A 288,358-nucleotide genomic window follows, 5' to 3' on the forward strand; every position below is an offset into this window, starting at 1 on the left:
TGTAGATAATTATTCCCACTTAGATTCTCTATGTTTAGAATGTAGTTTTGATCCTTTCATTTGTAGGCTGTATGCATTTACTCATAAAGTGGATTATTTATTTGACATTACAGATTTTGTTCTTATGTTTAAATGAATTTATCCAGTCTTCACCTTTTAAAATATTTTTTGAAAATGAAATTTTCCATTTTCCAATTTTTAATTTCTTTTTCAATACCTTCCCATAAATTCCCTTTCTCTGTCTTTCAAATTCATAGTCTCTCTCTCTCCCCACCTCTCCCTCTCTCTCTTTCTCTCTCTGTGTGTGCGTGTGTGTGTATTCAGTCCATATTAAGTTACTTGTATGTATACAATTTCAGGGTTGACCACTTGATACAAATAGCCAATTGGGAACTCTTTCCTGCTGAGGACTATTTCTCTAGCTCTCAGCATTCATTAGTCACTTGTGATCCTTTGTCTACAAACGAGGCCCCATGAACCCCCTTTCCATATTATCATGTCTATTGTTTAGTCATGCAGATGAGACTTCATGGCTGAATGAAGTGCTTCACAGGTAAATTCTGACATTTTTAGGAGATGAAACTTTACAGAAAACCTCTGGCTCTTACAATCTTTTTGTCCTCTTCTATGATTCTTGAGCATTAGGTACTAGAGTACTTTTGTAGATGTATATGCTTGTACTGATTTTAATCGGAAAGCTATTATTGTTTGCCTTTAAACAAATTATTGTAATGAATGTATTAGCTTTTGCTTTCTTCTGAGAGGTTTGCTGTTGCCATGATCTTCATTTGCCTTTCAGTTATTCTCATGACTATCCAATTCCAATTCCCATTCAAAGCACTGTAACATGAGGGGCCGGCTTATGGGGCTTCTGTCCTGCCCGGTACCCCACAACCAGCAAATCCCAAAGAGAAATCACACACAGGACTCCATAAGGTTATAAACTGATTGGCCCATTAGGTCAGGCTTCTTGTTAACTCTTATAACTTATGTTACCCCATTATCCTTATCTACATTAGCCACATGGCTCCGTACCATTCTCAGCTGGGCAAGTTACATGCTGCCTCTTTGGTGATCTGCGCAGGAGTGACGGAGGGAGTTTCCTGCTTCCCAGAATACTGCCAGTCTCTTTGCTCCACCCCTACTTCCTGTCTGGCTTTCCCGCCTATACTGCCTGCCTGGTCAATAAGCATTTTATTAAAATATGATTGACAATACAGACAATTCTCCCACACCATTTCCCTCTTTTTTTTATTAAACAAAGGAAAATACCCATAGTCCATTTGTTGGGAATGTGGGCGTAGTATTTCAGGCTACTTCCGGCTGATTTGGGGCACTGACAATCTTATGGGGATTTAAAGAAAATTTAGAGTTATAATCAAGTCCTGACTGGAGTATCCTGTGAGACCTGATCATCTCAGGCAGCACTTTGAATCCGTTCTGGATGTAGAACTCAGACATCTGGGTCATTTGTTCCTACTGGAGATTGCTCAGGTGGTCTCCCTTGGCCAAAAATGATTTTTCTTTACTCTGAATAAATCCAGAGCCTCTTATCTTCTGTGGAAACAAAAGCAAAATCTCTTTTCCAAAGTAGCATACCTTTTGACTTCAATTTTGAAGCAAAGGTATTTTCAAAATATCTATCTTGGATTAATTCAGCAGCATTTATAAGCAAATGTCTTTTGGCAGCTGTTGCTCCTTCCTCAGCACTCAAACAATTCAAAGAGAGCATAATAGCATACAGTTATCAAGATTCTCTGTGTATTTTTCATCTTTATGCAGCTTTACTTTAACCTCTATTTCTTTTATTTTTACTTTTACTTTTGGCTTTTTGAGACAGGTTCTCTGTATATATCTTTGTCCTGGAATAACTCTGTATACCAGGCTATCCTTGAACTCACAGAGATCCCTCTGTCTCTGCCTCCCCAGTGCTGGGATTAAAGGTGTTTGCTACCACACCTTGAACTCACAGAGATCTGTCTGTCTCTGCCTCCCAGGCAATGGGATTAAAGTCGTGTGCTACCACACCTTGAAGTCACAGAGGTCAATATGCCTCTGCCTCCCAGGCATTGGGATTAAAGGTGTGTACCACCACACCCTATATCTCCCTTTCTTTTTTATTTTTAATGACTTTAACCTTTTAGCCTGCATATATTTTTAACACTCTGTAAACCATTTAGAGGTTTTCTTCATCTTTGAATCTCTCTTTACTGTATATCTCTCTTTTTCTGACCACATGAGTCTTTAAGGAAAGGACTAAAACTGTGGCTTTTACGGCTGGAATTAGCCCATTCCTTAGCTTTCCAGCCTCATGGCTGAGGTACCCACTGCAGCCATTTTTATTGCCACAACTCTATGGCGTTTCAAGGTCCCTGCCAGCAAGCAAGCTGCAACATTCTGCTCACAGACCACACTCAGTCGGACTGCCTGCCTGAAAGAGTCAGAGTTTGTCCTGGCAGGGCAGCCCAGAAAGCCGGCATTTTAAAACAGCAGCGCAGCTTTTTTTCTGCTACAGCTGAAAGCCGAAAAGCATGCATTCAGCTTTTCACCAACACTGTTTAAGTGTTTTGTAGAAGGACCTCTTAATGAGCTATAAAGTTTTGCAGCTAAAGCTGAGTCAGGAAACCTCTCTTAGATGAGAGTGCTTACTTGCCTCTAGCAAGCAGAGCAGACCTGAGAAATTGCTGCTACCAAGAAAACATGCATTACTCTATTCTTTCCCAAACTTTCTCAGTCTTTCTGTGGATTCAGTTATCCACGTCTGGGCGCCATATGTAACATGAGGGCTGGCTTGTTGGGGTTTCTGTCCCACCCGGTACCCCACAACCGAAAAGTTCAAAAGAAAATCAATCTCACAGAGATCTCTATAAGTTATAAAGCTGATTGGTCCATTAGGTCAGGCTACTTATTAGTTCTTATGACTTATCTTAACCCATTATTCTGATCTATGTTAGCCACACGGGCTCAGTACCTTTCTCAGTGTGACAGCTTACATGTTGCCTCTCCGGTGGTCTGGGCAGAACTGGCAGAGGGAGTTTCCTGCTTCCCAGAATACTCCCAGTTTCTTTGCTCCACCCCTACTTCCTGTCTGGCTTTCCCGCCTATACTGCCTGCCTGGCCAATCAGCATTTTATTAAAATATGATTGACAATACAGTCAATTCTCCCACACCAAAGCATGGGGGGGGAGTGCCAGTAATATAAACAAGAGGAAGTAACAATAAAAAAATTGATTAATAATTACAACAATAACCATAGCAAAGAAATTGTAAGAAATAAAGACTGGAAGATGATTCAGTTAGTAAAATACTTGTTGTGTATTTAGATCTTTAATACTCATGGGAAAAAGATGGATGCAATATTTACTTTTATCCCTATATTCTCAGCACTGGAAAGGTAGAGTCAGAGAATCAACGGGGCTTGCTGGCAAGCCAGACTACCAGATTAGTGAGCTTCAGTTAAGAGTGAGAGATTCTATGTCAAAAATTAAGATAAAGGTTTAGAAAGACATTTGGCATCAATTACTGACCTATGCTTGCATGTGCACACACACACACACACACACACACAAACATGTAAATATGCATGCACATACATACATGCACATAGATGCATTCCCACACATAAATACAACCAGATTCATGAATACACACACACACACAAAAGTAGAGAAAATAATGTAGAATTGTTAATTTAAATATACAATAAAAAATAATAAAATAGATTTTAAAAGAAGGGTAATATCCAAAAAAAGAAACTAAAGAAAAGGAAAAGAACAAAACAATGAGAGGAAGAGAAAGATAAACATCATGAAATTAAACAAAATAAATATATGTACAGACAAGATAATGACAAGAATAAAAGAATAAAAATCATACTACATCTACTAGGAAAAATATTTTTTAACGAAAAGAAAAAAGAATTGAGATGTATATTACCTGGTTCTCTTATATTAGAATACCCAGTTCTGGGGCAAGATGGTGAGTAGTATTTGGGGTCAATAGTGATTATGAGGAAAGCTTCCTAATTGGACTACATAGTTAAGAAACAAGCCTGATCTACTCTGGAAAGGAAGAATTGGAAATTCTACCTCCTACTCTTTAAATTTGGAAATCCTAAACTGTATAAAACAGCCAACTAAAAGAAGGAGATTGAGGAGGCAGAGTAATCTGCTGGACCTGAACTCAGCTCTCATTGTCAACCAGCATTAAATACAGAAGAGAGCATAAGTCTCCACAATGCTCCACCTCAGTGGGACTCATTCCATCCGCTCAATGAGTGAGGTCTTTAACCACTCTCCCCTCCCAAATTTGACCTCTCTCAATAGATCCATGGCTGAGTCTCCCCATCTCTGTGAGCGGGTGCCCCGACTATGAACTACTCACACATGGTGGCAGGATATCCCCAAGCCTCCTGATTTGTGTTTGTTGCTTGTTTATATACTTCCAGAGTATCTCAGTCTCAAGTGATAAGTATCCTCTTGAAATGATTCTTTATTTAGTGGATCCAGAGAGGAGGGGAAATGAAGAGGAACTGGGAGGAATAAAAGGAAAGGGATGTGGATCCCCCTCATTATGCTGTGAATACCATAGGTTAAGGAAGCTGTTTTGGGCCTGTAATAGGGTAGAGCAGAGCTAAGCAGGGAAAACTGAACTGAATTCTGGGAGAAAGAGGGCTAAGTCAGTGAGAATCCATGTAGCCCCACCAGAGACAGATGTTAGAACTTTACCCGGCAAGCCACAGCCTCATGGCAATACATAGATTAATAGAGATGGGTTAATTTAAAATATGAGTTATCCAGAAATACGTTTAAGCAATTGGCCAAACAGTATTGTAAATAATATGGTTTCTGTGTGATTATTTCGGGACTGAGCAGCTGGGAACAAACAAGTGACCTCCTACAACAGAAGGGAAAATGTAATCAGGATATATTATATGAAAAAAAGAATTTATTTTCAATAAACAAAAAGTATTTTTTTAAAAAAAAAACAGAATTCCATATTATAGCACTCCAAGATATGGGAAGTGAGGACAGTCACTTACTTTTCTCCTTTCAGTAACAATAAAGAGTGGTGAAGAGTGAAAAATACCCTGAATTAATTAGCTAACTGAGGAGAATTTGTTCATGTAATGCTATGTGGTATTTAAACTTACAAGTTACCATTGTATTTGTTGACTTAAAGTGACATCAAAATTAAACTTACAATAAAGAAAAGATACAAATGTATATAAATGATTTGCAAAGATATTCCATGTGAACATCTAAATTTATATGATGAAGAAAAGACATCTGATAGCATGCAAGTAGGTGTTAACACTCATTAATTTTCAACAACCTAAGAGAACCTAGTTCCTTCAATAGCTGCAGGGGGCTGGGTTTTTATTGTAAGATTTGAGAAAGTTATAAGAAAACAATTTAGAAGAAAATATACTTTTATTTTATAAGCACCCATCAGGTTTGTAAATTTGTGAGTTTTGGGACATAGAGTCTTAAGTTTTATTGCTGTTGTTGGTAACCAATTTCTATACAGTTCTTAGTGTTATAGTCAATAGGTAGCAGAAATCAAAGGTAACTGACTGACTACTGGAAAAATGATGAGAGCAATCTGAGGTTTTCTTCCACCTCTGAAAGCCCTAGGCACTTTACCTGGTACCCTCTTCTCTTTGGTGATGGACTTAATTTCATTGTGTTAGAATTACTTCATCTCTGTATTATTCACCCACAGGACTAAAGCATCTCAAAAGTTCAAAAATGATAACTTTTTATCGAGTCATTTCTCTCTGGAATGTAATTAGCAGCTATAAACTAGTAGAGTTAAACCTGTATTTTCTGAATTGTGCAAAAATGAAATAAAGAAGGAGGAAAGGGTAAACATGTACAGGGTAATGTCTGGTGAGCCTGTGATAGCTACCAAACACCATCTCCCACTCATCCCTTTCCCATTCTACCCCCATACCCTCACTGCCTCGGTCCTGTATGCTGCTTGCTCGTCAAGTTCGGATACCACATGGAGGCAACAGAAAGGTTACCCAGCTATTTATCAATTCCTCACCTCCCTGCAGAGATTTCCTGGCAGCCTTTCGGCCCCTGGTGGGAGAGCCACAGCCTTTGGCTCTGCTTGCGGAATGGCCAAAGAGCACATCTGGATTGAGCATTTCATTTTCAATCCAAACCTGCTGTATTAACGCTCTGTCATTCTTAATCTACACCGGGTAACATGTAGACTGCTAGATTTGTACTCGTTGGGAAAAGACAAAGCATGACATTGTTGAGACCATACCAGTAGGGGGTATAACTCTTTGTAAAGCTGTATAATACGTTCCAAACACATTGCAGCTGTTGATAGCTTTTATTACATTTGCAGTTAGGGACCTTATTATATTTGCAGGAAAGATTTATTGTATTTACTTTTATTGCTACAGCAGTTTGGGATATTTTTGTATTTGTCATGAACTTGCTCCATTTATGCTCCTTGAGTTCATATCTTAAGTTTGCTCCACGAGCAGGCTATGAATAATTTCACCTGTTGTCATTACACTTGCAGTCAATTTTCATTACCACCCCACTAATATTTCACAGTGTCTGCAGGTGCTGCATATTACATTAGTGGTCTGAATATTTTAAAGTCAGCAGTAATGGAGCAGAGCAATCAGCTGAAGAAAGGGCACAGAACCCATCAAAGGCTCAAACTCTTGGCAGATGGAGGGAGCACTCTGGGCTACAGCCTCAGTGCTCTGGGATCAGCAGCCTCTTTCAGAAGGACATGTCCAAATGACTTAAAACTGAGACAGTTCGACCTCTTCAGGCTCATGCCCTGCAAATTCTCTACATATTTATTGCTTAAGAATTAAAGCCCCTCTATTGATGATCTAGATAAAGATAAGACACCAACTTCAAATTTATGACAAACTGACATTTACAGTGGTGTTCTTTGCCTGAACCATTTCAACCTTAAAAGTTGTAAGACACTTATAAAAATCCCATTGCAGATGAATCTATGACAAATTCTCACACCAGCTGTGACATTTAGGGATGACTTTGCCACCACAAAATGTTTGAGCAGAATTTGGCAGCTCGGCCACAACCCTAGCCTCCCCCCCACCCCACTCATAGCTACTGTCCTCTATTAATAACTGGAACATTTGATAAAACCTGGGTTTGACGGTATGTGACTCATTAGCACAGTTAATGACACCAGCTAGATGCAATTGGAGGAAAGAGAAACTTGGAATAAATCGATTATATGCTGGAAGCCGCAGCTGCAGATGGAAAGTAATAATCAAACTAGAAGCTCATGTTTATTGAGTGTTTACTGATTACTAGGCAAATTGTTAAGTTCCTTATATGCATTCATTAAGCTTTATAACCACCCTATGAGATGTTCACGCTAACTAGCCCCCTTTTACCAAGGAGAAACTCAATCACAGGTGGCAAGCAACTTGATCAAAAGCACAGAAGTAGGATAGAGAAAGCAGAGTGAGGCAGGTTTAAACTAGGATGGTTTAAGTCTAAATCCTAATGTCTGGAATCTTGGTTTCTAGCAATCTAAACTCCATAACCAAATGTCTTTACAATTAGTTGTTAAGCATGCTTTAGAATATGCTACACTCACTGGACTTTCTTCAAGCATATAGAAAATGGTACTTCACCAATATTTCAATAAATAAAGTTCTTTCCAATTACCTGAGAATCCAGTACGTTACAGAAGTAGTTTTCTCTTTGTAAGCTTTGATGATGCTCTGGCCTTAATTCAAATACAAATATTATGTGTCCATCATCCTCACAGTTACAAATCCCACAGTATAGGATCTGTATGGCGCACAGTGCAATGTGTGCTAAATGTGGTGGCTGAGAATAGGGTCACTCATCAAACACTGGGAAACAGTGATCTTGACCCAAGATATCCTGATGATTAGTTGTAGTTTGGGCTTTTTGTTCTTTTTAAGACTTTCACTACTAAACCATAACTGAAGATAACTTATTAAATGGAAGAAATCAAGGACCTACTCTTCAGATACAGCTATATGCAGAGACTCTTTTGATATCATTTTGATGTCAAGGCCCAGTTCCATGTTATGTTCTATTTCATTCTCTGTCACCTTTCCCACATCGTGAATCATTCTGGAGCTAATGACAAAATGCATAGGTACAAGAAAGGTTATGCCTATCCTTGAGGCAAAAATTCAGTGACTGACTGAGATAAAGACTGGTCAGACATGAGTCTCATGCATCTCTGCAACCGGGGATAGGGTGGAGTGGGCAGAGGCACTCTGACTCTGTCAACTAAGACAGGAGAGGATGAGTGTAATGGTTAGAGCATGTTTGCTGCTGAAAGGAAAATTGATGGTGAGAAGGATGTTTGCTATCACAGAACAGAAAAGTAAAGAAATCAGAAATTTGTCAGAGCTGATGAAGGTGTAGAAAATTAATTTGTAGCATGTAAAAAGATATTTGAAAGTGTTACTCTCTTGAAAGTCTTGCTCTGTGATATGGTTTACATATTAGGCATGTTTTTGTTTAATTTTTCCTTTTTAGATAATAATACAGTTACATCATTTCCCACTGTCTTTCCTTATTCCAAAACCTCCCATCTATTCCTCTTCAATCTCTTTCTGATTCATGGTCTCTTTTCATTAATCATTGTTACGTGTATATACAGATGTACTGGTGAAGGAGGTCTTTCTATGTGTTGCTTTCATTGGTTGAAAAAAGAAAACTGCCTTGGCCTTTTGATAGGGCAGTCCTTAGGTGGGTAGAGTAGACATAACAGAATGCTGGGAGAAAGAAGGCAGGCAGGGAGAGCTGCCACCATGAAGCTGCCAGGTCAGACATGCTGAATCTTTCCCAAAGAGCCATGACCTCGTGGTGACATACAGACTATTAGAAATGGGTTGAATCAAGATGTGAGAGTTAGCTAATAAGAGGCTAGAACTAATGGGCCAGGCAGTGTGTTAATTAATACAATTTCCGTGTGATTATTTCAGAGGTTAAGCTAGCCAGGTAATGCGGCCCGCTCCTCCTTTTACTACAATGTACATATACTTTCTTCAATGTAACCTGCATAATCTCTATAATGGTACTTGCATTACGTAAGACCACTTGGTTTTGAACAACCTATTGATATATTTTGTCATGAGGAGGACTATTTTCCCCATTCTCAGTATTTTCTGACACAGTCTCTCAATAAATTCCCTAATTCTCTGGTTCTTAAAATTTATTGGCCACCTCTTTGGCATCGTTTCTGAACTTAGGTGTTTGTAGGAGTGATTTCAAAGTTGTGTCCATTGAGAATAGGCTCTGCAGTTCTGCATTTTAATAGGCTATGGTTTTCTGTAATGGTTTCTGTCTGTTGCAAAGACAAGTTTCATTAAGGAGGTGATGAGGATTATACTTCTCTTTGGGTAAAGAGCAAATTTACAAATAGTTATAGTGTAATTAAGGATTATACTGGCTTAGAAAAATGGTTGTTGTAGATTCTTCTCCAAAATCCATGGCGTCACTAGGTAGTTAGCTAGGTTTTCTGTACTAGGCACAGGTTTCTTTCTGTTGCACAGTTTTAAGTCCATATAGAGAGTTGTTCATTAGGGCCAAGGCATGTGTGTCACTAGTACTCCTTAGGGTTATTATACCATGCTGTTTGTTATTGTGATTCATAGGTATCATAGCCTGGTAAGACTGTTGCTAGCTTCCCTCCTTCCTTTGGAAGCTTGCATTATGTCTTCTGGTCTGCAACATTACGGATTTCCTTTGCTTGTGGTTTGGAAAAAAGAGAGAATATGAAATATTCACACAGCAATAAATCTTAGGTAGCAGGGAAATAATGACATTGTGGTGCGGGAGAATTGTCTGTATTCTGTCAATCATGTTTTAAATAAAACGCTGATTGGCCAGGCAGGAGGTGTAGGTGGGAAAATCGGACAGGAAGTGGAAATGATGCAAGGAGAGCAGGAGAATTCTGGGGAGGAGGAAGTTGATTCCTCCTACTCCTGCCCAGATCACCGAAGCCGCAGGATATGAGCTGCCCCACTGAAAAAGGTACTGAGCCATATGGCTAAAATAGATCACAAAAATGGGTTAATCAAGATGTGAGAGTTAGCCAGTAAGAAGCCTGACCTAATGGGCCAATCAGTATTATAACTTATAGAGATCTCTTATGTGGTTGATTTTCTCTGGGGCCTGCCGGTTGTGGGGTACCAGGCGGGGACAGAAAACACAAACAAGCAGGCCCAACATGTTACAACAATGAACATAATGACAAGGGGCAGGGAGCTGCGTGGTCACACTGCATTCACATTCAATAGAACAGCAAATGAGACCAGGCCATAAAACCTCAAAGCCCAACCCCAGTAGTGTGCTTCCTCCATAAAGTCTATCCTCCTTTAGGATAGGTTTCCTCACCCTCCTAAACAGCAACACCTGCTGGAGACCAAGTGTGCAAACTGATGACCCTGTGGAGGACAGTTCCCATTCATACCATAGTTGTTATTAAACTGTCTCAAAACTAATGATTTTCAAGTCTTTTCAGGACCAGGGAATACAATACATTGATCTGGAAACATTCAGCTCCTTAATTCATTTAAGAAAATATTACTAGAGAACACAGAGGTTATTAGCCAAACCTCTACAAGAGCAAGTAATCTGGAAAGAGAACTCCCTCTCCTTATTCTGAAGGTGGACCCACTCCCTACCACCACATGCTTAGAAGCCTTAGAACCAAGGCTATCCCTTTTAGAACAGTGTTTCAATACTGAATATCCATTTACTATCCTAAGAAATTAGCCAATTGAAATTTATAATCACCATCAAATTAAGAAGATTGAGGAAAGGAAATCACTCCAGCTGCACTTTCCTAAGAATATCTATTTCCTTGAAGCTGGCATGCAATTAATGAATGTTAGTTGCTCAGATTATTAGAGTTCTCAGTTCTTCCTTTAAGAAGTGATGTTTGCTATCATAATGGCATTTGCTTTTAGCCCAGCACTCATTATTTTGCTGCTCCTCTGTGACAGATAGGTCTATCTGCTCAGATCAGGAAGAAAGTATCAGCAAGTTCACTTACCCAGATATTTGGAGTCACAGTTTCCATTACCTCAAGATCAGAAAAGTGGATAGTTTGATTCTTCTTTTTCCTGTCTCCTGAATTTCACATATTTTTGAATTAATGCTGAAAAGAAAATTGCTACTCATTAAACTCTGCCAAAATCTAGTATCTGGCACATGGACTGAGAACCTTGAAAAAAATACCAAAAGGAAAGAATTTGGCTGGTAACTTTATTATTAAGGCTTTGGTTTTTCCTAAGTAGCATTTTGTCCTTGGCAGATCATTATGGATTATGGAAGTTTTGTTCACAGGCAAGTGGCTTCATTGATATACATAAGGCTATTTTTATTCACTTACCTTGTACAAAATAAAGACCCCTTGATCTTTAGCAAACAGTTTTGCAAAGACCTTGGCAGAATGAGACCTTAGCGAATGGTCTGTGATGACCTTGGATTCTTTAATGCTCGGGCTTGATCATGACCTATGAAAGTGCATCTTGACTTTGTAGAAGTCTGTGAGGCTGAGGTGACACCAGCAGTGTTAATGATATTAAAATGAAATAATTCAGAACTGAAAATATCATAGTGGGAATTACTTTATATTTTCCACAAAGCAGACAGACCAGAAAGGCAGTTTCCTTTAATGAAACAATAAGCATGTGCTGGACCATCAAGTATGGGAAAAAACACTTCCCCACAGGAAAACTGTACCCAGCAGACATTGTTGTAGGTTAGTGCCTTAGCTAGAATTTTTCCTTCTGTGATAAAAAATACCATTCCCTGGGGCAACTAACGATGGAAAGAATTTATTTTGCTTTCACTTCCACATCAAATTCATCATTGAAGGAAGTCAACAAGAGACTCGTTGCAGAAACTTGGGAGCAGTAACTGAAACTGAGGCCGGGGAAGATCACTACCTCCTAGATTGCTCACCCCAGATGGTCCAGTTTGCTCCTTTATATCATACAGGGAAATCAGCCTAAGTGTAGCACCACCTACAATGAGCTGGGTCTTCAAACAACAACCACTGACTAATAATTGTATCACAGGCCAATTTCGTGTGGGTATTTATTTTTACTGGGTGTCCCTCTTCCTGACTAATTCTAGTTTGTGTCAAGTTGACATAAAACCAGCCATCATAGTTTGGTAATTAATTTTAGCATCAAACCATAACCAATACAAAGTAGAATAAATTATAAATTTGAGCCAAAGTTTAAACTCTGAAACACTCCGTTACATGGAGGAAGAGAGGCTTCCTAAATGCCAAACATAAGGCTCAAGTTTTATTAATGAACAAGTGAAAATGTTAAACTATATTAAGAGAAGTGATAGAGGTGACATTTTTATTTTCCCTAACTCCCATATCTTTTTGTGATGCTTAAGAATTCAGGTTAGAATAGCAGGTCTATTTTACTGAATATTTCAAAGAGTAATAATAAGTTACATTTTCTTGTAGCTTTTCAATTTTGATAGATTTTTTTTCTATCTCCATTTAACCTCAGAGCAACACTCACATACGTAAGAATTCCTATGACTAGAAGATCAAAATAACAATAACTAAAAGGCAATGGGTTCAGAATGTCCTAGGAGCAGAGGGAACACAACTGACAGGGTTACAAGCTGTGAAAGATAATGAAGAAAGTAGCTCGAATGCACTATGGCCTTGATTAATTAAACCAGTGTAATTAGTTGAGAAAGTGAGGACTGGAGGTATAGACTTTGGGGATAAGACAAATTCTGGTTAAATTTAAGTCAATGTTTGCTTCTTTTCATTGTATTTTCAAATTTGTAAAACAAAATTGCTAATTGTTTTAGTCTTCCATTTTCATCATAAGTAATAGGTAAGTGTTTTTGAAAAGTACAAATCCTATTTAAACCATCACTCTTTCAATGAAGCAATTATATAAGAGAAAGTAAGGGGGAAAGCAACCCACAACCCTGTTTTTTACTTGGAATGATCTAATAATGTTTAGCATGCACTAATAAAAGTGAAAACTATAATAAGACAATGTAGATTAAGTGGCTTATAAAGAACAAGCATTTATTTCTCACAGTTGTAGAGACTGATATGTCATGACTAAGGTGTGAGCAGATTGTGTTTCTAGTAAGGGCACACTTGCTGAGTCCTAGAAAGTTGTCTTTTGTCTATATCCTCCCAGTAATGGGCTGGAATGCTGTAGCACATGGACAAGGAGTTACATGTTGCAATAAAAAAAAAAGCTACTGTTCTTTGGTAGCTGTTTCCTAGTTAGGAAGGAAGTCAGGATTATTGAAATAAGAAAACTACATGTCATGTCTTGGGAAATGTATCTACTGATAGTCAGGATGCCTTGTGGTTCAAAATCCTTGGAGTTCAAAGAGCTTCTTCCAACTGCATCGGAAATTAAGAAAACCTGATGCTTTCCTATTTCACGTGGGCACATTGATGAAGAGTCTGCATGCTCAAACATCCCCAGCTTCATTATGTCATTTGAGCAGTAGTTTTGTTCTGTCTAGTGGATTTTACTAAAGAATTATAGGAAGAAACATTTGTAAAAAGGGAGATCCAGATTATGAAGATTTGAGAAGGGAGAAAGATCACCTAGACCCATGTATGTGTCACCCACTTAAAAATCACATATCATAGAACTCAGAACCCACTGTGTTGCTATGTCCTCTTTCAGAGATTTCACTCAGAATCCCTTTGAGATAGATCGGACACCAATAATCACTTAACTGCTGCATACCTATTAAAATAAGATATAATGTCTACAGACTACTTTGATTACAGTCTTAATTGGGAGATCCATATCACCCATTCCAAGGCTCAAGAAATATCCATGAGGAGGTAGAAAGGGTGTAAGAAGTGGACAAAGGGAAGTCATTAACTGAAAAGCTATGGCCGGCTTAAGGCCTGGAGAATATCTGGTTATTAAACAGTCAGTCATGGATGGGGAAGAGCTGATGGGTCCAGCTTCACTCAGAAAAACTTTTGGCATTCCAGAGCTTCTGAGGGAAAGGAACCACTGTCTTCAGTGATACAGCAACTGATAAGTACCAGTGGATATTCCAGTGAATGATGTCACATGAGCAATGATGCCCAAGGCCCTGGTTAAACCAACAAAGAAAACGTAAAATAAAAAGACAAGACAAAAGTAGAATGGGGATTTGCTAAGTAGGGGTGGATAGGCTAAGAGAAAAGGAGATGACTATGACCAGAATGCAATAAATACATGTATGATATTGGAAGAAAATACATTATAATTTAAAAATCCCTCCACATGGCTCAGTGAATAATGGCACCTCTTTCCAAGCATGGATATCTGAGTTTGATTCTCAGATTTTTATGGTAGACGTAGTAGAGTCCACGAAGGCATGCTCTGAAGTGTAAGTCTGTGCCATGGCGTGCTTCTATCCACATATGTACTAGTTCAAAACTAGAATGGAAGAAAAACTTTCAGTAGTTCCTGGAACTAGTTTTAAATCTAGATTTCTTAGTTGGCTTGCTGACATAACACAATGCCAAAGCCGGATATGTTCAAACAAAGAAAATGTAAGTTTTCCCCCATCTCACTGCAAACGTGAGATCATGCTGACAGCATATACTGCTGGACTCTCGTGAGGGTCATTTTCCTGGCTGCCTCTTCCTGTGTGCTCACTTGGTGTTTCATGCTGAACAGGTGCTGGAGTAAGACATCTCTGTTTATCTGAGAATCCTGTTGGATCGGGATCCTTTTCTTATGACTTTAACCTTTAAGAATTAATCTCAGGATTAATAGAGGCTAAAGGTAACTGTGAGGTTAATTTTTTGCTTGAATTACTTTCAAGAAGTCTACTTAACCAAGTCAAAGCGTTTGTTTTTTAAAGCATCCCAACTTTATTTTGATCACCATATAAAAAGCAACAAAGTATTTATAGCAATTCTACTTTACATATACTCTTACTTTATAAAAATTTCTTTTAAATGTATTATATTACTACAAAAGTAAAATACTTTTTAGTGATAAATTATGATGGTTTTGATTTTTTACTCTAAAATGTTTATGAGAAAAAATGAATTATATTCGAAATAAACTGTCATTTTTCATAAATCAAATGTTTGCTTTCTGTTTAGTGTTTATAGGCACATGCATGAAGGAGTATGTGTTTTATGTTTAAGGTCCACAGTTATGTAAAGCAATCTTATCTACTAAAAATAAACTTAAAACACCTAATACAGAATACCTGTATATCTATGGATAGGAAAAATAATTCTATGTTCACATAAAAATGATTAAATTCACTGTTAATAAAATATGTGTTAATTAAAATTTTCAAAGCAATTTGGGAACTTGATGGGTTAAGAAAAATGACACACATAGAGTAGGTAGAAACAATGCTTCTGGGAGGGCTTGAGCAAGGGAGAGATTGAGATCAAACACGCTGTACAAAATTTTCATAGAACTAATAAAAATGAGAAGAAAAAAAGCAATTTTAATATCAGATAAAAATCTTAAAGGTCACATGGTGATAAACTTTAAAAATTGCCTTTATGCATCTCTTTTTATATTATAAAATAATAAGACTCATAAAAATTCATTAAAATGTGCATAATGTGAACCATAGCAAACCTTTACCAGGAATATTTTCTAAAAAATATTATTGCTAATTTTTTTCTCTATTGGAAAAATAGAAGAAATTATCTGCTTAAGATGAAGCGATGTGCAATTTAGTCTACATAAAATTGATGTTGGTTAGAAAGCAAGCCTTGGCCTTCCAAGCATGAGAACCTGAGTTTGATCCCCAGAACTCATGAAGAAGTCTAAGAGTCAGGTGTGATGGTTGATGCTTAGCATTCTCACATTGAGAGTGTAGAGAACAGGGGATCCCTGGGGCTCCCAGGCCAGATACTCTGTCCTACTTGGTGAGTACTAGTCCGGTCAGGAAACCTGTCTTTAAAAAGGAGGGGGATGGTAACTAAAGAACAACACCTGAGTTGTCTTTTGGTCTCTACATCCATGGACATGTATGTGCTCATGCACTTCCACACATGTGTGTATATTTAACCATAAAAATGCACATACACAAGCAAAATTTACAGAACTATTATAACAAAGATTATACAAAGTGAGAAATTACAGGAAATAGAAACTTAAAATTTGAAATTATAAAGGCCTCAAGATTATTAGAACTATGTTCACAGACTATAGCCTTCAGGTAACATGTTTCTAGAAAACACAGATGCAGACACAAACGTGCATAAATGGAAGGCTACTATAATGTCGAGTTTCAGATGAGTCCTCTTTCTTTTCTCCCTTCTTTGCTCCTTTTCTATCCCCAAATGTTTGATGCTTGTTATTTTGGTGCACATCCCAGTCCGCTTTAAATTTCACTATGTAGAAAGTGGAGAGATGGCTCACTTGTTAAGAGCACATTTCCAGAGGACCTGCCTTCAGTTCCTATCACAGTGCCTCTAAATCCAGTTCCAGGGGATCTAATACCCTTCTCTGGCTTCAGTGGGCATCAGGCATGCATGTGATGCCCAGACATACATGTAGGCAAAACACTCATACGCATAAAATAAAATAACATCACTATGTAGCCCAGAGTTTCCTGGAACTCAAAATCCATCTGCCTCAGTTTCATAACTGCTGGGGCTTCAGCTGTGTGCCTGAAGCTATTTTCTTGTCAAATATTATTCTATTTAACCTTACCATAGCCTATAAATAATAGAAAAGCATGCAGAAATCAATTCAATGAATTTAAGTAAAAATTAGTTTATTATATTACTTGTAGATTTTTTATTTTCATATTCAACTATTTTTTCCCCTCCATTGAGCTCTAACAATAGCACAGGAAAAATTCAATGAAAGAGAAGCAAAGGAAACCTGGTTATCAGAATACCCACAAATAAAGCATACGTTAAACTAATTACTATTAGATTTTCTTACACTATGTTCATTAACAAAATGTATCCATCCATACAGTATGAAAAGAACAACATGGGGAAGTAGAAATGTGTTTATGCTTATCTAATAACAATCTTATCTCATTAAGATATTCTCGTAAAAATTTTTAGGCTGTTTTTAAAAAAAAGCTTAAAGACAGACTTTGCTTATACTTTGTATACTTTGTAAGAAATATATACTTATACTCTGTAAGAAATATATACTTATACTTTGTAAGGAAAATATGTACTTATACTTTGTAAGGAAAAAGCCTAAGACAGACTTTGCTTATACTTTGTAAGAAATATATTTATATATATACATATACATAAAACTAGAAGTTAGATTATTAAAATAATTACAGAAGTTATTATAATATTAATTCATCTTAGACTTAAGACACTTACACATTTACTTATAAATATATTAAATAGATGTAAATGACAGAATATAATCTTTGGATGCAGGCATTTTAAGCATACAACATGTATTTATATGCAATCATTATTTACTTTTTGCTCTGTTTAGGTTCAAAATCAGAACTTTTTGAATTCATGGCATGAGCTACTCACTGAAAAGCACTTCCACTCCACAACAAATGTTTTACTGAATGAGGGTATCAGTGAGTTCTCCTTAGGTTGCCTTTTTCTATGGAGCATTGTTGATATCATTTATGAAGGTTTGGGCCCCAACCAGTAGCATCCACATTACATTAAGACTTGGTAGGCATGCAGTTTTTAGTCCAGCCCAGACAATTGGGACTTAGTCTTGAAGTTTAATTTAAATTGACTGAGTGATTCCGATACTTGCAATGGATGCTTAAATCTGAAAAATCTACTAAGTGTCCCAACTGACATTTCTTAGACTATACACCCTGAAATTCCTGTTTCAATAAAACACAAATAATCAGCTGGGTCTACAAAATAAATACTCCTATAAGATTACATGATGGTAATGTAAGACCTATAAAAAGATAAGAATAGATTATATAAAATTCCAGTAAATTAATTAATAACATATCACCTCTAATTCTGAAAAAATATTGTCTTATGTTTCCAGGAAAGTAAATAAATTAATTATATTTTGTGGATGGAAATAGATTTTATGTAAGCTTTTAGTACAGAATTTGAGCAAAGTATTAGTAAAATACACATCAGGTAAAAGCTTGAAAAATTACTTGTCAAAAGGCTAATGGAAGAGCTCTCATGGGAAGAAATTTTATACTCTGGGTATTTATGAAAAAACAAATGAGCTGAGAAATAAAACTTGTCATTTATTGGAGATCTCATACAAGGGGGACTCAATAAACACTTCTGTTATGTGAAAATCTTCAGGAAAACATATCTTAATCTCACTCTCTAGGGGATCAATTTTCTGCATAAGGCCAATACATGTGATTAGTGTAGATAAGCATGCTGTCAGAGATGGTATCTTGATTTTCCATGTGAGCCTGTACAGAAGTGAAGTCATGTGAAACAAAATCAGTATAAGGAAGAAAATTTATGTGGACATATCTTGCAGAAGCCACACAGGAAGCATTCATAAAACACATGGAATATAGGTTAGGTTGTCTGCTCTTAAAGGATTATTTATGCAACCACATGCCCTGGTTGCTGGTGATAAAGAAATAATATATTGTATTCATTGAAATAGAGACTATATGTGTTTGTTTTATATACAGTATTTTTAAAGTATATGAAAATTATTAAAAAGTGAGAAAAGCATAATTTCTTCTTTCAAAACAATTATCCAAAATCTACAGATTGACGAATAAAAACACAGTGACTGATGTGAAATACTACCCCTTCAGTTGTTGGTCAGAGGTATTCCAAGCACACACACACCCAAAATAATACAGATTATTGCCTTTTATTCCATTTGCTCACCAGAACTTAAAGGTTAGATCCTACTTGGTGAAGATGCCATATATATATTGGTTACAGAACATGGAGAAATAAGGATATTACTGACCAGGAAGATGGTTATATTTCCCAGTAATGGAAAGTGCTCTATTAGCTGCGTGTGTGTGTGTGTGTGTGTGTGTGTGCGCGCGTGCGCGCGTGTGCAGATGGGGGCTAGTTATCAACCTTCTTATTCAGCTGTGAAACCAGTGAACTACAATAATGAGCAACATAACAAGGGGTGTCCACAGATGAAATAGTGGCATCAATGTTATGGAGATAACTAACTACTTTCTGATTGGATTTAAGGCATCCTTCACAAGAGGAAACACATGCATGGATAGTACTCTAACTCTGGACAAGATCTCATGACTGGGAAGCTAACAGGCTCCAGGAATAATCAAACTACTAAATTCTGCTAAATGGAAACAGTTCTAAGCTGCTATCTGAATTCCTATCTTTCTACCCATAGATTAGTGCAGTGCTCATACCTCATCAAAGAAGTTCTTTCATGCAGTGGACAGTGATTAACAGACAAACTTATAACTGATCGAAGTACAAAGAGCAAGTGTCAGTGGAGCGTTCATCCATAAATTGGACATCTATAGTGTACACTCTCCAGGTTCAGGGACCATTATGGAAGAGAGGGCTAAAGGAAAAGAATGAGCCAGAGGTTGAGGAGGTCCAGAATGAAAAAGGCATCTTATGGGTATGACAGGACTGATACACACATAAACTCAAAGAAGCTGCCTCTGCCTGAATAAAACCTATAAAAGGGTCAAGCCAATCAAAATTCTAGCATGGAAGGGAAATGGAATGGACAGTTGATCACTTCTGGAGGAAGGAGAGTCAGTTACTTTTTAGGAGTGTGAACTCTTGTCGACTGACCATGATATAGTGGATGACTTCAAACCCAGGAAAAAAAAAAACTGAACTCAGTAGATTATTTTAAAAAATAACTGGTCATGATTTTGGAGGAGAAGAAATGTTGAGGAGGGTTTTAGAAGACTTTGGGGAAGGAATGGGAGGTGAATATGATCAAAATATGGTGCAGTAAATTCTCAAAAATTAATAAAAAGTACTTTAAAATTATTTCAGTTCATGCTTAGGTAATCATGTTACTGGAAATTTATAGGTAAAGCTTTTGATATTGAAGGGAGACACAGACTCACAGAAAACTAATTTCCTATTTCTCTTCCACTCACAGTCTTTCCCTCCCTTCTTTTACAATGATCTCAGCATCTTAGGTGTGAGACTTGTAGATGTTTTAGTTAAAATTTGACACCACAACTTTGAATATTGATTGACTGCAGTTTTTGATTGATCAACGGGATATTTACTTGATGACATAAAAGTACTATGGTCATCTGTGATAATAAGAGAAAGTATTTAAAATATAGTCAGGAATTATGCTGGTAAAGTAGATGTTGCATTATCTCTTCCAAGATCTTTGACACAATAAACAATAATAGGTAGACTAACATGACAGTAGGTGGGGTGAGGGAAACCTAAGAAACTTCAATGCTACATAAAGAATCTCAGCAACAAGGAATGCTGGGAGTAGGAGAAGTAGTCTTTCCATAGAAGAAGATACAGATTAGTTATTCAATACCAAATGGCCCAAAAATATACATAGAAGTACATTACACAGACTGAGCAGACTGAGCATACTTACATATGTAGAAAATTGTGTGCGCACGTGCGTGCGTGTGTGTGTGAGTGAGTGTGTGTGTGTGTTAAACAATTAATGCAAAAAGAAGCCATAAGTTTTAGAGAGAGCAGGGAAGGCTATATGGGACAGGAAAACTAGGAAAAATGGGATGGGGAAATGATATACTGAATAAAACAAAACAAAATGCTTTTCAGTGGTCCACATAGATAACTCAAAATCCAATCAAGTTTTAGATAGTTGAAATTAAGTCGGGAAATGGGTTTAAAATGTGACAATGTGCAAAGCTGTGTTTTCCCTCAATGGAAAAAGACTCTGGAGAAGAATGTTTGACAGACTTTGTAATAGGAAGATAGGTCTTGTTTCAACAGCTGAAGTGGATTTAAGAGGATATTCTAGAGTGGGTAAAGGGAAGAAAGAAAAGAATGAGAAATTATTAATAAGAGAAGAGAGCATGATATCATGGGGGCAGAATAATGCCCTCCCCAAAATTTGGGTAATCTGATTCTAAAGTGTGATTTTGTGAGCTTTCGGGTGAATCTAAACTGAAGGATAGAACAGATGGTTTTCATCATCTGATCTTAAAATGAAGATACTACTTTGAATCTCTGATTGGGTAGCAAGAGAGGCAGAGAAGGTAAGACGACATGCCCAATTCAGACAGGTATCAATGCTGGTCTTTGAAGATGGAGGAAGTTTCCAGAAATCATGGAAAGTGGGTGGATGCAAGCAGATAGAAAAATTGGAGAATGTAGAGTCTCTGGTCGTGTTCAAAAAGAAACACAGACGCCTTGATTTTGCTCGAGTCAGATTCAGTCAGGTTCGAGTCTCCAACTGAAAATAAACGTCCAAGATACCATCTTCAAGGCGATTTGTTGGGAAAAAAAAACACACAAATGCAATGGAAATAGACTGTGAAAAATTACTGAGTCATGATATGTTCTATGAAAATCAAAGCCATGAAAAGAAAGTAGATTGGTACTCTGCTGATAAGCCTGTTGAGGTCCAGGATGAGGCATGTTTAGCAGCAAAAAGATATTTTTTTTATAATTTTTGATTTGGTAGGTTACAGGACAGGTATGTGGGATTGTTTAGATTTATTCTTGGAAAAGATAAAGACAGGAAACAGGAGCTCTCCTTTAGGGTGATGGAACTAAAAGCGAAATCCAGTTAAGAGGGATTCCAGGGAGACAGAACACTGGGGAAATAGCAGGGAAAGGAAGGCAGGTTTGAGCATTACAAATATTACTTTAACTGTGTGTTGACTTTGCATTCTAAAAGGAGTCAAAAGGAGTCATCTCAAGCATAAACAAGAACAATTTGTGTGTGTGTGTGTGTGTTTGTATGTGTTGTATGAAGCATGAATATATGTATGTATATAAATGTATGTGAGTGTATATGAATATACTTAAAATAACTCAGAGAACAGGGAATACAATACTTGTCAACATTTTAACGTGGAAAAAACATCTGATGTTTTCACATTAACAATTAGAAGATATCCCTCTGAACATTTATATTTTTCATATACAGACTGAGTTAGAAATTCTTTTCACTGAAGTTAATTCTTTTCCATTCTCCTTTACATTTTTCCTTCCAAATTAAGATCATAGCTGAAAAGGAAGGTAGGTTATATTTTTTAGCCTCCCTCACAGCTAAGCTTTATCATAGGGCTTTATATAGCAAGACACAGGAAGAATAACATAGGACAATTTTGTTACAAAGTTTCAGAAGGATAGTATAGTAACCTTACATTTCTTTTTCTGTTCCTAGACAGAAGGAGGAAGCTTGAAGGAAACTGGAACTCAAATGACTAGAAGACAGAAAGTTAAGTTTTGCCGATCTGGACAGCTTTGAGGAATAATGCAATATCAAGTCATTCACAGGTTGTTGGGTTTTTTGTTTGTTTGTTTGTTTGTTTGCTTTTGTTTTTCGTTTGTTTATTTTTTGTTTGTTTTTTTGTTTTTCAAGGCAGAGTTTCTCTATAGCTTTGTAGCCTTCCTGTAACTTGCTGTGCAGACCACACTGGCCTCAAACTTACAGAGATTCACCTGCCTCTACCTCCCGAGTGCTGGGATTAAAGGAGTTCATCACCATCACCCAGCTGACAGCTTTATTTTCACAGCTAAGCTTGCTATAACAATGGTTAAAGCTGATTTTCCAGCACTGAGGGTGATATCAATAGATGCAGCTATATGTTTCCATAAGTAAAGTCAGGGTGTAACTGCAGATTGGAGCACATGCAGTCATGCAGAGCAATTTATTTCTTTTATCTTAAGAAAGCAAAAAATTGAAATCTAAAATGTTAGAGAAACTTTGTACTGTGTAAATAGAGATGGAAGAAACATCTCTATCAGATATATAAAGAAGACATAAATAAGGAATGGGGAAATAAAAGAACAGAAATCAAAGTGAATATCTATTGTAGTACAATAAGGATACCGCCCAAATTCTGTATTTCCATATTTCAAAAAAAAAAGAATAAACATGGGCTAAGAATGTAGCTCAGTGGTAGCCACATGCCTAGCTCATTCAAGGCCCCGACTTCAATCTCCTGTCCTACAAACAAGCAAACAAGAATGCATACAAATTTATAGTAGAATGACCCCAAACCTGGTAACAGTCTATGAATGATTTGCTTGCCTTGTGGACTACACTTCTCTCAGCCAACAAAAGAAGAGTCGTGTTGGGTTAAATGGATGGCCTCTAGGGAAGTTATCTCCAGACAAAAAAACTTCACCTACTCTTATATCATTTGGAATGAAGCACATCTCACAGCTCATTAGGCTAAGAGAAAGAATAATTTAGCTAATCATTATCTGGCCTTAATGATGCATGAAAATGGGTTGAGTTCAGTGCCAGGCAGGCTGACCTGCTCCAGGAGAGGGCAGGCAGGCCATGCCAGCTGCTGTTTAGCTCTGAACAGACCACCACCAAACCAACTGAAGATACAGGGGCAGGAGATGAGAAACAACTCCTTTCAGATTTGGTACTTTAACTATTTTTGCAGTAGTGTTGGCCCCCACATGTTTTAATACTAAGTAACCTTAATATCAAAAGACAGTTATTATTATTATATTATTATTATTATATAATAATATAAAATGATATATATATCATATAATCATATATATATACATAATAATATATATTATTATTATCATTATTATTATTTCTATGATGTGCATCCCCCATAACTTTCCCACATTTCAATGTGTAACGTGGAGGGGCCAGCTTGTTGGGGTATCTGTCCTGCCCAGCACCCCACAACCAGCATACCCCAAAGAAAATCACACACAGGGCTCCATAAGATTATAAACTGATTGGCCCATTAGCTCAGGCTTCTTGTTAACTCTTGTAGTTTATATTAACCCATTATTCTGATCTATGTTAGCCATATGGCTTGGTACCTTTTCCAGCTGTCAGCTCCTGTGTTGCTTCTTCGTTGGTTTGGGCAGGAATGACAGAAGAAGCTTCCTGCTTCCCAGAATTTTCCTGTTCTCATTGCATCACCTCTACTTCCTGTCTGGTATTCCCGCCTATACTCCCTGTGTATAGTCTCAGTGATTCACAGCTTAAACTCCCAACATGCTTGAACATTCTTTGGCATTAGATTGACAGGCTGTTCTTTCTTAAAGGACATTGTATCTCACCCTGTAAAATATCAGTATCCTGAGTATTATTGCACAGCACATTCAGGTCTAAACAGTCTGCTATAGCCCAATGGTGCAGGAGAATTATCTGTATTCTGTCAATCATGTATTTTAATAAAACACTGATTGGCCAGGCAGAAAGTATAGGTGGGAATACCAGACAGGAAGTAAAGGTGATGCAATGAGAACAGGAGAATTTTGGGAAGCAGAAAGCTTCCTCTGCCATTCCTGTCCAGATCACCGAAGAAGCAACATGTGAGCTGACAGCTGGAAAAGGTACCAAGCCATATGGCTAACATAGATCAGAATAATGGGTTAATATACACAACAAGAGTTAACAAGAAGCCTGAGCTAATGGGCCAATCAGTTTATAACCTAATGTAGACTTTGTGTGATTTTCTTTGGGGTATGCTGTTTGTGGGGTACTTGGTGGGATAGAAATCCTAACAAGCTGGCCCCTCATGTTACACCAATGTATAGTCCCACATCCAGACATAAATAGGCAGCATTGATTACATTTATTTGATGGTCAACAAAAAAAGAGGTTAAAATCTTTTATCACTGTATACATTCATGAATTCAAAACTAAATACCAATAACTTCATTGTACTAATACCACTGGTCATGCTTCAAGCATCCAGTAGAAGTTTGTGGCTAGTAGTTCTACACTGTAGAGAAGAAGGACAAAAAAAGACCAGCACACCCTGATCAATAGTGACACTTTGACCTAAACAGTTCTACGTTCCTAATTCTGGCAGATCATAAGCACCCCTTCTTTTGCTCTCAAAGGAGAAAATGTCTATTTCATCCATCACTTTATTTGTGTATGTGTAACTGCCTGGATGTTTGGTGTACATGTTTGGCATATGTGCACCTAAGTAAACAGGGCAGAGCACTGGGGAGGACCTTTTGCCCCCTGCTCTGTCAATCTCTGCTCTCTTCCCTTGAGACAGGCTCTGTCACTGAACATGGAGCAGGGCTAGCAACTAGCAAGCTCTAGAAGCTATCATGCCTGCTTCCTCATGATGCTGGTGCGACAGGACTACAAAACGTGACCACACCCAGCTTTTAAACTGAGTTCCAGAAATTTGAATTCAGAACCCCTCTTACCTGCTGATCAACTTCCTTCAATCCGTTTCCCTAATATTTGAACAGAAATAAAACATTCTCTCCAACTATCAGATCTACCAATGAAATTCCCACTGGTCATCTCCAATAGAAGAGCACATGTTTCATATTGGACACATTCGGGGCATCCAAACATAACTATTCCTTTTGTTTATGGTGTTAATTAGAGAGTGACACTGGCACCATGTCTAGTTACATGTTCAGATACCTCCAGTGATTTGTGCAAGAGAAATCCAATAATCTCAGAAAGGAAACCTTCTTGTATGTCTGCGTACATGATAGCTTTGTTTCTGTAACTGGTCACATGACCCACACCATTTGATCATATGACTAATGGTACACTATAACTAAACCATTTAGATATCATTCAACTTCGAGGAAATAGTTCCTTCTGCTCTATGATTTCCCTTGCACACGTTGAACAAAGAAGATTCCATGGATATGGAGCTGAGTAGTAGAACATAGTATTTGTTACCTCTCAATCAGCATTTGAGAGGAAAGACATTAGCATGTTAGGAAAGCCATGCTGAAGCCAAGATGCCTTGCGAAGTCATGGGAAATGGCACTCCAACAAACTATGGAAAAATTGGTTTTATTTGTCAATGAACCCAGAATCATTTTTACTAGGTAATAACATGTTTTCCTGTTAGACCCTCCCTTTTTAAATTTAATCGGGCATATTCAGGCCATAAACCTAGTAAACATTTCCAAAATATGCATCCCTTCTCTCCATCTCCAAAGTGGCTACCTGAATGTGCTCCTCATCAACCATCTTAATTAATCCTATACCTTACTTATACTACCACCAAGTCGTTTTCCTCCAGATCTATTGTCCAGTTACTTTCCCTGGAGAATCTAGCTGAAGCAACTCCAGAAAGGTCAAAAACAGATTAAAGAAATGACTCCCTCCATTCTGGTGCGGCTTGGTAAGATAAGGAGTTTACTGCAGCTACTTTAAAAGAGCATAGGTGACTCAGGCAGCTGCACCTCCAAAACCCACCCCAGAGGGAGGGAGGATTCGGGAAAGCTGCCCCTCACTCCCACACTGCATACAATGGCGCTGGCTGCTAGAGGTTGTTCTGTCTCCTCTGCTCTGAGCAATTGTTCACTGCTTCTCCAACCTCAGGGAGGAGCCTCCTGAGTCTTCTAAATTTCATGAACTCTGTGAGTTTTATCTCCCCTCTAGGAGAGAGTGTTTCAATCCATAAGAAACAAGTACATGGGACCCTGCCCTAAAACATGCTTCGTTTTTAATTAGATCTCTAAATCTTCACAGTTTTATGAGGTTTAGATGAATTTCTCAAGCAGAGCGTAGGTCATCAATTTTCATGTTACTACATACTCCGTAGTGAACCGATTGTTCCAGTAAGTTCTCAGAACTATTGGTTACATTGGATTGAACAGGTTTCCCAAAACTACTCACTTGAAAGATGAAAAAGCACACATGCCAAGGATCTGGGTTGCCACCTGGGGCTATGTTGGTGTCCAAGGGCCACTCTGTTGCGGTGGCCATGCTGATCTGAGCGGCCTTCATTAACACCAACGGGCCATGGTGATATCTAGGCCTGGACTGCTGCAGGAGACAAGGTCTGGGTCCATGGTCCTACTACAGTTGGGATCTGCGATGTCTGTGGCCCATGGTGCCATCAAAGGCCACATGAATGCCCTGGATCTAGACTGCATACTGTGGTCACGTAGGTGCCAAAGAGCCAAGATGCCACAGGATCTCGATGACTTTGAGCAGCAGCAGCATGTCCTAGAGTAGTTTCAGGGAGGGTCCCATGATGACGGTGCATCAGAGGCCTTGAGCCAGACCAATGGCTCACTGCAATGAATATTTTGGGGTGGAGTTGCTTGGACAAAAGGGTATATGCTTTGTGATATACCATAGTTCCTGATGTTACTAGATGAATGAAGAGTTGTTGCACAAACAGACAGTGAGGTGGGTTGATAATTTGTTTTGTTTTTAAATAATTTGGGGGGAGCATGCTGCATAGGTGAAGGGAAGATATGGAGGAACAGGGCAGTGAGTATGATTGGGGTGCATAATGTGAAAGTCCCAAAGAATTAATAAAAAAAATTTTAAAAAGTGAAACAACAGTTTTCCTTACTTATTCAAACAACATAAAATATCTTTACTAGGCTTGCATCAAACTACATCATTCATACATATGCTAAATATCACACAGTTCTAGGTACCTGTATAGTTTAGTGTACTTTAAAAAAATAATATAATTTTCAAGTATGACTAGACAAGGATGGATAAAATTAGCTTCGTTTTTAGTGTACGATACACAATACAAAACTGAGATTTCTGTTTCTTTTTCTGTCAAATATTTTCACCTGTATGAGCTCTGTAATTAACATACAGGTTATAATTTGTAACTGTTTTCTACATGATATGACTACATATCTTCTCCACTGTATGTGTGTATGTGAGTGATGTGCTTGCATGTTTTGTGTATTCACATATATGTGGGCACATGTGTGTATGTATGTTCTCCATTTTTGAGAGAAATATAGTTTTGAAATTATTTTATTAAGTATATAATGTTCACTATCCTTTTCTCAATCCCAGTTTTCACCAATCATTTTATCTTCTTGTAATAACATGTTCGTAACCATTGTGTCCAACTCAAAATACTTCCTAATTACTAAATTAAGCAAGTAATCATAATATACTATAATACTGATTATTTTATAATCATCGTATTTGTGGTGATTTAAAAGAAAAATGGCCTGCAAAAGGTGTGGCATATTTAGGAAGTAAGGCCTTGTTGGAGGAAGTATGCCACTGTGGGGTGGACGTTGAGTTCTCCTATACTCAAGCTACAGGCATGTCACAAGCCAATCTGGTGGAGGCAATTCTTAATTGACAGTCTCTCTTCCCAGGTATGTATGTGTTGGTTTGGGTCAAGCTGACGAAACACTAACTAACACAACATATAATGTTGGCAGGCAATATAATATCTACTTTTGTATTCTTTTTCCCTCAAATATGAATATATTTTATTTTGATGAGACTTACCCTACACTGTTCCCTCACCTTTGCTTAGCACCTTCTTTCCCCTCCTACTTTTACATCCCTTGATTTTGACATAAACATGTGCTTTCTTAATGTTCTGGTAGGCAAGCACAATGGTTTCCATGTGTATTTTTTAAGTATCACTAATGATATTTATCCCTCTTCCCTTCCCTCATTGTTTCATCCTCCTATCTCATTTCCTCAGCTAATTCTCCTCTAATATTCTTCTTTCATCCTTATTATTTTTATAATTATAGGTATATAAGTTTTCTCATTTACTTACAGTATAGTATTCTAGAATTGCTGAGAAAAGACCTCTGTAATCACAGAAGTACAGAAAGGAAAATGTGAAAAGAAAATAAATAATACAAATTATGAAATATTTTTTATAGCCTCTGTAGATGGGTTGGTTTAGAGAGGCAGCTATTGATAGTCTGGCACAAGAAGCAACTTGGCACCATGGAATGGATGTGCGACTATGCAAACGGATACACATAGGTGACTCATTAAACAGTTTTGTGAGTAAGAACATGAGAATTGGCTGTAAAAAAATGTGATTTAATTCTCTATATAGTAAAACAATTTATTATATGTTCATTTCCAGAATTACACGTGCAAGTTTAATTTCTCATCATTACATAGTACAGAATTTATATGTATGTATATATATATACATATACATGAATGCATACACAATATAGGCCTGCTTATACATTAAAGGGCATTCCTAATACAATTGTAAGTATCTAAAAGGAAGGAATTCTGTGTTAAAAGAAATAATAACTACAAGGTTTATTGGCTAGACACATTCTCACATCATCGTGTGAGGATACATCAACTTCATCATGAGAAATAAATAATTTCATTCAGAAAGCTCCCAATATAATATCAAGGACTCTGCATAAGAGTCAAGACCCTGAAGAAACCATGGGCTGAACTAGAGCCAATTTCTTTGTTCCGGAGCTCTATGACTGATTTTGTCTTCCTTGGCTAAAACCAGAAATCTGGACAGCATCCTTGGGATTTAGTGCTCCTTTGACCCTCTAACTCCTTAATCTTGCAAACATCTCATAAGGTTCACCTGCTAAAGCCATTTCAGTCATAGAACATCATCTAATCCAATTGTCATCATCGGGTAACAGGAGCTAGGTGACACCTGACTCCCATGTAGAGAGTTGATTGTTCTTCTTTGGTGCTACTGCCACTTTCCTTTAAAGGAGGAGCAATAGATAATATGTGCAAAGGAGTCAAGACCACGATGGTGATACTCACAGAAACAGCTAGTGAGAGCTCACTGACTCTGGACTGACACCAGGGGAACCTCCATAGAACCTAACTAGGCCCACTGAATATGGGCGATAGTTGTGAGACTTGGGCAGTCTGTGGGGTCACTGCCAATGGGACCAGGATTGATCCCTAGTGCTTGAATTGGTATCCTTTTGGAAGGATACCTTGCTGAGCCTAGATATAGGAGGGAGGGCATTGGTTTTTCTCAGAAGTGAAGTGTCAGACTTTATTGCCTCCCCATGGGAAGCTTTACCCTTCCTGAGGAGTGGGTGTGGGGTAGGGTGGAGTGGGATGGGGGGATGGAGTAGGAACCGGGATATGCTATGTAAAATGAGAAAAAGAATATATTAAAAATTTCTTAATTCAAAAGAAGTATCTGTCAGGTTTCCAGTAGATATCCAGACAGAACTGGTCCTCACTGGCTTTTTTGGTTATCAACCAGGAAACTAGCTTTGTTCTATCCAGCAATACCAGTATCATTGTCATTCTGTAACCCATCATGAGATCTAGGATTTTCTGGTCTGCTTGATCAAACCACCTTTTCTGTGACGGCTTCTCTAACCCCATGCCTGGCACCTCACAGAGTTTCCTGCAGTTGTAATAATCATCTCGCTTGTAAGATTATTCAATAAATTTTGCCTCCCACAGAGACAATGTAAAGAGATGAGGCAAAGAATGAGTGAGTATTAGATCTTACTTGATTTTCATTTCCATGCCTTTTCTTGAAGACCTCACAATAGTATACTGACTGAAAAGCGTCATCTTGGTGAATTATAAAAAAAAAAGTAAACAAAAATTCTTACTTATGACATCACCATGAAGTGTCTAATGTTATTAGGCTGTAGAGAAAAATTGAGAATCGACTTATCCCCAGGTAAGTCTAAAAGAATGGAGACCACTGGGGAGATTATAATAAGGGGTCAGAGGTCATCACTGGAGTCATCGTGGAATGCAGTCATCATAGGAAATGGAAAGTCCCTGTAAAACGCCCGGTGTGCAGAGCTTCCCTCCTGAGAAAGGATACAGGAGCAAATGAGATGCTCAATGCCAGTCTGATTTTCACAATGATAAATATAGGAAGTTCACAGAGCAGTGTGAAGCTTTCTGGTGTTAAAAGCTTAATCTTAGCTTGCATAAATGTATTTATCCAACAAAGTAAACAAAACATAGTTTTTGATTTTCTTAAAAAAATTCTCTTAACACCATTTTTCCCAGAAAAGAAAAAAAATAATCAGAATATGCATTTTAAGAAATAATATATATTTCTTTGTTTGCTTTCTTTCACTGTGAAAGAAACATTAATGAAAACCAACTTGAGGGAGGGAAGCAATTATCTAACCTTACAGCTTCCTGTCCATCCCAGGGGAAGCCAGAGCAGGAACTCAAGCAGGAACCTGGAGGCAGGAGCTGTAGTAGAGACCCTGGAAGAGAGCAGCTTATTGGCTCTCTCTCATGGCTTGCTCAGTCTGCTTCTTTACATCAAGTAGGACTACCTACCCAGAGGTGACATCACCGCATAGTCAGGACTCACAGGCATGCCAAAAGGCCAGTTTGATGGCGGCATTTTCTCAGTTGTGGTTCCCTCTTCCCAAGTAGCTATAACTTGTGCCCAGTTGACAAAGCTACTCAGAACACATAGCCATACTAATTGTGAGCATCCTTCCTGTACAAGTAAAGAACAAAACTAAAATTGCTTTTCTTGTTTTCAGGAGTTTGTGTATTTTTTCTTAAGTCTACTATGGTAAACAATTAAAAAAATAAAGGTTGGATATGCCATTCATACTTTACTTAAAAAATAAATTCCTGTTGCATATTTTCTAGATAACAATTTTGCTTGTGGGTGTTATGGTTTTGTTATATTTTAATGTTAGTTGATTTCTGGTGTTATTCATAGTTTAAATAGCATAAAACAGTAACATTGTTTTAGAGCATTTCATTATTATAAAAATAAATTTAGTTTCTATTCTTTGCAGTTAAATTTTATTGTAGTTTAAATAAGCTTCTAGATTTTCCATGCCACATTGTAGTTGTAGTATATGCACTGAGATGAATTTTAACTGAATTAATCAGCTGGATAGTAATGAATTATTTTCTATAGAGATTAACCTCCAAGAAATAGGTTTGCATTTTCATTTCACCAAATGACTTCTATTAGTAACCTTGTATTGTGTTAATGATAGGCAAAAATAGTGTACAAATTTTCGTTTATTCCAATGGCTTGACTCTTGGATTTACAGAAAGATAATATCAGCTGAATTTGATCTTAATGGGTGCTGATCAGTCTTAAGCAATCAAACTTGTAACACTTTAGCCAGTTGCATGATAATGTGAATTGGAAGGAAATAGTCTCATTTCTACTGGAAAATTTTTATTGTCTAATATAGGCAGTTGAACTCTTTAATAAGATAATCTTGAGCCCAAATGATTCACACCCCCATTGGGTAACTGATAAATTCATTGAGTAAGCTGAAGGAACCTGGGATATATTTCTTTTTATTTATAAAAGAGGAGAGTGGTTCTTCTATCTTAGTATTGTGGGAATATCAAACAAAATATGGGATGGCTAAATAATAATATGCAGGACTAGAGAGATGTCCAGTGTCTAATACTGTTTTTGCGGAGACCTGGCATTCAATTCCTAGCACCCACAAAAACTGCTGACAAATCCAGCCCCAGGATCCTCCTGGTCTTTGTGGGAACCGGCATTCGCAAGCATATATGCACACACTAGTTAGTTATCAAATAAATTAAATGATAATTGCATAGTATAATATAAATACATTAGGTGTTTTTTGTTTCACTCTGAGGAATTTTATGTCTCAGACACAAACAAATATGCACACTAAGGGAGCTTAATATTTATAATAGTTTTGCTTTCTAAATTGTTTTCTGTAATTGCTATTCCTATTCATTATAAAATTTTATACTTGTTTTCATCTGTGGTGTCTTTTCTCAACTCTGTATTTTTCCATAATTGCTACAAATTGGAGAGAGTTTTGCCAGTGCAGAAAAGTTATTTTCGCTGATTAAACCACTTTTCTTTAAAGTAAACATAAACTTAATAGACATCTAAGAGTCCTCTTTGTGTGCAGACAAAAAGAGCTCACCATTTTGTTTGTTGAAACAGCTGGGTAATAAAACCATATAAACAAAATTTTCTGATTTTTGAAAGATTAGCAGTATAACATGGGAAATCAGGCTTGTGCCAACCTGTAGACTGGCTCTTAGCTAAAGATGATTTCAAGTGGACTGGCATCTTTGTCAGACAGATCCAGTAGCTAAGTGTGTCATGCAGGGCCACATTGAAATAAGACATTGGTGAACACCCTTCAATATTAGCTTGTATAATGTCCTCTCAACCCCCATTTTCCCAGGAAAGTACATACCCTATTTGGGTAAATGGTTTGATCCTGCTCCAGTCTAAGATCCATTTGAACAACAGGTTTAGAAACATGCCTATGTTAATCAAATTAAAATTCTATTGCATATCAAATATATGAGACAAATACCTTTTCTACACACACACACACACACACACACACACACACACACACACAGATCATTCTTACTTGTAAATTCACTAAGTTGATATGAAGCTTCCTGTAATCATCTTGGTCTTTGTCTCCTGCAATGATAAAAATAATATGAACAATGAGAAAACCAGAAATTATTAAAAATATTATGTTAATTAGTTTTTGCCCAAAATTTATAAACCTAACACTATTCGAAGCCAGTTTTGAGGGTGTGAGATATATCATTAAACAGAATAAATACAAAGCCTTGCCCTCATGGAGTTCACACTGTTGTGGATGGATGAAAGAGGGAGACACAACATACTCATTAAACACAAGGAAAAGTCAGTTACATATCAGAGAGCTAAAATTGTATAAAAATTGACCAGGGTCAGGTTTTGTTCTGAATAGAATAGCCAGGGTTAGAATTTTTTTGCCAAGATAAAGTCTAAATGAAGGCTTAAGGAAAAATAATGGCATTAACGTATAGGTGTGGCTATATTGAGAGAACCTGCAAGGAGCTTGAGTGTCTTATAGAAACAAAAGGAAGAGGTGTGCCTTCAATAGAGAGGAGCAGAAAGTAGTGAATAATATCAGAGTCAGTTAGGAAACAGGTAATACAGGGTTTCTGGCAGCACAGTATACTAACACTCTAAAGAGTATAAAATGATTATGTCAATACACAATTCACTGATTTCCAATGCAAATATTGTGCAAACTGACAAGATATAGAAATGATTTGGAGGGGCACCTGCTGCTGTTATAATTCAAACATTGTTGTATGGTATTTACTATGAATTACATCTGAGTCACAGCCTACAATTTCAGTCATTTCATTCTTGTTAATGAACTAATAAATGATATGTGCACTGCAGCTTGACTGAACCTGTCTTTTCAGAGATCTTATCTTCATCTGTCTCAGTACACTGAATGCCAGTGTGCTCAATGGATCACCAAGAGGCAAAGTTCCTATGAGAAAACATCCATTAAGTGTGATTTAAAGATGATAATTCGACTTACAGCATAAATGAAATTCATTTTTTCTGCTGTTGATAAACATGTCAGAGTAAGATGTTGGCAACACAGAAATTATGACACAAATGCCTAACAACATCAGAGTCAGTGAATAGAAAGCTCAATTAAATCACAAAAAAACTGGAGTTTCCTAGGTCATAATGACTATCAACATAGAATAATTGGAATGTATATCAACACTCTGGTAATATACATATATACATACCTATATCATATTTATTATGCCCAAAGAGATTGTACAGGGAAATATAAATCTTTCTCCTTATATTATCATGATGAAGTATACATTCCCAGCTCCCACTTGCATGAGGAAAGGTGAATGGAAAGATGAACCTCCAGGTTTGTGAAGACAATGGGCTATGGTGCCGCCATAACTAGGATCTGAATCCCAGTAGCGAATAGTAGTCTGGAAGTTACTTTATCTCTATTAATGTGAGATTGAAATTGCTGGCTTGTGGTGGTGATAAATTAAGTATCTTGCATGAAAATGCTTATAAGGTACTCGGAGATAAATATGACTATAAATAATGCTGGCTGCTATTGTCTTGAGGAGGTTTTACATCGTGTTGATAATCATCAGAAAACAGTCATGTGCCCAGTAAAGAAGTTATTCATTGTAACAACAGAGCTGTGATTCAGAGACTTTATGTCTTATTGTTGCAGGAAAAAGATGAAGATGGCTAAATTTTCCACATGTGCAGAAAAAGTATTCAAATAATGTGGCTAGTGATTACATATAATAAGATTGCTAGTTTTGGTCAAGAAGAAGATGAGGCTAAATTCCAATTTTTTCTCAGTCATCATAAGTTTTACAGCTGAAAATTTATTTTCCATTTGCTTAAATTGTTTTGTTGCAGAAAACCCTGTAGAACATTTGGGTCTTTTAAAGAGGAATCTAAGTACAAATCATACTCATTTTTACAAACTTTCATTTTAACACATATTATTACAGTGTGAAGATTTTATTTTCTCTCTTTTTATATCCCCCACCCCCAGCTCTCTAAACTCACTATGTGGCCAAAGCTAACCTTAAGCTTGTATTCCACTATTCTTCCTGCCTTGGTCTACTTTGTACATGGACTTTTGAAAGCCAACACCAATAATTTTCATAATAATGGCTCAGGTTCCACAACCTGCAATTTTTCCCTATAAGAGTACAGCACAATCTTTGAAGAAAAAAAAAAACAAAACATTTTCATTTCATTTTGAAAACTCGAGTTGTATTATGAACCAAATAGCAAAAAGCTGAAATAGAAACTGATACTTGTTCCAAAGGGAGGCCTGACCTTCAACTTTTGACCGCTCACTCTCCTGGAAAACTTGATGTATGGACTCATGTCAGCCTTTTCTCTTGTGTCTAAAGATTTCCTGATATACAGTACATCTTCAACCAGCTATGTTAATGTGAGTTAGAAATTATAAAAATGTAATCAGGAATGAAAAATGCCAACATTTCCTACATTGAAAGAATTAAAACTATTCTAAAAGGTTCTAGAAATTTGACTCAAGCTTTGGATGATAACATTAAAATGGCAGATTTTAAGGGCATTCATGACAATCTTTAGTCCTCTCATGACAATCTCTGTTGTCATTTGTAGCTGACATTCTTCCCACTGATTCAGGTTTTACTACTTTATCTCACTCAGGCTTATAGCACTATTCTGAAAACTCTGCAACCTTTAAGAGATAGATCCTGGTTAGAAGAAGTAATTTACTAGTGGAAGTTCTTTGAGAGTCCACACCCTTCCTGTCTGATGGTCTGCCTCATAGTTCGCTAAGTATGAAGAGTCTCTTCCAGGCTCATGACTCCATGAACTCTACCACATCTTTCCAGCCTTTACAGACTGAAATGCCTCTGACACTGTGAGCTGAAATAAACCTTTTCTTCCTTGAGGTTGGTTCTGTTAAGCATTTTGTCACAATAACTAGAAAGTAACTGATACACTAGCATATTTTATGAAAGTATATAGAGTGTTGTTTGATTTTTTAAAAAATAGTGCATTCTGTGTTGTGTAATGTCTGGACTCTTCTACATGTCAGTGAAGTAAAAAGTTATAAAGCTGTTTATGCCATGTTTACAGTCGCCTTTCAGAAAGCCATTGAAAGCCATCTGCCTCCATCATATCAAATGATCTCATTGAAGATGCATATATGCAAATAATGTATGCTTTATATTTACACTGGATAAAACAAATATCAGAGGAGCATTTCCCATATGTGTGTGCTGGGCAGAACACATTCTATATAAGTATTTGCAAATGCTTGCTATGTGTGGATACCCCATCTCAGGACCACCCCTCCATGCAGACATATCTTCACAAGAAAGTCCAAGTCTCTCAGCTCACTGAAGTCTCTCTCTGGAATACAATCAATTTCTTCCTCCATAGGGAGATAACTCATTCTGTGCTTCTTCCTGGTTTGCAAATAAAATATTTGAATTTAGTTTTCTTTGAATTAGGCAGCCTCTCAAACACTCTCAGAAAATGTGGCTGCCATCATTCATTTTATTGTGGTGAAAAAAATATTTTACTTACCCATCCAAGATACCTTAAAATTCATCATATCTAGAATATGAATTATTTAAATTTGCAGTGTAAGAAGAAAGAGAGCCTGCAGGCAACAAAAATAATCTACACTTGCCATTCAGGATGCCATTTTGAAACATTAGAAAAGCATCTGCATTATCACATGAGGTTTTATTATTCTCTCTAACTTTGTGTCTTTCTGAGAAAATGGAATATGACATCTATATATATATATATATATACATATATATATATATGATGGGAATACACACACATATATATTTTCCCATCATCGTCCATATATATATATATATATATTGTCATCATCATCCAGGAATATGTTGTAACCAAATATCCTGAATCATCATAAATCATAGTGGAACAGAAAGCTGTTGGTACATCATCTGATCGGAGAAGACAGAAGAAGCAAGACTGGTGAGTTTGTTGCTATGTGACATCTTTGTATATAGTGAAGGAGTTTGTTTGTGGGCATCTGAGCAAAAGCTTCATCTGGTACTACTTTGAAAGAGATGGTACTAATCAGAAGGCTGCAACTTCCTGATTTGAGTTCTAGAAAGGCACTGTGGAAAGAAACACTCTATGATTTGTCAATAAATGTGTACCCTTAGCACTATAACACACATTTTTCAGTTCTGTGGAAAAAGTCATGAAAGGCAAAGTTTTATCAATCTAGTCAATAATAGTCTGTGTTAGTCTTTCATAATTCAGACATTTTTTTTAAAGCCACAGAATTTAGAATGGCAAAGCTGAGTAGGTGTACATAAACTAACTTATGCAACTGTCACAGGTAAAGTTTTCCTGAACCATAAAGGAAGAAAACCGTTGCAATGTTGTAGAGATGAACAAAAAGTAATTATTTTTTTTTGTCTCTTACTGTTACATTTCAGTTCAATATCAAAACATTTAAAACGAGAGTTAAAACCCAGTTGTCACAGCAATACATTTTCTTTTCTTATGTTTAAGTCAAATCTCTGTACATAAATTGTTTGTTTCATATCACAGACAGAGGAGTCAAAACTTCCCCATAGCCATTATATATAACACGGCATATTCCCTGAGGGCAGTTCCTTCAAGCAATTATAGGCATTTTAATATGACATGCTTTTAGACTGTGCAATGTGTCTCGTGCAAATCACATTTCAAAAAGCTGTGCAGCGGGAGCTAAATAATTCATTTATAGGATTCAGTAGTACATAATAGAAATGAGGATGGAAAGAGAGCTAGGAGATAGCAGCTGGACAGTGCTTTGGAAACCTGTGGATGTCATAAAAGAATGAACTTTGGTGAGAATTAGAGAGGAACAAGCAGGTGCTAAGAATATGCAAGAGCATGGAGATGTTAGATTTCATCACAATTTTAACATTTCTTCTCTGACTAGCAACAGGGCCAATGCCGTGTAAAACAAAGTATCATGAGCATTAACGTAAGAGGAAGTATTTCAGAGGCAAAGCTTAAGTATTTCAAACACAATATAAATCACTTTGCACATTTCTATGAATCCTGGGTGTGCAGGACATGCAAGATACATTTTTTTATTGTTTTTATTGACAATATATTTTTCTCTGCCCTTCCTGTCCCCTCACCTTCTACCTTCTTCCATGGTTGCCATGCTCCCAATTTACTCAGGAGATCTTGTCTTTTTCTACTTGCCATGTAAATTAGATCCATGTATGTCTCTCTTAGGGTCTTCATTATTGTCTATGTTCTCTTGACTTGTGAATTGTAGGCTGCTTTTCTTTGGTTTATTTCTGAAAGTCACTTATGAGTGAGAACATATTATATTTGTCTTTCTGGGTCTGTTACCTCACTCAGTATAATGTTTTCTAGATCCATCCATTTGCCTGTAAATTTCAAGAAGTCATTATTTTTTCTATTGTGTAGCACTCTATTGTATAAATGTACCACATTTTCCTTATCCATTCTATAGTCAAGGAGCATTTAGGTTGTTTCCAGGTTCCGGCTATGACAAACAATGCTGCTATGCACATAGCTGAGCACATGTCCTTGTGGTATGATTGAGCATCCTTTGGGTATGTACCCAAAAGTGGTTTGATGGGTTTTGAAGAAGGTTGCTTCAGAATTTTCTGAGAAATCACCATACTGATATCCAAAGGGGCTGTACCAATTTGCACTCCCACCAGCAATGGAGAAGTATTTCCCTTAGCCTACATCCTCTCCAGCATAGGTTATCATTAGTGTTTTTGATCTTGGCCATTCTTACAGGAGTAAGAGAGAATCTCAGAGTTGATTTGATTTGCATTTATCTGATGACTAAGGACGTTGAGCATTTCCTTAAGTGTCTTTCAATCATTTTAGATTCCTCTGCTGAGAGTTCTCTGTTTAGGTCTGTACTCTATATTTTAAATTAGATTATGTGTTCTTTTGATGACCAATTTCTTGAGGGTTTTTTTATTAATTAATTAATTAAAAAATTCCACCTCCTCAACTCCTCCCTTTTCCGTTCCCCTCCCCCCAACCCTCTCCCCCTCCCTCTCCAGTCCTAAGAGCAGTCAGAGTTCCCTGCCCTGTGGGAAGTCCAAGGTCCTCCCACCTCCATCCATGTCTAGGAAGGTGAGCATCCAAACAGACTAGGCTCCCACAAAGCCAGTCCATGCAGTAGAATCAAAACTCAGTGCCATTGTCCTTGGCTTCTCAGTCAGTCCTCATTGTCAGCCACATTCAGAGAGTCCAGTTTGATCACATGCTTGTTCAGTCCCAGTCCAGTTGGCCTTGGTGAGCTCCCATTAGATCAGTCACACCGTGTCAGTGGGTGGACACACCACTCTCGGTCCAGACTTCCTTGTTCATGTTCTCCCTCCTTCTGCTCCTCATTTGGACCTTGGGAGCTTAGTTCAGTGCTCCAATGTGGGTCTGTGTCTCTATCTCCATCCATCGCCGGATGAAGGTTCTATGGTGATATGCAAGATATTCATCAGTGTGGCTATAGGATAAGGCCAGTTCAGGCACCCTCTCCTCTGCTGCCCAAGGAACAAGCTGGGGATATCTCATTGAACACCTGGGAACCCCTCAAGAGATAAGTCTCTTGCCAACCCTAAAATGGCTCCCTTAATTAAGATATCTACTTCCCTGCTCCCATATCCACCCTTCCTCCAACCCAACCATCCCATTCCCCCAAGCTCTCCCCAGTCCTCTTCTTTCCCTTCTCTCTCCCCATCTACCCATACCCCCACCCCACCCCACCCCTGTGCTCCCAAGTTTTGCCTGGCAATCTTGTTTACTTCCAATATCCAGGAGGATAACTATATGTTTTTCTTTGGGTTCACCTTCTTATTTAGCTTTTCTAGGATCAAGAATTAGAGGCTCAATGTCCTTTATTTTTGGCTAGAATACACTTATGAGTGAGTACATACCATAATCATCTTTTTGGGTCTGGGTTACCTCACTCAGGATAGTATTTTCTATTTCCATCCATTTGCATGCAAAATTAAAGATGTCATTGTTTTTTACCACTGAATAGTACTCTAATGCGTATATATTCCACATTTTCTTTATCCATTCTTCCATTGAGGGGCATAAAGGTTGTTTCCAGGTTCTGGCTACTACAAATAGTGCTTCTGTGAACATAGTTGAACAAATGTTTTTGTAGTATGATTGGGAATCTCTTGGGTATATTCCCAAGAGTGGAATTACTGGGTCCTGAGGGAGGTTGACTCCCAGTTTCCTGAGAAACTTCCACACTGATTTCCAAAGTGGTTGCCCAAGTTCGCATTCCCACCAACAATGGATGAGTGTTCTCCTTACTCCACATCCTCTCCAGTATAGGCTATCATTGGTGATTTTGATTTTAGCTATTCTGACAGGTGTAAGATGGTATCTCAAAGTTGTTTTGATTTGCATTTCTCTGATTGCTAAGGAGGTTGAGCATGACCTTAAGTTACTTTGGACCATTTGAACTTCTTCTGTTGAGAAAAATCTGTTCAGTTCAGTACCCCATTCTTTAATTGGGTTAATTGGAGTTTTAATGTCTAGTTTCTTGAGTTCTTTATATATTTTGGAGATCAGACCTTTGTCTGATGCGGGGTTGGTGAAGATCTACTCCCATTCAGTAGGAAGCTTTTTTGCCTTAATGACAGTGTCCTTTGCTTTACAGAAGCTTCTCAGTTTCAGGAGGTCTCATTTATTCATTGTTGCTCTTATTGTCTGTGCTGCTGAAGTTCTATTTAGGAAGTGGTCTCCTGTGCCCATGAGTTGCAGACTACTTCCCACTTTCTCTTCTATCAGGTTCAGTGTGGTCAGATTAATATTGAGGTCTTTAATCCATTTGGACTTGAGTTTTGTGCATGGTGATAGATATGTATCTATTTTCATTCTTCTACAGGTTGACATCCAATTATGCTTACACCATTTGTTAAAGATGCTTTCTTTCTTCAATTGTATAATTTTAGCTTCTTTGTCGAAAAACAGGTGTTCATAGGTTTGTGAATTAATATCTGGCTCTTCGACTCGATTCCAATGGTCAACATCTCTGTTTTTGTGCCAATACCAAGCAGTTTTCATTACTGTAGCTCTGTAATAGAGTTTGAAGTCAGGGATGGCAATGCCTCCGGGAAGTACTTTTATTGTATAGGATTGTTTTGGCTATCCTGGATTTTTTGCTTTGCCATATAAACTTGACTATTGTTCTCTCAAGGTCTGTGAAGAATTTTGTTTGGATTTTGATGGGGATTGCATTGAATCTATAGAGTGCTTTTGGTAGAATTGCCATTTTAACTATGTTGATTCTTCCGATCCAAAAGCATGGGAGATCCTTCCATTTTCTGGTACACTCTTCAGTTTATTTCTTCAAAGACTTAAAGTTCTTGTCAAACAGATCTTTCACTTCCATTGTTAGAGTTACCCCAAGACACTTTGTGCTATTTGTGGCTATCGTGATTCTGATTCCAGCTGTCCCAGAGCTGTAAGTAATTGTGCCTCCACCATTTTGAAAGTGGAGAGAGGCAAAGCCAGCCTCCAAAACCACTGCAACCAGGCTGCTGACCATTTTCAAAACTCTTCAAGACAGAAAAAAATTTCAGATACACAATAGGGCATATTCATACATAAAAGGCCTCTAAATGGATCACAGTGTGGGATAAATGTTTGTATGTTTGGGAGAAAGAAGAAAGAGAGTACAGAAAGTTATAAAAAGAAGCAAATGGTTTTTTTGAAAACTAAAACAAAGTCTTTAAAGAGACAGTACAGACAGTAATAGATTAAAGGAGTAAAGATAATAAAATAAATCTTAAACTTGTAGAAAAAGTAATAAAGTAAACACAAACCAGTTAAAGATGGAAATTTCACAGAAAGTCTGGCTTATATGTTATTGTGTTATCATTGAATTTTTGAATGCAGAGAGAAATTTGATTCTGAGGACTGCTAATCTATGCCAACATATATATTTCAAAGGTATCTTGATTTCAAAATTTAAGTCTAAGGATATGTTGCTTTGGAAAAGAGGTTCTTTTTTTCCCACAGGGATTGAGAACCTGTGGATTGCTTCTAAACTAATATGGTTTGATGAACCAAGACTCCTGAAAGGTTGCCTTCAATACCTCTCAAAAAATTACAATGCCCAATAAACAGCAGGAAGCAGTTTGAAGAATAACTACACCAATATTTCCAAATATTGTTTATAAATGTTCTTTTATATTTAAAGGGGGATATGCTATAGATATTTGCATTGGTATGGATCTTGGTTTATTGATAAAAACTTAAGGTCAACTTTGTTATATGTATATTTCTATTCTTTAATAAGGTACTGTTTTGTGCAGCTCATTTTAAAAATGTAATGTATAATTGAGAAATACAAGTTAATAGATAATCATCTATAATAGTCAAGCTTATAGTCATGTTAGTTAGATTTTCTAGATGTACAGAGATGTATTTCACAGGATAGGAATTCTTCAATTTTTCAAAGACTACAGAATATATCATTTAAAGTGTTTTTAAGAAGTTAGGACTCTTTATGACAATGAGACATGTCTGTTCCTGACAGCACCAATTACTTCAAGAGAAAGATGGGCATTGAAGAGGCTCCTTATAGAGTTGGTTAGCCATTTGGGCAAGAAACTGCTGTTGACTGGACTGGTTGATAAACTGGACATGAAGGACACACAGGGAAATGACTGCTGAACTTGCCTAAAAATAAGAAAGGGTCTTCAGTGTTCCTGCTTCATAAAAGAGTCTTTCAGACATTCTATAGATCACAGAAGAAAGTATCAACCAACTGCTAATATAGGGATATCTTTCTTTGAAATTTCCCGCTTCATAGAAAAGTCTACTGCATTCTATGGGCCGGTAGGCTGAAGATGGATGCCCCAATGGTACAGAACAACATTGAGTGACTATTCAGGCAGCGAGATGTCTCTGTCAATTCTAAAGTTTTGGAAGCTGTCTATAATGCACTTTCTGTTTATTTAGGTAAAATTATATCCTTCTGGAGTCTTTGATGGAGTTGAAGAGTAAATAGTAATAATACAGTTTTCCTTAGTTATAATAAGAGAAAAAGTAAATATAAATATCGTAATTGTAATTCTTGCTTAATACCTGTTTTGTTATAAAGAATTTTAGTATGTTAAAGTTAAAACCTTTCTTTTTTATTTAAACAGAAAAGGAGAGGTGGTGTGGGATTTCCCTCTGTATGCTGTGAATATCACTGGTTAATAAAGGAACTGCTTTGGGCTTATAGCAGAACTATAGGGGGACAAAGCTAGGTGGGAAAAATTAAATGGATTGCTGGGAGAAAGGAGGTGGAGTAAGAGAGAAGCTGTGTAACCCCACCAGAGACCAGGTGCTAGAACTTTAGAACATTAGCCAGTAAACCACAGCCACATGGTGATACACAGATGAATAGAAATGGGTTAAATTAATATGTAAAAGTTAGCCAATAAGAAGCTAGAGCTAATGGGCCAAGCAGTGATTTAAGTAATGCAGTTTCTGTGTGATTATTCTGGGGCTAAACATCCGGGAACCAACAAGTGGTCTTCTCCTACACTCAAGGAACAAAGAGAAGAACATTATTGCAAGTTTTGCCTCCTGGATTTCAGAATATAGTTAAGATAAGAATGAGTAAATGAACAGTGAGAGTGTGCTAATTTCCATGGCAACATGATAGACTAATAGTTAACTAAGGACATTCATGAAAACTTCCTAGGAATAATAAATATTCACTTTTAAACAAGAAGAACGAATTCAAAAATTATGACTGTGTTTGTATAATATTCAGATGTATATAGAACAGAATAATACAAATAACAATATTATAGAGATAATGATATGATCATATTGTGAGGGCATGTACACAGATAAAGCAATCTGTAAACTTGAGATGTCACAAAACTTTTTTAGATTGATAATTGGAAAGGTTGTTTTAGGATATTATATATAAGCCTTCGTTGAAGCAATAGAATACAGTTGATGCTGAAATGCAGCAGGAGAAGGATTCTTGGATGACAGAGACTCAGGAAGACAAAGGATATAAGTGATGTAGTAAATAGTTGATTTGGAAGTCTGTTCATTTTCAAAGAGGGGGAAACACTTTAGTTATTAATAATTATTGAGTCTCAAATAGGTAGAAAAACAAATAAGATTGTTTTGTTTGTAGCTCAAATACGGGAGAAAGCTGAACTGTGTAACACAGAATTTAATGCTGCTTTTACACGGTTGGCTAGAAATTTCTATGGACTATGCTGAGTAGATTGAATCCTAAGTAGGAATCTAAAAAGGGCAACTCCAAACCACAGCTGTTAACAGTTTCATGCTCTACAATTCATTCACATGACTCTCGTTATTCTGTTTTCTTTCATATGTCAAAGGAAAAGGAAACTCAATAGAGAGATTGTCAATTGAATAGATAAAATCATGCCTCTTCCAAATTGATAGAAAAAGCTTAACCCCACCAGGACTATATTTTAAATTAGAGTTGATTTTGAAAATAATTATGGAATAACAGAAGGGCTGTTATAGTACAACTCTAATACTGCTCTTTGTCAACAACACAACAACAAAAAAAATAAAACAGAAGCAAACCATGGCAACTTTCTTAACAAGTTCCGTTAACCAGATTCTTTGTCATATCAAAATCACAAAGCCTAGTTAGCTTAAACAACAGAAATTTATTTTCTTATGGTTCTGAAGGCAGGATGTCCAAGACCAGCTTCATTCTGTGCAAACCCCGTCTTTCATGTTCTTCGTTCTCCCACACTTTAGTAAACTGCTGGATAACTTTTTGTACACTGTGAAGATATATCACTCTCATTGATTTCATGAAGAGCCAACTGGTCAATAGCTAGACTGGACGAGGTTAGATGGAAGTGTCAAACTGAGAGAACACCAAAAAAAAGGTGGGCTGAGTCACCAGCAGATGTTGAGAGAAGGAAGATGAATATGCCGCATTAAAGAAAGGTATTTAGTCACATGGTAGTACATAGATAAGAAATATGGGTTAATTTAAGTTGTAAGAACTAATTAATAATAAGCTTAAGGTATCTACTGAACATTATAATTAATAATAAATATCTGTGTCATTTATTGGGAAGCTGAAAGTTCAGATGAAAAACCTCACCTACAACACACTTCACAGCAAACAAGACTAAAGGATGGAACGTATCTACTTTCTAAGATGCATTATAAGATAAAGAAATACAATTCTTCTTCACATGATTTCTTGCATTTGTTCTTGGCCTGAACTACCAAGGATATGATATTTGCTCTCTGATTTCGAATTTTTAACTCTTTCTAGAAAAGATGCATGGGTAAGGTTGGAAAGCTAATCTACAAATAAAGCATCCAGACAAAGATCAAACTCCATGAGACCCCAGAGCCAGGGAGGTAGATATAACTCCACACCTGCCCCCTTGCCTTTTAGGTGCAACCTATAGAAACCGAGAATTGGGTCTTAGACTATTGGCAGTGAGTCCACACTTCTCTATTATTTCTTCCTTGTCATAATAGGATTTACACACTTCTACATGTTTTCCAGGCAATACCAGATGAGCATGATCTCAGAGAAATTCATGTCTTCAGAGTGAATAGAGCTGAAGAAATCATAGAAATCAGATTTATATCTAAGCAGAGAGGAGGAACATAAAATTCACACTTCATGAAGCTCTAAAATTATTCCTTCTATAAGGGTAGAAACTAAGGCCACAGAGGTGATGTGATGATTGTGGGATTGAAGAACTACATAAAGGCATTAAACTATGTCTACAGTCTGAGAGGGAAGAAATCTAAAGGAAGAAGAACAAGAATCTATTCATTCAGTTTTGAAGCTTACAATCATGAGTAACATCCCATGAGCAAACCTTAGAAAAATAAAATTTTACTGAGAATTTTCCATGTGCCCTGCAAACATTTGACATGAGAAAATTTATGGACCAATTAGCAATTTAATATAGACTCAGATGTAACGTCAACTGAATGATGAGAACACTAATCTGGATGTTCCTCAGACAAACCTATAGACTCCCCATATATATATTATATATATTTTATATATAAAATCACAGTCTTCACCTTCTTCCCCAGTCTTCTAGCCACTGCAATCTAATTGTTTGTTTTTGCAAATTTTATTGCATAAATTGTTGTACTTAAAGTTTGCCTTAATTGAAAGTGCATGTTCTCACATGTCCCTCCGGCTTACAATTTGCCAATACTTTCCTAAATAGTTATTACATTTTTTTTCCTTTCATCTTTGGAAGAATGTGTTTCCCAAGAAACCCCCTCTGCTGATTGTCCATTTTTTTCTAACTTGGCCAATATCATCCAGAGTTTGTCTTATTTCCTTGTTATTTTGAGCTGAAACACTGAAAGTAAATTTACTATGCTGCCAAGCAGGAATCTCCATAGGTGTGTGTGGTGGAGGTGGGGCTAGAGTCTACTTACCAAGAAATTGCCTGTCAGCAGCCTCTAGGGATAATTCTTATACTTTATTTCAAGAGATGTAGGGGGAGAGAAGGAGAGGAAGAAAGGAAGGGATGTTGGAGGAAGGGAACCAATTGGCTTCTAATTTCAAAAACTATATCAAGAGCTAGCATTATAAATATGTGTTTGTCCCACTTGATGGAAAAATCTGACCTCACCGAGTCCAAACTCTCACCTTCAGTCAATGCTGAAGTCAACCACTGTGTAGCTCACTCCAGGGAAGCATAAGTTTCTAAAGTATGGTTTAGTGTTCCCCAGCAGGAAGGACTTAACCAAGTCTCTGTGTCAAAATAGAAGCCCCTAAACAAAGATCTCAATCAACGGGTCACAAAGTTTTGACTTTCGGGGAAAAAAAAGTCCTAAATGCACTTCTGTATTTACGTTTATTTCTGTGTATGTTGTATTTGTATGTGATTTCACTTGACTAAAATCCCTCAGTATTTTCACAGTTTGCTACGAGCATTTGACTTCTACTATTATAAGTCCCAGAAAGGAAGCATTAAATGAAACCAAGAGCCTAGCACTAATCTCCAATGTTTCTGTGTTCAGTAATACATTCTTTCTAAGAATATTCCCAGAAACAATGTACTAATGATGCTCTCTTCCTCCATCAAACTGATTTCCTGAGGATTTGGGGTGATGGCCTACATCAGTATAATGAATCTTTAAACAACCTCTAAAAATACCCTGTGAGTAATTGTTATCCATTACTCTGTTATCAATGACTCATGAGTCTATTTTCTACAAAAATTAGAAATGGGTTTTTATTTTTATCTGAGTGATTCAATAGTGTGTGCGCCAAGATTGGGGAATCTCTACCTGGGTATGACTTTGTGTGTGCATGAGTGCACTCGTACACACAGGCACACACACACACACACACACACACGCACGCACACACACACACTGCTCTCTCACCCTCAGCTGAGATAATGTGCAGGCAGTTTGGAGACATTTTTCAGTTCACAACTTTAAGCATGCTCTGGTATCTGACAGATGGAGGCCAGGTGTTTACTAAATAAGCAACAGTGGCATTGACAGCACCCTCTACACACACACACACACACACACACACAGAGAGAGAGAGAGAGAGAGAGAGAGAGAGAGAGAGAGAGACTGCTTCTGGCTTTAAAATGTCAGAGAAATTGTGCTATACTTTCTATTTTTACTGTTTAGTTGTTTAAGACTCAGTAGTTCATGTCCTTTCATGCTAATTTAAGTATCTGGTTATCTGAGGGGAAAATCTAAGAAGTAAATTTCTTTACAGCAAGAAAAAATTCTTTTATATACAAGAGTGAATAGAATCAAGAAACAATTACTGAATGTATCTTGGGGATGTTAGAATCCAGGAATCCAAAAGATGCCAGCCAAACAGACTGCTGCCTCCACCAAGCTCACAGTTTAGGGAGGAAGACGAATGCTGGAAGAAATCTAAGTGCCAAAGTCAACATATAAGCTGATGTAAAACTATTTAATTTGAAGATCACAAAAGTTTATCTTAAAAAATTGGTTCTTAGAAAATGTTCCCAAAAATGTAGAATCTGGAAAAAGACACTATATTATATGTCAAAGTGTACCAGTAAGGAAAGTCTGGGAGAGCAAAAAAAAGCTTGTGATTAGGTGCATGCCAGAAAAGAGCTGAGAGTGCTCAGGTAGAAACCACCCTGCCACCTGAGAATGCGGCCTCTTTTAGAGAGGAATTGATATCAGAGCAGGCATTTGAGTTTGGGTCAGTATGTGTTTTCACTGTTGTGACAAAATCAACTGAAGGAAGGCACAGTTATGTTGGCTTATAGTTTAGGGATGAGCCCACAGGCAACAGTGATCATTGAAACAGGAGCAGGAGGAATCTGGGTCTATTGAATCTGTAGTCAAGTGTCAGAGACCAGTGAATGGTAATGCTCAGCTAGCTTTCTCATTTTCTCTCAGTCAGAAAACCATACCCTGAATAGTGCTATTTAGAGGTAACATAGATCCACCGAACTTAATTGAACTAACTTAGAAAATCTCTCACAGATATACTTAGATGATTCTGGATCCCATCAAATTGATACTCAAGATTAACCATCACTCTGTAACTATGAAGAAAAACACTTATGGGACATTCAGTTCCAGCCAATGGGTGCTCTTGTTTATTAAAAGATTGGCAAGGAGCTCATCAGAGCAGTTGTGTGCAGTTAGAGGAGAGATAAAGATCCAATGGAACCAGGTATTCTGCTTCCATGGGTTTTTGATGTCCAGTTTGAATATGTGGAGGGCTTAAAACTACATTGATTTGACTTCAGCAAATGTGTTAGATTCCTAAGAAGTCCATTTTTTGCAAGTTGAATGCATAGAACGGAATCAAGCCTTTTACCTAAAGCCCATGTAGACTTAACCACAGCAGGACTCCAAATTTGATTGATGAGATGGGATCATAAAAAGTCCTTTTCCAATCCCCTCTACACTGCTTTTCTCTTCGCTACCCGTTATTACTGATTGAACTTCCCCTGTGTCAAGCTCCATTTCAGTGAAAAGTCCCAATTCCCTTTAGCCTTCAGGTTTTTCCGCCTTCACTCAATCCCAGCTTTTCAGAGCTCAGTGGCTGTTTGATTGCTGGTGTTCTTACAACACTTTGGCAAATCACTCAGCACTTCCCATGCACAGCCAGCTCTTCACAAACAACAGGAGTGCATGAAATTCAATTCACAACACCTGCAGCTTCTACATTCCAACCTCACTGAAGAGATAAGCTCTCCAATTAATGATCTCCCTCTGTAATTGCTTTCCTTCTCCTTCCTATTTTGCTTTTGATCATGTTCTGTTACAAATTCCCTCACCTGCTCACAGCAAGTTTCTTACTTTAAAGGAACCTGTAGGAGCTGAAAGAGTGGACTGGGGAGTGGAATGCACAGTGAGATATTCAGGGTTGAATGATTGGGTTGGTATCTTCTAGTGTATGCCTCCTTTAACTCTTAATATCATAACTACTTGATGTTTTGTTCCTTGAATTTTTGACTGGTTATGAGTACAACTTATTTTCCTTTATGTCTTTCATTAATTTTTAAAAAACCTAATTAATTCATTCAAAGAAAATTAAGTCATTAATCTCAGTCTTGCCTGTCTACAACCAATGCTAAGAATAATCAGTCTGGTGGGTTATTTCCCTAGAAACAAAGCAACAATGTTGTTAGTCATCATGTCTTCTTCACCTGTCTCTATATTATGGGACTCTGTGAGTGACCCCAAAAAGGAATTAAGCAAGTACTCATTATGTCTCTATAGACAAAATAAAATCATTATGCATAAAAAATAATTCTTTTGGAAATCAGCATGGGAAAAATAAAGAGCAAAAGAAAACTGGTAGATCAAAAAAGAAATATACAGAAAAAGCATGTAACTTCCAGACTGGGCCTGGATGGATGTTCTAGTTCAATAGAGCTTGTGGGGCTTTTATTAGCTTTTAACGGTGCCCATCTATCTGACTTTGATGCAAATAGTAGCAGGAAATCTTTTAAATCCTTTGAGAAACACTTACATAAACAGAAAAAAAACAACAACAAAAACTTAGAAAATATCCACTCCGAGAATCTCAAAACCAGGGTTTTCATAATTAGGGTTCAAGTTCATTTCTACCAGTTGCCTCCTGATAATGAAAGCCCCCACCATGAGAACCCTTGCTGCGAATAATATGGGAACAGAATGTCTCATTCTCTAGCTAAAAAGATGGAGATTCACATGAACATGCAGAGGAAACAATTCACAAACTGAGAAATTAGCTATTACTATTTAAAGTATATAAGATACAGATGATCCCCCAAGCCTAGAGAATGGTGCTGCACCTTTCTCTGTCAGTTAACAATCAAGACCTTTCCCTGCAGTCACGCTCTCAGGCCAAATTGATCTAAATAATTTCTCTGTAGGACTCTCTTTCCAGCTGAGTATAGCTTGTGTCACGTTGATAATTAAAACTAACCATTACAATAACCAAACAGAATATGATTATATATTGAAACTGGCTCTCTATCATTTTCATTTAGTATTTGTAATAAGTGCCTTTACATGTAATTTTACACTATGAGGGTGTGTCTGCAAGTCAATGGGAAATTAAATCTATTGAAAGTTATAAAAAAAAACTTCATAGAACGAATCATATAGGTAAGCAAAAGCCACTGATGTCAGAGCATAAAGAGTCCTGCTCTCCATGTGATCACACCGGACTCTCTGAACGTGGCTGACAATGAGGGCTGACTGAGAAGCCAAGGACAATGGCACTGGGTTTTGATTCTCCTGCATGTACTGGCTTTGTGGGAGCCTAGTCTATTTGGAAGTTCACCTTCCTAGACCTGGATGGAGTGGGGAGGTCCTTGGACTTCCCACAGGGCAGGGAACCCTGACTGCTCTTTGGACTGGAGATGGAGGGGGAGGGGGAGGGAAATGGGAGGAGGTAGAAATTTAAAAAAATCATAATTAAAAAAAAAAGAGTCCTGCTCTGGCTACAATAATTTAGGCTTTTCTTTGCATGGGAGTGTTATTATCCCTGGCAACAGATTTCTCCTAAAAAACATATTAAAGCTACATGAGGAGGCTGGAAAAGGAAAAAGTGTCCTTATTTTCAGTCAATTTGTCTAACTGAGTACTGGACAGTCACAAAGGGGATCTGACACCTTATACAAATGACTCAGGATTTGGAGAAATGCATTCAATAGTTGTTCGTTTCAAATCTTTAAGTCCAAGCAGTCATTCCCAACAAGCATATATTGCATAATTTCAGTCATCTAGAAAATATACCACAAGGAAGAGTGCTATAAAATGGGAAAGTCCTGGTCTTTGTCCTCTACGGTAGGGACTTCCCAACCCTAAACAACAAACAGAATGAAAGATTTATGTGCTTTTTCTTGCTGAAAGCAACCCTTTCTGCCTGATCTTAACATTGAAGAGATAGCTGAAATTCTCAAATGGCAACTTTGAGAAGATAAAAATCATAGAAGGTAAGAAAAGGGGAGGGGTCTAAAAAGATCTCAGCAAAGATCTGAAACACAATGAATCTGACTTTTCCAGGATTTTTAAGTCTGTAAAACTCTAGAAGCCCTGCCTTCCCTCTCCCTTCACAGTCCCTGTATGTGGGTTATCAGGGAGATCTACAAGCAAGTCTATCTCTTCCAGGTACTTCAGATAGGGTTTCTTTGGCAGGTTACCCTTGCAACATTTTCCTAATGGCCACATGTGATACATATGTTTATAGTTTTATAGTCAAAAACTACCATTCTCTACTCTCTACAGCCACCCATAACACATCCATAGTCATAGGTGTCTCTCTCTTCTAATACAAAGTAACACATGATACAAAGTGGGAAAGAATGCAGGAGGAGTAGTATGTATTTTAGTGAAAGGAGTTCTGAATTCCTCTGCTTCTGAGACTGAGTCAGGAGATGATCTTCATTAGGTTCCTAGCTGAAAAATTCTCATTTGTCCACGAATCCAAAACCACTCTTTTCAACCCTCTAAGGCGATTATACTCATCTTAGTCTATTTTATTGACTTGTCTATCTGATGTTTTTCCCTCAGCAGATGATAAAGTCAACATCTTAAGTGATATTCTAGCTTATTTCTTTTATCTTCACACAGCTAAGCACCATGTTTTATATAAGGCCACAGTCCCCTAGAATGCAACTATACAATGTGCGTGAGATAGAGGGATGATTGTGAAACATCCCAACAAAAACTTATCTTGGTTGCTGAAAATTTCCATGTGAGAGTGTCTCAAGAGTTTCTGCCTACGAATATTTGTGTAGAAAACTCTCTACCTCTTAATGTCCATTATCATAAGTGTACTGTTGCTTTCTTTTACAATGGAGAGGCTCATCAAGCAAACTCTGGAATCAATTTAACCAAGTTTGCAATTCCAGATAACAGTTCACTGAAGCTTCATTAGTGTAACAGTAACTTAATAAAAATAAGTAAATGAAAAGGAAGAAGTAAGATCAACTATGGAACTTGAAATAGCATGTCACTTCAGATGAGAGATGCCATCATTAACCTTTAAGGTCACATCAGCTTTTATCGAAGTGTCAGATATCACAGTGTTAAAATTAAATTAGACAAACTATTGACTCATTATTATGTTCACAAATCTCAAGGTAATCTGAATTAATACTACATGGACTGGGAACTCCTTAATCATTTAACTAATAGTACCCATATTTAAATTTTGTCAACATATTTCATGAAATCAAGTTCCTACCTCAAAAAAAAATATCTAGAGCTACTTGTGCTAATAGCAATGTCACAACCAGCCCTGGGACTAAATTGCCAGTTGGCATTTAATTTAATGAAGCATTTTAAGAAAAGTTGATACCTAATTATTTTACTCTGGAGTCCCTTTACTTGAATGTCAGGTTTACTAAGATATAATAAATTTATATTTTTCTGTAAGGAATATATGGTTTGAAAACATAAAAGTAAAGGCATTTTTAGATATCAAATGGCATTCCACTATATGTTTTGTTGAAAAGGTTATCATCCATTCAGCACACTAAAATATGATGTATGAAATGGTCTGGATCAGTGTTGCTTCAACCTGTGCATGGCGGCCCCTGTGGAGATCGAAGAAACCTTTGCACAGGGGTAATTTAAGACCACTGGAAAACAGATATTTGCATTTTGATTCACTATGGGAGCAACATTACAGTAATTAAGTAGTAATTAAAAATAATTTAATGGTTGGGGATCACCACAACATGAGGAACTGTATTAAGGGGTCACAGCATTAGGAAGTTTGAGAACCACTGCTCTAGATGGAAGGTGTGACTTCGCCGGTTTAGGTAATCACTGAGAAAAAGCCAAGCTATCTAGCCTCAATCCTGTAAATATTGAGTCTTTTAACTATGGATTGGTGAGGGACAGTAGGGATTTAAAAGGAACGATAGAGATCTGAAAGAATTATTAGTCTTGAGATCTTACTGTTTCATGAATGAAGAAATAGGTACAGAAGGTTTAAGCAGTTTGGTCAGAATTACAAAGCTTAAAACTCCCTCAGCAAACGGAGCCATGATACACAAAATGATGAAAGACTGAAATGGCACAGGAAATAACCCTTTACTATCTTTAAAAATCTGCCAAACCCCAAAACTATTCAAAGTCGAACAATAGATTAAATGCGGAAGGTAACAGAAAAGAGCAAGTGGATTCTTGATTAAATATTTTTAAAATCTTAATTTTACCACTTCATAAAGATGTTCTTTATTTTTGCATTAATCCTAGAATGGAAATTCTTGTCCTCAGACAGGAATCAGCCAATCCAAAGCAATGAGAGCTACAACTTGACAGATCTGCAAAACTTACAACTGTTTGATATTAACACAAGAATATTTTCCTCTTCAATGACTCTTTTAATTTTGAATTTTTGGCTCTTGGTGAATTTCACATTATGCATTCCAATCCCAGTCATCCCCCCATCCCCTTGTTTCTAAACTCTGTCCTTACAACCTCCCCCAAAACAAAATTAAAAAGTAAAACCGTAAAACAACTAAAACCAACCAAACAAAACAAAACAAAATGAATAGAAATCATAGTGTGACCCAGTGATACCCAGTATCTTTTAAAATAGTAGTAAAATACAAATGAAAAACAGCATTATATTTTCATGATTAAATATAACCTTGGAAAGTGCCAACACAGAACTATTGGGTGGTAGATACTGTCATTGTAGGATATTTTAGCACCATACTTTATGATTTTTTTATATCGAGGCAAGAACTCAGTATATAAAGATGAATTGATAGGCACCATACTCTTAATGTATAAAAGAAAAAATAATTGAAATATTACACAAAGTAAAACTGAGGTGGAAGAACTATGCTATGGTAAAGAATGTGCTAACAAGTGAAGCAACATATTGCTGAATTTAAATTGAACATACACTATTAAAGAACCCTAGAAAGATTTTTCCAAACCCATGGTCCAGAAACCATGAGGAGAATGAATACAAAGAAGACAGACAAGTGAGAAGGTTCTCAACTCCTAGTCCACTGAATAGCATGGCTAGCTGTGTGGAGATGTGATGGAAACCACAGCTGCACCCTAGTGTGCTTTAAATGTGGATGTAAGAGATAATGAAGAGAACACTGATATTTTAAGAACACAAAGCTGAGGTAGCACCCAAGGTGCCAATTAAAATGGCCACACATCAGAGTTAATTGATCAATGCTTTCTATTGAGGAGCCTTTGGCCTTTGGGCCGTCAGTGTGCACTTTGTAGATAGGAAGATCTGACCTCTGCTCTCCCTTGAGCTCCCAAGGCTACAGGGTTTTATGGTGACTTTGCCATGGTAGGATGTTAAGTACAGCTGGATTTGAAGACAATGGCTGTTCATATTTAGACAAAACGAAAAAAACCTTTTTCCAGGTTTTTCATTTTTTTTTATCTGAATGGTAATAGTCATTAAAACACGCATATTTTCTAACCAAATTAAGTCTGAATCCACGGGCAACTTTGTGGCCTTATCGTCTTTGGGTAAGTGGTTATTTTTGAAAAACTGAATTCATGCTAAAAGTCTGAAGATAACTTTCTCTTGTGCTGGACACAGAGGTGAGAATCTGAGGACCTTTTCTTTCCTGTTTTTTTTTTTTTTTGATAAAACGCTTTTATGCTCCAAAGTTATTTGAAGATCCTGAACCAAACCACCTGCAGATTATATTGATAAGAATAGTAAGAAAATCTCAAATAACTATGTGTAAGAACAAATATTATAAGGAAACAAAGTCATTTTGATACAACCCCAACAAAGCCACTTCTCTGTAGGATCTCATGCCCCACACATACTGACCTTTGCCTCTGCAGTCTTTCTAACCAAGGCCAACACTTTCTTCACTGTGGCTCCTTTATCCTCCTATTCGTTAATATTTATGTGAGGTTCTGTACTCTTGTGGTACAGACTACTAATACTAGACAACAAGTGATACTTATTTTAACCACGTGAGAATAATGATTTTAAGTACCTAAGGTATGGATTTACAAAGGACAGCCCACTTATTTAAAATCTTTAAAGCATGCATGTCTTCTTGTTGACATGTACACACAAATACTCACATTTATTGTGTGCATACATATACATACATATGCACATATTGCTATTCATGTTTCTATAGTTGCGATTTTAAAGACTAAAAATTCATATTAAAATGAATTTAAGCATCTCAAACTGAGGTACTTTTAAATACTAATCATGCAAATGAAGCTTACAAATCTATACATGTAAATATGTAAAATACAGAAAATATATACGATATAAAGTTTACATGCTTATTATTTTTCTATCTCATATTATTTTCTTGTAGCCATTTCTTCAAAATGTATTACTTTCAAAATCAACTTATCTCAACATTTATTTGAGAACCAATTTCTTAGATGTGTGCACAGGAGTCTGGGCTCTATGACATGTTTATTGAAATATGTGTAAATCTATCTTTTTATATGTATCAAGGTTTTGTGATTTTTGATATTTTGCAGTAAGTATAAGATTCAGTTAGCATACCCTAAATTCTACCATTTCTAGGTATATTTGTTTTGAACTCAGTCTGTAAGTCCCAGAGTTTCACACGTAGACATTTATTCTCCATTGGTTTCACACTTTGGGGAGGTTGTGGAAATTTTAGAATATTTGACCTCTATGACAGAAATAGGTCACTTGGGGTCATGTCTTTAAAATTACAGCCTAGCTTCTAGCTGCGGCCCACTGCCTTTCCTTCTCCTACAATTTGACCACCACAAGATAGAGCCAATCTGCCAGGCTTTCCCCATCATGATGGACTAAAATCCCTAAGGCCATGATCTAAACCAAATCTTCACTTGCGTTGTTTCTGCCAGACATCGTAACTACAACAATGAAAAAGTTTTTTTTAAATCAGAGTATTGTTAGGTAAGTCAAAGTCAATTCTGCTGTTTAATGTTTTATAACTCTGTGTATAAGATACAGGGCTGAATATTTTATGTACATTTTAAATGAATGTGTAATCTCTGTTGTTCGTTGTATATCAGTTTCAAACAGATCAAGCTATTTTTGATGTGTTATCTTCTAAAATTTTTACAATTTTATGTTTCATTATTTTTCAATAATTGAAATAAGATATTTAATCTGGTCTATTGGCTCTGAGGAGATGGCTGTATCGGTAAGGCGCCTGCTCTGCAAACCGAAGGACCCACATTTGGATCCTCTGTACTCATATGGCAGCATGTGTCTGTAATATTAGCCTGGGGAGTGGGGAGAGAGGAGCCAAGGGTTAACCTGTCTTGCTGACTCAGTGAGCTCCAGGTTTAGTGAGAGACCTCATCTAAAAAGGTGAGTTACAGAATATGTACACACACACACACACACACACACACATAGATATACAGAGAGAGAATATGTATATACACATACACACACACACACATACACACAGGAAGTATATATGTATACACACACATATACATCCATTTTACATACCACAGTCACCCTTTCTTTCTCTCCTCAACCCCACCCACAACACACCTCTCTCCCACTTTCCACTCCCCCGGAAAGAGTAAGGCCTTCCATGGGGAGTCAACAAAATCTGGCACATTAAGTTGAGGCAGGACCATGCCCCTCCCCGCTGCAATCAGACTGAACAATGCATCCCACCATAGGGAATGGGCTCCAAGAAGCCAGTTCATGCACCAGTGACAGATCCTGGTCCCTACAAACAGACCAAGCCAGACAACTGTCATTCACATGCGGAGGGTCTAGTTTGGTCCCAAGCAGGCTTCCAAGCTGTAGGTCCAGAGTCCCTGAGGTCCCACAAGCTAGGGTCAGCTGTATCTATTGTTTCCGTCATGATCTTAAGCTCCCTTGCTCATATAGCACCTCTTCCCTCTCTTCCAACTGGACTCCCAGATTCTGACCAGTGCTTGACTGTGAATTTCTGCATTTGTTTCCTACTCTTTGGAGTTTCTAGGATGACAATTAGGGTAGTCACACATCTGATTACAAGAGAATGGCAGTTCAGAGACCCTCTCCACTATTGCTAGGAGTTTTAGCTGGGGTTGTCTTTGTGAATTCCTAGGAATTTTCCTAGCACTAGGCTTCTCCCTAAACCCATAACGACTCCCTCTATCAAGATATATTTTCATTGCTCTTGTTCTCTGTCTGTTCCTGAATTTGATCATCCCTTTCCCTCTTGTTACCATTCCTTATCCCCTCCCCAATACCCATGTCCCCACTCCCTCGCCTTCAGTGTATCCAGGAGATCTCATCTATTTCTCCTTCCTATGGCAATTCATGCATCTCTTGTTGCCTCACTTTTCTGGGGCTGTGAATTGTATAGCCTAGTTATCCTTTGCTTTATATCTAATATCTACTTATGAGTGAGTCCATACTGTGTTTTATTTCTGAGTTTGGGTTCCCTCACTTGGATGATTTTTTTTTTAGTTCCATCAATTTCCCTGCAAGTTTCATAATGTTGTTGTTTTTTACAGCTGAGTAATAATCCATTGTGTAAATATGAGGTTCAGACTATAATAGTCTCTTTTCTGTTACTTTGATGAAATACCATGACCAAGGTAATTTACAGAAGGAAGAGTTCATTAACTCCTATACTTCCAGAAGTAGAGTCCATAATGTTGAGGAAGGCATGTCAACAGGATCAGGAACCTGTATCATCATATCTTCTGCAAACATAAGACAGAGAGTGAACTTGAAGTGGGAAAAGACTACAAAGTCTTAAATTCTACCCCCAGTAACCATCATTCTTTAGCAAGGCTGCGCCTCCAAAAGTTTTTGTATCATCCTTGAAACAGTACAACCCACTGGGGACTACATGTTTTAATAAGTGGCCAGTGGGGTCACTTTTAATTCAAATCACCACATCAGGCAATAGAAGATACTTGACATAGACTCCTGACATCCACGCTCTTGCACACAATTGTGCCCCTTCACAGTGTGCACACAAACATATACACATATGTGTACCACATACATATACCACACACAGGCCAAAAATTCCTAGTATGTTTATAGAGCTAGATAGGTCTTTTAGTTATGTCTACTGTTAGTTCACATGATTTAGTACTCTTATGACTATGTGCATACAAATACTGTTTTAGCATAATGACTGTTACGCTATAGTTGTCTTTTTTATTCCATCGGCTTCAGCACTTTTATAACAGTTTTTTGTTCTACAGAATGTGTGACTGACATGCTGATGCGGCCTTCTGATCCCGGTCTCTCAATATTCATGACTTCACATAACTTCTTATCCCCCTGATCTTGTAACTTTCTTCTAAACAAATGTATATCACCAATAATATAGAATTGTATAGATATAATTAGGTGACCACAGAAAGTTTTATCTCATTTCTCTAGAAATTACCTTTCTTTTGCTGACTTTAGAAGCAAGCTTCCATGAATCCATTATTCAAGAAAATGGATTATTCATAAGGGAGAGTGAAAACACACACTCCCTCCATGGGCTGTTGGTGCAATCTGGTTCTGGACAAGCTTTGCTGTAATTGAACTCTTGAGCAGAAGATCCACTTAGAAGTCTCACTTGGGCTCCTGACCTACAGAAATGAAGCTTTCATTTCCACCCTAGACTGCTTCCCAGCTGCCTATGTTATATCCTCGCTACCTTTACAGTTACCACCTTAATGTTCAGGCTACCAAGATGTTCTTCCTCTGTTTTATCTCATTGGGATTCATGAATTTATGCATTATCTATTTGACTCATAATGTTGTCCTTGTGAGATTTCAATAATCAATGAAGGTACAATACGGAGCAAGCTAATGTCCTTCTTTGATGTGTTTTATGTTTTAATAGACCGGGGCATGGAGTAAGTAAATAAACACATAAAAATTTAAAAAGTGAGATACTCAATCTAGAAAAAAAATCAAGAAACAGCTTCACAAGTTAAAAGAAATGGTGAGTCTTCTGTAGCATAAACAGGGCTTTGCTGATACTATTTTTCTTTGCCCAGAACTAAAAAACAACTGCTTATTAAATGTAGTATCTCTTGTAGTCTCAAAAATAATCAACAGATTATGTGTCTTTATTCTACCAGTTTTAAATATGATAAACACAGTGTCTGACAATTGAAATATGTTCTATAACAGCCATCATAAAGAACAAGATTTCAATGAAGGTCTGTCTGGCTTTAATAAGCCTGTATTATTAGCTAGTGGGCTATGGATTATATTGAATTCTAGATATTTTCTTACATCCTCTAGTAAGTAAAAAAAGTCCACATTGTTATTTGATGGGGAAAAAAATTAAGACCAATACTGAAATCTCTTGTATTTTAGATACTTGTAGGAGGTTCTGTTGCTTGGCAGGTATGTGATTGGAGAAGATAACATTTGAAACACTATGTGGGGGCTGGCAAGATGGTGCAGTAGTTAAGAGCACTTCTTGCTCTTGCAGAGGATTGGGGTTTGATTCTCAGCACCCTCATGTTATTTCACAACTGTTCATAAATCCAGTTCCAGGGCATCTGACATTCTCTTCTAATTTGCATGGGTACCAGACACACTCATGACACACATACATACATGCATGTAAAACATTCATACACATAAAAAGTAAAAATAAATCATCAAAATATATCATTATCTGTAACTCAAAATATCATGTGAAAATAATGAGGGCGTTCAGGCACTAGCATAATAAACAACCAACAACATATTAGCTATCCCGGCCAGCGGGATATGAACGGTGGTCCCTGATAAATCTGGAGGAGAGGAAAAGAAGGGCACAAGAAACTCGAGAAATGATGGCAAGACAGGGTTTCTGATCAAACCGCCATTTATTACATCCTCAGAAGCAGTTATATAGCAAACGAGCAAAGCGGGGAAGGAAGGGTGTCAGGAAACTCAGGTCTGCTGGAATTCAGGTCCAGAGACATCCCTAGCTGATAAGTAAATACTGACAGTCTGTGATTGTTGACTAACAGAGGAAATGCTAATTGTTTCTAAAAGCCTGGTGCCTGCGGGTCTTACTAGGCTAATGTCCTAGGTCCAGAACTTGGCCTGCAAAGGTGAATATCTTACTTGGGAACTTAAGCAGGCTGTAAACAAAATACAGATTTCAAAATACAGGTCTTTGCTTCTGGCAATTAGCTATGGTAGATCCAAATAAAATAACTTACTTCTAAAGTGCTTAACATCAGAAAGGTAGAAAAAAAAATCTTCATCTAACTTCATGAGAGTCGCTTTAAGGAACACATGCATATTCAGCAGAGAAATGCCCTAAGTTCCAGCCTCCATGTTAAAGAAGGGCGCTTATTTCCCTTCTAAAACAAAATTTCCTCTTACTGTTTTGATAAAAAGATAATTTTTTAAGTTTGTATTTCCTAGGATGATTTTCTACATTTTGTGAAAAAATAAACACTGACCTTAAAACACATCATTTAATTACCCTATATTTGCCTTCCAGGTTTAGTTACCAAACTTTCCCAGTTGTCTAATGCCTTGTGTAATCAGTACGGCATACATAGGGCTCCAGTGGTTCTATAGCCTGTAGCTTGGAGAAAAAAAAGCAAATGAAAAAAAAAAGGCCTGTCATTTATTAGGGCTGGGTGAGTTATCTTTAGTCAAACTCTTGACCTTTTCAGTCACGGGGACAGAGGAAATTGCAAGTCAGATAACCGTTGTTCTGAACAGAACTAAAACTAACACATGTAATTAAGTTATGACCTGAGGCACAGGCTAATATGGTATGGAGAGCAGACATCGCAGGATTCATGTAAATGTGCAGTGGGTCCGATCTCAGAACAGCAGCTAGCTGAGAGCCTCAGGGGAGACACTTCTTTCTGATCCACACATAGCTTTTTTTTTCCCCAAGGTGCTAGTGCCAACATGTATAACAAGATGTTCCTGCAAAATGAGAATCATAGGAATCAGTGACTACACAGGTGGCTGTAGCTATCAACCACGAATGCAAGGGCATTCTGATGCTCATTCGTCCACAATGCAGCTGGTCCTTTTGTATTTGAAAGTCTGTTCTGAGACTATACAACTAAGTACCTACCAGGTTGTTGCTGCATCACTTAGTTCTACCACTGCTGTAAGAAAATACTTTATGTAAGCAAGTTAAGGGAAAGGTAAACTGTTTAAGAAATGCTATATTCTATTCTGACAGGAAGGCACAGTGGTGGACACATGAGGCAGCGGTCATAATATCCCTCAGTTAGAAAGCACGGAGAGATGAATGCCAGTCTTCAGACTCCTTTATCACTAGCTTTTACTTTTTTTTTAAGTCTAGAACACAAGCAAGTGAGATGAGGGTAGGATTTCCCTACTCATTTAAACTTCTCTGGAAACACACTTAAAGATAAATTCATTGACGCATCTGCTAGGTGATTCCAATTCACACAAATTGCCAATGAAGAATAACCATTACCAGTCTAGTTCTTGCCAACAGGACATGCAACATACCAATTTTAAAAGATAGAACTCTACTTCTGGTTTCCTGAGGTTCAACCCTCTTTCATAAGGCAAAATACATATATCTCACCTTCAAATGCCCCCATGGTATATTTGTTTCAACACTGCTAAAAAATAGAAACCTCTTCTGAGAATTAAGATGCTCTCTTACCGAAGCCTGCTAAAATCAAGAAAATAACTTATGTACTTCCAATACACAACAGCACATGTCTGGTAAGATTAAGTGATTAAGAACGCGTATTGTTCTAAAAGAGAACCCAGGTTCAGTTACAAACATCCACATGGTAGCTCACAACTACCTGTTACAGAGGATCAGATGATCCAATGCCCTCTTCTTCAGAGGTCTCCCGAATGTATATGGTACAATAAATACATTAAGTACTCACAAATACACACACACACACACACACACACACACACACACACACATACATACACACACACACACCACAAATTTATGTATCATATATCAGCACAAAGTAAGTGTTCTCATTGCTCCCGAACGTATATGGTATAATAAATACATTAAGTACTCACAAATACACACACACACACACCCCACAAATTTATACATTATATATCAGCACAAAGTAAGTGTTCTTATTGCAAAAAAGAATAATTAAGATGTAGAATGAAGGATTATGCTGGAACAATACTGATATGTAGCAGGAAAAACCCTACCTTCTGAAGTTCCATGACCAAAATCTATGGTCTTGGTAGAATCAGCCTTGAAGAGCTCTATCTCTCCAGTTCTGTCATCTGCAAGATATATAACTTCTCTGTTGAGCAGACTCCATTATACAAATGTGGCTCTTCTTGGAAGATGTTCTTACTGTATTGGCATCTCCCAGGCTCTCCAGGGGACCTTAGATTTCATTTTTACAGCTTTATGTAATGGCTTCTCAGAGCCTCTTTTCCTGAAAGCCACATACTGCCCATTTGTAACATGAGGGCTGGCTTGTTGGGGTTTCTGTCCAACCCAGTACCCCAACAAGCCAGCAAGTCCCAAGGAAAATCACACAGAGTCTACATTAGGTTATAAACTGATTGGCTCATTAGGTCAGGCTTCTTGTTAACTCTTATAACTTATATTAACCCATTATTCTCATCTATGTTAGCCATAATGGCTCCGTACCTTTCTCTGCTGGGCAGGTTACATGCTGCCTCTCCGGTGGTCTGTACAGGAATGGCTGAGGAACCTCTCTGCTTCCCAGAATTCTCCTGTTCTCATTGCATCACTTCTACTTCCTGTCTGGTTTTCTCGCCTATACTGCCTGCCTGGCCAATCAGCGTTTTATTAAAATACATGATTGACAGAATACAGACAATTCTCCCACACCACCCATTGTCAGTGATTTTGTGACCCTGAAACTGTTGGGCTTTTCATACCAGCAATACATGCATCCTAGTCCAGGCCACTGAATATTGTTATTAACGTTATCTGTCCCACTTATGCTACAGATTTAGTGGGCTCTGGGTACTTTAGCAGCTAAAATGGAAAAATTCCCAAGATGCTTGTTTTTAAGCAGGAAACCCCATTCAGGGACATTTTCAGTTCATTATTTTTTCTTTCTAATGAAATTACACTTTAACAATATGGAGTCTTTTGGGATAGGGTCTTGCCTTCAAGTCTCCTGTCCTATTGGTCCAGGGTTCCTCTTTAATATCGTTAACCACTTCAACAATTTCAGTTTCTTTCTCTATACCAGTCTTCTATGAAGACTTAAACTCATCTGAATACTGTGGTGTTATGATCTATGCCACTCAAGTCAAAAGTCAATTACTTTTGAATTTAGATTTCCCAAATTTTCCATAGCTCATATAGCCAGAGATTTGGCAATAAGGTCACACTGGATGTTGAGTTCTCATGCCTCTCTGAAACCTTCTAAGCTGGGATGTCAGTACCTGCTTTTCTACCAGCATTCTAATATAGTATGAATTCTAATTGGTCTTAAAAATAAAAGCTTGGAGATGCTGCAGATCAGAAAATCAGTGCAGTCAGCCACTAGCTCTTACTTCTACCTCAGACCAATAGAATGATCCTGTCTCCACAAATTCTCATACTGAAGGATTCAGCTCTCTTTATGAAATCTCACACTGCATCCTCAGATTGAATCATCAGACTATATGCTCAGACTGCATCTGAACTCTTGTCTCCACCACCTTATATTCCTCCCTCTTGCCAGTCATATCACTCCTGTCTCCACCTCCCTAGTTCTGTGATTAAAGGCTTATGATCCCAAATGCTGGGATCACATTTGTTTGAACTCTGATTTCTTTGATTCAGAGAGAATCTCATGTAGCCCAGCGTGGATTTGAATTCACAGAGATCCATCTGCCTCTGTCTCCCAAGTGTTGAGATCAAAGGTATATGCCATCACTGCCTGGCATCTATGGCTGACTACTAACTTAGCCCTGCACTCTGATCTTCAGGCAAACTTTATTTATTAGATTTCAACCAAAATATCACAATGTTTCGATCTGCTAAATTCTTATCAGAAGAGCAATTACGGGTTTCTCTGGCCCATAAGTCTAAATTCTTCCAAGTTCTTTCCACAAAGCAACTCCAAACACCTCCATGTCATGTGGTTATATATTCACAATGAACAGTCTCCTTTTTTCATAACCAGCATTTTATATTTGTAATTTTCCTTATTTACACACACACACACACACACACACACACACACACACACACACACACACACCTGGTAGAAACAACTTACTTTGGCTCACAGTTTAAAAAGTAACAGAGTTCATTATGGTAGCAGTAAAGTATCTGCTCACATTGCAACCTCAGTTAGGAAGCAGAGAGAGAGAGATAAATTCTTGTGCTTATGTGGCTTCCTACTTTCTATCTTTGATTCAACCCATAAGATGGTACCATCCTCATTTATGCTATGACCTCCCTTAGTTAAGCTCCTGGGTAACAACCCTTAATGACACTCAATTCCTTAGGGGATTCTAAATTCAGTCAGGTTGTCAATGAGCATCCACCACGTCAATAACCAGATAGTGATCATGACTTTAATAATCCTCAGTTATGTACTCTTAGTGCGCTATCCGAACTCTACCTGTTTTGTTAGTTAACTAAGGAAAGGTAGAAATACATAAAGGATGTACTAAGCAGGCTTTCTTTAATGCTTAAAATCTAATTTCACACAGGTTCCCCAACCAAGTATTGACCAGACCAGCCCCTGCTTAGCTTCTGAGGTTAGATGAGATTGGGTACATTCAGGGTGATACAGCCAGAGACTAATTTCATACAGGTTTTATACATACTCCAAATCCTAGTAAAATCTATTCCCTATTATTTTTTCCTACATAATTATTTGCCACCTGTTCCTTCAAACTCCCCAAAATTCCATCCTTAATTCATTCTCACTTGATGGCCGAGGATGTTATTTCAGTGCTAGTAGAAACTGCTACAACTTAAGTCCCTGTCCAGATTCCTTTGTGGGGCTGTAATGAAATGATTTGACAAAAAAAAGGAACTTAGTAGAGAAAAGTACAGTTCCAGATTATAGTATATCACTGCAGAGAAGTCAAGGCAGGAACTTCAAATGCTGGTCCTGTCCTATCTGCAGCCGAGAATAAAATGAATGCATGTATGCATTTGCTTGCTTGCCCCACTTGTAGGCTCAGGACTCCCTGATAGTTCCTTCCACACTGAACTCCATCTTCTCCCATCAATTAACTCAACTAAGACAGGTCTACCCTGTACACACAGCTCTGAATGAGACTCTCTACCCAGGTGATGTTTGGTTGCAATGACTTGACAATTTGAACTGGGCAGCACAACCCCCATGCTCCGACAAGAACGTATTCACGCCCCAGCTGCTTCATTCCAATTAAAATGAGCATCTGTTGCACTCTTATCTAGACCAATATCAACTGTGGAATAGTGGTTCTCATCTTTTCTTACCTACTCAAAGTCATGTTTGTTCTGAAATCTTGAACTCATCACCATTCATACTTTACTGAATTATACTCAGTTTATAAGCATCTTATAGTAAGTCTCAGCTTCAAATCCTCCAAGCATTCTCCTTTGACTCTATTACCTCATTGTTTTTCTTTCCTTGTAATTTAAATGGTTTTTTTGAGAATTTCGTGTATGAGAACAATATTCACATCATTTCTACACTGTAATAATTATGTCCCCTATACGCCCTCTAAATTCATGATCAACTTAATCTGTTTTAGTCGTTATTGTTTTATATGCATGTGCACATGAGTGCACACACACACAAACACACACACACCTTGCCAAGTTCCTTTAGTGTTGCTCATATGTATTAAGTTGTGTCTGTTTGGGAACTGGACTACCCACTCTGTATAGGTAAGCTCATCTAAGAAATACCCTTTTAGTATATATTAATTCTTTTCATTATATTCCTCTGACTAAGGCAGATGGTCATTATAGATGGATTTTTGGTCACTTTTGAAATTTAAAGATATGACTGATAAGTGAAAAGCACTATGAGAAAAAGACAAATTTAGTGAAGACCTGGAACTGGATTCAGAAATGACAGATTTAAGTATTCCCAGGATTCTGTTGAGAGCAAGTGGCTTTCAGAATTTGGACTATCCATCATTTCTATATCTGGCTCCAGATACAAGTGCTTTCCAATTTACACCATTTTAGTTAAGATCCCTGGCTTCTTAAAGTTGAAGATATAGATAAGCAACTATAGCTCCATGAGTCCGAAAGTTTCAGGTCTGTGCAAGCATTTCTCCTGACTACAGTAGATAACCATACATACAGACATGCACACATGGGGAGGGGGACATGTTGATGGCAGAGGTATATAACAGCTTTTGTCTTAATAAAGGAAACAGGTGTGTTCTATAGTCTGAAATCTACAGAGCTTTCTCCAACCATTTTAGAAAACATTGGCTAAAATTTGCTCTGCTTCTTCTTTTGTAAAAATTGTTTTATTTTTTCATAATATAGTATTATTATGCTATTTCCTCCTTTTATGTTCCCCTTAAACTATAAGTTTCCTTCTTGTGACACTACATATATAATACACTCTTTATATATTACTTTGTTTTTAACACACAGTGACCTAGAATTCTGGCTGTAACAGGAATTGATACTGTTTTCTGTTTATTTCTCTACATTGTACACACTAGTAGTTATGTGGGGGGATATCTGACATTGTTTAATTTTCTCTTTGGCTTAAAGCCAAATATCATTCTGTCTGCATATTTGTCAACTGTATCTCCTTTTTCTTTATTTATTCTTTGAAAATTTCATGTATGTAAGTAATCTGTTTTTTTCAATTAATTAATTCATTTGTTTTATGTGTATGAGTATTTTGTTTTCATGTATTTACGTGAACTACAGGGGAGCTGGGTGCTCTCAAGGCCAGAGGAGAGCACTGAATGCTCAGGGACTGGAGTTACAGACGGCTGTGAGCTCCCATGTAGGTGCTGCCCACTCCAGCTAGGTCCACTGGCAGAGCAACTAGTGCTCTTATTCTCATAGCTACCTCTCTAGATCCTGCACATTGTTTCTTCATCTTATACATGTCTCAAACTCACTCTTCAAGTGCCCCCAGAACACCCATTATAGCCTACAAATTAATGTATTTACTTTATAATTTACTTGATTTTATTTTCTGAGTGTTTATGTACAGAAAGAATGCCTAACTGAATACCACACCCGAATCGAAGGCTTGGGGAACCTTGAAGACCTGGAAAGGATCAAGACATTAATTCCAGTATTAAAAGGAGAGGGATTCCTGATGCCCTTCCCATAGCTGAAGACCCACTGGTGGTTGATCGCTACAAGGTAAAGGACAATAATTTTTATTTAGGATTGTGGCCACTAGAAAATTGTCTATGCCCCAGTGGATGACCACAGACAGGCCCATGTGCATATGGGCATCATAACTATACCTTCTTTAGTGAAACTTTGTTGAAATAATCTACCTAAGTTTGACTTTATTATTAAAAGTTATGAGTTCTTTACATATTCTGTTTGTAAGTCCAGTGTTGGTCATGAGACTGCAAATACGTTCTCTTAGTTTATGGTTTGTTTTTATTTCATTTCTTTTATGTTGTTACTGTTGCTTTGTTTATTGTGATGATAAGAAATCATTTTGTAGCCCAGGCAAGTCTTAAACTTGCAATTCCCCTGCTTCAGTCTCGAAGTGTTAATATTATATTCACAGCCCACGTCTATGTGGCCTATAAGAGTTTTACATTTTGATTTAGTTCAAATAAGATTTCTAATGTTTGGTACATTTAGTCTCATAATCTAAAAACTCAGCTAAACCCAGGTCAAATAAGATTTTTCTCTTACCTTTTCTTCTAAAAGCATTAATTTTATATTTCTGTTATGATTCATGTTGATAAAGGAAGTATATGGTGAATGACTTTTTGTTACTGTTTCTGCATATGAATATACAATGGCTTCAACACAAATTTTGAAAAGGAGAATTTTTTTCTCCTCAGTAGTTTCTGTACTTTTGCCAAAAATAAATTGGTCACATTCTCATGGTTCTATTCTGGGAATATCTATGATGTTGCACGGATGTGTTTGTCAGGTCGTTCATTTATATCAACTTTAAGTTCAGTACCTTAAATCCCACTAGGAGTCCAGGGCTGGAGATAACAGAAGCTTTTCCACTGAACTCCAGATCCTTTTGGCACTGACAGGCCTGCTTAATGTTCTCTTGGCTTGGTTACATAGCAGAGGTCCTCAAAGACATGATAAGTCTTTTTAATCTCTATAAATTTAGTTATATACAAATATAGCTTTCAACAAAGATAAATATTAATATTCAAACTGCTGGTATAAGTGCCTGATAGCCAATTCCAAATACTCTTCTTAAATATTTGAAAAGCTTTAGATAAGTTTTAGATAATAAATCCCGCATGGTGAAAAGAAATGAAGTATTTTAAACTAATGTATACAATCTTTTCTTGAGTTACTAATAAAAAATAAGAATCCTCCCTTTAATCTCGTCTTTGCTAAGCTAATGCAAAACTGTCTGAAGTATCTTACATTTTATAGAGCGGGGGTTATTAGTATCATTGATTATCCTCTTGAAGGTTGTTTTGAAGGAAGGATCTGTAGACTCTTAAAGAAAATTATACAGCAGATGCCCTTTAACTATAGAAAGGCAGGGTAAAAAGACCTGTTTAGATTTGAAAATATTATCTTTCAGTTTATAGTATAGGATTTCGATGAGTTTTCAGGCATAAACAACCTTAGCTGCAGGACGTTGGACTAAAGAGAAAATGGAAGTAACCCATGATTAGCTACTCTCAAGTATTTGCAAAGTATCCAAATAATTACTGCCCATGTTTCTTCATTTCAATACCCTTGTCTGTGCTGCCAGAACTGTCTCAAAGCTGCAAACAAATCCAAAACAGTTGAAAGTATATGAAGAAGACAGAAGCTTTGGTTATTATAGATGGGTTAAGTGAAGCAAAGGTGGAAAAGAACAGGTATATCTCAAGGAAGCAGAAAAACTCTTCAACCCAAACTCATAATAGCTGACTCCACATAATGCTGACTCCTGATTTGTAGTTGTTAGTCCAAATAAAGAGAAAGCACCAGCATGAATCCTAAGTCAGTGAACCAATACCCAAAAACTCTTCCTTGGGACCTGGTAAAAATGTATAATACATACATTTGAACTTTAAATTGTATTGTAACAAACATAAAAACAAAGTCCAACAATTAGAATATTAATTATAAATTTTTCACATATGAGCACACACATTTAATATTTTTAATGCCCTGTGGATATTACTTCCTCTTTCCTTCCCAGGTTAAGCCCTGCCCAAGCTTCAATATATCCCTTAAATTTACAAAGATTGTCATTATTCTCTGGTCCTAGGGTAAGAATTTTATAATGACTCGAAGTATCAAAGCTAGGAAAAACATAAATTACTCACAAACTGAAACCTGAGAGAAACATTAGTGAGATTACAAAGGCAGGAAATTAAGATTAGGTCAACCAGGGATTTTGTCCAAATAACCTGGATGTTCTTAGACCTTAACAAACATCAGTTTCACCAGAATAAGTCCTGAATTCATCAGACAGCTCACTGCTCAGATGTGTGTACAAAATAGAAGAATCCAAAGCATATGACCAAAATCCACATCAAGACACTTTTCCCTGCAGAGAAAAAACAAAAATAAGAAAGGATTAGTTAAAAAACCAACACCTTGCCAGTATGGTGGCACACTACTTTAATCCCAGCACTCCGGAGGGAAACAGGTAGATGTCTGCATTTGAGGCCAGGCTAGTCTACAGAGTGAGTTCTTGGACAGCCAAAGATACACAGAGAAATTCTGTCTCAACAAAAAGAAAGAAAGGAAGGAAGGAAGGAAGGAAGGAAGGAAGGAAGGAAGGAAGGAAGGAAGGAAGGAAGGAAGGAAATAATGTCTTTCTTGATAAACCTAAACTGACTTAAAGGGGAGGCAAAGTCTGAGACCCAAATTTAATATAATATGGAACTTTACTAGGTTTACTGCAGCGTGTAGTTTGGTTTGCACTGATGTTCTTGCCTAAGCGATGGAAACAGAAATGTTATCCTTCCAACTCATCTACCCTATGGACAATTTCGCCACTGTGAAGAATGAAGAATAGGATTCACCTAATGAAATATTTCTAGGAACCCAAGTTTCTATATTGAGAGATATATTTTTGGCAATTGGAAAACATTCTGAAATAAATTAAGTGGTGCCAATATAATTACTATAAAATTGAGGCCTAGAGCCTGATATAAAAATCAGAAACTGACAAAGAATTCAGAGAAGCAGGAAAAGTAGACTGAATCAAATCAAGGAATGAAGTGTATTAGCTTACAATACTGCTCACAAATGTTAAGTAATGGTGACAAATGAAAGACACCTAAAAGAGATATATAATGCATTTAGTTGCAAAATTAATGGCTTCAAGACAGCATGAGAATGGATGGACTCACTTATAGAGCAGTGTATTTAATGTTAAGAAGGGACTAAGCATATTTATCTGTGGCTTAGGAAGTCTCAAGTAACGTATTCTTTGTTTCCATAACTCTATGACTGATAAATACATGTTCTACAAATTTTTCTTTTCAATCTGTTTTAACTCATCTGTGATAACTAATATATATTACCATAATTGTATCTGAAATTTTGCAGTCCTTAGGTAGCATGAAAAATGATGAAATCAACAAAGATTATAAAATCCTATATGGGCTGCACTGATAAGGAGAAAAAACTAAAATTTTTTTAGATGAATTAGGAGCTCAAGAAGAAAATCTAGTTTTAAAATTTATAAAATAACTTATTTAATGTGAATATTTATTATAAGACTTTATTCTCAAGCAGGCCATGGTGGTAAATGTCTGTCATTCTAGCGTGAGGAGGCTCAAGCAGGAAGAGTGTGTGCTCGAGACCAACACCTGAGCTGAATACCCAGCCCGTGTCATAAGAAAAGAAAAGGAAATAAATACCAAACTAAAAAGACAGATAGGCAGGCAGGCAGGCAGACAGACTGACAGACAGACACACACACACACACACACACACACACACACACACACACACACACACAGAGAAAGAGAGAGAGAGAGAGAGCTTGTCAGTGAATAATCTTTTCTTATACAAGATTTTTAGAGAGATAAAGGCACATGGGTTTGCACCTTATTATGTAGAAGATTCAAAAGACAAATGTAGCTTTACATCAAGATCACAATTTATAATGCCATTTACTTCATTCTGTTTAAAATATTTTAATAATTCTTTGAGAACATCACACAATGCATTTTTAACGTAATCTTCTTCATTACCCCCTTCGCTCCTCCTAGATCCCCCTACTTCCTCACCCAATTTCATGACCTATTTTTTGTTGTTAGTGTTGTTAATGATCTATTAAGTCCAGTGTGTCCTGTATACTCCTGGATGAGGGGCCATCAACCAGAGTGTGGATGACCTACCAGGAACTACATACTAAAAAAAACCATACAGGTCAAGTATGTGTGCCCCTTGCCATATCCCTCACCATGTCTCTCACCTCAAATCCAGCTCTCTCTTGCACTTAGCTCCTAATCTTTTTGAGGTCTAATCCAAAACTTCTGTCACTTTGTCTGGTGAGATATAAATTAGCCCTTTCTAAAAATTTATTAATAAAGAATGACTTAAATATGTATATTAAAGAACAATTATTTTCTATGTTGTTTCTACCTTTAATATAAAACTTGTTTATATGGAAGTTCTCATTTAATTAATAGAAACTGTTTCACATTACCACTGACTTTATAAACATGTCTTATACAGCAATGTAAACATCATGATAAATACAATCAAAATCAGGAAACAAGAAGGAAAATAAAAAAGTTTTGGAGATGGAAAATTGAACTTCTTATGTTTCTGCAAAGTTATATTTGATGGAAAACAAAATAAGTTTAAGAGTGTTCTAAACCTTGATGCCAAACACTAAGTCATTCTATAAAACATGCGCAGATCCTTCTAATATCAGCCTATCTCAGAGAGTTAGACAGGTCTTAACATTAGTAAGCAGGGGCACACAGATGGTTATTTATTTGCTACCCGAGGTAGTATCCCTTGCACTTTGCTTACATTGAGAGCAGGTTTCCAAACTCTGAAGGTCAGTTTATTCAATTCCTACTTCAGACAACACTATCCAAGGTGAGTGTCTGGCTGTGTGACACACTGCAATCCAGAAGAGTGGACGACCTTCATATCAGGGAACTGTGGCAAGGGAAATATCCATCTAAGTAACTGTACATTCAAACAAGTCTGAGTTCAAATGGATAGTTAGTTGAGCTATAAGAAAATCATGGTGAATGGCTGAAGGGTTCAATTATTTTATGATTATTAGGTGTAATTAGAAAAGCTTTAAAAGCAAATACATAGAAAAAAATTAACAGATAAAAACCTCAAAAGAGTAAGTAAAAACTCACAGATTTAGATATTTATAATAGACAATATATAATATCATTCATTAAGCAATACAAGTAATTTTTACAGCAATAATAATACAAAATAAAATATTTTTGAAAGCCCTCATTGATGCAATGTATATGAGGAAAGATCATGTGTTTGTATTATTTCTATATTTGTTTTCCTATTAAATCTTATAATGTATTTTCATGTGAGTCATCTTATTATGTGCTGGGATGCACACATTAGTCCTTACCAAATATAAAAAAAAACCTCGATGATTAGTATTCTTATTGATGATGCTTCTGGTCTCTATTCTATGTCAAAATTATAATAAAATTTTCCCTACTAGCTTCCAAATTGGTTCTTTCTCTTCTTTTTCCTCCTTGAAAATTTGTCCTTGAAATATTAATTTAAATTATTTGAGATTCTTCTTTCTTCACTCACATGTTTTTCATTATAAAATTCTGTCCATTTTCTATTATCACACAAGAAAGGTTCTTTATTCCTGTTTCCAACTTCATTTGCTCCAGAATTATTTTTAAATTTTCATTTCATTATTTATCTGATGTGGGACTCCCCCTCTGTATGCTGTAAATACCATTGGTTAATAAAGTAATTTTTGTCTTGGACCTGCACAGGGAATAGAGGTAGGTGGGGAAAACTAAAGTGAATGCTAGGAGAAAGAAAAGCAGAGAAAGAGAGAGAAGCCACATAACCTCGCCAGAGACAGATGCCAAACCTTGCCGGTAAGCCACAACCATATGACGATACACAGATTAATGAAAATGGGTTAAATTAAGATATAAAAGCTAGCCAATTAGATCTAATGGGCCAAACAGTGATTTAAATAATACAGTTTCTGTGTGATTATTTCAGGTCTGGGCAGCCAGGTTGAACAAATGACCTTCTCCAACATTTATTCATTGATTGTTCAGAAGTACAGTATTGTTTTTATATATTGGTAAAATTTTTTGATTTCTTCTATCCCTACATTATTGTTGTACAGCTATAGTTGCAAATGTATTCCATATAATTTTGAACTTCCAAAAATATGCTGAGAGTTGTTTTGTAGCTAATGCTTCATTCTTCCCTAGAGAGTAGTCCAGATAACAATGCTTATTCCTTTGGTTTTGAAAGGAGTTCTCCATGTACATCTGTCAGAGTGTTTGGTCTAAAGTAGTGAATTTAAAACATTTCCTTGTAGATCTCTGTCTAGGTGATGTATTCATTAAGAGTGGGATTTTGGGAAGGCCTCTAATCAGATTGGTGAATACCCTAACTGTCACCATAGAGCCTTCTTCCAGTCACTGAAGTAAGCAGATGCAGAGATCCTCAACCAAACACCGGGCCTAGCTCCTTCTTGGAGTTCAGTCGAAGAGAGATAGAAGGGATTATATGAGCGTGTGGGGGCGGGGGTGTCAAGATCATGATGGGGAAACCCACAGACACAGACATCTAAACAGAGCTTGTGGTACCTCAGGGACTCTGAACCAACAGCTGGGGAGCATGCATGGGACCAAACTAGACCCTCTGTGCCACGCCAGCACGGCAACTGTCGTTCTTCTGAGCGAGGGACATCGGGATTAACACGCAACACAACTTCAGGTTCTGCAGACAAGCCTTTATTCCACTTTCTCACACAGTATATATAGCCCTCAGCAGGGGAGGCCAAGACAGCAAAATCAGGAAGCTCATCACCGTAACTCAATGGCTTAGGGGTAAACATCCTTAGAAACATTGCTGAAAACAACAGATTGGTCCTGTTTTTGTTCCTGTTTTCAACCAAGTGCAAGAGTGCAAAACAGATCAAGTGGGGGTGCGAAGGCCTGTCCTCTAGGGACCCAACACTCTGCAGGTGGGTGACAGCTCTGTGGCTTGATCTGTTTGTAGGGCCCCTGGCAGTGGGACCAGGGCCCATGCCTGGTTCATGAGCTGACTTTTTGGAGCTCCTTCCCTCTATGGGATGCCTTGCTCAACCTTGATGCTGATGGGAGAAGCTTGGTCTTGCCTCAATTTAATGTGCCAACCTTTGCTGACCGCCCATGAGAGTCCTTACCTTCTCAGGGGAGTGGAAGGTGGGTGGGGTAGGAGGGAAGTGTGGTACAGGGGAGGAGAATAAAGATATTTATTCTATTTAAAGATAATTACTTAATGATTTATTCTCTCTTCCTCCCCCTCACTCTGTGTGTGTGTGTGTGTGTGTGTGTGTACAAGGAGGGGGGATTCCCACAGTATACTTGTGATGATCAGAGGACAGCTTTCAGGAGTCAGTTCTCCCCTTCTACCATGTAAGTCCTAGGGATACAACTCAGGTCATGAGGATTAAAAGGAAGTGCTTTCATGCACTGAGCCAAGCAGCTGCATCTGAATCCTTATAAATGTTAATGCTGGTTTAGTTTGACCCAAGCATATGGGAATGGTTTAACCATGTAAATTTATTGAAGTTGTTTATTTTTGTCAATATATCTATTTTTTAAGGAGATTCTAGACCATTCTAAAAAGTATGTCAACAACTTTCATGCAAAAAAATTTATTTGTAACTATTACCACTATCACATAGAAAATTTAATTAAAAGTAAAGTAAAATAAAAATCTTTCTTTTCTTGGAAAGATTGTAGACTACTAAAAGGTATATGTAAAATTTAGAATGGTTTTTCTATCTTAATTATTTAATCATTTTCTTTATTAATACATTTCTATTATAAAGATACATGCAACTTGAAAAGTTTTTTTCATGTTTTACTGCGTTGTTATTTCTCTTACAAGTATGTGCCATTATGAAAAAATGTTAATTTTACCAGAGTATTTAAAACAAACTCCTATAATTGAGCTTTATTAGGTAAAACCTGCTCAACAGTTGAATGTTTCATACTTTCTGAAACCACTGAGTTTTTAGGGTTTGGTTTTGTGTTAACTCAAAATTAAATTATTGGTTAGTTCCTTTCCCTATTTGATTTTGAAAACCTCCTTAAAAGAGTTTCTCTAACATTCCTAAAATCCTTTATATTATGAATCAATCCCTAATCTAACCTCTTGCTCAAGACACCAGTTTTTATGTCAAGACATAATCATTAATATGAAGAATAAAACATCAGGTTATCAGTTCTTAGCATTCATAACATGAACTTATTAAGTGAAGTAAAGTACTCTGCAGTGTTGCTACGATACAAAATTGGCATCACAATTCAACTGTTAAAGTAGTTTAGTTTAATATGTGCCACTCTGTACAAGCCAACAAAAGTTAAGAAAAAAAGAGTTTACCAAAAGCATCAACTTGAAAGTGGAAGCTGGATGTTGTTGTTTTTTAATCTTCAGTTTTAGAAATCTGAATCTCCTCCCCACTTTGCAAAAAAGGCCATTTATCTGGAAGATAACACATATGATTTAGCTCAGCTGTGCTCTGATCATGTGTCCTGTGGCTGAATTAAAGATGCAAGATTACATTTTAATCATTTGAAATGCTTTTAGATTCACAGAATACAGCTGGAAAAAGATTATGTTGAATTCTAGGAAAAGCCTAGATTATTCTCTTCCTGGTACTTAAGGAAAAGCCAGGGGAATCAGATTTCAATTTGGGTTCTATAAATCAAAACATGAAAACCTCATGGAGCCTTGCTCTCAAAGACCCTTCTTGGAAGAATCCTTGTGTTTAATTTTGGATAGCCTGCTGTGGTTTTCCTATCTGGTGTAAGTGGTCAATTTGGCGTTTTCTAGAGGTAAATGCTCAGAGATGTGATCTGATAGAGAAATTTCAGTTCAGGAAGTTTCATAAATGTTTAGAGAAGGCATATTTGCAGGTTAGGCCAGAGAAATGGAGAGGAAGAGCAAAGAGAAAACTATCCTTGTTTGTGGAATAAAAATAAAGGCAGGACAGACAAACCTGACAAGATCTAATGAGCTTGATCCCCCTAAAATTTGCTTACGTCAAAATTCGACTTCTCTATCCAGAAACTTTTAATTTCTTTTGAAAGATCCCTTAGAATCCTAGAGTTACTGCCCCCCAATTCAGGTAGCTTTTCTAAGAGACATTTTTAAATTAATAATACACTGACTATTGGAAATAGTCTACACATAAATAAGAGGAATGCTCTGTTTAAAATCAGGACCATCATGACATTACAATGTGAGATCTGTTTTATAGGGACAATAATGGGACAGAAATGAGTGGGATCTGATGAAAATATACATAGTGATTATGTGTAGACTGAATGTCTCTAGATATCTAATGAAAATGTCAACATTGGACTATTTTCAATCAGGAACTTTCTCAGGACCTCGAATAATAAAGAATCCAACATTTTGTAGTATAAAAGACATAGTAAAAACAACTCAAGTCCCAAATAGCACACACGTCCTCACATTCATGATAATGTCTTAAAAATAGCACCAGACCAAAAACCAACAGTGAATTGCTATCGCTAGCACTCACTCTTTAACTCAGTCTTGCAGTTCTAACATCCGCCTTGATGGGCTGCAGGCTCTTGATGATCTGGATGCTTCAATGTCCTCTACAATAACTGGTCAAAATTTCAGTTTTGACCACTACTGCTAAATAAAGATCTCTAAAATAAATCTCCAAAATTATTGGTTGAAAGTTTATGTTGTATAAATAAAATAGAACTGATATAGTAGTGTCAAACATGGTCTTTATTTTAAGCAAAACTTTCCTCTTACTTATGTGTAGACTATTTGTTCTGGTCGATGAAATATTAATTTAAAAACGTGTATGAGAAAAACTAATTGAATTAGGAAAAAATATCCTTAGAATTCTAGGGAACTTTTCTATTCAATTCTCTTGGGAGATGATCCTTTGGAAAAACCATTGATTCCTGAAGGATTTTCCTTTTTGATTGGACAATCCCCACTCAAGATACTGGAAAGAATAGAGTGGTCCTCTTCTTCTATAAAAGAACACAGCAAGAAGGCAATATTTCTGTGAACTAGTAGATAGTCCTGCAAAGCCACTGATTCTACTGGTGTTTCCATGCCAGACAGCTTCCTGACCTTTGAGAAACTCTAATTATTTTGCTTTTTAACTGCTCAGTTGGGACTAACTTTTTACAGCACTCCCAACTTACACAGGTTGTCACATGAAAATTTTCCCCCAAAATAAATTTGTTTCCTTTCTCCTAAAATAAAACTCTTCTAGGCTTTCTCTGTCAAGTGATGTCACCCTTTGTGCAACCTTCCAACGAAAGAGCACAGATCTTTTTATTTCTCACATTACTCACCAGTTCATCAGTCTTGCTTTCAAATTCATCGCTGTTGGAAAGTTCAAGCATGCCTCACTTCTTGAAGAATTATCAAAATAACCTAACAATTGTTGTTTCTAATACCTCTTTGAGCTATCATAATTCAACATTTTTAAGCTTTTTTCAAATATCCATAAACTTCTTTTTTAGAAATATATAATATATGCATGTCTTATCTAACTATTGAGATATTAGTAGTTCAAAAAGAATATAAAACCAATCCTAGTAGTGTAAACTCCCCAAAAATGAAGTTTCATAGAATTTCAGGAGCACCAAAGCTCAAGTATTGGTTCCTTTGGTTGTTTTGTTCCTCCTTAGATGTTTAATCATGGTGAGGAGAATGTCTGAAATTGGAACCAACAACGGATTTTTAAAACAAAACTATCCCTTGTGATATTTTTTTTTTGTGCATTCCATGGTTTTGACATCTCTATGGGATATCTCCTAAAGCTGTTGGCCGAAGGGGTCCTATAGGAATTCTTAAAAAATACAAGCTGTTGCCAAGACTATAGGATAGTCTCCAGAAATTGATGCCAAGGCCCCATTGCTGATATAACATGCACACAACTCATTGAACTTAGAGAAGTTAGCTGATGCCTATTTAGAGTTTTCAACCCTACATTCTAGAAGGTACAGCAATGTATTCTGTAGACTACTAGAGAAATTTAAACACCAAGGTAACCACAAGGCCGTTGACAAGCAATGGTGTCCTACCTGCAATATATGCTAAGGTAATTGTAGCACAAGGTCTGTGGTAGCAACCAACCAACATCTGATTTGATGTAAGACTTATTCCTTGAGATTGAACTCATACTCAACACTGTTTGGATGACCATGAAACTGAGATTTGATAGCCCATGGACTTAGGAGAAAACAAATACTAAAAATGTCTTTTAAAAATTGTAATTAAATTATTCCAGAGTATAGCATTATGCTATACTCATAGACCAGCCGTCATCAGTGAAGCTTTCAACTGCAGTAGATGGGAGCAAACATATAAACCTAAAACCAGACATTATGATAAGACTGAGAAGCATTGGAAAACTCAGCCTAAAGGGGACATTTCTACCAAACCCCTCTTTAAAGAGCTCAGGGGACTAAGACAAACTTTTCTCTATGATGATGATGATTATCTCCATCTCATATTTGAAGAAACTGACTTATGATGGACACACAACCAGAAAGAATGTGCACCTCTATCAGTTTACTGAGATACAATAGACAAGGGCACCTTTTGTAATGGATACATTCAATTTTAATAGGCAAAAAGAAGGTAGGAGACAGAGGGTATTGAGGATACTGAAGGCGTAAGTCACAGACAATCCCACACCAGTTTGGAATTATGATTAATAGAATGGTTATTTATTCAAAGGGGAAAAAACTTACAGATTACTGTCCCAGACAACTGCCCCTCCGTGCGAACAGGAAAGGAGTCTAGGAGCCAGAAGCGGAGCTGGAAGCCAGAGAGGGAGTGGAGGACAGCCGCTGCTTTTTTAAAGAGAGAGAGACCACGCCCCAATGGGCTGGTAACTCAGCTGTGATTGGCTGAAGGACCAGAAGGAGCTCCCGCAGCATCTCCCCCTTTTGTTTAAGTAAGAGAGTTCTAAGCCTACTATGAAATTATATACAATAAGTACAAACCTATGAAATTATATACAATAAATACAAATATCCTATTCTAACTAGCTTAAGTCTTGTATAACAAATAACTTTGCCAAGTCATGAAAGGAAAGTAACTACGTTTATATAATCTTCAATCCCATCAAAGATCTGAGAAGGGAAATAATGTTACCTGAGTAATTGGGAAGTGCAATCAAACAACTTCCAGAACATGTAACAAATCACAGAGACAACTGGCTACCTGAGCAAACACCCAAAGTCACATTTGCAGCATTGAAGCAACTAACTTTGGCTAAGGCCTAATGTAACTGACATACCATTTTCAAAGGCAAGGAACTTTTCAAAACTATTTTACCCTGTCTTGGCAGGATATGACAGTCCTGTTTTATCCATTTACGGATATTCTGTAACTCTGTCAGTAGTTGAGGTATGGGTATTTCTTTACCCAAAGGCCAGTTCTGCCAAGAAGAAAGGCTCCAGGTGGAGTGTCTTTGGTGCTCAACATTCTCTCAGGAATAGATCAGTGTTGCCAGGAGTGATTGTGTCTCACTACCACAGAACTCTGAGTTAGATTAAAGGCCATTTTCTACAGCTCTTTGAAGAGGTTGGAGATTATCTATCTATACTGAATATAATCTCTATATATCTAAAGAACCTGAGTAGTCTAATTATAAATGACAAACTTAGATGACTATTGATCTATATAATTCTCAATACCTATCTAACTTAAAGACTGAGACAATAAACAACTGTGCAATAAATGAGGACAATATGACCTCCAAATATAAACAATGTGCAAGTATACATTACAATATGGTAAATATATACATCAATACATAAACAATATATAAGTATCTTAATAAGAGGTGAAAGTGTACAATGCAATATGGTAAATATACATATATCAATACATAAAAATGTTTTAAACAGAGATAGAAGCATGCATGCATACAATAGTCAACATAATTTAACTTTGTATCAATATTAAGAATCAATACCAATATATTTATCTAAAAACAATAACACACAAGTACAAATCTATTATCCCATAATCCAATTATCCCTCTTTTATTTTTTTAAAGATTCCTGCGCTTATAAAATTTCTCCCCCAACTCTCAACTGTATACTAATTATAACCAACCCCTAAATGATGTCCCTAAACCCAAGGACAATCTTTATGGGGAGAGGGGACATCGTTCTCTAGAATTACTTCCAGCTTTCATGGGGGCGATGTTCTTTCTGGGGGATCCTGTGAAAGTAAAATGATGGTTAAATTTCAAGATCAATGTTTTTTAAAATTGCAAATAGTCTCTGAGTCTTTTGTGGATGTCTGGCCAGAATGTTGTACTAGATGTGCACCATTTCAGCTAACCACATTGGAACCGTCTTGTGCATCTGGTAACCAAAACAGGTCTTGTAGTAGCGCTATCAGTATCATGACGTCATATCAACCAGATGGAATTGTTGTTATGGGGCCCCATCTTCTTCCTGGAAACTTCAAATGTCACTGCAGGAAAAACTCATTGTTCATTGTGGAAAACTTAAACATTAATCATATAGACATATACAGACATACATATATTCAATGAAAAACATGATAGATATATTTAATGAAAGGTATGATAGATATGAAGAAAAGTGAAGATGTTTTCTAAACTCATATTTCTTTCTGTCCCATATCATGGCTCTTGATATGAGACAGAAACTCCAGAAACTCTGGGTTTTTCTTTTAACAACAGGCTTGGAATTAGAGAGGGAGCCAGAGTCCAACTCTAAAACCAGCTCTATAAATTTAGAAATATGATTTAGTATATTTTACTTACAAAACCTATTCAGTTTTCTTGATAGTCCCTAGTGGGTTGTTATTGTCCATCTGTCAGTATTCAAATATCCAGGGTCCCTTGAATTTTTCAAAGATGAGTGTTTTCCTGTGGAGATAAGAACAGAACCCTGCCCCCATTCTATATGTTTTTCTTACCACCTGTCTGAATAACATCATTGTAGATGAGCTGTCATTTCTCCTTTCCAAGAGGTTTCTCCTCTTCAAATCGAACTTTTATTAATTTTGATGGTATCCACAATTCTTCTTCTCCTGTGGAAACAAGAGCAAAATCCCTTACCCAACTTAGCACATCTCCTGGCTTCCATTGAGAGGTCAGCATGTCTTTGAAATAAATAGGTTGGTTTAGTTCAGAAGTTTTTTCCATGATCCAATGTCTCTCTGCTACTGTTCTTTCTTTCTCATTAGCATTAAGAAAATTCAAGGTTAATAAAGCATTATGCAATCTATTTCTGGGGGTATCTTTCGTCCCTTTCTGTTTGTTTAGCATATCCTTTATAGTATGATTTGATCTTTCTATAACTGCCTGACCTGTAGGATTATTTGGTATACCTGTAATGTGTTTTATATTATAATAAGCAAAGAAACGTTTCATTTTCTTAGATACATATGCTGGACCATTGTCTGTCTTTATTTGTGCTGGTATACCCATGATGGCCATAACTTCCAATAAATGTGTGATTACTGAATCAGTCTTTTCTGAGCTCAGGGCAGTTGGCCATTGAAAACCTGAATACGTGTCTATGGTGTGGTATACATATTTTAATTTACCAAATTCCATAAAGTGGAACACATCCATCTGCCAGATTTCATTCCTTTGAGTACCCTTTGGGCTACTTTTGCCCTGCAGGCAATGGTGTTTGATTATAGAAAGAACAAGTAGGACATCTCTTTATAATGCCCTTAGCTTGTTGCCATGTAATGGAAAACTCTTTCTTTAAGCCTTTACTATTGACGTGATGTTTTTTATGAAATTCTGAGGCCTGCAACATGCTTCCAATCAATAATTGGTCAATTTCAGTGTTACCTTGTGCTAGAGGGCCAGGCAGACTGGTATGGGACCGGATATGTGTTATGTACATTGGACAAAGACTATTCCTAATTATGTCCTGCACCTGGATAAAAAATGAAGTAAACTCTGTGTCATCTGGTATGAATTCAGTGGTTTCAATATGCAAGATAACTCTTTCTGCATATTGTGAATCTGTAACTATATTAAGAGGTTCTTTAAAATCCCTTAGCACCATAAGAATGGCATATAATTCTGCCTTCTGAAGAGAATTATAAGGGTTTTGTTCCACCTTACTCAATTCTTCCGATTTATATCCTGCTTTCCCTGATTTATTTGCATCGGTATAAAATGTCTGGACTCCAGTTATTGGAGCATCACGTACAATTCTAGGAAGAATCCAAGAAGTTCTCTTTATGAGGTTAAGTCTATCACTTTTGGGATAGTTGCTGTTAATTTCTCCCAAAAAATTAACACAAGCTCTTTGCCATGGTTCATTATCTTCCCATAACTTTCTTATTTCCTTAGTAGTAAAAGGCACTATAATTTCTGCTGGGTCTATACCTGCTAGTTGATGAAGTCTCAGTTTACCTTTTATAATTAATTCAGAGACCTTTTCTACATAAATTTTTAATTTTTTACTTGGTTTATGAGGTATAAATATCCACTCTAAAATAATATCTTCCCTCTGGATTAAAATCCCTGTAGGAGAAATTTTGGAAGGCAGTATGACTAGGATGGAACTAAGATTCGGGTTCACCCTATCCACATGTGCCTCCTGTAATTTTTCCTCAATCATTGTCAGTTCCTTTTCTGCTTCAACTGTCAATTTTCTGGGACTATTCAAATCCTTATCACCATCTAAGGTTTTGTTTAAATGAACCATTAGATCAGGTGTTATCCCAACAATTGGTCGTAGATTGGAACTATCTCCTAACAATCTTTGGAAGTCATTAAGAGTCCGTAACTGGTCTCTCCTAATTTGTGCCTTTTGCGTTCGAATTTTCTCTAATCCTATTCTGTAACCTAGGTAATTAATAGAATCTCCTCTTTGAATCTTTTCAGGGGCAATTTGTAATCCCCACCTAGGCAAGACTTTCTTTACTTCTTCAAACATACTTTCCAAAATATCTTTATTTGAATCAGATAATAAAATGTCATCCATGTAATGATATATTATGGACTTGGGAAATTGCTTACGAAGTATTTCCAATGGCTTATTAACAAAATATTGGCACAATTGAGCATCCCCTGTGGGAGGATAGTCCATTGATATCTCCTAGTAGGCTGAGAATTATTATAAGTAGGCACTGTGAAGGCAAATTTTTCTCTATCCTTTTCTTGCAATGGTATAGTGAAAAAACAATCTTTCAAATCAATAACTATAAGGGGCCATCCTCTTGGTAATAGAGAAGGCAAAGGAATTCCAGATTGTAGCAGACACATAGATTGAATTACCTTGTTGACAGCTCTTACATCTGTCACCATTCTCCTTTTACCAGATTTCTTTTTTACTACAAACACAGGAGAATTCCAAGGGCTGGTTGATTCTTCAATATAGTTAGCATCTAGTTGCCCTTGTACCAGATGTTCCAAAGCCTATTATTTATCTTCAGCTAGATGCCACTGCTTGATCCATATTGGCTTCTTAGTTAGCCATTTTAAAGGTAGGGCTGTTGGTACCTTTAAAGGTTTGCTATTGGCTGTATGTTCTTGTACAGCCTGAATGGCTGGTGACCTTTTTCCATAATACCTCATTATATCTTCCCCAGAATTGTGAGTTCCGGAACTACAGGAATGTTAATCTGGGTATTCCATTTCTGTAGCAGGTCATGGCCCCATAAATTTATTGCAATATTGGCTATATATGGCCTTAGTCTTCCTATTTGCCCTTCAGGCCCTATGCATTCCACCCATTTTGTACTTTGTTTTACACGAGATAGGGTTCCAATTCCCAGGAAATGAACATCTACTTCTTGAAGAGGCCAATTCAGATGCCAAGATTCTGGAGTAATGATACTTACATCCGCACCTGTGTCTAATAAGCCTTCAATAAAAATGCCATTTATACAGACTCTTAGCTTTGGTCTTTGATCGTTAATAGAAGTCTGCCAAAATATACGTTTACTCTGTCCTACTGAATTTTTTGACTCATTCTCCACATGTAATTCATCATTTAGACCAGTATTACTTTTTACAGCAGACATTGGAGTTTTTAATTTTCTTGGTGAGACACATTTTCCTGTAACTGTAACTGTAACTGGGAATGATTGGGCCACTTTTGGCTTGGGGACCTGCGAGAGGCCCCTCAAGGAGTTTCCCGATGGTATCGGGTTGCCTTGTCTGTCTGTTGTTGACCTGCATTCATTGGACCAATGTCGGCCTTTACCATATCTCCTACATATACCTGAAGGCTGAGGTTTCCTAATTTTGTCATTCCCAGAGGAGACATTATTCCTAGAATATCTTTGCCTGCAATCCCTTTTCAGATGTCCTAATTTACCACAATTAAAACACCTGGTAGTTTGATGTCTCCTCATAGCTTTGGAAATCGCTTCTCCTACCCAGGATTCATCATTATAGCTAAACGTCTCAACATTCATTGTATGCTGTATCCATTCTTCCATAGGTGCTGATCTAGATCTTAAAGGCCCAATTATCTTTTTACATTCGGTATTTGTATTTTCAAAAGCTAGAGATTCAAGAAGTATTCGTCTAGCTTCTGGGTCTGTTACCCCTATGTCCAGAGCCTTAATTAATCTTTGCACAAAGTCAGTAAAGGGTTCTCTCTGTCCCTGCCTAACCCTGGTATATGATTCGACCCTTTTTGCTGGATCTTGTATTCTATTCAAAGCATTTAAGGCGTCTTTGTGACATAAGGACAGCACTTCTTCGTCATAAAGAGCTTGGACCTGTGGATCAGCATATGCTCCTACACCAAGAATTTGATCTTGGGAAACCTCCACACCTTTTGCTCTTCCTTGCTGTTCCATATGCTTGGATTCTTCTCTGAAATAAATTCCAAACATCAAGGAAGGTCCATCATCTAAAACTGCAGACACTAGCTGAGAGAAATCATGGGGGATAGCTCTGACATTAGAAGCCCAAGTCCTTATCATTTCCTTAACAAATGCAGAGTACAAGCCATAATTAATGACAGCTTGCTTAATTTCTTTTAAATCATTCATTGCTATTGATGTCCATCTAGCTTCTTTAACTCCCTTTGAGCCTTTAGAAGTTTACCCTTTGTCAGAATAAATTACAGGGTATGTTCTTAGAATCCTGGGTAAGCCAGTTCTAACAGCTGGTGGTGGCATTGTATCCTGTCCTTGTGCCTTCTTACTCTGTTCACCAGCTCCAATAATTTCTTCAATCACTTCTAATCTTTTTATCATTGTCTCCCTTAAATCCTGAATCTCCTGACCTACCCGTGTTTCTAGGAATTTCACTAAAGTATCAGTTTTTTGGTTCCCATTCTGGAGGTACATTCTATCTGTTACCTTATCAAAACTTTGTGGTAACGTCTGAACGTCAAATTCAACAGCCTGAACCCTTTCAGGTAACTTCCTAGTATCCTTGGATATGGAGTCAATTTTGTCTATCATAGTATCCACTTGTTCAGATAACCCCTGATTTTCAATAATTTTAATCCTTTCAACTAGTTGTTCATTATTAGTCTGTAAATATCATATCTTAATGTTAAAATATTGAAAAGAAAACTGAAATCTAGTAACAAGTAAATTAATGTATCCCCATAGTCATATAAATCTTGCTTAACATAATCCATTGCATTAATAAAGAAAACAGTAAAATTGGCGTTGGAAACAAAAACTGCCATATTATCTCTTGTCTTGTAGGCAACGCTGTTGCCAAGTCGCGACTAGAACCACTGCAAAGGTGATGGAAACAGGGTCCTATTTCAGTGTCCGCCTTAGTATTTGTTAAAAACTAGGAAATATAAGTTGCTCAAGAAAGAAAATTTAATTAAATCAATTCTGTACACGGAACCAGAAACCCAGAATCCAGGGGTAGAAAAGAGTAACCCGGAAGCTGCGTATGCCTCCACGTGTCCGAGTCATTCTGATTCACGCCACTAAAGTACCGCACTTACAAGGGAAATTTAAAAACAACTCAGAAAAGAGCAAACCAGGCAGGCAGAGACTGTCCCGAGCCTGTGGAGCTTGGGAGGGGTGGGGTTTAATTGAACTGCTGTCTCCACACACAGGGTACAGGCAGCAGCTGAGGGTGGGCTGGTGACTAGCCGAGCTGGCAGCAAGCAGTTGAGTGGGGGAGGGGGGGTTCTACAACCAAATGTGGGGCACCAGATGAAGGCGTAAGTCACAGACAATCCCACACCAGTTTGGAATTATGATTAATAGAATGGTTATTTATTCAAAGGGGAAAAAACTTACAGATTACCGTCCCGGATAACAGCCTCTCCATGCGAACAGGAAAGGAGTCTAGGAGCCGGAAGTGGAGCCGGAAGCCAGAGAGAGAGTGGAGGACAGCCACTGCTTTTTTAAAGAGAGAGACCACGCCCCAATGGGCTGGTAACTCAGCTGCGATTGGCTGAAGGAGCAAAAGGAGCTCCCGCAGCAGGATACCAAGAAAAGAAGGCCCTTTAAATGAACATAATCAAAGCTCACATAAAGTGGCAGAGACTGAAGAGCCATGAACATGGCCTTCATAAATCTGCACATAAATGTTATGGCTTTCAATTTAGTGGTTTTCTGGGATTTCTGGTATTATAAATAGTGGGTCTCTGATTCTTGTACCTTCTCTTGGGTTTTATCCTTTTTACTTTGTTTGATTTTATGTTAGTTTTACTTTATGTATTGCATTATATTATTGTACCTGGAAGTATTCTCCACCCCCCTTGTCCCTCTGGACTGGTATCTGTCTACCCACCTATCCTGTTCACTAGTTCCACAGCCACTTAATAAATAACTACTCTGAGGCTTATCCTTAGCTACAATTGTCTGGCCAGTGTCTTGGGCTTCTTATTGGCTAACTCTAACTATTAAATTAATCCATTTCTATTCATTTGTGTATTGCCACGAGGCTGTGGCTTTCTGGTGCAGCATGCTGCTCCTTCAGTGGCTACATAGCACCTCTTCACTATATCTCTCTTCTCTCTTTGCTCAAAATTCCCAGTTAGCTATATTCTACCTGTCCATTGGTTCATCAACCAATAAAACAATATGTATACAGAAAGATATACCACATCACAGTATAGTATACTATAATACAGTATATTTTTGTAGTCTGAGAGACAAAAAGGGAGTGTATCTGGATGGGAGGTGAGGGGCAGAAGAACTAGGAAGAGTAAAGGGAGAGAAAAACCTTAATTAGGAATTACAATGTGAGAAAAAAAGCTACTTTCATTTAAAAAAAAGAACAAGGAACATAAAAAAATCTTAAGAGAATACTCACAAAAGTATCTGGCTTAATATAAAGCAAGATAATTATGTTATTTGCCTCCAACTTTTCCAAAGCATGTATATTTTTCTCCTATTAAATAAAATGAATAAATTGAGCAGGATAAATGAGTAGAAGATAATAAAATGGCTCTTGTAACTACTATTCTTCATATTCATGTGTTGAACTTTATTTGCGTATTTTTATTGTTTGCTTTCTATTTGATAAATTTCATTTGTTTATTTATTTATTTATTTTTAGGAAGAAGCTCAAGAGGAATAAGAGACCATCATGGCAAGAAGGCACAGTTGCAGGCACAGGACACGAAGAGCTCACATTCTCAACTGCAGGCACAGAGCAGAGACAATCAACTGGAAGAAGGGCAAGGCTATGAAATCCCAAAGCCTGCTCAGGGTCACATACTTCCTCCAGCCAGGCCATATTCCTACACCTTCCCAAATAACACCATTGACTGGACACCAGCATTTAAATACGTCAGCCTCTAGGGACATTTCTCATTCAAGTCACCACAGTGTCTATGGACAGATAAATGGATAATAAGAGGTGACATGTATGGAATTTTATTCACTCATATAAAGCAATGAAATTCTGTCATTTGTTACAATGGTGATTTAATTAAAAGTCATTATTATAAGCAAGATAACTCAGTTGAATTGGACAACTATTGCATTATGTCCTTCATGTGGAGTTCCATTTCAATTATTTACTTAGAAAATAGATTTCTTTCTCATGCAATGTCTCCTGATTATAGTTTCTCATACTGCTACTCTGCTTCCCTATCTCATTTCCCTTTTTGTCTTTCTTTTTTTTAAGAAGAGGCTTCTAACAGATAGCAACAAACATGACAAAATCAAATAGAATAATAGGAAGCAAAGACTTTTAAATGGAAGTTGGGCACCACAGACCAACAGGAGGAAAAAGTTACAATAGCTGGCAAAAGAGTCAGAGATCTACTCATTCTCATAGTTAGGGTTCCCATAAAGACACTAAGCTAATAGCTATCACATAAATGCAGATGACCTGGTACAGACCCACGTGGGCCCTGTGGTTGCTGCTTCAGTTGCTGTGAGCTCATATGCGTTTTGCTTAGCTGACTTAGAGGGCCTTGGTCTCCTGGTGTTCTCAATCTTTCCACCTCCTCTTCAAGATGATTCTATGAGCTCAGAGAAGTGGGATTTGATGGAGACCTCCAATTTAGTTGCTCTCCCTGCATATTGTCTGTCTTTGAGTTTCTGCATCTGTTCCTGTCTGCTGCTAGAGGAAATTAAATATGGCAAATGAGTAGAAAATGCTAAAATAGCTATTGTTGCCATTACTTACCACAGTCAGTTGCTGAACTTTGTTTATTTATACTTTTAATTTTCTTTGTATTTAGTAAATTTTAATGATCTTGGATACCACCCAACCAGTACATATGAAGTGCACTCTTAATATATTATATGCTATTAACATATGTATTTAATATAAAATGCATAATATAATTTATACTTGTATATAAACTTTTGTTTATAAATTATATTATTTGCATATGAATTATATATATCATATTAGTTATATTTTATAAATTATATATATATTTCATAGATAGCCATTAAAATGTGATTTATTATATATGATAGTCTTGATTTTGAACTTATTAAATATTGTTAGACCAGCAAAATATATGATGGATATGGCTTTATTAGTTGTGATTTTCTTACTCATCATTCTTAATAAATTACATAAAAATTCATTTCAGCCAGGCAGTGGTGGTACATCCCTTTAATACCAGCATTCGGGAGGCAGAGGCAGCTGGATCGCTATGAGTTCGAGGCCAGTCTGGTCTACAAGAGCTAGTTCCAGGACAGACTCTAAAACTACAGAAAAACCCTGTCTTGAAAAACCAAAAACAAACAAACAAAAAAGCAAAAACAAAACAAAACTTCATTTCAAGCATCGCTAGTCCATATCTCCTCAGATTTGCATATTCTTTTAAACATAAGACCATAACCTATCAGACAAAATTATTATCTCTCCAGTTTTCATGATATAAGCTAAAAAATGCAAACCCAATTTTGCCCACATTTAATTTATCACTACTTTCATATAAATCTTGGGTATTTATTCATTTTTACTTCCTTCTGTAAACTTTATTTCATTAATAAGTGTTTATGGCTGAGCCAACTGCACACTCAACATCTGTATTTTAAATTTTTAGCCACTTTTGCATCATATTTTTGAGTCCTGCATCATCAGCTTTGCACTTAATCTTGAATTTGCTGAATTGCACTCTAAAACAATCACTTTAGGAGGCAAGGGTACCATTTATGAATCCATGCAAATTCAATGTGTGTCTAGGCTGTACTTGGCCTTGAAAGTTTGGCAGGAAATAACATTTTCCTTTACAACTTAGAAAAATGAATATTTTCCACTATCACATTCAGTTTTGATGACAAAAAGTCAGAAAGAATTCCAAATCTCTCTCTCTCTCTCTCTCTCTCTCTCTCTCTCTCTCTCTCTCTCTCTCTTCAACTAGCGAGCTTGCTGCTTGTCTCTGATGATTTAGCAATCTTCTCTTATATCTTTCACGTTCTAAACATGTCACTATGGAGGGGTACCTATGAAGGGATGTTGCCACATCCATTCTGTACAGTCCCTGGAATGAAACATCACAGTACCAGACAACTCTGGAAAGTTGTATCGTTCCACCACTTTACTTTTTTCAATTTGTTTTTCAGTGTCATTTAAAAACCCATGCAATCCTTATTATAATTATAGGAAATTTTAGAACATAGCTCAACCTATGAGACTGAGACTCAATTCACTCTGACATTGTATCAGTAGTATTTGTGTCATGCTGTATAAATCATTTCACACATTGCCTAGTCTATGGGTGCTTCAGTTGCTCAGTTTATGAGATGAAACTCAGAACAATCCTGCACTCATAAGTAATGGTGTTAGCATTTGTGATGAAAATGTCTTAGCCATATATCTGGCATTTCACAAATTTTAAGTCTTTAAAAAATGTAAGATTTCATATTATCGTTGTAGGCTGGTGATACATTTTTAGACATTCCAAAATGATGATTACATGAAATGCCTCTCAGAAAGTATCAGATAGCAAACATATAAATAATGTACATGTAATTTACTTATCAGTTATAGTTCTGCAAGTGCTAGAAAGTCACTATAACAATAGGTTCATTTTCTCTGTGTCCACGGGTCCATTGTAATTAATTTTCTCTCCTTTGCACAGGGAATTGTGAACAAAGACATTTGTGTAGATGGGTTACTGCCAGTTGTTTATACACACACACACACTCAATCACACACACACATGCAAAAATACATCTCGATATATGCACAGAGAGACACGTATGCATACATACACACATGCACAAAGGAATACAGTAATTCAACACATCTTAAAATACCACCCTTTCTATTTAAGTTCAAAAGGTACATTTGAACTGAGTTCATCTCTTCCCTATTTTGTCATTTAATTTTCAGAATAATCCCCATTTAGGAAAAGTGTCATCTCACCATCTTTTTGTGATAACCAGAACGCTGAAATCAGGAGATCCGACTCCCCCAGTTTATAAAGTGATGTTATCCTAAATGCCGTAAATGAGAAGCACACATGCATGCATGACACATGGTAACTGTACAAGATTATAATAAACTTGATTGCAAAAAAATAGTTTATTAAAGAAATAAAAACTGAACCTGAATACAAGCAGTAAATCTGGGTCTGGCTTATTTCATTAATGAGCATGATATGATAATGCATATTGCAGCTTTATCTTGACATTTTTATCTCACACTTTTTAATATTATTTGTGGCCCATTTTGTTTAATTTTAGAAAGCAATGATAGATAAAGTATATGGAAAATTTGGTTTAATTTGTAAAAATTTCTATCAATTCTTTACTGTCAGAAATGTTTGATTTCTTGCAGAATCATAGTCTTGACTACATAAGTTTTGCTCACAAAAAGAACTGCTTATTTCTTTTTCTCAACAAAGAAATTAAAATTTTAGTTGTGTGATGTCCAGAAAGGAATATTTGACAGGCTTCTTCCATTAATAATACTTAATGTAAAATTCCATCACCCTTAAAATATTAAAATCTCTTTGACTAATCTCAAAGTATTAAGAGAGTGTGATTTTAATGCAAAATTCTGGCAAAAACAGTCACCACTGGCATGCATAGTTAATATCCCATGAAAGGCCTTTGAACTGCAGCCGAAAGAGACAGGCAAAACCCACTGAAAAGTGCCGCTCTTTCCTGGAATCGTGCCTAGCTCTTGCAAAGCAATTCACAGAAGGCCATTCTTTCTACTGTAATCTTCCTTTCTTCTAGCTGATGACGCCCTTATTCGGATGCTTGTGTGGAGAGCCAGATCGCAACCACACACCATGTTCTGGTGAATACAGCAGTATTCACCAACAAGTGAAAAGATCCAAGGTATGGGGACTGTGAAGACTGGGAAAGATATAGAAGGTAAAGATCAATGCCGTTGACTATGCCTTTTATTCGTGACAGCTAAAGAGATTAGTCACTTTGTTAATGGGAGCATTGGCTCTGTGATGACAGTCTCACTGCAGGTAACTCCAAATTGGATGAGGCATTCCCACTCTACCTACTCCAGCTTCTTATACCACGGATCCCACAGACCAGAGATGCCACAGCCACTCCAAGTATGAAGTCCTGTACTTGCCTTCTCTGAAAACTGTCAAATATCAAACACAAGTTCTTTACCTGTTCAAGCAAGATTTTATTTAAGGAGGAAAACAGATACATATCAAAATGTGGAACTTTCTAGCTCTTTTTTAAAGCAGGGTTGTGTTAGTTTTTTATTAAAGTTATAAAATATTATGAAGTCTTATTGCTTAAACCAATGCAAGCTTTTTAGAGTTCTAGAAGTCAGACACCAAAGTCAAAATGTTCACCAGGCTGTTTTCCCTCCGAACCTCAAAGAAGAAATCTGAATTCTCACCTAATTTAGGTTTTGAACCTGCCTCCACTGACTTGAGGTCAATGCCCATACATATATCACCCCAACTTTTGTCTCATCTTGTTCACCTGAGGGTATACTTCCATCCACTTTCTTCTTTTAAGGACACTTGTGATGTCATTGACTAACTCAGGTTCTCGGATAACTTTCATTCCAAAATTTTGAGTTTAACGACAACTTTAAGGTGGCTCTTACCATATGAGGTAATGTAATCACATATATAGGGAATTAGGATATGTATATGGTGGGAATTATTCAACTTGCTATAAAGTAGAAAAACTATATTCTATAAATTATTCAGGTGAAGTTTAAGAGCATATATTTGTTATATTTAAAGACCTACTTTTGTAATAACTTGAGAGTTTTGACTGTCTCCTGTACAGTCCTGTTAAGGAAATTATAAATTAAAACTATTTTTTAATAGAATGTAAATAGTTCTCTGTAGGGGTCTAGTATCAAATAAACATATATATACTGTGTGTGTGTGTGAATGTGAATTGTAAAAAAGATTCTGAAAGTTTTCATCTTAAAAAATGATAAATACCTGAAGATATAGATATATGCACCATAATTTGAATATGGCACAAAGTATACATGTATCAAGACATTATACAATACCCTATAAATACATATAAATATGGATTGAAATTAATTTAAAATTAATAATTGTTAAGCAAAGTGAAAAAGCTCTTCTATGTAGTAATACTAAATCCATAAGTAAGTATATATTTTGACAAGTGTACATTTGAGAATTTGGACTGCAAAGACAGCAGTGGGATTCATATTATTATCATATGGAGTCTCTAATTTATTCTTACAGATTACATGGAAAAGTTTAAAATCCCCCACCTGTCTGTCTCTCCTGTCTGATATGGTTTCCTAAGCTGACCTTGACTCATGATCCCGTTTCAGCCTTCCCCATACTGTGAACTCCACTATCCCTATCACAATAAGGGTTTTCACTGAAGAGATAGGCTATTTGAAATGGATAGAGTTGATATATTAATTAACTTTAAATATATCATATTATTTTTATAGTGAAATCCAGAGGTTTTATTATTATATGATGGTTATTTGACTCAAGTTTTATTGAAAAAGCTAGATATTAAAAGGAACTGAGATCTTACATGTGTCTAGAAGATATATTAAGTCATCTGTATTGTCGACATCTTAAACTTGAAATCAAATTTGAATATATCTGAGCACCAGTTGTTTTATTTCCTGAATAGTGTTATTATTAAGGCTATTGTAGTAGAATTTCAACATGAACTGGAAATTCAAGTCGTGAAAAACAGACTTCATATAGACTACATAATATAAGCAGTGTTTCTTTTGTTTTATGCAAACTATTACATCAATTGAATACTTAAATTAACTAAAAAGAACAAGGCTGATAATATTATTATAAGCTATGACTTTATACAAACAATAACATATCCATATGTATGTTAATTTCTTATTTCCTCATATTACATAGGACTTCAATATAGAAATAATGCCAGGTAAATGCAAGCCACAGAGATACTTTGTGGAAAACATCATATAAATGCAAAAATACTAGAATAGATGGCATTACGCAGTACTTTCACTACCATAGATGTATCAGAATTATCATTTTGCAGTCTGTTTCTAAAAGTCACATGGTATTGTTACATACCAGCTTTATGGACCTTAAAGTTGGATGGAACTTACTAAAGTTATCAGGTAGACTAAAAACATTCAGAATAAAAATACAAGTCCATATCAAACCCCTGCTCCTGTTAGTTATAAATGTAAATGCCAGACATGCCAAAGGAAAGAATAATTCTTATTCGATAAGGATAAAATAATATCCATAAACTTGGCTTCAGCGAATTCATCAGAGAAGAATTAAGGCCTTTCTGGCCATTGCATCTTTGCTGTACAAAGTCAACCAAAGAAACTCCATTAAACTCAAGTAGCACAAAAAAGCATTCTTTAAGTTCCATAGAACACACAAAAAAAGAGAATAATTTATTTTGAGAGACAGAGAAACAGAGGTAGAGGAGAGAGAAAGAGAGAGGGAAGAGAGAAAGCAAAAAAAAAAGAAATAGAGGGGGAGAGAAAGATGAAAACACACAGAGACAGAGACTGAGACAGAGAAACATCATATGATCCAGAGTTACACAGAAGACAGGAGCAGAACAAGACCTTCAGCAAGATCTAAGATACATGTATTCTTCAATATACCAGGGGATTCTCAGTAAACAGAAATGAACTTTAACAAACCACTTTCCTCTACAAAAGAGAGCCCAGTGTAGACTCAAGGGTCTGTTTTTACATAAGTCAGCCTGATATCTATAGGTAGATTATCCACCAAATTTTGGTAATTGAATTCCAGTGGAGGTGTGCTGCTTCTCTTGATGTGATAGCCTGGTAAAATGACTTCTACAATCAAAATGTTCATCTAAAGCAGTTAAAGAAAGATGTTCGCATAGAAATACAATTATTATAAGTTCTAAAATTGGAGTCATACGTCTCAAACTGTACCCAAGCTGCACCTAAGACCTCAACTGGCATCAAATTTGTAATTTAGGAACAGCTTCATACTTGTTGTCTAGAGATTATTAGAGTTGTCCTTGTTCCAAAGGAAGACAACAAAAAATAGACTTCAGTGGAATATGCAGTGACACCCAAAGTCTCTTCTTCGAGTCATGGCACAGATTCTGTATAAATCTGAGCAATTCACTCCAGAGGAAAATTTATTGTACATAGTGTCTGTCAACAAAAGTGACAAATTGATGCAGCTGGGAAAACTTGTTTCTTTTCTACTGGTAATATATTAAAAACGCCAGGCATGGATTCATCCATCTCCCCATACCCCCAAGTTTGAGTACATAATTTATTATAAGCAACTTCACTGCTCTGTATGCAAATATATACCCATATATAGCAAGATGGAGATATATAAACTTTAATTATCTTTAAAGCAATTCAGTTTCATTTTATGACCTTCTTAGAAACATTTTTCTTGGGTAAGGAGTATGACCTCAATATTAAAAACACGTTGCTTTCAGTACTAGAATACAATGCATCTTTCCCTTTGAGAAACATATTTTATACCATAACACTTATAGGGACTGAAGGCCATCTTGCCTAAAGCCCCGTGATTGTATTTCTGAAGCCAGATATAGCAGCATCTATTCTCATGAAATCATAGTAGGATAGAAACACATATTTGATAACTTTAACTGAGATGTTTCCATTTTGGATGGTTATTTCACATTTTTTTTATTACAATCACAGTTGTAAGAGAGTTGTATTTAATCATTGAGTACCTTTATTAAATTCATTCTTAAAAACCATACAGGTTTAAACAGAAGTCAGTTGTGTGCTCCTTTCTTTCGTAGAAAATGAAATTAATGTGCTTATATGCATTTATTGTAAGCTTGTTTCTTATGAAATTAGCTTTTTACAGTGTCGACAAGGGTAAAGACTATCTCTTCAGAGTGTTGCTTAGTCCTTTTGGAGTTTAGATCAGAAACCAAGGGAATATGTCCTCTCAGTGTTATCAGAGGAAAGTGAGCAATGGCTAATTTTACATCAGTTTGACACAAGCTGCAGTCATTTGAGAACAGAGGAGCTCAATTGAGAATGTGCTTCCACCAGAATGGCCTGTGGACAAACCTGCAGTGCTTCAACAACCACAAACAACTAAGTGTTTGCGAAACTATTTTTTGAAAATTTTAAATAGTGAATGTTGATATTTCTCCAAAGGAAATATTCATATAAAATATTTATAAATATAAAATAACAATAAGTATTCATCATTCAGTGGAAAGTGCAAAATCAGATTTGGGCTTTATCGGTGATTTTAGTAGTTTCAGGAAAGTATTTTCATGCTCAAATAGCTCTTCAAAATAGGCCTCTAACAAAGTGCAGGCTAAGAATGAAAGGAAGGAAGGTTTACAAAATCATGTGGTATAAGGATAAAGGAAAGAAAGGGAGTGAGGGAATGAGGGCATTTTCCACAATAAGAAATAAGGTTGACTGAGCCTGGGCTGGAGCAGGCCTGAGGCAGTGAACTCCACAGAAGCAGGACTGAATCAGTGACCTAGGCCAGAGCAGACCTGAGACAGTGAACTCCACAGGAGCAAGACTGAGCCAGCAACTTGGGCTGGAGCAGGTCTGGAACAGTGAACTCCATGGGGAGCAGGAGCAGATTCAGACCAGGTACATTTGAGCAAGCAGGACTGGACCAGCAACCTAGACTGGAACAGGCCTGAGGCAGAGAACTCCATGGGAGTGGGACTGAGTCAATGACCTAGGCCAGAGTGGGCCTGAGACAGCAAACTCCACAGGAGAAGGTACAGGGGAGCAACCACTGAGGGAGTTGGCCAGAGTCAGAGACCTCTGCATGTCCAGGGATGAATCTGGGACCTACAAGGGTGTAGGCAGGAACCAGAGACCTCTGAAGGTCTGGGTGTAGGTCTGAGGTCTCTGGGGGTATAGGCCTGAGCCAGGTCCTCTGTGGGTCTGGGTGCACCTGAGTCTGGAACCTCTGAGGGAATGAATCGGGGCCAGAGAACATTGCAGGAATAACCCCAAGCCACGAACCTCTGCAGGAGAAGATCCAGACCAGAGACATCTACAGAAACAGTCTGAACTGGCAACCTAGGCCAGAGCAGGCCTGAGACAGTGAACTCGATAGAAGTGGGCAAACCTCTAAAGCAACAAGCAACCTCCAGGAACAAAGAGTAGCCAAGAGGGTAACTGGAACCATGGCACTGACTGCATCACAAGGAGCAATCATCTGAGCCTTGGATCCACTGGCACCTGGAAGACCAGAGTCACAGATAGCCCCAACTACACCAATCAGAGAAAAAGATGGGTAGACAAGGTAAGAACATATGCAACACCACAAAGAGTAATACAACACCAGTAAAAACTAGTGGCCCTACAACAGCAAGACTTGAAAAACCAAATACAGCTGAAGCAGAAGGAAATGACCTAAAAATAACTTTAGGAGAATTTTTGAGGCCCTTAAAGAAGAAATGAGAAGTTGCCTCAAGGAAATGGAAGGAAACACAAAGAAAAAAAAAAAAGGAAGACAACAAGAAAACCAAGAAAAAGCAATCAAACAGATGAAAGAAACCATACTAGACTTGAAAACTGAAATAGAGACAGAAAAAGAAAACATAAGCCAAGGGAACTAGAAATTATGAGAAAGCAATCAGGAACCACAAATGCAAGCATAAACAGCAGAATACAAGAGATGGAAGAGAGGATCTCAAGAACTAACAGTAGCATAAAGGAAAGACTCAAAAGTCAAAGAAGACATTAAACCTAACAAAAGCTTAACACAAAACATCAAGGAAATAAGGGACACCATGAAAAGACCAAACCTAAAAATAATAGGAATAGAAGGAGAAGTTCAACTCAAAAGCACAGAAAATATATTTAACAAATCATAGCGAAGAACGTTCTCAACCTAAAGAAAGATATGCCTATGAAGATACAAGAAGCTTACAGAACACCAAATAGTCTGGATCAAAAAAAAAGTCCCCTTTGCCACATAATAATCAAAATACTAAATATACAGAATAAAGAAAGATTATTAAGATCTGCAAAGGAAAAAGGCCAAGTAACATATAAAGTTAAACCTATCAGAATTAGGCCTGAATTCTCAATGGAGATAATAAAAGCCAGAAGGTCCTGGTCAAGCATTATGCAGACATTAAGAGACCATGGACACCAGCCCAAACTAATATACCCAGGAAAACTTTCATTCATCATAGAATGACAAAGCACAATATTCCATGACAGAACAAGATTTAACCAATATCTAGCCACAAAACCAGCACTACACAAAGTACTAGAAGGAAAACTCCAACAGAAGGAAGTTGCCTTCATCAACAAAAACACAGACAATTGATGATATCACAACAGCAAATCACAAACAATGAAAAGACACACAAATTAACATCACCAACAACAAAAACTAAATTAACAGGCGGTAACTATCACTGGACATTAATATCCCTTAATATAAATGGACTTAATTCACCTATAAAAGGACACAGGCTAACAGATTGGATACAAAAACAGAATCCATTCTTCTGTCGCATACAAGAAACACATTTCAACCTCAAAGGCAGACATTGCCTCTGAGTAAAGGGTTGGGGAAAAAAATTCCTGTCAAATGGACCTAAGAAACAAGTTGGTATAGCTATCCTAATATATATCAAAATAGACTTCAAACTAAAATCAAAAGAGACAAAGAAGGAAATTTTATATTAGTTACAGGAAAACTCTATCAAGGGAAAATCTCAAAACTGAACATCTATGCCCCAAATACAAGGGCACCCTCATATGTAAAAGAAACACTTCTAAACTTAAATCATACATTATGAGATTTCAACATTCCCCTCTCACCACTGGACAGGTCAGTCAAACAAAAAATTAACCGAGAAATAAGGGAACTAACAGATGTTATGACTCAAATGAACTAAACAGACATCTATAGTCCATCCAAACAGAAAAGAATATACCTTCTTCTCAGCATTTTATGGAACTTTCTCAAAAAATGACCACATACTTGTTAACAAACAAACCTCAATAGATACAAAAAATTGGAATAACACTGTGTATCTTATCAGATCACCATGGCTTAAAATGAGAATTCAACAGCAACACAAATCCAGAAAGCCCACAAACACATGGAAATTAAACATTGTTCACCTGAATCATCAATGGGTCAAGGAAGAAATAAAGGGAGAAGTTAAAGACTTCGTAAAATTCAATGGAAATGACCACACAACAGACCCAAATTTATGGGACACAATGAGAGCAGTGTTAAGAGGAAAATTCATAACAGCAAATGCCTACGTAACAAACCTGGGAAAATTCCCATACTAGTGAATTAACAGACCACTTGAACACTTTAGAACAAAAAGAAGCAAACTTATCTAAGAGAACTAGATGATAGGAAATAAACAATGAGAGATGAAATCAACAAAATAGAAACAAAGAAAACAATACAAAGAATCAATGAGATAAAGAGTTGATTCTTTGAAAAAAATCAACAAAATAGACAAACCTTTTGTTAGTTAGACAAACTAAACAAAAGGCAGAGAGAGAACGTCCAAATAAACGAAATCAGAAATGAAAAAGGGGATATAACAACAGACATGGAGGAAATACAGAGTATCATCAGGTCACATTTCGAAAATTTGTACTCTACCAAATTGGAAAACTTAAAGGAAATGGATAACTTTCTGGATAAATATCACTTACCAAAATTAAATCAAGACCAGATAAGCAAATTGTACAGATCTACAACTGCTGAAGAAATAGAAACAGTCTTCAAAACTCTCCTAACCAAAAAAAAAAAAAAAAAAAAAAAAAGCCGAGGACCATTCAGCTCAGAATTCTACAAGATTTTCAAAGAAAAACTAATACTAATACTCCTCAAATTGTTCCACACAATAGAAACAGAAGGAACATTGCCAAACACTTCTTATGAGATTACAATTACCCTGATATCCAAATCACTCAAAGACATTACTAGGAACAAGAATAACAGATCAATCTCACTCATGAACATTGATGCAAAAATACTAAGTAAACTACTGGCAAATTGAATCCAAGAACAGATCAAAACTATCATCCACCATGATCAAGTTGACTTTATCTCAGATGTTCAGGGATGGTTCAATGCATGAAAATCTGTCAACATAATTTACCATATAAACAAGTGGAAAAATAAAAACCACATGCTCAGCTCATTAGATGCCAAAAAAAAAAGCTTTCAACAAAATACAACATCCCTTCATGATAAAGGTTTTTGGAGAGAGCAGGGATACAAGGAACATACCTAAACACAATAAAGGCAATATACATCAAGCCAATATACAACATCAAACTAAATGGAGAGAAATTCACAGCGACCCACTGAAATCAGGAAAAAAACAAGGTTGTCCACTCTCCCCATATCTATTCAATATACTTCTTAATGTCCTAGCTAGAGCAATAAGACAACAAAATGAGATCAGAGGAGCACAAATCAGAAGAGAAGTTAAACTCTCACTACTTGCTGATAATATTATAGTTTACGAAGCAACCCCAAAAATTCTTCCAAGGAACTTCTACAACTCATAAACACTTTTAGTAATATAGCAGGATTCAAGATTAACTCAAAAAAAAACCAAGACAAATGGATGGATCTAGAAAACTTATTGAGTGAGGTAACCCAGACCCAGAAAGACAATTATCATATGTACTCATTTATAAGTGGTTTTTAAACAAAAAGCAAAGAAAACCAGCCTACAAATCACAATTCCAGAGAACCTAGACAACAATGAAGACCCAAAGAGAGACATATATGGATCTAATCTACATGGGAAGTAGAAAAAGACAAGATCTCCTGAGCATGGGGACCATGGGAGAGGGTTGAAGGGGAGGAGAGAGGAAGGGAGGGGAGCAGAGAAAAATGTAGAGCTCAATAAAAACATATTTTTTAAAAAAAGGAAGCAAAACAAACAAACAAAAAAAACCCAGGGACAGAAATTGAGGTTATATTTGTAGATCAGAAAAGCAAAACAGCCAGCCATTGGTTCTTACCTCTACCTCAGTATGAAATGACAATGCTGCCTCCAGTAATCTCAGAATGAGTCTGTCTGAGAGATGTCTCCTCCCATTTTATATTCCTCTCCAGTGCTGGGATTAAAGGAGTGTCCCACTAAGTCCTGGTTTCTATGTCAAATTAGCCTGACTACTGGGATTAAAGGTTTATGTCACCATGTTTTTTTAATATGTCCAGTGGGACTGTTTTACTATCTGAACTTAAGGCAAGCTTTATTTATTAAAATACAAAGGAAATATCACTATAATTCTACATTATCACTGTATGTTGTGGGAGTTCCCTTATTCCTTTCCTTTAGGAAATCGTGTGGGGTTTCAGGGAGGATACAAGGCTAAAACCTTTAAACAAAATAATTTTTTCGAAAAACAATTTCTGCCAGTGTAAAACCAAAACCTAACTCTGCCTACTCCCATACAAGTTAACACCAAGCTGCTAGAAAATTTAGGTAACATTTGTTTGATAAAGATATAAGGTATACTTGACAATCATTATTTATAAATTCCTAAGATCTACTCAGGTTCACAGTAATATTTGTCTACCTTTGTCTTTGCTTGAGTTAAGTTTTAAGCTATTTGTATAAACTAAGCCATACCAAAAAAAAAAAAAAAGCTACAATATTCTCTGATCAAGTTTCTGGTCCCTTTAAAAAGTCCCTTTCCCAAGGCCAGGCATTTAATCAAAATCCTCCATTTCCTCAGGTGCTTGAATAAAGCTCCTGTTTGCTGCAAAGGGAGTCATTCTCTTTATCTCTGGCAAGAGGAACTTGTGATCCTTCCATTAACAGATGACTGTGATGCCTATTAACTTGTCAAGGTCAATACTAACTTCCTCAATTCCTGCCTCCAAACCCCACTTCAGCTCCTAAGTCCCATTCCTCCCATTCCCAAGTAATTCTTTGTGCAATTGTAGAGTATAAAAGGTGCAGCTTTTTTTTTTTTTTTTTTTTTTTTTTTTTTTTTTTTTTTTTTTTAATAAAGTAGCAATCATCTCGTGTCACCCTCAGGTCTCCACACCTCCTGTTTGGTACCTGAACCTTACTGGAGCTGGATTCTGAGAAATAATGATTAATGCTCACCACAAAATTATATGCGATTTTGGGATTACAAGTGATGATTTTATTCTTCAAAGAAAAAAATTAAAATACATGATATATTTAGACAGATGTATGTCAAGAACAAAAGATATTTGTGAAAAACTGTAATGTAAGGTTTCAAATATTGATACTACCTATTCAGCAGCCATGCCTTAGATGAAAGCTCCAAAAAGGAAAACATTAGTCAATTCTCTTCTATTGGAGCCTCTGACTTGCCCATGCATCGTCCAGAAAGCCACAAAGCCCCATTTCTCTCTCTCTCTCTCTCTCTCTCTCTCTCTCTCTCTCCAAACACAGCCTGCCAGAGAGTCTCCAAACAAAGGAAAGGTGCCAAAAAGCCCAGTTCTGTGTTCTAGGTGGCTATTGCAGCTTCCTCCACTGAAGTTGCCAGCCGTTCTCACATTTTGACCATACTTCGGCACAATCCCAGCTTGTAGTGAGCATGTCATCACTGTTTCCTGGGCTTCACCCCAGCTCCTAGCATAAACTTCCTCTCCTGGGAAATTGCCTTAGTACGAACTCCGCCTCCGAGACTACCTGCCAAAAGGTGACCCCTCCCCATGGAAGGTTGTGACCACTCCCACAGGCTATTTAAACTGCCCCCCAAGAGAATGAACACGTGATTTCTGGTTTTTGCATGGTCTTTCCCTCTCCATGTTGTCCCAGGGCCACCCAGGAGCACTTTATTAAACATGGGCATCTTTAATTCAGTCTGATTGGGATTATTTGCGTTGGCCAGGAAGCTCGTTCTAAGAGAAAATACATAACAATCACCACTTACCTACAATCTACATATTTTCCTTTCTTTAGTTCAGGGCCATGACCTCTTTTCCCTCTATCTCTGGGACCAGAGAACCCAAGTGAGAGTTGCTTTGCTCAGTATACCTGTTGGTATACTTTTTCAGTTTGGCTTGCACTAGCCTACTGCCTTGGCAGAGAAACTTTTTATTGGGGGAGGGAGCAGAAAAATCTATTCATTAAGTAAGATGAATACTAATCCACCAGCAATTGTTGCAGAACATCATTAGAGATTTGGAATATAACCATTACATTTTAGTTGGAAAGGAATTCTGAGCCTTGAATTTTAAATATTTGTGAATAATTTACCCTTTTTCAACTCAGTGTCACGGGGAACTGGATGAATATGAGATGTGAATAATCATCTTTCCTTCGAAGCAGTAAGACGTTTGTCCTGATGGAGAGTACGAACAACAACCCAGGAGACAGTCTTCAGTATGTTTGGAGCCAGAAGCCCATTCGTTTTCTCTGCATCCTCTCAGGAACAGCTAACACTAGAGTAGAAGGGATCCACACTGGGTGGCTGTGGAAGTAACATTTCACATTACCAGAAACGGTGGTGTGGCCCATACCTTTAATACCAGCACTCATAATACAGAAGCAGGTGAATCTCTGAGTTTGAGGCCAGTCTGGTCTACATAGTGAGTTCCAGAATTGCCAGGGCTACACAAGCAAAACCCTATCTCAAAAAACAAATTTACAAAAAGGACTTTTTTCTTTTTCTCATGAGAACAGGTATTATTTACTACAAGAAAATTCTTGCTTAAAAGATTCTTTCAATGATGAGACCCTGTACTTTTAGTCTAAGCAATGGTTTTTACCATATATTGATAATGCACCTAAATCACCTGACACATACCAATAAGAAATTGTCTTTATTCTACATAGTAGTCATTTTTTTATCATCAGAGTTCCAGGAAAACTAAAGAAAAGTAGCAAATATTCAAGACGCCATAGAATAAAGGATGTTCAATATTATTTCTTGTATTTTCTTTTGGTGCAGAATATTTATCTATGCGAAGATATATTGCCTTTGTTTAATATGTAAAGATGTTTTGTATTGTTTACGTTGCAGAATATTTGTTTATCTATGTAAAGATATGTTCCTGTTTTACCTTACCTCCCTAAAACACCTGGTTGGTCTAATAAAAAATTGAACAGTAAATAGTGCGGGAAGAGGTATAGGCAAGGAGAGTAAGGAGAAGGGGAAATTTGGGCTTGGAGAAGAAAGGAAAGGATACAACAGGAAAAAAGTACTAGGTGCCAGACAGATAGACATCGAGGAAGCAGAAAAGTAGGATATACAGAATGAAGGAAAAGTAAAAAGCCCCGAGACAAAATATAGATGACAAGAAACAGGTTAAATTAAGTTATAAGAGCTATCAGGACAAGCCTAAGCTAAGGCTGAGCATTCACAATTAATATTAGGTCTCTGTGTCATTATTTACGAGCTGTTTGGCAGCCCAAAGAAAATTCCAACTTCATTCTCTTACACTTATTTTGCTATTGATTAAGATTTCTTGGTTTTACATATATGAGATCACAGTCTTACAATGTCTGAAAGCTTAAGGAATGCATGAAACAAGAGAAAGGAATATTCCTACTGTATAACTAGAGTAAGATGGATACTATTGGAACACGTTTATATTGATTTCCAATTCTCTTGAGCAATTGTTTATACAGTAGAAATTGTATCATTTTCAGTTAATTTTAATTTACTTACTTCTTCAAAATAACTATTATATTATGTGTTATTTGCCTGAAATTAATCTTATTTAAAAGTCATCAATGTCATCATTTATTAATAACGCTATATAAAAGCTATTGTCAAAGTTTTAATGCTATGTGATTGTTCAATCTTTTTGCAAAAAAAAATAGATTCCGTACAGAGTTTTATTTCAATGCGTTTTATTTTAATGTTGAAAAATATGTATCACAAAACACTATGTCTAAAATACTATATACTATATCCTGTACACATGGTATATTCATGGTAGGTACAGAATACATAAATTTAGGTTAGTTTAAATGATGATATTGAGTGGAGTCGGAGGGTCCTCACCAAATGCAGTGACTTCTGCTAATGTACTTCCATCCCTGTGTTTTTAATTCTGTTCTTCCTCACCTGTAGTAAGATGTTTTATCATTATCATTTGTCCTTTGCTTTATAGCATTTTTACTGTATATGTTACCAAGACTATAGACTGATAAGATTTCCACACTTCCACCCTTGTGCAAATAAAAAAAATACTTTTACCTGTGACGTGATTGGCTTCACAGATTGGCTTCATGCTCTTCAGAGTCCCCCAAGAAACTATGTGTTCCAAAGTTATATTTGGTTTTATTCTTGCAGTGAGTTGAATTTCCTATTTTATTATTTATTTATTCACTTTCTTTTCCTGAAAAGTATTCCCTAAGGTTCATATTGTTTGCAGAGGCCACTTGTTTGTTCCTGGCTTCCCAGAGCTAAAATAATCACACAGAAACTATATTAATTAAATATAGCTTGATCAGTCACTTAAGCGTATTGCTAGCAAACACTTATATTTTTGGCTAGCCCACTTCTATTAATCGTTGTATCACAACATGACTGTGACTTACCAGCAAGGTTCCATCCCATCTGTCCCCTGCAAAGGCTGCATGGCTTCTCTCCAAACTCTGCCTTCTTTCTCCCAGCATTCAGATTAGTTTTCTCTACCTAGCTCTACTCTGTCCAACCACAGGCCAAACTAGTTTCTTTATTCATTAACCAATAAAAGCAACAAATATACAGAAGGACTTCCCACACCATTGTATCACTACAAATATTTCCAAGCTGAAAGGATAAACAGTATTTAAACTCTTAAATATTATTTTTCCCAGTGTCATGTTCAATTCTTTCAGTTCCAGACTCCAATGTTCCTATCTTTGAGGTGTGCCTTTGTTACTTTGACTTGTATCAGTCTTTCTGAGTAATAATTTCTGTTAAGTGGGCCGACACTCACTTTGATTACACACGGATTTTGATTTAATTTGATTATTTTTCCTGTTTTTTATTTGCCCTTCTTGTTCTGTAATTTATCCCCTTCTTATATTGGTCAACATTTGATTATATAGTAGCTCCTTTACTTTTTTAAAATTACTTTATCAGAGTATAAATGATGCCTTTTGTAATAGATTTTTTCATACAATATATTCTGATTAGGTTAACCCTCCCCAAAACTCCTTCCCAAATGCCCAACTATGCAAAGGCCCAAGCACCCAAATCTACACCCTATCTCTTTATCATTAAAATACAAATTGGAATCTAAAATAGTAACATTAATAACAACATAAACTAACAACAGGTAAGACAGAATAAGATAAAGTTAGCAAACAGAAGGAAAAAGAGTAAAGAAACAAATTTAAAAAGTCAAATAAAATAGTTAAGAAACTTGAATAGATACAAACACACATGTTCGCACACAGAAAAATCCCATAAAAACACAAAACTAGAAATCATAAAACAGACGTAAAGGATTTGTAAGAGATTTTTGTTTTTGTTGTTTGTAGAACACACACACACACACACACACACACACACACACACACACACAAAGAAGGAATACTGACAAAGAATTATGAAACAAAGTATCTCTGAAAACATCATTGGGTTTATTTTATGTTGCCATTTACCAATGGGTAGCCAATCTCTGTGAGTTCATATGTGCATTTGTTCTGCTGTATTTAGAAGGCCTTGTTTCTTTGGTGTCTTCCACCCCACCTGCCTTTTAAAATCTTTCTGTATCCTCTTCTACAGGAATCCTGGGCCCTGAGGGAAGGGATTTGATTGAGATCAGTGTCTTGCTCAGCCTTCAGAGAAGTTAATGTGTGGGAACAGAGACCCAGAGCTGGACAATGTAGAGAGTGGGAGACCTTGGAACACTGTCCTAAATAGGATATCTTTCTTTCCATTTGTATTTTACTTCTGAAATACCTTAGGAAGGTAGCTTTCCAAACAATGGCAGCAACTAATTTCTCTACTCTGCCCTTCATAAATATCTTTGACTATAATCTTTTTATAATTAAGTTCATTCCAAAATTATTTGCTGAATGTGATCAAAGTATAAAGCTTTAGAATATTCTTGTAGAATTAAAGATGAATCACATGCAGTCCTTCAATTAATTATTATGCTCTTGAGATAGTTACATAAAGCTATATATTTGCTTTGCAACAGGAAAATGATCTGAAAACAGTGTGGAGAGTATCTTGGATGGTGACTAATCCCCTCATTGGGATTGTCAGTAACCTTCAATTTGATAGCTGTGTGATGTCTCCATTATGATGAGGACATATCCAGTATGCAAGTAGAAGACGTTCACAAGGTAATATTTTAAGCTATAAGAAAAGAAAAAAGCAATGCTCAATAATGAAGACTCACAGGCGAGCCCTGTATAACTCTAAGAATGGTGTGATGCCCAGAGCGCAAACCTAAGCAAGATGGAGATGAGTCTAGAGAAAGGCAGAGAGGGAGAATCAAATCTTCATCACCCTGAGGCTCAGATATTCTGAAGCCAGAATTCTAGAAAAAAATTGTGTCAAATGTAAATAATTTTGACATAGAGAAAGATCTTGTGTTGGAAAAAAAATAAAGCAATGTTAAAATAATTGGCATATTTCAGATTATTTTAATGAGTAGGTAATAGAGCCCCAGCCACCACTCTTCCTGTGCCCCTCTTATTTCCTCATCCCTCTTTTCTGGTCTATTTCAGCCTCTCTCTCTCTTCAACACCATATCTCTGGGCTGTTACTTATAAAAAGCGATGGAATGAAAAGCTCATAGCAACAGAAATCTATTCCTTGCAGTACTGAAAGCTGAGAAGTCCAAACCAAAGTGCTAGAATATTCCATGCCCGATGAGCATCCCTCTTACTGTGTCCTCTCTCTGTTCTCTGTCTTCTGTTTTACAAGAGCACTAGTCACATGCCAGTGCCTTCTGACTCAAGGCCTGACTGCTGCCAGGGTCCATCTCCAACACCATATAACTGGCAGTCAGATCTCAATACTAATTTGGTCACGAGACCACTACACACATTTGGCTATTGAGAATCAGCCCTCCCTTTCTTTTGCATGGGGCAGTTTAGGTCTGCAGGTGTGTTAAAATTAATCCCATCTTTCTTTGTTGTTAGGAACTTCCCCATTTGGTACCCTTGAAAAAGTAAGAGTCAAATAGTAACCTTTGAGTCACAGGTGAATCTGACCTACAGCCATGCCTGTGTTGTATAAACTAAACATGTATTTCCCTCAGAGCTTTGCAGCTTTAGATTTATAAAACGGGGACCATGAGACCCAAATATTTCATGCATCTGTGTAGACAGAGGCTTCTTATTTGTTCCCAGCCAACCACACCTGAGATAATCACATAGAAACTGTATTAATTAAAACACTGCTTGGCCAATCACTTAGGCGTATTGCTAGCTAGCTCTTATATCTTAATGGTATCTTAAATTAACCCATCTCTATTATTTTAAATTTTACCACAAGGCTCATGATTTACTGGCACGGTTCTTGCTGACGCCTTGAGTCTTTCTGTTCCAGCAGCTACATGGCGTCTTCCTTGACTCTGTCTACTCTCTCTCTATGTCTCTACTTGAATTTTCTGTCTGGCTTTACTCTGTTAACCCAGTGGCTGAAGTCAGTCACTGGTTCTTTATTAACCAATGGCAATAAAACATACTCATAGCATACAGAGAGGAATCCTACATCACATCTGGATTTAAAATTTATGGAAACTATCAGCTTCCACATTGTCTAAAAATCAATTGATCTTAAAAAAAAAGTATAATTGAGAAGGAAAAATGCCATAAAGTACAGAGGACTGTATCACACCATGGCAGAAGAGGAGCCTGGAGCACAGATGTGTGAGTGAAAGAGATTACACTGGATAGTTAAACCTCTTTCCAAGACTATTATCTAACTCTTATGTTGAGTGTGTGCAGAATAATCTTCCTAAAGTTCAAATATCTTTCAACATTGGAAGTTTGACTCCTTCTCACGCTCAGCTCTTTCCTGTCTTTTCCAACCTTCCCTTCCCAGCACCAAGCCCTGATGACACACTCTTCAAATACTGATGTGAAGCCTTCCCCCTAGAACCTTCCTCATCATGTCACCCATTCCTACTCATTGAGTCCATCCACTTCAGTTCAATTTTCAGGACTCTGCTCATGATCTCTTTTTCTAGAATCTCTTCCATAAACCCCAGCCAGGCTGTTTTCTCACAGAATGCCATAATTTTTCTTTAGTAGTAACCATGGAACATACAAGTTCCCTATGGTAAGTCTCCACTTGTCTTCACAAAACAGTGAATATTTAATGTGCAGCTCTAGCTCAGAGTTGAGTCTCTGATGTGAAGAGCAGCACTATACGTGGATTTTAGGAGCTGTTTTGTACCTCAAATTGATCCTGTGCAACTTTTCATGGTCGACTTTCTTCTTGTTACATAAAATGAAAACCTCACGAAGGTAAAATATCAGTTGTGTTCATTTCCTAGCAATAGCACATAGCTAAAGTAGATCTTGAACATTTTTGAATTGACTGCTGATGAAAATAATATTACTATTTAGTTTTTATGCTTTGGCTGTGAGTGGTTTTATTTAGTTGATTGGATGGATGAAAATTTACTTTTAGATTGTTTGAACACCTTAAGCAAGGTAATACAAACTGTAAATAAACCATGTAAGTTTTTTTCTGTCAGCTATCACAGTGCTGAGAATGATAACAAACCTTTTAAAAAATGTAGTAATAGAAAACTCTTAGTCCCAGCAACTCTTTTCCCTTTGATGAACTGTTATTATGCTGAATACTTTATACTTCTATGTGAAATTTAGAAACAGCTAGCATCCTTCTGACAAAAAGAAGGTAGATTCTATCAGGGATTGCCCTCAATTTGTAGTTTGATTTCTAAATTATTGCAGTCTTCGCAATATTTAATTTTCTAATTAGCATGAACTGTCTTTCCATTTATTTGAGTGACTTTGTTTCTCTCAGCGAGGTTTTCTATGTTTTTAACATACAATCTCCTACATGCTTGCTAAGCTTATTCTTTATTTATTTTTCATGATATTATTATGAATTAAGATATTTTCCTAATTCCTTTCTGATTCTTAAAATCCTTAGTGATCCAGAGCTACCATTTAAGCTCAATTTTAATATGAAAATAACAAGCATCAGATATACTTATTCTATAAAATAAAATATTCAAGCTGTCATAGAGATTATAAAGATAAAGCATCATTCCTGCCTTCTAGCAATTGAAAATACAACACTTTTCACTGGAAAGACATATTCTGCTGAATATCAGAATCTCTAACATACAATAAATGTGTGTGAAACAGTAAATAGATAAGTAGCATTCTGGCAGTTGTCACAATTATGAAGTCTGTTTTAGTGAAAGGATAACTGTGTCAATTTTCTCTGTCCTCCTTTCTGTGTCTTTTCAATCTGATTTTCAGAAATTCTAACTCACTTTTGTCTCTAGACTGTAGTTTCTACCCTTTGATGACGCTATTCATCAAAGCACATGCCACCCTTGCCTACTCCTTATTTTTCTAATTTCAGCCCAAATTAACTTTCTCTTCTATTGTGAAACCTTTCCGGATGAGGCATAGGAATTAGAGTCCAGCATTCACCTATGATCTTTGTAGACCTCTCTTATCCTGGCATTACTACTGTTCAAATCGCCGTGCTTACTTGGTTGTGAGCCCTTTGATGTCAAAGGCAACTATAGCTCTTTCTCCTCCTCCCTCTCTCCTCCTCCTCCTCTTTTTTTCTCTTTCTTCTTTTATTTTGCTAGTGACTGAACCCAGGGCCCAGCATGTACTAAATACGTGTTCTATTTCCAAATCACACTCTTGACTTTCATAAGAACTTTGTAAAACCTTGAGACAGAGGCTAATGAAGGTGCCCAGGTGGCTAAACTCACTCTATAACTCAAGGACACCTTGAAACTGTGATTCTCCTGCCTGAGACTCCAAAGGAGTTAGGATTATTTGCCTACATCAGTAGGTTCAGTTTAAACTCATAGGGTTCTGTTCCTTCATTTTCCTGAATAACTATGCAAGTTTCAGTTCCCCTAAAATGTTCCAATACAAACTGAGTAAATGGTCAGGAAAGGATGAATATTCTTAGTCTTTGGGGTTGAACCAAAATTTACTGTTCCTTGTTCTGCTCCTTTCCAACATCCTTCTAGTCGCACTTTGTATTCCATTTGGGGTTTTATGCCACTTGTCTGTTGTTAAGCAACTCTCTGAGAATGTGTTTTGTGTTCCTCTTTATAGCAGTTTCCATGATCTATGTAAGAACTCAATAGTTTTATAACCCATTCCCAGAAGCCACTTCACATTCTCCAGTACCAACATACCAACTATCATTCAAAAATATAGTTTTCAGCTAGTTGTGCTTTGTTGGTGCTTTATGAGTCTAAATTTGTATATAAATGAATTTTTTTAAATAAATGTGTGTATTTTACCCTGTTCTCAGCTTCCCAACAGAATCTCTAAACTGTGTATTTGGTCAAAAGTTTAATAACTGTGAGATGGCAAGATGTTACTTTATATTTCTGACTTCTATTTTCTGAGGTAATGATACATAAAACTTAACACCAAGTTTTCTTATATGGGCAGGGAATGAAGTTCATAGTAATATCTAATCGGCCCATCAGTGTCTCTGGCATATTAAGTATGTGTAATAATTTAGTCCCATCTGAATTCCCTTCACTTTTTTGCTAAATAAAATTATGACTCAGGTGAAATGTTTAACCATGCTACAGACTATTTTTCATTACATATATGGTTGATAGATACTTGGATAATTTATCAATAAAAACTGAAAATAGTATGCTGAAAGAAAAGAACCGACTGATTGTTGATACTCTTCTTAAATTTCATTTCAATATCCCTTTAAGAGTTATTTAAATCCAAAGTCACAAATTATAATTTTCCCTTGGGAAAGGCTTCATCTACACTCCAATATATGCACTTCCCACTGAGGCTGCCTTAGTTTGCTCAGAGTTGAATATTGTCCAAAGCCCTGTAACCTATTTCCCTATAAATTAGTCTTCTAAATGTTTTTATACTAAAATGCCTACATGTTGCATTTCTTTCAGTATAAGGGGCAATTTCAATATTTCAAAGTCTTATAAATCAACTATAGTGCTGTAAAAACTAAGTGATTTGGCTAGAAAAGCAAAGACATGGTTGCTGTCTGACATTTGCATCAGAAAGTCAGCCAAGCTTCTGAGTGCACTGGTCCACGGAAACAAGGGTCCTCTTATGATAAACAAGCACTCTGGGAGACAGGGCATTATCACAAAGAGGATTATTTATGCTAGTTCGAGAAATAAGAAAGAGGGAAAATGTAATCCCCTTTAGATCTTGAGGCTGCTGATCAAATAAAAATTTCAAAGTATTTTTCCTTCCTTTTTCTTTCTTTCTTTCTTCTTCTTCTTCTTTACTTATTTATTTTTGAAATTGGCTCTGAAGAGTACTTATGGTTTGAGTCAGAAAAGCAAATGAACAAAGTGACAGAATATTGCATAAAAATAGGGCTAATATTTAATTCTGTAAAACAGGATTTTAATACTCTTACACATCAGAAGCCATCCTAACTTATTAAAGACATTGAGAATGATATCTTCTCCATGAGAGGAAGAAGTAGACTCACATACTTTCTTTGCCATGCACAGTTATTTGGAAACACTGCCGCGAAGACCACAGAGAAGTGTCTGTGCTCTCGAAAAACCAAATGAAACAAAAATAACAAAAGAAACAAACAAAACAATAGCAAAACAAAAGCAAACCATTCACAATATTTGTGTAGTGACTGTTTTTAGGGTCACACATATAAACCTGAGCTGCAGGATCTCAGGTTTCAGGCAAATTTCTAACGTTCAAAAACATGACCTGTTTTTAACTGGACATAGAAAAACAAGCACCAAGCAAACAACAACCAAAAAGCATAAACTGTTCTGTTATTAGCGCCAGAAAGTATAATTTGAATATTTCTTGCTAGTCCTTTAGTCAAACAATGAAATTTCACATGTAAACTTGTAACATTTGGATCTCAGGAGAGTGAGGGGATAAAGAAAGGGACAAACTAACCATTTATACCCACTTGACTAAAACAAATTGTTAATACTTTGATTGTTCTCATCATCGAGAAAAGTCCAAATCACCTGAGAAAAAACAGACTAACAAGTAAAGCATGTTGGATTGTAGTCTATCCGGTGTGACTTCACTCTGCTCTACCTGTTGCGATTGAGCTCTGTAGCCATGGAAGGGACATGTAACCTCTCTGGGACAGAAGCCTGCACCCTTCAGTGGAAGAAACAATGGGTTAGCATTAGGTCTTGGTTAGGGTTACATATTTTCCCCTTTTCTCATGGCACAAAGAAGCATTTGGCACTCACTCAACATAGTTATTACCCACAAATGCAATGTAATGTGATATGATATAACACAGGCTGGACATCCCCATTCTGAAAGTGCAAAAGGAAGAAGGCTCCAAAATCCACACTTGTAAATCCACACCCGAGACTACGCCTTCATTCCCAGCTGCCCAGACCAAAATAATCACACAGAAACTATATTAATTGCAACACTGCTTGGCCCATTAGCTAAGGCTTTTTATTAACTATCTCTTACATCTTAAATTAATCCATTTCTGTTAATCAATGTATAACCACAAAGCTGTGGCCTGTCAGTAAGGTTCTGGTAGTGTCCGTTCTTCTCCTTCAGCAACAAAATGGTGTCTCTGTGACTCCGCCTACTCTCTATATGAATCTCTGTTCAGATTTCCTGCCTGACTTTGCTCTATTAAGTCAGTGATTGAAACAGATTGATTCATCAACCAATAAAATCAACACATAAAGAGAAGGGCATCCCACATCACACACCTTTGGAACACTGGCATGACACTCAAGGAGTTCATGATTTTGCAGCATGTCACATGTTACATTTTCAGATTAGAATTGTTCATAGGCCAAGTGCTGCGCAGATATTCTTAAAATCATAATAAAACCAAGAACAAATCAACAAACTCTGAAATTAAAATACTTCTGCTCCCAATCATTTTAGTTAAGGAATTTGCAGTCTGTAGTTGTTTTCAATGATTTATAGATTACATTTACTTCAGTAAATGTTAAGATGATCTCATTCAAGCTGCTTCAAATGAGTAATGAGGTAAATCCAAGAGATAAAGAGTCTAAGACCAATTATAAACTAATATAATTGTTCATTCAGTTGTATGTTTAAACAAATCCCTATGTACTTGAGGAATGCACTTCATGTGAAGTTGCAAAAATTAGAAGAACAAGCCACATTGTAGCTAATAGGTAAGTTTTGGGGAAGATAATAGGCCTGCAGAAAATCTAAGGAACATTCGGTCGGGCAGTACTAAAGGATAGTAATCCCCTATGGAATGAAAAATCCAGAGCTTGCAACAGCCAGTCTTTCAGATACTTAGCACTAATGCCACCTGCTCTCATGGCATTGTATCACCAGAAAGGAGATTTAAAACTGTATTCCCATCTTATGTCCCGTGATTTAATATTTTGGATATATGCTAGAGATGCACACTGTCTGTTGTCTGTGTAAGTCAGACTGCTTACTATGTAAGAACATGCACTTTAAGATTGCAGGTTTACATTTGTGCAAACATCACTGCACAGCCACTCTACCCCAAGCCCCCCTCCAAAATTACTTGTAACCAAAACCCTGTAGGTAACCCTGCTTCAAGAATAAATGGCCTGGTAAGCAACAAATGACAGTCAAGAGAATCTAATTCTGGTTCACATAGCAAAGAAACAAAAGGAATTTTCAAAATAAAGGCTCTAAATTAAATTTTTATTCCTGATGAAATGAAGCAATGAATGAAAAAAGTACTTATAATTGTCTTTAGTGTAGGCCACTCAGGGACTTTACCCATGTCCGAGGGGAGAAAGGGAGGAAGCCAAATATGCTGTCCTAACACATCTGGATGCTTCATAATACCTGGGCTACCATGTCACAGCACTTTCTCTTCTGCTTAACTTCCGTTATTAGTTTCCTACAAACAATGTTCAAAGTCCTTGTTTAAGCAATTATTCCAAACGTATGATTATTTACCCAAGCAATATTTAAACAATTTCATGGCTCATGAATATCTGACCTCAAGATTTGGACAAATCTCTAAGCCTTTGTCTAATCTTTTTGTACCTACATTTGTTTTAATTATCTTGTCATCTCCACTAATTCAAGATTGAATTTGTTCTGGGCACAAATTTCTATTATTTATATTCTGAGTTTGTTCTCTCAAATGGGAAATTCAAGTAAAACTGATGAAACACACACACACAAACATACACACACACAAACACCCTCAGAGGTGTCAACTACCAAGAGCTCTTTGAAGTCAGTGTAATCAAGTAATTGAAAACAAACTGTACTTTTTTCCCAGGGGTTTAACTCCAGCTACTATTTTCAGTGATTTAATCTGTCTCCTTTAAATGTACCTCCCACCAAGTTGCCTGCATAACAGAGGCTTCCCTTAGCACAGGAAAAGTGTAGCTGCCTGCTTGCTGATATACTGCAAACCAACATGAAGCAGCTACTTCTTTTTCCTTCTCTCCCATGCTGAAAGCCTAGTGTGGTGCAGCCTTGACTGTAATAATCTTTCTATTACCCTCCAAGGTAAGTTGTTTTTAATAAGTAAGCTCCTTTCTGTGAATTTCAACAAGCTTATCTATAGAATGTAGCCAACAGTATCATCCTTAGAGAGTTGGGGCAATAATATGCAAAGATACCAATAGATAATTATTCTTTCATATCCATTCTTCCTTTTTTATGTGTGTATATATATGTGTGTGAACAGGTTAGGTGGGTAGAAATGTGTGTACTTTCATGTGGCAGTCAAATGACAGCAATAAGTGCCATGATCAAGATTGCTGTCTACCTCTGTTGATACCCAATCTCTCACTAGCTTGGAATTTATCAGGTAGTCTAGACTGGCTAGCCAGAAACCCCAAGGATCCTCATGCTTCTGCCTTCCTATTACCATGATTATGGTGGTCATGCCACCATACCAGCATTTTTATGTGAGTTCTGAAGATCAAACTCAAGTTCCCATGCTTTCAAGGCAACTCTGAGCTACTTCACTAGTCCCCACCTTTGTTTTGATAACTAAGCCTCATTGAAGAAAAGCAAAGACATTGATGGATACAAACTGCATTCCTTAGTGACCCTTGCAAGTAGTGCATGGCCCCACGACTAATTTTGCCAGTATGATTGGAATAATGTATTCAAGGTTGAGTCCTTAACATAAACTCCCTATTCTTTCTTTACTCTTTTCATGGGTATGTGCATGTGCTGATTAACAACTGTGTCAACTTCCTTGGAGAATGGTGGATAAAGATATATGGGCTCTAGGTACCAATAAAAGTCTTGAAGTTTTTATCTGAAATACTTATTTTAGTGAAATTTTATATACTAGATAAAAGACCCTTTTGCATCAAGTCAGTGATGACAAAACCCTTAGCAAGTCAATGGATGAAGCCTGAAGTACAGATTCCATAGCAGGCCAGAACGTGGTATCTTACCTTTATTTTGTGAACATTGGAGATGAGCCTCATAGTAGTATAGTAGTCTGCCTCTGATGCTTCTCAAACTTTGAAAACCGTTTGTGAGGTTGTAAACACACACATGCATATGTGTGCACACACACATATTTTACAGCTTAAACCGTTCCGACTCCTTACCTTTGGGTAGGTTTGTATGTGGGTGTCAGTTCAAAACCTGCTTTCACTTTGAATGTTCCCTTGGTTCTAGGAAGCATTTAGATACTTGAACCAGATTTCCACATAATGGATTATAAGAACTTGTCATCTCTCTTTCACCACTAACCTTGGGACCTAATTAAACATAGTGGTGCTCAATAAGAATTTTAAAATAAATCATTAAAGTCAGTAGTATTTTTGGTCTTTACAATGTGTCATTCCCCAGGGCCAGTTACCTCATTTGGGTAAAGGTTGTAAGAACTACTTTTATTAGCCCCAATCCACAGATGAAAGGCTGAGGTGTGAATAACTTTTTATGACTATACAACAAATAGGAACTGGAAGAAAAAGGAACTCGAGGATTTGTGGTGGGTAGCCAGACACTATTGTCCATAACTCTGCCATTAACCAAGGACTCAAACAAGGAATGCTGAGTTCCTACTATGAGCATTGTATTGTGCTAGGCAGAGAAGGGACACAAGTCACTTACTCTGCTCCTCAAAATGAATAGTCTGTTTTAAAAGATGCAAAGGGCGCGCACATAAATACTCAGATATGGTGTAAGAGCAGAAAGTAATTAAATAGGAAACCTATGACACCTACACAGTTTACATATTTTACATACATTTTTGAGGAAAATGATAGCATCCAAAGATCTTCTTTGTGATAGTTATGTATAATCTTCTTTCTCCATCCAACACATTTATTTCTAGCCTTCCTAGAGTGATGAATGGCCTAGTCATCAAAATAACCAGCTGCTTTTTAAAAAACATCAGTCCGTGAATAGGAATCAGCATAGATTTTAACAAAACAAATCATGCCAGAAAACACAACTCTTTATGTCATTCCATTTGCAGATAAATTGATAATGGAGACATTGCAGAAGTTTTGAGTTAGATTTGATTTATTCAGCACAAGTTACTGTCTCAGGAAAACACACTCCCACAATGGGCAAAATTGCCACAGGTGTTGGATGAGCACTGTCAAGTAGATTGGATAGGAACTGAAAGGTCATAAAACAAAATATAATTGCAAATTGCCTGGCATTTAGATGGAAATGCCCGAACTGAAACAGTCGCACCCAAAAGTGATGGCTGTGTCAGATATTTCCACAGAACTAAATAGAGAAAAGAATAACATATATGTGTGTGTTACATATACACATAACTATGTAATAGCATGTGTTATTTTCATGAATAACTTAATAAACTATTAAATTGGGAAATGTGTAGGAAGAAAAGAGCTTACATAGTTACAGCTTGATATATGCTGTATTTTGAATAATTATCGATGACGTCTCTTATTTAGTAAAGAGAGTGTAAGCAGCCAGTACTTCTGTTACTGTTATGACCAGAGTTTTCTTTGCAGCATACTGAGTAAACTTGTTTTCTTTCTTAAAAACTAAAATCAAAATTAGAAATAAACTTTAAAAGACTAGTTTTTCCCAAAAGCCTGGCCTCATCTGTAGGCTGAGTACCTTCAACCAAGCCATTTAATTTCCTGGTGGTCAGTTATCAAATAGAGTTTCTTTGAAGATGAACCATTGATAACCAGTGCATAATCTGTTGCATACAAACCATTGATTATACCATTATCTTCTCTACTTTCATCATGTATATCTCTAAGGGATGGAATCAAAAGGGCATGTGTCTTGGCACATGGAAGAACTGTATTTGAATGTTGTTCTTTCAGTTTCTATTCTGTGACCTGTGCAGAGTTTGTTAAGCTTTTTAAGACTTCTGCTCCTTAATAATAAAATTAGAGTCCATATTTATCTCTTTAAAACTGTTATAGGAATGGATGTTAATTAGTTCAATTTGTTGCCAACATTCTTGGAAAAATTAAAAATCTTCTCTCAGTGGACAATCTCATTGTTAAAAAAAACCTCATTACCCTGGGAGCTGCCTGCCTCATTTTCAAATTCCAATGTTTATTTCTGAAGCTATTTTATTCCTCGATTAAAAAAATCTGATTGAATATTTATAATCTTACATGATTAAAATCATATACATCCATAATCCCCCTGCCCACAAAGCTAACATTTTAAAGCCCTAAGCAAGGTTTTCCTCTTATACTGCCCTATTTATTAGAGACATAACAGATGTCTGAAGAATGCAAAGGTCATTCAAATTACTGGTCAATGCCAGACAAGGTAAATTGTTCAGCCTACACAAACATGTGCTCATGTTTAGAAGATTTTGAATTATTATTACTTGCTTAAAAGTCAGAAATGAAACAATCCGATAAAACTGTTTTAATCCACATCTTTTATAAGAAAACTTACAAATATCCGCTTTCACACTAGAAAATATTAACTGGTCTGTTTTTAAGTGTGTTGCCCACTTTGAAAATTATTTTATTCTATATGAATTCTATCTATGCTAACTTAATTAAAAGCAATTATCATTTGCTGATGAGCCATCAGATGCTAAGCCCTAGGGATAAAGAAACATAAACAGCAAGCCTCTTGCTCTCAAAGAATTTATAATCTATTGGCAAATATCAAGCAGACACTAATTATAATGATCACTACAGAATAATCTTGGTATAGTTAATTCTAATTCAAAAGTGTTTCAAACTATTAGAATTTAGTGTAATAAAAACCAGATTAACAATGGATGTTAACTCAGTGTAAAAATTCTGAAGTAATGAAAGGTCATTTTATCATTAATATTTTCATAAGTCATTTTTAAAGTTTAAAAATTCTAGTTCAGTCTTTTTCCCTTTGCTTGTTTGACCTTCAGACTTATTTTACCAATGCTACCAGATGCTTTCTGGTTAAATAAAAGAGTGAGAAGTTTAACTCAAAGCACTATAGATTATTTTTATTGATGAGATAGTTGAGGCTTGTAAAACAACTGGGTATTTTCTAAACCTAGGATAAAATATGTAAAAAATGGAAAAAACTCTCATGAAGAAAACTGAAATGTATGAGAAAAGCTAAGTACATATACATATATCCTATCTAGTGGATAGGAACTTAGATCCAACACATTGGCTATGTAAATATTTACTCAGTAACTGATCATGTATATTAATAAGTATGACATATTTGATAGTAGGTAATAAACTATGAAAATGGATAAAAATATCCTGAATATAACTAAGGCTTTATCTAAATAATAGTCAGAATGGATGTGTATATTTTCACTATTCTAAACCATAGTCAGAGTATTCCAGATGTTTCATGAACTTACATTGAGGAGAAAATGAAGATGATGCTGTGAGTTTCCATGAGTCATGCTAAATAATCTATATATGTATATATGATTTTACTTATGATCCTTTCTCAATGTAATTCAATAATGCAGAGCACATCTCATTCATCTTAAAAATAAGAAATTTAATTCAGAGAGAAAATGTTCTTACTATGTCACCTAAATAGTACTGAAAAGATAGAAAGTAAGGTTAATCATCCTTGGCCTCTGTGGTGCATTTTTCCAGTAAAATAGGTAAGCCATTTGCATTTGACACCTACTGGCAAAAGGAATGTCAGTTCTATTAAAGGGAGTTTCAGAGAGTATATCAGCCACACTCCAAGGCAGGTCCCTTACCCAGGAATAGAACAAACACAAAATTAATTCCTTGTGTTTTGTGGGCTTTTGATTCATTTTTGGTCTTATTTTTTGTTTGTTTATTTGCTTTGACTTTTCATTTGTTTTTCTTTCTTTTGAGGCAGAGAGAGAGAGAGAAAGAGAGGGGAGGGGAGAGAAAGATATAGAGTTGGGTGAGTAGAGGGGCATGGAGTACCTGGGAGCTAAGTTAGTTAACAAAGTTAATCAAAATACATAGTATAAAAATTATTTTCTAAATTAAAAAACAAAATCAGGAAAATTTTAAAAAGAGACTAGGCAATCCTCTTTGAGCATTTGAGTCACAGGCCACATATATTATCTAAAGTTGTACATATGCTATCTTCTAGATAGGTCTGGTAAGTAAATATACTTTCTTCTCTCTGCCTCTCAGTTTCCTATACATTTATACTTCAAAGTTGATGTCAACCCACCCCTCAGACATTTTTTTCCTTTGCTCTACCTTAGCCATATCATTTCCCATAGTAATTTTTTGATAACATGCATTCTGTGTACCTCCCTCTTTGATAAGTGCCTCCTTTCTTCCATTTGATTCACTCCAGTAACCCAATAAATCAGTTGCACCATGTCTTAAAAACCATTGACATAGTTTCTGTCATTTTTGGTGTTAGCATATTCCACAGTTATGATCATTATCTCCTCTCCACCACTATTTCCTTCGTCCTTTATTTCAAAATCACAAATCCCCGAAAACTGAATTTAGACAATACTCTATTGTCACATAGCTAGTAAAATATAATTCCATCTCCACCGTATGTGAAAATGTGGGGGCCCCAGTATGATATGGGTTTCCCTTTGTATGCTGTGATTACCATTGATTAATAAGTTAATAAACTGCTTTGGGCCTATAGCGAGGTCGAACAAAGCAAGGAGGAGAAAATAAACTGAATGCTAGGAAGAAGAAGGCAGAGTCAGCCTGAAGCCAAGTAGTCCTGCCAGAGACAGACACCAGACAGAACTTTGCTGGTAAGTCACAACCACATGGCGATACACAGATTAATGGAAATGGATTAATTTAAGATATAAGAAGTAGCCAATAAGAAGTTAGAGCTAAAAGACAAAACAGTGATTTAATTAATACAGTTTCTGTGTGGTTATTTTGGTTCTGGACAGCCAAAAATAAACAAGCAGCCTCCCCCTACACCAGTATGTATTCACATAAGTGGATTCTAGATATAAAGAATAGGATAACCAGAATACAATCCATAGCTCCAGAGAAGCTGGGTAACAAGAAGGACCCAAACAGGGACACACATGAATCGCCCTGGGAAGAGGAATTTGATAAGATTTCCTGAGTAAACTGGGGGCAGTGGAGGCAGTTGAGGGGGGGAGATGGGAGATGAGAACATGAGGAAACAGGATGGTCGATTTGAGGGAGGGACAGAGTGGAAGAGCAATGAAAGAAATATCTTAATAGAGGGTGCCATTATGGGATTAAAGAGAAGCCCGATACTCGGGAAATTCCAAGGCTTTCACAAGGAAAACCCCAGCCAAGCATCCTAGCAACAGTGGAGAAGAAGCCTGAACTGGCTTCTTCCTATAATCAGATTGGTGAATACCCCAACCGACATCATATAGCCTTCATCCAGTAACTGATGAAAGCAGATGCAGAGATCCACAGCCAAGCACCAGGGTGAGCTCCTGGAGTTCAGTTGAAGAGAGGGAGTGTAACATGAGGGGCCAGTTTGTTGGGGTTTCTGTCCCACCCGGTACCCCACAGCAGGCAAATCCCAAAGAGAAATCACACACAGAACTCCATAAGATTATAAACTGATTGGCCCATTTGGTCAGGCTACTTATTGGCTCTTATAACTTATGTTACCCCATTATCCTTATCTACATTAGCCACATGGCTCTGTACCTTTCTCAGCTGGGCAAGTTACATGCTGCCTCTTCTGTGGTCTGCACAGGAATGGCAGAGAGAGCTTCCCAGAATACTCCCAGTCTCTTTGCTCCACCCCTACTTCCTGTCTGGCTTTCCCGCCTATACTGCCTGCCTGGCCAATCAGCGTTTTATTAAAATATGATTAACAGAATACAGACAATTCTCCCACACCAAGGGAGAAGGGAATATATGAACAAGGAAAGTCAAGGTCATGACTAGACATATATACAACTGAATTGAGCTCATGGACACTCATAATCTCTTGACTGATAGCTACAGAGGCTCCTCGGGACTGAACTAGGTCCTCTGCATATGGGAGACAGTTGTGGAGCTTGATCTATCTCAGGGGACACTAGCACTGCAACCAGGATCTTTCCCTGGTGCATGAGCTAGACTTTCAGAGTCCATTCCCTATGGTGGTATGTCATGCTCAGCCTTAATACATGGGGAAGGGTTTGTTCTGCCATGTCGGAATTTATTGACTCCCCAAGGGAGGCCTTACCCTCTGGGAGGAGTGGATGAGGGGTAGGCTGGAATGGAGACTGGGGGAAGGGATAAAGGAGTGGCAGAAGAGAGATTTATGGTTGGAATGTAAAATGAAATTAAAAAAGAGGAGAAATGTGGGTGACCCATTATCACATTACCTCCATATGAACTATACTCTGTAGAACTATGACTTGAAAATAAGAGAGAAAGAGGGTGTAAAAGAAAGAAAGGGAAAGAGAAAGGAAAGGAGGGAGGGAGAAAGAAATCTCAAAGTCATAATTGGAAGCCAGCTTCTTGAAGATGATCAGTTTCAGTGGAGAAATGTGATTTTAGAGTACATAAAAATTATGACTATTTTTGATTGTCAGCTTGATGGAATATGGAAATTAACTAAGAGTTACCTTTGGAAAGCCCAATGAGGGTTTTTCCAGCAAGCACTCACTGAGATGTGCAGGACCCTTTCTTAGAATGAGCAGCATCTTCTGATTGATTGCCCAAATATGAAAAGGCCCAAGAAACAAGCAGTGTTTGTCTGCCTGCCTCTGTTTCTTGCTGAGTGCAACTGCCTCCAGCAGCTGTTGCTGTACCATCCTTTACTAATATCTGAATTCAAACTACCCAGTTCTTCTACATGATCTGAAGACTAACTGGTCCTCCAAAATTTTCAAGGCCTTCAATGTCAGGTGGTTGCTACAGAAGAATACAGTCTCATCCACTGAGCAATACTGCATTTACAGCCTCTCCAGTATAGGAAAAATCTTACCTACTACAGGAATGCTCTAGATTGAAATTCAAATATAAATTCTATGAGTTTAATTGAGTAGTTTAGAACTGTATCTAAAAGTTCATATTCACTATGTAAATATGAGCTGTGCCTTAACTATTAAAGATAATAATTTTAATCTATATATTCAAATGGAACATCATAATTCAGTATTTTTATGTAGAAATTATTATATTGTGTTTGTTATATTCAAAGGATTTCATGACTCAGTGACACAGATTGATCAGAATAAGAATTACAAACCAATCAGGTTAGTATGCTAATAAGATTCAAAGAAGGATCAAGAATTGCAACCAAGAGTGGAGGGAGATTCCAGTCAGAGAAATGTTCAGAAAGGTCTGCCAGAGTGCTAGGTGACATGGAGTAAGCTTGTAGATGAAGAAAGGAGGTGGCTCTGACTGTGGCTGTACTTGCTGTTTTCTGGATTACAGTCCATTCCACTTTCACCCAAAACAAACCTCCTTGTTCAGTATTATAACAGCTTGCCAAAATCACACTTCATGATTATTCTTTTGAAATATTGGAGTGTTAAGAGAACAGTAGAGAGAAAGAGTAAAAGTCAAGAACAACAGGGCTAAGGAAGAACCATGTAGTTGTTGTAGATACATCGTATTTGATTCAGAATTACTTTGGATACAAGGACCAAAATCTCAGGAAAATAGCATAACCTTTAGAAGGTAAGAGTAGAACAGTGGTTAATTTTAAGGATATGGAAATTCCTTCCAATTTGTAGACTAGTAATAAGTCACTCCGAATTCACGAAGCTAAGGAAACAAAAGTTAAATAATTAATGCCAATCTCGCCATCTCTTTGGGACCACAAGACATCTGTGATATTAGTTTCTCATTGAGTTACTTCACACTACTCAGAAGACACCACTGCTGAGTGCATTGAGTTAGGATACTAACTACAATATTTTCTAGAATGCTAAGGTATAGCTCTACTTGTTTAATGACTGCAATCTGTATATCTATCTTTAAGCCATGATTTTCTTGAAAACCTTTCATATCCCCAGTAACATGTTGGATATTGAATGGCAGCATGAAAGGTTTCTATTTACATACTGTATTCAGGTTTATAAGAGCAGCACCACATAATAAATAATCCATTTGGTTGTTTACCAGCCGTTCTTTCTTCAGTTCTTATTGAACACCCAGTTATCACTCTTGCAGTGCTGAACCCAAAATATAACTAGAATCTTGCTCACAAGAAGTAGAGTTGTCCACTGAGAGATGGGTCAGACTTCAACCAAGTGATCACACAAACATGAACTGAAATCAGAACACATGTTGCAATGGAAATTTGGATTACTAGAAACATATCTGACAAACACATGAATTTACAAGTAATTGTACGCTGTTTTAAAGATAGAACAGTAGAACTGAAATAGGAAAAATTAACAGAGAAAAAGGGAAAATATTGGCATAAGAGGGAAAGTTTGCAAAAATCACCATAACAGAATAAAGGGGTTTCAACTAAAAAACACCATGCTGATGTTAGTTCACAGAGTATGAGAACATGAGAAATAAACCCACAGCAGTATCATAGTTAGTACAATTTACCCAGTCACTACACCTATAGTGGGACAGATGCAGAACTGGAAAGACAACATTTGAGAAAGTGTGAATAAAGAAAAACACCCTCAGGTTCCTGTGTAGAAAGCAAAGCTTTAGCTGTGGATCAAAACTGGATTAGGGAGAACTGGGGTAGTGATGGTTAAATTTCATGTGTACATTAGTCTAAATTATGCTTGTTGCAGCAAACAATAGTTCTGTTATTGCAATAAAGGTATTTTGCACTTGCACTTAAAAATCATAAAGCAAAAGATGTTAATGTTAGTAATATGGGTAAGTCTCTAGCAGTTTCCTGAAGGGCTTTGGAACAAGACACATCATTTTCAGAGAATAATAAGTCGTGATTCAAGACTGTAACACAGAAATTCAGCTGAGGTTTCAACTCCATTGATCTTCCCATAGATTTCAAACTTAAGATTTCAACATAAACTCTATTTTGAGTTTCCAGCTGGAAACTGCCAGCTAGCCATCCCCATAAATTTCAGACATTCATCCCCCATAATCCTTTGACCAAATTCTTGAAAATAAATCACTTTATATGTAGATAAATATAAAAGTTTGCAATCAAACCAGGAAGAGTTTGTTATCATTTGAATAAGATATTTGGTGAGAGAGATGGAGTGGAGCTGCTAGATTCTAGATACTTTTAAACAAATTGATGAATTTGGTGATGGATTTCATGTGGAGAGAAAGTTAGGGAAATGTGTTAACTATGGCGCTTTTGGTTAAGCAGACTTGCACCCATCAAAATGAGTTCTGAAAATTTTCAAGTAATGACAGGAAGTTAGGGAAAATGTGTTAACTATGGCACTTTTGGTTAAGCAGACTTGGAACCCATCAAAATGAGTTGTGAAAATTTTCAAGTAGCTTCAAAAAAGCAAGCTATATTACCTTCTAGGGTAGAAGACTGTCTGGAATCAGGGCAAGGATAGAGTTCTTACCTTATTTGCATGTAACCTATGATTAACACTATTGCTGCAAAGGAACCAACTGTGTAGAAGTCAAACCAGGAACAAGAAAGTCTTGAATCAAACTGAGGAAACTTCTAACAGTGAGGGATCTTATATCTTATACTCATACAAGTTCATTGGTAGTGGAAACTGTGGAAAACACAGTCTCCTTTCAGAGTGTCGTGTGACAGTCAAAACAGATTTACCTAAAAGGGAGAACCAAGTGTGTTAGACAAACTGGCTAAGAGCCAGTCTTACTTTGTTCTTGCATTTTCTTCTCCCCAAGGATGCTTCACAGGCAAAAAGTAAACTCAATGGTTCTCTCTGTCTTTCATGAGGTCCTTACTGACCACTGGTTTCTTACATCAACCCTCCTTTGTGGAAAACATCAATATATTAGAAAAGATGGATTTTGCCTATCTGTCTCTCTGAGCGGAGTTTTGTGCCCTAAGAATTAATTACAGAATTTCGTCATTTACTTAGTACAAATATGATATATATAATAATAAATAATATAAGTCAGTCAGTTCTTGGAGTAGACATAACCTTCTTAATGCTTCAACTTCTTAGTACAGTTCTTCATGCTGTGGTGACCACCTCCATAAAATTATTTTATTGCTATTTCATAGCTGAAAATTTGCTATGGTTATGAATCACACAATATAAATATCTGATGTGCAGAATATCTGATATTTGACCCCAGGGGGTTGTGGCCCACAGGTTGAGAGTCACTATTCTAGATGCTCAAAAAGTGTTGCAGAACAACAAATGTATGTGATTTTAGGAGTATTGTTGACTTCACCATTGTTCTTAGCAGTAGTTGTAGGAAATGCACACATTTGGTTAGCTCTTAAAATCCCTCTTTCAAAGCTTCCATCTATATGACATTTTAGACAAAGTATTGAGGAGCCATAAACTTGCAGTCATCTCATGTAATTTCCTTCCATGGTATGTTCTCATCAATAATACTTTAATCAGTGTTTTATGGATCCTTTCAAGAACGTTATTTGCTCCTGATCTCAGCTATCTATCTCCTGTGCAGAAACAGATAAGTGTAAATAACTTTGTTGCATTAGGAAGCCGGAACCCAGTGGTTTGAGGATGAGGATGATAATGAAACGGATAGACATAAGCACCATGTCACTCTGCAACCATCCAAGGAGAGGTATGTTAAGGGCATTCATACTGGTGTTGGCCACTAAGATCAGCATTAAACATTTTACAGCTCTGCCCCAAAGTGACCTCCTTTAACAACTTTCCCCCATTCTGTCAGTTCTACACTTCAAAATCTGAAATGTTGAATGTGAATTCTACATTTCTACTCAAGGTTATTGAAAACCCTCTTCTGAAAGTGTATTGGTGGTTTTTTTTAAAAAATATATATATACAAGGAGAATAATATGAAACATTCATTTTCTAAGAAAAACAAAATTAAAGGACTGCCTCTCTGTTTTAAAGACAGTATCAGCTTTGATGTGATGGGTGCACTGAACATGTCAGGCAGAGTGTTATCAAAAGAAATAGTTTCAAACCATTCCTCAGGAAAAATACATTTTGATGTCCAACTATCCTTGTTTTTACATGAAAGTATTTGGTTTAGAGAAAATTTTGCTTTGACCCAGAAATGGCAAACATACGCAATTAATATAAAAACAACAAATCTGAGCTTCAAAATGGGGACTTTGAACCTTTTGATTAAAGTCAGTTCAAGCAACATGACCAGACACTACTTTCTTAAGAAGTTCCAATTTGTTAGTTGAGAATAAAATTGTTTCGCTGGATCCCCTGAGAAAATGGCAATGCTATAAATTCAATTACAGGTATACTTCTGTTGACAGACGACCCCTAAAATCTATTGTATCAGCAATGACAAATATTATGTCTTCTTTTAAATGAAAATCCAAGCAATTAAGTGAACCAACATCTCTTCCCTTTGTTTTCTTTGTCACTTCCTCCCCTCTCAACAAGACAGTTGACTAGAAAACAACTGCATAATAAATCTTCTTTAGGGAGTTGAGAAAATTTGAAATCTAAGAATTTACCCAATTTTTTTCCTTTTTTTTTTTGTAAAGCTAAAGTCAACTGTGAGAAAGGTTATGATAAACTAGCCTGCCTCCATCATAGGCTTGAAAGCCATCTTATAATAAAGACAAACTTGATCCATTCCTATTTATGATTAAATCTGTTTCTCATGGATTGGGCTATGCCCTACCTGTAGACTCAACTACAAATGGTTCTATGTTGCCTGCTCCAGAAAACAATACTACACCATTGTTTCAAAAGATTATTATGATGACCTTGTTTTGATTCCCTACGTGTCCACCTTGCAACAATGTCTGTTTTAGGAATTTGTTATGAACAACCTGTTATGCTTATGTTCTGTTCCTATAATCCTGTTTGTTTGTCTGCCAACTCCTCCATTTGGAAACCCCCAACTCCTAAATTATCAAAACCCCTAACTTGCCCATGTACAATGATAACCTCTTGAAACCCACCTTTAGAGAGATACAGACCATGTATGAATAAAAAAGCTTGCTTTAATTTATTTGGTCATGATGATTTTGGTTGGTGGTCTTTCTCATTGTATCTGTAGGATCAACAAATGTTATATACTGTGTTCTTATCATCCTTAATTAAAATCAAAATTTCACATGTGAGATTTAGTAGCTGTATATCAACAGATATATCCTTGTGGAGTGTGAGACCATTCAATCTCCACCAAGTTCTCGATCTGATTTTCTTTCTGTAGATGAAAATGAAGCCATACCTTAAACTCTGCCCTGCGACTCTACCCTGGAAATACAAACTGGAATGTTTGTCCAAAGCTTAGATTAACTAAGAAAGTTTCCCTATTCCAACTGTTCTATACTTTCTTTTTTCTCCAGAAGCAGATTCCTGAACTTCTCTCTTTAGCCTTGAGGTATTTGTTTTTCCAGTATAAAGGTATATGTTCAACGGTGAAGAAGTCAGGAATGAAACCAACCATTTTCCCTAGAAAGAGTCCAGAATGAGAAAGTGGAAGAGATCTAGAGATAAGGTAATAGAAAATAAATCCCCAGCTTTGCCTAGATATTGAGTAGTCTCTGGCAAGTAAAGTACTAGAGTGCAAACAGATGCTGCCAGAGAGAATTCATGGGTACTTGTATAGGGGGCAGGAGTAAGTCATACTGCAAGATCAGAATAGAGTAGGGCTAGAATCTTAATATTATATTTGTTTTTAACAAAAACGAAGGCTCATCATAGAAAAATAGCAGTCCATAATGCAAGGATTTTTACCATTTGTTTATTCTGTTTAGGGTTTACACTATTGTTATGGTTCAATACAATGAAAAAGGTCAACCCACGTGCGTTTTGAGAGTTCCCAGCTCTACCTACTGTTACTCACTGTAAACTATGGCAGATTTCGCACCATATATGAACCCTTCAAGACAAGGTTTATTTTACACAGCCCATGACATTCTAAATAGGATTTTGAACAGGGTTCCACTTCAATGTTTCCTTTTAAAAACTAAGGGTACAGTGAGACGCCTCTCTCACTACTCTAAGAACAGATAAAGATTTCAGGTTCATGTGAAACCCTATTTGCAGGCAGAATCCAAGGAAACCTTGAAAGCTGGAAAAATTGAGTCTGGTGTCTTCCTGCTTTCTGAGTCTAGACCTTTTGTGCTTCTCACTACTCTGACCCAAGCCAAATACCAGGTCAACATCAATCAAGACAAAGACAGTCCTGCAGTAGATAGTAGATAATTAGCCCAGGAAACTCGGATGAGTTGGTGAATGACAGCCCTTCAATCCTGCTCAATATCACAAAGAACACTCCTCTTAGACCTGAGGGTGACAATCAACCATAGCAGCATGTTGCCCCCAGCTAAGATAATCTCTTTGTAGGGGCCATTGAAACAAACAGCAACAGATAGAAATTTCCAAATGCTTTCTTGTAGATTGCAGTCTTGACTTAATTAGAACAAGACCCATTTGCATATTCAATGGAGCACAGTCTAGTTTGCAAATGTGACCTCTATGTCTTAGCTACTGTGCAAATGCTCCCTGGGAGAGGCTGCTTGGAGTAGTAATGGCCACTTGGACTCTAAATTTCACTGCTTTACTCATAGCTGAACATCTTATATGTATGCTTTATAATCTGTAAAAGAGATAGCGATAGCATTTTGAGATTAGGATTGTCAGGACTAATTGTTTCTGTTCCTGTGAAAGTACCAAAGTGGATGGCTGGTGCATAATAAGTGTTTGCCAAGCATCATCCTAAGACTACCTGCTTGCTTTCATCAAAGATTTAGGTTGTATCATCAGTATCTGAACTTACAGATGACCCTGAAACTTCTGGCAGGTAAGGAGGTTGCCTAGATTAGGTAAAGTGTAAGTAAATATGTACAGGTTGAAATTCAACTGTGTCTGATTTGAGCCACTTCTACATAGATAATTTTTATTGTTTTACCCTCTGCTGCCCTTTAAAAAGTTAGAATGGACTTTTAGAAAGACATCAACACGCAGGATATAAAGATAAAAAGTCTGTCAATTGACTTTACTTTCTCATCAGTGCCCCTGTTGTCCCTCTCTCTGTCTTTCTCATTCTCTTTTTCCTTTTCCCTTGTAGTGATTAAACGATCTGGCATAACACAAAATGCAAATTATGTTCTATTGCCCTAAATTGTTCCAGTTCATTTAGCTCACCATGAGCATTCATTACAGCTAATTATTGTAACAGAGTTTTATTATTCATAATTATTTTTTCATGTTGCAATGATCATAAATTTTAAAATTTCTGGTCATCATGAGTTACCATTCATGCATGCATGTCAGGGACGTTTTTTTCTTAAGGAACATTCAGATGCTCATTATCATCAATATATTTGTAGGTTGTTATCATTCAGATCCAATAACGCCCTTTTGGGGTATTCAAAATGCAGTAATTCTCAAGACTAATGATAAACTGACGCTTTGCTTAATTTTAGAAAATCAAATTAACTACCTCTGATTAGATGTGTGGCAGATTTCACTGTGCTAATTGTGTCAGGTTCATGACCCCAGGCAAGAGAAATGCTTTCTTAACTCACTAGCATGCAGTAATATCTATTTTTAAAGATTTCCCTCCAAGGGTGTCAATAACGCAGTAGGTTTTGTATCAGTCTTCATAGAGATCATCTCCCCAAACTGGCAAATGAGACAAATGCCAGAATTCCCTGAGAATGAGAAAGTGATGAAAGTATGCTCTTACACCATTAGTCAAAAAAGCAAGCTTATACTGTCTCAGAGTAGAATTAGGACAAACTTGACACAAATCTCATGTCATGTGAAACTGATCTTACTTTGCTATTTTCTTCATATAGTTCGGTTTGGATTCACTACTCATTCCTTGTTATATTCATGACATTATCATTTATCCATGACACACTCTTGAAGCCTAAAGAACAATGGAAGGAGATAGTTTGCCTCTTGAGCTTGTGCCATGAACAGGGAAATATTCAGTGTCAAAGAATGATGCTGAGCGCAAGTCTTAGGATCTGGTGAGCATGGAACACCTGCGGCTATCACTTCCACTCTGAAGCCAGACACAAAGCACTCCCTTATACACCTCCAGTGTGCAGGTACTCAAAAATGGCAAGCACTTCTTGGCATTTTTGACTTACGGATTATCTTTAGCTCCAGGGCATTAAATAAAATCTGAATTCTTATGCTTCTTAAATGTGAATTATGAGCTCTTAGCTACTTTCTTGAGCATTAAACTCTCTATCTTCTCTTTTTTTTGTGAGGAGTTCTATGGGGGAAGGGAAGGGAATTGGAAAAGGAAGGGAGAGAGGGGAAGAGAAGAGAGAAAAAGACAGAGGAACCAAGAGAAAGAAAGGAGAAGAGGCGGGAAAAGTCCTGCCTGCTCCTTCAGAGAAACAGTGAGAAAGTTCGATATATCTTCTTAATACCCTTTTTTTACATATTTGATAAGCATTCCACACTCTGTAAACCTTATTAAGAATCATGACAAGAGCATCTCCATGTCCTTCAGTTGCTCCATTTTCATTTTCTGTTACTCACTGACTTGAGCAAGGAGAATATTCCTTATTTGACTCTTTCCTTCTGACCCCTTAAAATGTCTTACCAAATCCTCTCATTCCTACATCTATGTCTTTCCATCATCACAGCTGGCATTCTGGGTCACACCAGCACCTGATGATTGGTTGAAAGTGTCACCCCAGCCCCGGCACACCCCAATATCCAAGGAGTCTGGAATGTTTGGGGTGGAACTTTCCACCCCAAGCCCACTCTCCTGGGAGTTGACACAGTCCAGACTCCACCTGGTGGGGGGAACCCGCTAAATGGTGACCTCTCCCCAGAGAGGGTCAAGACCACTCCCACAGGCTATTTAAACGACCCTCCCCTTAGAGAATGAACACGTGGTCTTACCAGTTCTCCTGTTCCCTCTCTGTGTTTTCAGGTCTTTCATCCTGGAGAGCCCCTGGGAGCGCTGGCATCTGTTAAATCTCGGCTTTTCTAATTTGGTCTGATTTGGATTATTACATGGGTGGAGAGGCTTATTGGGCTATAGAAACTTTACACCTGTTACCTGGGCACTGCTAGCCTCTTCTCTTCACCCCTACACACTAGCCTCACCACAAAGCACACAGATCTTTTCCTAAAGCTTAAGTCAGTGTTCCTTATGTACTCCAAACTCTTCAGGAACTTTCAACTATTCTTAGAATTATTAGAATCTAAACTGTCCTCACCACAGGGCTCTGAATGAAATAACCCCTAACTTCCACATCCTGTATTGTACGTCCTTACTTCTTCCCTTCCCCCATATGCACAAGTTTCATGCCACACAGGTGGTCTTCTGTCTTTTGTAATTTATTGATTGACTATTGGTGTTCATTAGCTAAGTGCTACAGTGCCACACTACCCATGTATTTTTCCATCTAAACCTCACAACATCTTTAATATTAGATATTGTTAATAACCCATTCTAGAGATGAAAATAGAATGAAGCCCAGAAAGCATAAGCTTTTCTGAAGAGAATCAGAGTGAGAAAAATATGAGACAATAAAATATAATAATGTGTTGCTGTACACAATTTCCTGCCACTGTGTCTTTCAAGCCAAGTACTCTATGATCTATGACACAAGCACTCAACCAACCATGCATGCTCCCCCTGGCTCTATCACAGCTGTTTTTCTCTGACCTAAACATCATTTTCATTCAATTACAAATTGTCGTGTCCAAGATACTTGATTGAAATTAAACAAAAATATTGAGGGTGGGGACATTACTTAAAGCTATTTTTGCTTTTGCTAAAAAATAAGTGTTATTGAGAAAAGAATAAGATCTATACTGGTCTGTCTTTGTTTAATTTGTAACTACATAAACTTGATAATGTTTATTTGTTATAATCACATCAATGAGACAAGTATATCTAGTTTTAGGAGCTTAAAGAGGCTAGGGAATATTTGACCCTGTACACACAACTGTCAGAACATGAAAGAGAATAATCATTCCTACAAAAAATATTATATAAGCTAAATTTCAATATTTCTGACTTTGAAAGTTTGGTACTTATAATGAATGTTTGCATTGTTAACAAAATACAAGAATAAGATTTCATTGCATGGAGATATATTCTGGAGATGTAAAATAAATCTTTTCTAGAGATATGGAATAATTGATTACTGGGAAAAGATCTTCACAAACCCTTCAACAGATAAAGGTCTGATCTCCAAAATATACAAAGAACTCAAGAAACTAGACACTAAAACTCTAATTAACCCAATTAAAAAATGGGGTACTGAACTTAACAGAGAATTCACAACAGATGAACTTCGAATGGCTAAAAAGCACTTAAGGTCATGCTCAACCTCCGTAGCGATCAGGGAAATGCAAATCAAAATAACTTTGAGATATCATCTTACACCTGTCAGAATAGCCAAACTCAAAAACACCAATGATAGCCTATGCTGGAGAGGATGTGGAATGAGGGGAACACTCATCCATTGTTGGTGGGAATGCAAACTTGTGCAGCCACTGTGGAAATCAGTGTGGCGGTTTCTCAGGAAACTGGGAGTCAACCTCCCTCAGGACCCAACAATTCCACTCTTGGGAATATACCCTAGAGATTCCCTAACATACTACAAAAGCATTTGTTCTACTATGTTCATAGCAGCACTATTTGTAATAGCCAGAACCTGGAAACAGCCTAGGTGCCCTTCAATAGAAGAATGGTTAAAAAAGGTGTGGAACATATACACATTAGAGTTTTACTCAGTGGTAAAAAACAATGACATCTTGAATTTTGCATGCAAATGGATGGAAATAGAAAACGCTTTACTGAGTGAGGTAAGCCAGACCCAAAAAGAGGAACACGGTATGTATTCACTCATAAGTGGATTCTAACCATAATTAAAGGTCTTTGAGCCTATTATTCGTGATCCTAGAGAAGCTAAATAAGAAGATGAACCTGATGAAGATTATTTAGCTATCCGCCAGGAGGTAGGAAATAGACAAGAGTCCCAGGTAACCTCGGGTGCATGGGGGGGGGGGGGAGGGTTGTCGGAAAGGGAGAGGGTTAGAGAGAAGGGAGTAGGGGAGGATTGGGGAAAGATCAGGGGACTGGGATGGGGGGGAGGGAGGAAGGATGGATATGGGATCAGGCAAGTATATACCTCAACTAAGGGAATCATTTTAGGGTTTACAAGAGACTTGATTATAAAGGGGATCCCCGGTCCAAGGAGAGATTCCCAGATGGTTCTCTGGACAGAGGAGAGGGTGCCTGAACCGGCCTTGGCCCACAACCATACTGATGAATATTTTGCATGTCACCATAGAACCCTCATCTGGCGATGGATGGAGATGGAGGCAGAGAACCACGTTGGAACACTGGACCTAGCTCCCTCGGTCCAAATGAGAGGCAGAAGGAAAGAGATCGTGAGCAAAAAAAGGCAAGGGCACAGGAAACCTTCATCCGACGTTGGATGGCGATACAGATGGAGACCCATATTGGAACACCGAACTGAGCACTCCACAGTCCAAATGAGGAACAGAATGATGAAGAAAATAAAAAAAGTAATCAGGACTGCGAGGGATGCGAGCACCCACTGATACAAGGGGACTGATATAATGAGAGTTCACCAAGGCCTGTTGGACTGAGATTGAACGAGGACGTGATCCAACCAGATTCTCTGAATGTGGCTGGCCCGGAGCCTTTTTGAAAAGCCATTGACAATGACACTGGGACTTGCTTCCTCTGCATATACTGGATTTTGGCGCTCCAGTCTGTTTGGACTCTCACCTTCCCTGGACCTGGAGGGAGGGGGGAGGAACTTGAACTTCCCACTGGGCAGGAAACCCTGACTGCTCTAGGGGATGGAGAGGGAGGAGGAGAGGGAGTGGGGGGAGTGGGAGGGTGTTGGGAGGAGGGGCTGAAATGGAAACTTTTATAATTTAATAAAAAAATAAAAAATAAAAAAAAAGTTGAGCAAATTTAATATGACTTTTCTTATGGTAAAACATACCTCACAGAAAACTCTTCAGTAGGAAAGATATAACCAAACAGAGAGAATCAGTATCTCCTGAGTACAAACATTACAATTGCTACTTCATTAAGTGTTCATTCCTTTATTTTTCTTTGAATGAACACACATCACTTTTGTAACTAGATAAGGTCTGCTTGAAATACTTTCAACTTGTATTTTGGGTGCTGGTTAGAGGGTAACTAGGAGAAACTATCCTCTTTGTCCTCCTAGATGTTGAGTTAATTTGTTGAAATATCAGAGTCAGATAATTCTGAGAAAAGAATCAAAACCACACCACTTATCTCTATAGCCTTTTGATTTTTGACTTATACCCACTCTTTACTACAGGATATTTGCTAAATGCACCTGCTACAAAAATGTATGTGCATGCACCGTTATGCAAACAAGTGGGAATGAAACTGAAAACATATAAAAATGGCCTGATTGGAGGATTGAGAAAGAGAAGCTCCTATAATCAGCTTCACACTCAAAATCAGGTAGTGTCTCTTGAGTCACTAGAGCTGGAAAAGGAGACAGATGGAAGAATGGAGATGCAGGGCCACTGCAGGTACTGAAGATGGCGTTTGTAAAAATTTGTTGATAATTAGCAAAGATGTGTGTGCAGAGAAACTTCCCATCTACTGTTGATCTATTCATGTGCTGTTCCTGAGGTGGCCATTAACTCACTCTTCAGCACAGGTCCTGGTCCTTGTTCGCAGTACTCCAAGTCAAATATATGTAGCCTGTTTACAGAGTATGACTATGTGCATCGTGATCTGAATGTCAGTTTGCCAACTTTTTACTAGAATCATATAAACTCTCACCAATTCCAATGTTTGCTGGGTTCAGGCCCCTAAAGGATCAACAGTTTGTGAAGTCTGGCCCTAACTTGTTCAAGTTAAAGCAGTACAAGCAGTACAAGCAGTACAAGTCTAGTCAACTTGCTCTTCTGTGGACTACTTTCTAATACCATCAACCTTAGGACAAATATATCTGGAGAAAGAGCAATGGTTCTCAAAGCCCAGAATATGACCTTCTGAATCTTCTTCTGAAACTGCAATCATCTTCTGAAACTGGAAGACTTGCAATTCTTTTCAGGTTATTCTCGAGACCTACTAAAGTAGAATTGTACATGAAATCAGCAGTCTATTATTTGACAAATCCTCTGGGTGTTTCCAAACTATGTCAAATTCAAGAAACAATGATACAGATAAGACAGACAGGTAATTCTGTAGTAGCATTTCATTTGTATTTTAATCAATAAAGCTTTCCTGAAGACGAGGAAAACAGCCCCTTTGGTCAGCCTTACTACCAGGCTACAGTAAGACATACCTTTAATCCCAGTAGCCATACAACTTGTCATTAAAACCGAACAGTGCATACCTTAAATTCCAGTGATACACACCTTTATTCCCAGAACTAGGGATTATAAAATGGGAGGAAAGAGCTCTCAGGCACAGTTGCATTCTGAGATTCATGGAGGCAGCATCACCGTTTCAGACTGAGCTCAAGGTAAGAACCAGTGATTGGGTGCTTTGCTTTTCAGATCTTCAGTTTGAAACCCAATTTCTCTCTCTGAGTTTTTAATAATCATGCTTCATAATTCCTCAATTACTAGTAGGAATTCTGAGTCCATGGCACAGTGCAATGTTTTACGAAAATTTGTTTAATCAGGCAAAGGTATGGAAGAAGGTCCACACATAGTAGGCTTCTACCATTTAGGCTCCTTCTTCTAAAACCTTACTCCACCTTGTTCATAAAATGGTGGTGTGGGCATCTTTGCTTCTCCTAGTCATTGTGAAGAGTCACTTAAATATTACTGACATTGGTTATTCTTTACTCACATACTAGAGTTACTATTATTTAAATACACACTTGAACATAACCTATGCTTTTATTAGAGATAGATTTGCCCATAGTTTAACTTTAAATCAATTCAGTTTAAGAAACATCTCAATGTACTGCAACTCTAGTGTATACATAAAATAGAGTGAAATGCCATAATATAGCTAGATGCTATTGCTGACAAAAATTCCTGAAATCACATCCTTCCTCTGGAAGAAAATCAGAGAAAAACTGGATTGCAGGAGTGTTTAATATCTGTGTTTGAACTCCGGCTCCCTCTAAAACAGTAGTATGTAGAAAGGGAACAGGAAAGAGGATTGTCACTTTATGCTGTTATGTGCAGCCCAATTCCTGAAAAATCAATGTCTTTTAACTTACTGTGTTAAAAAGATCCCTTGTTCCCCTATCAACATCCCATTGGAATTGCTGCTCTAGTGCCATATCAGTCATCTCTGAAATGAGGTAAAACCATCCGGTACTTGCAAAAATAAAGTTCTCATTCTCTATACAAATACTTTTTAAGACACAGTCAGATAAGGTAGTTCAGAGGGAAGCGTTGTGAGTAGCAAGAGAATGAATGAGATAAAATCGGGAAACAGGACATGTTTTAGAAAGGCATGAGTGAGGCACTGATAGAGAAGAGATGGTAGAGGCTTCAATGTGGGCTTCTATTCAGCTCTGCTGCTGAGTTGCCCCATCATCTTCATGCACAGTTGCAGCTTTAAAACCTCAGAGGTGGTGAGGAATATTGTTTGGATATTTAAAGATGAAGGCCTCAGTGGTTTGGAGTGATTAACAGCAGAATTAACCCTTTGGCATGAGCACTTAATGACAGCTAGTAATGGTGACACAAGGCCCAAACCATGATACATGCATACATAAGTATTGCAGTCCATGTTCTTGAGGAATATCTACGTAGCCTATCTAGAAATGCTTAGTTGAAAACTGACAAATGTCTTCACCAAGAGACTCAAGTTCTTGCAGTCATTAGGTTCTATGTAAATAAATTGCAAAAAGGTGTCACTTCTTTATACTGTTTACAAAACAAAATAGTTATCATTGGAATCACTTATGGTTCTCAAATAGATCTTTTCTAACCTCTAGACTTACTCTAGTTAGTGCATATTCATTATACACTAATGCTTTTCAGCTTCTCAGAGCAATTTATTAAGCTCTTTTGGTTAGGCATTAGGGAGAAAGACAAGGTAAAAAGGAGGAAGAAGAGAAGGCGGGGTGGAGAAAATAAGAAGGTGAGAAAGCTCAGATGAAAGCGTTCTGTTTTTCACTAGAAAACAGTAGTGTTCATGTTCCTATATACACAAGGAACGCAGCATTCAGACAAGACTGGATGTGGCAGGATCTGCCAAAAGCAAAAGCAAAATCAGTGGGGGCACTGTTGTTCACAGTAATAATGTTTGGTCTACAATAGAATCCTTTGCCCACCCTGCAGTCATGGCCCAAGACAATCATTACAGATTCCATCTCCCCAAATTCAAAATTGATTTGTCAGATTTTATGATGTCAGTGTAATGTTCTTCAACCTCTGGAAAAGATAAACAGCAAAATACTCTGCCAGCCTGTTCCGTAAAACCTAACATCCAAGTTGACATTTACTTGAACTAGTGAGGTATTCTAGGTAAAGGTTGGATTTTTGTCTGGTTTGGTATTGCTTTTTAGGGATTTATTTTCTGAGTTGATGTGTCAAAGAAATCAACAGCCTCTGGGACACAAAGTCTAAAAGATGTCACCTGTATGTCCTTCTGAAAGGGAGATTTAAATCAATAACCACAATAGCAAACGCTTTCTTAAGCATGATGCACACACTTACTAGTTTAACTTTCTAAGACTTTCAAGACACACAATTGTGGTAGGGCAATAGCGCAAGCACAAAGAAGCTCATGCAAATTCACAAGAAGTAAGCAAAATTGATCAAGACAACCTGTCAGCAGACCAAAAGCACTGTAACTAATTACGCAGGCTTCTAGCCAATCACAACACATCAGCACTGACCACCAGTTTCAAAAGGACCAACCAGAAACGTTCTTGCGGCAACTTAATTTCCTTAATCCCATAATAACCCCAATAAAGAGCTTCTGCATTGAAATCTCTCAGAGTCTGTGTCTTCTCAAACACTGCCCCCTGGGAAAGAGGGATTGCACAACATTCAGCAGCAACAAGCCCACTAAAACTACAGATGATTAACAATTAACCATATTTTACAGAAGAATTGATACATACAGTGACTCATTCATTTAGCACCAAGCAACCGCTGGTGCCTGCTGAAGCCATATACCACTGACTGCCACATAGGCCCTCAGACATCCTGCAAATTCTCTTCACCCTCAGCAACTTAGCCATTCTTTCTTGTTTGGAGATCTGAAAGTACTAACCAACCAGTGATCACTTATCCTAACAATGGGCAAGCAGTCAAGATAATCTTGGTAGAGGTGGCCAGTAAGATATTGTATGAGAGGCTCAGTAAATCAAATTCATTTCCCCCAAGATTGTTAAGGAAATGAACACAATTAATGTGTTTAGACAGAAGATAAAAATAGATTGCATGATGGAAACTGAGAGTGGTGATTCACTTTGTTTTAGTGTTTATTTCTTCTATCAATTATGGAAAATTAATGTGAGTAAATGGTTAATAATGAATAACCAAGAATATGGCTACCAAAATCAAGCATATGTGGATGTGAGAGTGTCCACACTCTGATACTTAGTAGATACTGTTGCCATGGGGACATTAAGAATCTCTCTTCTTTCTTTTTAGCCTTTAAAATTATCATGAAGCTGCACATACCTACTAGCATGTGACACTTAAGTAAATCACATATGCGACAAAATAAATATCTGCTCTAAAATTAATTTTATTGACATTAGTTTGTTAGAACAATTAAAGGAGATAAGATATTTAAAACATGTCCTGCAATAGGTAGATAAAAATTATAGTGCAAAACATTGTAATGAAAGCTGCACAGTACAGTGAGACATATAAATGAGGTGCAGAGTTCAAAGGCAATAGTGAATGCTTCGTTAAGATGTTAGCACAACTTTGATATTGAATATATAATATAGTTAAGAAGGGAAGAAAATGCATTTGTGTCAGCTTGTGAAAATTCAAGCACACATCTTTTTAAAAATTAACATGGATACCCATGAAGAATTTTGGTTAGACAAAATGGCAGACGGAGAAAATAAACTAGAAATTTATAGAGCCAACAAGAAGACTGAACAGCTAAAGTTACTTGCCACCAAATATGAAGACCTTAGTTCAATCCCCAGGATGTCCAAAGCAGAAGGAGAGCACTGACAGTGGAAAGCTCTTCTCTGACTTCCACATGAACACTGTGACATGCACCTACATGTATAGTACTCTATTTCTCTCTCTCTCTCTCTCTCTCAAACACACACACACACACACACACACACTAAATGGAGCACAAACTTCTCTAAATTACTAAGAATTTTCTAGTAGATAAAGTTCCCATAAGAAAATGAGATAGGATTTCATAAGACTTTCATATTTATGTTGTTAAACAAGGTTGAAATCTTGCTTCATACCTGTGATCTGCACAGGTCAGTTGTCTATCCTGATTTTTAAGATTCTGTGCAGATAAGAAAATGGCAAGCTCAAGTGCTGATGTAGGTTATAGTATACAATTGCTTGAGTAGGAAGGCTTTAAAAGACTTATTTGTTTTATCTACACAATGTCAGCTACCAGTCCAAGTAGACTAAAACTGTCCAGGTAAGAAGAATATGACAGGGAACCAGATAGTGATGTAGGTGGGTCTTCTTTCTATGTGTTGCTTTCATTGGTTAATTAATAAAGAAACTGCTTGGCCTGATAGGTCAGAACATAGGTGGGTGGAGTAGACAGAACAGAATGCTGGGAGAAAGAAGCAGAGTCAGGCAGACACCATGATTCTCTAACCCGAGGCAGATGTAGATTAGGATCTTTCCTGGTAAGCCACGACCTCATGGTGCTACACAGATTATTAGAAATGGGTTAATCAAGATGTGAGAATTAGCCAATAAAAGGCTAGAACTAATGGGTCAGGCAATGTTTAAATGAATACAGTTTCCATGTAATTATTTCGGGTGTAAACTGGCTGAGGAGCCAGGATTCCGGCTGGAACACAGCCCGTTGCTCCTTTTGCAACAAGATAGTATCTTTGTAGTTGTGGCATGTACCCCTCATGGTGAGAGGCAATGATGGTAACATTTATATATAAAACACATGGTGCTTTTTTTTGTAAGTACTATTAAGAAAATAAAGAGAATGAGGCAGAATTATCAATAGAAAGTGCATTTGTTAGCTTGTCAGTTTATGTTGTGACTTGGAACCTCCCTGAAAAGATGATGCTTGTCCTACGGACTATGAAATAGTGAGTAAATGGGATAGATAGAGACTTCAAGAATGAATTCAATCTTATGTCTGATGTGGGGTTGTTGAAGATATTTTTCCATTCTGTCAGCTGTCATTTTGTATTGTGACAGTGTTCTTTGCTTTAAAGAAGCTTCTCAGTTTCAGAAGGTCCCATTTATTTATTGTTGCTCTCAGTGTCTGTGCTACTGGGGTTATATTTAGGAAGTAGTCTCCAGTGCCAATGTGTTCAAGTGCACTCTACACTTTCTTTTCTATGAGGTTCATTGTGGTTGATTTTATGTTGAGGTCTTTGATCCGTTTTGTGCATGATGAAAGATAAGGATCTATTTTCATTCTTTTACATGTTGATATTCAGTTATGCCAGCACAATTTGTTGAATATGATTTCAGCTTTCATTTTTTATTTTAGCTTGTTTGTCAAAAATTAGGTGTTAATAGGTATGTGGATTGATTTCCAGGTCTTCGATTTGATTTCATTGAGCATCCTATCTGTTCTTATACCAATACTAGGCTGTTTTATTACTGTAACTCTATAGTACAGTTTGAAGTCATGGATTCTATTGCCTCCAGAAGTTCCTTTAGTGTAGAGGATTGCTTTGGCTATTCTGAGTTTTTGTTTTCCCATATGAAGTTGAGTATTATTCTTTCAAGATCTGTGTAAAATTTTGCTTGAATTTTGATAGACATTGCATTGAATCTGTAAATTGCTTTTTTGCAAGATAGCCATTTTTACTATGTTTATTCTACCTACCTAAGAGCATGGAGATCTTTTCATTTTCCAGAATATTCTTGAATTTCTTTCTTCAAAGACTTAAAGTTCTTGTCAGACAGGTCTTTCACTTGTTTGGTTAGAGTTACCCTAAGATATTTTATGTTATTTGTATCTATTGTAAAGTGTGATGTTTCTATATACAAAGATTTCAAGAAACTTGATGTCAAAAGAACAAATAATCCAATTTTTAAAAGTGGGGTACAGACCTAAAACAGAGAATTCTCAACAGATGAATCTCAAATGGCTAAAAGACATTTAAAGAAATGCTGGACATACTTAGCTGTCAGTGAAATGCAAATCAAAACAACTCTGAGATTCTCTCTTACATCTGTCAGAATGGCCAAGATCAAAATAACTGAAGAAAGTCTATGCTGGAGAGGACATGGTATATGGGAAACACTCCTGCACTACTGATGGGAATACAAACTTCTACGGCTACTTTGAAAATCAGTATTAAAATTTCTTAGAAAATTAGGAAACAATCTACCTCAAAAGCCAGTAATATCATTTTTGGGTATATACCCAAATAAATCTCATTTCTACCACCAGGACATGTGCTCAACTATGTTCATGGCAGCATTATTTGTAATAGTTAAAACCTGGAAACAAGCTAGATGCCCTTCAACTGAAGAAAGTGCATAAAGCAATGTGGTATATATACATAATGGTGTACTACTCAGTGGCAAATGACATCTTGAAATTTGCAAGAAAAATGGATGAATCCAGAAAACAAACAACAACAGCAACAACAACAAAAACCATTTTGAGGGAGGTAACCTGGTGTAGGAGGTCCTTCTTTCTATATGTTGTTCGTATTGGTTAGTGAATAAAGAAACTGCCTTGGCCTGATAGGGCAGAACTTAGGTAGGTGGGAAATATGGAATTGAATTCTGGGAGGAAGAAATCAGTCAGAGAGACACCATGGATCTGCCGGAGACAGACACTGGGTTTTTTATCCAGTAAGCCACTGCCATGTGGTGATACTAAGATTAATAGAAATGGGTTAAATTAAGATGTAATAATTAGCCAATAAGAAACTAGAGCTAATGGGCCAAGCAGTGATTTTAATTAATACAGTTTCTGTGTGGTTATTTTAGGACTAAGCTAGCTGGGTGGCCAGGATGAACAAGGAGCCCCTCCTTGGAACAGTAACCCAGACCCAGAACTACAAATACAATATGTACTCACTCAGAAGTGACTTTTAGACCTAAAGAAAAAAAAACAGCTTACAATTCACAACCCCAGAAAACCTAGAAAACAAAGAGAATCCTAAGAGAGACATATATAGATCTAAATAAGAAGAAGAAAAGACAAGATCTCCTGAGTAAATTGGGAATGTGGAGGTCATGGGAGAGGGTAGGAAAATAGAGGGGAGGAAGGGAGAGCAGTGGGAAAATGTATGGCACAATAAAGACAAGAAAAAAAGAAAGGATTCTCAGGCAGGCAAGGCTGCCCATGTTTGTAATGGCAACACATGGGAAGTAGGGGCAGAAAGAGCAGGAATTAAAGGTCATGTCCAGCTACAGACCCTTTCTGAAAACAAAAAAGTTTGTTCCAGGAGGTGTGTCAGAGTAACAGGACAAAGGAGGCAATGATAGATTTTCTCATATCACTGGGCTTGAAAAGAAGTCTGAAAGTGTGAATACGGGAGTGTAAAATGAGAAAGCAGCAAGGATGGGTTCACAGAGGTATGTTGCATTGATGGATGATAGGGATGGAAACTGCATGGACACAGGTTCAAGACTTGAGAGAAGATGAAGGGAGATAATAAGAAAGAGCTCACTGCAGCTGTTAATAGGTCAGATACATGGGACTGGAGCAGAAAAGAAAGGAATATGAAGTCGATTGATGTGTTTTCCCTTTTTCTGTTCTTTCCTTTATCTAGATGGCAGCAGCTACAGATTATTTATATGCTGACCTAAATAATACATGAAATAAGGAATAATACTGAAGGAAAGAGCAGGTAAATTGTTAAAACAGTCCTTGTAGTAGATGGAAAGAAACAATTACAGCTATGGAGACTGAGGAGAGAGTGGTGTTAGCCTTAGAGAACCAGAGTATTTCTCCCACAGCTAAAGGAGGGAGAGTGGAAGAATATAGGCATATATCCAGGAAGCAAGGGCCATGGGAATCTTTTCTTCTAATTCTTCCAGTGTTTAAAACCAGAGAGAAAAGTTAATAGAAAGAACTTGGCAAGGATGAAGGGGTGTATGTAGAAGGATGGAGGACAGAGAGACGGTAACAAATTGTTATGCAGAGCTGGAGATTGGATCATTTAAAGCATGACAACCCAACCACAGTTTGTGGTCCAAATCTAGCTTACTGAGTGTTTCTGTAAATAATTTTGTTGGAAAAAAGCCACACCTATTCATTTGAATTGTGTCCATCTTGTTTTTTTGCTATGATGGTTGAACTGTGAAAGAAAACGTATGGCTGCAAAGCTCGTATTACTTACTCTTCAGACATTTACAGACAACAATTTCCAAACATTGGTTTAGAATGTTCAGTTGGATTTTGATGCAGTGTTAGGAGGTAAAAGGTTAGTGGTCATAAATCTAAGGAGATGAGAAGACAGGGTTATTCCTGTGTTTGTATTTATGAGGATTAGAGGAAGAAAAGGGGAGTTTCTTGCCATGCTTTCAGCTGTTCAAGTCCTTGTGTAGTAAAGGAAAAGAGTTGGAATTAACCAGAGCTTATGTTCAGTCAGGCTAGTACAATTCATGAAGAGAACCACAGAGGCATCGGGGAAATGGAAAGAGCATGAGAAACATACATGGAATTGCTGCAAATTAAATGAGGTTGTAAAACAAAGGATGACACTGAAATGAAGGGCCAAGGATTTCAGCTCTAATAGGATTCAGAAAATATGAAATTGGATCTAGAAAGAAGGAAACACTAAAAGGCAGGATGATGGTTGAAATTAAGAGTAGGAAAGGTTGCAATTTAGAGTGAGAGAAAAGCAGATAAATCACTCCAGAGAGGAAGAAAGAAAACAAAGCCAGGAATAAGTATTCTTCAGAAGTCCCAGTCCACGAAGTCCAAGAAAGCATTCCTGTCTATTACATCGAAGTTTCACACAGGGTACAGAAATTCAATTTAGGGAGCAAATTTGGAAAGCATGAGCAATGAAGATCTTCTCTCCTTTGTCTGCTTCAAAGAGATCCATGAAATTGCATTAAGGAAGAAAAATCAAAACCAGGCAGGAGAAAGTCCGTGCACTTTCAAACGTAGGTCCTGTTAATAACTGCATCTCGTAAGGGAAATGTCTCCAACTGAAAGACACTGCCCAGGATTACCGTCCCTGGAATGGTGTAGACGACAGACACAAACCAGGAACTGCAGATTTCATTACTCGCTACACTGCTGGTGAAATGGAGCACAGGGTGAGTTATGTGAGGTTTTTCAGGTCTTTCCAAACCAAACACATTTTGTCAGTTTTTGAAATCATAAAGAATAAGCCATCTTCCTACCCTTAGCCTTGACCTTGCACACATAGCTTTTTTTTCTTCTTTTTTAATTATTGTGTCTTTAACATGAAACACTTGAAATGGGGGGGCGTGTTGGTCTTAGCTGACTTTGTCCATGCTTGCCATCTTTCCTGACCCACCTTCAAAATTATGGATGCATTCCAAACTGATTAAATGGGTCACAGCCTTGCAGAGAGGCCAAAGCCAGCTGGTTCCAGTCAATTGTATTTCTTCCAATTGGCAAACGATAAATGGATTTTTGTTCCTACAGTTGGTGATTGATGACTTGATATTATGCCTTGCAGATCAGAGTAACATCTCACCCTAAGCCAGAGTCTATGAATCTGTCTTCATTCTTAGATTAGCCTATCTGTTCACCACAACACACTGAATTTGATTTTATTAATAAATTGTAAATCCAGTTATATTTAAAGATATGTTTATATATTTCCATAGTTTTTGTCTGTGGATACATCAATATAACAATTACCTATATGCATATTTGATATATATATATAATATGTATATATACACATGCATACATACGTATGTCTGCAGAGTTGTTATGAAGAAATAGATCAAAGACACAATTGTTCTTCTGAGAACCACATAATAAAGAAATGGATTTTTCAAAAGTGGGAATGTTGGTATAAAACTCATTAGTCGATATATGTGAGCATGTGTTTAATAAGTGTTAAGCCCTGAGTAAATCCAAAGAAGAAAAACCAAGTGTTACTGGACAGAATAAAAGCAATCAAAAGGAAACTAAAATTGGCCATTTAAACCTAAAGGTGCCCAAACCACAGTATTTGGTGTGTCAATTGGGAAGACAATTCTATGTTGAAAAAACCATTTCAATTCCATTGTGTTGTAAAATGTTGACCATCATTCTTCACCTTTGCCTAGTAGATGCCAAGATGTAGCTAAGTTGTGACAAAAATATCTTGCAATGTAATCAAACCTCACCAGTTAGAGGCAAAATTGCTCTTCTCAGAACTACAGACTACAACATTCTGGAAGGTTCCCTTTGGGCAACAGATCTTTAAGTGTAAGCAGTTGTTTGTTCAGTATGTGAAATTAAATAAAGCTTTTAAACAAAGAAAATACCCCATGGATAGATATCATTGTGAAAGAGGGTGGCTGCAGCGTCAACTGAGAAGAAGGCATACAAAAGTGAGATAGAAAGTAGACTGAACCAAATTAATCACAATTTTCACCACCACAATACATTTTGGTAGATCTGAAACAAATCATGCTGCCAGAATTCCCTTTATTCAACACTGTGGGCCTGGTGCTGGCCTTACTGAGTAAGAATTTCTATGAATATCTATATCACAAGATTTTAAATTAATGAATTTTCAGTGTTGTGTTACTCGGAGTTTAAGCTACAAGCCATAAGCTATCAATATCCCTTGAGCTCTTGTTAGAAGTGCAGAATTTCATTCTGATCTGTGAACTTAGCACCTACAGTTTTTAAATGCCTCAGTGATTTGTTCAGCTGTTAGAATTAAGAAACACTGCTCTGACCCTCAAAGCGTTGAAAATTTACTTATGTGAGCGTCATTAATGACCTTCAGAAACGCACACTGGTTTGTTCAGCACTTATCTGTCCAGTTTAGAACAAGAGGTCTCACAGAATCATCACTGAACCATTCTCTTCAAATATGCCCCATAGGGTAAAATGAAGGTTTATTAGTAATATAAAATATTACAAACTCTTATAAGCTCTTATGGTATAACACAGAGGTGAAAACCACCTCTGATCACAAAATATCATTCTATGACCCCAAATTCAATTCTAACATAAATTGCCTTTCTCGAAGATCTCAAAATAATCCCATTTTTTTCAGAGCCAGGAAAGAAAGGAGAAATTGCATTTGATGTTTATATACTATGAAACACAGGCTTACATGACTGAGCTTTTCAAATCCATTAGTCCACATTGTTAACATGCTTTAATTTCAGGATTATTTGAAACCTTTCCCAAATATTTCTCCAGGCAGTGGGGAAAGAACTAGATACAAAAACTAATAGCAGGTGCATAGAGAACATTTATGAATTTTCCAATATTGTTTTAATATATCAAATAACCAATGACTTCTCAGAAAATTGTTATTCTGTCTGGTACCTGACAAAATTGAAGTTCTGTGTATGAATGCCCAGAGTTGCTGATAAATAAACCATCAAGCCTGAATACAATTCTCCATTACCCTACATTCTATTCCTTGACCCTAGACACTCTGATTTAAGCTTAACTCTAAGAAGAAACACACTTGAGCTTCTGTCAAACTTCTTTGATGACTTCAGCATAAAATAACTGCATCTAGAATCTCACTTGTAATTTAAAACACCAATATCTGATCTGTTAGACTTATGAATCATTGAAATTAAATTTATGAAAATGTAACTGTAAATCTGTATGATTATGTAAATATCAGCAAAATTAAAGAATGATTTCATCTATAAATTTGATTAGAACCTTTCCTTCATTACAAGTTTATGCAACATTTAAAATTTATTGACAAGAAAATGTATCTGTGATGATAAGCATCTCAATGGATTTTAAAAAGAACAAGACAGAGATAAGTAAGAATACATGCTCAGATCGCAGTCTTGGTGTAATGAATAAAATTTCAGTATGTGTTCCTTAATATTCTCCAGAATAATGATCTACATATATAATATAATATTGTAATATATAATAATATATATTTCAATTCATGTAGGCAGTAAAGAGAAAGGAAAAACTGAGCAAGGAGACAGAAGAGAGGAGAGCAGAATGGGGGAGAGAAGAGGAGAGGAGAGGAGAGGAGAGGAGAGGAGAGGAGAGGAGAGGAGAGGAGAGGAGAGGAGAGGAGAGGAGAGGAGAGGAGAGGAGAGGAGAGGAAACTGAAACCAAAACGGGTATAATGATTTGGTGCAATTCTGAAACTTTATCGACCAAGAGACTTAATGATAGACAATTCTAGTCCAAGGGCCAAAATGAGATGTGACATTTCATATAATTCAGTCAAGCATAAGAAAAGTGACAAATTTTATGTCCCTATCAATGGTTAGACCACAAAATCAACCATTACACAGGTGTTTATACAAAATGAGCAATCTGTGACCTGCATGTAGCAGAGAACAGTTGCATATGCTTTTGCCTAGCTCTGCAACCATCATGAGCAAGGAGAGTGACAACTAAAATTATGGCCATATAGACTAGCTATCTGCTGCATCAGGGAAGTACCCCTTGTCTAACAAAGCAGGCAAAATACAGGCATCTTCTGGTATAAAGGTTTGATACTCAGATGGAGAACAAGCTCTCTGACATTACAGAGAAAGTAGGGGGCTGAATTGGGTAGAAGAATCCACTTCACGTTATGTTTACTAAAGTGTGAATTTTGCAAAAAAAAAAAAAAAGGAAATAGAAGCTATCATTCAGAAGGAAATACTGCAGATAATCTTGGAGGAGAAATATTGAACAGCATAGATTCTAAGGCTCTGTTAATCCATTTGAGTCATGGTCCAGGAAAACTTCTTCAACATGGTTGCCCATATACATCACCTTCCTCTGTTGTCAATATGAAGAATGACATTTGTAGTTAGAAGATACTCTCTGGAGAGACAACCAAGACTGAAATTTCTGCTCCACAAACTCTCAACATGTTATCCAGGCAATGTTTCTAAACATACTGCCCACCACATACAGATCACACAAACTCACCCATATGACAGTAAAATCTAGCCCAGACTCATCATAAACTCTATGCAGAGAGATTCAAATCGTTTAACATAACTATTTTATAACCACAAGTTACATTTTCATATGAAATTCTGTTTCTAGCAGTTGTATTTAGTGGTTCTTTCTTTGGACTTCTAGCTCCTGAATAGGGCTTCTTACTAAGTATGAAAGCTTGACCTTGTTCCCAACTAGCACTTAAAAATTAAATTAACCCATCTATATTAATCTACCTTCTGCCATGTGTTTTTTTACCTTTGCTCCTTACCTAACGTACAACTTCCTGAGCATCTCACTGGGGAATTTTCACCTCTTTTTCTTCCCAGATTCCTGTCTCTGCCTGGAAGTCCCACCTATCCTCTCCTGCATAGCTATTGGACATCCAGATCTTCATTAAACTAGACAGAAGGTGACTTAGGCAGGCAAGGAAGGACAGAGACATATCTTTACACAGTGCGATCAAATATCACACAAATGTGTACTTTCCAGAAGTATGGACCTGGAAAACATGTCAATAAAACATGTCTAAAGTGAAATAGTGAGGAAGATTGATTTGAAATAGTTGATTTAGTAATTCTGGCTTGTAGCAATAAAAGATAATTTAGTTTGAAAACAGAAAGCTACAGTCTATTGGGTGGGTAAGACCAAGGCACCAGGAGGAATAGTGGGATCTAACTTTTCTTCAATTCTTTCTCTGATGAGTTTTATAGTATTAAAGCTATTTCTGTGCATCAATATTCAACTTTCTCATCTTTGATACATAATATTGATATATGATATTGGTTTCTAAAATCTCTTTTAGTGTTACGGTTTTATTAATCTAAGTGTTAGACATGTAAACTGATGTCCTAAGATCAGTTATGATCAATTATTCCTTTCTAGCAAAGACTCTTGGGGCAATAGATTAAAGCATATTATCTCAGAATATAGAAGCTTTATACTTATATGTAAAATATAAATATAAATAAAATATAAATATATAACTTCAGCCAATCACATTCTGCTTAGGGTGTGTCCCCCTGGGGCCACACAAAACAAATAAAAGATCATGTGTGCTTTCCACTTCCTCTCTTTGTCCCCTGCATTCTTGGATCACTGGAACCCTGGTTTTGTAAATTTTCCTTTCTTTTGTTTATTAAAGCTAAATCTTTTATATTAAGCTAGTTTGGTTAATTTTTAACTACCGATCGGCCATGCCCCTTCAAGTCTGTGTTGTAGAATATTATTTTAAGATGAGATACATAAGTTGGCAAGAAAGGCCTATGCAAGCTAAGGCCAGGCATTTATAAGTAATAATGTAATTGGTTGCTGGGTGGTTGACCCCCAAAAGAAACAAAAGAGTAAAAAATGAAGAGCAACAGTTCCATTTTAATCAATGATTTATAAATGGGTTTATCTTCTTACTTTCAAAAGTGGAGAAAGACAAATGTTCTTCTGCATTCATGGGGAAGGAAAAGAAATAAAATAAATGAATAATCATATAAGTATGGATGGTGAGACATGCTGGAGAGGAAACAGTATCAAAGTCAGAGTTCAGTGTTCTAGCTGAACTTCATGTGGGTGGGAATTAGCTAGAGAAGTCCACTTTGAACTAACGTTCAACTGAGATCTTTGTCAGAAGCCTAAGGAAGATAATTACAAGGAAGAAAAATTCTAGTGAATTAATGTAGTTGAAAACAGTTTAACATATATTTGCCTTAGAATTATTGTCTTCTACCTTATTACAACATTTAGCTTTTTGTTGTTCTTAGGTTAGTAGGAACTGTCACACATGTTTGCAGGTTGCACCCACAGCTATGTACCAAAATACTCCAAATTTGATGGGTTTAGCATGATCATTTATTTTACTTACACTTTTGGATGTCAGTAACTGGGGTTAGGTTGGGATTCAGATTCCCAGCTAATGTGGCCACTGCAGGAAGACATGCTTCCAAGATCTCTTCTTCCTCCTGCTTATGCCTCAACACCTGAGTCTCAGGCTCTCGTCAGTTTAATGGCTCCTGCTATACAGGAACTCCACACAGCTCAGGCTTGTCAAGATATGAGGGACTCATCAGTTTTCACCTCTGACGTGGCTTCAAAGTAAAGTATCATAAAGGCAAGGACTCTAAATGGAGCCTCAAAAGTCATGAAGCAGCACATTTCAGTTATACAACGCTTATCTGAGGGCCGGTCCAGATTTGAGTGCTAGGCAACACACAAGAAAAGAAACCCTGGGAGATATAACCAAGGCTTATAGGTATCAGGCCTAAGCACCAGCTACTGTATACTCATTTTGCAGTGAAATTGTGCATCCTTATTTTCCTCATTACTCCTATACATCTCTAGGTTCTTAGTATCACCGTTTTCTCTTCTGTGAAGTTTTTATTTGCTTCTGAAAACCCACTGTACATAGATCTGCCATGACATGTGTTTGTCCCATCATCATTTGATTTGCCAGCCTGCCTGCATACTAGACACTGAGTACCTTGAGGGGATTGAAGATGTCTTCATTCATCTTTAAATGTAAGGCTTTGATGGCTGGTGCTCAGTAAATGTTAGCTGGGTAAGCAAGGATGTGCGTGTCAACACATTTACTCCCGAGGCTGAGAAAAGCAGCAATAGGTAGATTCAAGTGGAACTCTTGTTTCCAGAAAATTTTGGGGTAAAGGTTATGTCAGCATGAGACAAGCTCCCTCTACAATATATTCACATGTAATGTCAAGTACTATCAGGGTACAACAAATAGACTTGCCTTAAAATAGTGAGAGCATCTGATGTCAAAGCGTTTTAGGATCTTGTCAACCTGATAAGTTGTTCTGTCTTTTTCACATACTTCAAGAAGATATACTTCATAGATTTATCTGCCCAGGAATTGCCACAAATGATAAAGAAGAAAATATGGCTGAGATTCAACCTGAGGAAAATTTCTTCTGTATGAATTCTTTAATTTAATCTGATTCTTTTATAATTATTGTGGTTTGAGTCTTACATATACCCTGGGAGAACATATGTTGTATAGGCTTGGTCACAAACCTATGGAGCTATTGGGAGATGAAGGAATTTTTCGCAGGTGGGTGAGGTTAAATAGGAGGAAGTTAGGTCACGAGAGGCAGGCTCTGCAGGAGTAATTGAGACACTACCCCTTCCTTTATGCTGCAGTTATTTCCCAGCTTCCATGAGATGAGCAGTTCTACTGTTCCTAGACTTCTTAAGATAATGCTCTAACTCACCGCAGGTCCAAAAAGAAAACACCAAGTGACTTTGAACTGAAAGTTCTGAAACAATGAGGAAAATAAAAGCAAAACAATTCACTTTTCTCTGGAGTCTTTTGCCACGGCAAAGAAAAGCCTTCTACAACAGTGGCATTCACTGAATCTGCATGTTTACAGAGAGCTGTATAGATGCTACATTTGCTAAGCATGCACTGTGCATGTCCTGCAGCAGCAAACATGTAAGGAAAAACACAAACACTTCCATGTGGGTCCAAACTAGTATTAGTGTGCTTATCTCAATCATCAGAAAGTCAAATTTAAGTGGTCTTCCACTTACCTTCTAGAGTTTCAACATGAGAAATATCAGCTCAAAATCTTTACTGTTTAAATTTCATGCTTTATTTATTTATTATGGATTTTTTTTTCACAGTGATGAGGATCGCTCATGGCACACCCTGCCTGAAGGTAAGTGATCTGTCACAGAATGCTGTCCCCATTTTTATTCCTTTGTTTCTTTAAGTGGATAATCCACTTAAAGAAAAAAATCAACTAAATTGATGTAGGAGAAAAGATATACAAATGATGAAATTATTTTTAAAAAACAAGTCCTTGGATAGGGAAATGGCAGTTAGAACACTTACTTCAGTGTATGAGGACAAGGTATAGACCCCACAGCCCTTCAGGACAAGCTTTCTTTTTTATTTATTGAGAATTTCATATAAGAAGCTAAGACACTTTGAAGAAATCTACACAATTGCTCTCTCTTTCAACTTCTCCCTTACAGTCCTCAAAACTTTCCCTTCTGAACTTTATGTGTTTATTTTTAACCCACTGAGTCAACTTGATTTTACCTGTATGTGCATTGATAGGACCATCAACTGGAATATGGGCACCCTCTCAGTGATACACTCCTGAAGAAACTGCCTCCCTTTGCTATAGCAACCAAAAATTGCCAGAAGCACCGTGGTTATGGGTGGAATTTAAGAGTCCTTCCCCAACCCATGTTTGTGTTTTGGCAACACAAGCATTTTATTACAGAGTTTTTCTTTAAAAAGAAAAACCTGCTATCATCCATACGGCTAACTGAAGATTGAGGACTCAGTACAGCTCCGTATGACACACACGCCATATGCTAAGAGGACGAAATCATATAACTGTTCAGCAGTAGCCAAACTCATATTAAAATGAAGCTGGAAGTGTGATAGGAGAAAAAAGTGCTGAATGAAGCTTAAGATCGTTGTCAAAATGTTGCTGACACAAGGCAGGATATGCAGGGTAACCTCCCAGGATGCTTTTCATTTGGTCACTGCAGCAGTGGGAGCCTGTGTGTTCCAGGACCTACTTGCCAATTCTAGGCAACTCTATCAGTGTCAGTGTTCCAGTATGTAATGTCACCTCTTCCCAGCACAACTTCATTCTCAAAATTAGGAATGAGGGTACGTACTGAAGACTTTGAAGAGTATAGACTGTAATTCGTATCCCCCTCAAATATGAGAGTGAAGGGTTCAGAAGCAGACCACAAGGAGATGTAAACTTTGTCTACAGGTCAGTGTTGTATATATTTTAAGATTTTGTGTGTTGTGCAGACTCTGTCTCAAGGGCTTAACTGCCTTGTAACAACAACAAAAAAGTGTGTGTCAGCAAATCCTTGTGCTGTGTGTGTCAATAAAGTTTTATTTGCTTTTCGATTCAGAATTTTGTCAAGGTTTCACATTAGTCATTGGATCACTGGTTGTCATCTTGGCAGGATCTGGATCGCCTAGGAGATAAGTAAAACTCACGGCACAACTCTCCTGGTTAGGTAAATTGATAAAGAAAGACCACCCCCCCCCCCTTACACATGTCTGAAAGTGTGGATGGCACCATTTTATGCACTGAGGTAGTGGAGGGGCTACAAAGGAGAAAGTTAGATGTGAGTCTCTCTTCATCACCTGCTCCAAGTCTCTACAATTGGGACCTCTGCAGAGTGGAACCTTTAGTTTTAGTCTTTTTTATCAGTAGACTAGTGGTGGCCCATCAAGCAACTTAGACTTAAAGTGGGCATAAGACAATTCTCTTAACCTCAGGTAATAGTTTCTCTCTCCCTCACCCCCTCTCTCTCTCTTTCTCTCATTCACATACATAAATAATAAAACAACTTGTTAAGAAGAAAAATCAAATATTTGACTAGTAAGAATATGGGCAAATTGCTGAAATTTTGGTGCTCCGATATAGCCCATAATTGCACTTCAGAGGCTATTCTATTCACTTTCTACAGGTGCTGAGATAGCTGGGAAACTCATTCATTTAGGACAATTTTCTCAGTTGTGCTCTCTCCATGGTAAATTATGTGAATTGGAGTTTGCTGTGCTCATATAGGGCCTAGTTCCCTTCCTTTGCTTGATGCACATGTCTTAAAAATATGTGCACAATGAGGCTCATCAAAACACTTTTGCTTTTATATTTTTAATGTTTCAAAATTAGATGCTTCAAGATTAGGCCTTGTCAATCTCGCTTGGCTTCATTCTGTTCTTAAAAATGAATTTTGCAAAGTAACAATAACAGCTCCAGTGATTTATTTTCTCAAAATGTTTCAATGCATGGGAAGATAATTTTGAGATTATATATTATGCATTATTTTTGAGCATTCAATCTTTAATTTGTTGAGTTTTTACTTGGATTTTTTGAGAAATATCAATGATTTCTTATTTAAAAACTATTTTTTGCAGTAATTGTAACTTGACAAAAATTCAAAACTCTGAAATTTCACAGCATTTTAGCCATTACCTATTTGATTAAAGAATTCCACTGGAATTTTACTTCTTTAAAGGAGTAACCATATTTGGAAGAATCCAATTACAATATAGGAAAAAATTCAACAGAGGTACTGTGTTATGACCTTTCATATCATTCTAAGGCTATCATTCTAAGGCTAGATTTTTTTCTAAAATCTAATCAATGATACATATAGATGAATAATAAATACATTCTGAAACTGTTTTAGAAATTTTTAAGTGTGGCAAAACATGTATAAAGCTCACCATCCCAACAAAATTTGGGTATAGCTTAGTACCAATAGTGCCACATTGATTTTCAACCAGTCTACAAAATCATTTCCATCTTGAAATATAGAAACTATTGCAACTGAATGAGAACCAGTTCTCATAGTAAAGGAAGGGGCTATGAATCTGCCAAAGGACAAAAGACAACAAATAGAACTATCCAGCTATACTGCCTACAAACCATAACAAACAGCTAGGCAGGATATTCCAAAAGGTGCAACAGTCATCATTAAGACCTTCTCCATTTCAGTCTAATGTTATGAAGAAGTCTCTCTTGGCTGTGTAGGACTCCACTTACAAAGTGGGTTTGGTTTGGCTTTATTGTTGCTCTTGATATGACTTTTAGTCTTGATATATACTTTTTAGTATGGATGTGTGTGAGTGTGTGTCTCATAAGTGTGCATACATGTACACATCAAAGCACAGGGGTGTAGACCAGAAAATGACCATCAAGAGTCAGTTTTCTCTTCCCACGGTGGGTTCTCGGTATTGGTGTACTGACTGTTAGCCTTGTGCTGTTAGGCCCTGAGGCATCACATGCTTGTGAGCCCTTGTCTTGTTGGACTTCTGAGCATTGCTGTTTTCTCAGATGAGCTGCTAAGAAGAGTATTACTGTGAACTAGGTCATTCCATTGCTATTGATACCTCGGTAACATTTTTCTAGTGCTCACTGGAACTACAAAAAGTTTTAAATGTCCCATCAGCTAAGTTGCTGATGATTTGGGTCTGGCTTTTTCCCCCATTTTGTTTGTAACTCACATGGTAGTGGTGTCCTGTAGGTTTGTAACCAAACATTTTTAAAGTGAAAAGTAAAATTAGACATTTCTTTTACAGATTTTGGGGTTTTTATATTACTATTAGCAGTAATAGTAGGTTTTGATTTTTGGTTTTTCAAGACAAAGTCTCTCTGCAGCTTCAGACCCTATCCCAGAAATAGCTCTGCAGACCAGGCTGGCCTCAAACTCACATAGATCTGCCTGTCTCTTCCTCCTGAGTGCTGGGATTAAAGGTGTGTGCCAACACTGCCCAGTTTACAGAATTTTAAATAATCCCTCGAGCCATACTTTATAAGTAGTAAAGAAAGACTTACAAATTCAGTGGAGGGGGTGACTTAATGGCATAGTTGAGATTGCATGAACTGGATAAGTCAAGTCTAAATGAGAATTTGATATAATTAGAACTATAGAGATAATGAATCTTCCTTTTAAATAGTAAAGCTGGAGCTTTCTATTAAACACATATTTTCTAAATGCAAGAGCCAATAACTTTACTCTGAGGTATTTATACTGAGGTAATTAATAGCTTTTTTTTCTCACCTCTAATACTGAATATTATTATAGTAATTATCCAAAAGTCATCCTTAAATCATGCATTCAAGTATTGAAAAAAATTTGACATATTTCATTAAAATAAAATAATATCCCATGTTAATTAGTGAATTAATTTCTGCTTGATTTATTTTTTGATTATCTTACACCATTTGCCTGATTTCGCATAACTAACTTTGTATTACTACTCCATCTTATGTATTTGTAGCCCTCACTATGAAATCCTTCAGGATAATTCAATAACTACTTAGGTTTCATTTCCAGTGAGTTATTTCTTTTCTCCGAAATTGCTTTTCTTTCTTTCTTTGCATATTGAAACAAGCCTCTTCTTCCAGTTTTGTAGACTATCACGAATCCAGGGGAAATCTTCCTCTATCAGCCCAGAGCAGAGGACTTGTGTCCACACTTTCTTGATGGCGTGCACAACCCTTCCCTCCTTCTTCTCCTCCCTAACATCATAGTGTCCTGTCACTGTACTTCTCAGAACCTCAGCAAGAGTGCAGAATTTTCTTACCTATGTTATTATCACCTAGGTGCCCCTAGCCTATAGATTCTGCTGCTTTTATATACAGTAGAGCCTATTACTACATTCAGAAGCCTCAAACCTGATAGCCAAACGATGCCAAGTCCCTCAATAACATTAGGAATGAATAAGTCCCCAGGTAATCGTTAACAAACTTTAATTTGAAAACTCATATTATGTTTTTCCTTCTGAGCCAAGGAAGAATTCAGGGATGGAGTAACTCCATGCTAAGATATTAACTCTCCCTGAATGAAAAGTCCTAAAAGGAGAAAATGGCAAATGATTTATCTTCTAGGATCTTTCTTTTTCTTGGTTAGGTGTTCAGTTGGTTGTTGGTATCTGAGTGCTCTCTACAACTCCAAGAGGGTTACCCTGACCTGTGGGTTACTGTGTTTAAAGTAAGGAAGGTGGCAGCGTTTGTGATCTCTCTGTTATCAACTTTTGTTTTTTTAAATAAAGACCTTAATTATAAAACGTTAATATTTTATTCTGTGTAAAATATACTACTAAATTTTGATAGTTACACTCTCTCCTTCAATTCAAAGACTATCAACTTATAAAATATTCATAGAATATCCTATTTGACACAACTGGTAGTATACCATAATTTATTTATTAATAATTATTTCCTATTGGTTGTATCATAGTCAAAGAATTATATTTCTATTCTATGATTTTCTTAACCCTTAGAGCCTTGAATTTTAACAAACTTAATTTCCTATAAAATCAGAACTTCAATTATCAGCACAAGAAACTAATTTTGTTCAATATCAAATTTCTACATTTGAAATATTATCCAAGAAAAATTCAGTCACTTTGACAGAGAAAATCAAATAATTTACTTTGAGTCCATTATTTCCACTAAAATATACAATGCCATTCTAAGTATTTAACTGAATTTCTTCTTGTAGAATTAAATGGCACCTATTTTCTACTAAGGGAAGACATCTGTTTTAAAACGTCCTTCTGTTAAGTGAAATCAAAATGTCAATAGCTATGTGTGTGTCCGTGGGTGTGTGTCCATGTGTGTATGTGTGTTTCCTACATTCTAAAAAACTTTTAATTTAAAGGGAGAAATTAAATAAGATCAACAGTTTGGTAGTAAAAGAGTCATCCTTCTTAAACAATATAAATACACCTGTCCCTCCTACAAGCAGCAAAATTGTCATTTCGGGGAACAGTTCATTAAAATAAATAGTAACTTTGAAGTGCCTCCTAATGCTGCTTTGTCCTTGGCTTTTTAATGTGCCTAATATGACCACTATGACTGTGTGATGGATGGTAAATGTTAAAGAAACTTTTATGCAAATTAAATTGTTTCAACACCTTTCTCAACTAACAAAAATGAAGTATTTAAATTCTCACTAAACATGTGCCTTTGCTTTTCTGTGCTCATTATTCTTAACAGATTTCATTGCGAAATGGAAACCATGGCAAAATATTAAAAAATATATATATGTGACAATTAGTGACAAATTGCAGAAGCAGACAAATCGGATCACGTTAAATCTGTTCCATGCTGGATCTGCTTAGCTGTTGTCTCCAGCCCACACACACTCGATGTACACATAATCCTAAATTATTCAAGTGTCTTAGGAGTCATTGTCTGGTGTCTTGGCAGATTTGCTCTTCACAGCACACAGATAAAACTCTGGTAAAGATGGTTGATATTATTATATCATGTTAGGTAGAAATTAATTGTCTCTAAAGCAGACATCACAGTGCATTTATTTTTATCGGTCAATATCAATCAGCAATAGTAAGTGCTGATAGTGTCACAAGATGACATGTCATCATTAGTAATTTTGAAATTTTAACCTTACATTAAAGAGCAAATTCTGGTAGTACATACATTAGCATGGCAAATAGAGAAATACATATATGCATGCAAAAACAATTACTGGAGGGAAAAGGCTGTAATTCTGGAGAAAGCAGGGATATATGGGAGAGTTAGGGAGGGAAGGGAAAAGAGGCTTGTGATATTTATTTTAAATATCAAATTTAAAATAATAGAAAGAATCCCCTTCAAACTCAGACAGAGAAAACTCACAAGCCAGAGTAGGTGGCAGTACAAACATAAGCACATACCATCATCACACAGAAAAGTGGATATATGATCATGCTAGCTACATTTATTCATATCTGACTACTCACATCCAGTTTATAAATAAAGAAACGTGTGATTTCCTATCTTGGGAAGGCTTCGTAAGTTAGTACAAGGTAGTCCCATCTTATTCCTTTTGTCTCCATCACCATTTTCTGTTTTCCCGATCTAACAACTCAAGTGTAACTAATACAGGATGCTAACAGACCAAGCAAGAACTGAGGGAATAGTTCAGACACTAAAGTCTTAAGATGAGACCTGAGGATTCTTTCTTTTTTTTTTTTAATTCCTAGAAGTAGTTACATATGCAAATGACAAAAGAAGCTAGAGAACTTGACTCAGACGTTGTATTGAAAAGGAACTATCCAATTGAAAGGGCAATAATGATACTTCTCAAAGAGTTTGGAAGGATTGTGAGAAGAAACTCTAACATCACATTTTAATTTACCAAGATATAGAACTTCCTAGATTTTGGAATTAGCTGAACAATTGCATATTGTTCAGATAAAGTATCAAATAATGTTCTGCAGCTTCTTTAGAATATTTGACTAGTATTCTTTAAGGAAATGGAATTTGATGAGTGACTCTGCCTTTAGAATATAAAAGTTCTAAGTTCTTCCTATAAGTATTTGTAACAATTCTACAAAGAGAGCAAAGACAGCCTGGACTAAGCAAGATTGACTCAAATATTAGAAAAGGGTGAAGAAAATCTGAGCTAAAGCTTGCTCAGACACAAGTGGTAGATGCATGGGAGAAATAACTTTAGGTGTCTTAGTGTACAAGAGAAAAAAGGGATGATAGGTAAAGACAAAGAACCAAATACATCAAAAAGAATTGAAGAACTCCCTAGTCTCTACCATAAAGTATATTGGAGGAAACAGTTCTGTTTATGTTGATATAAACATTGCATGACCTATAAATGCATCAAATAACACATGCAATTCAGAAATAAGCACAAGTATTATACACCAATTAATCTTTAAACTTAAAGGTTGCTAACACAAACAATAGGTCTATCTGAAGCTTGGGCATCTGTGGCTACTTGAGAAAGACACGTCCTTCATCATATGAGAGAGCACTTGATGCCTACTTGGTGGTGAGCCTGGGAAGGATATTATTCTTTAGGAATATGTCACCTACAAGGGATAGGCTTAATTCCTGTTTCCACTGTGTCTCTGCTTCCTATGAGCACAAGAAATATGATCTCTCTGGGTCCAACTGTCAGGACAGGCTCTACTCCCACTGCATGCTTCCCCACCATAACAAATTCTGCTGCTCTGAACTGTAAGCCAAAATAAACCCTTTCCTCCTTCAACTGCTTTTCTTGGGGTATTTTCTCACAGCAGCAGAAAAGTAACTGATACAGGATGCTAACAGACCAAGCAAGAACTGAGGGAATAGTTCAGACGCTAAAATCTTAAGGTGAGACCTGAGAATTCTTTTTTTAAAAAAATTCATAGGAGTAGTTACATACGCAAATGATAAGAGAAATTAGAGAGCTTGGCTCAGTTGTTGCACTGAAAAGGAAGTATCCATTGTGTAACAAATGGGTGAACCAGAGGCAATTATGATGAATCAATCTGACCAGTCAGAGCAGAACAAGTATTGCAAAATCTCATTGGTAGAAACCAGTTAAATGGTCTATTTTAGGGGGTATAATATTGGTTACCAAAGACCATGATTAGGGGATATAGGGAGTTTTTGTTTGAGGCTATTGAGTTCACTTCATTAGACAAAAAGAATTGGCCTTAGATTGACTGTACGATAATGTAAACGCTGTATGATAATGTAAACGCATTTACCACTACCTGAAGACACATTAACAGAAAAAGCGACAGGCTGCAGAGATTTCTCAGTAGTTAGGAATGCTTGCTTCTCCTCCAGACTCCTACGTTTGTTTCCTAGAGCCCATGCTGAGTAGTTCACCGCAACCTGTCACTCCAATTCCAAGAGATCTGATGCCATCTTCTGAGTCAATGCCTATATACATGTGGCACACTCACATACTGGTACATGTGCACAAATAAAAATACAAACAAATTTATAAAGGCTTAAACAGTCAGTTTTAAATTGCATGCACTTTTATCACAATTAAAGTTGAAAACTATCCGGCACACTGTATGAAACTATGTATCCCTAATTCACAAATTAGATTTTAAGGGGAAAATGAGCTTAAGAAGTTCTCAGCCCAGCTCTATGGATACCTGTCAATAAGACAGAAGTAACATGTTAAATGTGTCTTACAATAAATTCTTAAGCAGTGGTAATAAACATTTGAATCTCTCAATCTGGCATAAACAGAATTCTTTATGTTTGAAAGGTGTGGGGCTCTGAAGGCATAATGAGGATATTTCTCCAGTGTGTAGACTATACCTCAGCGCCACTTGCACTAAAACTTGTGCTTACAGTAAACTCAACTTATTGTGTGTTCGTTTCATATATTTTGCTTGGCTCATGTTTTTTATTTGGGAACACGTAAAATCACATGTGTTTTAGTTTACCAAAGAAGTGTGGCATTTCCACCCTTTGAGACGAAAACATTTATTAATGTTTGAATGGAGCTTTCAAAAATCAAGCAGATTTAATTTGAATCTTATGAGTAAGAGATTTGCACTTAGATTACATTTTTCTCTAAGGCACCTGTGCCATCCTTTTTATTGATCATTATTTGCACAGAAAGTTGTGCTAATTCATCGTGTTGCTATTTTGATTAATGTTCACACATTGAATTTATTCATTCAGAGATAGGCCAATGTTTCTAGACAGGGCTCATTGCTCTAATCTCTTTTTCTTGGGCATTTATTGGGTGGAGGGTGGCAACAGGATGTTCTTACAAATGATAAAACATAAAATCCTGTTTATGCCATTTAAATAAATTATTTTGGAATCAGTGTACGCTAAGACTAAAAAAGTCAGTCCAATTCCAAGTTGAAGTTTAAAATTTTCTAGGAAAACTTGGAGAAGTTTAGAGAGACCCATTGGAATGCTGGGAGTCCCATCAGTCCTAAGAAGTAATGAATACTGTGTATTTATCCTTATTATCAATCTCAGGGTCCTTGTTTTTGTTCTGGAAACAGAATAAACAAAGAATACCATCTCTGTCCCTGTCCTGAAAAGTCATCTCAGACAAAAGCTAGTTCAAGATGCCATATAAACATTAAAAGTGTCAAAAACACAGAGGCAAAATGTTTTCCTTGCCTGTGGTTGTGGGCTCAAAGTGGCTGAATTCTTAGAACTGTTAGAGAAATATGCATGAAATTCATTGAAATACAGATTAGAAATTTTCATTCTGTCATGTGTAGGTGGGCAAGGGATTTTAAAAAGAGGAAAATTCAAATTGTACTAACATTTAACTAAAATTTATATAAAATAAAAAAAAAGTTGAAAATGTGGTAAGAAGTCATAACTGGTCCAATCACAATGCTGAGCACATTGTTCCTTTTCTTTGGAAAGTTAAAGATTTCTCAGGATTGGAGAGAGACTTTCAAGAAATGGTTTAATACGTGAATTTGTCTACTTCAAGTCCCTCAGAGACCCATAACCAGGAAAGTCAGGTCATCATTGGTGTGAAAGTATGTTCTCAAATTCCATGGGTGAGAAATATGTTAACAAAGTGAGAAAAGAAAACCTGAAATCAAGGCTGGAGTGGTAGAGGAGCTATTAACCATGCTTACTCATCTCACAGAGGATCCAAGAGTTTCCAGAACCCTTATCACACAGTTCACAATGACATTTAACTCCAGTTCTGGGACATTAGTTACGTTTTCTGGTCTCTGCAGACACATGCACTTGTGTGCACAAACCCAGACTTAGACATATACATAAATACATAAATTTTAAAAAGAATACTCATTTATACTTCCTGAGTCTTCCTTTTCCTCATGTATGAACTTGTGTATATCTTGTGACCGTGTCTATTAAATAATTATAATGTCTTTGGTGTAAACTCGCTCTTCTGATTTTAATCATCAAATTGTCTGCACGTTCCTTCTAGGTCTCCCTCTTGACTCAACCATTTGCATTAGATATAAAATGCTTATGTTTCCTGGAGTTATACTTTTGATAATCTTCACAACTCTTCCTCCTCTCTATATATAGGCTAGCTTTATGAAAGTTCTGATCACAAACTCCCACTTCTTTCTCATCTTCTATTATGCACAAATTCCTGTGAATTCTACCTCACCAAGAATCATCATGTTAGCCAACACTTGCCCAACACTGTTGCTTAGAGGCGAAAGAATGACCTCAGGATGGAGCACATTTAGCTATCAAGACTTAGCTACTCCTTCTCTCCTCAACAGCATCCTGCCTCACGGTGTGTATCAAGCACATTCAATTACTTTCAATGTTTTGTGAATCATTAGGTTTATATCCTACTTCATTGCCTTTAAGGAGTGGTTGGGGAGAATTGTCTGTATTCTGTCAATCATGTTTTAAATAAACGCTGATTGGCCGGTAGCCAGGCAAGAAGTATAGGCAAAAAAAAAATCAGATAGGAAGTAGAGGTGGTGCAATAAGAACAGGAGTATTCTGGGAAGAAAGAAGTTCTTTCCCCAGTCATGCCCTGATCATGGAAGAAGCAAGATGTGATCTGCCCCACTGAAAAAAGTACTGAGCCATGTGGCTAACATATACTAGAATAACGGACTAATATAAGTTATAAGAGCTAATATGAAGCCTGAGTTAATGAGTCAATCAGTTTATAACTTATGGATACCTCTCTGTGATTTTCTTTGGGACTTGCCCGCTGTAGGGTACCAGGTAGTACAGAAACTCCAACAAGCAGGACCCACATATTACAGACTAGGTCTCTATGCCTGGCCTATGACCAGTGTGTTCAAAATTTGATCTAGACTAAGTACAAAAGATTGACTAGCCAATAATTATAGCATCATATTTTTTCAACAATGTATCCTCTTTTTATTGAAAAGCCTATAGTAATCAATTTTGTACTTTCAGGCGGACCTTTCCTTTTTTTGTTTCTTCATATGAGAAATAAGTATTTCTTGCCTAACTTACCTGGATTAACATGATTTTCTATTCTCCTATCAATTACACAATAAGTAACAGGGTGCTATTGTTCTTTATGCCTATGTAATAGTCCATCCTCTGTACACACATATGTTCATATTTATCTATTAGTACATTTGATGAATGCCTATGCTGATCTCATGTCAAAACTAACATGAATAAGAACACAAGAAATGTGTGCATTCACTGCCACACTTTAGTCTACTGATGACCTCTGCCTATGTGGTCACCAGACTATCACATATTGGTTGTATGCTTGGTTTTCTGAGAACTGCCACACTGCTCTTCATAGATGTGTGGAAATTTTCATGCCCGTCAGCACTGTGTGCTTCTTTTTCTATACACCACATGTTTATTTGCACTAATGTGTGTGGGAAGGAGTGTGTGTGAGAGAGACAGAGAGAGAGAAAGAGAGACAGAGAGAGAGAGAGAGAATGTAGACTAGCCACAGAGATCTGCCTGTCTCTGCCTCTTTAAGTGCTTAAGTGCTGGAATTAAGGTGTGCACCACCACTTCCCTGGCATTTTTAAACGCATGCATGTATTATCTGCCAACATCAAAATATAGAAGACAGTCATTCACTCAAGAAATCTCTCTTCCCTTTTAGCATCTACCATCTCACTTAGCTCAGCCTCTGGTCTTAATTACAGGGCTTCATATGCAGGGTCACACAGTACACACCAGAGTGTGGCTTCTTTCACTCACGCTAATGCATTGTAAAAACATCCATTTGATTTTACATATCAGTTACTTACTTGTTTCTGTTAAGTAGCAAATCATTATAGGACACATAGCAATTTGCTTATCCATTTACCTATTAAACAATTCAGTTGTTGGGTCCTTTGTCATTAAAAGTGCTCCAAAATTTGCTTATAAAATTTTCATTAAAAATATTGACTTCCATTAAATAAAGCATTAGGAGTCATACTGATAGTAATCCCATATTTAAATCTTTCAGAAATTACCAATGTATTTGCTAGAGTTGATGCACTATTTACCATTTCCATAGGAAATTAGAACAGTTACAATGGCTCTATGCCCTCACAAACTCACTAGAATACACTCTGTGGAAACTTACTATAATTTTTCCATGAAAATATTCTTATAATTGTTTTCTTTTATTTCTTTAGTTTTTAGACCAAGTTGAACTCAAACTTATAAGCCTCCAGTTGCAGCTCTGAGAGTATTAGGATTGCATTTAGGTCTTCTGCTAACAATTCAATGAACATAAGGAACCCATAGCTCTACAATGGGGTTTTCTATTCAGTCTCTTTTATAAGCATGTCTCCAATGCCCTGGTAGTGTGGATGTCAGATGCTATGGTCACGCAGTGCTGTGAGGAAAGTCCTCTGTGAGCTTAAAGAACAAAGTGGTCATTCTGATTTTAATGACTGTAAAAACTTTGGTATCTCTGGAAGATCTTCCGCTAAGATTTTGTATACAAAATGATAAGGTTTTTACCTTACATTGTTTTTCAGTCCATTCATTCATACACTTTTATATTTGTCTATTTCTCATTTGTCTATTTCTTTCTTGTTCCTTTGGTGTTCAGCATAGAGAAATTACACGTAATTTACTATATAGCTAACTTTTGATATTTTAGATACCATTATAAATAATCGATTAAGGATTTATTTTAATTTTAATTATGTGTATGCCTGTGGAGGGGCATGTGCCTGTGAGAACGGGTGCCCACAGAGACGAGAAGGGTTAAATGTTCTTGGAGATAGAGTTAAACCTGTTGTGAGTTGTGCAATATGACATATGAGGAATGAACTTGGGACCTCTCAAAGAGCAACACCTGCTTCTAACCACTAAGCCATCTTTCCAGACCCTAGTAATCTTTTAAATTGGCATACCATAGTTGAATTTTGGAATCTTTTTAGGAATAACTGGAATATTCTCATACAAAGCACAGAGAATACGAAGTGATTAAATAAAGCTAATTAACATAATTAACATATTTTCCTTGACAGATTTGTCACTTGACATATTCCTAGTGATTCATTTGAAATTTGCTCTCAGTTATTTTGAAATAGACGATAAATCATCAACTACAGTTACCCACCCATGCAGCAGGCCTCAAAACTTTTTCTCTTACTATCTAAACCTAGGACTTAGGAATTAGTAATTCCTCAGATTTTTGCTTTTTCTACCCCAGCCTCTGGTAACTATCATTCTAGTCTCTTCTGTGGTATCATCATATTTTCGATCCAAGTCCAAGAGAAACGATGTGATTCCTGTGACTTTCATCACACTGACCATAATGTCCTCTAGATCCATCCATACTGTCTCAATATTTTTCTTTCTTTCTTTAACGCTAAATAGTATTCAGTTAGTCACACAGAGCAAATTTTCTTTAGCCATTCATCTATCTACATATACTTAGGTTTAGTTTGTATAATTGTTATTGCAAATAGTGATGCAACCAACATGCAAATATTTTTGATTCTTAAGAACATATTCAAAAAGTAGCCATTGATATTGCATGTAGCAGTTGTATTTCAGTGTTTTCAGGAATCTATATAATGTTTGTTACTTACATTCTAGGTTCACATTCTCTAGCAGTATGCAGAGATTGCTTTCTCTCTCTCCTCCCCAACTTTGTCTTTAATTCTTTAGGCAAAAGAAATTCTAACATTGATAAGAAAATATGACACTGTTGTCTTAGATTATATTTCCCAGTGATTGACAGTACTGAGCAAATTCATATCTGTTTGAATGTTCCTCTTTGAGAATTATCTCTTTCTTCATACACTTCTAAAATTATTCAGTCAGGCTGTTTTATGGCTACTGAGTTGTTTGAATTCCTTTTATATTTTGCAATCACCCTTTCCAGCATGTAGGATTTCCTAATATCATTGCTTGCTCTATGCAATATCTTCTGCATTGCCTTTCCTTTGTTGTACAGATTTGTAGTGTCAGGAATTAAAATGTCTACATTTGCTTGTGTCATATAAGATGCTTGCCCAAGCTAACATGATGAAATATGACCCCTATGTTTTCTTCTCATACACTTACCATTTTAACTCTTATATGTAAGTGTTCATTCTGAGTTGAACTGCATGCATCATTTTAAATAGGGACCTTTAATTCTTCTGTATGAGAATAAGTGGGTTTCCCAGAATCATTTATTGAATCGCTGTTCATTCTCAATTCTATGTTCTTGGTATCTTTGCCAAAACTTCATTGCTAATAAAAGTGTGAGATTATTCCAAAAGTTCTGGCCTGTTCTATAACTCAATAATATGTCTGTCCTTAAACCAGTAGCAAGCTTTTTACTACGATTTCATCATAACATTTAAAGTCAGGAATTGCAATATTGTTCTTTTTGTGCTCAAGATTGTTTTGACTACTCATGATCTGTTGTGGATCCATACAAATTTAAGAGTTCCCCCATTTCTGTAAGAAAACAGGGGATTTGGCAGGGGTTCTGTTGAATATGAAGACTACTTTGAAATGTATGAACACTTGATCTTACAGTCTGTGAACATGGCATAGATTCAATTTATTTGCTTTCTTTAATTTATGTCATCATTATTTTATGGTTTCCAGTACAAAAATCTTTTATGTGCTTAGTTAAATTTGCACTTGAGTGTTTTATTTTCTGTTTTTAATATAAGGGAGATTTTAAAATTACATTTTCAGATAACTTTTTATTGGTTTACAGAGTATAAATTTTTGTAGGTTTATTTATATCCTGCTGAATTTGTTTATTAATAATTTTGTTTTGCTGGAGTCTTCAGGATTCTCTGTATATGAGATGTTTTGTCAGACAGAGTATTTTGACTTCCTAATAGAATGACCTACTGTGCTCATCATTTGATTCAGCTACCAAAACAAAGCTTAAGAAGGAAGGTCACCACTCATAAGCAGTCAAATTCAAAATGATACTTAATATAGATTATACATAGTCTTATGTTATCATTAAGAAAACAGTGTACATTTATGCAATGGAGTACTACACACCAGAAAAAATAACATCTCTAATTTTGCAGGAAAATGGATGGACCTAGAAAACATCATTCTAAGTGAGGTAACCCAGACACAGAAAGACAAGTATCACATGTACTCGCTCATAACTATTTTTTAAACATAAAGCAAAGAAAACCAGTCCTCAAATCACAATCCCGGAGAACCTAGACAACAATGAGGACACTAAGAGAGATACATAGATCTAATCTACATGGGAAGTAGAAAAAGACAAGATAAACTGAGTAAATTGGGAGCATGGGGACCTTGGGGGAGGGCTGAAGGGGAGGGAAGATGCAAGAAAGAGAGCAGAGAAAAATGTAGAGCTCAATAAAAATCAAAAACAAGAAAGAAACAATATAAAGGTCTGATCTCCAAAATGTAAAAAGAATTCAAGAAATTACTCATCCAAAAAAACAAATAATCCAATAAAAAAAAATGGAATACAGACCTAAACAGAGAACTCCCAACAGAAGAATCTAAAATGGCTCAAAGACAATTAAGGAAATGTTCAATATCCTTAGTCATCAGAAAAATGCAAATCAAAACAACTCTGAGATTCCATCTTACACCTGTAAGAATAGCAAAGATCAAAAACACTGATGACAACTTACGCTGGAGAGGTTGTGGGGTAAAGCGAACACTTCTGCATTGCTGGTGGGAGCGCAAGCAGATACAGCCCCTTTGGATATCAGTATGGCGATTTTTCAGAAAATTAGGAAGCAAGCTTCCCCAAGACCCAGCAATCTCATTTTTGGGTATATATCCAAAGGAAGCTCAATTGTGTCACAAAGACATTAGCTCTATTATGTTCATAGCAGCATTGTTTGTCATAGCCAGAACCTGGAAACAACCTAAGTGCTCCTCAACTGAAAAATGGATAAGGAAAATGTGATATATTTACACATGGAGTACCTCACAGCAGAGAAAAATAATGACATCTTGAAATTTGCAGGCAAATGGATGGAGCTAGAAACCATCATATTGAGTCTGAGGTAACCCAGACCCAGAAAGACAATTATCATATGTACTCACTCATAACTGGTTTTTAAACATAAAGCAAAGAAAATAGCCTACATATCATAATCTCAGGATCCTAGACAACAAATGAGGACTCTAAGAGAGACATACATGAATCTAATCTACACAAGAAGTAGAAAAAGACAAGATATCCTGAGTAAATTGGGAGCATGGGGACCATGGGAGAGGGTTTAAAGAGCGAGATGAAGAGAGGGAAGCAGAGAAAAATGTATAACTCAATAAAATCAATTTTAAAAAAAAGTGTAAGAGAGCTAGAGATGGCTTGGCAGTTAAAGGTGGGTTCTGCTCCTCCAGAGGACCTGACTTTGGTTCTCAGACCCATACTAAATATCTTAGAACTGCCTGTAACTTCAGTTCCAGGATCTAACACCCTCTTCTGGCTTCTGAAATATTTTTAAATAGCACACACACACACACACACACACACACACCACCCCCACCCCCACATATATATATATGACTGCTGTTTTCATCAAGAAAGAAAGAAAGAAAGAAAGAAAGAAAGAAAGAAGGAAGGAAGGAAGGAAGGAAGGAAGGAAGGAAGGAAGGAAAGAAAGAAAGAAAGAAAGAAAGAAAGAAAGAAAGAAAGAAAGAAAGAAAGAAGGGAGAAGCAGCACACACAGCTGTGGGGTGCCTTATGAGAGCATGAAATCATGTGATAATTCCTTTTTTCAGAGCACAGCTCTGTACTCTGATCCTTATGTGTATATATCTATATACACAGACATGCAGACACTAAGGACTTTACATTTAATTCTTTTTGTAAAATTTTTATTCTTTCAAAAGTTCATGAACATATAAGAAAACCTAACAACCATAACTGTACATCAACATTTAAATTTTACATAAAATAATGTCAGATTTAAAATGAGAAATATTCACAGGAAAATAGCCAGAAGTCTATAAGATAAAAGGGAAACTGAAGATGTTTTACAATAAACAATAATTTTTTTCTCTTAAATATGGACTCTATTTTTTAAAGAGGATATTTCTAATACTGCAATTGTGTGTATTTAGACAACAGAGACATATTATAAGAATGATGGGGTGCTTGTATGATTTTCTTTGCTCTCTTGATTTTTTGTGGCAGCCTGGAGTGTGCATGGTGGTTATACTAACTGACGTGTTTTGTGATACAAAAATCAGGGCACCTATGGATGCATGTTACACACAACTGCCCAAGGTGTTGTGGGGTTCTCTCCTATCTCTGCGTTTGTAAGGATTTGGGGAAGCATATTTAAGAATATCTAGAATTAAAATGAACCAATCAAATTGGATACTGCACCACTACCCCATTCATAGCACAATGACTGGCGTTTAGTGACAGTCACAAAAAAATCAGACCCAGATTCACCTCTAACCCTTTTCTCTATTTCATCCCAAAGAGCCACTGTAGAAGGGAAATAGCCTTGATAGCCAGAGATGGCTAAAGAGGTTAACTGTGTGGTCTTCAGCGTGTGATTGGTCCATGAGAAATAGTCAAGGTGATTATTCACAGATTCCTTTAGGTTGTCTTGGAGTCGTTTAGGGAAAAAGAAACTGTCCATGTATTTTAAAAAATGGTTACAGCATCCCCTGTCTTATGACTCTGCAAGGATCTATTGCTATCTCCTATTTCAGAACGTATGTGTCTGTGCGATCTACCCCAGTTAATATCTTCCAGCTGGTTACTAATATGTTTAGAACCTTGATTTTTTGTTATTAATAACATATATTACCTCCTCAACATAACATTTTGACTCATCCCCATTTTCTGAGATAACCTAAGATAATCTTGACTGCAGTTGTTGTGTACAAATAAGGGTAGAGGAGAACGGGGAAAATGCTTTGTTCCATAGTGCTTTGCAAAGTTTCCTATTTTCCTTGTGCTAATAAGAAAATGGTTTATAAACCTGCAGACTTGCTGTAGGCTTCATGTTTAATGAAGGAAGGGATATGCAATGGTTTTCCAGAGCAAAACACAGCTGGAGTAAAGTAAACCAAGCATTAGCAACTTACATGCTCTCTATGTATGCTCTCTATATGTTTGTTCCTAACATTTCAGCAACGCATTTTAGGCAAAAGACACGAAACAAAGATGAACAGATAATCACTGGTTTCTCTATACATCATCATCCTCAAACTTGCATACATGAGTCTTTGAACAAGAGCCAAACTGGCTCCCATTAGCATCACTGTGAAGTCTAATCTTAAAGCTGTCGGTCTTCTCATCTTTCTCCACTCCTCTACAAATCTAAAAAAAAAATGGAAAATTTCAAATGTACCTCACTTTCTCATCAACAGCTTTAACAACCCTAACTTAACAGACATTCCTATGGTAGATATAACATGAGTTTATATTTAACTCTGCAAGAGAACACCAGTATTATAGAAGAGAATAAATAAGCAAAACAAAATCCTTACTTCTAGTTGGTTTTGTGGCCACTAAAATGGATGAATGTAATGCATTGTTTCTTCGTTGAGTCGGAGAAGATTTTTAAAGTTACATATGAATTGGAATTTTTCAAAGAAAGAATCACATTCCCTCACAAATATTTCTAAGGTAAAAGATACAGCAGGCAAAGAGACTCCAGCCTCGCCTGTTCAGGAACCTCATTGTGGCTGTCAACTGAATAGCACATTACTGGGTGAGAGAGAGGGGTAGGCTATTTCTACTAGAACCAATACATAGGTAGATAATGGAGAGATCAGAACGACTGAACGTGCACTGGTAAAAAAAACCTTATCATTTAATTGACTGTAGAGAATTTCTGGGTTTTGTTGGTTGGTAATCAGAGGAATAGTTCTATCAGATTAAGTTACCCAAAATAAGAAAGAGAAGCAGAAAGAAGAAGAAAAAGATGAGGATGAAGTGGATGAGAATAAGGAGGAGAAAGAGGAGAGAAAGGGAAGAAGTAACTCTGTGTGTGTGTGTGTGTGTGTGTGTGTGTGTGTCTGTGTGTGTGTGTGTTACATGGAGGCTAGACTAGACTGAGACATGTCTGGAAGCTGGGACTCACTCACTGAAGATGCCCACTGAGGTAAAAGTGGCTATGTTTAGAAATATGTGGGTAAACAAAGATAGTCTCTAAAATCCAGAAGGTAAAATGGGTAATAATATAGGAGAAAAAATGATCCCAAATTTTCTGCAGTTTCTTACTCATTCTTCTCTCCAGAAGCATTGGCACTGACCATGTTATTAAAAATGAATTGGTCCATGTGCCCACTAGAAACACTGGCATCCCCAGGGACTACATTAAAAGTGCCAATGGCTGTGCTCCTTCACAAAACTTCTGGTGGGAAGGCCCAAGAATTAAGCTCTCCCACTAACAAGTGCTTAGAAATATGGCATAATCAATGCTGATGAGTGTTATATGTCTACTATGAATATGCTCTTCTCCTAGCCATCCCTGACATCTCATTTCTGGTTCTGCTCCTGCTTGAAAGTTAAATGAAAGTAGCCTAAGAAAACGGTGTCAAAATTTAGAAGTGAGCATCTTTATTTTTTTTTCCAGGACTAAAATGTGAGGCTCATTAAACTGTTGAAATGCTTCGCACTCCACTTAGTGTAGTTCCAATATGGGATGTGTCTGCTTCTTACTGCATCAGACAAAAACACTTACAAACAATAGGCCCCGCAGTACTTGAACTTACGTCTATTTTCTCTGTACAGTTCTCATTTCGATACTACCAATGGCGGCAGTGTCCTACTGCGAGCCTCTTTATTGTAAACGCCTCCATTGTAAATAGAGCAGAAAAGAGGAGTGTAGCTTCCAATGGGATCGTGAAAGGATGGAAAACCTTGTTCCTAATTAGGCTCTTGAGTTTGAAAAACTCCATTCTTTCCATGAGAGGAAATACTTCAGACCGAGCATCGGGAAAAAGAGATGGTACATAAGAGCTGGGAATGAGAGATTGACACACTAAAGGGAATATCCAATTTGCTGCATTTCTGAATAGGGGTTTTCAGCGTTGCACCTAAGATTGTTTCCCACTCGCTATCTGCTGTTCCCCCCCCTTCATTTCCCCCTTGCAATTACAGCTGTGGGAGTGGTAGCTTGCTAAGTTCACGTCTCCCCCTCAATTTATTAATCTCTTTTTCTATTCTTTGAAGATGATAGGCTTTTAAAGAAGCATACTACTGTCTTCTCAAAGAAACAAGCAAGCAAAATGAAAATAAAGATGCCCAGAGGGGGGGGGAAGGAAGGGGAAGCATAAGAGGGCAACACTTGGGGTAAAGAAAAGATGATGAGAGTCCCCTGTTGAGCTCCTACACAGGCGGTAAGAGCCAGGCAGTGCTAAGAAAGCAACAGACAATAAAGACAGAGCAATAACTGCCACTTAGGATCTTTGAAAGGAGGAAAAAAATCACACCCTTTCTCTTCCCATGAAAGAGCAACAGGACCACCCAAGAGGGACAAGAAGAGATGGGGCTCCCCTTTTCTTTCTTCAAAAAAAGAGAAGAAATAAAGAGACATTGCAAAATGTCCTTTCTGATTACATAAATGGGAATATGCTGAGATGGGTTTAAGTACACCCTGTGCAAGAAACTGGTTTCAAATGATTGTGGCCTTCCTCCAATCAGGTCCTAGAATGACACTTACCCCAGAGATCCTGGCAATGACTGGAAGACCTGAAGACTGACTGTCTTCAAAATGATATTTTATTTTGCTTGTTCTTTGGTGTTTTAGAGAAGATGCATGAGAAATCAGAAACTATATTCATTTTACTCAATATATTATTTTTAGATGAAGTCTTAAGGACCCTGGTCTAAAGGTCTTAGAGACTCTGGCTGGTCTCTAAGTTGGTCTTGACCTTAGAATAACTCTGAACTTTTCTGATATCCTTGCCTTCATATTTTTGAGCCTTGAGTTATAAGCTTGTACTGGTACACTCAGCTTGGTGTGGTGCTAGGGACTAAACCCATGGTTTTGCACATGCTAGGCCAGCATACTAGCAGCTGAGCTACCTTCCCATACCTTTGTTAATTTCTATTCATCAGACTGGTAGCTGTAGCGATGTGATGCACAAAGCCCACGGTTGAACATTAAGTACATGGTTCAGAGAAGAAACGTCCCACTGAGAGCACAGGGCCCTGATGTTCACACAGTGACAGCAGAGTTGAGGCTGAATTCACCAAGGACTATTAGCACTTGTGATTCTTATTGTGTATTCCCAACGCTAGCAACTTGTTGTCTCCTTTTCACAACCCTCCAAGCACTTCTGAGGAAGCTGCCTCCCCAAACCTCACAGTCATATTTGAACTAGATTTTGAATAAGAGACATGCAGGTTATGTATGCCTGCTTTCCAACCGTCAGCCCAGCGTATCTGGGTACACAGTTATTTCCCACTAGTTTTCTACTTCTAAATCCACAGCCATTGCCCTTAAAGTTAAGAAAATCCATCCAAGATTCAAAATCTAGACTGATCACCTTTCTTTGAATGGACTGTGAGGTTGCCAGAGAGTCATGAATGTGTATGAAAAAGCTTCCTCACGTCTAGGCTCTCTGCAGAATCCATTGTTTTTGAAAATATGAGGGCAGCATCCTTCAGTTAGGAGACACGAGCACCATCCTGATCATCACCCTGGGTTCGGGAACCATGGTTCCTCTGCACATGAAGAACACTCATACAGTTTAGGAAAAAAAAATAGCTCAGTTGCTTATCTGCTAGGCAAAGTCAGAATTTTATAGGAAAAGATGTGGAAAAATTTAAATGCTATGTCCACAGAAACATTCAAACTTCTCAGACTGAACCCTTGAAGTAACTCTAACAGTTTTGAAGAAGACTAATTTTTATAAACAATATATGGAATTTTGAAAAGACTAAATGAGTCAGTTCACTGGATTTATAAATTTTATAAAAATTTTGTCTAAATATAAATTCCTATAACTGTATACAAACCAAAAATTCTAACTATTTCCTGCTCATCAGCCTGTTTCAGATGACTACATCAGTGGAATTCAACGTCAAATCTAGTCAATTTCCTGATCGTTATCAATTAGGCTCGCATGCCTCGGAGTGTTTCCCAGCACATGTTCTCAAGCTCGGTCAATTTTTAATATGATCCCTCTCTACTTGATATTGATTTTCCCATATCACCATCTTGGTCCAGACTCTGATAACATCACACCTGACTTATGGGCTCCTTCACTTTTTGTGGGCTCCAAAATGTCAAAGTATTTCTATCATTCTAGTTATTTTTGTCCCATTAAGTTGTGGAAATTTGTTTTAAATAATCTTCAGTTGATTAGAAGGGAATTCATTATAAACTAAGAAGTTACTGAGGAAAGTCGTGTGTGTCTAACACACATACACCAAACTCAAACCACGTTTAAAGCCAATTTCTATAGTAAGAACAGACTTCATTCTGAAATTGTGCTTTGCATGTATTTACCCACTTTGACATAATTTTAAAAGAAGAGATAAAATCTTTCTAAGTTTGTTTCTTTTATTTTTTTTCCATTTTCTTTCTATTTTTTAAGCAAATCACTCATTTTACGATTATAGTTAATTTTGCAAAGGTCTTCCATTGACCCTAACCTGCTAACGCTGGATATCAAACTGGTGCAGGGTATAGCAATAGCACTTGTGATAAAGGAAGAAACATGCTATTTTAAATGCTGTCACCATACTCCTAGCAAATGTGGAAGATGACACATAAGAACTATTATGACTGTAGTGACACCAAAGTCAGTAAGCTACTCTAACAAAATAAATAGGAAAAAGAAAACAACAGCCTTCCTAGACAACAGAAAAGAATTCAGAGAAGATAATGAAAAGAACATTCTCAAAGCCATCTTTCCTATGATGCCCAAGCAGTACAAATTTTCTTGTAGAGGGTGAATGGCCTATTCATCAAATATAGCAGAGGTATAGAGTAGCAAATATTTTAACTCAAATTCCAATGGCCACACACAAAGTATGTAACCTTAAGAAACCACGTAAAACTATGCCTAAGATTACTCCTATTTTAAAAACTCTTGTACATTAGGTGTGGTGCATTCAAGCCTTAAATTTAACAAGCTTTTATTCACAACATTTGGAAAGCTGATAGGAGGATTGTGAGTTCAAGGTCAGCCTGGGTAACACACCGAAATCTTACCTCAAACTAACAAACAAACAGATTAACAACAAGAACAACAAATAAACTTATTCTGGGACATTTGAATCCATATGTACATGACATTGGCCCCAATATATGCATATATTATGGAATATAACCCTGTAGTTGACTGTGTCAGTAAATCACCCTGAACACTGTGCCATATATGAAAAATAAGGATTCACCCTCATCTTGATGATCTAACACATGATTGACTAAAACGGCATCTGTCTTTTACTGAGAGTTGATACAAAACAAATTAGTGTATAAGGATTGGGCTGATGTGAATTAAGATTCCACCTAATCTTGAATGCTAAGGCTCATTGAAATTCATAGCATCTATTTTTGTTTTACATTTCCTTTGTGGTTCCCATTAGTTCGAAAACTGGAAGATTGCTGTAAGTGTGCTCATGTTATTTCCTCTAACACAAAGTGTATTTCAAAGGGGAGAGATAATTTACCTAGAAGTCTTAAAAGCAGTGGACTGCTTTCTTTTAATGTGTCTGATGAACTGAAAACTACTGTGGGGATGATTGGCAGAGACAAACAGAAGGAGAGAAGTGGATCTATTCATTTAAAGGTTACACTGCTTCAGTGTGCTCTGAGAGGGATTCAGAAAGTGGTGTGTTGTAAAGAATCTGCATTGTGCTGTCAAAGAACACAGATTCTAATCTGAGTCGTCAGGCTGCCCAGCAAGAGGAACTTGGTGCCTCTAACAATAGTGCAGACTTGCTTTCTTTATATCTAAAATTAAAAAGTCAAATAGGAATATGAGTTAAACAATTGCTGCTCTGATTTTAAGGACCTTGCCACAATCAGTGCCTTCTCACTGTCAAGAGAACATGGATTATTGCATGCATGCATTTCTCAGTTTTCTGAATTTCAAAGTCACATGTCTTAATCTACTTTGTTATTTCCCAACAAAATTTGACAGATCGGTACCTCACTTTCTCACAGTTTTGATCAAAATCAGCTTTGTAGTGTGTTTTAATTGGGGTTGCTATTGTTATAGTGAAACTCTATGACCAAAAGCAGCATGGGGAGACAAGGGTTTAGCTAGCTTATACATCCATATCATCTACTTACTTTAGTGCCTATCATTGAAATAATCAGGATGCAAGCTCAAACGGGAAGGATCCTGGAGGCAGAAGTTGGTACAGAATACTGCTTACTAGCTTGCTCCTAATGGCTTGCTCAGCCTACTTTCTTATAGAAACCAGGACTACCAGCCCACAAATAGCACCACCCACAAAGGACTTGGCCCTCCCCCATCATTCAATAGTTAGGGAAATGCCCTGCAGGCTTGCCCACAACCCCATCTTATGGAGGCATTTTCTCAATTGAGATTCCTTTGTCTATGTGACCTCACTTGTGCCAAGTTGACATAAAACTAGCCAGCATGAAGAGGCGAGGTCGATTGATAATTAAAGATCAGCCAGACTAGCTTAATACAAAAGATACAACTTTAATGAACAGAAGGAAAACTTACACCAGAGTCCCAACAATCAGTCCGGAATGCAGGAGCCAAGCGAGAGAGGGCAGGGAAGCGCACCCGCCAGGTTTATTGGTAAATTTTTGCCTTAGGGCAACATGCCCTACAGACAGAATGTGATTGGCTGAACTCCCCTATCACCAGCACATGTCAGTCTCCTTTTGATATGCTTCCATGCAGGAAGAAGAGAGCTTTGTCTTCTCAGATGAAAAACAAAATAAACAAACAATAAAAAAGAGCAACAGGAAATAAGTAACATATGAGTGTATGGCCTTGTATAATGGCATCAATTCAGTCATGAAGGCAGAGACCCCAGGAACTAAATTTCTCAAAACAACACATTCCCAATATTGGAACACTGAAGGTAAGTTTCAACAAAAAATTGGAAGGAATAAAAGCATTCAGACAATAACAACTCTAAAGGTAGACATTTGCATACCTACAACCATATCAAACTGTTTTAGGGGAGCATGGAAGAAATGCAATCCCTTGCAGGTATCTGTGCACGCTGAAACTATTCCCCACTGGTAAGAAGAAATCTACGTGGTGAATTCTGATCATCTCCTTTGAGAAAAGGATAAAAGTCAGCCAAATGTGAATGAAGGGGACAAAGGGTCCCTTTACCCCTTCACAATTCACCCTGAGTCTCGTTTTTCTCTTAAAGTGGAAATGTCAGGTTAATGCACATGGCTTAAATTGAGATATTTAATAATTGAGTGCTGAGACAGACACAAAGAACAAACTCTTCAGTACAGATGAGCTACAGCAATGTAAACTGTGCATAGTTGTCTCCCTTATTGCGTACTTTAAAAGTACACAGCAAAGTGCCACAGCTCTGTCCCAGGAAACAGCAGCTGGTTTCTAACTACCTTCTCCTTATTTTGGAAACTCAGTATCATTTGTGGCTATCACAATCCAGATGAAGGGTGAAAATAGTGTGCCCAGAGTTTGAAGTATCTCATGAGTCAAAGCAACAGGTGGAAACATTCTTTAGATAGAAAATTTGGTGAATTTTTCCGTAAGGTTTCTGTCTAAGAGGGGCAGTATTGGATCACAAGACTCAAGATGTCTCTTCCAAGAACTGTATTAGCTAATTATAGTTTGATTTCATGTGATTCATTTTTCAGGGGATGGGCATCTTGATTGACAGTTTCATCAAGATTTTATGGGATGGATGGGTTCCTTGGGAGAAAACAGAGAAACAGAAATAGAATGTGAGCAATCAGCAGTCCCCAAATATCCACTTGACTTTCCATAAAAGGTATTGCAGGACTCTCCCTTCCTTTGGGGTTTTGCTTTAGAAGCAGGGCCTTCAAAGGCACAGGCTCTAGGTTGGTGCTGTGAAGAGTTCTTTTTATATGCACAGACAACTGCTTGATTCTGGAAACAACATCATAGGCTTTTAATGATCTCACGATCTCAATTCATTATGATTTCCATGACAAGGGAATAGAATCGCTCAGTGTCCTTCTTTTACACTAGCATAGTTTTAGATGTAGACATAAAGAAGTAAGTTTATGGTGTAGGTGGTTTCTTGCTAGTTTTTTCTTTTAAAAACTATTGGTCATTTCTTTGTCTAAGTTGAAATTATTTTTAAAGTCCACATGTATCCATGAAGTGCCAAATCACAAGGGAAAAATTATGTTACATAAAATTCAATGGTAAATTCCCCACAGATGTTCTTCCACTTAAGAGATTTAGAAAAAATAATAATAACAACTTTTGGAAAAACTAATGCTTGGTCATATGCTGTTATAGTCTTTCTTCCAAGCCTGGGCCTTTACTCTAATTTAGCCAACTGTGTTAATCTGTTAGACACAAGGTCAAAATTTTGGAAATTGTATTTTTGCTTCCTTAGTACTCCAACATCTAGTGAGAAAATAGCTGATCATTGGTAAGTAACTATCTAGAGTAATTGGGATTTTTGTTTGTTTTTATATTGTCTCTATAAGAAAGTGTGATGGAATGAGTAAGATGCTTTCATACTAAACAAATTAAGGTCTCTGAATTTCTAATTTCTGATGCTACCTCTTCAAATGGTATAACCACAAAGATGAGTTGGATGGGAGGTGAAGGTAGAAGATTCAACTCATTTTTCATGTCTCTGAGAAGTGTGATGTGGAAAAAAAAATGACAAATGAGCCCAAGGAAGGCTCAGATTCCATCGATGTGTTTGCAGTGATCAGTGGTCAGGTTGTCATTCATTTTCTGCAATCATAAGAAAGCATTGCCTAGAGGAGATGGTAAGAACCTGAGCTACATACAGGTCCTAGTACCTGTTAAATATTCCAAATTTCATATTTTCTGATAGCATTATCTAAGCTTTGTGAAAGGACTGGAAGAAAGTTGAAAGGAGATAGACGATTTATTAGATATAGGGAATTATTTAGCTGGAGATTTTCTTGCAACTTTTTCCACAATAAAAATCTCTAGAAAGAGAGAATGAATTTGGATCCTTCTTCTGACTTAATAGCCTAATAAGAAGTTTAAATAGCCATACAAAGAAAGACTATACATTGGCCTTTATTTATCAGAGACACTCCAGGCATAGAATAATTACTGCAGATGATACTCGAGTTCAATAAGGATGAGTTTCATGTCGTATATATCGCTGAATGCATTTCTTTAACTTCAGACCATGTGACATCTGCAGAAATACACATCCAGGTAAAGATGAGTGCACATCATACAATAAGCCTCTTACAACACCATTTTGTGATAACTTTATACTTTTGTTAGAGATGTTTTTGCTGGTTTGATGTGTGATTTTCTGTCACCCACTACTCCAAGTGTGTAATGGGTACATAACCACACACTGACATTTCGCTGCTCTAAACCTACAGGGCACTAGCGTGAATAAACTAATTTGCATAAATTATCAGGTCAACGTTTACGTTTAAAAGAGATATATGAGTGATATCATTCAATCCAAATTTGCTGGCATATTTTAGCAAATTTAGTCCAGTGTGCAATCTAAAAATGCTGTATCTCATCCAATTTTTGTCCATACAAGTGCCATGACCATGAAAATGGTTATTTGTGACAGAGGGATGGTGGCATACTTATCAATAATCCAAACTATTCTGTGAATTATATTCTTTATCCACAATTTAAAGACGAGGAAACATGATTTATTAGATTCCTAATTTAGTGTCAGGACTGTGAGCTCAACTAAACCAGCTGGTTTTGGAGCTCGGTCTCTATAACTTGGTCTTCTGAAAAAATTAAAGACTTCAAGCCCTCCTATGACACCTGGTTATAGAGACTGAGTCCCAAAACCAGATGGCTTAGTTCAAATACAGCACTGACACTAAGCTGTGTTGTGCAAGCTAACAATAACTAATATTTATAATGATATTATTTAATTCATTTGTCAATATTATGGATGTTAATACCATTAATGTTAATAATATTAGTAAAGAGTATTTTGACTATAATTATGCCTAACAGTACAAATCTTAGCTCCTTGGAAAAAGCAAATCTTTATAAGTATCCCAACAGTAAGTCTCTAATTACAAGAAATATTTTTAAGAATTCAGCCAAATTTGCTGGGCTCATATGTAATACCCTCTCCTGTCTCTTAAGAAAGATTTTTTAGTTAGAACAGCAGTGGTTGCCTACATAGTGTTCTACACTTTAGTAATCCTTTGCACATCGTCTATGATATACAGAGGCAATTACAGTTTTAAACGCAGATCACAAAGTTTCATTTGCATTTTGGAAGCTGATATTAGATTCTATATTGCATATCTGATTCATTTGTTCTGTGCATGTTATATTTTATTCATGAAATCTTGCTCTGGACTTTATATTGTGATATTAGCAATGGCTCTATACATCTAACGACAATGTGTGGGGCTTTGGGGCTAATTTATTCCCTTTCCTTCCCTATCAGTGTGGTTGTCAAGTCGGAAAACAGAGAGAGTCAATTGACTACAAGGTAGTTGTAGTTGAACTTTATTGGGGATGAAGTATGTGTGGTTAGGGGAGGATATACTTTGCCCCATTCAGAACCTAAGATCATGGGTCAGAAGTAGTACAGTCATCCACTCAGGGTCAAGAGGAGAGCTGGAAAGAAAACAAGCATATGTTTACTTTCCATCTCATAGAATAGGATGGCTATTTTGTCCCCTTTCTTGTGCATATACCAAAAGGAAAAAAATGAAGACAAGAGAAGCTCATGCATGCATATTAACAATTACCTCTGACTAATTAGAAACAATTTAATTAAGATGCCAATCTCTCCCTAACATTCCAGGTGAAATCCTATACCTCCTCAGGGACTCGAGCAACTCTGCACCTGCCTCCCTGACCTCCTTCTCAGCCTTCTGGTCTTGGCAGGTCTACATCAGCCTTGAATTCATTGCTCTAGTTTCCGGAAACAATATGCCACCGGATACTTGGCAGGATGTCATGAAAGTCTTAAATGAAAGTTATGCTTGAGAGGGTCTGGAGAGATGGCTGATGGGTTAAAAAAAGACCACATTTTCAGAGGACCCAGGTTTAGTTCTCAGTCTGCACATAATGGCTTGCATTCATCCGTAACTAGAGTTCCAGGAGATCCAGCACCCTCTTCTGGATTCTGTGGGCATGCACAGAGCACAGAGTGTATATACACACTGACTTGTAAGACACTCATACACATAAAACGTAAAAAATAAATAAAAATTTAAGTAGTTGTATTCTAGAAACACTATTAGTATTCCAATCCTGTATATGCTCCCACCCCTACAGTATCTCTGGTCTTCAGGGAATTACTAAGTGTGTTTGTTTATAGAGTTATTGATTCCATTAAATTGGTGATTTTCAAGTATTTTAGGCTTTGAGGTATGTTAGAACTCTGCTACTATTTCTGAAAAGATGCCTCAGTATTAGGACCCTTTATTTCTTCTGATCGTGCACTTTAATGTTGGAACCCTATTTCTACTTCTAACTCTACATTGGTACAAAACAGTCATAGACAAAACAGATATTGCTGTGACTGTATTCCGCTAAAATTTTATTTTCAAAATATAATTGAAGTTCAGATTTGCACATGAGATATAGTTTGCTGACCTCTGTATTATATCTGTGAAAACAGAATTCATTTGTACCTCTCAGCAGTCTCTCCACTGTGAGCGAAACAATAACAGCAGGTTGCAAATACATATATTTTCATGAACAAATGGCCCCATGCAGAAGGCTGTTGGAGGTTCACCTCATAGAACACCATGAATGGGATGAATATAGATTTACCACTAAAAGGCAGATAATGCATTTTACTCATTTATATTATAATTATTAAGTATTTTTGAAATCTAATCAGTGTGGGTTTTCCATCTTGTAGTAACCTTCTGCTAAGTCTCAGCTACCAGAAAAACCTCTGACTCATAAGCTTTTGCTTAAAAATATTAATTCACTTTGAAAACTAAGGCGATGTAATTTAGGGCTTCTGAGAGATTAATCAAACATATGACTAAAGCAACTGAGATTGGTTTTAATGCTGTTCTTGTTGGAGTGAAATTGTTAAGGGAAAGGAGGAATAATCAGAGTAAATCTGTTTGATCATAATTATTTTCTTAACATCCAGGACAGCATTTTAATGTCAGCCTGAGTTTGCTCTTCCTCAAATGTATTATTAGATTCACTAATAATACTAAAGATGCATAGATATTGGATGCCTACCATATAACAAGCATAGTCTTGTAAGTATACTACATTCACTACTCTTAAATAACTCTGTGGAGGTAGAGTTTTATCTTATGGGCAGAGAAACTGAGTCAGCAATGAGTTGAACAGATTAAAAGTGGCAGATCTAAAAATAGGTATTTGTCATAGTGACTGTAGATCCACACCCATCTCTACTGTGGAATAATCCTCTTGTACACTATGAAGAATGTTACTCGGATTAGTTTAGTAAAAACTAATTGTTCAATAGCCAGGTAGGAATTATAGGTAGGACAACCAAACTAGAACAATGATGGGAGGAAGAAGGAGGAAATCAGAGGAGCCACCAACCAATCGCTGAGGTAGCAGGACATGTAGAAAATAAGGTAACAAGACATGAGCCATGTGGCGATGAATAGATAAGAAATATGGGTTAAATGGAAGAATTAGGTAGTAACAAGCCTCAGCTATTAGCTGAGCATACTAAGTCTCTGAATCAATTATTTGGGAAGGAGCTGATTATTTGGGATCAGGTGGTCAGGACAGGAAAACTCCACCCACGCATCTCCCATACTAGACTTCATCATTCTAAGTCTGCAGTGGGATAAGTCTTCTCTCTGAGTACGCAGGAATGTTTAAAACTCCTCAGACATAAAAGCCATATGTAATGCCAACATTTTAAGTTGCTACAGCAACAACTAGCATAGAGCATAAACTGCTGCCTTATGGGGAACATAGCACATGAGAACAGAATCTGTTGATGTTCATGAGAACAGGATGGGAACTGTTACACAGCACATGAGAATAAAACCTGCTGCTGTAAATCAAAACAACTCTGAGATTCCATCTTACACCTGTAAGAATGGCCAAGACCAAAAACACTAATGACAACTTAATGCTGGAGAGGTTGTGGGGTAAAGGTAAAGGAAACACTTCTGTATTGCTGGTGGGACTGCAAGCTGGTACAGCCCCTTTAGATATCAGTGCGGTGATTTCTCAGGAATGTAGGAAACAACCTTCCTCCAGATCCAGCAATACCACTTTTGGGTATATACCCAAAGGATGCTCAAGCATACCACAAGGACATGTGCTCAACTATGTTCATAGCAGCATTGTTTGTCATAGCCAGAACCTGGAAACAACCTAAATGCCCCTAGACTGAAGAATTGGATAAGGAAAATGTGGTACATTTACACAATGGAGTACTACACAGCAGAAAAAATACTGACATCTTGAAATTTACAGATAAATGGATGGAGCTAAAAAACATCATATTGAGTGAGGTAACACAGATCCAGAAAAACAGTTATCATATGTACTCACTCATAAGTGGTTTTTAGACATAAAGCTAAGAAAACCAGCCTACAAATCACAATCCCAGAGAGACCCTAAGAGGGACTTTCATAGATCTAATTTACATGGGAAGTAGAAAAAGACAAGATATCCTGAGTAAATTGGGAGCATGGGGACCTTGGGAGAGGGCTGAAGAGGAGGAGAGAGGCAGGGAAGTGAGCAGAGAAAAATGTAAAGCTCAGCTTAATCAATAAAAAAAATGCTGCTGTTCAAGAGAACAAAATGGGGGAACTCTTAGGTAGCACAGGAGGACAAAAGCTGCCACCATCATGAGAACAGAATGCTGAGTACATGAGAGTCAGGCTACTGGACTTTTAAACTACTTGTTTACATTTGAAAATAAGTGAAGAAGTTTTACATTTTGTGTGTTTTTTACAGGAAAATTTTCACATACACCCCCCCACACACACACACACACACTTGTGTCCCAAACAGCTTTGGCCCAGAACCTCCTTAATTAGATCTAAAGTTCAAAGGGACTGCCAGAAAAATGTTGTTTTTTTTTCCCCCACAAATCAGAGCACATTCTGGACATAAGACAATCCTTAAGGGAGGTATCCACACTGGGATTAGACTTGTGTTCTGAGACTTATATTGAGCATCTCAGATTGATTGTTCCATTTATATAAGGATTCTACAAGTAGGTACTGTTTTGACACACTTGCTCCTTATGTATCCCTGACTTACCTAGAACTCATAATGTAGACAAAGTTGGCCTCAAATCCACAAATGAAGACCAACCTCTACTTCCTCCATGCTGAGCTTAAAGGTAGGTGCAACCATACCTTACTTCTATTTTATGGTAATTTTATAAATGAAGAAACAAAACCTAAGAGATTAGGCTATTTGTCCAAAAAAAGAAAACTGGTAATTATGGAGAACTTAAGTTAGACAATGATTCTGCCACTTGATGTGGGAGTCCCCTCTGTGTGCTGTGATTACCATTAATGAATAAAGAAGCTGCTTTGGACATATAGCAAGGCAGAACGTAGGTAGGCAGGGAAAGCTAGGCTGTATGATGGAAGGAAGAACGGTGGAGTCAGGGGATGCCATGGAGCTGTTGCCAGAGTCAGACATGCTGAAACTTTGCTTTTAAGCCACTGCCACATGGAGATACACAGAATAATAGAGATGGGCTAAATTAAGATATAAGAGTTAGCCAACAAGAAGTTAGAGCTAATGGGCCAAGCAGTGATTTAAATAATTTGGTTTTTGTGTGATTGTTTTTGGTCTAAGCTAGTCAGACAGCCAGATCAAACAAGCAACCCTTCCCCCAACAGCAACTGACATTTTTTTTCACAGAAATTTGTATAATTTATTATTCAAAACTTAAGCCCAACATACATATTATAATATAGAAAAATCTTATTTATACTTGAAACTTTCTATTCAGACTTTGTGGTGACTTTTAGAATATATGTAACAAATTTTATATTTCCTAAACTTCATATTTTATATTGAGATTTTTCTTATATTTAATTTTATGAACTTGAAATTCATTGCAAAGGAAAATAAAACACGTTTGCCTTTTTAGAACAAAAGGAAAATTAAGATGGTACAATTATGAGAAAAAATGTGCATTGTTCAACTCTCATCAGTAGATGACAATCAACACAGAGACTCACAATTGGTCAGCGTGTAAAGAATTAGTCTTGGGAGTGCTCAGTCCTAAATGGAATGTCTACATCATGTCCCTCCCTGCAAGGCTGAGGAATCTATTAAGAAGACAAAGCGGGAAACAGTGCTTTTCAGCTGTGACGGGACAGATGACATAATTACTTACAGGAGCTGTGACAGGACACATTAAGACTCGCAGAACCTTAAGCCAAACAAACTTTAAGCATGGAAGTGGGGAGGTGAGACATGGATTCCTATCCCTAGCTCAGGAGCTGCTGTTATTTGATATATGCTGACAGGGGAGAGAGAAAAACATGGTGGAGAGAGAGTTGGGTTTCCTCAATGTTGTGACCCTTGGTATATATGCAACATAATCCAGGTAATGTCCCATGCCCAAAATAGTTGACCCACACAACAACAAAATAGTTGAACTTAATTAACTTAAGAGGGAAAGTTGGCAGCATAGTGGTGGGTGGGTAAGGGGAAGTCAGGGAAGAAGAAGAATACGATCAAATACATGTTAAGAAATTCTCCAAGAATTAATAAAAACATTATTTTTTTCAAAATCCATTTAAATGTTTCTATTTCTATGTGATTTTTAAATGCATTTAATTTGCTGTCTCATCAGTTCTGTACAACTTGTATTAAAACACAGGATCTTTGTTTTTCTCAGAGGAAAACCATGTTGATATAAATGAACTGGTTTACTGATTTTATTTAACTATCAGATTTTAATCTTTTATGTTATTTATATGTTCATATTTTTAACTTACAATTCAGTTAATTCTAAAATAAATCATTTATTTTTTCATTCTTCCGTTATAGAATTATATTTTTGAAATGTGCATAAGTTTATGTGCTGTTTTTCTAATAGCTGTTCAAATTCATGTACCTCAAATCTGAAGGTGTATTGTCAATTAACAATAAAAATTTCACTAGAACCTACATCTTTACATTTGTGCAAAAATAACTGAAAAACGGAGTGATAATTAGCTTTTCACCCAGCACTACTCTCTAGGGTTGATGTGACTGGCTCTAATCTATAGGGTTGTAGGATAATCTGGAAAAGCCTACTGTGGACAGACACAAACCAAGATGATGACAGTTCTATGTGTCTACTCAATGTGTCTTGAGATTAAATACACATGGAGACGTCTTTAATTCCAAGCTAAACATGTTGTGTTGGTTTGCTTTTGTTTTCTTGTAAAAATTCTCATAAACCTACATAATGTAAAGAATGTGTGAATCTGGAAAAGGAGGTTGAATACACACCAAGCATGTTTGCCAACGGAACATGCCTTTCCCAGCCTTTTAGAGTTATCCATTAACAGCTTCCCATGTTAATAGTCCATATTAATTTCATTTTACCAATTACCTTATAAAAACTTAGAGCTATGAGAGCAAGCCTGGCCATATTGTGTACTGCAGAATATTAATACACAGGATGTGGAAACTGAGAGGAAAGAAAAGACTAATGGGATGTTTAAACGTGAGGTAAAGCAGAAGGGTGGAGAATACAAGATTCTGCCACAAAGTTGAACCCTGTATGGTTGCTATGGTATAGATTTGTTTATCTTCCAGTCGCTCCTATTCTGGAAGCTCATTTACTGGTGCTGTAATTTGAGAGATGTTATGAAATCTCCAAGAGGTGGGACATAATAATGGAAGGTTGTAAGGTCACATTTTAAAGTGATTTTGGTGAGAACCTGCTTAGTTCTCGAAAGAATGAGATGCTATGGAAGGAAGCATCTTATCTAGCCGTGGGGTTCATCTTGTATAGGCTCTTGTCTCAATCTGCTTTTTACTAATGATATTCACCAGATGCTGAACCAATGAGGCCGACCAACTGTGGACAAATAGTATCCAAAACTGTGAGGTAAACAAATCTTTCTTCACAAAATAGACAGTTTCAGGTATTTTGTTATACAGCAGAAAAGAGACAATGCAGTTAGTACTAGGCAAGAATTGACAAAATAATGGATTTCAAATGCTTTACACAGGACAGAAAGGTATACTCAGTAACCACAGAGGTGGTTCTAGTGATAATGCATGCACCTAGCCATGCACCTTTGCTAGGTGATGTCACATTCCTATGAATCAATACAATGATTTTCTTCAGTTGAAGATAACAAAGGTAGCATCTCTCATATCCATGATGTTGGATCAGAAGACAAAGGACTCAGCTAGTCTGCATTGATACTTTATGTATGCAGTGTATGTCAATCAGACCCGCTCCCACTCTGGGCCTCTATTTCATGTTGAGCTCCTTCTTTCCAGCTAGTTTTCATTCTTCTTTTATACCTTTTTCAATTACCCGTTGCATTGAATTAGTGTTGTCAGCATGAGCATGGATGCAGGGTTATTTACAAGATGTTAATCAAGTTATCAGCAGCTATGCCACTGAAGAAAATGATTTCCCATCTCCCCACAAAACATAAACTACCAAAAGCTCCTTAAAGATGAGCAGAACCTTCTGGGATTCCCTTTTCATCCACAGTGGAATGCTAACAGGCCTGATTTTGTTCAAGTCTTTGGCAAATAATAACAGTTTCATAGGTTCATGACTGCAATAGCCGTGCCAAATTCAGAAGACAGCACCATGCAGTATTCCTCCCTGTCTTTCATATCTCCACACTTTCTGTCCCCTCTGGGATGTTCCCAAGCCTTAGAGGATGTGATATCAATGGTTTGTTTAAGCCTGGACACTCAACAGTCATTGATTATTAGCACTTTGACCTTTTATGAGACTCTGTATCAGACACTGCACACTACAAAAAGAAACTTCCCTGACCAGAAATGAGAGTAGCACTAAACTGTGGCTGTAAACATAAATAATTAAAAAGCATTTTGACAATAAATTCATTTATTAAAAAACAACTGTAGCAGACTTCTCCATATAGCCCGTGACCTTTTACACCATGGGCTTTTGACCAGGTTTATAGTAACAGGCACAAATTTCCTCCTACAAAGCAGCACTCAACCCTGGTGTCAGAAATCTTTTTATGTGTTGCTTTTATTGATTAATGAACAAAGTACCCAAAGCGTCGAGTAATCACACCCTAGGTCAAAACATCCTGTTAGCAGCCAAAACTTGATACAAACCTCCTGTCAATAACCTTGAGGAAGTAAGAAAAGGCTTGAACTCTCTGACCTTTGGTGAAGGTGGAACGAATCCACATCCATGAGTTTCCACAATATCCTGTGTTGAAAAACAGATGCTAAGCACTTTGAATAGTGAACAGATGAAGTGATATGTGTCTGATATCTTGGTACGAAATGGGTAAGTTAGAATCTAGCTTGATGGCTCAGTCAGTAAAGTGCTTATTCTTATGCAAACATGAGGAACTGAGTTTGGATCTCTAGTATTGGTGTGAGAGAATTGTCTGTATTCTGTCAATCATATTTTAATAAAACGCTGATTGGCCAGGCAGGCAGTATAGGCGGGAAAGCCAGACAGGAAGTAGGGGTGGAGCAAAGAGACTGGGAGTATTCTGGAAAGCAGGAAACTCCCTCCGCATTCCTGTGCAGACCACCGAAGAGGCAACAACATGTGAGCTGACAGTTGAAAAAGGTACCAAGCCATATGGCTAACATAATAATGATAATGGATTAATATAAGTTACAAGGACTAATAAGAAGCCTGACCTAATGGGCCAATCAGCTTTATAACTTATAGAAATCTCTGTGTGATTGATTTTCTCTGGGACTTGCCGGTTGTGGGGTACCGGGCGAGACAGATACCCCAACAAGCCGACCCTCGTGTTACATAGTATTCATTTAAGATGCCAGCCAGAACAGCACACATATACAATCCCAGCGCGTGGGAGACAGATACACACAGGTTCCTGGTGTTCACTGACGAGAGAGTTTGTTAAGAAAGTACAAAGTTCTAAGGAAGATTAAGGATGCTTTGCTCATGTGCTATATTCTAGACAAAGAAGTAAGTGGAATGGCTTCAGATGGAAAAAATAATTAAAATATTAAAGTCAGAGGAGTTTAGACATAAAGGTATTAGAATTTGGGAGCCAATTGGATCCTTTAACAGGGCACAGGATAAGCATCATTTGATAGAGATTATATTGACAGTAGAAAAGCAAAAAACAATTTTTCCATTAAAGTTGCTTCAAAGAATGTGGTTTAATTTAATTTAACATTTTATTTTTAAGGTAAATTCAGTTAAAACACTTCTTCTTTATTGATATAATTAATTTTAAGTAATACTTATTGTAATTGCAAAAATATCTAATTTAGAAGCATAAGTATCAAAAAGAGCAAAACCTATGTCAAATTATCCCAGAATAAAATGATTGCTGACATTCATCCCTTCCCATCCTTTCTTATGCATTCTGCATAATCAACCTTAAAGAATAAAAGATAATTTTACTACCTCAATACTTATTTCAAATATAAAGAGCTGTTTTCATGTTATTAAAAATTCTTAAGCAACATAATTTTAGCAGATTGTTAGTATTCATTTATATGAATCCATTATACTAACTTGAACCTTCCCTTTTCCTTGAGTATTCATGTGCTTTAGTGTTTCACTTGCATCTTATATGCAAGTTTTTATGATATTTACCATTATTTAGTTAAAACATTTCTATAAGGGGACGTCCAAGTCATAAAATGTAGGTATTTCAAATGTATTTTCCAAATTGTTTGCAAGCTATATGCTAATCATTTTTTCTCCCTTCAAGAGGTGTGAATATTTTGACAGAGGTTTCTGTCCCACCGAGTCCCATAGCCAATCAGTCCAAAGAAACTCACAGAGGCTTACATTAATTATAAATTGGTTGGCCAATTAGCTCAGGTTTCCTTATTAACTAACTCTTACATCATACATTAACTCATAATTCTTGTCTGTGTTAGCCATGTGGCTTGGTATCTTTTATCAGCAAGGCATTATCATCTTGCTTCCTCTGTGTCTGGGTGACAACTGCAGACTGAGCCTTTTCTCTTCCCAGGATTCCCCTATTCTGGTCACTCCTGCCTATACCTCCTGCCTGGCTACTGACCAATCAGCATTTTATTAAGCCAATACAACTGACAAATCTTTACAGGGTACAAGAGCATTTTTCCACAGCATGAATATTTATATCCTATTAAAATATAAGATATTTCTACCAGAAAGAAAAATATCAGACACCATGACACTAACTTTGAAATAAAGTCAGGTCACAGTAGCAATCACTTGTTCATCCATTAACTTATGACCTTCATTTAGAACTAGCAGTAATGCATGGTTGCTGGGCAACTTTGGGGAGACTGAGAGACAGTTCCAAATGGTGGTATGGTTCATATGGTGAGAAAGTCCCGAGATACAACAGTGTTTAAAACACATACAGTTCAGAAATATCTCTCCTAAAAATAAAGACATAAATTGGCCATTGTTTCAAATATAGAAACTATGGTAATAGAATTCATCAAATAATCTCTCATTTCTCTGGCTAGTTAATACTTCATTATAACACATCAGGTAATCACATGTACATAGGTAGATTTCTGGTTTGGACCCCATTTTAACAGTAATTTTCAGGTAAGCTTAATGTAAGCATAGTCAATAATGAAACAACTCCAACACAGAAGTTTGACTTTTTATTTGTTTGTTTTTGTTTTTTGAGACAGGGTTTCTCTGTGTAGCTTTTGGTACTTATTCTGGAACTAGCTCTTGTAGACCAGGCTGACCTTGAACTCACAGATATCTGCCTGTCTCTGCTTCCTGAATGCTAGGATTAAAGGTGTACACCACCACCACTCTGCTTGCCTTTTTAATATATTCAGCAGCAGTCATTCCATTGATATGCCTCTTACCATATGTAACAATATCTTCATGATCCATTTATTTAGGCATCTCTCATAATTAAAACTACACAGAACTCAAAACCTGTGTTCTTAAGTCAGCATTATCTCCATTTAATAAACAAAAAAAAATAAAATTTTATTTAACTAATGTTGTACATCAACAGACACACACAGCACACACGCACACACACACACACATACACACACACACACACACACACACACACACAAGAAGTTTGACCAGCTATCATTATCCGATGTTGAGCATAAGTACACACGTACTTTTATAACGCACATTTCTCTAAGACAGCTTACATTCCTTTTCATTGAGAACGTAGCAGGATTATCCGTATGATTGCAGATCATGGAAAACATTACTTCACTTTCTACCAAGATGATATCATTTGAACATAAGAAAACTCTTCAATCCACAAGAAATTTACTTAGTATTTTTTGTGTAATTGTTTGACTGAGAGAAATGCCTTAGGCTTGGTATAGAAATTATTTGATGGTTCTAATTATAGAGGTTTATAATATTTTATTATTTTGTCTGTGGAAAAGAGAGTTCAATGCAGACGTTGAATAACACACATTCTATGGAGGTTTTGAGGGAGGCACATAGAAAAGCTACCATTAGTACAGGGAATCAAGATTCTTTTTTCCCCAAATTCCTTATAGAAAATCTACATGTTTGAGGCACTGTCTTAGGTGTCTCTCTACTCAGAATAGGTATTATTACCCTCAGTTTTAGTGACTGAAAAGATAAATAAATGGAGTAATGTTCATTTGTTTGAACTCAGTCTATGACTTTCTAGTCATGGCAAGACAAATAGGCAAATATTTTGATACCACTTGAAAATTCATTCTTCTCCACATCTTCTAAATATTACACGTGGATCCAATTTAAGCATCACTGTGGGAAGTGGTATTACTTGTACTACCTGGGGACTAAACAAAACCCTGAATATTTCAAAGCAGCTACATAAAATTCCATCCTTTAATGAATTTTATTAATAAAAACAAACATTCCATGAATTAGCAACATCATTAAATTCATTGGAAATGGTGAATGTGGTCAAAATAACATGTCAAGCAAAACATTCTTAAAATTCCTGTCGTTGTTCAGAGCATTTCCTAAAATGTCTTAATTATATGTGGTTTTAAAGTTATAAATATAAATATAAATGTTTATTTTGGAAATGTGTGCTGAATTAGTTCTTGATGGCTTGACTGCTTCTTTGCAAGTCATACCCCATTAGAATATCCTTTAGTTTGGCAGCCACTAGCAAAGTAGCCAAGAGCATCTTGTCCATAGGAAAGCATCAAGGTAATATGCTGAAGTTGCAGACATGATGTGTAACTAAGGGATATAGCAGCAAGCAGCATCCCCATCTTGCTGTGTCTATGTAACACCCTTCTCTGATCCCTAAAGTGAACCACGCTGCTTCTTGGGTCTTGAGAGCTTACGTGTAATGTTCATATGAAGATTTTTAAAGAAGGAAGTGGAAGAGAGAAAATCTTAAGACTTTACAGAGGCAGTTGTACAGAAAAGCAAAGACAATTTCAGAGAATAGACTTAGAGTCCTTGAAACTTAGTTATCTGACATCTAAGACTCAAGACTGTGGTGTGATTCCTCAATGGTTCTTTTCAAAATGACTCATAAAAGATCATACTTTATGAAAACAAAAGGTTAGGTAATTCTACTAGGTCAAATATCTGTGCAGTTTTAAAAATATAATGAACAAAAATATTAATTGTATGTTTTACAATATTGTTGAAAAGATATGCATCTGTGCATTATAAGAAACCTACGTTGTTATTACGGTGTCAACAGTTGACAGAAGCACAAATTCTGACAATGAGTAATATCTATCAAAGGAACATTCAATGGAATTAGGAGTTATTTTATTTTTAAATATAATTTTAAAATATTAAAATATAAAAAAACTAAATAAAAATTTCAAACTATTATTTAAATATTTTTCCATGCACATATATTTAAATATTCAATTTTTTTCCATTAGATATAGGTCTCACAAATGCTGAGTTTTTAAATTATTAGTCATTAGCTATCTTGGTTTATCCATAAAAATTATTTTAACTAAAATGATGATTTATGAATTTTACATATATAGATCTATTCATATTAATATTAATGTTATCTATAAAATGATTGTTTTTATTTTATACTTATTTATCAAGTGTTTGTGATCTCCTTCAGTCCACATTGCCTACAATGATGAGATTAAGAATGAATGGTTTGAGAGACAAATAGGTCATGAAGCCCTCAGGGATGGTATTAAAGTCCATGATGAATAATTTTGTGAATCATCTTGACTGGATTAAAGGATCGTTAGTTTGTGGATAAGACATGATTTCCAAAGAGTTTCTAGAAGAGTGGTATTTGAAGGAGTGGACTAAGTAAAAATCACTCTGATTATTCTGACCACTGAAGATTTAAGTGACACCTTCCATCCTTCCTTCTTCCCTCTCTTCCTTTTTCCTTTCTCCTTCCACCTCTCCCTTCTTTCCTTCCTTTTTTCCTTCCTTCCTTCTTGCCTCTCTTCTTTTTTCCTTCCTCCTCTCCTCTTTTTTCTTCTTTTTTCTTCCTTCTTCCCTCTCTCCTTTTTTCCTTTTCTCTCTCCCTCCTTTCTTTCTACCCTGCTTCCTTTTCTTCCTTCCTTCTTTCTCGTCTTTTTCTTCACCCGTTCTTTTCTTTCTTCCACCTTTCTTCTCTTTATCCTTCTTCCTCTCTTTTCTAGTGATTCAATTTATCAAAATGTATCAATACAGACTTCTCTGCCAGATCATGGCACTGAAGAAATCTGTGATCTTCAAAACGTGGAACTTGACTGTGTTTTGAAGTATACAGTGCAGATAAACAAACAACTAAGTATCATTCCCATGTAAATTGATACACTTAATAGCACATTAAATAGACAACCACTGGGGTTCTTTGCCATTCCCTGTGAGGACAGAGTTAGAAGAGATAAACATAACTTTGGTCATCAAGAATCTTCAATCACTTGGGGAAGACACAATATGTAACGACAGTGGAGTTGTCTTACTATACGTTACTAAAGCATTAGTATTGTTGAACTAGGCTGGTTAGATATTGTAAACTATATCAGGGTCAATAAATATATTTCTCTCTCTTTTATCTTGATACCACACTAGGATTCTATTACAGCCTCTTCCAAATAGGACAAATGTCAACAGAAGCATCCAGAGAAAATTGAGAAATGCTATGTAATAAGTGGGAAAGGAAGCAAGGTGGACTTTGTGTTCATTCCTTTCATTTTGTAATTCTCTTTAACCGATGATGAGAGATAATTTAGAGAAAGAGAGACTCTTGCATGGCATTATGCAAGGGAATGAACAAAGGAGTAAAGAGCATTTGTCAGAGGAAGTCAAATGTGTTAGCAGCTTAAGGCTAGCCAAGAGGGCGTGGCTAGAAAAGGAATAAGCAATGTGTTTGTGTGGAAGGAATTTCTCAAGAAAACACACAAGTGGCTAAGCATATTTACAAAGCACGATTTTTATGAAACACCCAAGGAATGGAAGGCTGTCTAGACAGAAGAGCTTGCCAGAGCATTTACATGCTAGCAAAATTGTGGGTTTCGAATAGTGCCAAGCATGCAAAGTTTTCCTAAGGTATTTGCTTAAGAAAAAGAAAAGTGTATCAGTGATTACATTTGGAGAAGGTCAATTCTGTGTAAAAGAGAATTTATAACTAAGAAGGTAGCCTCATTCTGATGTTCTTCTATTTTAAGGCATCATATTTAAACAAAAATTCTTTCCTTCCCAAATCTTGGAAAAATTCCTTAGCCTGGGAGGATTTCCCTTCAAATAGGAAAGAAATACGTGTTAGATATTTTTGAATAATGGGAATGCAGAGAATGTGTATTTTTTTGAGGTCTGAAGACATTTTTGTCCTTGAAGAACTCAAAACGCCTTTGTTCCTTTGAATCAAATTTAGTGCATTATTAGTGCATAATTATGGCCAGTTGTGGCATCAGACTCTAGTTAAAATATATTTAAAAATACATAGGAAGACAGATAATCTAAAGCTCCTCTCCATTTGTACTAGTTCAGAAGGTTCTATTGTTAAGGAAAGTGTAATGGACTCAGAATCTATTTTGCTGACTTTCAGAAAGCCGTTGGTAGTTAATTTTCCTCTTCAAGTTTGGTTTGACAGTTTATCTGAAGTAAATGGAAGTTCTGAACCAAAGAGTTATAATATAGAAACAAAGTTGGATGCTGTCCAGATGTTCTGCCCACAAGCTAGGCAGCACAAGGAGAGTTAGTCTTTCTCTCTGTACTTGCCTACCCTCTGCTAAAAGTAAAGGCAGTTTGTAGCCAGGGTCAAGGTGGTTGTGGCATCTCAACTTGCCTGTGATGTTTCAGAAAAACAATTAATGCAAAGACATTTCTTTCCTCAATATAGGTTTATGACCTGATAAATCCATTGTAAAGTGAAAATGTTGTCAGGAGAAAATTTATTTAACATACATCACCTACTGAACATCATAGCTTAGCTTAGCCTGCTTTAAACACTCACAGAACACTTAACGTTAGCTCATAGATGGGCAAAATCATCTAACAAAAGCCTATTTTACAATGAAGTGCTGGTATTGCCATGTTGTTAACTATACTGCAAATGAAAACCAGAAAGGTTGAATGAGCATGCTCCCACACCATTGTAGAGCTGAAAGATCTTAAGGCATCATAAGTCAGGGACCATCTGCATTTGAATAAGCAGAACAGAGCTGAGAAAGCCAGAAAAGTCACAGACAAATGAAATCAGAGAGGAAAAAAACAGGAAGAAGTGGTTCTACTACCCTCTACTGCTCAGCTGCAGAGAAGTTCGATCTCACCTTCATTTTTTAAATACACCTTTTACATAAAAGCTGCTGAAGCAATACCACCACCACTACACCACTAAGCCCACACTCATACAGTGGATCTTAAACTGTGACATTAGTCTGAAAGATCTGAAGAACTTGATACGCTAAACCCTAGTGTGTCTGACTGAGTTCTTGTAGGGTATGTGCATAAATTTCAGGAACTGTGTTCCTTGATGTTGCATCGGTGGGAACCACACTCTGAGAATCACTTCCTAGTGCTTAGTTCTCAACTTCAAATAAATAAAAGAATTAACTTGAACGTTTTGTAAAACTACAAAGTGGCTAAGATCAATCATCGAAGAATCTTTGGGTTGAATTTAGGGTCAGATTTTTTTTTTTTCTCCTCCAAACATCCTCATGTTGTGTTGGTGAGGTGTCTCAGCATCCAAAGGCAACTTGGTGCATCAGCCTGGTGACTTAAATTCAACCATTAGAATCCATAAAAATGTGAAAAGAGAGAGCAAACACTGCAAACTTATCTACTGACCTAAAGACTGTCCTGGCATGTGCAGCTGCACCCCCCACCCCCACACTCACACACAAAATGTACTCTTGAGAAAAAGTTGAAAAGCATTGATTCAGTGTGACAGAAATGGTTTTCTTATTCTTATTCAAGTTTGACTTTCTTAATCATGTTTCTGAAAACAAGATGTCCAGTCACCAAGATTTTCTCTATGACTATTACCTACAGGGCAACTTCACCAAATGGTGACTAAATTCTTCCTGAAGTAAAAGTCAGAGTACTTAACCTCTATGGCAAGAAACACCATGATTTTTCTTCTTTGGGATACAAATTTCCTACTTCATAATTCCCATTCTATGTTTCTTAATTGCCATTATTGGCTATCTGCTTGTTGGTTTTGACAGTTTCTTCTCTTCCACGAAGTTTTAAGTTTGCTTTTCTGTCTAAAACTGTCTAAGTTCTTCCGGTAATGTGAGTGGGGTCGAATAAGCAAATAAAATAGGGCAAAGTTCTTCTGTTTAAGGAGACCACGTGTTGAGCTGTCAGACATGGCAATATGCTGTCACCATTGCCGACTGGCACTGTATCTCTGGTGATAGCCAGAAGACATTTGAGGAAGAGATGCAAATCATTTTGGTAGTGAGGGAACAAATCTTGTGGAATTTGTGACAAAAGTCAGTCTTCAAAGATGATTAAGAATGTTTATGAGCAAGGTGATTCACACAGAGGGATAGAAAAATGAGCTCTCAAACCGGAGAGGCAAGCTGATAGGCAGGGGAGGAAATGGGCCAAGATGGTTTGTATGACTAGCAGAAGTGGGTAAATGCAAACCATTTAGTAGACACAGATAAACACAGACTGGTGAGAGTCTGATTACTGTGAACCCTCCCTTTTCCACATTTGGAGCAGCACACACTTGATTGTCATAACACTGATGTTTTCTAGGTCACCCTAGCCAAAAATACTGCTATGCATCTAATAGCCAGTGGGCCACAGGGATGCTCACTTTAACATAGCTAATTGTGATGAGAACTGGTGTCACTAACTGATTTCAGTGTGTATCTCATGTTACTCAGCATTTAGGTTTTTGTTATGAACTCAGAAACAAACATCTGTGTGTTTATGGAAGAAAATGATAGAGCAGTTTTATTTGATTGTAGATTTGGAGTTTGTGGTCTCATCTTAAAAACTCTAAATTAGGGGTGTCCAACCCATAGCCAGTGAGCCACAAGTAACCCAAGGATAGTCAATATGATAGATTTTCTTGGTTGTCAATTTAGCTCCATCTGGAATTAACAAAACCTAAGTGGCTGGATACACCTGTGAGGGATTATTTTTCCTTAATTAAATCATTTGAAGTAGGAAGACCCATTTTTAATCTGGATCTATTGTGGTGAGAAGATAAACCTTTAATCCAGATCTTTGGAGGTGAGAAGATCCACCTTTAATCTGGGCCATGCCTTCTGCTGGCTGTCATATAAAGCGCATGAAAGAAGAATGCATGTGTCCTTTGCTTGCTTCTTCTCTCTGGCTGCTAGTCTGTTCCTTCTCTGGCATTAGAGGTTACTTCTTTGGGATTCTGGAATGTACTGAATACCAGTTGAGACAAACAGCCTTGTGGAGTAAGAAACTACTGGATTCTTGGACCTTCCGTTGGTAGGCAGCCATTGTTGGACTAGCTGGGCCATAAACTACTCATAATCCATTCTAATTCCATATACATTCCCGAAGTTCTGTTCCTCTGTAGAACCCCAACTAATATAGTTATGAATGTGGTGTAAAAAGAAACTACTCTTTTATTCCCGGCCACCCAGACTTGAATAATCACATAGAAACTATATTAATCACAACACTGCTTGGCTAATAGCTTAAGTATATTCCTAACTAACTATTTTTGTGTTCATGTGTGTTGGGGGATATTCAATAACTTTCTTCAAAGTGCAATGAACCTGGTTAACAGCTTAAAAGATAGGGGATACTAAGATGTCACCCTTCAAGCCCTCAAGCCCTAGAGAAAGCAGAAGGAGTGTTCTTTCTAGACAGAGGAAAAGTATTCTGAGGAAAGTGCATCCATTTTCCTGTTTGATATTCTTGGTGGTGTCACTGGGTCCATTTGTAGGCAAGCAGCTGGAAGATGGCCGCATCCTGTCTGTCTACAATACCCAGAAAGGGTCCACCATGCACCTGGTCCTCAGGGGTGGGATGCAGATCTTTATACAGACCCTGACAAGCAAGACCATCACTCTGGAGGTTGAACCCAGAGACACTATTGAGAACGTCAAGGCAAAGATTCAGGACAAAACGGCACACCCTCTGACCAGCACAGGTCAATCTTTTCAGGCAAGCAGCTGGAAGATGTCTGCACCATGTCTGACTAAAAGATCCAGAAAGTTCACCCTGCACCTGGTCCCCCACCTCAGGGGTGAGATGCAGACCTTTGTGAATACCCTAGGGTCTAATTCTTACATCTTAAATTAACCCATGTCTGTTCATCTATTTATCACCATGTGGTCTACAGTTAAGTTTCCAGTGTCTTTCTCCTTTGGCAGCTGTATGGCATCTGCTGACTCTGCCTTTTTTCCCCCTGCATTTATTTTAGTTTTCCTGCCTACCTATTTTCTGCCCTGTCATGGGCCAAAGAAGCTTCTTTATTAACCAATGACAATAAAACATATTCACAGCATACAGAAAGAATCACATCAATATGGTCCAACATAAAGTCAACTTATGAAAAACATCATTTGCATTTTTGATGGTGTCTTGAGTGGGAACTTTGAAAATGGCATTGTTCTGTCATAATGTCACACAAAATAAGAGTATGCATGCTCTTGCTATTTGTACACAAGTATAGCTTTAGGTTTATCATTGAGCATATAAATTCTGGTGTGTTATCTTCCAAAACCAGATAATTTAATTGCCACTATTAGTTGTTAGCTTGGTAAGTAAAATAGTAATTATCACTTATATATTAACCTATCATAATCAATGTTATTTAGACAAGTAAGAATTAATACTTAAACTTTTAAAATTCAATTATTTATGTATTTTTGGAAGAGGAGACAATGTTGGAAAACAACTTGCAGAATTAATTCTTTTCTTTCACCATGTGCTTCCACTGATGAAACTTAGGTTGTAGGATTTGGAAGCTAGTATCTTTCCTGCTACACCTTCTTGCCAGCCCTCTAGTTTATCATTAAATATGGCTTCACACAGGAGGCAGTCTTATATACCAACTGAATTCACTTCAAGATAGAGCCTTTGATTTGGGCTACATACCGATCTAAGTTGCAGAATGGAATGAATGTTCTTTTCAGTCTTCTTAATAATTTTCATAAAACAATAAATACAGTCCCTCGTCTATTATTTTTTAATATCAGCATGACTATGAGAATGTCTAAAAAATAACATACCACACAAAAGAAATGTTACAGGTGAAAAGAGATTGTTAAATGAAAAGTGGATAGATTACCTTTTTGTCAAGGCTAAAGGAATTCAGGTTAATTCAATAAAAATATGAGCAAGTTTTCAAAGACTGTAATTTGAAACATCATTATATGCAAAAGCATGCTGCCAAGTTTGTTGGATAAAATATTGTAGACAAAATAGTCTTCTCAGAAAAAAAACTTTCTGTTAAAAAGTTACAGCTCAACTATATTAGTTGCATTGTTGGATATTTAACAGCAAAGGCACAACCCCAAAGTCATTTATTGATGCAGAGTTAATTAAGCAATGTATGGTCAGGAGGGCCTTTAAAAAGTGGATCTGTTACTAAATCCATTTTGCCTCGCCAGTCCATAGTCAGGCAAATGACAGAAATTGGAAAAATCTATTAAAAGAAGTATAGAGAATAGAGCCACTAATTTTATAATGTGTGATTTGGTGACAGATAACAGCTCTAAGGCCACAAATATACCTCAACATGTCATTTTTATTAGAGGTGTTGATCATGCATACAATGTCACTGAAAGCTAAAGTCTCTAGTAGTATTAAAAAACACACAAAAAAATCTAGAGACTTACACAGAGCAGCAAAAATGTTGAAGCAATTCTTTCATTCATTGTCAATGTGTCTAGTACAGTCCCTGGGGTGCCCTTATAATATTGAGTAAAAGATATAAATTAATATAGGATAAAGCAGTTGTTGAAGTATCATTGTCTGGGAAACTTACAAAAGTATCAAAAATGGACAATATCATGCCAATTGTCATCAAGATTGGGAATTTCTGAAGAGTCAAGATTTTAAATCATGTTACTTCCAAAAAATCATTTTTAGTGTTGGTACTGACTTCGTCATTGGTTTTCTGGAAGTAAAATGAATAAGTCAAAGTAAAATGTTGAAAAGATTTTATCATTCATGATATGATGACTTGTTATCATTTTTATGGTATTGGAAGCAATTTTTTCTCCAAAACTTTAAAATGTTCAAAAAACAGCATACAGATTTATTGTTTTTGTTTGTTTGCTTGTTTTCTGTTTTTCACTGTAATGTTTATTTATTTTTATTTTTTTAGTAATTTATAAAAGTTTCCACTTCTGCCCCTCCTCCCAATACCCTCCCATTCCCCCCACTCTCTCTCCTCCTCCCTCTCCAGCCCTAAGAGCAGTCAGTGTTTCCTGCCCTGTGGGAAGTTCAAGTCCCTCCCCCCCCCCTTCAGGTCTAGGAAGGTGAGCATCCAAATTGGGCTGAGCCCCCAAGGTCCAAATGAGGAGAAGAAGGAGGGAGAACATGAACAAGAAAGGCAGGACTGTGAGGGGTGCGTTTACCCACTGATACAAGGGGACTGATCTAATGAGAGCTCACCAAGGCCAGCTGGACTGGGACTGAACGAGCATGTGATCAAACCAGATTCTCTGAATGTGCCCGGATTCTCTGAATGTGGCTGGCACGGGGACTGTCTGAGAAGCCATTGATAATGTTTGTTTGTTTTTATTGACTTTTATTGAGCTCTACATTTTTCTCTGCTCTCCTCCCTGCCTCTCCCAGATTTATTGTTTTTAGTGGACTTAGCTGCTCATTTAAAAGCTAAACATAGACCTCTAGGGCAAAAAAACAGCTTATTGATATAATAGTTAAAATTACATTGGCATTTTAAATGAATTGCAAATTATAGCAGATACAAATTAAGGCAGACAGTTCTATGCACTTTAAACTATTGGCCAAACACAGCCCTGTAAAGAAAACTATATTTTTTCATTTTGCATAAATCCTAGTGCCATGCCAGTGGCCCTGTAGTCTGCCCCAGTCAGACAACTGTAACCCACTTTCAGAGGGTCTAGTTTGGTCCTCTGTTGGTTCCTTCTCTGTCCAGTTGGAGTTGGTGAGCTCCCATTAGTCCAGGTAAACTGTTTCAGTGGGTGTCTCCATCATGGATGGTCTTGACCTCTTTGCTCATTTCTTCACTTCTTCCTCTCCTCAACTTGGCTTTAGGAGCTCAGCCCAGTGCTCCGCTACAGGTCTCTGCCTCTATTTCCATTAGTTGTTGGATGAAGGTTCTATGGTGATATTTAAGATAATCATTAGTCTGATTACAGGGAAAGACCAGTTCTGGCACCCTCTCCTCTATTGCTTAGGGTCTTAACTGTGGTCATGCTTGTGAATTCCTGGGAATTTCTCTAGTGCCAGGTTTCTTGCTAGCCCCATAATGACTCCCTCAATCAACATGTCTTTTCTTATCTGTGTGGTGAATGTTATGAAAAATTTTACACATATACTATTGTTGTTTATGTTAAAGTTTTGTATTTAATGTGTGGCCCCCAACAAATCCTTTATCCATTGTGGTTGAAAGATGTGAAAACCTTGAGGACTCTGCAATATAATACTTGTAGAGACAGTGACTCATTGTATGTGCCAAACTCTGAAGAGTCTGGTCTACTTTTACTTTAAAAATAAAAATATTGAAGCAGTAGAAAAATGAAAATCTTCAGATTGATTCCAGTATAAATCAAAATATTTTGAGATCGTGGTGTGGGAGGTTCTTTTGTATATGTGTTGCTTTTATTAGTTAATGGATAAAGAATCTGCCCTGACCTATTGATAGGGCACAGTAGAACTAGGCTGGGGGAAAACTATACTAAGTGCTGGGAGAAAGAAGGCAGAGTTAGAGGAGAAGCCATGTAGCCCCACTAGAGACAGATGCTAGAAATTTACCCAGTAAGCCACAGTATCTGGTGATACACAGAAATGGGCTAAATTAATATGTAAGAGTTAGCTGATAAGAAGTTAGAGCTAATAGACCAAACAGTGAATTAAATAATATAGTTTCTGTGTGATTATTTCACGAGTCTGGGCAGCCTATAAACTAACAAGCAGCTTCCTTACTACAAGACCTATAATCCCCTAAAAAATTGTCTTCAACAGTAGCATTAAACAGATTGAGGAGGAAAAGGAAATCCAACAATCAAGAGAGTTGTATCAGAGTACAATCAGAAACCTGCTGAATCTCACAAATCCACTGTAAGAAGATAAAATTTCATAAATGTGGTGGAGGGATAATCCTTGAAGAAAGACAGTATGGAAAGTAGCATTCTACTGTATACTATATGCTGTAAATGGTCATTTATAGGTCACTGGAAACTAAGTTTATCTCAAGTACGTATATCCTTGGAAATAACTGAATGAATATAGGAATTAAAATGTTGTTTACTGACCATGACTTTATTCTTTTCTGAATATTTACTTATGAGGAGTGACTACTTAATGGCACTCTATCTCTATACTGAGTGTTTCAAGGGTGTTATATACCATTTTCTACAGAGACAATATCATTATATGTTTTCTTGTAGAGTACTCAGCCTTACTAACAATAGATGAGAGGTAACATTACCTCATGGCATTACTTTGTGTTTTCCTAATGGATAGTAATGTTTCTATGTTTTCCTTTGCCTGTTGGCCACTTGTGCATCTTCTTTAGAAAAATTTAAACTGATATTCTTTGTCTATTTTTTATTTGGATTAATTTTTGCTGCTACATTGTAGGAATTTTTAGCAATTACCAGCTATCGGGTTTATAGAGGTTTTCTCCCATTGGAGAAGCTGTCTTTTCAATTGGTGATTATTTCCACTACAAGCGTTTTAATACAATATAGTCCTGTCTGTCTACCATTATGTTTTTGTTGGCTAAATTTTCAGTATTACATCTGAGAAATAATTGATAGGACCAGTTTTAGAAAGTTTGCATTTTATCAGAGTATAATAGTTGAGCTCTTTCATATTCTTGAATATGTAACCCTTTTTTGAATTGATTTTTCCACATGGTGAAAGGGAAGACTAAAGATGAAAAATAGAGAAAGAGAAAAGAGCCATGTCATTTACAAAATTCAGTTTCCTCTTCTATTTAATCAAATTACCCAAATATTTTGGTTTTAAGTTTGATTTTCAATTTCTCTTGCCAAAAAATTCCTATTGTTTCTACCACTAGACATCTTATTAAGTGAAAACTAAGATTTTGGAAGGTATATTGAATGTCTTATGAACTTAATTCATTTAAGTGTTTATTAAATGTACACTATGTGCATGAACAATTACTAAATGGATTAAGTAGTTCATAGTCTCCTGGAGGGTATAAATAGCACATAGTTATATTATAATATGGGCTGCAAGGGAAGAATATGCAACAATACTACGAGGCAGAACTTATCCTCTAGGTGAACAATGTAGAGTAACTCTTCCAGAAAAAAAAAATATATTGGAGTTACATCGTGAAAGTAAAGTGCATAGTTCACCAAATAAAGAAAGATACTTTTAAATAGGGGAAATGTGATATAAAACAGAATAGTGGCAAACAATAATGCATGGTATGTAAATAGCAAAGCACCATGTTTATTTTTAGAAAAGGAAATATATGTATATATAAATATTAATAAAAGTTATTCTATGAAAAGTGGACTAAGGATGTACCTTAAGTGCTGGTGAACCATGCCTTTTAATTCTGAGAATGGGAATGTTTGAGGAAGGAGAGAATCGCTGGATATTGCCATTCTGCTTTGCATAACTGCACCATTGAGGCTGCTATAATTAGAAGGCATCATCTATTACTTAACTAAAAATAAAGGTAATAATATATGATTTATGTCAAAAGCCCCATGTGTTCCTTAATGTAACTTAGGAAGTAAAACACAGAACTCTGGCAAGAGAAGGAAGTCTTCACATTGCATCATGGTTGTTTAAATCCTAAAGGAACAACTTGTGCTCTCTGAGAATGTGGACTCTAGATTTTGCTCCATCAACTTATGGGAACACAAAATCACTGAAAAAAATGGGTTTAGTGAGTAATCTGTAGAGTAAGAACAAAAGTTAGAAATGGAGCAGAGAATATATATGTATATTCCACATGAAAGACTACAAAATCTATTTTGATGAACTAAGTTATTTTATGGCAAAAAACACTGCTATTTTAAATATTGTCTTTATTTGCACTAATTCATTGAAGATTAGTGAATGACAGGGTACCTAGAACACATCTGACCTCAAAGATTTCAGGCCAAGAATCAAAGGTCTGTTAAAGCAAGATATGATCAATGAGAGAACAGTAGGACAAAGAGAAGGAAAATCTTAATACAATGATGTCAAAGACATGAAAGAATTAAAATGGTAATCTTTACTCATGCTCAGTGGATTATTGGTGAATATATATGAAAGGATAGGTTTTTGCTTGATGTGATGCACAACTATTACTTGGTTATGAGAAGAGGGACCAAATTACTTCTCAAAAGTCACTGGCATTGAGGAGACTGTGAGTGCCTGGTAATCTCTGGTGGTGTGAGTGGACGCAGCTGGAAAACAAGCAAAGGGCCACAGGATACACACCAACTATGACACAACTGTCCCAGGTTCAGAACCTATGACTGAATCCATATAAACCTCTTGGACTATAGCAGACTGTTTATACCTGAATGTGCTGTGAAATAATATTCAGGATACTGATATTTTACAGGGTGAGATACAATGTCCTCTAAGAAGGAACAGCCTATCAATCTAATGCCAAAGAATGTTCAAGCATGTTGGGAGTTTAAGCTGTGAATCACTGACACTATATACACAGGGAACAACAACCTTCCTCAAACTGTGTTAAAGATGTCCATTAAAATAGTGCCATGACTTGATTTTCTACATGGTGAAATACTATTAACTTGATTAACTTAATTAACTTGAGATGGCTACAGACTCTATATTTGTCTTATTTATGTATGGGACATTGTCAACAGATAAGATTCTTAATGATAGCTTTGGGAACCCAGCACACTTAAGTGTCCTAACAAGCTGAGAAACAGAAATAACAGAGGTGCTCATGGAAAAAGAAGGGGACAAGGAATAAAAGTTTTCATGAAACCAATGAAAGGAAGCAAGAAAGTTGTCAACTGCTAGGATATAACACATCTTGGACCAATTCCCTGTCTGGAGAGATCTTTGCAGCCTCACTGGAGCCATGCCAGTCAATAAGAAAGCAGGGATAGGAAACAAGGCCAGAAAGTGGTGAAGCTATCTGTGACTATAACAAAAGCTTTGTTAAGTTGTATAGGAAACAGAAATAAAATATTCTTCATACTTCCTCCACTCCGAGGTAGTCTTCATGTACGTGGAGTATGACTGACATTTTACAGGATGAGGATATTTTGAGGGAGGAGACACAATAGGTTATAAAATACACAAGTCTTATACAATGTTTAGAAGCTACAAAGAAAGAAGAAAGACAATAATGCTCACTGCAAGAAAGAAACAAAAACACAGACCTCTGGTTAGATAATTCATGATCCACAGGGGGCAATAATTTAATAATTATTAAATTATTAATAATTTAGGCTCAATAGTATGTTCCATTTTCCTTAAATAGAGAAAGAAATGGAAAAAAAGAAGGTGCTTCCTATTCTGATATACATGTTTCAGAATAGCAACACATTCTTTATATTTTCACCCTACTAAAAACATTAAATCTTTTATAAATGTCCATTTAAAAGACAGCAAAGGGAATGTTCAAAATAAATGACTATGGAAATTGTCAGGTTCTGATTATGCCCCGAATCAGGATTTGCTTAGCAGCCATTTCCCTTCTCCTGCACAGAATCTCTCCTAGATATGCGTTTGTCAAGCAACTCATTTCCTATTTATTCTTCTGAACAAATAAAAATGTGACGGTCATTTCCATCTTCCTACAAATGGAGCACGGGTGCATCAGCGCCAAAGTCAGAGAGCTCAGCATTAACAGCCTAGTCTCTTATCCTAAAACTCCCACGTGGGTACTGGAATTACTGTCTTCCTTCATGCAATAAAATGTGATGTTTACAAACTATTGGTATGATGAAGAAAAGGTGGTATCAGTTGCCATGTTTCCAGCACAAATACTTTCCATTACTCAAGCAGCAAGTTTGACAACAAGATTTAGGAAATGGGCCCAGAGGTTTGCTTTTTTCTTCCTAGCATAATATATTCTCTATTTAGTGTGGACAAAAATGTCTTTGTTATTCCAGAAAGAATGTTCTTATGTGTCAGATTTGATAAAGTCACGTTTTCCCCACTAAGCATGATGTACCAGGATAACTTTGTTCTCTCTCTCTCTCTCTCTCTCTCTCTCTCTCTCTCTCTCTCTCTCTCTCTCTCTCCTCTCTCCCTCTCATTTTTTTATATAACCCCAGCTGTATTAGAACTTGCTTTGTAGACCAAATCAGCTTTGAACTCACATCCACCTGCCTCTGTCTCCCAAGTATTGGAACTAAAAGTGTGCCCCTGTACCCCTGTGTCTTACTGCATCTGATCATTAAGGTAACATGAAATTTTATTTCTCTATATATCATTGAACACAGAATTTAAAGGAATTCTTTTTTTGAATTTCATTCTTCTTCTCCCTCCTCTTCCTGATATTTTTGATTTTCTTTGACCTCTTCCTTCCCTCTCTCCTCTTCCACTTCTGTATTCACAAATTGTATCATCTATCCCCTAAAGTTCAAATCCAGTCTACAAGCTTTCAGTCTTTTAACAAGTGGAGCCATGCACCTCCAACAGTTAGACTCGAAGCACACCAATTACTTTTACCATCAATCTAGTTCCACAATATTTGACTAGGAACAACACCTGGTTCCTAATAACTTACAATATAGTACATTAAAGTTTTTTAACAAGGGTAAAAAGACTTCATAGACTATCTTAAAACTATAGCTTCAGGTTCATTTATGACTTAGATACTGCAGGGTTTTTTTTTTTTAACATCTTCCATGTAAGTCACATGGCTCATTATACCCACATCATCTTAAAACTCTACTTCTAAACACTTCAAAGTTTATACTAGAAGTTGAAAAAGTTTACCTATGATTATGTTTTTCTCCTTGATTGGCACTCTGCTTGGACTTTAGGACCAAGTTCCAAATAATGAAATACAGACAGAAAGGATGCCTACAATTATGATGCCTATCCCTTAAAATTGTGCATAAATCTCCATAGATAATTCTGTGTAATGCTTATATGAAGGGAATCAAGTAAAGACCTTTGGTGCCCACAATATTGCTGCAAAATGCATGATGTAGATGATTTATGAGGAAATGTTATTCTGCTAAATAGTACTATAAATATAATGTGAGCGAGAAATATTTATTGAACTCAGACATTAAAATCTGGGTACAAATCATTAAAATTTGTTATAGTTGCCACTATTACTTACACTGACAAATATAGCAATCTAAAAGAATAATTTAAATTACAATCTAAGAGAGAATTCTCAGGGAATTTCAAGAGGAAGAAATTTCCAATATGCTTTTATCACAATATGTTGATCCTTTTTAAAAATAGATCATTTGCTTAATGAATGCTGTTGACATATCAAAAATGGTTCTAAGTTTTACATGAAGATGCAAAAACCAGGCTAACAAAAACATTGTTGAAAGAACTTGGAAGGACTGACACTACCTGACTTCAAAATTTAGAATACACTTGGAATAATAAAAAGAGTATAGAATAAGTAGAAATACAAATTAACAACGCAGAATAGAATACAAGAAAAAGAGAGACAGACACACCGAGTTGATGTGGTTTTGAAAAAGGACCCAAGGCAGGGTGATGAAGATCATCCACAGTCATAAAAACTTGACTTGAACAAAACTTTGTATCCTTTAAAAAGCCACTCATAAATTCAAATGGTCTACAGACTTAAACATAAAATTTAAAAATTAACAAACTAATGGAAAAGGACACTAAAAAGTCTACCTGTCCTCAGATTTAGTGGTAATCTGAAATATAACATCAAAGATTTTGTCCATGTGAAAAAATATGATGAACTGGAATTGCTTAAAATAAATACACTCTGTGAAAGATACTGTCAGAAAAACGAGGACAAGCTCCTAGCCTGGAGAGCAATATCCCCCCCAAATGTATCTAAGGTTTATTACCCCAATTATACAAAGGGCTCAACTGACTCATCAGTAATAAACTAAAAAGTATTAATGAAAAATTAGGTGTGGGACTCAAAAACCCTGTGGCTCAACAGTCATAGGTAGGGCAGAACCTACTACTCTTACCCCGACAAATGAACATAATATTAAGCTAATGACACATGACTTATCATTATGCCCATAAACTATGACAGCTGTCAGTCCCCATCAGGAAGTCTTCTTTTTGCAGTGGGTAGCAATTAACACAGAGATCAAAAACTGGTCCAGGTGTAGAAAACAATAGACTGGAGTATGCAGCCTTAGACATCACATCTATCTCATACTGTCTCCTGCCAAGACTCAAAGATCATTGCAAATAAAAAGAGACAAGAAAAGTGTAAGAGTCAGAGCTCGCTATTACAAAGAAAATCTTTCCTGGCTGCATCAGGGCAGTTGCACACAGGAATTCACACAAGCAAAGACAATATGATTAAGACCTGTGCAATCTCAAGTAAGATAAAATTCCAGTTGGAGAGGGTAGGTGGCCATGAAGTCCCAGTCCTAGCTAAGGAGCTATTGGCAACTGCTAGCTGGTGAGAAACAGAGTCAGTTTTAAAAGTGTAGTCCCTGTACAGGCTGACCACTTTCCAATAAAGGCCACTCATCCAAGAGTATATGGACAACACAAATTGAACTTACTGCTTTAAAAAGAGAAAAATAATGGCACAGAAAATTGGGTGGGTTGAGAACAAAAAAGGGGATCTGGGAAAGGCTAAAATAAAAATGACAATGAGTAAAATAAATTATCTGAAATTCTTAAGTAACTAGTAAAAATGAAAGAAAAAAGTTAGCTAAAGTATTAAACAGGTAAGATCATCATAAAGGTATCAACTGCCAATGAATCTTAAAGAAAATTCATTTCATGCCATCAAGGAATTACAATTTAAACAGGAGTTAGATTTTATGGCACTTCTATTAGAATTACAAAATTCAAAACTCTGACAATTCTCATACAGATGTTTGGTACCTGAAACTGTCATTCATTCAAAGTAGGACACAAAATAATAGTATCACCTTGAATCAGAGTTAGGCAATGTCTTGCAAAACTAAGCATGAACAAACATTTGGGGCACCAATAAAGCTCAACCTAAAAGCTCTGAAAGCTTTTGGCCATATAGAAATCGACACACCAATAACTAGAGCAGGTATATTCATAACTGCCTTACATAGTAGCAGCCAATACCTCTTTCAGTAAGAGAATGGATATATCTAAACAACAAAAGATAACAACATGAAAGGAATGATGTTCAATGATATAAACAAATGAGCTATCAAACAATAAAAAGACAAGAAGGAAAACCTTGTTCTTATTTCTCAAATACAGAAGCAAACTGGAAAATATTACATATTTATGATATCAGTTAGAAGACATTCTGGAAAGCATATAATTATAGGCATAATTTTAAAAATCAGTGATCATCAACTGACAGTGCATAGGGAAGTTTTCTTGATGTGAATGGGTTCTCTTTTATAATATGATGGAACATACATATCCTAACATGGTTATCAAAACTCTTAAGGTAAACTATCAGTGACTGCCTAATACAACTCGTGCACCTTGTGTGGAACAGTATGTCACTCAAACCTCTAAATTTTAATACAACAGTCCACCAGAGAATATTGATGGGGAGGTGGAAGCTATGCATGTGTTTGGGTCAGATAATAAATAGATGAACTCCTGAATGAATATGCATTATTGGCATGGTCATGATCGTGCCAAGAATCCCAATGCTTCAGACCCATGGGGATGACAAAGTGTTCCTACGGTCTAAGTAAGAATGATATGAATGATTGATCTTAATCAAAACAAGTGTGTGTAGAAATTATCAACCACAACTTCCTCCTCCCAGGTGACTGTAAACTGTAAACTGAAACTGCTTTCCTATAGGGTCATCCCATCAAATTTAGCTAACTGGCACCCTCTTTATGATATCTGGGCTTGGCAAGGTGTCCATTCAAAGAAAATGGATTCCTAAAAGACAATACAAGCAATAAGGATAAATCCTGGACCAGTGGCCCCACAGTCTGCCCCTGTCACCAAGCAACACCATATTCCGAAGCCCTAGTTTGGTCCTATGCTGGTTTTTTCCCTGTCTGGCCAGAGTTGGTGAGCTCCCATTAGCTCAGGTAAACTGTTTCAGTGGGTGTCCCCATCATGGTCTTGACCTCTTTGCTCATATTCTCACTCCTTCGACTCTTTAGCTGAACTTTGGAAGCTCAGCCCAGTGCTTCACTGTGGCTCTCTGCCTCTGCTTCCTTCAGTTGCAGGATGAAGGTTCTATGGTGACATATAACATAGTTATCAATCTGACTACAGGGCAAGAACAGTTCAGGCACACTCTCCACTCTTGCTTAGGGTCTAAATTAACACATTCCTGTTTATCGAGACTATGTGAAGGAAAGTCATTATTGGACAATAGTGCATTATCGTTTTTTATTTTGATGCGTCTCTTTACGCTCACTTCATCAAACCACAATTGTGCATCTTTTCTAAATAAACACCTAACAAAAATTCCTGAGCATGTATCACTACATATAGAATCCTCTAGAGTGACTCCTTGCTAAAAATTTGCTTATAAGAAACATGTTCTTAGGGAAACATGAAACAAATAAAATGGTTTGAGAAAATTTCCATTTTATGGAAATATACTAGCAAAAAATAGATGCAATTTGGGTAACACTTCTTTCTCTGTGCCATCTTCTGTTTTAGTTGCCTTCTCACACTCAAAGATTCCTAATATATATGTGTGTGTGTGTGTGTGTGTGTGTGTGTGTATGTGTGTATAATTTCCGTTTTCCTTTTACAAGCAATGCCACTCCTAGCTGAGGAGCTATTGGCAATTGGTGGCTGCTAGGGAAGTGAGACTCACATACACTCACACACACTCTCTCACACACACAATGACTCTCACACTCTCACACACACACAATGACTCTCACACATACAACACACACTCACTCACACACTCAATGACTCTTAGACACACCACACACACTCACTCACACACACAATGATTCACACACACACTCTCTCTCTCTCTCTCTCTCACACACACACACATGATAAAAGGCACCTCAACTGTGCACTACAGCATATAGTAACAGAACTTTATTTGAAAAGAAAAACCCAAAATTGGGACAATCAGTGTATGACCTATGGAACATAGTATAAATCTCCCTATAATTTCCTCCACAGCTCTCATTATTGGATAAGACTGAGCCTTACCTCAAAACTAACAGGCCAGCATCTGGCCAGATAAAGACCAAGATAAGAACATCATTGGCTTTTTTTCATTATTACTAATTGAACTAGACTCTCTGGATTTGTGAATTGCAGGCTGGTTTTCTTTGCTTTGTGTCTACAATGTACTTATGAGTGAGTACATATTATAACTGTCTTCCTGGGTCTGGGTTACCTCACTCAATATAATGTTTTCTAGATTCATCCATTTACCTGAAAATTTCAAGATGTCATTATTTTTCTCTGCTATGTAGTACTCCATTGTGTAAATGTACCACATTTTCCTTATCCATTCTTCAGTTGATGGGCATTTAGTTTGTTTTCAGGTTCTGGCTATGACAAACAATACTGCTATAAGGAAATAGAGATGGGGCAACGAGAACAGGAGTATTCTGGGAAGAAGGAAGTACTTTCCCAGTCCTGCCCAGACCACCGAAGAAGCAGAATGTTACCTGCCCCACTGAAAAAGGTACTGAGCCATGTGGCTAACATAAATAAGAATAATGGGTTAATATAAGTTACAAGAGCTAATAAGAAGCATGAGCTAATGGGCCAACCAGTTTATAATCTTATGGAGACCGCAATGTGATTTTCTTTGGGGGCTTACCGACAGTGGGCTACTAAGCAGGACATAAACCCCAACAAACAGGACCTCATGTTACATAATTGAGCACATGTTCTTGTGGTATTATTGAGCATCCTTTGGATATATACCCAAAAATGGTATTGCTGGGTCTTGAGGAAGTTTGTTTCCTAATTTTCTGAAAAATCGCCATACTGGTATCCAAATTGGCTGTATCAATTTGCACTCCCACCAGCAATGCAGGAGTGTTCCCTGTACCCCACATTCTCTCAAGCATAATTTGTCAACACCATGCTCTTTAAGGAAAACATTAGAATGAGTATTAGAGCATTTCAGAGACTTCAGAGGCTATCCCTTGAACCGCAGACCCAGAACTACCAATACAATTACAATATTTATGCCTTCCCATTCTCTCTCTAATCACTACTATATACTTCTCCCTGATCTTCTTCAAATTTTTGGTCTCTTTTTTTAGCTAATTGTTATTACATGTATATATGTATGTGTGTATACGTACATATTCCTAAATATAACCTGTTTTGGTTATATAATGTTACTTAAATGTAAATTTTCAGGGCTGAATGTTTGGTGATAGGCAACTAGTCAGTATGTTCTTCAAGGTCTTGATACCAAGATTTTCAGAGATGTACTGCAGAATTCTAGTGAATTTGCTCCTCATCACATTGTCTGTTCCCTGAATTCCAGAGCAGTGCTTCATGGCTGTTACAGGTCTGATTACTGCACCAGAAGGTACAAGGTATAACCCTGGGTGGCATTCACATGGTGTTTTCTGTGCAGATACACTGAGTATTAGTTCCTGAATTACATCATCCTTTGCCTAGACTTCAAAGGATATAGCGGAGAACCTGCGGACCTAGGCACACACCTGCTTCAGTCCTTAAAGGACTGGAAAAGTTAGGCCTCAACCATGGACACAGACATGTAGAATAGCAGTGTGAAGTCTAAACCTGGAAAAGGTGTAGCCACAAGACTCAACCTGTGAGAATTCCTATACCTGCTGTTCCTGTCAAACAATAATACTTGGTACCTTGAATTCCAAATCCCATTCCATTGTGCACAGGAAGTGGGACGTGACAACATGGAAGAATATTCTGGAGCTTTACGGTTTGATAATAGTTCAACTTACTTAGCACCAACAAACACGTTCCTGCCTATTTCTCGCTTTAAGGATGAGAACATACATCATTTTATTGTCCCACAGGTTTGGAAGATTCTAAGCCTGTAACTTCACTTTCTCCAAATAGAGGTATAGTTACCTTCCTCTTAAATCTTAATGGACCTAAAGGTTTTTTTTCTTCTGATACTACAGGTTTTATTTCATGGATTGAAAGTAATATAAGATACCTGAGTATAAAGGTAATTTATGGCACTAGTTTTGTGGCTAGACAAAATTTAAGAAATGTATCCAAAGTGTTATTTGGACAAAGCTAACTTATTTTAACTTAATAGACTCCCAGGAAAATCTGCCTCTGGATGATCCATGCATTGCCTCACGTCTATATTTTAGTTACACAGGAATTTGATTCTTGCACTTTTAAGTTGATGAAAGGACAGTTAAAAATTGTGGAATGTTTACTAAAAATGAAATATTGTATCTTATATGGAAGGGCATGGATTTTCAAAGGCAGGACGCAGAATGTTGTAGTTTGAATATTTTCCTTTCTGCACCCATGTAAAAATGTATTTGCAATTAAGACATTTTAAGGAGTTAAGACCTTGAAGAGATGTTTAATTCAGAGTTGATTCAGAAGCTGGGTCTATAACTTCAGAAAAGTTCAAAAGACCACCTGCTCTTCTACTTTCTTCAGTGTTTACTCTCACCCCCCACATTCCCCCACATATATACTTTCCCCAATTCCCTTCACCTTTGTGTGTGTGTATCCTATATTTATAACCCACTAAATTCAATAACATGAAAGTATATTGAAATAACATCTTATTTCAATATAATTATTTCATCTCCCTTCAAGGATTCATACAAAGTCCTTGAAGACTGAAAATTTTTCCTTATAATTGTACATTCTGGAGAAAAAGGAGAGGAAGAATGAAATTAGTAAAAAAAAATAAATAAATAAACAAACATTGTTCTTAACTTATTGTCAATAAATACTTATTAAATACAGCATTTAGAAGAGCTTGATGTTCAAAATTTACTTTTGTGTCTTCTACAGCAAATATGGCAAATTTTCAAGCATGTTTACTAAATAAATAACTTAAGATAGTTTGGAAGATTGTAAGCCTGTAATCTGACTCTCTCCAAACAGAGGTTTGGTCAACATTATCTTAAATTGCCTTGATGGTTCTAAAGTCACTTCTGATATTACAGGATGTAGTTCCAGGCTTGAAGATAATATAAGGGGACCTGGCTACAAAAATCTCTTACAGCAATAATCTAGTGGCTGGACATAATTTCAACACTGTGCCAAAAGTCTTTTTAACATAATCCATTGATTTGGGCATGAACTATTGTGGCTTACTGATGACTTCTAGGACAAATAGCCAGCATTCCACTAAGCTGGTTGGTACTGTGTCTGGGTACTAGTCTAGAATTTGATGAAACAATGCATTTATAACAGAAAAGCTCAATGCCGAGCAATCTAGACAAGAAGTCCTGTCTTTCTAGGGTACAACATGTCAATTCGCCTTTAAGAAACATTAAAAACATGATTTATATGAGGAAACTGGGTGATTCAGTTTAAGACTGCTGTAGTCAAGTACCATAAACCAAGTGACTTAAACAAAAAAAGTTTATCGTGTCACAGTTGTGAAGGCTGGAAATTAAAGATCAAGACGTTGGCAGAACATGTTTCCTCTGAAGTCTGCATAAAGTCCCTGCTGTGTGTGTAAATTTCCTTATTCCATAAAGAAATAGTCGCAGAAGATTTAGGGCCTAACCCTTCCCTGCTGTGAGTTTATACTCAGTAAGAGCATCTTTAAAAGATTTCCTTCCAATCATGAGATATTCAGAAATAAAGGGCTATGACTTTAGAGGAAGAAAATTAGGTTTCACTCTCTTTATGGGTACACACAGCTCAACACACCACACAAAGCAATAGGGTCTATAAGAGAAAAGTACAGAACAAGCAGGCCTTTATCAAAGAGCAAGTTGGTAATGCAAGGTTCTCTTGTTTCATTCACTGACAACCTGACATGGAGATCAGTTGAAATGCTTTGAAAGCAGAAGGTAATTCCTAATGCAAAATTCTGGAAGGCACACTTTCTCCTTCTCTCCAGTGGCAGCCTTCTGAGCTGAAGGAGAGGACCCCAGCCAACCAAACAAAGTGTGAAAAAGCAGGCATGGGGTCAAGTATGAGCTTATCACCTGGACAAATTGACTGATGTTAAAGAGCTAGGTTTGAAGGGTGCCAGAGAACAGTGGATAAACGGATCTGCTCAGGCCAACAGCTAGGCATAGTTTTGGAGGAAAGAGATCATTCAGTTATTCTTCCTCTACCCAGCTCTGTTTTCTCAGGCAGCCCAACACTCTACATATTTAAATCTTTGAAGTGAAACACTTAACAGGAAAGCTAATGTCACTTCACACTGAAAGAGACATGGCTCTACTTTCCATCATACCTTGCCTTGCTATGGCCAGTTTCCAATATTAATAAAAAGTTCAGTTCCTACAAAAATAACTTCAGACTCTGTTCTCTCTCCTGAGCTCTGAGGCTTTGGTGACAAACTTGGCATACTCAAAATCGATGTTGAACAAAAGAGAAATCTCCATGCCCAATGTAATACAAGGACATGGTTATATTTAGAGTGGGATTCCTTAGCATGGAATAGCTGTGAAGGTCTGCTGTCACTTCTAGAAGATTCACTTTATATGCAAAAAGTATTGAAAACCAAGTTTAGAAAGAATTATTAATTTGAAATATAATTGTGTTGCACTTCGTCTTCAAAGATAGTAAATCCACCAACACTAGTAAAATTAACTACATACTTGAAGTCTGAAGTTGACATATATGAAAAAGCCAGGAAAAATTAAAGTTTTCAAAACCTCTGTGACCATTCAAGATTAACTATATATCATCTACAAAAATCATTCAGTGATAAAATGTCCACCTAAATTGATAAATTAAAGATAAAAATTCACACTTATTAGATTGACTACATGTGGTCACTATGAGTTTTTGTGTTTACCCTAAATAATCAGACCAGTCTCTTACCTTTTCATAAGCATTTCTGTGATCATTCACTTTGCCACTATTATCATATTTTCAACATACTTGGAGTTTACAGAGACATCTTGAACATTAATCTTATTTTCCTTGACAGTAGGAGCTGAGGTATGCCATTTGGTTAATAGATATTTAAAGTGTTTAATGAAAAGGAATATTTTCAGTTCACTGTATCTGGCGTAACACACAATAACAAATGTGTTAATAAAAACTACTAAACTATCTGAGCTTGGTGGTGCATGATTTTGACTCCAGCACTCAGGAGGCAGAGGCAGGTGGATCTTTGTGATTTTTGAGGCCAACCTGGTCCATATAGCAAGTCCCTCCACTTCCCAAAAATATTAAGATAAATAAGCAGTGTTAATAGAGAAAAACTATGTTTGATAGGAAAGAGTATATTTGCGTTGTATTGTATACTATTTTACTTAGAAAAAATGTAATAAAACTGTTTAAGATATGTAATTTTCACATATCATAAGAAATAAATGTTGATTATTTGCAGTCTGTTTTCCATTTTTTTAAAAAAATATCTAGTGAGCACCAACATTCAAAAAGCAGGACAACAGGTTGGAGGGTTTCAAAGTCCTGTTCATATAATACTGAAAAATAAAGAAGCAATTGCCAACACCAGAAATTAAAGAAAAACTGATTTTCTTCAGAGGCATCATAAGTATTTTTCAACATACCCAATATACTCAGCAGAAGAAGAATTAAACTAGAATAAATATTATTTGAGAAAATAACTGGTACCTTAAGGGGTAAAGTTGTAGTAACTGTGTTTAAGCATAATAAAGAACAACTTTTAAGAATTAGAACATTGTAAATCTCAAACTAGTTTCTTCAAGACATGCATTTTATTTTACCTGGAAGTTATTAAATTAAAATGTCAGCCATTTATTGATAATGTTAGAGAAATGAAAAATTACATCATAATTCTGAGAATAACCTCTGAAGTTCTCCTAAGAACTAAGAGTGAGCTGATTCAATGAGTCTATGAAAATGGAGTCTTAAATTTCTCATTGATGATTGTTTTCATTGGATTAGCCTGTTATGGGGAACAAAAAATATTTTAAAGAAAGAAAACTTCTTTTATAGATATCCAACAAATATATAGATATAATATTTTAACATTTCAAAATTATGAGAACAGACTACTTACACAAAAACAATTCTATGATTTTTGCTACACTGTTAAGAGTTCTCACCTGCAGACTATCATAGTGCACTAATAAAATTTATATTAGTCAAAGAAATATTACTAGCATGAGAAGGGATAAATATATTGACAGTATCAGGAAGTCTCAAAAACATGGAGCTGACCAATAGACATCCAAGACTGCATAAAACTAATATGCAGGCTCAGCAATAAGAGTACAGGAAAAGCTTTATGAGTTAATTCTTACTCAGAAGGAGAGTAAAGCCTTCCAGCATGCTGGTGGTTTTCCATCCCTTGACATAATGGTTTAGTGCAAGAGACTCCATTGGTCTGGACATATGGTCTGTGCATTTTTCTACCCCAAAATGTCTTACTTTGACAAAAACCTCCTGAATCACCTCTCTGTCCATTCACTTTCTATCTCCATCATTGTCTTGGTTCCTTTTCTGATTGCTGTGAACAAATCCCTGACAAGAAACACTTCAAGGGAGGAAAGATTATTTCTGGCCCACAGTTCAGCCAGAGCAATTCTCTTACCGTGGTAAGGAGAAGAGGTACATGGTAAAAACTGCCAGGAACTCACATATGTTACATTGAGAACATAGTCTGCAATTTAAAAAAAAATTAAGAGTTAAGAGGACAAGGTTTGGAACAGAGGAAAGTAAATAAGAGATTTCTGAGTTGGGTATAAGATAAGAAAGCTAGGACGATAAGAAGTGAAAGGAGACTGTGAGGCAGCAATTGATGGTTGGCTGCTGTCCTACTAACACCACCACTGAAGCACTGGTGGAAACACATCATGGTAAGGAACAAAGTACCCTACTGTCTGTTCTTATTTTCATGCTTCTTATGCAGATTTATAATAGACTACATTATAGGAAGTGATAGTTTCTCAGAAGATGATTCCAACTATCACCAAGACCACCAAGACCACCCATTGACAAAGATATAAAAAAGGATTAACCACCCATTAACAAGGATCTAGCTACATCTAGGTGATTGTGATAGAGCCAAAACCTGCCACACTAAAATTACAATCACATCATGCACATTTGAGAACAAAGAAAGCTTAGTGTAATAAACAGTGTTTGAGACACCTACAAGGTCAGAAGTAGCAACACTAGCCAGTGTAGTCATCAATTTTTGTTACTCTGACAAAATACTGAGAAAAATACCTTAAAACAGGAATGATTTATGTTGGTTCATAGCTTCAGTTCATAATTACCTGGCCTCTGATATTTCTGAGAGGAAAAAAAAAACATCCATCATGGTGGAAAACATGTTAGGAAGAAAAAACAGTTTATGACAGGCAAGAGGTGTTGAAATAGGTTAGAAAGGAGGGATAGAGGCAGGAAAAGGAGAGAAACAGAGAGGGAGAGAATGTGGATTTTCTCCCTCAAAGATATAACCATAATACTCACAGTCGAGTATTCTAATCCGTATGAACTCACCAATCAATTAATCCCTTAATGAAGTCATCAATTGCATTATACAATTATCTCTCAGCAGCAACACCAGATAGGAACCAAGCCTTCAACACACGATCCTTTTGGAAGGACATTTCACAATCAAGCCATAACACTTTCCAAGTATATTTAGTTTAAATTAGTTGGCTCTTCTATCAAAGCAGAGAAAATGAATCAGTATATGAAGCATTTAGATGATAGAACCTTGGAAGTCAGGGAGAGCTCTGAGCCTAGTTCACAAGGCTATTATCTTTCCTTTTGGCAACCATAATAATCCGCATCAGGAATATAGATGCCAACGAGCCTGGTTAAACTAAAGAAGCATGAAACATATCTGAAAGGGTCTCCTCTCAACACCTATGATGGAAAAATCAGAACCTACTCTGCTGCCAAATTCTTTCATCTCTGAAGACATAATTTCCAACAATTTTTTCATTTATTCTTTAAGAACATCAAGTTATCCTTTGCTAAAGACTGTGTCACCCCAAATTGATCTCAGTAATCAAGCATTACTGTGTATTACCAAGATTGGAAAGCTGAGTAAAGAAACAGAAAGATGAATTACTATTTGACCATGGCCTCCTTTGGCTTTCCAGAAATTGTGATGTATGGAAACGAAGCAATTGAAACCAACATGTACTGGGTCTAATGGCTATCCTCTTCTCCCCTAACAGGAGCCCACAGTGTTTTTATAAGTCTCATAAAAGGGTTTATGAGGCTTTGATGGGAAGTTGGCAACCATGGCTGCCTACAGTAAACTGATGAAAAGCAGTTCTCCACAGCTTCGGGGGAGGGTTATGGCTGTGGTTGTTAGGCAAGGAGGGCCATTAGAGCCAAAGGAGAGAGGAGAAAGGCAGCAGCAGAAAGTATACAGCAGAAATCCTGAACTAGATTCTCCAGGAGTCTGGGAAACTCGTCTATCCTGCAAATCAATAGCTGTTTTACGAACTTTACCCAGTACTCCTCTCATTTGACATCAGGACATGCCTACTCTGCTGACTGAGCACATGAGCTTGGAAGATATAGAGCCTGCCTTTAAAAGTCCCTTCATAACTTCCAAGGTGTCTAACTTCAATTAAGGCTGTTTGGAGGCTTTGTTTTAGTGTGTGTTTGTGTGTGTGTGTGTGTGTGTGTGTGTGTGTGTGTTTTCATGCCACTTGTGTATTGGTGCTTGCAGATGACAAAAGAGGCTGTCTGACTCCTTGGAACTGAAGTTACATGTGATTTTAAGCCACCTGATCTGGTTGCTGAGAATTAAATTTGGGTCCTCTGGAAGAGCAACAAGTGCTCTTAACTGCTGAACCAGCCCTCTAGATGCTGGGTAAGGTATTTATTTCACTTTTCTGATTTCTGTTTATTGCTCATTGTTAAGAGCAATTAAATGAGATGTCTTTAAATATAATTTGCAAACCAATAGTCATTTGTAAATCAATGACTACTCACCAATAATTGAATTCTCAACTCACTTCTACCACTAAAAGGAAGATCAATTAATTTACCAGATACTAAGCTTCCTGACAATGTGGAGGCAGTGAAAGAGAGATATAAAAATAGTGATATTATGAAGAAACACAATTTGTGCATGTTAAATTAGAATGCTATGTTTGTTTATTTGTTTTCTTTTTATACAGGGTCTCACTCTAGAGACCTGGCTGGCTTCAAGCTCCTGCCTCAGCTTCTCAAGTGCTGAAATTGAAAACATGCATCATGATATCTAACGAAAGGGGAATGCAGATTTTAAAGGGACCATGGATCTCTTCCAAATAGATTCCTGCGTAATACTAGATATTAATAATAAGAAAGGGCAGACATTTGTATTCTGTATGCCACATGTAGAGACCTATTGCAAACATTTTGTGTGTGTCTATGTATAACCATCACTATACTGACTTTAGTGCCTGCTTCAATGAAAAGAGGTCCACAGATTTAGTAACTTCCCTAAAGCAGAACAAATAATAGAACTCAGGAAATTCAACTCATATGTCCTTAGTATATTGAATGCATGATTTCTATAAATCCTGAAAATTTTAGATGTGCATGTCAGACATGCATAATTGTTTTTTCCCTTAGTAAAACAGATGGTTATATCTACATATGTAGAAACGGTAGTTTTAGCTAATTCCACAGAAAGAGAAAATGTGTGGCTTATCAAGTTGATGTATATTTTTCTCACTCATTTTACAAACATTGATTTAGTGCTTACAGTGAGGCAGATACCACGGCAGATGCTGGCAGAAGAGCATGGGCACTTTTGCAAAATGCTTGATTAAGTTCTCTGCATCTACTACTTACACCCCCTAGTCACTGGTTCATATCATCTTTCAATCTGTTTTCCATCATAAGCAACTCAATCACATTCTGGAGAATCACACTGTAATCACTTGTCATATATTTGTGTGTACATATACAAGCACACATGCATTCTGGAAATCATGCTCTCATCACCTACCACAATGTTTTGTATACCTACATACGTACAATGTTTGTATATACATATACACACATATTTTGGAAAATCACGCTCTTCTCACTTACTACAATATTCATGTGTACATATACTTGTACAATGTTTGTGTGTACATATAAACACACATATTCCAGAAAATCATGCTGTTGGCATTTCCCACAATGTTACAAACACACACACACACACACACACACACACACACACACACAAACACACATGTCTCCACCATCTTAATCTTATTCTAACTATTTTCCACCTTCAGTCTGAAAGTGCTCACATAACTCAGGCAAAAGCAGTTTCTCAGAAAATTGGGAATCAATCTACCTCAAGACCCAGCAATCTCACTCTTGGGCATAAACCCAAAGGGTGCACACTCATACTGCATGGACATTTGCTCAGCTATGTTCATAGCAGCATTGTTTGTCATAGCCAAAACCTGAAACAACCTAAAAACTCCTCAACTGAAGAATGGGTAAAGAAAATGTGGTACATTTATACAATGCAGTACTCTCCATCAGAAAAAAAAAGTCTTGAAATTTGCAAGCAAATGGATGGAACTAGAAAAAAAAAAAACATCCTGAGTGAGGTAACCCAAACACAGAAAGACAAACAGGATATGTACTCACTCATAAGTGGACAATAGACATGAAGAAATGGATAACCAACCTACAATCCACCACCACAGAGAAGACTGTGAAGAAAGGAGAACCCTGGGGAGGTTAAGTAGACAAGATTTCTTTAGTAAATTGGCAGTGTAGGGGGAAGGGCAAATGGGAAGGGTAGTAGGGAGGGGAGAAAGAGAGTGGGAAGGAGAATATGAGGAATTGTCAATAGAGTTGGGGGGAAGGACAGAGAAGAAAAGCAAGGAAAGAAATACCTTGAAAGAAGGAGCCGGGAAAACAGGCACTAGAGAAATTCCCAAGAATCCACAAAAGAAAGCTAAGAATCTAAGCAATAATGGAATGGGTACCTTAACCAGCCTTCCCCAGTAATCAGATTGATGACTACTTAATTATCATAATAGATCCTTCATCCCGTAATGGATGGAAGAAAATGCAGAGGTCCACAATTAAGTAACTCCTAGATTACAGTCATAGACAGGGAGGAGCAATACTATGAGAAAAGGGGCCAAGACCATGATGGAGAAACCCACAGAAACAGCTGACCCGCACAAGTGGGAGTTCACTGACTCTGAGAACTGACAGCTGAGGTACGCAAAATAAGATCAAACTTGGTCACCTGAATGTGGGTGATAATTTTGTGGTTTTGGCAATTTGTGGGGCCACTAGTAGTGGAATAAATATTTATTCATAGTGAATGAATTGGTTCTTTGGAGCCTATTCCCTATGGAGGGATACCTTGCTCAGCCTAGATACAGGGCATTGGTCCTGCCTCAAGTGATGTGACAGTCTGTTGATTCCCCCTTGGAGGCCTCACCCTCTCTGAAGGAGTGGATGGGGGTGAAGTGGGTAGAATGTGGGAGGAGCGGGAGGATGGGAGGGAGAGGGAATTTGGATTTGTATGTGAAATAAGATTTTTTAAAAGCGGGGGCAGGGGAAGAAGCTAGAAAATAGTTTGACTTACATTCTTCCCCAATTTTTGACTCATGGGACCAATATTTCAAGATCAAGTCCCATGATACTCCTCAAGCTTCGTCTCTTGCTACTTTCACCACATATAAAATCCTTCAACAAATTAATTCTTTAATCCTCATTATCTGTCTTACTTCTATATATTAATCCAGTGTGTTTTGTGAATTAACTATCTCCACTTGAGTGTGTTAGGTCAAGGTCTCCTTTTTCTTAAGACTGTCTTAGATGAAAAAAACTTTCTCTTCTCGTGGTCCAGTGACAATCTCTGTCTCTTCCTCAAAGCTATATAGTTTATCATAAACTATAGATGTTTAAATGTCCAATAAGTTGTAAATACCTTAATGGCTTGAGTGAGAGTTTCTTCATTAATTGCTTGTTAAAGCAGATACAGAGTTATACTCATTCTAGTTTCAGTAACTGTGTGTGAGTGGGCAGCTACTGGATGCAAGCACTGATTGTTACTGGTTTCCAATATGTCAATCTTCCTACAAGGGAATATGATTTATGACACTTGGAGCAGGAATCAGTTTAATGTACATACTTAATAGTTGTCTTCTTTTGATGACTTTTCCACTTTGGAAAATATTGTTAATTTCTACTGCTATCAAAATTTTAGACATATGATTGTATGGATGTACATATACATACATATATTTACTGTCATCAACATTGGATTGAAATGTTGCTTCTATATACTTTGCATTGACTACATTCTTGCATACTTCCAGTGTCTGCTCTCTATGTATCTACTTCCTCTGAATGGACCTATTAAAGCTACTTAAATAGAGCACCTCTAAGCATCCCTATGGCTCTAGATATTTGCAGAACTACCCTTTACCTTTCCATGGGTACCTTGTGTCAAGTGTGTTGCAATTCTTCAAACAAGTAGATAGATTTCTAAAAAGAAATTACTATTGCATCATCCCATAATAATTTCCCAGAGTGCCTAGGAATACAGAACAGTTCGTATCTAAACAAGAAGTTGTTTTAGAGGGAATTTTGAAAATGGCATTTAGGAAAAAATGGAAAAAAAGTCTGATGATAATCCCTACCAAGTCTAAATCTCTAGAAATATGTGAGAGATTATAAATTACATAAGGAGTAGTGTATGTGCACGCATGTGTCTACATGTTTTAGGTGGCATGCACACACATATGCATAAACATGCTATATGCAAAAGTATGTTTTAATGGAGCAAAAGGAATGCAAAAAATAAAATTTGGTAGAAATAGAATTAACTCAACTCAATTGAAAAATGTAGTCTTTCATGTGCTGAAAAACAAGGAGGTGGCATTTTTTATGATATTTATTGCCATTGTACTGGTGAAGTCAACACTCTGTACTTGTCAGTAGGAACAGAGAGCAACAATGTGATAGATTATCAATGGATGTGTTTTTTTTTAACATGTCCACCACTTTGTCAGATTTTACTCACCCTAAATTTTGTTTTTGATGATGAACAAAAATCAAAAAATAAATAAAATGAGATAAGCTTTGCTTGTTTTTACAGATGCATGCTTTAAAACGTCTATCAGAATGCGACTTTCCGAGCACGTATGACTTGGCTCTCCTCCCTTGTCAAGAGTATGTAAAAACAGCTGAAGGAATGAGGAGAGAGCTGTCTCGTTATTTGTCACATTTCAAGGACAGGTGTCTCCTCCACCAGTTCCTAACAAGTCAAAGGGAGGTCAATGAATGTTTCCTGGGGTAGGAGGGATTTGGTTGGGCTGGATTTGAAGGACTGGTTAAAAAAAAAAAGATTTTCTTTTTTTAAACAGTTCAGTGTTTCGTGATGTGCATTTTACAAATATTACTCTGTGGGGGAAATATTTTCCCCTCTTTTATAAATAGGACAGCAGAAGGCTGAATGTTATAAATAACTAGCCTAAGACCATTCTGTTAACAATTATGAAAAGCACAATTTGAGCCCAATAGGTCTCTCCCAAAATAGAACCTCAATACACTTGTGCTTTGCTGTACCCTTTATTTAATCAGTTGTGCGTTTCTGTCTAAAAAGTGATTTGTTTTACATATCTAATTATTTTCCTATTGCAACAATAAATACAAAATTGAAATATTTAAATTTTACTCATATAAATAAACAAGTACAACATCAGAAAATTTAAATATTTTATTCAGTCATTTACTAAGCATAATTCCTAGGCAAGTACTTGGCTTTCTGTTTCTAGAGACAGCTTTTCTTACAGCAGAACATTCTGTGTTTTACCAAGGCATGTTTCAAGACAAAATACTGTGCATGATTGAGTTCTTTAAAATGTTATTTCATCTTAAAACAAAATTAGAATTATATCTACAATTGCACTATGTAATTGTCTTAGTAAATATAAAGAATTAAAATGGGCCATTTTTCATCAACACAAAGAATCCCTGTCAACTATTCTAATGCAACATGGCTGGATGAAGAATACAAAAACTCTTCCAGTCAAGTAAAATTGTACAAACACACAGAAAAACACTAATAGCTTTCCTCTGCAAAAGCAATAGAAGTCTAAACTTGTCTTTGCTTGACTAGACTGAGCCAGCATTTTAATTAAATAACTTTCACTTGACATTTAGCTAACAACTATTTCATAGATTCAAGTTCCATGCTAAACTGAGGGCCTCTCCTAGCAATGATTGGAGCAAGAGTTATAAAAAGAGTGTTTCTTATGTTATTCTCTCCGTAAGTACTCCAAAATCCTATTCTAGGATTTGTTTTCCTGTTCCTGATTTGAACATGACATGAAATTGGGGCAAGGAACATGCTAAAAGACAATACCCTAAGAAATAACATGAACTTCTAATCTTCAAAAGACATCAAACTGCATAAGCACAAATTTTGTTTATATCTACCAGGAAAGGATAGGTATTCTTTCCCTTAAAGAAAATAGAAAATTGGAGTCAACTGTGTCCATCGACTTTCCCAAAGTTGCTAACAAGCAGGAGGCTGAGGTTAGAACTGGATTCAAATTTTTTCATATTCCACACTGTCTCACCTCCTTATGTTGAAACTTAATTTTAGTTATCTCAAGTCTAGAAAACATTAAGAAGCTCCATGAATACCAAATAAGTCATGATTTCTTTAGAATTTTCCTTTGAAATTCAATCCAATTTTCTTTCTAACGTTAAAAATCACTTATTCTTTCATTTTCTGCTCATTAGGACTGATGGAATCTATAAAGAACACCCAATAAGCAAACATTGTTTCATTATATTATTGGCAAATGCCATACTTGGATGCAAAAACTTCTGGGTTATAATCAGTAACACTAAATAACTGGTTAAAATGTTAACTATTGTCATATAAAGAGAAAATGAATTATTAGAACTTTCTGGGTACAAGTGCATGCAATTTCTATGAAATAAGTGACCAAAACAAACTGCAGGTTTTGGGAAAGATCTATAGAGCAGGAAGCCTCGCAGTTGAATTTTTATTTGTTTGTTTGAGACAGGGTTTCTCTGTGAAGTCTTGATTTTCCTGTAACTCCCTCTTTAGACCAGGCTTGTATCAGACTCAGAGATCTTCCTGCCCTTGCCTCCCTAGTGCTGGTAATAAAGGCTTGTGTCAGCACTGCCCAGCCATAGTTGAAATTTTTTAAGTGTGTACATATTTGTCCAAATGGGGAGAAAAAAATAGAGATAATAAATGAATAAGTGAATAAATGAGTACCAGGATACTGAATGTTTGGGATAAAATACAAATAATATCATGGTGCGTGTGACTCTAAAGGAATGGGGCAATAAGGAAATCACTGGCTCATATACTTACAAATCAGTTGATCAAAACGGTGTGTCTGATGTGGGTGCCCCTCTGTGTGCTGTGATTACCATTAATGAATAAAGAAACTGCAGTGGTCTGTTGATAGGACAAAACTTAGGTAGGCAGGGAAAACTAAATGAACTGAATGCTGAGAGAAAGAGTGTCAGAGTCAGAGAGAAGCATTGGAGCCACCAGAGTCCAACATGCTGAAATTTTGCTGGTAGGCCATGACCTTGTGGTGATGCACAGATTAATATAGATGGGTTAAATTAAGATGCAATAGTTAGTCAATGAAAAGCTAGAGCTAATGGGCCAAGCAGTGATTTTATTAATACAATTTCTGTGTGGTTATTTCGGTGTGTAAGCTAGCCAGGCTGCCAGGAAGAACAAGCGGTCCCTTCCCTCTACATCAGTCCATAACTAAAGCAGATACTTCCAGTGACACTCCTCTAGACCAGATACTTTATGAAGGAAGGAACTAGAAACAAGAAAGAGGACAGAAGATTTGAAGATGCTATAGTGAGTCAAAGTTAGCCTCACAATGCAAATCATGCTTATAAGCACGTTCCTGTTCTCTCAAGACTGCAACCAATTGGTGAGTAACTAGAGGAAACTAGTTGAGGATAATTTACATTGATTTTTATAGTCATTTTACATAGGAGTTCTCTATTGGCTTCCTTTTCTCTAAGTTTTATTGTCAGACTGAGGAACCATCCTGACACAGACTTAAATTCTTGTGGTTGTGCCTGAAACAATTCTTGTCTCAAAATAAGTCCATCACTCTTTCTGCTCACTGAGCCTCCTGTGATAATATCACTAAAATGTAGTTGATGGCACTCTTTTCAGGTATCTTCCTTCCTTCATATGTACATTCAATACATATCTATTTGGTATGTGTGAGGCAAGCATGGTGAGTGTTCTATATCTGTGATTATACAGTAATCAACAAACACACAAAATTCCTTCTTAGAGTTTTTGCTAACATTTGACTATGAATCTCTGCACTATAGCTTTTGGCCCTAAATTCCCAAAGCCTCTGCTCCTGTGACTTCCTCATTAGGAACCAGGACACCATTTGTACATCAAATCTCTCAAAATTCTTGTGTTCCTCTAGACAGAGTGAAGGTTTCAGGATGCTTTCTTCGAGCATGAATCAGAGGAATGTACCACACACACAGCGTGATAACTGATGCTGTGCCAAATGCAGAGATGAAATTTTCACAGGCCACGTGGAAATAAGTAAAGAATAATCTCTTCTGAAGGAAGATGAGTGAGAAGCAGCACTGGACATCAGCACCTTGCCACCTAGCTTTTGTCTATCTTACTCCCAAGTCATAAGGCCTCATGATGACATACCTCTCTTTTCCTCTCTTCTATTCTTTTATGTTCCCACATCTTACTTTAATCCAATCATCTTGTCTTGAGAGTAAAATTTTGTAGCTATTCAAAGAGAAATACATTAACAGCTATTATAAAATTATTGTTCATTAAACAACAATTAAGTTTCAAGTTAATCACAATTGATTTAATACAGCCATGGATGAAGGGTTTAAAGTACACACTCCAGGACTTTATATGCAATAGATAGTTCAATTATAAGGCTACAAATAGAAAAACTCTTTATGAACAAAGAAAAGAGTAGTGGTTCTATTCCCAGTTATAGAGAGCAAAGAAATATTGTTAAGATACTGGGCACATATTTGTATGTTGGCCTAGAAATACCTCAGAATATTGGAATGAGGATGTACATCTACATTTCAAAAACAGGACTGAGGAGCCATCCATAGGTATAAATCATAAACCCAGACAAAACCTACAGTATTAATCTGAAACCATGGAGTGATCCTCCAACTCAACCCTACTCTCCCACTACCAGTAAGTCATCTTACTTACACAATTGTTGAGTTGAGAGAAATTTACTTTTCAACAAGGTCAAATGTGTAGTTTCTGCTGAGTTTAACCTAAAGTATTCTTCACTCCCAGCCCAGCAATGAGATCCATGATAAGTTAGAAGATTACAGTTCAGATGGAAAACAATGAAAAATGAAACAGAATCTAGACATTTCAGCTAAAGCACTCAGGATAGACGTATCACACATGTGAAAGAATTTTAAAGTTAATCTCCTCCCAAATGAAATGCGATGTGTGCTTCCCGAAGCATCTGCCACATTCAGTTGTCATCAAGGTGAACTCATTAAAAAGCAGAACATTCCCCAGGGCAAGAGACTCTTTGCATGAATTAGGTGTGATGAATGAAATACACATATGAGAAATATCTATCATACAGCACAGAAATATGGAGTTGCTGCAGAATGGAGCAACTGCCTCAAACAAAATGTAATAATCTATGGTTCTGTGTCTATAGCCTATAGAAAATCATCTGCCCAGGGGAAAAACAGCAGTCCAGAGGTGAATACCTGCTAAGTCCTCCCCTGGCTACCAAATGATTAAGCAAACAGCTATCTAAAAACCAGTCCCCAAAGAACTACGTTTTCTTCAGAAGGATTGATCAAAGCACCATTGGTAGCCAACTGATTGCCCCAACAACCCAAAATATCCACCCCCATAGATTCAAAGACTGAGACTCTTTTCCTACTAGGATTTTAATATGATTATTTCTTTTTCATTCAGTTTTGTCAAAAGGTCTTCTGAGAACTTGATCCTGTAATTGTAAGAACTTTCACATTAAGGGCAACAGGAATTTTGATAAGTAACACATCTCTTCCTCCACCATACAAAAGATTATTCTAGCCTTCTGTGCCCCAGTCTAATGTTCCAGTTTCTCATGTTCTCAATACCAAGTTCAAATATCCTAGACAATAAAAAACTGTCAAAATAGCTAATTTTGACATGTCCTGAGTTTTAAAAATGTCTGTTTATTGTGGAATAAGATATTAAAACTTGAAAATAAAGATATCCACTGTGCTCCTGAACCCCTCTTTCAGATAAACCTACAAAATATGATTATTATTCATTCATATAAAGACTAAAGTTTGGCTCCACTAATAATCATGCATTATGTTCCAGATACTATACCTAGCTATGCAAACAAATACCCCTAAAACACTAAATATTGCTCTATCCAAAGGCTTACAGACCAAGGTGGATCTATAATCTCAAATAAAGGATTGGATTTTCATATACATATCTGCATGACAGTAGCAATTCATGTACAATGAAGTTATGAGAAAGAGAAAGGCATTGTTCAGATGGTATGCTTAAAGGAACCTCCGTGGAGGAATGGGCTATTGAAGCAGAGATATGTATCTTAGAATATTTAACAACAAAATTACAATGGATACTATCTGCCCACAGGTTTGTGTGTTTTATTTTGAGCACATATAACAGTATTTCAGAAAGAAGATTTTTGGTGGTTTATGAATGATAGAAATTTATGTGCTGCGTTCAGGACCCTGGAAGCCTGAGGTCAGGGTATCAGTATGGCTGAATCTGAACACTGTCTTCCTTCTGATAGTAGACCACTGACTTCCCATTACAATCTCAGATGGTGGGATGAGGATCAGAGAACTCACTGGGATAATTTTTATTGCTTTTACAATTCTATAACAAAATGTTTGATAGAGTAATTTTATAAAAGAAAAGATCAATTTTCCCCATGTTTTCAAAGGGTCAGTCTACCATTAAATGGTGACATGAGATTTCCAGACAGTTCACATTATGATAGTGCAGAAAGTAGAAAGGACAGAGGTGTCCAGGATATTATACACAAAGTAATCACTGTCAGAGACCTACTTCCTCCAACCATCCTCTACTTTGAAAAGTTTCCAGAACCTCCCAGAAATAGCACTACCAGCTGAGATGCATATGTTTAAAATCAAACTTGTAAGCAAACATTCCTCAATCAAATCATAGCCATAATCCCACATACAGAATGTCTACACTCTTAAACTAATAGCCTCCCAAAGGCTGCACCTCTGACTCCCATCATATTGAAGCTTAAGGATTTTAACATTGGAATTAGGGGAGAGTAGAAGTTCCATTACACTGCGATCTTCCCTTAATCCACACTGGGTCTTTCCCTTTCTTCCCTGAGCACCAACAAATCTTTCATCTAAGCCTGTGTTATACATGAATGCCAGTTCCGTGGTCTTTTCTGTGTGTTGCTCCGATTTTAACATGGGTTCCCCAGCAAGGAAGCACTGATATAGATAAACTTAAGATGTTTAAGCTGAAAGCTCAAATTGCTGCTCTTTTAGTTAGTCTTCACCCTAATTCCACTCCATGTCATTCCCTTTCCTCAGGAGCAATTGCTCTGCGGATAGCTCTTAATGATGGCTAAATATTGTTATCTTTAACTTTATGTTGAACTTTGTATATTTCTAGGATATTACTGCTTTAATTCTGATCTTCTCCATGGATGTATTATTTTTGGTTCTATTTTCAGCACAAGCCTACAACACACAATTGATATAGACAAAGATAAACGAACAAACATACCCACATATTTTATTTCTTACCTCTTTCTCCCAACACAAGTAAGCATGTCTACATCGTAATAGCTATGAAAATGCTATACATAGATACAATAACTTAGGTAGTAATTATTAAGTTATCTTTTCCTGAAAAATGTTAACTTAGGTGGAAAATTCAAAAAGATCACCTCAAACTGGAACTGTCCACAACCCGCACATATATACATGCCCATATATGCAATGGGTTTTGATCAAATACACGTGGCAGTTGTCTTAGTTAGTTTCTATTAATGTGAAGTGACACCATGATCATGGCAACTCTCATAAAGGAAAACATTTAATTAGAGTGGGAGGCTTACAGTTTCAGAGGGTTAGTCCATTATCATCATGGTGGAACATCATATCATCAGTGTGCAAACAGACATGGTGCTGGAGTAGCTGAGAAATCTATATCTTGATCCACAGACAACAGGAGGTGAACTGAATCCCACACTGGGCATAGTTTGAGCATGAGACCTCAAAGCCTTCCTCCCACAGGGACATACTTTCTCGAACAAGGCCATACCTACTCCAATAAAGCCATACCTACTCCAACAAGGCCACATCTAGTAATAGTGCCACTCACTATAGGCTAAGCATTTGAATACAGGCGTTGGTGGGGGCTATATTTATTCAACCCACCCCAGCAGCTTTTGCTTCATTCTAATTCCTTCCAGATCCTCCCAAACCACATCCTCCTCCCAAATTTTATCCCTTTCCATTTTTCAATTACTGAGTACAATTGATGTAGTAATATTATGCATGGGCGTAAGATTATCCACTGGGAGTAAGAGGAACCTACTGTGAGGTATAGAAGTATGAATCCTACAGGTAATCAGCTATCTAAGAAAACCAATGAAATAATTTAATGCCTACTTCTAAGGACAGAAACTCATATATCTTGTATTCTTTTTTTATTTACTTATTTATTTATTTATAAAAATTTCCACTTTCTCCCCTCCTCCCAATACCCTCCCATTCCCCCCACTCCCTCTCCTCCTCCCTCTCCAGTCCTAAGTGCAGTCAGGGTTTCCTTGAACTGCCCTGGGGAAGTTCAAGGTTCTCCCCCCTCCCTCCAGGTCAAGGAAGGTGAGCATCCAAACAGCCTAGGATCCCAAAAAGCCAGTACATGAAGACGAAACAAGACCCAGTGCCATTGTCAATGGCTTCTCAGTCAGCCCCCATATCAGCCACATTCAGAGAATCCGGTTTGATCACATGCTCGTTCAGTCCCAGTCCAGCTGGCCTTGGTGAGCTCTCATTAGATCAGTCCCCATGTATCAGTGGGTGAACACACTCCTCGCGGTCCTGACATCCTTTTTCATGTTCTCCCTCCTTCTGCTCCTCATTTAGACCTTGGGGGCTCAGTCCAGTGCTCCAATGTGAGTCTCCGTCTCTATCTTCATCCATCGTCAGATGAAGGTTCCCTCTGATCCTGCCTTCCTTGCTCACGTTCTCCCTCCATCTGTTTCTCATTTGGACCTACGGAGTTAAGTCCAGTGTTCCAAAGTGGGTCTCTGTCTCTATCTCCATCCATCGCCAGATGAAGGTTCTATGGTGATATGCAAAATATTCATCAGTATGGTTATGGGCCAAGGCCAGTTCAGGCACCCTCTCCTCTGCTGCCCTGGGAACAATCTGGGGACCTCTCCTTGGGCCTGGGAACCCCTCCAGAATCAAGTCTCATGCAAACCCTAAAATGGCTCCCTTAGTTGAGATATATACCTTCCTGCTCCCATAACCATCCTTCCTCCCCTCACCTGCATCCCATTCCCCCAAGCTATCCCCAATCCTCCCCCTCTCCCTTCTCTCTAGCCTTCTCCCCTTACTTCCACCCCTCCACCCCCGCCCCGTGCACCCAAGATTGCCTGGCAATCTTGTCTACTTCCAGTATCCAGGAGAATAACTATATCAATTTCTTCAGGTTCACCTTCTTATTTAGCTTCTCTAGGATCATGAATTATAGGCTCAAAGACCTTTAATTAATGCTAGAATCCACTTATGAGTGAGTACATACCATATTCCTCTTTTTGGGTCTGGGTTACCTCACTCAGTAAAGCGTTTTCTATTTTCATCCATTTGCATGCAAAATTCAAGATGTCATTGTTTTTTACCGCTGAGTAAAACTCTAATGTGTATATGTTCCACACCTTCTTTAACCATTCTTCTACTGCGGGGCACCTAGGTTGTTTCCAGGTTCTGGATATTACAAATAGTGCAGCTATGAACATAGTTGAACAAATGCTTTTGTAGTATGATAAGGCATCTCTTGGGTATATTCCCAAGAGTGGAATTACTGGGTCCTGAGGGAGGTTGACTCCCAGTTTCCTGAGAAACCGCCACACTGATTTCCACAGTGGCTGCACAAGTTTGCATTCCCACCAACAATGAATGAGTGTTCCCCTCACTCCACATCCCCTCCAGCATAGGCTATCATTGGTGTTTTTGAGTTTGGCTATTCTGACAGGTGTAAGATGGTATCTCAAAGTTCTTTTGTTTTTCATTGAGGAATCCTTTCTCAAGTATACATTATACACATATGCATATATATATGAATACAAGTGTGTATATGTTAACACATATTCAGACATTCACCTAACTCTTTTACCAACCTCCTTTATATGTTTACTTACAAACTTGGCAATGCTGGGTTGTCTGCAAATATATTTGGTAATAATCATATTTATTTATTTTTCTGCATATATTTATGTAGCAAAAACAACAAAGGCTAGAAGAAGGTATCAAGATCCACTGGAAACAAAGTTGCATGGGGTTGCTAGCTGCCGTGTGGGTACAGAAACAGAACCTCAGTCTTCTGCATGAGCAGTAAGTATTGTCAGCCTCCTTTCCATCTCTCCAGTCTACATTTGATAATATTTTAAGCAACAAGTTGAAAGTGGGATAGAGTATTTTGAGCACATCAGGAGGAAGGATGCACTCTATTGGCTAAATTATGCACGAATGAATCATGATGTTAAAGACAGCACATGCATTTAAAAAACTATTTAAGCTTATTTTGCAATTTAATTAGAAAGAAAAAAGGGGGAAACTAAAAATTTTCTGAAAATGAAAGAAATGAGGGATTTGCCACAATAAGTATTAAGCTATGTTAAGAAAAAAAACAGAATTAAAATAGTTTTAATGTATTCATATGTAGACATATCAGTGCATTCTGAAATAAATCCACATATAGAATCAAATGCATATGATGATTTAATATATGATAAACTTGGCATTTCAAGTCAAAGGGAAATTGTGAATCCTTTAATAAATTGTATATGAGATAATGGATTGCCATCTGGCAGAAAATATAGTAAAATCAAATCTCTTGCTTTGCACCAAAATGAATTCTGTATTAATCAAAGTTTTTGCAAAGAAACATAAAGAATAAGGAAAAAAATAAGTCTCATAGTGAGACATTTTTAGGGGTTTCTAAAATGCAGAAGCTATAAAAATGCAATAATCACATACATAAAACAAAATGTGCTTAGAAAAAACACAATAAAATAAAATTGAAAGAAAAATGATAAAGTCTGAATGGAGATTTTCAACTTATACCACAAATAAAGTGCTAGTTTCTTTTCAATAAAGAAAATAAAAACAGTATAGAAAACATGGCTGTTGGCTATAAGCCCACTATATTCACAGAAAAAGATTCAAAATGCTTCTTGACCAACTAAATCAAGAATACATTAAATTCACTCACAGTAAGAAAAACTGAAGCTATAATAAAACAAAATCTGCATTTTTAGAAAGAAACCTGCTATATTTTAGGAAATAATATCAAAGTATATTTTAAACAGGTACAGGAGAGTTGAATTCAGGTCCTTACAGTGGCAGAACAAATGTTGTTATATACTAAGCCAGTCCTATGCCTCCATTTTAACCCAGATTATACATATGTGCATGCACAGTATACTGCATGAACAGTCTACTACATGTACAGTATAGTACATGTACAGCAGTGTAGATGTAAAACAGCAAATATGGAAGAATATTTTTGGCTCCTTCTGTAGTATTATGATAGTGGAAGTACAATAAGAAATAAACAAAAGTCAGACAACAGAGGGCTGGGTATGTCCATCATGATGAACAAGACTAGCTAGCCAAAATGGAATGACTAGAATGAAGTCTGGTCATTTTGTGGTAATGTTGATGAACCTGCAGTCATTAAACAAAATAAACTAGACATAAGGAGACAAATCTTCTGTGATATTATTCATAGAGGAGTCTCAAATGACAGACCTCAAAGAAGCAAAAAGTAAAATATTAGTTACCGAAGGCTGAATAAAGTAGGGCATGGAGAGGGTGCAGAAGGGTGAGTTCAAGGAGACAAAGTCACAACCAAAGAAAATTACGCATTTCTGGGGTTCTAACAAACAGAAGAATGATAGCCGTGAACAATGTTGTACCACATAATTCAAAATGAATGTAAGTTAAGGTTTTGAATGGCTTCATCGCAAATAAATAAAATTCTTGAGTTCACCCATGTTTTTGTCTGTTAATGAGACTAAGAACTGCAAGGTAGGAAACCACAATTTGTCTGATGTTATCTGACAGCCAGAAAAAGATTCCCCAAATATCTATAACACTTGGATTATTGCAAACTAGCTTTATATTCTACCATCAAAAAGATTGCATATTGAGTATTTACCAACAATGTGGCATTTGAGAGCCACTGAGGTAAACATCGTGCCCAAGACCAGCTACCCAACTGCCACACAAGTAATCTAAGTTAGGTCTCCTGACACCAATTCAGAAGGAACTATTTCCCTTATTTTGCTTCAATAATAGCTGTTTTATTTATGTACCAGACATGCACAATAAGTATCAGTTCTTAACATGTCAGGTTGTACATAATAAAAAGAAGTTGTAGATTCTTATAATTCAGTAAATAATACATGCTATGCCTTAATATATCCCTCTCCCTTCCTCCTTCCATGTCTTTTCCCCTTCCTTCCTCCTTTCCTCCCTTCTTTCTTTTTTCCTTTTCCTTTGATCCTCAATAAATGGTGGCTGCTGTTTTGATTTTCTCGCAGTTTTAAAGTTATGAGGAAACTGTAGTCTGTCACATGTATGTAGCTGACAGCAATGAGCACACGTGCTGTACATTTGGAAGAAAACAAATTCTGCATGTTACACTTTAGACATTTCTTGAATTATTGGACTAGTTAACGTCTCTTCATGACAGGCCAGTGCTAATTATATACTACAGAATAATCCCAGGTTCACTGACTATTTATCCGTTACTCCTCCTCACAAAGAGAGAGAGAAGTCAGCCTGTGTTCTAATTGCATCAGGAAAACGAAGCATTAAAGGCAGGAGAACTCATCTAGCAGAATGGAAAGAAGAACTCAGGGACCCTCAGCATCCCCACCCTTCTTGCCTTTTCACTGTCCCCTAAAATCGCTTCCCTATAAACTTCAGTGCAGTTTTTGGGTGTACTTCTGTTTCCCTGTATTGAATGATTAAATCCTGAACAATTTACAATGCTCTCTTGGGTTCAATGCAGCCTGAACAGAAATAAGAACGTTCTAAATAATGCATTCCAGTAATGAATAAAAATGGTACCTTTTAATAGGAAGTGGCGGCATGGCTAAAAGCAAGAGGAAACATAGTCACAGGCAAAGTTACCTTGTCTGAGCAGAATTTCACCATTATTTGAAATCATATCAGAAGTGGGAGAAGGTAGTGATGTTGCCAATACTCCATGAACTATGACTGACATACTATCCACATCTTGGTCCTGGAAACCAGAGCAGGGTCATGTTCACAGACATTTCTATTAGCATTGAAAAAGTTCAGGTGACAATGATCAGACTGCATTTCCTCAACAGTCCAGATGTGAGCACCGAGGTGCACGCACAGAGTAACATGGTCAGGACACTCTTGCCCCAGTATAGCACCTTGTCATTTAGGGGAACAGCAGAAGCAGGGAAGCCCCTCTGCTTGGTGTAAGCTGTTCATATTGAAGAAAATCACCTTGCCCATTTTTATATGAAGCAGATCATCACACCTAGGGAAGTCATCTTGCCCTGATCCCCTGAAGACCTCTGTGTGACAGGTATCCTACCCTATATCCAAAGGTAATGTCACAGAGAGAGATCAAGAGGAATCTGAACACCTGAATCTTGTTACCTTCCCCTAATTTATTACCATTTGGAATATAATCTTTTGTCCCCAGGTTGTATTTCTTCAGGGCTCTTTTTATCTTGGTAATCTCTTTTGCTAGGTATCCACCACTAAATCTATGTTATAGTGAGAAAGTATGCTTTCTTCCCTATAGAACCAAGGATGTTTTTAGAACATTCCAAGGAGCAGGAAGAGTGAAGACCTCTTTGAGGCACTTTTTCTTTTTAAGTTATGAAGATGCAGTATTATATCTATTCTGTCATTGGTCCAAATCTGATGGAGAAGGGTTAACTGTCTATGTGCTACTTTCATTGGTTAATAAAGAAAACTGCCTGGCCTGATAGGTCAGAACATAGGTAGATGGGAAAGACAGACTGAATTCTGGGAGGAAGAAAGCAGAGTCAGAGAGCTGCCCCGCCATGAAGCTGCCAGGTCAGACATGCTGAATATTTCCTGGTAAGCCACGACCTTGTGGTGAGATACAGATTATTAAAAATGGGTTAAATCAATATGAGAGAGTTAGCCAATAAGATGCTACAGATAATGGGCCAGGCAGTGTTTAAATGAATACAGTTTCCATGTAATTATTTCAGGGGTAAGCTAGCCAGGATCTGGGTGGGAACGCAACCCGCCACTTTCTATTTTCAGATTGGCACCCAGCGTGGTAATGAACTCCACGTAAAACCTGAGGGCTTAAAAAGAAAGGGTGGAAGAGAGTTTAACACAGCTTTTTGCTGTTTGCTAGGACGTGCCATAGAGAGATTTCCTGTTTCAGCAATAACAGCAGAAAAAAGCTGCACCATTTTAAAACACTGCTTTCTGGGCCCTGTCGCTGGTGCAAACTCTGGCTATGGAGCATTTCTGGGCCCGGACATTTGTGTGCCCACTTGGGATCAGGAACAAAGTAGCTGAGACCATGCCCATGGCTTGGCTCTTCCTGCCTAAGTAAGCAGTGGGATCAGGTCTACTAGAAAGTGATGGTTTTAAAATACCAGTTTCTGGGCTGTGCCGCCATCGCAATCTCTGTCTGACTACTGCAAAAGACAGACTTTTTAAATGGAGTATTTGGAATAAAGTGCTACGGCTTGCTTGATGGCAATGTGGACTGCTGTTCCAACCAATTCTGCACTACCCTTCTCCAGATACGAGACGCGTGCTTCCCATATCAAGCCGCGAGCTTGGGACAATGTTTTAGGAGTTAAAAACAGAGATGCACACACAGAGAGACTCGGGTCATTTGCCCAAAAGGTAAATGCCAACTTTATTTAGCAAAATTCCGGGTAAATATACTTAGGGCCCAAAGGAGGAGAACCCCCTCCCAGCCGAGAGTGGGAACAAAGCGATGAGAGCCTGGCACCTGTGTGACAGGTGCCTCCAGGCAGGGGGTGCCAAGCTTGCTGCAGTGGCAGACAGAGCAGGCACCATGAGAATCCTTCTTTGCAGGTGGAATTACCATACCAAAAGAGAATAAGGTTCTCTATGCTAATTCCCCAAGCTGGTAGAGTGAGCAGAGGAGATGACAGGAAGCTAGATTGGTTGTGTAAACAGTCCTGCATAACACCTCGAGGAGCTGGGGAAAGCCTGGGATCCAACAGACTGCTGTGTGCCTGGAACTGTCGGCTCAGGGGCACCAATGGCTCTGAGGCAGGGGCTCAGCTCCGTTATGCTAAACTGTGCTGGTCTCAGACAGGAACTATCGTAATTACTATAATAACAGCACAATTTAGGTTTAGACTGGCAGTAAACAGGCGGTAGGTACCGTATTACCTCTACATGGTGCAACTTAAGTTTTTAAGAAGTGCTTAGCATTTTAAGAAGTGCTCCTGGATAGTAAAAAAAAAAAATTACAGATTCACAATAGAACAGATTCAGACATAAAAGACCTTTAAATGGGTCAAAATGTTAGGCATACGAAGGCTTGGGAGAAAAGAAAAAGAATATAGAGAATAAAGTTAATGCCTAAAAAAAGGGGGGGATAAAGTCTTTAAAGAGACAGAGTAAATAAAGAAAACTAAGCCACATAAAAATAAAAAATTCACAAAGAGTCTGGATTCTTTGTATTATTGTGTTTTCTTTGAATCTTTTGACTGTAAAAGAGCTAAGTATAGAGAGACATTTCATTATATGGGCTGCCAAGCAAAACCAGAATGGATTTCATAAGGGTATTATGACTTCAAAATTTGGGTCTAAGGATATGATGCTTTGGAGAGGGTCTTCTTTTGTTTTCATAGAGGATGAGACCCTATGGATTGCTTCTATCCCAATATGGTATAATAGATCATGCCCTCCTGAAAGGTAGCCATGAACACCTTCAAAAAATTACTTCACTCAACTGCCAACTGAGATGAACCTGACACATAGGTTACACCATGAAAGATCTGATTAACAGCACCCCCATTCAGCAGTACAAAGCAGTTTGGAGAGAAAAAACTATGCCCATATTCCCAAATACTGTTTATAAATGCTCTTTTACATTTAAAGGGGGAGATGATATAGAGATGAATAATTTGCATTGGTATGGATTCTAAGGTCAATTTTGTTATATGTATATGTATTTTGCTCTTGATTAAGGTATTGTGATTGTGTAGTTATTTAAAAAATGTAATGTATAATTAGAAAATATAGGTTGTTAATGGATAATCATCAATAATAGTCAAGCTTGTAGTTGTGTTAGTTAGATTTTCTAGATATATAGAGATATATTTCAGTTAGATAGGCATTCTTCATATCTTTCAAAGACTACAGAATATGGCATTTTAAATGTTTTAATAACTTAGGGCTTTTCATGACAATGAGACACGTCTGCTCCTGGCAGCACCAATCTACTTCAAGCGGAAGATGGGCATCGAAGAGGCTTCTTATGGAGTTTGAGAGCCATTTGGGCAAGAAACTGCTCTTGCCTGGACTGTTGCATAAACTGGACACAAAGAACCCACAGAGAGAGGACTGCTGAACTTGCCTAAAGGTGAGATGGTCTTTCGGGGTTCCTGATTCATGAAAGAGTCTCTGAGACATTCTGCAGAATACAGCAGATAGTGACTGAACTGTCTTTGAATTTTCCTGCTTCATGGAAAAGTCTGCTGGATACTATAGGCCTGAAGGCTGAAGATGGATGCCCCAACGGTACAGAAGAACTTTGGGTGACTATACAGGCAGTGAGATGTTTCTGTCATTTCTAGAATTTGGAAGTTGCTTATTTCTTGTTTACTTAGATAATATTATATCCTTTTGGAGTCTTTGATGGAGTTGAAAAATGGTTAGTTATAGTTTTCCTTAGTTATGATAAGAGATAAAATAGATATAAATATTGTAACTGCAATTCTTGCTTGATAACTGTTTTGCTATATGTAATTTTACTATGTTAAAGTGAAAGCTTTTCTTTTTTGTTTAAACAGAAAAAGGGGAAATGATGGAGGAGGGTTAACTGTCTATGTGTTACTTTCATTGATTAATAAAGAAAACTGCCTGGCCTGATAGGTCAGAACATAGGTAGATGGGGAAGACAGAACTGAATTCTGGGAGGAAGAAAGCAGAGTCAGAGAGCCGCCCACCATGAAGCCAGGTCAGACTGAAGGACCCCAACTTCATTGGGGTCACAGTTAAAACTGTGGTTTTAACTTTAACCACAGTTATAACGCTCTGCAAAGGTTTTCAGAGAGCAAGCTTCATTAAGGCCTCCGGAGTCAGGACCTCCAGAGTGCTGAACAAATAACAGGCTTAATTCAGGACCTCCAGAATGCTAAAGCAAAGACACCTGAGATTAGAGCAGGGCAGCCTTATCTGGCTGCAAAACAGGGATTTATGATCTGGCTATAGAAACAAAGAGAGGATTGCGAGGCCTGAGTCACGTAAAGCGGGGCTCCCACGAGCCAGGGGCTGTGCGATCAGACATCTAGTCGCCAGCCAAGCTAGGAAGGCAGGAAGAGATAAGAAAAACAGGTAGGACAACCCCCTCTTTGGTATCCAGGTGGGTCTGGACAACCCCCTCCTTGGTATTTAGGTAAAAGGTCAGGAATGTGCCACTCAGCTTAGCCTTATTTGAACTGACCAATGAAATGAAAGCTTTTCTGCTTCTGTACCCGTGCTTTTGCTCCCCTATAAAAACCCCTCATCCCCAACCTGCAGGCGTGCAAGTCCTCCGAGAGACTTTGCAGCCCCAGGTATCTGTGTAACCAATAAACCTCTTGCTGTTTGCATCCGGCTGCGTGTTTTCGACTGATCTTTGGGGCGCAGGGGCCTCTCCCGAGGGAAGACGCCCCAGGGGGAGTCTTTCAAGACATGCTGAATATTTCCTGGTAAGCCACGACCTCGTGGTGAGATACAGATTATTAAAAATGGGTTAAATCAATATGAGAGAGTTAGCCAATAAGATGCTACAGATAATGGGCCAGGCAGTGTTTAAATGAATACAGTTTCCGTGTAATTATTTCAGGGGTAAGCTAGCCAGTATCTGGGTGGGAATGCAGCCTGCCACTTTGTGTTTTACAAAAATCTAATCACATCATTCAAGTCACTGAGAGGAGAACTGTTATAAATTCTTCATAATTGAAAACCATGTATACAATGGACAATGAGAAAGTTAATGAGGGGAAGAACTGACCATACATGTTACAAGATAGTTTGGGAAAAATTAAATTCCTGGAAACATATTAAAATTTGTTACATAGAGATGAATTGTATTCTTGGAAAACCAGAAGAGAGCCTCTGAAAACCATTCAGAATACTGAGGAGTCTAGTAGACAGATTAAGAAGGGTCAGGTAACTCTAAAGCACCTTACTGAATTAATTCAGTACTGAATTTGGTGCTAGATGCTAGATGGCACAGAGATATAAGAAAAATATCAGAGCAATATCTGTAGGTGTCAGGAAAAGAGAAATATATAGAAAACTCTCGGGAGTCTCACCAAAGTGACAGAGAGTTTCTTCGGCTCAGAGGAAGTGACGGGAGCAGGGTGCCTTTCAATGGCTGCTTTCTCCCAGCTTCTCATTCAATGCCCTGTCTCAGAAATGGTGGAAATGGCTAAGGAGATCTGGAGTAAATTAAGACTTCCCTCCGTCCCTTCTCTTAGATCTGTAAGCCTCAGACAGGAAGCCTCATTGAGAGACTTTCTTTCATCCTGCATCAGCTCACAAACCAAGTGGAGCCCAAGGTTGTAAGGATGAGTGAAAGGAGAACTTCCGACCTATAAAGGATACTGTGCTCCAAGAAAGAACAGCCTGCGGATGGTGCAAATGCTCTTCGGCAGAACAAAACTGTGGAGAGGAAGTACATTTTAAAAAATCTGAACATTATTCTTAGGGAATCCATATATACCACAATGACTAGAAAAGACAGAATTATCTACAACTGGCAAATAATATTTAAGAATCCGACCATTTCTGAACTGAAAACTATAGAAGAAAAGAATGAAAAGGCAAAGTAACCCAATAATCATCTAATTTAGAACAAAATAATGAAAAAATGAAGGAGGCTCAAGTAAATGAAAGGTGGGCATGTTAACTATAACACTTTAATTGTGAAAGGTACTCTAAAGATCAGTTAAAAATATACTTATGAGAGAGATAAATATAATGTCTGAGATACCCTCAGTAACGTTTCTCACATATGAAAACTCAAAAAGAAAACACCCCCATCAAAATTAGTAGGACAAGCAACAAAGACAGTGGGAAGAGATAAGATATCTCTTAGTTCAGAACTTGGCAAGCTACATCCAAGCAAGGCTGGCCTGGGTCTCCAGGGAATAGTCTAAGGAGAGCTGTAAAACAACTGTCAGAAAAGCACAGGACACCCTAAAACTCCCGGGAAAGGCTAGACCCAAGGCAGTGGCGGTGGCAACAGTGGGAGAACACAGGAAAACCCCTCTCCTCTTGGCATGGGCTGCTCAGCAGTGACTGAGCAGACGCAAGAGGTCATTTTAAAAAGGTTTGAAATAATTACTCTTTTAAATGGAGAGAGAGAAGACAGAGACAGAGACAGAAAGGGGGGCTAGAGAGAGATTTCTGCTGGATGTTGTGTTTGGAGTCTGGACACTTAGGGAGCCACATGCTGGGAAACTGGTAAGAAACTGTGGTCTGACAGCTGAAAAACAGAACAGTGTATGGCTGTGGAAAAGGAACCCTGAAACAGATCTGAAAAGCAATCTGATGGGAACTAAAGTCCATGTTAGAAATTTCAAACGGGCTCTGAGCAGTGCCCTAGATATTTGCAAGAGCTAAATGGGCAGAGCCAGCTTCTTCCTGGAGCCCAGAAGAAATTCTTAGAGCTGTGACCAAATTTGATACTGCACCTCTGAAGCACATTGTCCACTGACGGGAATAACATACATAATCTGATCCTTTAACAGAAGGCCCAGAAAGAAAAGACTTTGCATTTCAGGGCGACCCCAAACTTTGAGGAACGAATGTGAGAGTCTGAACCATGACCAATAACCAAACCAATTAGTGCTAGCTTCCGCCATTGTCAGTGAAGCTCTTCTTGCAGGGGGGTTCAGTCATTGCAGACCTGTAGTTGGTGTGAGTGCAGAGAACAAACAGGCCTTGATTAATCAGCCCTAAGGGATGACAGGAAGCAAAAGCAAAGCAGCCTCACTGTAAAGGCAGCAAGTGAGAAATACAGGACCCAAGAAAACAAAAGCATCCATACGTGGGGCGGAGCCTGTAGCTCCCTCCGGGAATATGAAAATTTTGCAATAAAGTTTACACAACCTGTAAGCTAAACAGTGTACTTTACAAATCACTGACTTATCAGGATACTGAATAGGTGTTAGCCTTTGTTGTTTTACTTTTCCCTCCTGCCAGAACTTGTTGGCCCTCCTTTCTCTTGCTGGGGAGCCCTTCCTGAGCCTATGATCTTTCACATGATTCATCAATCAATCATAATTGCCTACATATGTTGAAGTTACCCCATCAGATTTCTCCCAGCTGATTGAACTACTTATACATGGGAAGGACTGAAATGGCTCAGTTCCAGGATCTGAAAGTCTCTGCCCGAAACTGTCACCTGGGAAATCATTTCTGAGTCTCCTCTTGACTGCGCGGAGCTTTTCTTTACTTCTCGATAAACATTTCTTCTTCCATCCTCAACTGTCGTTCTTCACCATCCTGGATCCTGAGGCAAAGAACTAGGCTCTGATGCAAGAAAATGGCCATAGGGTCCACTATGTCACCCCCTGCAAAGTTCACAGACCATCACAGTGGTGAGGTGGGGGCAGAAAAATGTAAAAGACAGATGGTAAGGAGGAAGGCTGTAAAATACTGTCTTCTGGATTTGACCTGGCCTCTACACTCATGAACTCATAGCTGCTGTGTTTGCCTGCACAAGACCCTCAAAACTGAGCTGATCCACATTCTGTCATAAATGGGGAGGACTCATGAGACTCCACCACTAGGGGAGGAGCTACAAGTATCTCCTGGCTGATGAGCAAGAACTTGTTTTCTTCCTAGGTTTAGGGTCATGCCCAGGCTCAAGTAAATAACCTCCAATCCATAGTTATGAAAACAATCACTGGGTCATGGGAAAACAAAACTCATTAACAAGTGGAACCTTTTGAAAACAATGGATTAAGGAGGAAGAGGAAAGAGCTATGGAGGTATGGAGGGGTAAAAATGACCTAAATACAGCATATACATATATGAAGCTATTAAAGAATTAAATTTAAACTATTTTTAAATACATTATTTAATCTACCAATAAGGGCAAATTCAAGAATATCAGAAAACTGCAGTCCTGTTTACTTACTGGCAAAATCTGAAAGACACTAAGTGTCCCATACAAATGTTTAGTCAACAAAAGCCCTGTGTTTGAAGCAAAGAAATTTCATAACAAATGCTGTTATCCTGGAACAGGGCAAGAGACAATTAGTGCGCTAGGTTCAGATTTTGAAAATGCACTTTGCTTCTAGAATGTCTGCAGGAAGCACCTGTAACACACAACACAATATAAAAATGTGTTCATCAAGCACTAACTAGATACTCAAACATCACCTGAATGAATTCAATATATTCTGTAATCTCAAGTTTCTACAGGTTGATCAGATTTACTTCTGATCAAATAATGACTTTAGGAGAGGTGTCTTTAAAAGTTTAAGTAGGTAAAAAGAAAAAAAGAAAGAAAGAAGAAAGAAAGAAAGGGGAAAGGGAGAGAGGAAGGAAGGAAGAGAGAGAGAGAGAGAGAGAGAGAGAGAGAGAGAGAGAGAGAGAAAATTATCATCAATGACTCTTCCTAAAATTGTAAACATAATGTAATGTGTGGGAGCATTTTTGACATTAAGGATGATGAGTGGTAAGATTAAAATTAAATAGAGAGTAAGTCTAAACAGTTTTCAGTTAAAGCAGATGACAAAATACTTGATGTAGCTTAATATGCATAAAATAATAAATACTCAGAATTAACTGAGTGGTAGTTTGAATGAAAATGGCCCCGTAGGCTCATAAGAAATGGCACTGTTGAAAGGTGTGACCTTGTCGGAGTAGGTGTTGTGTTGTTGGAAGAAGTGTGTCACTGGGTGTGGGCTTTGAGGTCTCAGACGCTCAAGCCAGGCCAGTCTTCTAGTCTCTCTTCTTGTTGTCTACCAACCCAGATGTAGAACTCTGAGCTCCTTCTCCAGCCCCATGTCTGCTTACATGCTGCCATGCTTTCTGCCATGACAGTAAGGGATTAAACCTCTGTACTGGAAGTCAGCCCAAATTAAATGTTTTCTTTTGTAAAAGTTGCTGTGGGCATGGTGTCTCTTCACAGCAGTAGAAACCTAAGACAGTGTGCAATGTCGCATACGTTCCCACTTATTAGAAAGTTTTATCTGTCTGTTTTATTGAATACAGGGTCTCACTCCAGTCCTGATCCCCATGCTGATCACTGATTCACAGTAATCTTTGGCCCCAGTTTCCAGAGGGCTAGGATTATAAAACTGAGTCCTCTCCTGCCAGAACACTGGTTTCTAAGTCTCCTCAGTTTAAACCCTAGATTGTGTTATGAACATCAAGAAAAGTGAGAAATGTGGTATTTTAGTTGAAAGAGGCAGCATAAAGGCCACATTCCAAATTCCAGTATATTCAGGTGGAACGTATGCATGCTTTTTACTGGATATTGATGACTTCAAAGAAATGTCACATGCAATTACTTAGAGCAAATGGTGTGCACTGAGCTGATGGACAAAGAATCATGGGATCCAGATCCACAGTGAACTCTGAGAAACCTTGACCTTTCTGGGTCCAGGTGCTGCCTCTTTGCGGCTGACTGACACCCCAGAGCACCTGCAATGGTACCCACAGCACATTTGTGTCACTCTAGCAGTAGCTATGCAAATAAAACAGTTCTTCCTTGCTCCAGCCTGTGGGCTCTCAGATACTTCAAAGTCATCCGGGAGGCAGACCCCTCTCATGTCTTCTCTCCCACCAACCCCTGGGGTTCACACCTATCACATTCCACACATATCACAGACCACTAGCATATGTTCTGCATGGAGCTTAGAGGTTTGGGGTGCTCTTGAAGATCTGTCAGAACCTTTGTCCTGAGCTTTTGATTCACAGGAACTGGGAGGATCCACTTGGAACTTTCTAGCCCAGCCCCTGGGATTTTCAGCCAGTGTGCACAAGTTAGGAGAGGAAAACCTTTCCAAAAATGGGCATAAATTATCACTTAGAAGCAATATGCTCCGGATCCAGTCAGGGTACAGAACCTGAGAGTCCTCTCTTAGGTTTAAATGCTTTTAATTTGCAGCTGATGCGTTGGACCAGTGATATCAGAATTCCTAAACTCCACATCTCACAACAAAGCCACTCTGTGTAGGATCAGGTCAGCAGGACCCAGGCACGTATCCCTGCCTGGTCTCCATCCTGCCTCCAGCTCAGAATCATCCCTAGTAGGCTGCCTCTGTGCTGAGAAATTACTGAGGCCCTGTTGAGAAGCCTCTACCGTGTTTGCTTTCTTCTGTTTGCTTTCACACCTTCCCTGCTTTGGGGGGAAGTGATAGGAATCCAGATTCAGAAGAGCCCATGCTGAGCTCCGCTCCACAGAGTGAAAGTAAACAGGAAGGCAACAGCCTCACACAAGGCTTTGGAACCTGTATGTTAAAATATGTCAACAGGATGCTGAGAACAAGACTATGCAGGAAATTCCACAGCCAAATGATGAAACCTCCGTGGCACCTGGCTAGTACAGATGCCTGGATGGCATTTGCTTTGATCTAATCACCTATAGGGAAGATTTCAAAGAGGAAATGTAAAATTAAAGACAAATTTTGGCATGAAATAGTCCAAGAAGTTAGATTATTGCTTAAGGGGCAGCCAGACTCAACATCCACCTTAATGGCTGGAATCAAAAGAACGGACAAACCTTTGGAATCTGATTTTAGCGTTAGCTTTGGAGAAAGGTCTGTGTTTGTCAGCACTGTTTAGGATTCTTTTTCCGTTTTCTGGAAAGGGGCTGACTTCAGTCTTCAAAGTACACATCCACGTTTATGGGGAAGCACAAGGGGCAATAGTGATCTATCCCTCCTTCCTGTGCACCTACTCTAGGGACACATGGCCATGTGGCAATGCTTACTCCCCCCACAGTCTTTCTCAGGACATCAAAGGACTGAATTAGGCTTAATGGTTTACAATCAGAATTTGTCTTTATGGAAACGTACAGCTGGTTGCCTGCGTAATTTATGGAAATTAAGCATGCATCTCCATTGTGCTAGGACACATTGTTATACAGTATGATGAGACAGACAGGCAAAACCCTCATAATGAACCAAAAACACTGAGTGTTCAAACACAGCACTGAGCCTGGAGTAAGATTAAAAGTCTACTTTACATCCCAGGGGCAGAGCCTATTTCAAGAACAAACTAAACTCATCCTTGAGTGTGTTGTTTTGAAAGAAGTCAATATTTTGGAGCGTTTCTTTCATATTTTACCGTAACGATCACATGTTTGGGTTTTGTTCTGTTTTGTTTTTTTTCCCCACCTAGAGGGATTCTTTTGAGAGTGTTGAACTGATGTGCAAATAGAAAGACAGGGCTGTATTCCTAGTACACTGGGATAACTTTGTTTATTAAAGTTTAAAAGTATAGTAATTTCTATTAAGTCCTGGGAAAGAATAAATTTTGCTTATCCTTTCCCCATACTAAAACATTTCTGCGTGTGAACTCTTGACGTATGGACTCTTTGCTTCACTAAAACAGTGTCTGCTTCAGTAAATGTAGAAGAAACACTTTTTACCCTTTTAATCAACCATTCAGTGTTGGGGTCTCACTCCTCAGAATGTTTTAAAAGTACAGAGAAGGCCAACAGTCATAACCATGATAACTGGTAATAATACAAGTGGTTTTACTCAGGGCCTCAACATGTGTTTTCAGAGGTTTATGTAAGTTTGCCTAGTTGATCAAAGTGCCTTCCCTTCTTGGGACATTCACTTCAACTTCCCCTTATGATATTTATTCTCAGGCCATCACAGTTGGTCAGGGTCACAGTGGTTCTGCACTGCAATGAGTACCCTGTCAAGAATCTAACACACTTCACCAGGTGCTCTTGGGCTTTCTCCAAGTGTAAAGAAATTCCAGAGATATCCACACTTCTTGAGGGCTCGGGAAAGTACTAAACCAAGAATAAAAACAAAAAAAAACCCCACAAATACTTAATGACAATGTGGGTATTGTATATATGATTAAAATGAAGAAAATAAAAATTAATTTTACTTGGGAGAGAATTTGCTTGCTTACCAAATAACTGTTTTGATGTGACTTTAGAAAAAATGACTTATATCATTAAGAAATATAGACCCAAAGGTAAACGGGATCAGATGTGTGATATTTATAGCTGTACAAATAAACACATTTCAAATTTTGTTTATTGGCGGCTCTTAATAGTTTGGAACAGGAGAGTTTGCGCTCCCGTTGAAATGGGAACCCTGCCATCTAGTGGCCATTTGAAATATTACTTCTTAGATCAATAGCGTCTCGAGAGAAATGTTGAGTCAGTTTAAGAATGAAGCACTTTCTGGAAAGTGGAAGCAAGACCACCAAAAATTTCTTCCCTAAGGCTCTCAGTGACATAGCCATAACGTTTTAAGTAGTATCAAAATAGCTAAGCCTTAACAGGATATTGTTCCCCAGTGTAAGCACACCTAATTTAAATGGAGTAACACTTTAAAATTATAAATTGTTCTTTATCCAGTTAAAACCTTCGTGACCTTGCACCTACTAATCTGTGTAAAAAAAAGAAAATCCTGCATTCTTTTATAGTTAATCATCTCAGGGCCTGCAGGTTAAATTTCAAAAACTCATGCAAAAGACTTTACTTTTGGTTTTGATTTTCTTGCAAAAGAAAACATCCAGAAGAAGGTAACAATATTCTGAGGAGTTTTAACGTTTCACTGAGTCTTGAATTTTTAAATTTGTCAAATAGCAGTTGACTCAGTTACAAAGAATCACAGCCCCAGTGCATTTAAATAGACTATGCAAACCTGTATTTAAATAGAAACGGTAGCAAAGTGCCGAGGAAAGGCTATTTCACTCAGGAAAACACTGCAGATGGGGAAAATATCATTTCTTGTCAGGTCTAAATATTATGTTTGGGTCCAGAGAAATGACTCAGTGGGTAAAGGTGTTTGCTGGCAAATTCGATGACCTGAGTTCCAACACAGAGGAAGAAGAGAACTGATATAAATTCTCCTCTAATACACACACACACACACACACACACACACACACACACACAAATAAGTAGAATTTTAAAAGCATGCTTAATCAGGAATCATTCACCCTCATTTATTCAACAGATCCAATGTACGAAGGGTCAGGCATGGGAGACCTAACAATGAAAAGTGTGTTCCTCTCTCCTAAAGCTCTCGGCCACTAGACTGAAGACACATGAGCAGACAATCATGTATGTCACAGATGCTGTCATAGTAACATGGGCACATGGGTCAGCTCTGCTGTGATATAGGTGATAAGATGGGGACCATTTCTTCCTTTTCGGAAAGGAACTTGACGAGGCCCTGAAGCGTAGAGAATATAATGGTTGGTTTTATGTGTGTCAGTTCCTCTTTTGCGCAAATGTGAGATGAAACATTGGCCAAGATGTTACCGTAGTGTACTGTTATTCTTTCTATACAATTCCCACTCAATGAGCTTTGAGTAAATCAGTAATTTTTGCATCATGTGTTTGGATCTTATCCACTCAGTTAAAGGTCCCTTCAACGAAATAGACTATCCGGACTGTCTCTGGCCCGAAAACAGCAACATGGATTTTTTTTTTCCCAACTCACCACTGCCAGCACAGTCTGGCAGTACTATGGAAATTCTGTTAAGTCATTATTAAAATAATTGTCTCTGGGGCTGGAGAGATGGTTATGAGATTAAGAGTACCAGCTGTCCTTCCAGAGGACCCAGGTTCAATTCCTAGCATGCATGTGGCAGTTCACAATTGTAACTCCGGCTCCATGGGATCCCATGCTCTCTTCTAGCTTTTCTTTGCAGACCCTGGGCACACAAGTGGTGCACAGGCATACGTGAAGGCAAAATACCCCCACATACAAAATAAAAATAAAATCAAAATTATTTGGAGCCTGGAAAAGTGACTAGGAAATTAAGAATGCATTTTTGTTCATGCAGGGGACCTGGGCTCATCGACCAACACTTACATTGGGCAGCTCTCTGACATGCTTTCTCTCTCTTCCTTCCTCTTCCCTCACCCACGTCTCTTCCTCTCTCCTTATGCTTTTCCTTATATCAAGTATCACTCCCTTTCCCTTTCCGTCTCCTCTCATAACATATGTAAAGGATCAAGCATCACTTTGTCTCTAGAATGAGAGTAGAACAAACTTATCTCCCAAGAAGGTTTTCAATTCACATAAAATGACAGAGCATCTGTAAAGTATACGGAAGGGTCAAATGGTTTTTAGCTGTCATTAAAGAATGTTGACAGGCAGAACAGGAAGCAAAGGGAAATGATAATAACTTAGGTACCTGAACTACCTTATTCCCATTCTTCTCTGCCTTTGTAGATTGTCTTCCTCTAGGTAGCAATATGAATCCTTTGCAGATTCTGAATATCCAAAATGGTGGTTACTTATCCAAAAATGATATAGTGGCAGTTATTGCAAACACAACAGTGGAGTCTGCATTTGGGTCCTAAGTAACTTCAGTCTTGCAGTAATAAATTATAAAAATGCAGCAATGCCTTTATGGCATGCTTCCCAGCTTTGTTCTACCTTCTAAGAGACAATATCTTTTCTAGGGAGTCTAGAATGAATTCTGAAATAAGAATTTCCGAAATTTTATAGTAGTTCCTTGTCCTTCTGAAACAGTTCATTAATTCATAAATCAAACTCATTAAGAGTTTTGCATGGCCTAACTATGTCAGCATAGTTCTGAAAACACACATCCCAAATCATAAAATTATTTTCTCAAGTGAAAAAGTGTGTTTGTGTATGTGTGTGTGTGTGTGTGTGTGTGTGTGTGTGTGCGCATGCACACGTGCGTGTGTGTGCCTGTCTGTCTGTCTGTCTATAACCTTACCTTTGTACAGATTCTGGGACAATTTCTCTGGAAAAATCATGTTTACATAGCCATAATCTGAACATACTTCAAGTCATACTCCAAATGGTACTACAGCCAGGATGTGAATGTGCAACACAAAACAATAGACTATTGATTTATATAATGACACAGACGGATCTCAGGTGGCTTCAAAGTGATAAAGTCATGTCCATAGACTGTATGCTGCATGGTTCCATTCACATGGTTTCTTTAACATCACAAAAGCAGAAATGAAGAATATATTATTGATTTCCAGCACTTGGATTTGCCTTGGAACAGCTTCTCTGGTTTAAACAATGTGGTTCAGGTTCTCCAAGATAGCAACACAAAAAATAGAAAGTATCGATTACCTCACTTGTGACATTGATATATAATACCAATATGCTTGCTTGATAGACATGTAGAGGTTTGCAGAATTATATACTGGTATATGGGAACACACAACTTAAAAAATAAACGTTATTAAAATCTTTAAGTTGGCATTTGCCTCCAAGCCTGAACATCTAAATTTGATTTCCAGAACCCACATAGGAGAGAAGTGATTTTTTTCAAGTTGTTTTCTGACATTTGTGTATGTGTATATACATGTGTATATGCGTACACACAACAAATAAGTAGTGAATGTTGATGTAACCAAGATATGGTATGATTATATTGAGCAAATAATGGATGATAATTTCTTTTAAAATGATGAGAAGAAACAGAAATTGGCAACTAAATTTTGGGTTGCTGGAGAAGATGGGTCAATGGTTCAGATCACTTGCTACTTTTCCAGAAAAATCTGAATTTGGTTCTCACCCATTGTCCAAGGTGAGGGGGTCTCATATCCACCAGTAACTTCAGCTCCAGGATATTCTCTCTCTGGCCTCTGTGGGCACCCACCTAACCACACATAACACACAGAAATAGATAAAATCTTTTAAAATATGCATTTTGCCTTCCATATTTTAAAGAAAAAAAGTACCTATTATTTAAAAGTTAAGATATAACAACCAAATATATTATTAATTTATAAGCAAGAAACTTTATTAAAAACAACAAAATCTTTTGAACATCTGTTTTAACAAGGAAATAGACTTATTTTCTAAGCCTTATTTGTGTTGTTTCAATAATAAACATATTAAATTAAACTTCAATTACAACTTAATAGAATTATTAAACTCTTAAAAGTATAATAAAATATACATGAAATTGACTATTGTAATCTCATAAGTTTGTAGCCAGTCATGGCATTTCTGTAGACTAAACTGTAAAAAAAGATAAATCCAGATGGAACAAATACAAAGGTGTGGGAATGGTTCATAGTCTCTTGGGAATGATAAAGAATGAATAGAATTAATCTAAGCATAAATACATGAAGAATTAGGTAAATGAGAGCTTATTAGCAATGTTGAAATACATGAGGCCAGGAAAATATCCACAGAGAACAATAATACATTAGGAAAGTGATAATAGGATATAACAGAGAGGTATGTATTTTGTAGGCTTTGAATAAATAAAGGTATAGCACATATATACATAATATATATTGTGCTACTTGTGTACAAAAGAAAAATACTTGAGGGAAATAATAGTTTAATATCATGTATGTATTATGATATACTTCAATAAACTGTACTGAACTTTGCAAAATTTCCTAATTCATGATTTCCTTTTTAATCATCAAAGTAAGCTGTATTCTCTAACAAGGAATCCATGAATCTCAGTTAGTAAAGTGTGGGTGTGGAAGAAAAAGTTGTTCAACTGGGCCTTGTGGTGATTTCACTGGTGTGCTGGCAGGAATTATATCTGATGGTTGGTCTGTGGTAGAACAAACATAGCAGTATGTGGTGAATGTTTGTTATAGTCAATCCACAAGCGCTTCTGTGTATAGATTCCTTGAAAACCACGTGACTAAAGGCCATAACTCCTAGAATGATAGTCATCTGAGTAGACACATTGACTCTGTAACTCTGCTGTACAGGAGCATTGGATTCTACAAAGCAGAAGGAAATACCTTTCTTCTATTCAGAAAATAAAAATGCTTTTCATATGAGACACTCATTTGTGGTGAAGCAAAGAGTGCTCCGACCAGACAGTGCCTTAACCACAGGCAATTGCTGGGGCAGTGGGTTAGTCTGTTGATCATGTATAACACCAATGATGTGTGATGGGGCAGAGCAAACTTGAATCCTAAAAAGCTCCTGGAAAAATGTAATCAAAGCAAAGTGACAGTACCCTGGAGGTACTCTGCAACAAAACAAGAAATGTCAAGTTCACTGAGAGGTACATATGCATGAGGCACAACTGGGAAAACTAAAGTGGTCTAGTTTCAAAAGTAAAACATTGTATCATGACATCTCTTAAGTTTCTGAGTCAGAACTGTACGTTGACTAGCCAAGAGAAATGTCATATCCTTGATAGTGGTGGTATTTGGCAGGCAAGGATAGTTATGCTTCCTTATTTTGAATAAAGCCAAAGCCACTTGTTCAACATGATTCTTCAACTGTGATTTAGTGCTGAAATGCTTTAAAACTTACCCTTACTCCATACCATATTTTCCTTCTGTCTTTACAGACCAAAATAAATTTTAAGACCAAAACCCAACAACAAATACATTTCACAGTTTTGTCTTTCTCTCTCTCTCTCTCTCTCTCTCTCTCTCTCTCTCTCTCTCTCTCTCTCTCTCTCTCATCTATCTATCTATCTATCTATCTATCTATCTATCTATCTATCTATCTATCTACCTACCTACCTACCTGTCTGTCTGTCTGTCTGTCTGTCTGTCTGTCTATCTTTCTGAAGACAGGATCTTGCAATGTAGCCTAACTAGCCTTGAACTCATTATTTGACTGGAACCGAAACGGCTGTGATCTTCCAACCCCAACCTTTTGGGAGCTGGAATTACAGGCATGTACCACCACACCCATCTGAAGTAAGTTCTTGGTGAACTGATTTTCACAAATTGCTCATAAAGTGGATTCAGAAACAATCGAGAAATTTTAACTAATGGATTTATTCTACTAATTTCCACATTTTGTATATTTCCCTCATATGTTTTTTAACTCATTATCTGATTCCCAGGACACATCTCTATATTTAATATAGTTTGGAAAAGACGCCTTATGGTGTGTAACGTATTCTGTATTGAAAAGTTGTAAAGTGTGGTTTAAATTTGTTGGAAGTGAACTCTAGGAGCAATGAGGGTTCTGCTGTCCCAGACTCTAGACTTTTATTTCAGGACTCCTCAAGCCCTTTCTCTGGGAATTTGTTGTAACCCCGACGACTCTGTCACTAGGAGAGAAAACAGTAGTAAAACAGACTGAGTGAAAACATTGTAACCTCGAAAGCGGCTAGAAGGTAAGTCATTGCCAACAGAGATCACTAATGTTTATCCTCTGATGTAAAACTGCCTTCCATGGGAAAAAGAAGCTGGATGTGCAGACACAGAAGTTCATCCACGAAAAGGATGGACAACACTCTGAAACTCAATGAAGAACTCTGTGAAGCTGTACTGACTCAGCTTCTCCAGCTGATTTGATGATGATACCCATCTGCTGATATTTGTTCTCTTCCTTGGCAGCCTCTTTGAGGGACTTCTTTGCTCCATCTAGAACTCTCCAGCAGGAACTTCAGTTGGCTGCTTCAGTGAGTTTCCCCAACCAACTCTTCTAGAAGTGTGTGGGAACCAGCTATTTGATGTTGTTATCTTTGGTTTGCTGTCTCAGTTGGGCATCTGCATTTATTGCCATTGGATATTTTGAGTGTCCAATTTGATAATATTTTGATATCTACCTGTTGCCTCTCTCTGTTACTCACTATTTACTCTTTCATTTTTGCTTACTATATACTTAGCAAATGTTTTCAGACATGGTTATTGTAAATCTTTCTATGGCTTGTATGCAACAAGGTATATTAGAGATTAGTACCTACTAAATCAATAAGCTTACTAAATGAAATAGATAGCAACAACAACAACACACACACAAACACACACAACACACACCAAAAAACATGTTGTGCTAGTTTAGACCAACTAGATACAAACTCAAGTCACCGTGGAAGAAGTAACCTCAGTTGAGGAATTGCCTACATTATATTGGGCACATCTGTGTAACATTTTCTTGGTTAATGATTGATGTGTGTGGTTCCAGCCAACTATGGCAATGCCACCTCTGCAAAGACAGTCCTTGGTTGTATAAGAAACCAAGCTGAGCAAGTCACAAAAACAAGCCAGTAAGCATTAGTTCCCTGTGGCTTCTGCTTCAGTTGATGCCCTGACTTTCTTCAATGATATATTAAGACATGGACATGTAGGCCAAATAACCTTTGTACTTTCCCAAGATGTGTGGTAGGGTTTATTAGCTGGTTGGCCCTTTACTTAAAATTACTAGAATACTATTCCAGTGGGAAGGAAAGAAAAGAAATAGAAACAGCGATATACTAAGTACTAATTATATACATTGCTGAGACACTAACATGACTAAAAATAAGTAATCTATAATGCCTATTAGTCAATTTAAGTATTGTTTTGCTACTCGATTTCTTTAATATTACAATTGTTTTCACTGACAGAAACTTTGCCAATGTACTTTATATGTGCTTATTCCATTTGTTTTCCGTAAGACCTAATGGGTTGAGAGCATCCTTTTTGTTTTTAATATAAGAAGCAAAAATTGAAGAGATTAAGTCACCAGCTAAGTGGAAGAATCATAACTTGAACATATGCCTTAGAATATAAACTATAAATTATATTGTCCATTGTATTTTGTCACATTCTATGTGACAAAAATACATTGATTAATTACTTATGAACATATAGTGCCCTTTATTTTAAAATATCAGCAATCATTCCTCATTATTATCACATAAATGGGAACATCCCATTAACACTTGAAAAATACCAAGCGCTAAGAGGTCAGATGACTTAATCTCCCTGCCATGTGATGATTTAAGAAGAGCAAGCAGAGACAGTGGCCTTCTTCTCAGTGCTCCTGAACGGCTGGTAACCTTCCTGTCACAGAATCTTAGGGTGGAGAAATTACTTAAAGATTATCCATCCAATCCACAGCCAAGATTTGAACTTGTCCTTACCATCTCAGGCAAGCTGGCAGGTAGGTTCAAATTAATAGCCCTTTTAGTCCAGCCCACATACTGTGAGAGGCACTTAATATGCTTCACCCCATTTAATCTTCAGGGCACCTCTAGGAAAGAGTTATTAATTCCGTAAGATAAGGAAAATCTAGATCAGTAAGATAAAGTCATTTGCCCAAGGTCACATAACTGGTAAGAGGTAAAATAAAGATTGAACACCATGCTACTCAACTCTGAAACCTGTTCCACCTCGATCACACATCCCATCAGCAGCCCAAATGCCCTAAAGTATTGGTGTGCCCCCAACTAGGCCTTGTAGACACAAAGAGTCAAGTCATATTGTGTTGGCTATTAGGAAAACTAGAGTTTTCCTAGTTTTTGGAAACAAATATATTTCCAGTGAAAGTGGGTAACAGAATAGCCTAAAATCCCTCAGTCACTAGTTATTGCAAATAAGGGGTCAACCATGAATCTTCAGCCTGTTTAACAGAAAAGTTATTCTGCCCATAACATTGATCAAAATCAAGTAGTCCCAGAGGAAGGACATTAATTCTTTATTGATCTCTGCTGGTCAACGCCCTGGGACTACATGCATTCCTATGTGCTTTTCTGGGGGTGAAGCAGTGCTTGCTAATAATGTCACATTTTAATTAAACATATCCACAAAATGAAATTCTCCATCTCATCAGCAGATACACTCCTAGTTTCCAGTTCCATCGCTCCAGCAAAATTCTTTCAGCCCAAAAAGAGTCAACGCAATGCCAAATAGCATCCTCTAAATCCTTGCAACATCAAGAGCTGAAGGAAGTTAGTGGTCAAGCATAAAAGAAACACATAAGCTAAGTATATTACAAGGGAAATGAACATTTGTTGCTGATCAGCCCCACTCATTCGCTTTAAGCAACCGCCATACTAAATGCTATAGGTCAATGTTTTCCACATAAAAACTGTACTACAAGACAAGATCTGGAGTTGGGAAACACTTTTTAAAAAGAAATTGCAGAAATAGCAGACATTGCATTAGAACATACAAATATATGCACATGCATATATATGTTAAAAATACCTGCATCCTCAGAGGGATGGACTTCAAGTACCTGTACTTTGTGCTGCAGCCATACAAAGATACTTTCAGAGGCTCCCTGGGTCCTCTGGTTCCTCCCTAACACCTCCCTCATTCTTCTTTCACAAATGCTGGTCTGTGCTCAGAAGTCGCTATGCCTTGCAGCACTTGTAACACTTCTCACTGTAGTTTTTGCCTTTGATTTGATCTTGCTGGGACCACAGATACTTAGAGCAAGCCACTGCCGAGCTCTACGCCTGTTCCTACCTTACAGAGTTTACCATGTCAGTTTAACACACAGATTGGGAATTTCTGGAGCCAGCTTTCTTGAGGAAGATAATCCCTTTGCAGATCCTCCTGTGGATCTGAGATGGCAAATGCCAATTGCTGGCAGCGAGTGAGTGCCCATTATGCAAAACATAATCAGGGTACATCCATCTTTTGTAAGGTTGTGTATTACTTTGACTGTTGAGGAAACCCTAGGTTGGTGTTTTCAATTGGATGTGGTCATCCATGAAGCTGGTTTTATAGCCTTGAGTATTCACTGAGTCAAAAATTAATATGGCTGCATTTTTTGCAAAGGCTGAATAATTTTATTGCCCTCAATGAGATTGGTAGCTGAGGAAGCTGAAGCAATGATGAAAATAATTAAATCATGTGCTTCAGGGCACAAAGCAATCAAATGCAGATGAACAGAGTGAAATTTAGCATTCCCCTCCAATCCTTTTGACCTCCCTCTACCACCAGCTGCCCCTCCACCACCCCCAGAGCCTCATCTAACTACTGTCTGAGAAGACCAAACAACTGTGCCTTTCACTGGCAACTTAGCGAGTTGCTGTTGCCTTCGCCAAAGAGGATTGGATCCAGACAGCCAGAAGATGAGGTTTTGCCAGAGACAAGCTTTATTTTCTGGCTCCCTTTCTCCTTTAGCTGACTGTGGAAGGACTTTTACTAGCATTATGTCTTATAATTAATTGTTTCACTTCACTGATCAAAAGCTGCTTCCAAATTTGATCCAAGGACAAACACCATCCCTGAAATTCATGGATCTTGACATTGCAAGCCCCATAAACCATCAATGAGGAAAAGCTGGACTTGGGCAGAAATGCCTTTGGTGCCCCTTCACAGACCACAATCCACTCTTTATGTAGAGCAACGGAAATGTCTGGCTACCTCTCTACAGAGGAGATTTCGGTGCTCCTGCCTTTGGACTCTCAAATGAACAATGCACTCCCTCCTTACACAGTTGCTATCTGTATACATATCTTTTCAGAAAAGGGCATCCTTGCCATTGCAATCCATGGTCATTTATAGGTGACTTAAAAGAGTAAGGAGTTCTCCCGGGTACATTCAATCAACTTTTCTACTATGATGTCATGTTACAGGAAGGCTTTAAGATATGTTTTTATTATAACTTAAAACTATAACACATTTGGAAGATTTTCTTCTTGATTCTTACAAAATTTATTTTGAAACAACAAGGTAATCATTTTCATTAAGAAGTCAGAAATTTTATGGAAGAGAAGATGACTATAACATAGTTTCACAGTAAAAAAAATTTCAAAGATAAATTCACTGGTCACCCTTTTGTATGTTAGTGACCAACACATAGGCTGTAAGTCATGTTCTTTATCAACACGAGTGCACAGCTCCTCCCAAATCCAAAGTCAATAACTGTTAGTTGATCAATTTGGTGACTAGTCACAGAGGACCTCTCCTATAGCCTTGTAGTCCTAAACATTTGTTCTATTAATTTGCTGCTAAACAGTACTGCAGTTCTTATTGACTTGAACACCATGCTAAATAGAGCTAGTTCAAGAGGGAGAATCAGAGATTTGATAACTGTAGGGATATGTGTAGAAGAGATGGAAAAGATCAACAAGTCAGTTCAGTAGGGACTCTGGATATCAGTGAAACATGCATTAGTAGCATTAGATTTTTAGCAGGGAGCTTTGGTGACCCACCATGACCACTCCCTACATACCCTTGATCTAGCATCCCCTGGAGGTAACATAGATCATGCACAGTTTTCAGACTAGTATCCCCTTCCTTCTTCCATTGACAAATATTTTCTGAGAGAGTAGGCTGTGTAGCTATTATGAAAAGGCTCTGAAGTCTACAGATTGTTAAGATACAGAGTTAGATGATGGATTGTGATACAGAATACAGTTACATTTTGTTCGAGTCATTCTCTTGGTGTTTGAATTTCTGGGAAAAATAATTATTTAGAGATTGAAAGTTTATTAAATATTTTCTCAGGATATGTAATTTAGAGGAAGAGGACTCTCTTTGCTTTGTCTCATAAATGTGTGTACAGAAACAGTGAGATTTTTTTCTTCAGTAATTTCTACAGGGAAGACAAATCTAATTCTCACCTAATCAAATGGTTCTTTATTGCATTTTTAATGTAGATGTTTAGAGTATGGGAAGAAGTAAGAATATAAGGAAGGAAAATTATTTTATTTGAAAGGAGTGCTTAATTTTTGGAGAAGATAAAATATGATGTATAAGCCTACAAATTCATTTAAAGACCAGTGCTTCTAACAGCCCTAGTCTAAACCAGCAACAGCATTCATACAGTTTCCCAAGTGGAAGAGCAGAAGTCACCCCCTCAATGCCCTTATATTTTTCAGTCCCCTATGACTACCTAGTTTCTCTTCAGGACAAATTCCATTCAAAGACATATTTCTCCAGAAGGCCTTCCTTTGTGGTAAATAGCCAATGAAGACATTTATCATTTCTTCTCTTTTACCTTCTGGGTAAGCTCTGTTACATTCTTCACTCTAGAAAATGGGTGAGGGAAGGGAGAAGGGAAGGACTGGCAAGAGCTTGGGGGAGTGGGAGGGTGGAGATGGAGAAAGGGTGGATATAGGAACAGAGAAGAAGATACCTACATTAAGGAATCCATTTTAGGGTTGGCAAGAAACTTGGCTCTAGAGGGGATCCCAGGTGTCCAAAGTGATGTTCCCCATCTAAGTCCTTGGACAGCAGAGGAGAGGGTGCCTGAACTGTCCTTGCCCCACTATCACACTGATGATTATCTCGAATATCACCATAGAATCTTTGTCCGACGATGGATGGAGATAGAGACAGAGACCCTCATCAGAGTAACGGACTGAGCTCCCAAGGTCCAGTTGAAAGGCAGAAGAAGAGAGAAGATAAGAAAGGAAGTCAGTACTGCGAGGGGTTGTTCCACCAACTGAGGCAGTGTGCCTGTTCTAATGGGAGCTCAACAAATCCAGCTGAACCAGGTCTGAATGAGCATGTGATCAAACCAGACTCTCTGATAGTGGCTGACAATGGGGGCTGACTGAGAAGCCATTGATAAAGGCACTGGGACTTGTTTTTACGGCATGTTCTGGCTTTTTGGGACACTAGTCTCTATGGATACACAGCTCCCTAGGCCTGGATGTAGCGGGGAGGGCCTTGGATTTCCCACAGGGCAGGGTTCCCTGCCCTCTCTCAAGCAGGGTGAGAGAGGGAGAAGGGAGTGTGGGGGAGTGGGAGGGGATTGGGAGGAGGGAAAGAAGTGTAAATAATTGAATGGAAAAATAAAAATTAAAAAAAAATAATCAAAACCTTTTTGCATTTAAACCCACTACATCAGTTTACCACCCATCCCTATTTTTACCATCCAATTTACTGGCATATGCATTCCCTATTGTCATAAGTTACCAAAATCTTTATTAGCTTAAAAAATACATGATTGGGTTATTTTGCAGCTCAGTAAGTGGTGGGAAGGACAACTTGAGTCTTAACAGGTTAAACCTGGAGGTGTCCTCAGACCTCTTGTGCTTTTAGGGGGCTCTCTGGGAAGACTCCATATTCTTGTTTTCCCAGCTTACAAGGGCAACCTGAGCTTTATAGTACATGATCTCCCCTCTGTGTTGAAAGTATACTTTAAAGTGTGCTCACCCCTTCTTGACTGTATTTCTGAGCTTTGACTCTGGAATCCCACTATAGACCCTTGTCATTCTACTTGTTGTACCTGGGTAGTCCAGAATAATCTCACTCAAGATCCTTAGCTTGATTATCTACAAAGGCCCCTTTACCATGTTATATAATATATTTGAGGATCAAGTTATGAACATCTTTGTAACTCTACTAGCCTATCGGTTTTCTTTGTCTATAATAAAATAACATCTGACAGACAGGTATTTAATTCCCATAAATTCTATTAATTATAAAATATAGAAGCCAGGCAGTGGTAGCACACATCTTTAATCACAATATTCAAGAGACAGAAGCAGGAAGATCTCTGTGAGTTCCAGGACAGCCTCATCTGCAGAGTGAGCTCCAGCCCAGGTACAGCTGTTACACAGAGAAATCCTGTCTCAAAAAGCAATAAATATAAAGAAATAAAATATAGAAAATTTTGTCACAGTAGGTTATAATTTTTATAACAAAATTATAATTCATATAAATCTAAAGATTTTTCAAATTAACACACTTAAAATCAGATAATTTTTCAGAGGTTTTATATCCATAAAATCCTAATATCCTGTTCTCCAGTACAGTGATTGTTTCTTTTACAATTCATATTTTGTGAGATTACTTAAAGAAACATGGTATGTGGGTCTGGGTAGCCTCACTCAGAATATTTTTTTTCTTGTTTTATCCATATCCATTTGCCAGCAAATTTCATGTTATCATAGTTTTTTACCTCTGAGTAATACTCCATTGTGTAAATGTACCAATCACATTTTCTTTATCCATTCTTCAGTTGAGGAGCATCTAGGATATAGGTTATTTCCAGGTTATAGTTATTACGAATAATGGTGCTATGAACATGGTTGAGTAAGTGTGCTTGTGGTATGAAACAGCATCATTTGGGTATTTGGCCAAAAGTGTATTACTGGTGCTTGAGGTAAATTGATTCCCACTTCTAAGAAACTGCCATTCTGGTTTCCAAAGAAGCTATACAATTTTGCACTCCTACCAACAGCGAAGGATTGTTCCCCTTACTCCACATTCTCTGCAACATAAGCTTTTATTAGTGTTTTTGATCTTAACCATTCTGACAGATGTAAGATGGTATCTCAGAGTCATTTTGATTTGTATTTCCCTGATGACTAAGGATGTTGAGCAAATCCTTAAATGTCTTAAGGCCATTTGGGAACCTTCCGTTGAGAATTTTCTCTTTAGATCTGAACTTCTTTTATTAATTGGCTTGTTTGGTATTTTAATATCTAGTTTCTTGATTTTTTAGATATTTTGGAGATCAGTCCTCTGTCAGGTGTGGGGTTGATGAAGATATCTTTCTATTCTGTAGGCTGATGCTTGAGTCAAGAAAGATAAGCATGATATGTACTTACTCATAAGTAGATATTATATGTAAAGCAAAGGATAACCAGGCTATAGTCTTAGCCCAAGAGAAGCTGGGTAACATGAAGGACAATAAGAGGAACACACATGCATCACTCTAAGGTGGGAAATAGATAATATCTCCTGGGTAAACTGGGGGCAGGAGTGTGGGGAAAGAGGGTAAGGGAAGGGGGTAAGAACATGAGGAAACAGGATGATAGAGTTGGAGGAAAGACAGAGTTGGAGAACAATGAAAGAGACATCTTGATAGAAGGAAGCATTATGAGGTTATGGAGAAACTTGGGTCTAGGGAAACAACCAGGAATCTACAAGGATGATCCCAGTTAAGACTATTAGCAATGGTGGAGAGTATCTGAACTGGCCTTCTCCTGTATACTGGTGACTACTCTAAATGTCATCATAGAACTTCCAACCAGTAACTGACAGGAGCAAATGCAGAGATCCACAGCCAAGCACTGGGCTGAGCTCCTGGAGTCCAGGCGAAGAGAGGGAGGAGGAATTATGTGAGGATCAGGATCAAAATCATGATGGAAAAACCCACAGAGATATCTGACTCAAGCCAGTAGAAACTCATAGACTTTGGACTGACAGCTGGGGAATCTGCATGAGACTAAACTAGGCCCTTTGCATGTGAATGACAGCTGTGTGGCTTGGTCTTTTTGTGGGGCCCTTGGCAGTGTAACCAGGATTTATCCTTGGAGAATGAACTAGCTTTTTGGGACCCATTCCCTGTGGTTGGATACTATGCTCAGCCTTGATTCATGGGGAAGAGACTTAATCTTGCCTCACCTTATTATGCCAGGCTTTGTCTACTTCCCATGGGAAGACTTACTCTCTCTGAGGAGTGGATGGGGGATGGAGAAAGGTGGATGATGGGGAGACATGGAGGAAGAGGTTGGTATGCCAAATGAATAAAAATTTATAAAAAGACTCACAAACACAACATCATTTTTGCAAAGAAATTATTACTCTTACTATAGTTCCAAGTTCAAAGTACCTAACAGAGTATCTCTATGCCTTCACCTTTATTGTAAGCTCTGATCCAAGGAGCCCTGGCATTGTCCTAGAGTATCCTCCTTATGCCATAGCCTCTTCATCTTTCCCTCAAAGTTTATTCACCACCTAATATATAGAGTAACTAAATAATTGATAATAGCTTATATGTACTCTCCACTTCAAACGTTCCTATGTTTTTTTTTTTCCACTTGATGCAAGCTTCAAAATCCCAAGTTAGGTCTTGCAGCTCTTTTATGATCTGAATTCCATCTCCCAGCATAGCCCCACCCAAGGACACAATATACTCATGTATTTCATCTTCAAATAACCACATTTCACAGTGTCATATGTCTATTCATACCTTTGCATGAGTGTTATTTTGTGTTATTCTGTATTCAAGAACCATGTTCTCAGTCAGTTACCACATGGATAATCACATCATTATCCAATTCTCAACCAACCAAAATGTCTAGGGCAAGTCTCTTAGAGCGGTTCTTTAGAATCCCCTCCCATTATTACCTTAGATTACTCTTAGTTTGCATTGCTAGATGTCATCTCTCTCCACAAGTGATACATGTTAGATCCATGAATGGATAATATATTCTATGTTTAGGTATACAAGCACAGTCCCTACTTCATATTTTTACATACCTAGCAGCCAATAAACACCATTAAGTGATTAAATATTTTTATTCAATTTCTTCCAACTCCATGCAGGTAAGCATGGTGCTTATTTTTTTTAACCCCTGACCCATATGTAATGCACATATATATTATAAATAAATAATTCTGATAAATAATTAACAAATTAATAAATGGAGTTCAAACAGTCTTTTACTTGAAAACAAGATTATATCTGTTTCCAATTGGAAAATTACATATTCTTTTTATTTTTTCTCTCTGTCTAATATTAGATTTTAGTATAATGTTTGCCTATGGAACTAAGGATGCAACAATAATGATGTTGTCTCAAAGAGTGTATGCATGGTCTACACCACTCTAAACTGTAAGGTGAATTCAGGCCAGCACTTGTCTTTGAGTAACAAGGGTTTTACAGAAGAAATCTAGGGTTTTTTGTTCGTTTGTTTGTTTGCTTGTTTTGATAGAGAGATTCAAAACTTTTTCTGATAGTGATGCCCTGCCTTTCAATTTCCCTTTAGAAAGACATCTATGTGTTCTTCACAAGTCTCTAATAGAATTACATGCTTATAGAACAGGTCTGACGATTTGCCACTGTGATTCTTCTACACTATGTTCACCCCACATATTTTCAAGTTAATTTAGTATGTGTGTGTTTGTCTACCACAGGACATGTGTGGAAGTAAGAAGGCAACTTATCTATGATGCTCTTCCTGGGGAAATGTGAGTCACCATAGGGAATGAATGGGAGGCCAAAAAATACCATCGAAGTCAACTTGATAAAGCAATGGCAAGTTTTATTATGGTTACTTTCGAAGTTTGAGTGAGGAGCAGAAATGATGCAAAAACAGCTGCACTACTAATTTCCATTCCAGATCAGACAACAAAAGTGGAAATCTGGAGCTTAGTGCACAGCTGGGCAGATTAGAGCAAGATCGGTGTTTTCTTAACCTGTGGGTTGTGACCCCTTTCACAGGGGCACCTAGAACCATTAGAAACCACCGGCATTTGGAGTTGAAGAAAAATGACATTTCTTAACTTAATGCTTTTAGTTTCTAATGTATTGGGGCGTTATTTTCTGAGACATTCTAAGGTGTAACTAGCCAACTACAAATCTGGCATTTGATTGCATTTGTGGTAGATGCTAAAGAACAGAAGGGCAGAACGCTAAGAGCATGTGGCAAAGGGAAACCCGAGCTTCTGTTGTGCTGGGGTTGCAACAGAAAGAAACGTCATAGGGTCAATGTTCTGAGACTTGAATAGAAGGGAGTTGGGACCAGGAACAATTAAGGAAAGGGTGTCAGACATGCAAGGTGGCTCTGGTGGGAAAAGCAATGCTTCCATGCAAGTCTGACGGACTGATGTCTGGGCAGGAAAGAACAGACTTCATACTTTAGAAAATCACATTTTACATAGACATCCATTAGTGATTAAATTTCCATCTCAGAGGGAAGCCTTTGAAGATTCAGGGTGTTATAAAAGGAGGCTCATGAAGCCTGGTAGCTCTCTCTTACCTTGTGTAAGCTCAGTAATAATATATGAAAAGATAAACTGAACATGAGTATTGACTGCACTTATAGAACATTGCTCACATTTGAATGAGTTGCTGCTCTTCCTTAGCACCTGTAGGTTAGAGCTATGGTCTGGATGTCTATCCGAAGCACATGGAAATAAAACTCTCATCTTGGTGATATTAAGAGGGAAGATATTTGGGAAATTGATAATGCTGCCTTCTTGAGTTGATTAATATGATTTATAAGGAGATAGAGGTGACTAGTCTGCAACCTTTTCAACCTTGACCCTCCTGCATCAGAGGGCACTGCTTTTGTCCTCCCTGGAGGCTGTAGCAATTAAGAGTCATCTTGGAAGAAGAGACTAGACCCTCTTCAGACATTGAGCTGGTTGGTACCTTATAATGAAATTCTGACCTCTAGACCTATAAGAGATAAATTTTGTTTTTTTTTTATGAAGTACTCAACTTCAGGTATTTTGCTACAGCAGCATAATCTAAGATATTTAGCAATCACCCCACAAAATGGTAGTAGTGCTCAAGTGTCCGACTTTAACTCATATGTTCTAGCTCCAACTATTGTTTAAAATTTCTGTATTTACCTCAATGCAAATTTTCCATTTCTTTCATCTTCCATTCTTCTATTTCTTCTCGTCTTCATTTGTACTTTTTTTAACTTCATATTTTTTATTTATATTTTTAGGTTTTAAGTATTTCATACATGAGCACATTTGAATCATTTACACACTTCCCTCTTCAACTCCAAATTCATTCATGTTACCTCCATTTACTCTCAACCTCATGACTTTTTTCTGTATCTATTATTGCTTATTGCTACACATGCATATGCATATACATATATATAGATACATAGATATAGATAGATACATAGGTAGAGAGAGAGAGAGAGAGAGAGAGAGAGAGAGGCAGAGAGATACTGAGCCCATTAAGTGTTTTCCCTATAAACATTCTTTAGAACTGACCAATTGAAATTGGATAACCTATCAGAGCTTGTCCCAAGCAAAGATTGCTTCTCCCTTTCTCAGCAGCCATGAATTGCTTGTAGCTTTTCATCTAGGAGTAAGGCCTGTGAGAGCTCTCTCATCCATGTTGGCATGTCATCTGGTATTGTCATTGTGCAGATCATGTTTCCGCAGCCATATTGATGAGATATCATGGATACAGCTTCCCTGGCATATACAGAAGACACTATCAAGCAACAGTCGTCCCGGACCTCTGGCTCTTGAAATCTTTCTGCCCCCTCTTCCGCAGTGTTCCCTGAACCTTAGGTATAGCATTAAAACTGGGAGCTGGGCACTATTAAGGTGACTTGTTCTTTGCATTTTCGTCACTTTTGGATATCTCTAGAAGCCTTCATTTGCTGCAAAGAGACGTTTCTTTAATGAAGGCTGAGAGCTACACTTATCTGTGGGTGTAAGGATAAGCATTTTGAATACAGTTAGAAATTATACTGGTTTAAGGAAATGACAGTAGATTCTTCTCTAGGATCTATGTCATCTTCTCTAGCCTTAAATATGTAGCTATGTTAACAGTACCACAATATAGTGACAGGTGTGTATTCTTTCCTGATATATAAGCCTTAAATCCAATCAGACAACTGTTGGCTAACGTCAAGATTAAAGGGCCAGTATTGCATCATTAGGGTTATCTTGTTGTTCTGTTTATGGTCATGGCTCATAAGCTTTACAAGGAAGTTTGGTTATTGATTTCTTCCCTACCTTGGCAGCCTGCACAGCACCGCTGACTACTGTGAGACCTAATTCTCAGGAACAGGCCTCCAGGTCAGTTCCAGCTTGATGCCTCCAAGTCTATGTCTGCAGTGTGTGGTGTCATCATCCATAGCATCTTCATGTTCTGGGAGGCAACCAAGGACAATTGCAATAGCTTGCATGATTTAAGTAGCATTTTTTGGAAATCCACAGCCAACAGCTTATAGGGAGGTTTCCCATGCTTGGCAAAGGGTTTTTGTTAGAATGTCTGTGGACTGTTAGGAAGAATATCACCCCTTGTAAAATAACTGAATGTGTGGATTTATGTAAATATGTGATTTTTTTCCTTATGACTTTCTCAAACATCTTCAGAATAGTTTTTCTCGTTCTTCTATGTTACCTCACTCTCCACCCTATTTGTTTTTGACATATTTCTGATTTTTCAAGCTTTCACTTCAGGGTGTAATTTAGCTATCTTGTTTTGCTTACTTGTTTGTTTTCTAAGAAAAATGAGTGTGGATGATCCTTCTTAAATCCCTATTGCAATGTATTTTATTATAATCTGCATGTTATGCAAGATGAAGATACTAAGTAGTTAACTGCATAAGTCTTACATAAATTTTAATCTATGAATGTTTTATTTAATAGCTTTCTACTCAAATGGAAAAAAAGAAGGGAAGGAAGAAAGAAGGCAGAAAGTTAATTGGGGTTGGTAAAAAGAAAGGTGGGAGAAAAAGGAAGGAGAAAGTGTGGGGAGAGAGAATTATGAGTATATTAAACATTAAATTAAACATATTTCATAAAACCTCATACTCTGCAATTACTTAGCAACAGCAGTTTCTCCCTAGCATGAGCTGTCTTTGCCTCAGTGGTTGAAGACAACACATTGAGACCTCCTCAGAATGTCAAGAGAACTATACCTCCTTTGTAGAATAGGTGTGGATCATGTTTGCATCTTATATAAACTACAGTCCTTTATTTCACTTAACGCAAAGTGTTCTGTTTTTTCAAAATCTCACTACCTATAAAAAATTATAGATAATTCACTCGATGAAATCATAGTACTATTTTCTAATGTAAAAAGTCATTTTCAATAGATACACACAGCCACTTTGTGCCTAAGTTCTATTATAATTACTACAAACTATTATGAAAAAATTCATCCTTTCTTATTCTCATAAAGTTGTTTTATGTTTTCTCTACAGCTTTCATACTCACCTATACACTTTGATTTTTCCCTATGCACATGGGAAAGTCATAAATACCTAGAATGAATCATGGCTTTAAAAGGCTCTACCTATCAACAAGACAGATGGGTGAAGGCATTAATGGTTATTTGAGAGCATAAATTATGACTCTGAAAGAATGTAGAAGACAATATTTATGAAAGTAAGATCTTTCTCTTTATGGTTCCGACAACTGTGTATCCTGGCCCTAGCCATGTAACTGTGGAGGTAGCATTTATCTTCTATGGATATCAAACCCAGCTTCAGGGCTCTACATGCTTCTCACCATTCTCCTAGCATCCATACTGTTTATCAAAAACATGAAGACAAGGACTTCAAAGGGAATTCCTTCCTCAGATCAGCTCTCAGTATGAAGCTGAGAGCAACAAGAAACAAGCTTCTGCATAGTATTTATTGAGTGCCAAGTGTTTCCTCAACACTGTACAATATACAGAGAAAGACATGGCCCATGCCCCATGGGGTTACCCTGTAAATAGGACCAATGAGGTGAGGCATAATTGGCTGAATTCTTACCCTGTGTTGATGACTTCTCTATGGGAACCCAAATCGTCCTCTGTGGAGACTGGTGCTATTCACCAAGTGCTTAACAAGTGCTTTATGTCTTCTGAGAGCCTGGCACAGGGGGGTCCCATCAGGAGGGAAAGTTCTGCGTTTGTCATAACTGCCTTTCATTCAGGCTACTCCTCAGACAGGGTCTTCAATGGCCTTAACAGCAGTGGGGAGTCACTACATGGCTTTGTGGATGATCCAGGAGAATCAGGAAGACCCTTATCCTAGAGACAAACGCTCAGCCAGAATTGTTCTCCTAGCTGCTGTTTGCAGCCTATCACTTCAATGGTTATAGCTCTCTAGTGGTCCCTTCTTCCCTTTCATCAAATGGCCACCACAGACTTCATGATGCCCTCCTGATGCCCAGATTATGTCCTTTGTCGGCCTCACAGCCTCTTACTCTGTAGAACCACTGTACCTCAAAAGCCTAGAAAATGCTAATCCTTCTTTACATATGCGGCTCCCATTCTATATGCTTGCCCTGAGGAATGGAAAGTACTAAACCAATTTGTGCAAACTCACAACATCCTTTAATACTCTGTATAGTTTTAGACTTCATTTCTAAACAGTGATCTATTTTTCCTTTACTCTGGCATCTACTTTGTATGAAAAGCAGTTCTATATTTGTAGCTAATTGTGCAAATATGGCACAACCTTCTGTAAAGCCTTCATGGTCAAATCACATGGCTCTATTATTTCTTAAGCATTCATAAGAGTTGTAATGATAGAACAAATACAGAAAATGTTTGTAGTCTAACGTTGTTGTTGTGATTGTTATCATTTTATCTCCAGCTATTTCTTACGATATTTTCTGGTTTTATACCCTCTTGTTTTTCAATTTTTTAAAAATATTTTTGCTATGGCATTGCAGGTAGTCCAGTTTGGCTCCAAACTCAGTGCATAATGGAGGGTGACTACTGAAATCCCTAGCTCTACCTTCTAAATGCCAAATTTGCAGTCATGCACCACCACATCTTCTCTGTGACGTATCTTAATATCTTAAAATTCAGGCAAGTATAGCTAAGAACCATGGGGTTCTATAGACCAATGACGAGGCAAAGCTTCTCTATTAGCTCACCAAGGCCAGTTGGACTGGGACTGAAGGAGCACGTGATCCAACCAGATTCGCTGAATGTGGCCGGATTCTCTGAATGTGGCTGGTCTGGAGTCTTTCTGAAAAGCCATTGACAATGACACTGGGACTTGTTTCCTCTGCATATACTGGATTTTTGGGATCCAGTCTGTCTGGATACTCATCTTCCTGGACCTGGAGGGAGAGGGGAGAAACTTGAACTTCCCACAGGGCAGGAAACCCTGACTGCTCTTAGGGATGGAGAGGGAGGAGGAGAAGGAGTGGGGGGAGTGGGAGGGTGTTGGGAGGTGGGGCGGAAATGGAAACTTTTATAATTTAATAAACTTTGGAAAAAAAATATGTTTTTACAAAACAAAAAAAAAAACAGAAAAAAATCTTCTCTATTAAGGAGATTCCCTTCAGGATAAAATGTTTCAGTCTCGGAGGAAATTTTTTGTACAAGAAAACCCCAGTTTGCTAAGTAGCAAGAAAAGCACATTCACTAGGAAACCCTTGACTTTAGCCAAGAGTGCTACAGATTTCAGAGGATTAAGTTCACATGAATATATATAAATTTATAACCAAAGATATAATGACATTTTAAAAATAAGTTATGCTCTATAGAAAAAACAAATCATGAAAATACATCTCAAAATTTGAAATCATAAAATTATCAGATTAGGAACATAAAGTATCTATGCTTGAAATGTTTAAAGAAAATCACAGATGGATTCAAAAGTATAAATAAGATACGTAAATCTAGAGAAATATAAGAAGCATATTTAAATTTTGACTTACACAAAATTTCAAAATGCCAGATCTATAGTTAAAGCCAATACACAACTTAAGTATGCAACTGAAGAAATGTCAAAGTAAAAGATATTTTTAAAAAATTGCTCAATGAATAAGAGATGGCTCAGTGGTTAAGAGTAGTTGGTTCTCTTGATGAAGCCTCAAGTTTTGTTTCCAACACCCACATCAGGTGGATTGCTTCTGCCTCTGTAACTCTAATTCCAAAGGAACAAGTTTCAGAAACCTCTTCTGGCCTCTGTGTGTACAAAACACACAGTAACACATGTGAACACATGTAATCAAAAAATTAAAATTAATCTAAAACAAAACAAAAATATTAAGAATGCAATACAAACTGAGATATCCAACCTCATTGACTAAACAGCTATTGTAGTCTTGGACTTGCTGTTAGAACAATTTGATTGCAGAATATAAGACTTGTGATAAAATTGTTTGGTGTGTGTGTGCGCACATGTGTACGCATGTGCACTTTTTCAGAATATGTCTGTTTTTAATTGTGTTGCTTCTTTATGCTGGACAATATGTAAAGGGAAAATTGTAAAGAGATTGTATACTCAGTCTAAATGTGTAAATTCAAGCAGCTGTTGGAACAATTTGATTGCAGAATATAAGACTTGTGATAAGGTGTGTGTGTGTGTGTGTGTATGTGTGTGTATGTGTGTGTATGTAGTTTTCTGGGACATGTTGTGTATTATTTTCTTGTATTGCTTCCTTATACTGGCCAATACGTAAAGGGAGAATTGTAAACAAATTGTAAAGTCAGTCTAAACGTGCAAATTTGACCAGCCTCATTGGAGAACCTCCAGGGCATTCTCATGCCTGCTATTTCTCCAAACAAAACTGCAGTTTGAGTCTCAGAAGTATAAGAAGCCAGATGTTAAGATCCCATTCTTTTGGGGGGTGAACATGGCTACAAGGATAGATCTTGGTATGGAATCTGTTTTCCAAACTTAGATGAGAATTTCAATAATTGTCTAGGTTGTTCCTTGTTCTTTTCTATTGATTTAGAGGAATAACTGCCACAGACAGTGACAGGGTGGGTTTTTTTTTTTTTTTACTTAATGCTTTGTTCTATTTACTTCACAACATATTTCTATCCCTTAGTGTCCATGTATAAAAGATAATAAATTATGCAGGACACATCTTTATGTGACTAATGTCAATTCATGTGCTGTCTTCCACTTCCATCTTTTTTCTACATATGACAGTAGCTCATTCTTCTTTAAGATTAAATAATACTTCTCTGTATGCATAGAGCGTGTTTTCTTTGTCCATTCATTTACAACTAGCACTTAGGGTAATTCCACATCACGGCAATTGTGAATGGTATCACAATAAACACAAGGCCACACATGCTTCATTTGTATGGTGACTCCACTTCCTGATATATACCGAAGAATGGGATGGCTGGGCCTCATAATAGCTCTATGTTTACTGCTAGAAAGAGTCTCTATACTGCATTCTATAATGCTTACATTAATTTGCATTACTACCAGAAATGTATTAGAATGTCTTTTTCTCTACATTCTCATCAACACTTAGTTTGTCATAGAGTCATTCTAACCTAGACGTGATCAAATCTCATGTGGCTTTTACTGGCATTTTGCTGGTGGCTTAAAAAAATGAATTTTTTTCTTTTAAGTGACGGCTATTCAGATCTTATTTGTTTATTTATTTATTTTTAACTGGATGAATTGTTTCCTCACGGTCTTCTAGTACTTTATATAGTCTTCAGGGTATTAACCCTCTGTGCAAAGCATAGATGGCAAGGGTTTTCTTTTTTGCACAGGGTGGCTTTTAAACTTCACTATTTAGGGCATCTAAACTCAACTCTTCCTATACACACCAATAAACATGTCTGTGCACACATACACAACCTTCTGTTTTAGTTATCACACAGCAAATAACATCACTCAGTTGTTCAAGCAAAAAAAAACTTTAAGAATATTAATTTTTCTTCACATACTCACATTCCTGATACTTCCAGCTAAGACTACCTCTCTAGACCACTACTGTAGTCTGGTATATAAGAAGTCTAGTCATACCACCTATGTATTGGCTTGACCTGCAGTATTAGTGTTCTTTCCTTCTTCATAGCAGCGTAGTTCCATGACCAAATTCAAATTCACACACACACACAGTTATATTAAATATTGTCTAAAACATCTGAAGGGACAGTATCCCACTTGAACATGTAGCTCTAGCAGGGCTTGCCCTTCCTCCATGCCTTCTGCCATATATATATATATATATATATATATATATATATATATATATATATATCACATCTATATGTATGTATGTATACTTTAGATTGCATTCCTAAAGCTAGTCATCATATCTTCCCTTATTTGGCTATTTCCTCTTCCTGAGACTGACTACCAAGGTCCAGCTATTAAAGTATTGGGGGTCCATCAATCAAAAGCCCCCCTTGGCTTACTTCATTAACATTCACAATTAAAATTAAACACTTTGTTCCAACATAGTGTTTTCCATTTTACCTGTATAATGCACCATTTGCCTATGGGCCATATCTATCTCCTTTCTATCCATAAACAGTCTTTTATCCATACCCTCCCCTGCTTTTTCTTGTTCCTCTCTCCTTCTCCTTCCTTCTCTATCTCCTGTCTTTGTCTCTTCTTCTTTGCCCTCTGTCTCTCTGGGGAAAATAAGTCTTCTTTGTGTTGAGAACTTGATCTTGGGGGTCCTGAGCTGATACTTTTCCTTTAATGATCTCTACATGTTTAATCAATATGCGAGCCCCAGAAATTTCACCCAACATCTGTAAACCATAAAGCAAGCCCTGACAATACAAAATTCCCTGTGCCGATGTCCTCCATAGCCCTCTGACCTGGAGAACTTCCCACCCTGCTGAGGAATGGTATCAGCTGCACATGCTGCTCCTTTGGCTTCACCACTTCTCTGTGGCTCTCCCTGGGATATTCCATTCTGCTGTCTCTGGAATATTTCTTACTAGGACAGGTTTTCCCTGACATGAAACCCTTTCCCTGTGCTCTTCAAAGTTTCTGTGTCATCACCTCTCATAATCCTGTCTTCCAAATCCCTGGGCTCCTTTATCTTAATCACCAAGACTTGCATTGGAAAGTACTATAATGGTCACCTTCCCACCATCCTAGGTTCAGCCCAACGAAGTCTCTCTACGAAACAGCCAAACCTCCTTTCTTAATGATGCTACTTGAACACCCGTTAGAATATAGCCCTTTCTGTCACTCTGCATTGTCCTGTTCCACTGCTAGTTTGTGGGTTACCTTTAAATCCTGCCTTCCTTCTTTCTCTTGCAATAATATATCTAGCGTGTTTTCATTCCAGGAACTCTCCGTTGCCTGAAGGGTTTCTGCAGAGATCGAGTGCCACCCTCTTTTTAATTAGATTTGAGATACATCTCACCTCCTTAGACACACTTTGTAATACTTGTTTTATGTTTCAGCACTTACATAATTTCTAGTTAGGTGTTTTTCTCACTCCCATGATATACTGTCTTCCCACCAGATTCAAAACCCAGTCTACTTTATTCCGTACTATAACCAGGAGTCTAACACAAAGCAAATTTAAATATTTGCTACATAAGTGAGAGAATGAAATACCAGGGCAAATATAGATGAGTCTGGTCCTAGAATCTGGAATTCAGATCATGGAAAGTGAATCAAATTCATTCCTCTGTTCTAACCTTTTGGACTCATTATATAAACAGTATTTAGTCTCTAGTCTCTAGAATTCTGAGTTTATACGTTGAATCTCTGTGCTGAACCTTTTCTTCCTTTCCAACTAGTTCATCAGTTCCTTGTTCAAATCACACTGAAAACTGTGCTCAAAACAGCTCAAAATACTCTAAGTTCACTTTTATCATGGTTGTCATAACACGATGTAATTTTCTGCCATCTGGATGATCTTCTCCATCACAGAAAGAACTCCTTAAAGCAAAGAACATGTTGCCTTCTCTCAAGTGTCTCCTATGTCGACAACACTTTTTTACTTGAACTATACTTCCTGGTTGTTGAATGAATACACTTTTTTTTTACCTTCTTAGGCAAGTTTAACCATTCTTAAAAGCTTAATTTTCATGTCTTTTGATTTATAAGAAAAATCAAGAAAATAGAACTGAAGGCTTTGAAGTTCTGATGATATTTTGGAATAACTAGAAGCTTTAGACATGGAGGGATATAACTGAGAAAGGAGGTATTATCTCTACTCTAACATTTGAAATTGTCAAGTTAGGATCACTCACAATCACAATGATGTGTGGGAAATAAGGGTATCAGAAGGGACACGGACACATAATTGTGAATGAGCAATGAACAACTCTAGCCATCCAAGGTTTCCTGATAACCAGTTTGGTATGGGGGCAGTTTAAACACCAGTGTGATGTGTTACTCGGCCTACTGCTACTGAATCAAAAATAGAATTCAACAAATAGGAAAGATTTGTTTTGACTCCTTGCGTCAAGAATTTTCTCCATGATTAGTTGGCTCGGTTGTTTGTAGCCTGTGGTAAGGTAACATGCTGTGGTGGGATCACATGATGGAGAAAGATCTCAGAGTAGGCAGGAGGTAGAAAGGGAGATGAAGGAACTTGCAACCCATGATCTCTCACAAGATATATATATTCTCATTGGCCAGGAAACTTGCTAGGTTCCAGGTCTCTGCACACTCCACTGCACATGCCAACATTACTTCTCTACTGTAATTATCTGACTACCTTTCAAAGTGTGAGTCAAGGACCAAGCCTACAATACAAATGACTATTGTAGAATATTTAAGATAGCTGATTGGTTGGCAGCGCATGCCTTTAATCACAATACTCGGCTAGCCTAGTCCCAGACAGGCTCCAAAGCTACAGAGAAACCTTGTCTTTAAAATCCAAAACCAACCAAACAAACAAAAAGGAATATTAAGATCTAGTAGCACTAAAGTCATCAGCTAAATTTGATTTTTTTTTGAAGAAAAAGCAAAACGAAAACAAACAAGCGAAAAAAAAAAAATCAGACCCAGACGAGTATGACAGATAGGTACAACCCTCAATCTAAAGGCAAATTTGTTGGACTCAAAGGGGTATTTCACCCTAAATCTTGGTAGCTCTCCATCCCCCATTATCATTAGTATCCCACAATCTTGTAACATGATAGCCATTTTCATGTTGACTGAAGCTGTATATCCGAGAGTGCTATATTTTTCAGTGGCAAATTTATCTTCTACTGCACCTCAATTGAAAATATTTTATCTTATAGATATAATGACTCAATGCAACTTTGGCAATAAGTCCCTCACTAGGTATGTTCTAAGAAATACAGTGTCTCTAACCTCACAAAATACTCTAGAATAGCAATCATAACTGAGTTCTATTTGACAGATGTTTCTCTATGGAACTCTTTGGTATTTTTTAAATAGAGAGCTGCAGACTCTGCTTGGTCCCAGGAAGCTAACTCTCCAGGGATCAGGATACACAAGGATCCTGATAATTAGTCGATCTTCACTCTTTTAGATAACAGCAGAGGTTTATTCCTTTTCCTAGAATTACTTCTCATTTCCAAGAATAATAATAAAAAATGGATACCAAAAATGGGATAAATATGCATCCTTTGCTTAAAGATAGCCATGACCATCTTTATATGTACAAAACAAATAGAAAAAATAAATAAAACTTAACATAAGTAAGACCTATCAAATTTAAAATAATTAGGCTAACAAATATAACTCTCAAAACTTCAACTCATATATACCACTGAATTTTATGTTATGTTTCAAGAATGTATTGTCTTAGGCTCCTTCAGTGAAGTTATACAAGATGAATTAGGAAGATTTTAGACAAAAGAATAAGACAGTGTGGGTCTAAACTTTGTGAAAAGCACAGTTCACAACATTCAGCCTGTAGTTACCTAGTGTTCTCTTTGTTTTTCCCTTTCTTGCCTTCTCTCTGACATATATATGTATATACACACAAATATATGCTATATACATGCATATTATACATGCATGAATTTGTGACTGGGTATATTTAGAAGAAAACTAACTCACATTCTTTTCTTCAAATCCAAATTCAGTTTCTGTAGCATTCTTCGATCAAGTGGTACATACGACTGGTACGCTTTATCTCAAGCAATGCCAGCTACTTTGGTGTATGACATAGGGCAATTGAGAGTGTCTCTGAGCTGTGTTGTTCTTAGTTAGCAGCCACTATCCTCTCACCCTCAACTTGTCCCCCAAAGTCATTCTGCAGAGATTGCAGAGCATCTGCTCGCCATTTCATTCTGCTCAGAGTGCCGCATTCTCTCTCAGCTTTCTGTGTGCTGGATCCAATTGATGACATCTGAGGTGGCTGCGACCCACAGTGATGAGGATCGCAGAAGATGATGGGCTCGTTAAGCACATCTCATTTTAGACAAACTGCAAGTGGCATTTTGTTTATATGGTTCATTTCGCCAACAAATTAGATTTCAAATTGATTGCTTTCCAAAATGGCTTTGTTCATCAATTTTGAGACCAGGAAATTACAATCAGAATCCTAGTAATTAATGGTCTCCTATATTAAAAATGTTTTTTAAACAGCAAGACAGTCATGAACTCCAGTAGAATGTAAAATACTCTCTTTTAGTCTCTCTCTCTCTCTCTCTCTCTCTCTCTCTCTCTCTCTTTCTCTCTCTCTCTCTCTCAAGCACTTTATGGGACAGAAACAAAATGAAGGATTTTGCACATACTCACTATGAAAATAAAAGATCTAGCAATTCACAACAGAGCTGGCCAGCACCAGATCGTAGAATAACCTAAGGCCAGGCAGAAAACAAACCAAAGTGTAACTCTGAATCAGAGAGTATCTTATATTGGATTGTGAAAACACCAATAATAAAAAGAAAAAAAAAACAAGGTCTACCATATACCATTTTTATTTTTAATTAGTACATATAGATGCCTAATTTTGTGAAGTTACTATCCATTTTTTTATTTCATCTTTGAAGAAAAGTATTTACATTGCCTCCTTATATCAAATTGGAAATCAAAAAAAAATAGAAGAGAAAGCCATGATTTTCTTAAACTTTATTTGAATGAATGTTTTCAACTACAGACTTTTTCTGCCTCTAGTATCAGAATCCCCCAGTTCTTCAGCATTAGCATTGCACTTGAACCCTTCCTATACCACAATTATCCTGACGAGAGTTTATAGCCTGCACACCTGTGTGTTGTAAAATAAACCATAAATACAGATTATTACATAAATCAAATACACAGCTTAGTTATTAATGAAATGACTCGAGAGAGAAATAACCTTTTGTCCCCATTTGAAAAGGTTCTAGCAGCAGGAGCAGCAGCAGCAGCAGCCCCATGTCCATATCTCTTCCTAAGGAATTGCTATCTTGACTTACACAGTAAGTACTTCCCTGTTAAAAAAAAAAAAGTCAAATTTCCCAAATGAGAATCCTTAATTTGGATTTAGTATTTCTCCAGAAACTGGAGAAGTTCTTTCACTTTTCCAAGACCTAATTTAGAAATCTGTGAAATGCAGATTAGTTAGCTTCAAGGTGTGCTTGTCTGTGGACCATATTCAGTTCAGTGGAAGTGCTCTATCTTCATCTACTTACTTAGAAAGAGGATGTGGCTTGCACAGAAGAAAACAGGAGCAAAAGAAGGCCCCAAGGAAATGGAAAACCTCATAAGTCCTTTATTAAAGAGCAATTCAGAATTCAACCTTGTCTGCAGGCAGAGGTTGAAAGACAATGGACAAAATTTACTTCTAACTAGTTATAACATTCCAATTCAGAAACCAAAAATTCCACACTTAACATATTTTAGTGGCACGCTCTAGAACCTGCCTGCTTCTGAACGAAGGCTCTAATCTTATCTCTGGAACTCACAAATAGCAGTTGAAATTTAACATTTAATCTTAAAAAGAGTATTAGATGATATATTTATTCAAACTCTTTTCTCCCTTATAAAGATGGAAAAATCAATCTTGGATAATAAGTTAACTTTCTCACCTCAAATCATAGACCTCTAGATTTTACAATAGGTGCAACTTCTTTTCCATTGTTCGCTAGATCTCAAAGCTTGTGGTACCTTCACCTATCTACTGCATAAAAATCCAGCAGTTTTCTCAGGTCTCCTAGTGAAGCTGCCTAACTACAGAGCCTGTATTCTTAACTCTCACACTCACTTGGCTCTTTATATCATATCAATTAGCTACCAGTCTGTGTTACTGTACTTTATTATCTCATTTATGATACATCTGTATTTTTCTTTATCTTCTACAATGATTACTTCAGTGATTTGGAAAGTTGGAATAGATTTTAAATTCAAGACTATTTCTATCTTTTTGACAAGTGAAATTGGATACCATATGGCAATAAAAAGAATGGTGCCATGTGACGATAAATATAATATATAAAAGCACAACTTCTGACTAAAAATGAGATCTTAGCATTGCTTTCATTTGCACTTCCCCAGTGACTATAGATGTTGAATGTTTGTCCATGATATCACACACATGCCTCCTTTGAGTGCTGTCTATTCATTTCTTTAACCTATTTGGATTGAACTGGTAGGCTTTTTGGTATTTTATTTTTTAAATTTTTTTGTGCATTCTAAGTCTCGTGTCAATTATAGAGCCACCAAACATTCTCTCATTATGTAAGATGTCTCTTCATTAGATCTACTATTTCCTTTAAAGCAAAGACTACAAGAAGCAAAGAAAGTCAAACTGATAAATACTAATTCACATTCTCTCACTTGTGAATGCTAAATATTATAAAGATGAATTAAATGTATATGCTTGTTTTATAGAACAAAGAACGAGACAAAGAACGAGAAGAAAGACTAGGAGAATACAGAGAACAAGAGAGAGAAAAAAAAGAGTGAGCTGGTCAATGAGATCAAGGTATACAACATGTTTCTATAAAAACGTCTTTTCAGGGTTATTTTATTCTTCATTATATCTATATGAATGTATTTGTGACTGTCTGTCTTTCTGTCTCTTTCTCTCTCTCTGTGAGTGTATGTGTATGTACATGTTTGCAGGTACCCAGGGAGGCTTGAGGCATTGGGTCCCCTGATGTTGATGTTACAGGCAGTAGTGATTTCCTTGCTGAGAATTCTGGGAATGAAAATTGGGTTGCGTCTAGGAGTAGCACATGCTTTTACATGCTGAGTCATCTCTCCAGCCCCATGAAAATGTTTTCTTGAAACTCATTACAATACACAAATAATATTTAGCAGTAGCAAATTTCAAAAATCATAGCATTTCTAACAAAATTTTTACAAATTATCTCAAGTCAGAATCTTGTAAATGCTAATAAATTCAATTTAAGATGATATCATAGTTCAGTTTTTGCTTTTATCAATTACATGCAATATTCTATAATAAAGCCTCATGCCAGGAAACTTAAAATTCAGACCATAATATTCTATTACTTTATGAGGCTAAGTATGACACATAAAAGAAGTATGGATAATTTTAATATTGTTCATTCAAAATTTTGTGCTGAGAATTTTTACAAACTCTTAGGAATGATGAATATCTGATAGCAAGAGATCATCTCCATCTTGTCTATATTTGTGAAAAGTAGCATTTGCAACTCTGTAAAGGCCCTAACTGACAATTGGAAATGTCTGAAAATGTCAAGAGGTTGTAAAGTATGGCTGTTCTGTGTGAAACGGTGAATTCCCTAATGTTAGAGATTTGAGGCCAAGGCATCCTGGTGACAGAGCTCTCGAAATGTCATCAGTGAACTGCATTCTTTGTACAGAGGAATGGTCTGTAGGCCTTTTCCCTTCTGACTCTAAAGTTTATCATCCTATCAGTTTCCCACATAAAGGGCAGTTAATATCTTTGGATCATGACTATTAAATATCACACACACACATACATCTCAAATAGCTCTATCTACAATATTGTGTTAAGATCTTTACGCACATTTTAGGAATGATACTGATTTAAATTCCTATCTTCCTGGAAGGATATAGCAATCCTTTCTATAATTTACATTCAAATTGACAGTATTTGAATTTCTTGTTAGAAATAAGAGTTTTCAACAAAATGATTTTTCATTTGCTTGGATAGCATAATCTCAAATACTTCTTCCATTGACAAGCAAATTTTGCTCTTTTTTTATAAATTAATGCTTCCATTTGTATTCAAAGACAATCATATGACATGAAGAAATGAAATGCTTATGAGTTTGAATTGGTTTAATGTCCACCGCAGTTCCCAGTACTGGGCTTTTAAAGAGCTCATGAGACAAAATGCAAATTAAATTGTGTGAAGAAGAGACAAATGTCTCTTTCATTCATAATAAATTGATGCAAAAATCTCACTGATTATCTGAATGCTACATCTGGACCTGGTGTTACCGCATAGAAATTCATTATAGAAAATATACTATGCAGATTAGGATGGCTAATGTAGCATGAAAGCTATAACTTCCATCATGATTTAGAATTATACATTCTCATCTACATGAAGATTGCTCTGACAAGCATTGGCGTCGGCTTCCTCAGATTCTGGCATTTGACCCAAACTATCTGGGGCAAATATTTATATGAAATGCATAGCATGTCAAACCATGTCATAGGTCACATTATTTTCTAATTTCTAAAGAGAAACACATGGTTAGATACCACATTATCTTATCCAGCAGAGAGCTGAAACATTAACTAGCAATTCATGTCTTTAATCCATATCAAGCTGCTATCTCTCATGAATTTCTAAAGCAATAAATGTTTGCCCCACTTTTAGCCACAAAAAGTTTTAAATGTTGACACCACTTGAGAAAGCAGAAAACAGGACAGATGAAAGTCGTTTTATAAACAGTTTGTTTAACCTGTCATATACAAAATATCTGGGGATACTATTTCTATTTGTTGACTCTGTGACCTAATTCCTTCATGGGACCCAAGCATCATGAGTGTCCACTCCAATGCACTCTTCTCACTTGAATCAAGGGCTCTGGAATACTGTCCGTGCCATGCTGGGCACGCTTACATTACTGGATTCTGACTGCTGAGTGTAGCCAGGGAGAGTATCCAGCCTGTCCATCTTGCTTATCCCACTCATGGCTCCCTGTCAGCTTGCCCCCCTGCCTTGCTGCTGGCACCCTGACAGAAATGACACGAATGCCTCAGCCTGCTATAATTATTTTTCTTTGGCCGCCAAAGTGCACATGAAACAAAGGCAAGATTAATCTCTGCCATAGACCATACTCAAAAATCAATAGCCATGCTGTTACTGAATTATATGAGAAATGAAGCTATAGCTCAACAGAAAGACATATTTCTTTGCATTATATACCAAGTTTTATTGGACTAGACAGTGAATATTCATTCTACACCTAGCAACTCAATAATACACATCTCGAGAAATTCCCTTGAGAATCACATTTTCTCCACCTTGCATTTTGTTCCTAAATCCTTAAATTGCCTCCTGACTAGTTTTAGCAAAGTCTTCATTACCAGATTTATATTACTATTTTTGACAATTTACCTTCATGAACTTCCCAAGGCTGCCATAAGAAATTATCACCACACGGGTGAGTTAAAAGAGCGATGACTTGTTTTCCTATTCTTTCAAAAGCCTGAAATCAAATTTTTGGCAGGGTCTCACTGCCTACAGAGGCTCTATGGGAAATCCCATTTATGCATCTTCCAGTTTAATATTGCATGCCGTTTAAAGAGTTTTACACATAGAGACTAGAATGAAACAGATTCAGGTTCTCCTCCCAGATTTACATTCTAATTGTGTAGATTTAGACAAGGGCCTCACCTTTCTGTGCTTCAATTTCTTCACTGTAAATTGACTCTATAATTGTAGCTACTCACAGAGCTGTTAATGAGTATTAAATGTAGGAATGTTTATATGCTAGTTGGAACAGAGGCTGGCTTCTCAAGAGTAAGTTAAAATAATCACCCATGATCTTTATTATTGCAGACATCATGTTTAAAGTTATTTTGTAGAAAAAATAGGCTCTTTGGAACTATATCTGTAATTTGATCTCTATTGCTGTGTCCTGATGCACAAATAAATGCTTAATGTACCACAACTTGTATTAACTGAAACTCATATAATTAAAATTAAATTAGAGCTATTTTTAGGATCCAATGTAAATAAGTTTTATGGAATATTACCACAAAATCATTAGTCTCTGTTCCCTACAGTATAACTATGCTGCCTTTTAAAAATCACCGAATTCAATAGACTTAATGAGCTCCACAGTGTGCACATGGGTGTCCCTGGTGTATACTCTATTGTCCTAAAAGACACAACTCTAGTTCTGTCTCCTTGGTGAATGTGTTAGATTACCATAGTCTCCACAACTCGAGGTGCATCTAAATTTCCTTCAGCATCTATTCCCAAGCACTCAGAATCTACCATATGGAGCTGTATTCTATTATATTCCTCTGAAAATTTTCTCTTCTACAGAAAATTTGAGTAGGGCATATTGATCACTCTGACCTATAAGAATTTACTAGTTGTTAAGATTTTATGTTTTAAGAGTTCATTTCCTGTTGAACTCATATCATTTTTCTATTATTTGTTGAGAGCAAATTGTACATACCATGACATTCACCCTTAAGTGTCACACATCTTCTAAGAAGAAGGTAACATTTTAGACTCATCACTGTGCTGTTATCAAATTCAAGATTCCAATATTAAGAAATAGTGCTTTCTAACACACAGTACATACTCAAGGTTTATCAGGCTCCCCAATAATGTCAAGATCCAGGCCAGCAAATTACTCACTACATTTAATTGCTCCGTATTTTTACCTCCTTTAATTCTGGAAGCACTTTTTATTGTTTCATAGTTTATAGTACTTTACAGTACACTTGCATTTAGGATTATTTCCCAAGTCAATTTTTGTATGATAGAAGCTAAGTTTTCAGACACTCAAATACTAGTATTTATATTTGTATATTATCTGTCACATTATTTATATATTTTATATTAATAATTTTCAATAATCATATTAAGCAAGGATATTGAATCTTCCTAACCTTAAGCTGTCCTCTTACTTTATCATTCTGCCTCTGATAGACACTACTTTAAAGTTATGCACATGTGTGTGTGCATGCGTGTATGTGAGTATGTGTGTGTGTGTGTGTTTGTGCGCACAGCATCACTTATTGAAACAGAGCAAAGAAGAATTCTAAGGGTTTGGTTTTGGCAGGAAGTAAGAGGAGTGGAAAATTATATAATTATATTATAATCTCACAAATTAAAGGAATAGTTTTAAAGTTAAAATCATTTACCTAACATCAGTATAATAAATCCTGTTCTCTCTCTGTTAATATTTGTAAAAAGTATTCTTTTTGATATTGTTAATTTGAATCTTTTTCTACACTTGCACCTAAATTAAATGTCTCATACAT

The 288,358-nt window shown here is 37.2% G+C and overlaps 1 protein-coding gene across 1 annotated transcript; it reads left to right on the plus strand.

Moving 5' to 3' along the window:
• The first annotated feature begins 26,846 nt into the window (after positions 1-26,846).
• LOC125387599 (polyubiquitin-B-like) lies at positions 26,847-201,442 on the plus strand. Its single transcript, XM_048415302.3, has 2 exons — positions 26,847-26,991; positions 201,084-201,442. Exons 1-2 carry the CDS (start codon positions 26,847-26,849, stop codon positions 201,440-201,442), a joined length of 504 nt encoding a protein of 167 aa, XP_048271259.3.
• The last annotated feature ends 86,916 nt before the right edge of the window (positions 201,443-288,358 follow it).

Source organism: Myodes glareolus, chromosome 8 (genome assembly GCF_982192425.1).
Source record: "Myodes glareolus chromosome 8, mMyoGla1.1, whole genome shotgun sequence".
In the NCBI taxonomy this organism is placed as follows: domain Eukaryota; kingdom Metazoa; phylum Chordata; class Mammalia; order Rodentia; family Cricetidae; genus Myodes; species Myodes glareolus.

Excerpts from the sequence above, each read along its gene's own strand:
- LOC125387599 (XM_048415302.3), top strand. The coding sequence starts at position 26,847 with ATGGTGATATCTAGGCCTGGACTGCTGCAGGAGACAAGGTCTGGGTCC. Across the intron at positions 26,992-201,083 it reads AGACTGCATACTGTGGTCAC|GCAAGCAGCTGGAAGATGGC; the intron begins GTAGGTGCCAAA and ends GTCCATTTGTAG.